Consider the following 229,885-nt stretch of genomic DNA (forward strand, 5'->3'; position numbering starts at 1 on the left):
TGATTTATTAGTATCACATATTAATGTAGTGAAGTCAGGATGTCCTGACATCATCACAATAAGTTACCCAGAGTTCATTGATTTCTCTGACCATCAGAGAAGAATAGCTTGTGGCAATTTTGGTTTAACCTAAAGCCTGGTTGAACCAATCCTCTTTGCAGAGCGGAAGGGTGGCCTTCTGGGTAAGGCACTTGACTGGAACTCAGAAAATTTGGTTTAACTCCTGGCCCTGAGCTGCAGATTTCCTGACCTTGGGCCAGTCATTTGATTTATGTGTGCCTCAGCAACCCTTTTGTAAAACAGGGATAACATTCCCTAGCTCACGGGATGTTGTGAGGATAATTTTATCCATGGTTATAAGGCACTCAGATACTATGGTAACAGGAGGCCACATCAGTACACAGAAAGATTGTGCAAGATATGTACCTAGCTTTCGCTGGTTATGCTGCAAATCTGCTGCTATTTTAGAGTGTTAGATGGAGTCAATGGGTTAATAAATGTCTCTGAATGTTCTAAAAGAGCTGCCTTCCGATCTCCTAGGTTACAGAATGAGCTGATGTCACTAATTGGTCCATCAGTGTGCAGCACAACAAGTGACGTGAATGAGTTTGCAGCATATGCAATTATAGATTATGAGATTTGCAAAGACTGCAGCAAGAATGAATAGGTGTACTTGCTGCTCCCATCTATCAAGAATCCCTGTGGCTAATAAAGCTGTTGAATGCCTAGTTGGTATAAAGAGGAGACTTGGACCAGTTGTGGAATCACTTTCGAGACTGCATAACATAAAATACTGTTTTGATCACGCCTTTGCTATGACTGAGTTATTCAGCGTAGGAAAATCCCCATGAATAAGCCAGTTTTGCTTCATACACACATACTGCTGTATTCCTCCTTTGCACTGAGGAATTTTAGCAGATGTCCTTGGATCACTTTTATGCTTTCTTGGTAATGAATAAAAATAATGAGTTGGTTAATTAAGCCTGAATGACAATGTGAATCCTATTGCAGCACATACAGGAGCTCACATTTTATTTTCCTTTCAACATCTCTGGCTGATGCACTATTCACCAAAGTAAAGAAAAAGAAGCATGTTTGTAAGCAGCCTGCTTAATAATTTAAAAGGACTATGGAGAACTGTTGATCACAATAGACAAACCAGTGCAGTGGTTTTTGCAGCTTCTATAAGAGAAGTTTCCATTTTGCTTACGAGAAAAAAAACAAATGCTTGCACTTGATGAAGTACTCCATATAAAGTGAGTTTGAACAACCACTCACATAACAAATTGCTGTTTGAATCTGACCACTTTTGTGCCCCTTTTTATTGAACCTTTGCAAACATTGGCATATATGGGATTATTTCACCCAAATGTTTGGGGAATGGCTGTTCTTCATACCCATACCTGTGTCAGAAAGCACTATAATATTGGAAATATGCACCTGTGAGATACCCTCTCTCCTCTGCAAGGGGACAGAAGGGTCATTGAGCTTTCTTATGCGGGAGGAAAAACCCTCACCTCACCCCAGAGGGAATGCATGAGCTATAGGTCCTGGAGAGTGGGGCTGGCAGTAGGGTCCATTAGGGAAGCAGGCATTTTGAACAAAGTGTTCAAATAATAGGAGAAGATCATATTTTGCCTGGACTTAGAGGACCTTTACCAAGAGGGTGTATGGCACAGAAGGTCTGCTTTGGCTTCCCAGGACTGTTGTTCTAGGGCCTCCAGAGAAACAAGGAGGTTTTGATGTTTCATTGTAACAGGGTTGCTTGCTCCATGGGCTGGATAGCCAGGAGCTAAGCCAACCCTGATCACAAGATGAGCCCCATCTGAGAGGAATCAGGTGATCTCTGTATAAAAGGAGACTGCAAGGAAGAAGAAGGCACCTGGCTGGAGAGGCAGGGGAAGGCTGCTGGGCCACAGGAGTAGGTGGGAGGACAACTAGCAATAGCAGATTTAATGAATGAGACTGAAGCTACTTTAGAAAATGTAGACTGGGATGGCAGGAAGATTGGTTATGGGTTAGGAAAAATAAAGGGTGGATCTGCCTGACTGAGAAGAAGAAGCAGCAAGTAGGAGGACAGGAATGTGCAGTGGGGAAAACTGTAATAGTGAAAATACTAGTAAAGGATATGAAAACAGGGGATCTTCATCCCCTGAGAGTAGCAGAGTGGATCAAAAAATGCACTGGTGCTGTAAGAGCTAGGAAACTACTAGCTGCTTTAGTGGAATGTAAAAACAGAAAACAAGCAAGGAAACTACATAAAGCCTAAGGTTCTAGGAAAACTGAAAGTATGCTGCTAGCTGCCCAAATTTCTGACAGAAACAAGAGGAGTAGTTAGGGTGTCCCAGCTGCAATGAATAAGGTGAACTAAAGCAAAACTTAGGTGATCAGATGACTTATGCTAAGTGGCTAACAAGCCAGAAAGGAGGTGAGCAAGACCTCAACAGTGGTCCCAATCACATGTTAAAGGAGGGTGTCTGCTGGTCAGTGTGACAATAAGGTATCAAGCTTTCTGGATTCAGCCTTATACCCATCCCCCTTTGAGATCTTACAGATGCCAACAGTTTGGACATGAAGCAAGTAGTTGTAGAGGGAAAACAAGGGGCAGTAAGTGTGGGGCAGAGTGTTCCTATGACAATTGTGTGGAAGAGGCAGAATTAAAGTGTAGTAACTGAGGAGGAAAATATAGTTAAGCATATGGGAAAGGAGGGAAGTAGAAAAACCTTCTAACATCTCTATAACATATGCAGAAGCTGTTAGAAGACATCAAAGGAGGAAGAAAGGAAGCCCAATAAGGGAAAAGAAATAACAAAGCAAAAAAATAATGGAAAGGCTGTTATTAGTGATATGGGAGATAACAGAGATGACATACTGTTTCTGGAGAAAGGTTAATAACATCTACGATTGAAGTAATAAAATGCATGTCTTTGACAGAAAAGAGAAAATTAAATTTTAATTAAAGCAGCTAAGAAGTATTTACATGTTAACAACCTATCAGTACAATGATTCCATGCTTTCTTATGCAAAGGAAGTACTGATGATTAATTGAATAGGGGTGATGATTTTTAGTTGGCATGGGAAGAAATTAAGGAAAAATACTGTTTATGAAAGATAAACTTGACATTCAATAGGGACTCCAGACTATCGAGTCCCTGGATATGGTGTACATAGGTTGAATAGAGAAATAGGAAGGGGTGTACCTTCATTAAGAAGAATCTAAATTATTTTGAAGTAGAGGTGAAAAGGTTTAATATTGAGTATAATGCTACTGAGATTCCAATGCAAAATAATTCTATGTAGCTAAGAATCTATAACATGTACAACCCACGCAGAAAACTAGTGGCCAAGGAACTGACAGATAATTGCAGGTGTCACAAGCCTCTATATTATACGTGGAGATCTAAACAGTCATAACAACAGATTGAGGGGTGCTAGGAAAAGTAATAATGGAAAATGACCAGAGCAATTTATTGATGAAAATAATCTAGCAATTCTGAATGATGGAGCACCTATCAGGTTTAATGCAGCTGATGGAAGTTTATCCTGTCTAGACCTGGGAATAGCAAGCAAATGTAACTGGGAAATCTATTAAAAAGGAGGGAATGGGAAATGACCACTCATTATATGGTGATCATAATGATTATATATATAGCCTAGCTATACCCTTCATTATTGACTTATCCTAAAGATAGAAGATGTATAGTGTGGTGGAATGTGTGTAAGATGGCAACTAAAATAAGGCATATAAGCAAGTAAAGTATGATGAATAATGGGGATGTAGTGAAATATAAAAGTAGTAAGGCAGTTGCATAAAAGACTATAAAAAGGGCAAAAAGAAAACACTGGAGGAAATACTGTGGAAGAATTAATGCAGATGCCAGTATATTGGAAGTGTATTGGTAGTTAGGAAAATGAATGACATATGAAATAAGAGCTTCATTGTAGAAGACCATGGAGAAAGATGCTCCACTGTAAAAAAATCAGAAACCCCAGAAGAAATGTCTGAGAGTTAGTAATAACTATGAGAATCAGAGTATAGAGATCCGTGAGAGGAAAAGAAAATTTGATGATGTGGAAGGAAGATGGGGAAACTATTTTATATGAAAACTTTGGTACGAGGGAATTTCAAAAAGCTATAATAAAGAGCAAAAATTCTGCTCCAGGCAAGTGTGGAATAAGCTTTGAAATGCTGAAGGCAGGCTAAGGGTGGTATTAATATTGTACAATAGCATATAGGGCAAAAGGTGTGATGCCAATGGTCTGGAAGCACTCATGGAATGGTTATTGTTCCAGTAAGAAAACCAAGCAAGCTGTGATCAAAACCTGATGCATACAGGCCAATTGCCCTTACAGAATGTTTGGATAAAACCATGGAAAAATGGTAACTGAGAGATTGATTTCATAATTAAAGAGAATTAGATTCAGGTAGCATACAGAGTGGGTTTAGGAGAAGGAGGAGGAGTGTGCTCGACCATATTGTAAAGATAGAAATTAATGGTAGCACAAAAAAGTATAAGAATTTATTATAGTAATTTTTCTGGTTATTGAAAAGCTTATGATATGGAGAGAGGGCTTACTTCATAAAGAGACTGTGTTGGGTATTAAAGGAAGGATGGATAGGTGGATATGGAATTTCTTAAGTAAAAGAATTATGCAGGTCGGAATAGGGAAAGCTTGCTCCAGCGTATGTATACACTTACAAATGGCACTCTACAGGGGATTGTCATCAGTACTACCTTATTCAACAGCACGATAAATGGCTATTCCTGCACTTTTTGGAAAATCATCACTTTATTTGCTGCCATATGGACTAAAAAGAAATCCTGAAGTAGCTGCTAAAAGAGTAAATGAAGCTGTAAAGAAGGGTGTGGAATGGGGAAACGTGGGGCTTTAAAGACTCAATTGACAAAACTAAGGGAATGATATTCACAAAAAGAAAAATTAAAAATTGTATCTAAATGGACAGCATATAAGTATAGTTAAAAGCTTCAAATGTTTAGGTGTTTGATATTTGAAAGGCTCATACTGAAAACATTAGAGAAATGTAAAGGCAGAATCAACTTACTTTAAAAGTATTTCTAGAACTCCCTGGGGTGTGGCTAAGAAAGCAGTGGTAATGCTATACAGAATGCTAATAAGACCAATTATTGATAGAAACACTAAGCTAATGTATGATGAATGCTGGGAATTGTGATCAACATGTAAGGCAAAAACTCAAAATGCCTCATGTAAGGAGGATTAAAGCATGGACAAAGGATCTTAGTGAGGAAGAAACCTAAAAGAGGTTAAAATCCGTATCTTTGGGGAAATGCATCATAATATGAAAGTTATACCTCCTGAGGTAGAGATGGAATTGTACAATGAACTTAAGAGGAAAAGGAGTGTTAAAAGTGCAGAATATAGCAAATCAATTCATTTGTGATAACTGAGAATGCTACTGTCAAATGTATACTGACAGCTCCAAAGATGTCAGAATAGGAAGAGTGGGAACATCATTCTGCATTCCTTCACCTGATAGCTGTAAGGCTATCAAATTTTGTAGCCATTTTGATGGCTGAACTAGAAGGGATAATGCTGACATTAAATTGGGTCATAGATGTGCGCTCAGCCGCCATGGTCATCCTGTCTGATTCCTTATCAGGACTACTTGCATACAGAAATGGTACTTCAGATAGCAGAAATTATATACTTAATGAAATATTACTGTTAACAGAATTGATGCAGCTGGGCGTAACCATAGTAATAATATGAATCCTGGCACATGTAGGAGTAGTAGACAATGATTTGAGAGAGAAAGTGGCAAAAAATGCTGTGAAAGAAAGCTGATTTAGAAATCCCTTTAAGTAAACTGGAGCTTAAAAATCTAATTTAAAAATGAGTTAAGAGGAGTGGCAGGAAATATGGGAAAAAGAAATGAAGTGAAAATATTCCATTAAATATGCCCAAGACTTGAAAATGGGGGGAGAGGGAGAGAGAGAGAGAGAGAGAGAGGTGACTCTATTTAGGGTTTTAACTGTGCATTGTAGTTTAAATCGTCATTTGTTTCTATTAAACAAACATAAAGATGGGTTATGTGGGATGTGCTAGGTCCAGAAAATGGTTGATCATCTCCCGTGGGAGTGTAAAGAGTGTACCACTGAAAGGGGGTATTTATGAGAAAAATGTAGAGGCCTTAAAGTATCACATCTTTCACTGCAACACCTAGTAAGGGCATCAGGACAATGGGGCCCTAGGAAAAAAAGCAATATTGCAATGATTTCAGAATACTGGAAGAGGTGAAAGACTTTAATTCTTGAATTAGCGATAGTGTCTAGTGATTGGTGTTTATAGACTCAGCAAGTGAGTCCGTTTCTCCATAAAATGCAAGAAGAAGAAGGCAGCTCCTGCAGGGCCCCGAAACAGCAGGGGAGAAACTCAGAACAGGAAAGGAAGTTGCATAGAATAGAGTGACAGAGAAAAGGTGTCCAGGTAGGGAGGTCTGGGAGAGAACCTGACTAAGCAGGGAGTGAGTGGGAGACCCGAGGGGAAGTTGAGAAGAGAGGGAGAAAGTGGCCCAGAGAACACCACAGCACAGGAAAAAGAGCAGACCTAGCTGTTCAGTACAGGGCCCTGGGCTGGAACCCAGAGTAGAGGGTGGGACTGGGTTCCTCTGCTGGCCCCAAGGAAAGTGGATTACAAGCCCACAGTTAGGGCTGTTGAGCCCAGCAAGGGGGCAGCAGGCTGAGCCGAAAACCGGGTCAGGGGGAGTCCCAGAGAGGATGGGAGAATTTTTGTTAGACATTTTTGGATTTTTAGTTTGGGGCAATGGGAATTAAAGATGATGACTGAGCCAGTGGGCTGAGTTACCAAGCAGAGAACCTGCCACAGCATCTGAGCCACTGACAGCAGGGTGCATTAGCCCATCAAGAGTGCTGTGATGCCATGCCTGGCCATGAGGGAGCGCCTAGCAGTGAGTGAACTCTCAGAGTTGTCAATAAAATTCTTTAATGCCTACCACTGTTTCATGCCTTTGTTGTGTAAACCCTAGAGTTGGCTGAATCCCAGTGATCCCACACTCTGTTTGTATGAAGCAACACTCAGTTCCAGTATAACCTTAAAAATGGAATAGTCAAAGTTAGATTGTTCCATACTATAAACCACTCATTCCACAGTTTGTGATTCTCTGTGTGCCATCGCTCCAGTGATTTCACAGTCTGGCCATCCCAAATAGCTTTATAGCTGTCACCCTCCCTCGGCGATGATTCGTAACAGTGCCATTAAAGCCCACTGTTTTCATTGCCAAATCTGAAACACTACTGAAATACAGAGTTGCAGATAATTAAACATGTCCATATTTTGTACATCATTAGCAATTTTTCATGACTTGTATGTCATTATTTAGAGTTGCTGCTCACCTTCAAAAAGTCTCTTCATACATAGTTTAGGTAACTTAATTTTAGATATGAAATTTGCCTTCAGGAATGAGGGGACCCCTCATTTGCCACTCTCTGTCATGATGACACAAGTTGGGATTTCTGAAAGCATCTGAGACTTAGAAATACCAATTCCATTAAAAGGTAATGAGACTTGTGCTCTTAAGTCACAGGTATTTTTGGAAAATCTCAGCCACAATCTAACACATGAAGATAAATACTGTATTGAAAACTAGGGCATGGTATTTCCTTAAGTCAGATTCCAATCCAATAGGCCAGATTGTTGACCCAACTAAATCTGCTTTGTAGTGCTCCAATGTCACCTTAATACTGGCGTAAATATCCAGCAGAGGATTTCTCCTGCAGTGGAGAGCAAAGATCTGTCTGAGAAACCAACAATGATCCCTGCATGGCAATTTAACACTGCCCCAATCAACATTATCATCACTGTACCCCAGAGTGTGCTGGTTGCAAATATATAGGAGAGGCTGCTGCCCCTTATAATCTAAATCAGCGGTTCCCAAACTGCCATACGCATACCACCAGAGGTACACAGGCCACCTCCCGATGGTATGCGTCCACGGACTAATTAAGACTGCAGAACGTGGGCCTGGCTCCACCAATATTGCTGTACTGCTGGGAGCCGACTGGGGAGCCTCTAGTGGTGCTTAGCTATGCAGAGGCAGAGCGTAGCAGCTCCCAGGGTGGCCTGGCCATTCTCCCCTCCTAACCGCCCCCTTCCTCGGACACATTCACAGCGGTTGGCCAGGAGTTGCTCCAGTGCTGGCCCCACCTGCAAGCAGTATGGCTGCTGTTCTCCCCTCCCGGCCCCGCCCTTTCCCCCTGCCCCTCTCCCCCATGGGTCCAGTGCCCTGTCCAGGAGCCACTCCTTCCCCAAGCAGCGCAGCGACCACCCACATCTCCCGAGGTTTCACCAGATATCCACCAACCAAGATATCCACCTACTTTGCTCTGTCAAGCAAGCACATCCCTCTCATTAAAGGCATACCAGAAATCTCAGATGGGGTACGTTTATAATGCATGTATTAATATTTTGCAAGACTACAGCTTTTTATAGACATAGCTATGCTATTGATACAATGTGTTTTAACAACACTTAGGTTTGAAGATGGTTTTCATACATCGTCTGTTTATAAAAAATTGGTAGTGGTACTACGGGTGGTGGCATTTTATGCTGGTGGTGTGCAATGTGGCAGAAGTTTGGGAACTGCTGATCTAAATAAACACATACAACCAGCAGAGTAGGGGGAGATGGGATGTAATGCCAGGTACATTTTTAGGCATGTTTACCTGTTTATTTTACTCTTCTTTGCTCCGCCTGTTCAGCCCATTACCACACAGAAGCTCCTTTGATCTCCCTTACTGCTCTTGACTGCTTGTCTGTTGTGAGTGTTGCTGCAGCTTTTCTTTGCTTTTCATCTCTGGCCAAGCCACATCGAACTCTCAGTCCTCATTGCACTGGCTTTGACATCTCGTGTTGATTTCTTTTTCATAACAAAGGAAAACTTAAAAGTGCTGCAATTGTGCTTAACATGGAGTATTGCCAAGAGGTGCATGTTTTAGTCAGAGGTTTTCAACTGGGAGTACGCAAACCCATGGAGGAGTACTTCAGAGTATTGTAGGGGGGTACGCAAGAGGGGCGCCCGCTCCAGACCCAGTGGGAGGTGGGTGGCTGCAGCCTGCCTCCTGGCTACACGCCAGACTGGTCAGGAGGCAGGCAGTCACGTACCAAGGGGGCAAGGCATGTTCCCTCCCCCCCACTAGTACAGACCACCCCCTTCCTGGGGCAGCTGGGAGGCAGTGCTGTCTTGTGGAAGCTGGGGACCCCTCCTGCCCTGTGTTGGGGAGGGGCACATGAGGCCTGGCAGAACCCCAAATGCAGGCTTGGCCCTGGGAACCGGGCACTGGAGATCCCAGGATATGCTACTGGAGCTGGGCGGGAAAACCATGAAGGGATATTCAGGTGAGACCTTGAGACCGTAGGGGTACAGTTTCTAAAAAAGGTTGAAAACCCCCCTGTTCTAGATGACCATAAGAGTCCCTTCTGGCCTTAAAATCTGTGAATCTGATCAGGAAAATTGAAAAAAGAAATAGAAGGGAAAGGACAGAGCCACCAAAGATCCAAAGACAAGGAGCAAGTGAAGGTGATTTCCCCCCTGTTGTTCTAACTATGTTAAAAATGAAGTGAAAGCTTCCAAGAATCACAGCCCTTCATTAGGCCCCCAAAAACAGAGCGAAGTGCAGCAGGAGATAGAGTAGCAGGGACTTCATTCAGACCATATAATTAAGCCCAGAGATACAAGAGATCAAAGGGGAGTTGGGTAAATTTAAAAAAAATCCCACACATGGAATGGATTCGTCTCTTGATCGGTTTTCTATGGATCACTATGAATCTCTGTCAGCCGGAGTAAAGATGAATATGGTTTGGGTGACTGTGTGCAGTGGGGCACAGGGCCTCTCACCTCTGGTATGAAGTCAGTCAATGCCAGTAAAGACTGAAAGTAGTTACAATCTGACCTCTGGTTGGTGAAAGGAGTTGGTGGCTTCAATCCAGTTTCTTTCCTGGGGCCCACCTGATCCAGTGGCCATTGAAGTAAATGCACAAGGAGGACATAGGTGCTGCCCTATTCAGCATTGCAGTGCCCTATTTCTAGGCACCCTACTGCCTAGCAGAATTCACAATGACAAGTGAGGCATCCAGGCTCCTTGTACAATGCAGGGGGAAATTTAGGTGCCCCAAAATGGGATTCACAAAAGCCAGCATGCTGAACAGGGAGCCAGCTAAACTAGCTGTACGAAATACTGAGGAGAGGGGTGTGGCCTAAACTCCCCTCTCCCCCCCACAACACATTTCGGTGCCTAAATCCAGCCCAGAGGGAGTCACCTATCTCTATTTGAGCTTCACCACGGAGAACCTCTCCTGGAGTTAGGTGCCTAAGACTCATCAGGCCTTTACTCCAGAAAAACCGAGGAGGAGGAGTCTCCCCACTCCCAGGTGAATGCTGAGCCATTGGATGCAAAGGGGACGGTGGCACCACCGCCACCTGCGTTTGGACAGGGCCCAATCCGGTATGCTGTTAAGAAGCCTCCAAGCACGCCGACAAGATCGTGCCTTACGGGTGAGTTAGAGGTGGTGAAATGCCTAGTTTGTGAATCTGCTGGGGCTTAGGTGTGAGCTACGTACTAAGCTGCTCGACACTGTTAGGATTTAGGCGGCTAAAACTGTTTAGAGTGAGATACGTTGCAAGGCAAAGTGAGAGCCGGTCTTCTTCCCCAGAGCTTACGTGCCACATCTCAAAGCCTCACATGCCAATGTTTGGGATTTCCTCAAAATGCCAATTCAGTTAGAGGCATTTCAGCAGCAGCCATAACACACGGCTGTAGAGTATCTAGGTGATAAGGACACAAGGCAAATAAACAGGGTTCGGAGGAACAGAGCATACTTAACTTTGCTATTGTAAATTATTCTGCATCCTTACTCTGCAAGTTACTAAACCATCCAGATGAGTCCACAGGGTAGACATACGTCCACAATAATTGCATGCTTATGCCTAGCCTTGTTAAGCTCTGTGCCAGTTCAAAAGTCAGTGGTGGCAGTAACGGATCCTGTAGCAAAGTGAGATGATTGTTTACTCATTTACATATCAATACGCCAAATGCCCTTCCAGTTCACAGCTCTTTCATAGCAGTGCTGATTATGTCTGAGAACAAAGTGACAGATCTGAACATGTATGTCTATGCACTGACCTCTTTTGTATGCCAATTTAAAAAAAAAATCACAGCCCTTTGAATTAGACAGCCACATCTTCACAGCTTTAGAAGTTTCAGATGCATTGAACCCTCTGAAGACCTTGCTGCCTCATCACTTTCTTCCCAGCCTCTGCATACAATGTGCCCCTTTTCTTCTTAAAGTAAGAACAGTAAAAACATAAATATGATCAACAGTAGTACAAAGTGCCCTCAGCAATATGGCTTCTGTCTCCACACAAAGCTTTTCTGTCTCTCTTGATCTCAGTACAATTACTCTGCGTGCTAAAAATCCAGGAGCGTGCTGCGTATCAAATTATATTAGCAACTAGCAGAGATACCCATGTGAGGAATGGGAATGTTAAGAATGGGAAACTATTGTGAAATCAGTATCATGGGTCAATTGCAAAACATTGCAAATCTAAAGAAATTAATTTAAAATGACATTTGGCATGACCTTTAATTCCTAATGGTTTAGGAGGCATCCCCCATCTGACTGTTCATACAATATTCAGAGCCCTCAGATTATATAGGATGGTGTTATTCAGCCTTTAAAAGCTGGAGAGGCAGCTATTGAACAGAGTTGCAGACAGCCCCAAAATAATCATTGTGCAATGTCCTGACCCTGCTTTGTAGGTCAATGGTGTGACTTTGCATAAGCACGACTCGCTGTCTTCACATATTGATGCAATGTCACAATGCAATAGCAGGACATTTCATCGTGATTATTCTGGAGCGTCTACCACTTTACTGGCCATTATATCACTTCTCTCTCCTTCCTGGCTGCTTGGAGCCACTAAAATCCCTCTCAGTCCCTCTGATCAGATTTCTAAGCACTTTTTGCACAGCCATGGCTATGTGGTGTTTTCCTGAAGTATCGCTCTGCTTAAGGCTAGGTAGAATATAAAAAGCCTGGATCAGATTGATGCTGGCTGGATGGGGGGCATTTATTATATTTTTAACATGAATACATCAATCATAATAATTCATGGGAGATATGCCATGTCAGGTACCGTTACAAAGGCTATAATGTGCTAAGTAAGATGATAATGTTTATGTTCATGTGTTACATGTGTAATGGAAGTTATGGATATGTTTGATATATCTGTATTTCAAATTGTGCTGTGTCTGGGCAACACCCCAGACAGGATGACTGCAGCACTAGCCTGCTTAATGGCCCATTAAGAAATTCACAGGTACAAGGGGCCCAGGGGAAGAAGCCAGGGATATACCTGATGAGTCACCAGAACTTACTCATGTGACTCTGAACTCCATCTTACTCCTGTAAATTTCCACAAGCAGCATGACAAAGGCCAAAGGACATAAAAGGCAGCTGTCTGACATCCATTTGGTCTTCAGTCTTCAGCCTACCTCTGGATCAACTCATCTACAACTGAACTTAAGCTGTAAAACGAAGGATTGAGACCCATCCAGGTACTGGATGTATACCAGAGGGACTGTGCAAGCCTGCAAACTCCACAATTCTATTAGAAACCTGATACGTATGGACTTTCAAATCAATTGTATGTGTCTGATTGTTTTAATCCTTTAATATTTCTCTTATAGTTTGTTTCTTTCTTTTTATAATAAACCTTTAGTTTTATTTACTAAAGGATTGGCTGGCAGTGTGGTATTTTGGGTAAGATCTAAACTTATATTGATCTGGTACTGTGGCTGACCCTTTGGGGTCAGGAAAAACCTTTTTGGTAAAGAGTATAGTTTTAAATAACTGGTCTCTTTACTGGACCTAGTGGCTGATTGGGAGCCGAAAACTGAAATGCAGTAAAGGGGGCTGTGTATATTTTTGTTTTGGCTTCTTGACAACCAGTGTGGGGAATCAGAAGCACTGTTTGTGGCTGGTTGGGAAGTCTGACTTCAGTGTCAACCACCAGTGCTGGGAGAATCTGCTCTCCTTTTACAGCCTGCCCTGACCTTGGCATTTTCAGGTGGCTCCCCTAGGCACGGACGGATCACAACCAGACCTATGGATTCCACAATAGCAGCATGTGTGGTCTTGATGAACCACGTACAAGTCTACATCCATAGGGAGAGACTCATTGTTAAAAGATATTCAACATTGTCTTAGCACACAAGATACTTTTCCAACTTTTAACTTACGAATGTACTGCCCTACTCTTAAGTCTTTGGGCAACTCTCCCACTAACCAGAAAACCATACATATGGCACTTTTCAGAAGACCCTAATTATCTCAGCTGGTGATCATGAATTATGTCATTTTAAAGTCTTTTGTTTCTGTTGTAACTTTCAGAATAATTCACCCTTCCCCACTAGATAACTCATAAATGTTAACTGCTGGTTTATTCGATCGCTTAGAATTGTTCATTGTTTGCACAGCTGAGCTATGTATCTGAAGAGAAGAAAAATAAATATTCTTTCCCTAGGAAAAGTCAGTGACGGCCTTTCAGCCCCAGTGCTCAGTTTGCATTGGTTTATATCATTTTAACACTTTCAAGAAGGGCTAGACACCCATTTTAAAAGGAAAGCTTGTTCTTTATATTTCTACTATGGGGTGCCCATGCTGTCTCTGAATGCAACATAAGGGGAATGGAGATCTCCAGAAGTGGGGGACTTATTTTGTTTTTTGACACAAAAATGGGTGATACAAAGGACACAATAAACTAAAGCAGCTGGAAAATGTTTAATCTACAGGGAGGGCATTTTAAGGAAGGAGACCCACAAACAGTTTCAGCTGCTAAAATATTACATTCTAGTCAGTGCAGGTAACACCACCTGTAGTTCAAGGTTGCCCAACGCTTTCCATTATAAATCCCTCTTTTCAATTGATTATAACATTGCCAAAGTTTTAACTGTTCACACTGAAATTTCCCATACTAGCTCACTGCCTGAGGCTGAATTATTTTTTATAGATTTATTTTTAAAATGTTTTCAGCTAAAACAGTTCAGCCAGTTTTCAGAACAAAAAAAGAGGGAAAAAATAAGTTTGTGTTAAAATAAAAAAAAATCCTTATAACCCTTTCATTCAGACGCTCTAGCACCTCCATGCTTTGGAACAGGGACTTGGAATTTTGCAGGGGGCCTGACCTGATGTTACAGAGAGAATTTTTGTCATCCCTCTGTAAATCCATCCAAATTTGGCCGATATAAGCCTGCAAAAATTGCAGTTCAAACTTGCTTAATGGAGGCTTGTTAGAGTTTGGCAACTAAATTCTCTGAAGATCCTGTGTGCCCTGAATGTGCTCCAGCCCAGGCTGCAGGGGTTGAGCAGAACCTTGCTCTCCAGCCCCAGAGCTGTTATGGTGCCAAACACAGGAACTCAGATCAGGAAGACCATCTCTCCTGTACTCTTAATGCTCCCTCTGCTGGCATCCAGGCAGTGAGGAGGAGAAGGAGAAAGCAGTCAGATTTGAAAGCGGAGGGGTGATAAATTGGGCCTGAGAAGGGGAATGATGAGGAGAAGACTATGTCCAGGACCCTGGTAGGACTGGGCAACTGGGACAGGGCCCCAAAATGGGGCTGAAGGTGGGGAAATAGGATGTGGATCCAATGGGATGCTGGGATGTGGAGCTGAAGGGGCATGGACGGGGGAGCCTGTGACTGGGACAAAGACCCGAGTAGAAGTGAGGGGAGGGACTGGGACAAGGAGGGGCAGGAAGGGCCAGGGCCTGAAGCGGTCAGGTTTGGCAGTGGAGGGACAGAGGGGTCTGTAACCACTGGATATACTCCCCTTACCTGAGATAGAATCCAGGATTCCTGAGTTTCAAGACGGATCTGCTGCCAGCCAACAGCTGTGACACTTACTGGCAAATGTGTGCCTCATCCCCCCTTTAGTGACTGATCCACACAGAGGATAACAGACCACTACTGGTGTCAATTACTCTGTTACCAGAGGTGGCCACTAATGGTAGATTTCCATAAGTGCTGAACACTCGCAACTGAAACTGAAATCAACTGGAGTTGTGCTTTGAACATAAAAAGTATTATCAAAATTCTAAGTGCTCTGAAAAATCAGACCTTAGGAATCTCAAGTTGGACACCTGAAATTAGTGGACATCTATGACAATTTTAGCCTTAATGATTCTGGATCTCAGTTCTCATCTGTAAAATGGGGATAGTTCCATCACCTAATATCACAGAGTATTGTGAAGAGAAATTAGTTAATGTTTGTGAAGCGCTTTTACTACAATAAGAGCACCATAACCATCCAGGAGGAAATTAATATTGCTTTATTCAGTGCATATTTATTGTATGGTATGCAGTAAATAGGTCTAGGCAGCGGTTCCCAAACTCTACCATGTTGTGCATGACCAACATAAAACGCCACCACCTGTAGTACCACCACCAATTTTTTATAAAGAGACTATGTATGAAAATTGTCTTTAAACCTAAGTGTTGTTAAAACACATTGTATCTATAGCATAGCTATGTATATAAAAAGCTGTAGTCTTGCAAAATATTAATAAATGCATTATAAACTTACCCCATCTGAGATGGTGGAATGAAACGATTTTTTTAATGAATTCTGCAGTCTTCGGGTATGTCTTCACTGATGGCAGCAAATTTGCCAGCGTCAGTTTGATTCTTCAGGATTGATTGAGCGGAAGTGGAGACCTGCTCAATCGATCCGGAAATCGACTTAATAAATCCACCCCCCAGAAAAAGAGTAACATTGCATTGATGGGAGATAATTTCCTGTTGGTGCAGTGTAGTGGGGACGCTGCGCTCATTAGAATTTAGGAAGTCGACGGGAGATACGTAAGCTACTCTATGTAGCTTGCGTTTCTCCCGTCGACTGCCATCGAATTTCACACTAAGTGTAGACCAGGCCTTAATTAGTTGGTGGACATGTGCCATTGGGAGGTGGCCTGCGTATGCCACCTCTGGTGGTACGCATACCACAGTTTGGGAACCGCTGGTCTAGGGTCACACATTGAAATGAGGATGATAAAAAGAAATATTGAATAATTATCCATTCACTGAATGAGGCTTGGGTCCTGTGGGAAAAAAATTACTCCCCCTACCCTTTCCACTACCCAGTTCTGTCTCTTGTCCCCTCTGCTTTCACATCAGGTAGATGCCTCCTCCACATTGCTTGTGCCCAGTAGGGGGATCACTGAGTGCACAGGAGAAAGTAAGTAGAAGCAGGCTACTGAATTTAAATAGAAATATGACAAAAGGAGAAGCTGTAACTCAGCTTAGCAAAGCAGGTGTGTGTCTGAGAGAGTGGGAGAGCTGGACCAGGCAACCTGGCCAGAGCGACTAGCCCGAGGTACCCGGATCCTGGGGCTGGACCGAGCCATCGGAGCCCTGGGATGGGGTGGAAACCCTGGAGCAACCCAGGTGGAGGATACCCCCCCGAAGTTGGGACAAGACTTGAAGGAGCTGCCGGAAGCTGAGCCCTTCCCCACGCCAAACGACCTAGAGGAGCTGCCCCTTGAGGAGGAGCTCCCCGCACTGCCGCCTGTGGATGAGGAGGGACTGATGGGCCTACCCTGGACCGAGTACCCCCATGATACCGAGGAGACAGGTACTGGGGCCAGCGGGGAGGAAGTAGCCCAGGGGCAGCCAAAGCCTGTGGCTGAACCTGAGGCCTGATCGGTGTGTTGCGGTGGGAGCCCCACCAGCACAGTGGCAACCGCTTTTGCCATTGCTAGGGCCCTGGGCTGGGAAGCAGTGGAGATGGGTAGGCCTGCATCCCCCTTCCCTCCCCTTCCCTAGCCACCCCGTGGAGAACTTCCTTCTCCCTACCGCTCCAGACAGCGAACCCAGTGCTGGCTTACTTGCCCACCCTGCCTGAAGGCCGGGGCGTTAAACTGCTTGCTCACCCTGCCTAAGGGTTAGGGCAATTGGCTCCTCGCTCGCCCTGCCTGAGGGCCAGAGCAAAGGACTGCTTGCTTGCCGAAAGCGAACAGTTTCCCCTTAGTTTGGAAGGCACTGTGGCCTCCCCTGAGGCCAGAGCCCGAGGGAGGACCCCTGCAACTGGGCCAGTGAGGACAGCCTGGTGACATGGAGCCATGCAACAGAAGAAAATGTAGATGAAATCATTTAAAATGAGATTGGGAAAGCCCTGGAAAATATGCTGCAGGGGACAGTCCTGCATTGGCAGGGGGAGGGGCTGCACAACTGGACATAATACACAAACATTTCAGCAGGAATCTCCAAATGCAGGGGCAAAATGTGCAGGTGCTTCCATTTGCCTGTGCTTTGTGCATGCAAATGCAGGTTTTTGGGTGTGCAGATTGTGGCAGTTGTGTATTTTGCAGACACCAACTAAAAATGTCCCATTTGGTTCTTTTCCAGTGCTTTTCCAGCCTCTATAGGCTGCAGTTTTTCCATAATCCTGATCAGATGCTCTCAATTACACTGATGTAGTTCAATGTTGTTATCCCAGGTTAACAGCAGTATAAAATGGGCTCAGATTCTGACCTGAACAGTAACCAACTTCTGTTCCCATCCCCATAAAATGAGTCCCCTTCCACTGCAGTCAGGCAGCAGGTGGATCGTCCTGGGATTCTAATCCGGATGATGATTGCTAACCTGGATCATCTTGATATGTTGTCCAGAGGAAGAACTGTTACCTGCTTCTAAAAACCGTAAATGCATTTTTCCAAGAGAAGCCCCTTCCTAGTCTCCTTTCCTCTTCTCAGTTCTTTCTCAGTCAGCACTACACCAAGGCCTCCTTCCCAGCCGGGCAAAGAAACTGCTCCTGGGAAAAGAAAGAATCCTCCCCTATGCTTACAGCAGCTGCCCCCTGAATGACAAGCACCGGCTGTTCTGAAAGCTACAAGAAGCCAGTGGCTTGGGCCAGTGCACAGAGGCGCCTGGCGCCTGGAAACCTAGTCCCTCCCTGTCTCTGTCTTCCTCCTTTCGGCTATAGCTTATGGAGGGGGGCAGGGAAGAGAGAGCAGAAGATGAGGGAAGGTGCATTTTTTCCAGTTCACATCCCCTTCTGGCACTTTGATTCATAAAACCAGATGATGTTTTTGTTTTGGAAAGACGTCAGCTATCTACAGCTCAGGTTCTGTTTAGGGTTGCGGCCCAAAGCCCCATAGGAACGACAGACAGACAGACAGTGGTCTGGAGGCAGATCTGGTATCCCCTGGTTACAATGCAGCCTACTGTATTCTAGTGTCAGAGACTCAGAGTCCTGTGAGAAAGCCGTGCTTCTGCAGTCACATGCAGCTAGCATGCTCTGCTTCCTCTTTGCACACACAGGGACGTGCACTCTCCTGTTTTGAAAACAGGACTTGTAACACTTTCAGCTCTATCCCATAAGAATCCCTGTAAAAACCAGGATCTCTGTGTGTGCCTTTGCCAACATAAACTGGAGTATTTTTCTGGCCCCTAAAGCAAAATTTCAACAGGATTCTTCTCATAAAAATACATTGACTAGAACAGAGGCTTTACGATTACAAGTTAGGCTCAGAGAGTGGTGAATTTTATGAGCAGCGTTAAAACAAAAAGGGCATATTAGCCACCTTTATGGGATTTCGTTTGTGAACAAATGCTTTGTTGCCCAAGAAATATAACCTAGGGGGGTTACTTTGCATAGATTAAAATAAAGATCCAATACAATTTTGTTTTGTTTCTAAAGTAAAACTCTATCAGCCTAAAAAGATTAGGTGATGTTACTATTTAAAAAAAAAACTGGATGGATATCGTCAATAGGCCTGATTCTCCGCTGCCTTTCAAAGGGAGTAGTCATGTATGGGCCTGATTCTCTGCTTGTGTAAATCAGTATAACTTCATTGACTTCAATGGAGCTATGCCGGTTTATACCAGCTGAGGATCTGCCCCTTTATATATTTGCATAGTGGTTGTAAATGCTACTGTTCTGATTTGGTGGCATACTATACCCACTTTGTGCTGTGCATGGATATGAATTACTTGACAAGGAGCAAGGCAGTGGAGAATCAGGTCCACTATGTTTATATAAATAAATAATAATTTTTTGGACAGACATCAGCTAATGAAAAGTTGCTGAAAAAAGGAGGGATCTCACCTGAGATAATTCCTCTCCTTTTTAGCTACTTTTGAACCCATATCTATCAGTTATTTCTATGTATGTATTTTTTCTCTTTTTCACCCTAATAAACTAAGTGAATTTATCAGATTCAGGCTATGTGGACTGTGTTCTCAATATGAATTTGTAGTTCTTTGAGGATAATTTCTATGACATAAGTGCAAAGCTAACCAAATACACCGTTCTTAACAAGATCTGTAATAGCAACCTTTGTCAACTCCCCGCAGACCATATCTAGCACTATAAAAATTGCATTCCTTTTGAGTATGGATAAGGTGTTAATATTCTTGGCTGAGTGGAAACCCAGCAAATACCTTTGACATCTACATTGGCTGAGTTTCTTGTTGGATCTGCCAAGCATTCTTCATATGTCAAGGTCTGGGATTTATATGCTGGGAAACACACAATATTTGAGCTTGTAGAATTAACCAGTTTGCACAAAGTGTACTAGTTACATAAAGGTAATATTTTAAAGTGAATTTAGTGTCTATGGAAAATGCTAATGATAGCACTGGAAACTGAAGACCGCTATTTATCCATAGAACTCGTACAGAACAGTACAGGGTGTGCAAGCTTCCCCATTCTAATGTGGTACTATGCTTCAACCCTGACCTGGAGGGCTCAGCTGGAAGTTGAATGGGTAATTGGATTTTCATGTCCACTTTGCTAACAAGTGTGTCAATCATTTGTGGTGGTGGATTTTTGGTTTTTCTCCCCCTTCATATTAGATGTTTGGTTAGAAATGTGATTTTCGAAAACATTAAATAGTAACACAAAGAACTTTACATCTTAAACTAGAGCACTCCCCATTTCTCTTCCTTGATCAAATCAAACCCAAAATCCCATTTATTTTAGTAACCTACCTTAGGGGTGGGGACTTTTTGTGAAATGACCACCTGACCACTCAGAACTACATGGAAGCCACTAGCTCATCTCAACATCAATGTGGCCAACCCCAAATATTAAAAAACCCTGAGTCAGGTCCCCACTCAAAAATGAAACTGACTTAAAAACCATGGGATTTTTAAAAAATAAAGTACAATTGGATGGGGCTCTCTGTAATGGATTTTTAGTTTTTGAGCTGCTCCAGATAGCACTTGGGGCACATTTTCAAGCATTGCTCTGCAACCAGGAAGGATAGAAACTTTAAAAAAAAAAAAAAAAAAAGGAAAAAAAAGCTGAGATTCTTTCTGGAGTTTTAAGAAAAATGCTGAAAATCTCAAAACTCGGGTAGTGCTGACCTAAATGGCCCTAACTCCTACTGCCTGGAAAATGACTGAGGATTCATGCTCAATGCATGGCAGCATTTTTCCTGCTGGTGTGGAGGAAGTCAACACCAACTGGGACTTGAAGTTGGGGTTTTTGTTTGTTTGTTTGGGGTTTAGAGTGTTAGAGTGGGCCTTTTTAAAAATTAGACACATGGAAACTTTAATTATAACAACAAGCTCAGGAAATTGTATTTTGTTGGAAAACTACAGCGCAAACCCTGCAGAGGTTGATAGTGTCCCATTAATTTAGTATAAATACCCTGTGGCAGGCTTCAGGAAACAGTCTGCTTGAAAGCGAGCAGTGCAGACCCAGTTGCAGATGCTGTGGCTTAGGGAGATGTGAGCCTTTTCCAGGCATGGCATTATTTTAGAAAACACTTTCTTCCAAGCAGTCTAGAGATTTAAAGTTTTCAAAACATTGCTCATATCAGAAAAAAACCACAGCATTTCATCATCTGACATTCCTGAGGGATTTCTTGTATTCCCCTGTTGTGGGGATTTCCTACAAAGTGTGAAATTAATTAAAATGCATAATTAGATCATGGAACATAACACCCCCCCCCAAAGAGTCCTTTATTTGTTTGGTGAGGAACAATTCTAGGCATTCTTTCAGACACTCCATTCTTTATGCACACATAAACACTTATTCTGGAGTGGGTACTCTGTGCACAGCTAGGTCTGAACCCATGAGAGCAGACAAGCTAATGATACTTCCCAAGGTCACAACCTGGGCTTTGAACCTGAGACCTTCCACACCAAAAGCACAGGTCTCAGCCAGATGAAGTAAAGGAGTTAGTAGCTGTTGCTTGTCTGTTGTTCTCTATGTAGACTAGCTACAAGAGGGTGACATGACATACATGTATCTAGTGTGTTATACTAGCGTCCTGTGGGTCTTAGCCCCTTTAAAGTGGGTAGAGAATAAGAGGAAGATAGAGGACCATGGCCTCATCCCTGTTCTATGTTGGCTAGCATCCAAAAGGGTAGTGCTCCTCCCCTGCCTTCTGGGGAACTCCCTGTGCCTCTGAATGTCCCCGTTATCGGCTGTGCCTTAAAAGGCATGCTAGCCCTTAATGTGCACAGGAACTAATAAGGCTAATCAACAATCATTCTATGCAGAGAACTTCCAATGAAGCCAATGGAAATTTGGCATGAAACAGGACTGAGTAGGAATAGCATATAAATAGCCTTAGAAAATTTATATTTGTGAGTGGTTGCTATGTGCCTACTTTCAAAGCGCACTGTCTCAGCTGTTTAATTGTGGCCCCCCCATCCAGCTAAGAATGTCATTGTGAACTAATCCCTCATATTTGTAAGGGAAAAATCTGATTCTTTTTTAATTTCTGGGAGAAAAAAATCATTGGAAATATGCCAAGATTCAGACAAGAGTGGGGGTTTTTAATAGATATTATAAACCTCTTAAAGTCGGGGTTTATGATGGACCAGACAGACCCTTAAATATAATGGCATTCCCAGTTGTACTAAAGTGTATTTAAGACAAAGGAGATAATTTTTCTGATGTTATTTATATTTTTAAATGAAGAACAGCTTATTCTCTGGTTGCTAGGTAGGTAGGAGAGTTGAAATTGAGGGCATCATTCTTGCCATACACTTCTCTGAATTGGGCTGAAGATCTGACTGGAGTCATTGTTGAAGTGGAATTTAAAAGCACAATGTACTATTACATCCCTACCTTGCAAAAACAGAATTGAAATATTCCTAGGCAGTTTCCAAAGAGGGAAGTCTTCATTTTTTTTAGCTGGATGTGGATCCACCCTGTACGTATCATTGTTTATTTGTAAGATTGTTTCCTTTTTTTTCTTATCGGAATCCTTCAGCTGTAAATTAAAATAAAGACCCAAGCTATGATGCAGTTAAATGGCTCTTGACTAAGTGATGTGAGGAGTTCTTCATGCAAAGTTTAGTAGCAGGTTTCATTAGATTAACAGTTGGATAATTATTGGGGAAGAAAGCAAAAGATTTCTACAGTTTTGTGGACAATTTAATCTTGGTGTAACTCAACTGAAGACAGTGGAATTAGACCAGGTATGAAGAAGGCCCAGTTTACAGTAAATAATAATTTTTATATATAGCATTGATAGAGCACCCTTCATGCTTTGGACTCTAAAGTGAACTACAAATGACGACCACCCCTCATGCTCACCTTGAGCCGAGGTTAACCTGTACTCATGGTTTGTGACTGGGAGGTAAGTAGGAGGCAGGATTGCTTCCTTTTCCCCAATCCCACAGTCGTCCTCTTTTTGGGACTCTGCACATTGGAGGTGGTGGAGAGGGCGATGGGGCAGGAGTGTACAAGCTGGGATCATTGGCCAAGCTTTGCCAAATCTCACAGTCGAGCACATGGGCCTAAGCAGAGTACGTTACTGGAGTCTACATTTTGTGCCCTCTGTGGTTTGTAACTCTCCCACACCCACCAAACTAATAAAGGGTTGAAGGGGATTCTGAGGCTAACACAGTTCTTGGGGAGCCATAATTTGCATGGTTCCTGCAGAAGCTGTGCAGTATAGGGTAGTGGAAGTGAGGGGCTGCAGCTGGCAAAAGAACTTCCACTGTGAAACCCCTGTGCAGCTGATCTTCTGGGATACGTATGGCTCTCAGGGCTCTGTACCTTTGAGGGTTGGAATCTTCAGCTTTTGTGAGTGGGATCAGACTCCTGCACCTGACAGGAGACTCTGCTGGTTACAACTCACTGCGTGCTCACTCCCCGATGTAACAGGCTGGCAGTGTTTGCCTGATACATTGCACCTTGGTAGCAGATGTTCAAAGGGTTAAATGGGTTCTGTTTTCTCACTGAAGCAGTGGCCTGATTACCCCCAGCTAGACATATGGTATATGGGAGCAATTTGTAGGGGCAGAAGGGATCCAGGGTGTGGGCAGAGCTATTCTGAGCAAGGTATTCTACAAGCGGCCAAGTCTGGGAGAAAAGATTAGAGCTAAACTTTATCTTATTGTTGATTTCTTGATTAATAAAGGCAAATGCCAGCAGAAGGGCAAGTTTGTCTTTACTAATGCACAGGAATCTGCTTACAATGCAGCACAATGGATACACAGGCAATCAATCCAAGCACAATAGTGCAAGGAGAGGAAACTTTGGCTGAAGACACTGGGGTCAACCATGGGATCTTCAAACCCTTCATGTTTGAAGAGTAACTCGCTCAGATTCAGAGATCACAGATGAAGGGAAAATTGCATGACGGAATCGTAAGCATTTGCTCAGGATACCTGACAAGACAAGCAAAGCAAGAGCAGACATGCAAATTGAAAATAATTCACGAATTGACCCTGTTAATGACCATGAGATTAAATAGTCTGTTACACACAATAAGAGTGTTCACAATACAGCAGAGCAGGAAAATTGCTGAAATGCCCTAAGAGACTGATTGAAACATATTAAGGGCTGTGTTTAAGCAATGTGAAGGGTTGTTAAGTCAGTTATTGTATTTTTAATAGTTTCTTAGTTTTGGGGGGTTTTTTTTTAGTTTAGTCAGGAAATTCAGAAAGGGATCTAAAGAAGGGAAGTAGTAACAAAGAGTAAGTCCTCAAGGAAGTATAGAGAAGTCAAATTTCCTGTACACTGCAGGTGCAATGTCTGGTTTCAGGTGACATATTTCCTGCTGAGGTAGAAACAAAGAAGCCCAGGATAGGGCAGTTGCAGGCTGCAGATACACAGAGTAGTAGGCCGTTTTGTTACCTCATTTCTGTACATAGCTCCTGTTCATGATAAAGGATTATTTTGACAGCTGTCTGCTCATCAGTAAGATGCTGCAAGAGCCATCCCCACAGAGCTCTATGCCTCCAAACTGACTTCTAAACACTTGCAGTCTCCTCTGGCCATCCATCAGCATAAGTCCTGCAGAAGTATCCTAAGTATCCTACGCAGGTTGTATTGCTGGCCACTGGTCTCCGAACCAACCTTCATGTGAGGTTAGTTGATAGCAATGAGGTGACAAACAATATTAATGTATCTCAAAAATTCCATGAGGTTATTATGGAGGACAATACCACAGCTGCAGAACTGAAAGGAGCACTGAAGTCCTGTGGCTAAAAGGGGATCTGTTGCATCACTAGAATCATGTATCAGACTATGTCAGTACGCACACAGAGCAAAGAGAGCCTTTGCTTTGGAAGCATCAGCCAAAGATTCTAAAGTGAACACCATGGAATTTGATCAGTCCTCTTGGAGAATATAAAGGGCTGAGTCAACCTGGTTAGGACATGAATCTATGGTTCCTGGGACTCTAGACTGAGTGAGCATGAATGTATTTCATATGTTTTAAAAGCAGAAGAAACCATTATAATCATCTAGTCTGGCCTCCTGCATAACACAGGCCATAAAACCTCATCCAGTAATTTCTGCATCAACTCCATAACTTCTGTCTGAGCTACAGAGTATCTTTTAGAAAGATATCCGGTCTTGATTTAAAGACTTCAGCTGATGGAGAATCTACTGCATCCCTAACTAAGTTGTTCTAATGGTTAATTACCTATTAAAATTTGCACCTTATTTCTAGTCTGAATTTATTTAGCTTCCAAACCCTGGATCTCATTAGGCCTTTTCATGATAGATTAGAGAGACTTTTATTATCAGAAATTTTTCCCCTGTAGATAATTATAGACTGTGAGCAAGTCACTGTCGTTATCTTCTCTTAGATAAACGAAATAAATTGAGCTTCTTAAGTCTCTCACTGTAAGACATATTTTCCAGACCTGAAATAATTTTTGTAAGTTTTTTCAGAACCCTTTCCAATTTTGCAACATCCTTTTTGAAATGTAGACAGCAGAACTAGACATAATATTCCAGTAATAGTCTCACTAATGTCATATACAGAAGTAATACCATCTCCTTCTACTGAAAAACATGTGAAGAGGGAAGGAACTGACCCCCAACTCTTCCCTTTAAGTTGCAAGTGCTGACAAAATTTGTGAAAATAATATGATTTGTGATATACTATGATTTTTCCTACCTAAAATAACAGGGACAAATTTATTGCTGGAGTTTAGATTAGCACAGCTCCACTGATTCCACTGCTTATGGCAGTGATTATTTAGGCCTATGGTGATAATATATTGAAAGCTAATGTCCTAGGTGGAGAACAAAATGAATATTGGTGTACAAAGAAAGTTCTTTAACATAGGAGTTGAATTAATCCCACAATTTTTGACATCTTCGAATACTAAAAGCTGCAATGTCCTCCTCTGCTCTGACCCCAAATCAATCAATAAGAACTTTTAAAAATGTTGTGAAATAAAAAAGAATTTCTGTTAGTAGGTTCTTCAAGGGAGTGAAGACCAGAATAAAGATGCAATTCAGTTGGGGCTACAGGTTGTACGACAGAGATCTTCTCATCTGGTCAGTTGGAAGCCAGGAAAGAAATATGAGCAAGGGAGAGATTATTCTTTCAGCTCTGTGTGTAAAAGAATCCAAACTTTCTGTCAATCTTCCCTTCAGTACAAATCCCGAGAGCTAGTTTAAAGCTTCCATTGAGATAGATTCCATAAATGGTCATATGGTAAAGCTGCCTGAACATGATTCACTGGTTGTGTACAGCATCATGTAGTGATTTACATGTGGGGAAAATAGTCACCTGAGACAGAAATAAGATGGAAGTGTAATTCACACAGTAGTGCAATTTATTAATTGCTAGTGTAATTGTGGTGTAAGTCCCTTTCAATGAGTCTGGGTTAGTAGAAGGAGTGCAGGTAAACCATTTAGCTCTTTGTGGCTGTTGTAGTCTATCAGTGGTGGTTTAAAGGGTGACTAATCTACCTAAATATCTACATTAAAGTAGCCCCACACGCCCACTGCTTTTCAGGCAATGTATAGTGTCTGTGGGTGGTTGCATTGGGATGCTGGTTTCACAACAGCCATTACCATCTATGATATCATATTAAAAAAGAAATCAAAATGAGCTGGCAAGACTCCCAATGACTCTACCACATGTGTAGCTCTAAGGCCATTGAGTGGGAGGGACCTATGGTGCATTGTGGTGACCATGTGACTTTTGGCTTTATAAACTCTTTTTTTTGCCTGTGTCATTATTGACTGATTAACTGACCTTTTCTTTACACAGCTGCAAAACCATTTCTGGTGCACCCTCCGGAATCGTCCCTAGGTGGCATTTGTTATGTGGGAATGTTCTGCAAATCAGGGCTTGTGCACCAATGGATGCAATAGTATTTTCACTTGTTGATGTTATCCCCATTAATACCCATCACACTTGCGCTTTTACAGTTGTCTGGTTTACATGCATGGATGCACTTTAGCCATCGTTTGCACATAAGTACCTGAACTGGATGCACCAAAGTTAGAGAAATCGTCATCACTTTAAAAATAGCTCGGATTCTGAAGCTTATTGAAGTATATTTTTGTCAGTTTATACTGTACTCCTAAGAGTAACCAATATAAGTCAGCTGCATGCTGAAAAGCATAATGTACACTATGCATCAGGTAGTGACCATTACTATTATTCATGAGCTTGTTTTTCGTTTTGGGTCACATGTATGAAATAAGGTATAGCTAGCACATTTTCAAGTGATGATAAATAAATTCAGAAATATGCAGAACAAAAGAGAATAACAAATATTGAGCTCAAATCCTGCCAAACAACATTCTCAAGGGATTTCCCTTTGTCACCACTTTAACATGAGACTTTTACTGTTCCATTTTATGCTGTATTGCTTGTATGTATGTTTCCCACTTGATTCTTCAGATGTAATAAGATTCCTGAGATTTAACTGGAAATGCATAGATCACTTTCCCTGTTATCACTATGGGCTTGATCCAAAACCCACTGGAGTCCGTGGGAATCTTTCAATAGGTTTTTAGATGAGGCACTATGAGCCATACATATTGAAATTGATTTGTGTGTGCTTGGAACATAGAAAAGCCTATTCCATTATTTTCCTGTTTAAAAAGCACGGTCTGTACCAGCTTCCTTTTTTAAATCGTTTATACAAAGTGTATCCTAAGTACTATTTCCTCTGGTGTAAACATTGTTAAAAGAATATTGAAGCAAACATGAACTATGTTTATAATGCTGGGGCAGAACCATAAAATGTTCCTAGGAATGCTTTCTTTTACTCTCTTCAGCAATCTTTGGCCAGATTCTGATCTCAGATACATCTGGAGTAACACCACTGAAGTCAATAGAGTTTTTTTCAAATTCGCATAGATGTAACTGAGTTCAGAACCTGGCCCCTAATAAGTCACTAGTCTCCATGGCGAGGACAAGATTGGTATATTGGAATTTCTACATGATCTTGTATAAGACTGTTATAAGGTGTGTTTGCATATATATACATAATTTCTTACATACAATACAATATATTTTCAGTCATTCCTTTAATTCTAACTGCATTTTACATTTCCTCACATCAGGAAACATTTTTGACTTAACCTAATGTTTTGGTTTTATTCAATAGTGGACCGAACCCCTGGATCTAGTCACCCCCTATCTATGGGAAACCTCTATGAACAGAGCCATCACTTACAGCCATATATATATTTTAAATCATTATATGAATTCTCCAAGTGAGTTTCAGACACTTGATGTACAGGTGGAATTCACAAAAGTGCCTTTTCCACCCCGCCCCGGCATATCTGATTTCCCAACTTGAAATACTGGCATCAGATTCTTTCATCACATACAGCTGCCACTTTTCTATTCTAAGCTTCCATTTGGTGGAGATACAGTAATTGAAGCACTCTAATACATTGATCTGTAAAGTGCTTTGCAATATCTTCAGTATGAAAGTCGGCAAAACCAAATTCTGGTCTCTAAACTACTAAAAAAGTTACTCTCTCTGCTGAGAGAATCATTATGCTCTCCTCTCTGTTTTCTTGCTGTTTTCCACAATGGTAACACATGGGGGCTGGGAGGGATTTTGGGACTGGAAAAAACAGCGGAGACTAAGTTGGCTGAGAATCTCCGATTGACAAGGCATCCCTTTCCCACTAATCCTATCCCCGTTTTTAATATTTCCTGGTAACCATCTCAGTCATTCCTGAGAGCAGATGCCTTTAAAAAAACCCCAGGATTGTATTGCCTGAAAAGACATGGCAGGCTTCTGTGATTTATTATGAAGCCCAAACTTTTGCGCACTGCTTTTACCACAGAGGATTCCTGATGGATTTGGAACTGATCCTTGCAGAGGCCTTGCATACAGCATGGTATTATCCAGATAAATAAGGAAACAGAGGCTGCTAGCTTTTCTAGCAGTGTTACTGGTTAGAAAAATTTCTAAAGAAAACACATAACTTATGACACACAGGTGAGATGCCAGGATTTGGCTTGCTCGATCAGTGGAGGATTTTCTATTGACCATTATTATGACACACAGGGCCCGATTCACTGCATCATTACACAAGTTTTACACTAGTAAGACACCACTGATTTCAACTGGGATAATGGAATGATGAACCAGGCCTATAACCTTCAAAACTAAGAGGAATCCTCCAGGCATTCTGAATAAAGCAGCCCTCCAGAAAATGGATTCCTAGAGAGTCAACGTGTGTGATGGATCCCCACCCCTATCAGGAATGAGTTAAAGGGGAACAATCAGCCCCACCCAGTGCATCTGTGAGGCCTACTGGGCTTGGAGGTGGGTGGGCTCTGAAGAAAGAGGATTCCTGCTTAGTTTAGGGTGACACTCCAAAGAATCAGACTGCAATTCAGAGTTCCTTAGGCCCTGGAAAAAGGTGTTACTGACTGGTGAAATAGCTTGAGAGCCTTGGCTGCACAGGCCCTGTCAGAAAGGAGAAGGACTGGTACTTTTGTTTCTTTCCTCTTTAGCTTCCTGAATGCCTAGGATTCTGCTTTTATGGGTGGTGGCAGCATATTGATGCCTTCAGCTCCAAGACAGGAGCAGTGCCTACCCTCAATGGGGTGTTAGAGAGGTATATCATTGGAGGCTTTTGTAAAGCCATACGTTCCCAAAGATAGAAATAGAGCACTGTAGCCTGTTACTATCATTTTGAAAGATAAGAGTTTGGAGCAATATCTGCAGAAATTAACCCCAAAATTAAGACTTAATTAGGCAATGCAACATCCCACTTAGCCCTACAATGATGCTATCTTATTATGAAAGAATTCCTAACAACTGGCTTGAATCCTTCAAGTTCTGATGCACTGTTAATTTCAGAATGCTACCAGCATTTAAAAGCAAACATCTCCCTGCCTTAGTAAGTCTAATAAAGCAGTAACAATCTGTCCTCAAACTATGGCAGGCAGGATTTGTGACAAATCAATTTGTGTATTCCCATGCTCACATGACTATGCAAGCCAGGGCCAGATTTAGGGCTCTGGGGTGCCAGACTGGGGAGTGAAATTTTGTATTTGCATAAATGGCTTATATATGGCATGAATAAATACAGATTTACAGATCCTAACATGCAAAATTTATCACCTTATGTGACAGGGATAAATTATGCATGCAAATTGTGCATCAAAGTTGTGAAATGGGCTACAAATGCAATAAAAAAGTAAGGTAATCAAAATTTAATGAAGAGGGGGGTGAGGTGCTGAAGACGCTCTTCACTTGGGGTACCATTTGATCCAGGGCTGGCCCTGACACAAGGGAACAGAGAAACTGACTAGGCATAAAGTGCTGCCAAATGCACCAGGGCTAAAGTGTAATTTGGACTTTACCCCCATGCAAAGGAGTAAGAACCATTTACCCCTGATCTTGAGATCCTCAGACCCCGACACACAGGAGTAAATTGGGCTGTTGCCCACTTATGCCCTTCCCTGGAGCAGGTGGGGGGAGAGGTATATCACTTGTTGTTGGTAAGGGGCTGCAGTAAATTACTACCCTCCAGAGCAAGGAGGAAGCAGAGTGCCTCTTGGGGATGGTGCAGCTGATACGCAATCCCTTGTTAAAAGCTATCCCTAAATGCACAGTCTAGCTCAAACTAAATTGAGAAAGTATAAAAAGGACATTTATTTTTTCCTAACTTTTTTCAGACAGTTCTAGTAATGTTAGGTTTGACTTGGAACAAGGGTTGGTAAACATTTTGAGGCAGAAATGTGACTCTATATTTGACAGTGTCCCTTTTCAGTACCATAAGAGAAGTACACTTTGAAGTGAGGCAATTTTGGAGAAAAAATTACCTTTAAAAAAATTAGGACAAACATCCAAAAGTGACCAAACAGTACTTATAAAATCTCTTGTCCCCCCATCAACTTATCTGAGTTATTTTAAACTTTGCAGAAAAACTCTACGATATGATGATCTGGAATATATGAATTTTCAGATCCACTGGTTTAAGGTTGCACAACTAGTATATGTGGCAGGGCTGGCAATTTCAAATGTATAATGGGATGTAGGGGTTGTCTTTGATTCCTAAGTCACTTTTGAAAATGGGACTTTGGGCTCATAAGTCACTGACACTTTTGAAAGTTTTACCTAATATCCCTGTAGTATGCATTTGCTAACATGGAAAAGTAATGTTAGGACTGTACACAACTTGTTTTTAGCTTCCTTTGAATACAGTTTAGCAACCGGGAATAAGGGGGAAAGCTATCACTGTGTGTCCAACTAATTTTTTGCAAACCACCAGCAAGTGCTCCACACATCAGTAGTCAATGGATCACAGTTTGGGAAACATTGACATAGAGGGAATGTGAACGTTTGTATCAAGGGACTGCTTGTCCTTCCATAAATGAAGCCTGAAACTAAGGGCTTGCATACATGAGGATGTCCAGGAAATTTAATCTGAATTAACTAACTGTGAATTTGAAGTGGATTAGTTAAACCACATTAAATCCCTGTGTGAACAACTTCATTCAGAATTAGTGTGGCCTTAGTTGGGTTTATCCTAAATTCACTTAAAAGTAAATCTTACCTGTGTTACGAGTAAATAACATTTTGGAGCTTTGACTCTGCAATTGGTTCCATGCATTGGCTTGAGGGTCCACACCCAGTGCTCCATTGAAGTCAGATGGGGCTCTGTATAGGCAAAGGGGTCCAGCTGTATGGATCTGAATGCAAGATCAGGGCCCAGATGATTTAAACTGATGGCATTTTAAAAACCTAATAAACTTTTATAAACTGTGCTCTTTTTGTGCCAAATCCTGACATCCTTTCTTGGTTCTTACTCATTTACAACTTCCATGAAAAAAAAGCAGAAGTGTGGTCCGATTAAAACCTGAGTAAGGTGCTCAGGTTTTTCGTTCTTTCTTTTTACTACTTGTATTTCATTTGATGAGGGTGATGTAAATCAGGTTGGTTAAAGTTTCATTTTTTAGCTCTCCTGTACCAACCCAGTGCTGTAACTGTATGTTTTTTCCAACACTGTAGTAGAAAGGTTTAAAAAAAACCTATGTTCATATTATTTGCATATCTCCACTTGTTTCTGCCCCCCTATCTGCATATATCTGTGTGTTTTGTTTTTTAACAAAGCCTAAATTTGTGGCCAACCAATGTAACTATTTTTAGGTGTGTATTCCTCCACTTTTAGCTAATAGAAGACCAACTGCTCAATTTTTTTCCTTATGAAGAGAGTTAAACATTCTTATTTTTTCCAAATGACCCCAAAGATCTAGGATTTGAGTGTGTGAAATACTTCTAGAAAAATAAAAGTAAAATTTATGGCCAAACACAAGAAGAGAGAAAAGGGAAGAGAGAGAAGTTGCTGGACAGCAAAGGAGAGCTGCACAAAAAGAATTATGCAGACTTCACATGGAGTCAGCTAAGTGCTAGTGTTTTATTAACTTACTTCACTGTTTTTTATTTGGAGCATGTGAGAGAACCTTGCCGCAGTGGCACTTCCTTGTGGCACTTTATCTTCCATAATGTGGGGTCTGCTTCAATCACAGTTGCACAAGGAAGGATGTTTGAAGGGGGGTATAGAATATTCTAGGATATCTGGCCAGAAATAGTTCTCATGAAATATGCAAAACGTTACACCCATTTTTTTCATGGAGATCTAAGACAAGGTTCCCTGGGGCCTGTATAACACCCAGGTGGGATCTGAAACTCTTCCCTTACCTTTTTATTTACAATCCTGAAAACAAGGTAATGCAAATGCTTGCCTGGGGTTTGCAGTTAGATTCCTCATATGCTTGTTCCAGCTCCAACTAAAGTTTCTTTCATCCACTCAGCAGGGCTGCAGGGACTTCTCCTGGCACAGACTCTTGCACTCTCAGTGCTCCTCCAATGATTTTCAATCTCTACGGTGCTGGAGGAAGAGAGTAGGAAGAAATCAACTGAGTGCTCAGGGTCTCCTTGCTGAAATGGGGAAGACAGCATTTTCCTGAGAACAGGCTGAAACAGAGAGAACAGGATTCCTTGAGCCTTTATCCCACAAGCACGTTTCCCAGAGTCTCTGTTCCCTTGTGGGGACTCACAGGCCATTTGCAAATGTCAGTCCAAGGCACTCTTTCTAGATAAGCTCTGTGCACAGAAACAAGCCTATCCATTTCACTGGAACAGGCCAAGGTAAAGGCTGTTATAACTATACTTTACTTCAGTAGTCTAGTCCAGTGGTTTCCAACCAGTGGACCAAAAGTGGCCTACAGGGTCTTTCAAAATGGCCTGCTGCTCCCTTCCCACTGGCTGCAGAAGGGAGCTGCTGCCTAAGAACCCAGGCAGAGTGCGTTGCCATGGGACTACAAGAGGAGTGCAGGCTCCTTACTGCAGCCAAGGGGATTGGAGATCAGTGCTCCCTTCCCCCGCTATAGCAGGGATCATGGGCAAAGTGCTCCGCCTGAGTCCCTAGGTGCTGCAGAAGGGAGCCACTGTCTAGGGACCTAGGTGGAGCACACGGGGCTACAGGCTAGTAGGCCCTTAGCTCAGTGGGGCCTTATTGTATTGAGTTTGAAAACCATTGCACAAAGAGAATGATTCTGCTGTGTTTGGTAAAATATCTGTGATATCTGTTGGTGATAAAGGTCCTGAGAAAGGGTTACCTTAGGGAAAAGAATGAGATTGGTGATCCTTCCCTAAGGGAGGGCAGGATGTCCATTTCAGTCAAACAAGCTGTTGTTAGGTCTGTGTGTGACAGTTTGTACAAAATTGATCATAGTCTTGTAAAAGTGATGAACATAAGGGTACAAAGTATTCCTTGTGAGGTATCATTTGAAAACTCATAATCTGTTGAATGTTATTGTCCTGGTAAAATATGTTGCAACACTGTAAAAGATATAAGATTCTACTGTATGACTTCACTAAGACACATTCCAAGTTTTAGAAAAGCAGGCACAGACTAGTTCTTCAGAGACAAAAGGCAAACTGACACCTCAGCCAAATGTCAGCACAATCAAATGGACTATCACCTGATTAAGTGGCCATTTTTGGCAGGAAGAAGTGTGTGAGCAAGGAATTTGCAGCTTGGCAATGGAACAACTGGGGGTTCCCATGTAAACGGATTGGCTGTTGCCTGTACCCCAGCTGTAGATGATTTTCAAAGATCTGAAAATGAAGAACAGAGGTCCCAGATCATGTCTTTCCCCTCATCTCTACTCACAGTTTGAAAGACAAAGAAAACATCATTGAACTGGAGGAGGGGTCCTTGCTGAAAGGTTCCAGACAGAATGCTGTAAGCATGTGGCGAGAGAAACCTTTTTGCTTTAAATTCACTTAGCTTGATAAATTAGGTATTAGTTTGCATTTTACCTTTTATTTCTTTGTAATCATTTTTGACTTTTATGCCTCATTACTTGTAATGACTTAAGATCTATCTTTCTGTTGTTAATAAACTTGTTTTATTGTTTTATCTAAACCAGTGTGTGTGTCTGGATTGAAGTGTTTGGGAAACTCCATTTGAGATAAAGTTTGTGCATATCATTTTCTAGTAATGAAATAACAGACTTTCTATGAGCGTGTGTTGCCCAGGAGGGTATGGGGCAGTACAAGATGCATATTTCTGGGGACAAGTCTGGGACTGGGAATGTCCTGGTGTCACTCTGCAATATAATTCAGGAGTGGCTGACCTGGAGCACTTCTTAACACAACTGGGAGTAATTTACATGCTAGAGGGTGTGTGAGCAGGCCAGGTATAGTTGCTTTCATAACAAAGCAGTGTAAAGGGTATCCCAGGTTGGAGAATTGAGGGGACACAGCTGGGCATCAGTCCAGATTGTATCCTGAGTAATGTCACAATCTGTGGTCTAGAAATGCTCTCCTGACATCAATTATCACTTTATCTCTAATCCCTCCTTTTCAGACAAGATAACAGACAATGGTAGCAAGGCAGCTCTGGCATGATCTGGGATCTTTGGGTTTATGGCCTGGAGATAATATGGAGACAGTATTAGTTTGTGTGGCTGTTGATCTCCTAGCAATAGACACAGACTAGATGTTTTTGTTTTTTACTTTTGCCAGCAGCCTTTTATACCATTGACAGCTAAGTTTTGGTGAGTAGACCCTGAAAGGAATGGATAGGGTTGCACTTGTGTTGTTAACAAAGGAAGGATGGCCTTGTAGCTAAGGCACTGCCCTGGGACTCAGCAATTTGGATTAATTTCCCTTTCTGCCACTGAGTACCTGTGTGACCTTGGATGATTTACTTAAACTATCTGGGTGAGATACTCTTTATACCATGTAAAAGTGCTAGAGTGGCATCAAGGGGCCTGAAAAGTCTTGTATCCAGCCAAAGGAGGATTTCTGTTGGTCAGGCACTCTAGCCATAAGGCTGCCTCCCAAGAACACTCTGGCAAATCCTGGTGTAGGGTGTGTGACAGGAGTAAGAACTAGACTTGCAGCCTGGCAGCCCACGAGGCTACTATAACTTAGACTGGGGCACTGCCATGGAACAAGTGTCTCTTTGATAGGAACAAGGGCCTGGTTGCTCATGACAACCCTGTGAACTTCACCTTGGAGCAACTGGGTACTACAGGTGGCAGTTTACTGGCCAATTGGGGTGAAGTACCTGATCCCTCTAAGACAGTGTTTCTCAATTGGTGTTCGGTGGAACCCTGGGGTTCCACGGGAACACTGTTAGGGTTCCGCGAGCAGCTGTTCTCCGCGCCACCGAAAAAGGGAAGATGTCCCGGATTTTCCGGCGGAGGGTATCCAGTGTAAGTGTAATTTAAGTGTAAATTAATTGAGAAATGCTGACCTTTGCTTATTTTGACATTTGAAGACTGTTAAGAGTTTGGGGGGTTCCGCAATTATTTATGGAGTTCAAAAGGGTTCCGTGGCCAAATTTAATTGAGAAACACTGCTCTAAGAAGGATATCTGAGCAGTCGGAGGGCGGGGAGGAGGGTTGTTTCCCAGGTGGAGATGCCTGTAAAGTAAGAATAGGCCTGTAATGGAAAAAAGATGGCTTCCAGGACAGCAGTAGCCAACTGAGAGACAACTCTGAAAAACTCTACTCTAGTAACCCTAGCTCAGAAAGGGGACAACAGCTGGGCTTGGAAGGCAAAGGACTTGTGACTACTTTTGACAAGACAAGATGCGTTCAGAAAGAATGGACTACAGTTTAAGAATAGCTCTGAAAGTAAGATTTTACTTGTGTTAATTTCCATTACCAATCAAGGGAGCCCCTGGGCTGAGAGATTTCTTAAAGGCAAAGATAAAAGTTTATTTGGACTAGTTTATACAGGGTGGAAGGGAAATTGAGTCATGATCCCAGGATGGGCTCTTGGAAAGGCAGGAAAATACCCTGAGGCAGCCCTGTTTATGTCTATGCTAGCTACCTATTCATGTTGCTGAAGCCCATGATGCTGCATTTCCAGTAATATTCGTAGCCATGCTAGTTTGGGTAAAGCTAGCGCAGGGATACCTACCTGAGCTGCAATCACACTGCAGGTGGCAATGTAGCCATACCCTAAATTATGCTGGGGGACTCTTCAGCCACGAGAGAAGGCCAGGATTGGGAGGGGGCAAGAGTGGCTTAAAACCACCACGGGCCTCGCTTGCCCAGGTCTGAGTTCTGTGCTACACCTATAAGAGGTGCAGCATTGAATATCACCCTCTATGCCCAAAATACTTCCCTACTTGACAGGGGTACTGGATGGATTATTAATTAATTTGCATTCGATTATCAAATGCTATGGTAATGGTGTGGGGGCTGTGTAAGAACACAGAGAGAATCATATTGTAGGGGTATTCCTGGATCCTAGACTGATTCTGCAGTCGCAAGTGGCATCAATAGCTAAGAGTGTCCTTTTTAATTTGATTCCTGCTCAAAGACTGTAACCGTTTCTCTTTTATATGGACCTTGCCTCTGCCATTCAGGCCATCTAGATGATGGCAATGTACTCTACATGGAGTGATGCTGGAACAAAACGTACTAGGTTATGTTGAATGCAGTGGCTTGTCAGCTTAATGGCCTTGCTTTAGGGAGATTGTTATACCAAAAACTGCATTGGTTCTTATTCACTTCCGGGCATAATTTAATTCAAATGTTTTGAAAACAATTTGTAAACAATACATGGGGAACTCATTCCCACAAGATGTTATAGCAGGCACAAGCTCAAAAGCTTTCAAAAAAGGGTTAAACATATATAAGAACAACTGCAATTACATTAGGCAGAATAAAATATCTGAGATATATAAACCGTTATGCTTGAAGGCATAAGCCAATCACTAACTGACGAGGTTTAGGAAGAAATTTTTCCTTTGGGCAGACTATTCCATTATTGTCTATCATGGATTTTATTCTGAAGCATCGGGTTCAGACCACTATTGGAGACAGGGTACCAGCCTAGGTGGACTACAGATCTGATTTTCTATCTTTCTGACTGTAAAATCTGGGGTGATGCATCTACATACAAAACTAGAGTCTGTGGTAGAGAAAGGAATCTTGTGGGAAGTATAAGCCACCCATTTGCAATGGTGGTGCATACTGTCTACTCAGGGGCATACTGAAAACCCAGTCAACAACTTTCCTAACAGCCTTACCAATGCTTGGTTACGCAGTACAAAGCTTGGCCAAATAAAGTCTGTGACTGATAATTTTTGACTGTGTTGTTATTCTCAGAGTACAAAGCACCATAAGGTCACAGCGCTATGAACAATTACCACAACACATGGGAGTCATTGGCCAGCAATCTTCCTCCATGTCTTTAAACAGCCTTCAGTTGTGCGCCATGCCACATCCCATCCAGTCACCACATTATCAAACCACACTTGTCGTGGACACACTCCTGCCACTAGCAGCTGGCCCCAGTTCCTGCAAAAGTTGCTTCAGCAATCTTCTTTTGTTCAGCTGGCTCACATCTCCTGCAAACTCAAGTTTTCTTTCTTTCTTTGATATTGGCTATCACTCCAGTAATGCTGTAAATACAAGTAATTACCTCTTTGTTAATTATGTGTTTGCTAGAGCGAACGCTCAGCAATTGCCTGTAGCAGAAAGCCTTTTAATGTCCTTTTTCCTTAGTGTCCATGTCTTGCTTGCATATAGCAAAATGCTGAAGACAAGAGACTGCATCAGTTTCGTTTTACACTTCATAGTAATACCTTTGTTTCTCCAAATTTGGCTGACTGTTGCTAGAGCAGCACTCACGAGTCCAATTCTATGTCAGATCTCAAAGTGATGTTTAATGTCACTTGTAGTCATGCTACCCAGGTATCTGAAGTGCTCAGTGTATTCCAGTGCCTCTTCAGATTTGGGTAGGAATACCTTTGCCATTTCAACAGACTTAGATGTCACCATTGTATTTGTCTTTTTTATGTGATATCTTTAGACCTAATTTCTCTGCTTTCACTGATACTCTTTTCTAGCAATTTTTGTAACTCTTCTTGCATCAGTCCAATCAGGTCAATATCATCAAAAGCAGAGATGAGTAATTATTCATCCACGAACAGGAACACTCTCCTGTAGGATACCGTCAGTGGCTGCTCTCAAGATTTGTGTGAGGTAATAACTGAAGAGTCAGTGATAGCATCCATCTCTGTATGACGCCTATCCTCAGATCAAACCAATTATTCTGCTCACAGCACACCCCACAAACAGTGAAGATGTCATGCTTCTGTAGAGATTATTACATTTTCACCAGCTCTGACCAGCCACAAGAATGCCAGATGCTGTCAGATGCCTTAGCAAAATCCATGAAGATGTGGATCAGTTTCCCATCATTCTCCAGCACACTCTCGCATAGCATATACAGATTGAATATCTGCTCTGCCCATAGTAGGAGAGAGACAGAATCTTTAAATATGCTGGATGCTATTGCCCTCTCTAAATTTTTTTTTTTTTGCTGACTACTTACTTGGAAGCTATTAAGAGTTGGTTATTAAAATTTTAATCTCTTATCCTTTAAACAATGTTATTCATAATAGCAAGCACTATTACCTCTCTCTGTTCAGTTTGGGATGTTTTATCACACAAATAATACTAACAGCTTCCTGGCTAAAATCTATGTTTTATGAATTACTGAACAAAATCAAAATAATTCAGTTCATACTGATGACTGGCAAAGGGATATTAATAATCTAAGCCTGATAGCATATATAAATACATTCATAAAGTGAAAAATCACAGGCTTTCTTGCTCCCAGATTTTATCATAACCCATACATTGTATATAAAATGGGTTGTTAACCTAATGGAATGTGGCCCTTATCCTCAAAGGTATTTAGGCTTCTAACATTCATTTAAATCACTGAGAATTAGGAACCTAAATACTTTTGAGGTTCTGGGTTTGTGTGGCGGAGGAACCGTGGTCAGGCTGATAATATGATACATATAGGCTGGAACTGCCCAAAAGTTAAAAGATTTTGGCTTGTTGTAGAAAGGCAATGCAAATGAACTATAAACTAACCTTGAGAAATCTCCCATATTAACACAGCTACTGGGCAAAATACTTTATTATACCTTTATTTTCATTTATTCTTTGAATTATTATTCCTGATGACTACAGTAAAAGCAATGCTTCTAAGTCTGAACCAAAATTTGGGAGGCTTTAACTATGTAAAACAAATCAATATCCTAAAATGTGATGTATACAACAAGTACTTGAACATGTGATTAGCCATCATTATTGAAGACCAGATTCTTCGGATCTTAATGGTGGAAGAACTCCCATTAAGCTGGGAAGTTTTGCTTTGTCAGACATTGTAGAATTTAGTCCTTATATTGAACGAAATATGGATTGGAAAGCTATCTCTTCTGTAGAACTTTTCACATTGAGTCAGAGTCTGTCAACCTTACCTATGTTGACTAGCATCTCACTCTGCAGATACTCCAGCTGATTTCAGTGGGACTAGGTGGTGAATGAGGCATGCAGAAAGGTAGCAGAAGTGGGCTCTTACATTGTCCTGTTTATTTTGCTTTATTTCCTTTCACTATATATGTAAATGTCTAAAATGCTCTTTGTTTGTTCCATGTGACCTATTCTTTGTCATAATGGTCAGACAAGTTGTGAGCTAAGACTACCGGGTTTTTTTTATTTTTTGTTTTTGCAAAATAGGATCATTTTACTATTACCTCATCTTCCTCTTTGCCTATTTTATCCACCTGTTTTGTCTTGTTGCACACCTAGTTTGTCAAATCTCTGGAACAGGGATAGTCTTCTCACTATGTGTTTGTACAGTTCATATCATAATAAGGATCTCACCCTGACTGTGGCCCTGATGTGCTACGGTGCTGTAAACAAAAATATTTAGTTCTTATACAGTACGCTAGTTGTTTAAATTATTCCCATGTGACCAGAGTTCTTTCTCCACGTTGTCTTGGGTATAGGGTCCAACATTCCCCAGCTCTCCTGGGATGGCCACGTACTTTTTCCCCATTCCATTTCCACTCCTAAGAGAGCCCTCCAGCTAACCCCCAGATAGTCCACCCTTCTGGGGCTGGAAATGAACAGAAAAGAAAGTAACACAACTGAATTTGTCCCAAAAGTGGGTAAAGGCTCTCTTCCTTCAGGGGATGGCTCATCGGACTGCAGCCCTAAGCTAAGTTTACAAGTAAATAGAGAAGAATAGTCTCCCCCACAAAGAGAGTCAGCCTTGGGTCTTCCTTCCTTCAGGAAGGGTCTATTGGGCAGCAGCCATCCCAGGAGCTCCTGCCTTCAGCTGGCCCTCCAGCTGCTGAGGATTGAAGGTCAACTCTCCTCCCACATCTGCCTGAGCCTAGTGGCCTTTTAAGCTCCTGCCTCTGTTTTTGACATCTCTCACAGATGTGATGGGAGTGGGGCCATCTGAGCCCCCAGTGCCTGGCTAATCCTGTGCTGCCCAGTGCGGGGTTTGTAAATGAGGCTTTCAAGTAGGGTGACCAGATGTCCTGATTATATAGGGGCAGTCTTGATATTTGGTGCTTTTTCTTATATAGGTGCCTATTTGCCCCCAACCTCCTGTCCCGATTTTTCACACTTGCTATCTAGTCGCGCAACTTTCAAGGAAACAGATGGCCAACTTGTTCCATGCCAGGGGGTCTTGTGGTTTAAGATAAATGTAATTTCTGTTTGGATAAGACAATTAAACTCCTTCCAGTTGTGGCAGACATGGCTACATCTGAACACATCTCCCCAGGTATAAGCTGTTGCATAGAGCTGCTGCACCCAGTGGCTCCCTCTGCCAACCACTTGGTCAATAGAAAAACCAGTTGCCACTGGCTGATCCTTTTGAGGCCAGTACGGAAATTCAGCCCCAGTGCCACCATCCCAGCGCCACAAACCTGGCTCCGCTGCGTACCACCCAGCAGTGAGGATCACACAGAACTGCAGCCCTCCTCTCCCCTGCCTGGATCGCGCCTCAGCGCTACGCCCTGACCACCCACCCACCTCCTTGCGCAATTAAATGATCTCGACGTTCAGTGTGGCCTCAGCCATTGCTCGGGAGGCCAGGGCGCACCCTTGCGCCTCGCAGCCGCCCCCGCCCTGCCCCCATGCTAGGCAGGCTGTGTAACACGTGCTCCCTCCTGTCCCATCACTCGGCGCGGCGCTGACGGAGCAGGAGGGAGGCAGCGACAGGACACTCCTGTGTGTGGCTGGGTGTGTGTGTGGGTGGGTGTCACTCAGCCGGCAGCAGCGGGGCTCGCACTGACGTGCGGCCGGGCCCAGTGCAGGGCGCTGGATTCGCTGGCGAGGGGCGGCGAGCTAGGGAGGAGGGAGCGCGCGTGCTCCCGTCGGTCCCCTTTCCCCGCCAGCGCGCGCGCGCGCCCTCCCCGCCCGGGCGCGGCGGCGGCGGGGCGGTGGGTGTGCGCGCGCTCTCCCCGCCCCCTGGCTGCTGGTCCTGGCTCAGCGCAGCAGCTGTCGCTAGGCAGGCGGAGGCGCGCGGCGGTGCTGGGGGGGGGACGAGCGCGAGCGAGCTGCGGATTCCTCCAGTCCAGTCCCTCTCTTTCGCTCCAGCCGCTGCCTCCTCCGGCCACGGCTGCTGCATCTCCCCCGACCCCCGCCGCTCACGGCTGCGGAGGGGCGCCCTGAGCGTACCGGCACGGGAGCGGCGCCCCAGCCAGGCGAGGTATGGGGCTCTCGGGGCATGCGGACCACAGAGCACAGCCATGAGCGACCCCTCCACCCGCCCCAGAGAGGCAGAGGCTTGCCTCCTCCCCACGGGCTGCAGAGAGGCATGGCCAAGGCAGGAGGCCGGGGGAATGTCACCTCACCTCCCCCTGGGGGACAGAGCTGGGAAGGGGGAAGTGTGTCTATCTGACGGGGGTGCGGGGGGTTGCAGAGAAAGGGGGCGACGGCCTCTGATGCACCCGGCGGAGTCTCCCTCTGCAGAGAGAGGCGAGGGAAAGGCTTTCCCCCATGCTGTGGTTGTGCCGGGCCGTGAGCTTGCCAGCCCGGCTGGAGATGGTCGGGGTGGGTACGGGCTGCGTGCACCCAGACTCCATCATTATGTTGCAGTAGGATTATTGTGCCGCCTCCTCGGTCACTAACGCTGTCCCTTTGGTGCTTAGGCAAGGGGATGAATGGTCCGGCAGCAAAACCGGGCAACGGGGGGGAAGCTAATGACAGCAGGCGCCTTAAAAAAAAAACCCGCCCCAACTGGGAGCTGACATAGGTGGCTGCCTGTAACGGTGCATGGGATGGATGCAAACAGGCGTGGTCAGGACTGAGCGTGCTGCGGCTGCCTCCCGCCGCCCTTCTGTCTTTCGGGACTGGGCGTTCATCAGCTCTGGAGGAGACTGGTCAGTTTCCCCTCCACCCAGTACTGCAACAGGTTTGTGGACATAGGGTGTGTTTTAGGATTGGATATGGATCCGCCAGGGTTCCCTCTGTTGGGATAACTGGTATTTTAGTGCAGCGGTAATAGCGCCTTTCCTGTTTTAAAAAACCAAAAACTAATCAGGTTTGGATTTATCTGTGTTGAAATGATAGGGAGGCTTTGCAGTATGTATATCTTGAAAGCAGGCGTGTGTAAATCATGCCCGTGTTATTTATTGTTGTGATTTTCCTTTTCCTTTATGCCTGAGGAGAAATGATGCAGCACAATGCAGTGATCTGACAATCTTTATTCTAGTCTTTCCGGCTACATTTTGCATGATTCCCTTGTGCACTGTCAAAACCCCACCCAACAGGAAATCGGGATTGTTTTTTTTTCCCGGAGACAAACGCAATCACAGCCCTATCATTCTGCCTTCTTGCCTTTTATGTTGGTTGTTTGCGACTCTGATCAGTGTGTCGTGTAGAGGCAGATGGCAATTGTGCGTTTAGGGTGGGTTTTTTTTTTTTTTTTGCTTGCTCTTGGTCTCTGTAATGAAGGGGGAGTTATGCGATTGCAGTTCTGCAGCTCTAATGCGGTCTGATGGAGTCCAGCCTGCGGCTGGGGAACATTAATCTGATACTACAAAAGTAGCAGCATTAGGGAGGGGTTAGAGGAAGAATGTTATTGTAAATGAGAGGAAAACGATGCACATTTGTATTGTAGCAGATAGGCACCTACTGTTCATGCACCATTTAAAGGCAGACTGTATGTAAATCAGATGGATATGATCAAAGTGGTTGTTGGTATTAAGTGCCCTTTCACAGTATGCAGGAGAGCACGTCAGACCACTTGGTATTTCTTTACCTTATACCTGAAAGGTATTTGTGGTGTTATCACCACTAAACCTTTCAATTCTCATACTGTTTGTCGCAAAACGCTAACATTTAGTGATGTAAAAATATTTTCTTCTCTTTGAAATTAATTGCTCTTTAATCTCTGTTTAAATGAAATCTACAGTCATTGGTCTGGTTTTTTTGCAGTTTCATTAGTCTCATTTCAGATTGTTACACACTGCTGCTGTTTATATTTACAGAGGAAACATTTGTTTTATTTCGAGCGTTTAAATTCCTGACTTTTAAATGATTAGCCATATAAAGCTCTAATGTATTAATTATGAGGTTTGGCTTAATTTTTTTAATAGTCTAAAAGCTTTATGGACCTGAAATGCCTGTATTACTAAAGTGAACACATAACTGAAAAGGCATAATACATGGATTTGAATTCTTTGTGTTTTCCAGGTAGACAGTGTATTTAGATGCCTACAGGCCTGTTTTAACATAAAAAACCAAAAAGCAGCCTTCTGCCAAATATTGCAAGACCACAGTATCTCTGAAAAATGCATATTTCATAGCAGTGAAAAGTGGCTTTTTAAATTATTATTTTAAAGTCATCTTGCCTTTAAACATAGATCCTTTGATTTTGAAGTAAATGAAACATTAAGCTATTACAAGACTTAACTTGCATAAAAATATGGAGTGAACAATTGAATGTAGCATAAATTCCATTTCAGTCTTCTAATTGTGAGGAAATTTGCATCCACAAAGAGTGAGGGGGAGAGAAGAGATATTTCTTTCTAGATCATGTCTACACAAGATTCTGTGCTTTTTTGTCCATAGACATAAATTTTGAATTATCAATATCAAAAGTAAAATTCCTATAAATGGAAAATAAACTACCAGGGTTTGAGATTAAAGCATTAAGTACAAAGGTTTGTTGATAGAATTGTGGATATTATGAAGCCTGTTTATTGAGCTAGGTGACTGATTTTTTATTATTTCTGGCCTTTGAGTGAAATCTTGTATTGCATAAAGACATCCTGGAAACATTATTCCCAATAGTCCTGAAGATTATCGAGGCAGTTGGTGTTCATTGGTTTATTAAAGAAATATCAGCAGTGTGGAAGCGTCATAGGAGACTTAGCCATTTTGTCTTGTCAGCCAGTGTGCAAAACCCCCAGTCAGAAAAAGCACTTGAATGTACCATGAAGTCTCTAGAGTGAAAGATACAAGTTTATGATCGTACTGGTGATAAAGAGAAGTAGGTGACCAAAGAATTAGTTGTTTTACTAAATTTACTTCTACTGTTCAACAGTCCAGTTGTCAAGATGGTTGACTTTTCTGGAGAAAACTTGCAAAAATGGTTGTTGTTGTGACTCCAGTGTGACACAGGCAATTCTTGGTGGCAGTGTTGCTGGCTGGTTAACGTGTCGCAACTGATACTGGAAAGACACTAAATAAAATGAATAAACCATAGTATTTTTGCAATATTAAACTATCCAGTTTTATTATTTTCATACTGTATTGTAAATCTGGTAGTAGAATAGTGGCATTTTTGTATCTTGCTGTAGAACAAGTTAAATGAAGTAAATTGTATATGGTAAAAAGTAAAGCTTTTGTTGGAAAGTGTTGCAGAACACTGTTTCAGCTATAACGTGGGGATGAATCCAGCAACTCTGGTGTGTATCTGCTTCCAAAGATGGAACAGAGTGATGGTGAGACATTCATGCTCACTCTTGTCATGTTGTACACAAATGAAAATACTACTGCATGATCTGATTTAAGGCCTACCTGCCTTTACAATGTCCCCTTTAAGTTGGACATGTCCTGTCAAAAGAAATTAAATGAAAGTCCTTTTTCCAGCACATAAAGCCTTCATGAACTAAGTCTCTCCTTTGTCAAAGGGCCCCACAATGCTCATTAACATTACATAAGCCTGAGGAAGTATTTAATAATGGGTCACTGTGACATGGGACACTCACCTCGTGTGAGGCTGGGTATGATGCTGCAATCTTTTTTTCTCATGGCGCTGCCGGGCCCCCCCCCCAGGTTTTTAGCCTCATTAGGCAGATCTTCAGTGGTGCAGCCCTCCAGCCAAGTCACACAGTTGATATGGGTGAACACCAGGGTAGGGAAAGTCCAACAAAACCATTTGCCTTCACCAGGGTCTTTAGTCCTATCTCTGGACCCTTTACATCCCACCCTTCACTCAGGCTTCTAAGTGAGCCGTGTCCCTTTTTGGGGCCTTAGGCCACTTTCCCAGTGTTTGATGTAGGTACCTGAGCCCTCTCATTACTCCAAGTACCAGCCCAGGGACCCTATAAACAGCAGCCCTGTACCACTGCCTCCAGTTTGCTGCTGCTCTTCTCTAGGCCTTTTTCCACATAGCCCCTTTTTCTTCACCCATTATCTTAGGATTACAGTTCTCAGGTCCAGTAAATGCAGTCCACTGGACTCCTTTGGCCAGGGCAGAGCACCCATCATTGACTCTCTGGTCCCAGCCAGGAACTGACCTGTTCAGCCCCTGCAGCTCCTTTTATGTGAGCCTGCTGGGCTTTGATTGGCTGTATCTGTGCAGCCTTTCTAGCCAGGCCTGGAGGACACACCTTCACAGCTTCTTTCCTGAGGCGTGATGGGGTAGGGGCCTTCAGCAGGGGGCGTCAAAGGCCAAGGAATCCCCTGTCACTGTCAGTTACATGAATATACATATGTGCAATTTGACCACTTATGCAATAGCATTGTAATTCATTTGTGAGGTCCCACCCATGTCATACAACTCAAATGAGTCCATTTATTTATTCAGATTTGTGGGTACTATACGCAAGTTAAAAGCCTGTACAGTAGTTTACCAATGGCCCAGATATCTTCCAAATCCAAGTTGTAGGCAGTTTGTCTGGCCTCCAACCCTTCACTCCATAATTCTAGGAAAGCTTTTGCAAAAAGATATATTTTGGGCTCTGTTGGACCAAATATGAGGAGCCAGTTCTGGAGCTGATGTCTTGCCCCAGACAGTGCTCTACACCTATCCTACTCCCATTTAAATCAGGGGGAGCAGCTGTACATGAGGGCATCCCAGATAACCACAACTGCTGCAATCTTTCCTGTGAAGAAAGGCAACCTTTTAGGGCATGATGTGCACCATGCAGTCAATGGAAGTTTTCCCAAAGGTACCCATGACACAAATGATCAGGGATTTTTTTTAAGTAAAAACCAACCCATAGACCTCTTCCTGTTCCCAAATAACAGCATGGGAGTTTTGCCTCTGACGTTCATAGGAGCAGGACCCAGATATGTAGTTCTATTTAGGCCCCACTTGACGACTTGATTTCAACAGTTAAACCAGGACTGACTTTGGCCCATTGGTATTGAAATTTATTTGGCGATCTAATGCCATCTTGTTTTTGTTGTGGGTTTACACCTTCACTTTAAAAATCCTTTTGTAGTTAATTGTAATCCGGGTATAACAATCAATGGTTGCCTCTTGAGGAGAGTGCTAGAGGGTGGAGTATATGTACTATCTAATGTTACACAGGTAGAATCAACTTTCTGGAGATATACTGTACCAAAGACTGCCTTATACTGTGTTAATTTTGTTTCACATATGGTTTTCATTTGTCAGATTTTATTATAACTCTTAAAATGATCTGTTGTGAATTTGTTTTTCTAATGAACATGAGTACCATGTAGCAGCAGTCGCATCTGGACCTAACAAAGGTTTACTTTTCTTTAATAAAAAGTAGGGTTACAGAGATTTCACACATGCAACATTTTTATTATGCTTAGCTGTATCCCATATGATTTATATTACATCATTCTTGTTGCTGTTAAACCAATCCTATGTATTTAAGCAGGCAATCTTTTTTTTTTGTTTGTTTGTTTAACTTTGGCTATTTTTAATTTATAGTTAATTGCTAGAACCAATTGATCCTGTCAAATCCCTATAGAAAATGCATAGTTTTGCTGCAGAAAATCCCACGTACAAATAAGAAATGGTTCAACTTATAGCAAAATTTTTCAGGTTTCTTTAACACAGCTAGAGAGGTGGTTTTTATGTGTGTTTGTCTGAAAGAGCATAATTTGCTATATGGCTTTTAATATATGCTATAGGAAAAAGATCTACAGTCATATTTAATCTTTGCAGTCAGGGTTGGTGTCTATTTTATTGTGCCTAATGGCAGATTAAGGCTGAAGACTGTGTCCTTTTAGTGCCATTGGCTGTTTCTCTCTGACCATTTTCACTTATTAGTGATTTTGTTGTTGTTGTACTAACGTAGTTTCAGGTGTTTCTGCTTTTATATATCTTTGTTTTTCTTCCATAATTTTCTTATATTCTTCACAAATGTAGATTTTCCTCCTATATTTTTTCATTGTACACAGGACTCCTTTTGACTTGTAACAACCCTCACTAGAGGAGTGCCTGATGCTAGTTTATAGTCCTTTTTTTCATTAACTCCTTTGGAAATGTGCCAAGAATTGGAACTTTTATTAAAAAAAATATTAGTTTGACTTGTTCAGCAACATTAGCACATCAAGAAAACAGCATGAACTGAATAAAAGGGCCATGCTGTATGAAAAATTTGGGCCAACAAATGCTAAATTCACAACTGTCAGTTACCACGAATAAATTAGTGGATCATACCCAATTATGCCATAGAACCAGAAGAGGTGTGCCATTAATCCATTGTTTAGAGACACTAGCTGCACTGCAGTCAAATCTTTTCACAGGTAAATTTTCCAAATTAAGTGGATTTTCCATTTACTAGCACTCTAATAGTTTTTACTACATTCATCTTTTTTGTCTGAAAAAAAACTGCCAGGGTGCAAGGTTTATCTTGTCAGATCCTGGAACTATATCTGTTTACACCAGCTAACAATCTAGCCTGCCATCCACAGAGCATAATCTTCAACAGAACAAATGGTGATATTAAGCACTGGCATGGTGGGATTTGTCTCCCTGTTCTGCACCACTTAGCCCAAATCTGTGGGCAAGAATGTTCTCATTTCTCATCTTTGTTTATATTGTGTTTTTTTTCAGTTGTAAAAGAATGAAATCTAAAACAGGAAATACTAACTCCACTCCATTGAGTGGGTTTCTTCTTCACCCTCAGGAGGGAGAGAGATCAGTAAAGAAAAGTTAGAAAAATAAAAACAAATAGGGGCCTGATTCAGCAGTGACACATGCCAGTTTTAACATGGTGTAACTCCATTAACTTCAATGGCGCTAATAGTGATTGATGCTGATATAAGAGGGTAAGAATGAGTCCCAGCCAGAGATCTACTAGGTAGTTAAACTAGTATAGTTCAGATATATGCAGTATATTCATATTTTAAAGGAGCATATGCAATTCTGGAACAACAGTTTTTGACCATGATGAAGGGATGCTCAAAGGTAGAGACACTTATTGGAATTAAAAAAAAAAAAAAGTCTCCATCTGTCTTTTCATATTCCAGACAAACTAAATAACAGACAGGTTAATATATTTGCTTAATGTTGGTACATAAAGTCCATAGATAACCGGACTATTCTGCGTGGCATGTATGTGCATCATATGTTAGGTAAATCTGTAGAAAGCAGTTGAAGTACAAGTGATGTGCAGATTCTGCACAGGAATAGGTCACAATTTAAGGCCTGTTCTTGTGAAGTATTGAACATCGTCAATTCCCGTTGACTTCAGTCCCAACTTCCCATTGACAAAATGGGGCTGAGACAACATCCCATTGTTTTCACAGGGGATTGAGAGTACCTCAGCACTTCAAGGATGTGCTCACCACCTGGCAAGATTGATACCCCAAACAATATTACTGTCCCTTGTCACTGTTAGAGGAATTTACTTATACAGTGCACTCTGAAGTACATTTCAGGATCTTCTACAGAAAATGAACGAGTGTCATATATGATAAATTTAGACCCATCTTTATTTCCTGTTACAAAAAGATGCTGACATTCGCTACTGAGTTAATGTTACTATCATATTAACTATTTTGTATTCCTTTGAGGATCTGATAATCAGGATGAAAGCTTAATTGGCTTAATTACCCCTGGGGTGAGCCAGTTAGGTGGGTTCTATTGTAGTATTTTATTAACTACTCTACTTTGACACTTGTTCCTTACTGCCATGTTTGGTAAAGTGGAACTTTGTTGGTTGTAAGATCATGATAGACCTAAATATGCCAGCTTCTTTCAGCACTGAACAAAAAGCCTAGGTTGACTAAATAAGTCTAAAAGCTTAATTAGAATGGGGCTAATTTATGATTATTTTGCAGCCATGAATGTAGAGTAGAAAATACAGTTTATATGAAATTTGATTGAATTTTTATTTTTTCCAGCTCTGAAATGTCAATTTGTTAGTGTAGAGCCACATGTTGCAAACATTCCATTTAATTAAGGCAAGTAGTTCCTTTCTTTTTACGTTAGAAGCCAAAGAGAGCTGTGCAGGCTCAACACCTCTGAATATAAAGACCCTTATTTAGATGCTTTAATACAGATTTAGATGCCTGACTTCAGGCATCCATGTTTGAAAATGTTGCATGTAGCCTGAAGTAATTATGAGACTTGTTTCAAACTTTTCTTTCAGTAAACAAATATCTAATAAAAATATTTTAAAATCTATAGCCAGTGTCTGCAGATGGAGTGCTGTGCAGCAATGTGTAGTTGTGGAGCAGGTATTCTGATTAAGTATGAATTTATGGAATACAGCATGAGGTTAACCATTCTAGTTTGTTCTTGAAGAAAGCAGTTTTTGCCTTTGATTAGTAAATTATTGTTTACAGTGGTTTTTGAAGGGCACATTGGGCCTGATGGGCTCTAATGGAAGTCAGTGGGTACTTTGACATTGAATTTAACAAGATCATTAGCAGGCACAGAGTCCTTCATCAAAAGCCAGTATAGACCAGTAGACAGCGTACTGGAGTGGAAGCCGGGAGATCTGAGTTCGGTTTGGAGCTGTCCCACTGACTCACTGTGTGACTCTGCATAAGTCACCTAAGCCAAAGTTTTCACAAGTAACTTTTGATTTTGGTGGTCCCATTTTTGGGAGGGGCCTGATTTTTCCAAAAATGCTGATAACCCACCCTCTGAAAATGAGGCTGGGCTCTCAGAATCACTATTCACTCTTCAAAATCCTGACCTGAGCATACTGTGCTTCAGTTTCTCTTGAGGATAATGAACCTTCCCTTGTTTGTAAATTGCTTAGAGATCCATGTACTCTAAGTATTAAGTTGTATTGTTGTTTTCACAAGGATGATGATACTGATGCTTATTTGTATTTGTATTTTATTGTATGCTGAATTAATTTAACTAATATTGGGTTTATTTTATAATTTAAAATACTTTAATTTTCTGGGTATAATAAAGTTGACTGTAAGACTCCCATTGAAAACAAACAGTTTTGACAATTTCACAATATCCTCTTTTTGGAGTAAAATATTCTTATTGTCATTGTAAGTACATTTGCAAAAATATATTCCCAGGAAGTATAAATCAGTAACTGACTTCAATGGAGTTATGCTGATTTACACAAGTTGAAGACCTGGCCCAGAGCCTGTAACTTAATGTTAAAACATTTGTTGGAACGTATTTTAATTACTGTCTTTGTAACATGGACTCTTGGAGGAGCTTGTTCCAAATGTTTTTCTCATTTGCAGGCTAAGATTGTGCAAAGTGACCTCATGCTGGTAAAGGGTGGGTCAGTTTATAATGTGGAAAAATCTTAGTCAATGTGTCTTGGAGATAAGTGGGACTGAATCCCAACTAGAGCTGTGCATTAAATACTGGAATGTATGGGAAACTTGCCAGCAGATGGGAAGCAGGACTATGTGACAAGTACTAATGCAGTCACACTATACCTTAAAATAGTATCCTTGATAACAAAAGATCAGAAAATTTGTCACTTTACCTCATTTTAGCACAAATTTCTTTCTTAAAATGGATTAGAGAGCGAGTATATATTTTTTCTGATTTAAGCTCTGTTTGCTTCTTATAACTTACAGGCCATCAAAAACCTTTAACCCAGGCCAGAGTGGCATTGTAAGAAAGAAGGAAAATAACTATAACTTTAACACGGGAATACAGGTCCTTGATTAGGCAAGACTATCCATTAACTACACCGATACCTAAGTAAGGGGTGAATAAGGCTCTACACCTTGGCTAGGAACTAGTATAATTTTCTAAAATTTGTCTTCATCTGTAGGCAAGTATTGAGGCAGAGTTAAGTCAGTTACACCAGCACAGAATTATCTGGCCTGAGTGTTGAAGGCAGGATTTGGATTTAAGATTCTGGATGTGAGCAAGCAATATTTGGATATTAAAAAGGAATATTGGTTTATCAACAAATATTGAAGTCAGCTTTGTTGAAGGGTAAAAGTAAGTTTATACAACTTTCAGCTCTGTGTCAAATTTGTCAACATAACAATTTGATTCTGCATTTTATTCCTCGGCATAGATGCTTTAACCTTAAAACCTGTGATACCTAAAGTAATTTGTTATGAAAAGAGGATGAATTTGCTTCTAAATGGGTACTAGGAAAAGGGGCTGTTCTTTTGGAACAATTTGTGCTATTGAACCACTGTGTGATCCTGGTCAGCACTGGTTAGAATCCGCTGTAGAACAGCATGGAATGAAATAACCAATCTCTTAACACACATTTGTGTTGCTGTGCGGACCAGAACAAGAAACACTGTAATAGGAAGAGGAAATACAATGGAACAGTGAGCATACAGAATGAAATATCCATATGTAAATCATGACCCTTGAATTTGTTCAGGTCTCAGGACAAAAAACCTGAGTTGAATTTTTTAAATGACATGGCTTACTTCATTTGGGGAAAATATATAGCACTTTTGATCTTGTTTCAAATCTGGAATCAAGGTGACAGCAGTAATTTAGTTTTGGCTGAAAAGGAGGGGCCTGGTCCTCCACTCTATTCACCCACATTGAAATCAGTGGCCCCAGGACAAAGGTCCTTTAGAGCTGCGCTCAGGGCAGCACTCAAGTGTTGGGGGAGAGGCAAAAATGGCTTTATACCATCCTTGTTCTCCAACCAGTCATGGTGCTTTTTTAGGGTGGGGGTTTCATTCAGCATGCGGCATTACTATCAGAACCCTCGGGCCTGCTTTAAGTAATGCTAGCTGGTAACAACCTTCTGGAGCCATTGCAGCAACCAGGCATAGGTTGGAGCACAGTGGCACTATGACCATGTCTTCTCACCTCCAATGCTGGTGCTTGGAGGGGGTGTAGTGTACCAGGTACACCCGTTCTGCACCACCTAGGGATTCCCTAACCCCAGTTGGCCAGCTAAGCTAGCTTTAAGTATTTGTAGCATTGGAGTGTTGCTAAGCATCATTATTGCTGGCCAGGATCTAGCCCCATGGAATTACACTTGCATAAAACTGGTGTAGTGGAATGGAGAAGAAGCAAATTCAAAAATTTCAGTCCGAATTTCACTGAGCTTTCCATTTTCCCAGTCTTGTGATCTTTCAAATTATCTGCATAGCTTATGCATTTCCACAAATTAGATTGTTTAAAAAGCTTTTTAAGTCGTGACTAATAAAACATTTTGCAGTGAGTTAAAGGAGCCAGTAAATGATGGTAGTGGATTATTTTCAGAGAGATACTCCAAAGGTATGTTTAGACAAACAAGGATAACATGAGTTCCGAGTAAATGAAACCTACATTAAAGAGGATTAAACCTCTTTATTTTATTTGACCTAGGCAGGTATTTAAATAACACTCATGCAATAATGAATATCTGTTAGAGTATTAATGAAAGTCTCAACTGGATTCTTAAATTTAATCAGTCACAGAAGAAAAGAAAGATGATAAACCTAGTGAACATCAGTAGCCTAGTTGCAGTGTAGTTATTTTTCTTTTCCTATTGTGCTTAAAAAATGAATTAGCTAGGCCTTCAGATGGTATTAATCTACATAGCTCCATTGGAATCAGTGAAGCAATGCTGCTTTCACCAGCTAAGGGTCTTGCCTGAGATTTTATATTCTCTTGGTATAAAAAGTGCAGATGACTTTATTTGGGATGCAACTTGATCAGTTAAATTTTTAACAATGTAAATAATCCGAATCAGGAAAGTAAAAATTTGTTAACAAACGTGTTTATACATCACTCTTGTAGATGATGATACCCTCTGTATGGGCAGGTTTGGGTGACACAGATCTCTTATATTATCTGTGTTTTGAGTCTAAAACAAGTAATCCTAATCGTGTAGTAAATCCTGTGTTGGATTATTCTACCGAAGCATGTGTAACAAACATCAGCACTCTGATATACCTTAGACAAGAAATAGATTCTCAAGACACTTGCTTAGGTATTAATATGTGATAGTGACAGGCCAATGTAAAACTTAGGAGTTTAAATTGCTTTGACCACCATTTTCTTTTAAACAAGAGATGAGACATGGAAATCTAAGGAGCTGCTCACTAAAATGGAACTGACAGGTGACCACCACATGGACATACCAACAGTAGGTGGAGCAGTGAGTTGGTGCATGATACGCCAGCCATTTTAGAGATGTTTCTACAGCTGTTGTCAACTAGCTGAAAATAATGCGAATCACTTGGAGTTGTTGTAGCTGGGCTTGCTGAGAGAGTTCAAAGAGTCACAAAGTTCCTCAGATTCCTGGCATGGTACTGTGAACCTATATGTCACCTGAAGGGCAATTTGCAAAGTCACATGTTCATGTTGTTTAAGAGCATCTTTAACAGTAGTTGATATAGCACAGCTGTTTTCATTTTTAACTTTGGGTTGTCATAAACAGTGGCAGAAGGCCAAGGAGCCATTGAAGGGATTTAGGAATGAAATTCGTTTTAGCCAAACTGGATTATAATGACATCTACTCTTTTATAGTTAAATTTTTTTGTGCATATTTCTTTTGTAAAACATCAGTCCTTTGTTGAGGTTGGTAATTTGCATATTAAAATACTCTGTGCGGTAATTTGGAATATTAGATAATAGAAATATGAAACAAATCCTTTTGATTGTTTACAGTAAATAGAAAAATGCATCTAAAAAAAGTTTTTAAAATGTAAATCACATGTTTTGGGTTTAAAAAATGATTAGCACATGATTGGTATATAAAAGACTAATGTGTCAAATGATGAAGATATTAATTTTAGAAAATGGCTGTTATGCAGGCAGCATGACTACTTTATTAGAAGGATGCTTACAAATTGTATTCCAAACATGTTATTACAGAATTAGAGTGATATGGGCAATTCACCTGTGGTCTAACTCCACTGAAACCATGTTTATATTTATGATTGTTGTGACTCATCAGTTCTGTACTTTTACAGAAATAATTTCTTCTTATCCCAATAACAAAACAATTTTGAGAATCGGGGGGAAAAAAAAATCAGACTCAAGCCCTGAGCTGGCAAATTATTCTGGATGGCCATGAGATACGATTTGCAGGATTGTAGCCTTAAATGTGAAACTCTCTTCTACTGCTTTATGCCTCCGGATTGCAGTGCTTATAAAGCAGCCCACAGTATCAAGTGCTGTTACAAGTCAGTTGTAACATCAAATTAATAGCTCTCATGGCAAGGTATGTGTTTATACTAAATTCCTGTGCTCCTCGATTGAGTTCACACGTATGAAGCTGATGTCCAAGGGTCTGAAATATTCTACTTTGAAGTCATGACATTTTTATGTATACAAAAGCTATATTATGTCATTTTAATGACTTCTTCTGAGCCCGGTATGATTGGACTTATAGGGCCTGATCCTGCATCACTGAAGTCAATGGGAGTTTGGCTAGATTTCAGTTTCAGCAGGAGCAGGCTCATAGTACCCAAGGTATCTGGCATTCTGGGCAGATAAATAGTTCCAGGAAAAATGTTAAACTCTCTAAAACATTCCTGAAACATTTTTCTTTTCTTTTTTTTCTTTTTTACCAACATATATGACACATACAGTTAGTAGGGGATGTATTAAGGTTTTATTTGAATGTATTTGAGGTGTCATGCTAAGTGTAAATAATGCAGGCTTCCCAAATTCATACTGAGTACACTTTTATGTAACATCACCCCCTCATGTAGCTCTCTATATATGAATGAAAGGAAGGGAAAGAAGATAGTTTTCTCTTGTATTCACTCTTTAGGCCATTTACAAATGTTGGTTTAGTTTAATTTTTTTACAACTTAAATCTTACCATTAAAATCCCCCCCACTCTCTTTTGAAGTGGCTGTGGATAGGGAAATTGTTACAATTATTCGGACCAGATAAAATTCTTTTTTGTGTATATTTTAATATTTCCTTTTGTCCCATTCAGTTTCCATAAAAGGAAAATGTCTAAGTTATATGGCAAAACTAACAAGCAGTGAAACTGATGTATTGTTTGACAAGCAGCAGATAAAAAGTACTTTGTTACAAATATTATTTTTTCCCTTCCTCACAAAGTATTTGATTTAAATAAAGGGTCAGCTCACCAGGAATTTTATGGTTGGTGGTCTCAGACACATGTAGCATATTTAAATGTGGAAGCCTTTACTTAGATAACTGTATACACTGTTTATGCCTAGTAAGACTTCGGAATAGTTCTCTCCCTCTTTTAATGGTGTAATAACGACTTGTAGATTTAATTGGTACTTGAAGTACTTGTACTTGAAAAATATACTAAAAAGCAGAATTTTCAAGTGGGCTTTAAATAAAAAAACAAACAAAAACCCAATTTCTTCTTTCTTTGATGGATTTTACTCTGGGCTAATCAAATTTGTGGGTTGCTGAATTATTGTGATATCTTGTACAAATTACTTGTAATGCATTTAGTAGTTTTCTCTCTAAATTGATCTTAATGTATGGGAGGATACCACAGCACTTTGTACATAGTAGAATTACAAGTAGCTTCCCATTTTATTTTTTTTATTGTCCTTGGGAGTGATGAATTCTTGTTCTCTTTTGCAAAGCTGTCCTTCCTGTTTTTGACTTTCATTAGCTGGTGCCTGGAAAATACTGGTATTTCTTTTCAGCTGCACTGGAATTCTGTCAGCGTTCAACCTGAAGGGCAGAGTATACCTTTGGGAAATGCTGATTGGAAGATTAGCACATGCTGAAACTGGAATGTCCACAGCTTTAACACTGTTCAGATCTGATGTCTCCCAAAATAAAAGCCAGGAAAAAGCAGTAGCATCTCATTAAGGCACTGGATAAAATACCTTTTTTTTTTTCCAAGTCAACTGTAACGGGGTGCACTTGCCTTCTCGCAAGCGCCCCCTGGTCGTGTGCGTGCGTGCCTGCCTGCCTGTAGTTTTTCTTTGATTTTCCTCTGCTCATGGTGCCCTCTGCTGGCGGCTGCGCTTGTCAGGTGGGTCTTTGGTCACTCAGCTCTGGGATGGAGCAGCATGCTCAGGGCTTCCTCCCTGGAGACTCTGTTTGTCCCTTAATCCTCTGATCCCAGCTCTCTAGCTGGGTTAGTCTTGGTTCACCCCACTTCCCTGGGCCTTGTTTAAATTTCCTTCTCTCAGGGCGTAGCCACTTCCCCAGTAGCTATTGGGGGGTGGGGGGGGGGAACCAAACCGAGTGGCCCTCTCAGTAGCAGCCATGTGCCACGTCCCTTTAATTAACTGTGTTCTCCATGACTCTTATATTTGTCAAGTCCCAGGAGCCAGCCAGAAACACCTTCCTTGCTCCCCAGTCCCTGCTAGCAGCTTCTCTGCCAAGCCTTTCAGCTCCTTTTGTACAAGCCTGCTGGGCCCTGACTGGCTGCTGCTTGCAGCCTCTTTCTGATTGGCTACCTCCCTCACAACTGCTCTAGGCAGCTTGGAGGACTCTCTCTACTGCCCTTTTCTGGGGCAGAGTGTGGCAGGACCTGAGGGCCTACTCCACCCAGTCACATCACCATTTTCATGTGTGCATAAAAAATAGGCAACTAGAATTAGAACTATCTGATGATATCTGGTCCTTATATAGTACAGCAACTAACAGCTGATGTTCTCAAAATTATTTAGAAAACTCCTTATCACTCACCTCTCAGATAAGTAAATAGCATTATCCCCATTTTATAAATAGGGAAAGGGAATCACAAATAGGTGAAATGACTTGCCCAGGTCACACAATGTGTATCTGGTAGAGCTGAGGATACAATCCAGAATGTCTGACTCCTTCTCCTGAGCTCTAATCCCTAGACAATACTTTCTGTTAAGTATAACTATATATTGCTTGTATTTTTAGTAGTGAAAAATTATGATTTAATGATGATTTTCAAAGATTTGATCTTAGAAGTCAAATCCAGGTATTCATGAATGGTTTGCAATCTAGTCTGTCAACATTTATATTTTTTATTATTTAAAAATCTGTTACTGCTCTTAAGTGCTGATATTGTATTAGTGGAATAACTGAGGAAACAGTGATTGCAATGCGGTCTGCATGAATCAGGGATTTGGGGTTACTGATGTGTGGGTGGATGCAGCATTTTCAGAAAAATAACATGTTCATGGAAATTATTTAGTGTTCATATTTTGGAGATTAGCACTGAGCTGCTTTGAGTCTTGATTGTTGTCAGGAGTCCCTGGCCCCTTTGATAACAAAGTGTTATCCTGAGCCCTTAGCAAGCAAGAGATTCCACTTCATAGCTTGAACAAGAATTTCTGTTCATGGTAGTCTGGTGGACATGCAACCTTTCCTTTTGAGAGACTGTAGGAAATATAATAGGTTTGTATGCATGGTATAATTGGCTTAATTAGTATTAGCATTGTGCTTGACAGTATATTGTTTAAAGCTGTAGCTTCCTATTAGAAAAAAAGCAAACTTTGATGGCTTATTCCTGAGTTTCTGGTTTCAGAACGGAGGCTACAGGCCATCTGTAAGATGCTAACAAAAAAGGGGAGGTGGGCTTGTAACTTGAGAACCCTCATTTCCTCTCCTCCCCCCAAAAAAAAATATGCAGGGGAGAGGCATGAGTGGAATTTTTGTGCCTCCTAGTAGTTAGCATTAGCTGTTTTTCTGTCTTCACTTTAAAAAAAAAAATTATAAATGAATGCTTAGTGTTCATAAGCAAGAAACCAATAGGCCTGGCTAGAGACAGGCATGTTGCAAATTTCCATCATCCAGTTCTGCTATTGCACTCAACCTAAACCTATAATACCTCTGCTACTCTAGTTCTTGGATCTCTGGAGCAGAGAGGCTGCCAGTAGCAACTAACTAATGCTTTTGCTTTGTTATGGCCTCTGAGACTAAGTCTTCCAAACTCCATTTCTACGTGTAATCCAAAATGGGATGTAAAGTGTAGTCATTAAAGATGAAAGGATGGAACATCTAATCCACTATACCACATTGTCTTCTCCTGGCTGTCTTTCACTTTATTGTATACTGCAGATGGCAGTCGCCCGTAGATTTATTTGCATTGGAAATCTAGTATATTGATTTGTAAGTGCTTTGGTCTCTCTTCATGTGTCAGTTCCTTAGTGAAGGGGTCTGCTTTTTTCTATCTCCTCCATTTGTATCTTGATGCCTTTTAAGTCTTGAATGTGAAATGAAATACTGTGTCATCAGAAGTGCCAAATGGCAGTGGGAAGGTTGTGCAGTGTCACAGCAGCTAGTATAAAGGATTCCTTGTCACCTCTCATCGCCTGTACATTGTGACCCGAGTCACAGCTTGTTACTTGAGTCCCTTCAGTTGCGAGTCAGGTGACTTGTGGAGTCTGAGTGGGCAGGATTGAAAGATGGTTGTGGTTTTGGGTAAGAGAGGGTGAGTAAAGGGACCTATGGAAATAGGGGAACTGATACAGACAATTTTGGGCGGGCACCTTCTGAAACATTGTTCAGATGATATTTGTCATGTGCACGTGCTTTGTTGATGTGGCTCTTCTGGGAAAGTCACCTCCTGCAATGATTGAAAGTGCCATGTAGAGTCTCCACTTACTGCACTGACAGTGAAGGAGATGCTATACGCTGTTGAGCTGCATTGACCCAACACATACACTGATGAGTAGCACACAAAACATACCTTACATTTACATAGTGCTTTTTATCTGAGGATCTCAAAGAACTTTACAATGGTCAGCACTATCCCTGTTTTTACAGATGGAAACTGAGAACCCAGAGTAAGTGACTCACACATCATCAAACAGCAGGTCAGTGGCAGAACTAGAAGTTGAACTGAGGTTTGCTGGCTCCTGTTTTCCATCTGTAATGGTTAGACAGCACTGCTGCTATCTGATGTGCCGAGAAGAGAAAGATGGGGGAGAACGAGAGAGGAGGTGAATGCAGAGGAAAGAGAGGCTGGAGGATAGGGGGAACAGAGAGAGAGAAAAATAAATACACCAAAAAATCCATCCTTCCCCAAAACAGGGTTGCATAAAGGCAGGGTCCCGATATGTGTTGTGGTGTTTTGTGCAGATTAGGGTGACCAGATGTCCTGATTTTATAGGGACATTCCTGATATTTGGGGCTTTTTCTTATACAGGCTCCCATTACTGCCCACCCCGTCCCGATTTTTCTCACTTGCTATCTGGTCACCCTAAAATGTAGCTCCGGCAGAGCAAGGAGAATCAGAGCAGCAGGCAGTGGAGCACACCACTAATTGTTGTTGAGAGGGTCACCTGTTGGGGTGGCTGTGAACTGGTGGGGCAGTTTCTCAGGAAAATCAAGAACTTGTAAAATTTGAATATAAATGAGGAGTCCTGATATCCTCAGGCTGTGTGCTGTGGGATTGAGCAATCAGACAAAATGTGCATTAATTTTTAAAAAAATGTTCTTATGGATTAGCTAAAGGAAAGTTAGTAATAAAAATGCAATTTCTGAAAAAGTTTCCCTAGACTTGCTGTGGATAAAAATGTTCTGGACATGAGAATTTTATCTGAGATGAAATAGAGAAAAGAAAGACAGGCAAACAAAAATGACAAATTTGTATTTCATGAAAGAAAAAATAATTTGCTTTCCCCATGGTTCAAAGGAGGCAAGCACACCTTACTGTCATCAGTGAGAAGGGGGAGGAAACTGCCCAATGCACACCTTTTATCAGTGCAGTGATAACAGCGTGCTGCACCAGAAAATAACAGGAAAGCAGGATCCTGATCTAGGGAAAAACAAACGGGTGGTATCGTTCTGTGTGTTAGTACAGAACCTAGACAGTGGACCCCTGACCCCGATTAGGGTTCTGGATGCTACCATAACATAAATAATAATAAGTTCTATTGTACTTTCCATATCCGTTTCTCTAAGTAATGCCAATGTCATTTGTTTTCCAGGCCAGGTTGCCACTTGATGTAAACAGGTGCAACAGCTGTGGATCTGCCCCTCCATGTTTAAATGCTTTTGGCCAAATGCATCCCAAGGATAGTTCCGTGTGCTTCCACGGACTTACACCAGGGATAGATTTGGACCATTGGGTATCGTGCCTTTCATGTTACCAATAACAATGTGGAATTCAGTTCTGTAGTAGCCTGCCTTTGGAAGGGAGCACTCAAAACAATAGCTCGTTGATTTTTAAATAAAGTTGTTTGTGTAGATGGAATAAAAATCAGTATTTCATCGCCAATACATCATGCTAAACAAAGGACCAATCTGCAAACAGTTAGTAGCACTACACATATCTTTATTCCCTCCCACATTTAGTCCTGTTGACTATATTTAGTTATTGTTTGACCTATCAAATGCAAAATTAGTAACTTTAAAAATAGTTCTTAATTTTTATTTTAATTAATGACGTGCCTCATTGTATTTCATTTATACATTGAAAACGATAATGTTCCTGACACTGCAGTATTTACCCAGGCAAAATTCCCATTGGGTTATGGCTACAGGATTGGACCCTCAAAGAGATTTTTGTAATTATTTTTATATTTCTTCTATGGTTGATATTTTATTTACCATGAAAAAGAAGATGGCTGCACAGGCCTGGCTTTGAATAGTATTGTGGCTTATTCAGTTTCATGAATATTTGATTAAACTGTCAAGTATCATCAGTGATATGTCTTCAGATAACACATCCCATGTGTATAACAGCTGTACCACTATCTCCATTGGACATCTACAGCATTTTCTTTTGTCTAACTAATTTGAAAATTGGTTGTGTTTTTGAGGGATGGGGAGGGAATTAGTATAGGGTTGCCACCTCGGAGGTACAAAAAACCAGGATATCCAGGATGATCCTGAGCCCATAAAACTGGATAGCGAGTAGTGTATATAGAATACCCTGACAGATTTCCCAGGACAGCTACCTCAAAAAAGGGATGATCCTGGGAAAAATGAGTACTTCTAGGAAGGTTGTGTAGAGGAAAATATTAACAGGAATATATTAAAAGAAAAAACTTTAATAGTTGTATTCAGTTTTGCTTTCATATCTGAATGTTACTTTGAATGGTTGTAAATGGTTCTGTAAAAATACAGTGGTCATCATTAAAATGTCAGCATTTACTCATGTAACCATAGTGGTATCTGAATATTGCAGTTTTCCAATTCTAAGAACAGGAAAAAGTGCATTATCTCAGATCCCACAGGATGGAACTTGATCTTAAATGCTTGCTTTTCATTGGCAATCACTGTAATTCTGTTAGAAATGTTAATAAAATCTTTTTTCTGAGAATCAGTCTCAATTTCTCCTCTCCTCAATAATAATTCAACAACAGAAAAATGGTGGAAATAAATAATCAACAAGTATTACCTAAGTATTATCTCTAATACCTAAACAGTAGTTTCATTCTCCCCACAAATTTAAGCTGTAGCCTGCAAAGACTTACGCACTTGCTTAACTTTAAACATTGAACTCATGAGGACTGTTCACATGCTGAAAGTTAAGCACATGAGTAAGTCCTTGTAGGATCGGAGCTTTATTTCGGATGGACTGAATTCTAGCTTCTGATTGATTTTTCCTGTGTTACTTTAAAAAAACAAAACAAAAACACCTAATTTTTCTTTGATGGAAGCAATGTCTGTGATTACCTTGCCCTGCTTGTGAAGAGCATGTTGCTAGGGCATTAAGTGGTTTTAAAATAGCTTATTAATTGTCTAAAAGTACAAGTGACTGCAGAAATATCAGTTACCTCAGTGTAGTCCGAACACTGAGTTGCATTGGTGCATACTTGAAAGAGAAACTCAGACAGGTGTTGTGAGGGATGAAAAAAGATCTCCTTTTTCACATATCTGACATTTTCAACCAACATAAAACCAAAACCAGCTTCATGACGGTGAACGAAAAATGGAAAATACGATAAATTAAATATAACAGATTTTTTTTTTTTTGAAAGAAACTGGGAGGTAATTTAAGCTCCAGATTTGTGCCTTCTTCCAGGGCCAATTCATGAGTTCCCTACTCAATGCTTCCTCAGACAGTTCTCTCTTTGAAGTGAGAGTTTTGCTTGAGGAAGAACTGAGAGTCAGATTGTCCTTTAGATGAGAAAACCTGCACAAGGGCCAGGAAACCCCGTGTTTTAGCTCATGAAGTTTCTGGCCCATAACTGAGTCATCAGACTAGATTTGGCACACAAAGGGCCTGATAAGTTTCTGGCCTGGCCTGAATATTAGGAAGTAGGAAAGTGGAAGCAGCCTTCTCCTGCCCCTTGCTCACCTCATGGAAGGGGAGGGACAGTTACAGCCCCAGGACTTAGGAGCCACAGAAACTTTTTCCCTGCGAATGCCTGGGGGTGAGGGTATACAAGTAGCTCTGTGAGGGATGGGGAGGAGATAGCCCATGACCATCCCCCCAGTGACTGGTGGAGCTGGCCAGATACACCAGGGGAGCAGGCTGCACTTTCCTAAGGTCCTCTCCTTTCCACTAGGGTGCTGAGGTACAACTCCTCCCTGAGTTCTACCCCTTCCGCCCTGGGGCAGTGCAGCTCTTCACTGCCCCCTATCCAGGGCTGTGGCTTAATAATACCAGTCTGGCCCAGAGTGAGCAGGGGCATGAGCAGCCTCGCTGTGGTCCAGGGGGAAAATCTACCACTCTTGAACCGTCCATGGAAGCTAGATATTCATTTGCAGACTCAATGTCAGTCAGTTACTCCTTGGGCCCCCTCTCCCTCATGAGCTGTTGTGTAATGGCCTCCCTGCTGGCAGCTCTTCAAGAAGCTCTCTACACTTGCTGGAGTAGGAGGTACTCTGCAGAGAGGGAATGGGGAGGAATAGACGGTTGGTAGGTTTAGCATTATCTTCTGAGAGAAATCTGTGTGAGTGTTAGGAGAACAGCCATTTCCTGGCCCCTTGATCTTCCCAGAGGAGCCTTGACCCTGAGGGCTTGGAGCACAGAAGGCTTCTGCAGAATCAGTGGGGAAGGGAAGCCCATGCTACGGAGACAATGTTCCCGCTTTCCCACCCTAAAACTATCCCTGCTTCCGAGGTAGTTTCTGACCTAGGTTAGTGAAAGGAAGTATACAGAGAGCAAATTTTACCTCCCAAGCTTGATACTCAGAAGTGCTGAGCATCCACAAATCCAGTTCAGGTAGCTGCAGGTGACTGGCACCACTGAAATCCAGGGCTCTAGCATCTGGCCATTGCCAAAAATCTACTGAGTGTTCAAATGCTGGTGCCTTCTAATCTATTTCCAATGTTGGTGAGACAAATAGAAAATTCAAAAATTGTGTCTTTGTTATACCTGGATAGATTAAAAAAAATATTTTTAATTTGTAGTGTTTCAGCCACCACTCCATTACTGAAAAAATCATCATCATCATCATTTGTAACCAATTAAATGAAGTGGTTGCTGGTTTTGTTGTGTGTTCTGCTCTTGTGCAACCAGCACATTAGCTCTGCAGTTTAGTTAAGACAGTATTCCCAGACACTATTCCATATACTCCTGCTGACTTTATGCATAAAGGGTAAAGCTACATAATGCTGAATAATCCTGGCTTCTGTTAGTAGAAGGGAAGAAAAGCAGTTAGATATTTCCCAACAATAAAAAGGATAGAAATAAGCTGAGTACACATTTTTTATATTCGAGATTTGTACTAAGAAAAGGGAAAAACCAAAACATTCAAATATTGCTTTATAAAAGATCTGTGTCAGGAGATGGAGTGTGACTGTACTTTTGTATCTACTGGCAAAGTGAAGGTGAAAAAACATAATTCATTATTATTATTTATCATTTAAAGAAAATATAGAGGTAAAGAAAAAAGTTAATGGTTATGTTTGTTGAATTTCTATTGTTTCTTCTCTCCAAGGACCTAGTGAGAATCTGATTCTGATCTAACTCACACTGGCTTTTTACCCCAGTGTAACTCTATTGTCTGCAGTGGAGGTACTTCTGAGTAACATCTGTTTAAACAAGATTGGACCCTTGCTCTAAAGTAGTTTAAATGGAAGGTAATGTTATTGTGCGCTTTTTGGAATAAGATAGTCTTTTTAATAAAGACTGATTGTCTTATGAAATGTCAAACCCTGTTATCTGGTTTGATTTGTTTGGGAGGTAAAGCTATAGCTGGCAACCATCAATTCATAAAGAATTCTTGTGAATGTCTGAGCTGTTCTGTAATTTCCTCCCACTCCTGGATTCCCTTTCCTTTCTTGTAACCCACAACTTTACACTTGTTTGTTCTGGTTTCAGTCAGTTCAGAGTAAGGCATCACTGTGTTGCATCTAGCATTAGTACAGCTTTCCTTAATATCTCAAATTCATCCCAGATGTTGAAATCAATGGAGTTACACCAAAGTTTAATTTGTCCCATTGTGTTTGTAGTAAGTTACAGAAACACTCATTCTAAGATGTAATAAGCTTCAGGGTCATAGGCCTGATTTAAATCAAAGGCCATATTCAGTGTTTTTGTTACTTTCATGTGTATCTGTTCCCAGAATTGTCTCAGGATTGGATATTCCCCAAAAATATGATAGTGATTGTCTAGTTCTGTCCACACCCATATACACTGCAATAACTTCTTTTAATCTTGTGCTTTACAGGGTTATGAAATAATCTGATAGCAGCTACTAATGAAGTGAACAAGAAAGGCACAAAGAACTTTTGTGCTACATGCCTTCTATCATGTGTTTTGGGACATTCAGCAGCTTCCAAGAATGTGGAGGCTTTATTTTAATTTAGTATTTCTGTTAATCTTTAAACGATTACTTTGTCCTTCCTGGATAAAGTCAGATGGTAGCTGCAAATTTACATTAGAAGAATCTAGCACCAGGATTAATATTTTTAACCTCTTTTGTGTTTGGGGTGAGGTACATAGAAATTTATTCTGGTGGGTGCCTAATGGCACTTAGCAGAGTTAAGTTTGCAAAGTAGTTTCCACTTTGATATACAGAAAAGATGTTCATGTGGTATGGTATAAAGATTAAATTGTCATTCATTTGGGGGTAACAGCACAATTCATTTGGGACTTTGCAACTCATGAGGAATTCAGCCATGCCAAACTCATGGTAACAAAACAACCTTTATATTATACCATACAATTCACCTAATCTATTCATATCAAATATGGTTTATTTGATTCTGTTCTTTCTCAGTCTATTTTGGATGGATTTCATTAAAATTTTTGGTCACTCGTAATTCTGCTCTTGATATTTATAACTTGCATAACAAGTACATCCTTGCTGTTAGCTTTGTCATATGTATTTGGTAGAGATGAATATGGTAGTCAACATGGTATCTTTTGTCATGGTTAACCAGGCTGTTTTCACAGACAAAGCGCCTTTTTAACAGTTATTGTGTTTAATACAATATGAAACATCTCAATGGAGGGACAGTACTGCAGGCAATTTCAGAGTAACAAGCACCAAAGTGAAAAGTTTAGTCTTATCTATAGCCTTGAGCTTATTTTCTGTTTATCTATCATTAACCTGGAAAGACTCAGTTCTCTTTGCCTGGAACATCATCAGTTTTGGGGATCCTTAGAAATGAGTATTTAAAGGAATTTACTGTCTGATTTGTATTTTATCTTTATCACTTTGTCTAAATAGTAAACATACCCTTCTAACTGCTGGAGGAATGTAAGTGTATTGCAGTAGGACAAAAATAAACTACTTGCAGATTTTGTAGGTAACCTTTTCTACTGGCATCTTTCCAAAACTAAAATGATGCAGTGAAACACATTTTCAGAGGTACAAAGGAAACAAATATGACTGTAGCCCTACTTGCAGCTCTTGCTTCAATGGAGTCCAAAATCCTGTGGCATTAACTCTTTATTTTTGGCATCATTTCTAGTTAGATGGATCACTGATTCAGAGTAATCTGGATTGCTTGGTAAACTGGGTGCAAGCAACAATATGCATTTTAATACAGCCAAATGTAAATGTATGCATTTAGGAACAAAGAATATAGCCATACTTACACAATAGGAGACTTTATCCTGGAAAACTGACTCTGAAAAAAAAATGGGGTTCTTGGTAGACAATCAGCTGAACAAGAACTCCCAGTATGATGCTGTGACCAAAAGAATTAGTGCGATCCTGGGATGCATAAACAAGGGAATCTCAAGTAGGAGTACAGAAGTTATTTTATCTCTGTATTTGATACTCGGGTGACTGCTGCTGGAATATTGTGTCCAGTTCCGGTGCCCGCAATTCAAGAAGGATGTTGATAAAGGGGAGAGTGTTCAGAGAACAGCCACGAGAATGAGTAAAGGATTAGAAAATGTGCCTGATAGTGATAGACTCAAAGAGCTCAATATATTTAGCTTCACAAAGAGAAGGTTAAGGAGGGACTTAATATTCAGTCTATAAGTATCTACAGAGGGGATAAATATTTAATAATGGGCTCTTCAATCTAGCAGAGAAAAATATAACATGATCCAGTGGCTGGAAGTTGAAGCTAGACAAATTCAGACTGGAAATAAGGTGTAACTTTTTGACAGTGAGGGTAATTAACCATTGAAACGATTTACCAAGGGCCGTGATAATTCCTGACAATCCCATCCCTGACAATTTTTAAATCAAGAGTGGATGTTTATCTAAAAGATATGCTGTAGGAATTGTTTTGGGGAAGTTTTATGGCCTGTGCTGTATAGGAAGTCAGACTGGTTCCTTCTGGACTTGGAATCTATTCATTTAGTTTGCATATTTGTTTTACCATAGCACAGTGTCTGTGTTACATCTGTCTCCATTTCATATTCATAGATTTGACTGTCTCATTATGTAGGTCCCCATTGAGATCACTGATCTGAGAAATCCTGCTCCCTCCTAACACCCTCCTTATTAGCTGCCTGAAAGGGGGTGGGATGGGGATAGGATCATGCCTCTTCTCCCTCCACCACATAGCACAGCTGAGCAGGCGAGATGGGAGCACGTTGCACTTTCCCCAAGAGTGGTGTAGCTGCTGTGCCTGTGTGTACTGTCTGGCAGGCCGAAGGAGGAATTTTGGGGTGAGTCAATCAGAATTGCTCCTGGGGTCTCTATCTGCAGCACGGTATCTTGCACCCTCTCTCGTGTACTGAGCACACCATGGCACCAGAGGTATGTATCTGTGTGCAAACATAGATCCCCTGCCGCGATGTCTGCTCTTTTTATTTATTTTTTCAAATGTCCTGGTGTAGTCTCATAAGTAACAAGTGGGCAAGAATGCTAGCATCTATCCCATGATGGTCTATAAAATTCAACACCCTCATGGATTGTCTCACTTTTCCCCTAACCTTAAAAGAGGTCTCCCTACTTTTGTAGCTGTATGCTTTAGGCTGTGCGGTTCCAGTTCCTGAGAGCAAAGAGGTTTTGCGAAATCTGATGTACATTATCATACTCAAGAGACGGAATACTAGCTCATTCTGGACTTAAAATGGCTGAATCATATTGTGGCTAGGTGCCACTTCAAGATGGAGTCGGCCAAACAGGTCATTCTGGCAATCAGTCTGGACAGTTTTGCTAGCATTACTGAACTTACAGGGCCTTTATATATTCCACTTGCCTGATGTTACCACCAGTAGCAAATATTTAACACAAGACCCTCTTACCTTCAAAACTGCACACTCCATGCCACTCTGGCTTGCCAACATACCAACAGTATTTGCACAAATAAAGATTGTAATAGCAGCTGCCTTAGGAAAAGGAGGGGCCAAGCAATGATCTTGTGTTTCTTTCCTTTTAACCTCTTTTTATCCTCACAGTGCATGAATATTTAATGGAGAGCTATAATTATGAAAAAGCTAACATAAAATAATCCTAGGGTTTATACTAAAGCTTCTTATGAGCACTTCATGCATTTCAAAGTATTCAGTTAATTTATTCACTTTAGAAGAAGATGCCCAGATCCAGATGTTTCCTCAACACTCATCCACACAACCAACCGGGTGAACACTGGCTCACCTTTTACCTGGCGGAGCGTGACCGCGGAGAGTTTTTTGACTCATACAGACACCCCCCCGAACAGCGTGTTGTTTCCTAGAAGCATTATGGAATTTTTAAACAAAAATGCCACGTATATCACGTTTCACACTGGATAATTACAAGATACCTGTTCCGTCACCTGTGGCTATCACTGCGTGGTTTTTTACACCACTGTAGCCAGGGTTTACCTTTTGACCAGATTTTAAAATTGTATTCTAACGACTTAGTGCAAAACGACTGGATGGTGGTGAATTTTGTAAGAAATATAAAAAGTAAATTCTTGGGCGTGCCCGGGCTTGCTCAAAACATGTTTCAACAAGCCCAGATGTGTGTATCTTGTAATGACTTTCATAGCTGTGTTTCTCAATAAAGCGCCCCTGGCGAGGGGTTTTAAAAAAAAACCCAATGTCTGTGTTGTTGTTTGTTTTTTTTTTTTTTTTAAAGCACACCTAGATATTAAATTGGGGGGAAAAAAAGTACATTTTTTATTTAAAGCAAAAACATTACCACTTTAGAGCGTGAAAAACATTACACACTGAACCATTCAGATCTTTTAGCCAGTTTTTGTTTGTTAGGAGGCAAAAAAGGTTTATGATCAACCCTGACCGTGGTCTTCAGGCGCTCCAAAAGACCCCTTTTGGCCACGTTGCCCATGATGGAAGATGGCACGTTTAGTTCCACCATGACGCTCATCAACGCGTCCCATCCTTTTGGTTCGTGTCCTCTAGGAACGGAGCACGTTTGGGTGACGGCCCTGACCAAGTCGAGCATGTTAGAGCTGTTGACCACCGAGCCTTTGTACACAAAAGCCTCTTTATCGTCCTACGAAGATATATTTTTATCCTGTCCCAGCTTATTTAGCAATACTGTTGCATTTTTCTTATAGCGCTTACCGATGCTATCCAATACTTCCTGAGCAACAGGGTCAAAGGTTTTTGGTGGTTCTAAGGGCGTGTTCTGTTCCTGTTTTGGTAGAAAGAGACTTATTTTCCCTTGAGCCACATCACTCTGTTTCACGTACGTTAGGTACCTCTGAAGCATGGCGGCGTATAGTTTAGCCTTTTCATGTTCATCTAAGTCAGGCCTCTGAAGAACAGACTTCATTTCAGCATCCAGCAAGTGAGTTGCGGTCTTTCTGATATTTTCCTCTGGAGGAGCCCTTAATTGCTCCAACTGGCGGCTGGGCACCAGGTACATTTTTTCCACGTGCTCCATTATTGATTAGTCAAAAGTCCAGTTAGCAGAGGGATAGCAAAATGTAACAGGGTCCGATAAACCCTCCGGACTGCTTCACCAGATGCTTTTTTCTTTTAAACAAGACCCTCTTATTACAGAGAGTTTTTATAAACATGTCTCTTTTTCAGCACGTACACTTGATTCTGTGTCAAAGGTATGTTTCCTTTTAATGTATTCAACACTATTTCAGAGATGGCTGTCACTAAATCGTCAGAAGCCGAACACAGTATAGCCTTCCTTTGCTGCGGGGACGATTTGCTAAGTAATTTTAAAAGAACCAGGTTTCTTTTCTTGCGGGTAGACATGTTTTCAGCCGGCCAGCCGGACTGTTAAAAAGGACCGACCAACAAGTCACCTCTTTTTATACCCGGCTGTTGTTCTTTTTAAAGTGTAAACCGCTGGCCAGTCTGGAGGGAAAAGACCGGTTCTTAGTCTGTAAGCCTCTGGTATGGAAGCGTTTAAATCTAGCACCAGGTAGCTGTAAGGTTTTTTGGTAGCATCCTCAAAAGCTTCTAGAAAGAATTGTCTTGCCGGGGTACATTTGCCGGGTGACCAAGGCAATTTGTAATTTATCCCTGGGATTTTTGAACAGAACCATATACTTGGTGTTTAGGTTAATCATGCGACTCTTTTTTTCCTTGACAAAACATGTTCTGAACTATACACATAATGCTCAGGTACCTGTGATGCACATACTTGGTAAAGGCTTTCTCAATTTCATCGCTTTCACAAGTAGAGTTCATCGGATCATCTACGATAACCATATTTACTTCATTGGTGGGAAACAAACGGTCATCGTCAAAAGCAACGGGCAGCCCCTCTACAAAATTGATAAAGAGATATTTACGGAGCAGTTCTTTATACAGAGGCTGCCAACAACTGTAACACCACATGATGTTCTTAGGCGTGACAGACAACATTCGCTTGGTGTTATCCAACACGTTTTTTATAAAGTAACTTTTCCCACAGTTGCTAGGCCCTGCGAGAATTACAGAAAATGGGTGTTTCCACTGCATGTCTATTTTTTCAAAAGCCATAGGGCAGCGTTTTAAACCCTTCTCTGAGGACACTCTTGTTGTAAACGACTTTCTGCGTTTTCTTAAGGGTCTTTGTCTCTATTTGCCACTGGTTTTTGTTCCTCACGATAGAGAGTTGCTGCACCTCTATTTTTTTGGAGGTGCTTTCCCCCGGGGTCGGCACTATAATGCAGGACCAGATCTTTCAAACTGTCAAAGTTGATTTTTTTCACAGTTTGCTATGTTCAGGGTAAACCCTTTGACTTTCATAAAGGCATTTCCTCCTGAAAGCTTGTATCCATACGTTTTCGGACCAGCTGACACAAACTCGGTGATGTGCTGATCTGGCGGGATTTCGCTTGTGAGGTCCCCTAAATAATCTCCCAGAGGGGGATTCCAGTCACCCTCCCTTTGCACAAATATCACCGAGTCCGTGTCGTGGTACAGGCACCGCTCTTGCAACCTGTGTAGCAGGTTGTACAGTTCCAAACAGGCATAAGCGGTGGTGAAACAGGCAATGAAGACGTTGGTATTGCCGGAGACCGAATAGCGGTCTTTCGAGTGCTTCCAATACAGACACGCTGTTTTAACATCGATAAACCTGCAGGACGAAACCTCATAATTGGGGGAAAACAGGTATCCAAAGAGTTCATCAGGGTCTCTCACGATGCTGAGCTTGGGCGGGTTTGTTCTTTGCTGAATTTACCCCACAGAGAATTTTAAAACATTTTAGTGATTTGACACTTAGTGGGGTTCACGGTGATTTTGTGCGGGCGTAAACGCACGCCTTCTTTCTGATAAAAATCATTAACATACTTATTTTGCTTTTCTTCATCTGCACACCAGCTGGGATACCCTGAAGCCTCTTGTTTCTGACGCAGGGGTAATTTTATGTACTCTGAAAAGAGTTTGTCAGGGGGCAGGGCCTAAGGATTGGGGGTGGAGACTCTGGGACAGAAGTCAGGTGACCGGATGGGGTGGGACTTCTGGTGACAGGTGGGTGGAGATAACATTTGATTGATGGTAGGCCCCTTGTACTACTAATGGAGTGTGTGGTTTGCTGGAAGTTTTAAATGAGCTATCTTTTCAAAATGGTTTAAAGTTCCAAATCAATAATACAATATATGAGGTGATGTACAATTTACAAATGGATACATTTGCAATCCAACCATTTCCAAATCAGCCTTGGGTTTGCCTGACAAGATCTGAGTTTGGGGTTCCGTTTTTCCTGCAGCAATATATAGACTTGCAATATATGGAGTCAGTAACACCTAAGGCTCCATTTGTTGTCTGTATCTATCTACCACTTCATCAACATCATGCATGAACATGGTTAGATGTTCATGAAGCCATCAACAGTTGCAAAAGAAGTGCAGAACCTTGGTCTTATATTTTCACAGTTAAAATACCTTTATTCAGTTTTTCATGCTGTTTCCAGTGTTGTTCTGTTGCTAGTGCCTTCTGCTGTTGCCTGGGAACACAGTTACTGGTCTTGCTCCCTGGGTCAGCAGGGAATTACTTTAAAGTCAGCACACTGCTTCAGATGGGCAGAGGTACCACACAGGAAAGTGTTAGCTATGAGTCTAGTTGGACATCAAAGAGCCTTGATAACACTGCAGTTAGCAAAGTCAGATCAACTTAGTAGTTCTTGGAAGTCTAAGATAGCCTTTTGCTTTTATTGTACGGACTCATGAACTGTGACACAGCATTTTTTGTTTGTTGTTGATTTTGTTTTTTGAACGTATGCCAATAACATTTTCAGTGTGTGAGTGGAGCTGATCGAATAACAGAAATAATGGGAATATTTATTCACAAATACTTAATCAGTTTAAAAAAATCTCAAATTTTGCATTAAATATTATTTGAACCAATTGATTGTGCCAGCTTTATATGAGACTCTAGGGGTAGCAGAGACTTGAGCACTGGTTCTACAGCTTTTAAAGCTGTAAAATGATGGCCATCTTTGATGTCCTCACAAAGGAAATATTTTCTGTTTTGTCTGTTCTTTATCCCTTAGTCGCACTGACATTTTTAAAAGCTTTAAACATTTAGTTTTTGCAAGAAAAATAAATTAATATTCAGGAGTTGCCCAGAGAAATGAAGCTTTTAGAGCATAAAAAGGCCACGAATAAAGCATTCTTCTTTTGAGGCACGTCCCCATCCAAGATGACCATCTGCAGTGATGTGTAGAAAGAGGGAAGATCTGGAGAGCTGCCAGATGTTTCAAAGGACGGTGCAGTTATGATCTGATTTGACAATTTCAAAGTTGTTTTAGTATTGCCAATTCTTGCAATTTTATTGCGTTATGATTTTTGGTCTTTTTTTTTAAAAAACCACAGCTTTTGTTTTAAAAAAATACCCAATACATTTTTAGTTCTCATGGCTGGGAAGTAAATCTTGTAAGTTTGTACTCCAGTATACCCTAAAAACTCAAAAACCAGAAGGCAAATAGAAAGCACCCAAAATTTTTAAAATCTCATAATTTTAAAGTCAATCTTTTGGTATTTTGGGTCCTGACTCATGAGTTTTCAACACACGGAATTGGCAATACTATTAATTACAGAGTGAGTTTGAAAGGTGCACTTGCTTGATAGCAGAATCTATGTTCAGATGTATCTTATATGGCAAAGTGAAGTATTGTATGGATCATCATCATCCCAGCCAGATAGATTTTTCTCAGATATGGATACCTGCTTGTGCCCTAGTAAAATCCTACATGGTTACTAGAGCACGGTGATCTGTAGTCTGAAAACATTTGAGCTACATTAGCCGTGCAGGGTAAAACTTTTATATGATCAATGTTCTAGTAAAGTGACTAGTCGGCTGCTGATGTTATCGGGATCCTTCTCAGAGTTAGCACTGAATACAACCTATGATATTCTTTTTTTCCTGTTCAGGTTAATCTGGTTTCTGGTTATCCTTTTTTGTTGCCTACCATCAGGCAGGACATAAGCAATTGACTGCAAGTGTTTTGGCATTCCTTCCTTATTCCTCAATCTTGCATCTGCATCTCAAGCCAGAGATACACTTTGTTTATTTTGGCTGAGCAAATAAAGCTCGGACACCTGCAAGAAAACAGAAAAGCTCTAAGAATGGGTGGCTTTGGGTAAGAAATGATTCTGCTGTTCAGCTCTTAGCTATCTAGGCATATTCTCATCATATTTTCCCTTGTATTTATTATACATATGGTCTAGAGCTACGAGGTTCTATCCTGACTAGGGTGGCATGGGGACTAGTCTCTCTAATAAAGATGTCCAGTAGCAAATGGAGGGTGTCCCTTTCTGTTGCTTTCCATCCTGATATGATTCCTTTCCAGAGACCTAAACAAACAGAAGGACACCCAGTTCTTCTAAAATCCGGAGAGGGACTTGAGGTTAGCCTCAGAAAGATCTGGAATCAAAAGTTTTACATCAAGTTACCAAAGTATCAGCAAGCCTGTTACTAACCCATGAATGCCATGCTAGTACTCTTATCACTCTGCATCTTTTTAATCTTGTAAAGGGATGATTTGTCTTCCTCACAGAATTGATGGGAGAAGTTTAAATAACCTGTCCTGGGCATTTTATTGTGATTTCCTTCTAATTAGGAAATAGACGTTTCTCAGAATTATCTTTTCAGTCAATACCTTGAACAAATTCCTTGTACCCATCATGATACAAAAGGAAGAAAGTTTTACCAATGTACTTGGCCTTTGAACACATAATTATCTGAAGTGGGGTGTCCCTAATGCTATTTTTTGCCTTTGTAGGTTAACTTTTCCTAGGATAAAGGATTCCTGATGTAGACCAATGAAAATAGTTAATTCAGCAGTGTCAGCATAAACTGAATATACCTCCACTTCTTTTGTTGTGGTCACTCTCAAAGATATCCTTAGTATAGAATGTATGTAAAATAAAAGCCATAAATTGAGTATGGTGTTCTCATGGTACATTTATATTTTGACTGGATGAATGAGAGACATCCAGCTCCAGACACTACTCAGGCCTTGTTTACACTAGACAGTTTTGTTGACGGTAGTTTTTTCGGTGATATGACGGTAGTTTTTTCAGTGATAAAAAAGCACTATAATTATAGCACTTGCGCCCATCCACACAGCACTCATTTTGTCACAAAAATGCGTCCACACTTAGTGCTGTAATATTGACAATGAGAGCAATGCATTGTGGACAGGCATCCCACCATGCAACTCAGCAGCTTCTGCCACTAGGAATTCTAGGATGGGGAGAGGGTGCTGGCTCAATATCCCATGGTTCATTGTGTTTCCATGGCATCATTCATTGCATTGCTGGCAGTGACTCATGCCATTTTTTCAACGGCTGCCTGCCATTTACTGTGCACCTGCCATCTCTGTCTGAAAAGATGGATCCCATGCTACTCTCTACTGTGGCTTTCAGCATTCTGAACACATCGCGGCTGGTTGTGCAGTACATCATGAGCTCTGAATTGGAACAGGAATCTGAGGAGCCTGCCCTGCTGCGTGACATGCAGACAAACAGCACATTACTGTTGTTGTTCACGGAGCATCTGCACATGGTGAACCACTGCTTCTGGGTGCGTGAAACAAGCACTGAGTGGTGGGATCACATCGTTCTGCAGGTCTGGGATGATGAGCAGTGGCTACAGAACTTTCAAATGCGCAAAGCCACCTTCATGGAACTCTGTGCAGAGCTGGCGCAAGGACACCAGAATGAGAGTGCCCTCTTGGTGGACAGGCGCGTGGCAATTGCTGTGTGGAAGCTGGCAACTCCAGACTGCGACCGGTCAGTTGCTAATCAGTTTGGAGTCAGCAAGTCCATAGTTGGAGCTGTGTTATCACAAGTGTGCAGGGCCATTAATCACATTCTGCTGGGAAGGACTGTGACTCTGGGAAATGTGTATGAAATAGTGGATGGATTCGCAACAATGGGATTCCCTAACTCTGGTGGGGCAATAGATGGTACACATTCCAATTTTGGCACCAGACCATCTTGCGACGGAGTACATCAATAGAAAAGAGTACTTCTCTATGTTACTGCTGGCGCTTATGGATCACCATGGGCATTTCACTGACATCAACGTGAGTTGGTCAGGAAAGGTGCATGATGCTCATGTCTTCAGGAACACTGGCTAGTACCAGAAGCTACAAGCAGGGACTTTTTTTCAGATGAAAAGATTCCAGTAGGAGATGTTGAGATGCCCATGGTGATCCTGAGAGACCCAACCTACCCACTAATGCCATGGCTCATGAAGCCTTACACAGGCAACCTGGACAGCAGCATGGAGCGCTTCAGTAACAGGCTGAGCAGGTGCCGAATGACTGTTGAATGTGCATTTGGCAGGTTAAAGGCATGCTAGAGATGCCTTTATGGCAGGATGGACTTAAATGAGGACAATATTCCTGTGGTTATAGCTTCCTGCTGTGTGCTCCCATAATTTATATGATGCTATGGGTGAGAAGTTTGCCCCTAGATAGACTGTAGAGGCAAATCGCCTTGCATCTGAATATGAGCAGCCAGATGTCATAGGTATTAGAAGGGCACAACTGGGGTCCATACACATAAGGGAGGCATTGAGGGCCCATTTTGACAATGAGAACCCATCAGGTGTTTTTTTGAAACTGTGCAGTGACATTCTATGACCGCTATATAGCTGTACATGCGTCGGTGGTTGATGCACATATCATGTTCAACACATAAATAAAGAGTGCTTCTTGTTTTGAGACCTTTTTATTATTAAACAATTCATCACACAACACAAACAAATCCTACAGGGGGGAAAATAGTGGGGGGCAGTGCCAGCTCTGACAGCTGCGTGTAAGTCCAGCTGTCGTTCTCATAGCTGTCTGAGGGGGTGGAATGAAGGGGGTAGCGAGATGGTCCGTGACTTTGGTAGGAATGTGTAAGAGGAGTGCAGGGGAAGAAGTTTTGCTGCGGCTGAAGGGGTGGGGGCCGAGCTCGCATGAACTGTGTCTGCAATGGCACTATTGTCTTTAGAAGCTCTGTTTGCTGCTCCATGGCCTTGATCATTCGCTCTTGGCCAGCTAAAATTTTCTCTTTGTTTTCCTTCTGTTCCTGTCTGTCCATTTTCTGAGATTCTGACATTGATTGTCTCCATGCCCTTTTCTCTCTTTTGGATGCCTCAGAGGACAGGAGGAGTTCCTGGAACATCTCCTCCTTGCTTCTCCGGGGTCGCTTCCTTATCAGTCGTAGGTGGTCTGCTGGCATAGGGGCCTTGGCTGCGAAGGTCACATCTGTGTAAGAACAAGAAACAATGAACAAAACCATTATTGTGAGTGCCCTAATAGTACACATGAATCACTGTGAAACACACCTCATTCTCATTGTCCCCCTGTGCAGAGTACAGCTCCTTGATCTGCCTGAGAATGGTGAATTGTGGGGGGGGGGGGGGCAAGATCATACAAGTAGGTCTGGGTTCTGGGTGGGTACTTGCTTGGGGCATAAGTGCAAGTACATAAGGAAAACAAATTTCAAATTGTGCCACCGTTCTCCACGAGCAGGGACCATAGAAGCAGATATCTCACTCCTTAGAGTCAGCTAGGATGCATTTCCTCCATGTGAGCAGCTTCAAACCGGGTTCCTATGCTGCATGACTGTGCGCTGCTTTGGTCCCCGCTCAAGGGATTGCCAGTTGGTGTGGGAAAGTGACCTACAGTGGGGGTAGAAACACAACTGCTCTGCCCAGGAATCTGAGGCAGGGATTGGGGAGTACCTCTAAAAAAGTTTCCTAGAGGTCACACCAGAGGATATCTGCGAAATCTCAGCGTGATTAATGTGCTTTTCAGCCATACCTCCAAGATGCGCAAGGGAACGGGAAAGCACATCCAAACACAGCTACTGCACATTTCTATTCCTTCAAGCATCTGTATGTTTTAGCCAAGCTAAGGACCTCCATGCCTCCAATACGCAAGCAACAGCAACTTCCAAACACTTACCAGAGCTCCCCTCTCCCACATCCTGAGCGCCTGAGCTGAAGGGCTGGGGCTGGCTGTAGCCTTCTGGGGTCTAGAGCAGCTCCTGACTCTCAACCTCAGCAACCGAACTGTTCTCCAGCTCTGGGTCATCCTCCAGCTCCACTTCCTTGTTGATGACCTCTTCGCTGGGGTTCAGTCCAGTGTCCTGTGGTTCTGGAGCCAGGGAGGGGTCTACGGGCATCTTGGGGGTGGATGTAGGGTTGTCGCTGAGGATGAATTCCAGCTCTTTGTAGAAGCAGCAGCTCATTGACTCCACACCAGGGTGACGGTTTGCCTCCTTGGCCTTGTGGTAGCTCTGCTGCAGCTCTTTGATTTTAGCTCGGCACTGCAGCATGTCCTGCCCATAGCCCTTCTCCGCCATGGCACGAGAAATCTGGCTGTAGGTATCAAAGTTCCTTTGGCTAGAGTGGAGTTGGGACTGCATGGCAGACTTCTCCCCCAAATGCTGATCAGATCCAGCAGCGCCGGTGTACTCCAAGAGGGAGAGCGTTTGCTGCGTGGAGCTGCCATGGACAGATGAGATGCAAGCTCTCCACGCTGAGTGGAACAAAAATTTGAAATTTACGACAACCACAAAGTGGGGAGGGGTGCATGGCTGCAGAGCAGCGGAGTGCAAACAGATGTCCAGAGTGGTCAGGATTGTCTTTGTGGGACATTTCGGGAGGCCGATTACCGTGACAAAAACATACAGCAGTGTCTACCCTGATGATTGTCGCTAAAAGTTTGTCGCAAAATGCTCTACACCTCTTGTTAAGGTGGTTTTATTTTGTGGACAAACCAGGGCAGTTTTGTCGACAAAAGGGTCATTGGAGTGTGTACACCGGGATTGTTTTGTCGACAAAAGATGACTTTTGTCGGCAAAACTCTCTAGTGTAGACTAGGCCTCAGAGAAACTTGACTTGTGTTCTACAGTAGCAAGTAGCATTTATAAATGTTATAATTCCAGCTACTAGGCCACCTGGAAACTCAGTTTTGGAAGACAGTGTTATCTGGACCCAGGGACAGATTCCTGGCTCTGCTCCACTAAACATCTCTTTTGGGAGGATGACAGGTGTGTGTGCTTCACTTTTTTTTTAAATTGGCTGGAAGTTGGAAGGGAAGAGTTGAGATTAAGATTTGGACTTTTCATAAATTTGCCTCCCCACAACAAAACTGATCAGGAATATTGGCTTCTATGCACAGCTTTATTTGGGGATAGTGGGCCAAATTCAGAGCTAGTGTAATTAAATTAGACTCCATTAAGGTCAATGGAATTGCACCTGCATATACCAGATCTGAACTTTTGGCTCAGTGCATCTTAACAAGCATTTGGGGATAAGTAGCACGTATGGTCCTTAGTTTCTGAGTCTGAGGTTAAAGTCACAAATGATTAAAGTTGTACGCTTGAAAGGAATGAAAAATCGAATTGAACTGACTGAGGAGGACAGGCCATCAGCCTATGGGTTGGAAAAGTAGAGGAGACATACCAGGAACTATTCAAGGAATAGAGCCAGCAAGTGAGCATGATACATGCAGAAACTGGAGAGGGCATGCGGTCATTTTTCAGAAGCCAAGAACATTTGCATGGGCTCTTCATAATGTAAAATGGAACTTTTCTCTGGTCCTTTCCATTTTTCACCTTCTTTAAATCTTTAGTGTTATCCTGTTTCCACAGTGCTCCTCTCAAACCTTTAGAATAGTATTAGAAAGCATTTAAGTAGGGTAACTTCCAGGACTGTCTTTTTGATCTGTGTTTGTACAGCATCTAGCACAATGGGGTCCTGATACAAGACTAGGGCTCCAAGGTGCTATGATAATACAAATAAATAATAATAATGAATAATTTTGTGAATCTAAAGGACAGGGGCATCCTTGACTGACTAAATCTGTAGCACAGCTTCGGGCAGAGATATTCTAGGTCTCCACTAACTCTTTGCTGGACCTCCAAATTTAACAGAGCTGCCTTTTTAGATGGGAATTGGATGTATCACTCCAACAGGCCCCTTTAAAGGCTGGGATTTTCAGAGAATTTGAGCTGTGTAAGTACTTCATAGGAAAGGGTGAAATAATTTTTCAGGAAGAGTGTATCGGCATGCTGTGGACTGTGGGAAAGATTAAAGGAAATGTCTAGTTCTGTGGCAGAGTTGCAAACTGTTCCTTGGGTGATGGGGGAGGGGTTAGATTGACTACTGCGTGACTGCTGGTACTAGAGCAAATAATTCCATGTTCACACAAGTAGGTTTGCAGAGACGTTATCCGGCATTGTATATTACTGTGTTTTATTTTCTTCTGTAAATGCCTGCTGAGGTGTGTGTGGTGTTTTCACGGGGGGGGGGGGGGGGGGGGGGGGAGAGAAGGAGGGAGTCATTCTATTCTATTACCATTACTTTGCCATTGTATATTTGTGTAAAGAATTGAGGATATAATTTGAAATGTACCAGTTCCTTGCCACTATTTATGCAAAGTGCCAGCAGACTCTGGATACTCTGCAGATTACAAAATTGCTTTTGGAAAATAAGTTTAATAAGCAAAATAAAAGACTAGGTTTTAGAAATCTGGCAAGAACTGGATTACTAAAGTAGGCAGATTAGCCTGGATTTCATCAGGAAGGATGAAGTTCAGATATGTTTCTGTATGACTACTGGAGAAGTGAAGTTCACAAAATACACTGAACAAATACAGTTAATCTTTCAATAGAGAAATTGAAATAAACTTTGTTTTATGCAATATGTTATTCTGCATACCATGTAGGGTCACTATAAATCTGTTAAGTGCGTCTGGTGGGGAAAAAACCTCTGAATTATGCAACTAGATGAGTATAGTATGTGAGCACATAGCAGAGTGGATCTTTACTGAGCACCCCCTCATGCCAGGGTCGCTTTGCAGGCACCCTGCCCTTTTAGCCTCTCTTGCATGCCCCTTAAGAACAGAAACATTCTTGACAATCCTCAGGTTCCCAAAATGAAGTTCACACTAAGTACGTAAAGTCCAGCACCACACAACAAGTCCATACTAAGCTCTGCTGTCTTCTCTCACAGCTCTGGAGCTTCTTTTTTTTTTTTTTTTTTTTTGTCATCGCAGTTATGTTCTCACAGCCCACCCAGCTGGACTTTAGCCTTCTGGCTATGGCCTCTAGACCTGCAAATTTCTAGCCCTAAACTCCATCCATATTTCCACACAGGCCTCAGGTTCCTCTCTGTCACAGATCACTTGGTCCCAGGGTCTTCCCTGCAGTCTCTACACTTTTCTGAGCTTTCCACTTCATTGCAGCCTCTTTCTGCTCTTTATAGGGCAGTCACCCTGATCTCTCCCCTTGTTGTTCATTCCGTAATCAAGGATGGATAACCAGAAGCCTCAAGGGGCCAGCTGCCCTCTTACAGAGCACATACCAATAAAATATTTAACTAGCATAATTTTTGTATTAAATTCTCTGCCTTTGGTGATCCTGATTAGCTGTTTTATCATGAATTCTAAATGGATGTCCTTTTGAAATGTGATTGGTTTTAGCGTTTGGAAAATTAAATAAAAATGAAGTAGTGAGGCACTGATTGCTTTCAGAACTTGCCAGATACTGAAAACAACAGTCAAGTTCTTATTTAAATATGGCATTAATAATAAATGACACATCATAACCCATAAACCGGGGCTGTTATTGAGAGGAAACAAGTGGAGTTCAAATGTTATTTATTTATTTATTGAATGAGAAATTCTAGAATACTCTTCAAGCATAGCATGCATAGTTAACTTATTAAAAATTCAGAAAGCAAACAGGTGATAGAAACAATATGTGAGATACTGTCCAGTGGGTAAAGCTTCATAAATCTAAACATCTGTACCCAATTATGAAGCCTCTATGGATGTATTTTTTCCTTAGTCCACATTTCTCACTATGAACTAATAGCACATAATAATAAAATCTTGGCTGTCTGCCACCACAAATACAGTTTTGGCTAACTTCTAGAGTGTTTGTGGAAGTAGAAAAGCAATGCAGCTGTTGGGTTGGGTACTTTCCATCTGAGAATACATTTTCCAGACCAAAAAAACCTCAAATCAGAATGGATAATACTCGGATATTTTGCGTATCTTGGCTTTCTATTTCTTTTAAGTTTGTCCTGCATTAAATGTTATGACTCTATAATAGGCTTTGTAATCAAGGTATTTTGCTGAGCTCCTGGTTCACCAATTAGAGCTGAGGAAACCAGAGAAAAACTATATGTGATTTGTTTCTTTTTTCCCATAAATATTGGGAGGGTGGGGGGAACAAACTAAATGTATGCTCACATCTTCTGTCTTTTGAAGTTTATAGTTTAAGCCTTGGCATTTGTGTAAAATAGTCTAGGTTCAAAGAAAAACACTGGTGATATATTTTGTGTATTCGCTTCAAAGAGCCATAAAATTAAAAAATAATAAAAATGCAGCGTGTTGGATGAAATTAATATTTTCTTTTTTTTCTAGCCTCAAGCTGAGTTCCACTTAATCTGTGTATTAGGCAAGGAAAATTATTATATGTAAATGAAGCAGCATTCAGTTGTGGTCAGTAGCTGTTTATAGTAAAGCACCATGAAATTGCCAATGATAACTGTAGCTAGATATTTAGATAGCGCTTAACTCATTTTGTTTATTTGCCTGTTTTGTTTAGGTTAGTTAGATGCCTGGGAAGAAAGTGAGAGAAGATGATAACCAGTTAACCATAGAGATTTGAAATATAAGCTAGGTTATGATAACTAGCCATGAGATTTTGAGAGAACCTGAGTTCCTAACAGAAGCAAGGAAGAAGTCTGTCACTGTGCTTTCTGGTGTTCTTCTAATGGAAGTAGTGACCTGGAAGAGATGCTTTCATGCACAACAAACTAGCTAGGCAACTCCCATGTCAGCATGGGCTTGAAGCACTGGTTTAGCCCACGGCAGGTAAGGATTGCCTTTTTTCAACCTGTAGTCACCCTCTGACTGCTTCAGAAGGCTAAGTACTGCACTCCTCGGATGGATGGATGGATGGCTCTTGCAACTACATGAGGCTTGAGGATAGTGAAGAGGGAAGGAGTAAAATAAAAAATGGAGAATGGGACTTGGAGAACTGGTTGACTGGAGAAAAGCTAGGGAAAAATGTCCACAGCACCCTCTTTCGTGTCAGATAAAATTTTGTGGTTTAGATTACTTATGGCCCAGTAACTTTTAAAATGCATTTATTAGACTTGCATTGCGCACTTTATAGGACAACACTATGCTTTTGAGGAAGCATATTATGGTGGCCCTTTAAAGACTGGCCAATTGTCTTAAATAACTAAATACATTATAAGTGTTCAAGATACTTCCAATAGTAAGTGTAGGGGAGTACAGGGAATATTACAGATACTGAGAACATTATCTGTATATTTTTGGTAAGACAGGCACATTTTTAAGAACCAGTGCTGTATCATATAAAAAGAGATAAATACCTACATTTCAGATTAAACAGCAGAGGAGAGTAGGTGCAAAAATACCCACAAAAGACCCTGACCAGTATTAAATAATTAGGGTAAATTTTGCAGTTCTCTGGTGTTTTAAGATGTAGCTTTTCTGAACCATTCCTCCATCTCCTTTACCCTGTCTCCCAGGATTTTTGAAGCACAGGGTGTACATGTTTTTCTTTTCAGGCTCTCCCTCAAACTGTTCACTCACAATGTACTGAAAAACAATTTGAGTTAATCTAGATGACATTAAATCCCCCTAACCCATCCCAAAGATCACTGGAGAACTACAGGCATGCATCTAAAATTAAAGCAGTAATGATATATATTTCTTTTTCTTTACTGAAAATGCTTAACTATTTTATCTATACATCAGATGGAAGTTTAGGGGGGAAAAGATTTCTGTTAGTCTTGTCAGGAGCTGGCTAAAAGAATGTAAGGAATGTAGAAAGGAATCAGCAGCTGGTGTCTATTAAAAGCTTCAGTATGGCCAAACATAGCCAGTGAGTTTAGTTTTACCTGACATCTTTCTCTATGAAGGATTAGTTTAGAGAGGCCAGGAAGAGCAGGATGATATGTGCTGCTTTCTTTTTGGGAGAATGAAACAGAATTCATATTCTTTTTGAGGAAACATTGGGCCAAACCCAGCTTGCCTGTTGACTTCAGTGGTGTTTTATTATTATTGCTGGATGCTTTTCTTTCTTATCTGGGGGTTTGTTTTTCAAAAGGTTCATCTTGCTTCCACTTTTGCATGCACAAAATTGTGCATACATACAGACATCACCTCGTGCCTTGCATGTGGAACATATTTTAGAATTGAAAAATTCTAACAATTGTACATGCATTTTCTCTAGTGCAGCAGTATGGTGTTGTCCTGTAAAGTGCCCATTCACATCCATGGGCTTAGTGAGTGCAAATTGACGCTTATGCATGCAAGTGTTGCTCCAGTGAAAATGTTGCACCTGCGAAGTGCAGTGTCATGAGGTGCTCCATTCACTGCCAGTCTGGCCACCTCCTGGTCACTCTGGGGCTTTGCTATCGAGCCAACGCCCTTGTCTGTGTTTGCACACTGTTACTCTGACACTCTGGTCTGCAGCTCCTCTAGCTCCAGGACTCACAGTGTCCTCTTCATGACTTAGTCCTCTGGCTAAGTCACTCAGAGTTCCCCTTTCCGGGGTTCAGTCCATCAACAGTCCTAGGCAGTCTTCCCATTCACTGTCCCGGTGCTACACTCTCAATGGCTGGTTGGGGAACCTGGGCCCGCCTTCTACTCCAGGTTCCAGTCCAGGGACCCTCAACACAGCTGTTCTGGGTTTTACTCTCTCTGTCCTCACTGCTCCTTTCCTGAACTGCTTCCTACATGCTGGTTCCTCTTCTCTTTGTGAGTGTACCAGCTCCAAAACCCTTCTCTCTCTTCCCAGAGAGAGGCTGCTGCTGCTGCTGCAGCCTGCCTTCCTGCAGCCTTTCCCAGCCGCCCCAAACACTCCTCCCTCTTCTGAGGGAGTGACTGCCATTTCTCAGCAGCAGCCCAAGTCTATGTAGTCTTCTACCTGGCTTTATAGACACTGCCTGTTCCTGCACAGGTGGGCCTGCTTGCAATCACTTTCCTCCTCCTCCAGGTGCAGTCTAGGCAGTTAATTGGCCTATCTGGCCACTTTAACCCCAGCCAGTCCTGTGTGGGGGTGAACACCCCATCACATGCAGAGACTAGAATCTGAAATTTTACTTTTTTGTCTAAGGTATTTCTTGGGCACCCATCATCCTGGTATGCAGGTGTCAGCAGTATCCTATTGGCTTTTGGTAAAGAGAGAAATTTGTTATCCTGAACAGCTAAAGAGAAATGACTAGTGTAAAAGGCAGAGGTTAAACACTAAACTAAATGTCACAAAAGAGCAGTTCTTTCAGGTTATTGCACATGATGATGTGCACACTGAAGATGAATACATTAAAGATTATACGGCACTCAGATATGTATGTGTTTTGGGGACCATATTTGAAACAGGCATTCTTTGGCCTACTTCTCCAGGGTGCTGAGCACCTGCAGTTCTCATTTTTGTTTGATTTTTCAGTGGCGGGTCCATAATAACATGAAAATTATTTAGATTTGCTGATAAATGCAGAAATTATAAGAATAGTTTTAACCGTGTATCTGTGCAAAGGAACCTTTTTTAATCAAACTGGCTTGTCCTTTTCCTCAGCTTACTTTTCAGAGTGCTTGGATATAAAGAGAAACTCTACTTTCCATTGGTGTTGTCTAGAAAATAATTGTGTATTCAGCCTTTTTGAAGTCAACTTGATGAGTCAAAAATTACACGTCTGTCAGTAACTATTTATCTTTGATAAATTAGTAACTAAAAATTGTATACTCCTTGAAGCAGGATGTGACTCTGAGCCAGATTCAGCCAATGGCCAGTGAGGTTTCTGTTTTTGGGTTACTGCTTGTAGTCAAACATTTAGCTGGAAACCTTCAATCTGGAACTGTCGGGCTTTCTCTAAGTTCTGTCCAGGACAGCTTCCTTTACTAGGTCATAATTCTGGGCCAATTCCTTATCCAGAATGCAGTGCATTTTTTCAGCCTCTCCAGTTAGAAATGGGGCCAGCCTGATGGGCCAGGATCCCCTGGGACATCATGGGCAGCTGTTCACATTTGGCCAGATAGCTTAGGATCTAAAAATGACCTTCAAGTCTAACAAGCTCAGGACTGGAGTTTGCAGTGGGGATATCAGGTGCACTCAGCTCAACAATAGGGGCATGTCTAGTCAGATTCTTGATGAGGTGCTCTTTAAACTGCTGCTGGGCCTTCAGTTACTCCTTCGTAAATTGCTGCTGGACTTCTTGGACTGCAGCCTGGGCCTGCCATTGCTCAGTTGCCTATGCTTGCTGCTGCGCTTAGATACTTTAGTGTCTCTTCCACTTTCCCTTTTTTAAAAGGGAGTTCACCAACCAAAATCTTGCCATCTATGCCAGATGTAGCCGGCTGTGACTCTGAGCTGGCATCTCTCAACTGGCCCTTTAAATTACTTCCAGCCAGCTCTGCCTGTACTGGTTGCAAAGTCAGTCAAATACACAACACTTTGAAACAAAAACCTTCACAAATTATTCTTTTCTCCCAGATGCCTCTGCTGGGTGGGGTTTCCCACTGCTCTCCCACAGTTTGAAGGCAGAGTCAAAACAATTCAGTCTCATTCTCCCTGGCCTGGGAGATGTTAGCAGGCAATCTGTCTCTTACGCGGGAAGAGACAGATTGTGTGCTACCCTGTTATCCAGTACTTGTTCATATTGGCTGCAAGAGAGAGGAGCCCTGCCCTGCTCCTGGTTTCTTAAAGGAATAGCCTGGGATTTTCCTGACAACAAATGTTACTCTAGTTCCACTTCCTCTCTCTCTCTGTCTGTCCCCATCATTCTCTGGGTCTCCATCTCAGAACTCCTGGAACAGGGTAGTCTGGCCCCCAAGATGTCTTCTTCTGGTCTTAAATGGCCAATATACTCTTACAGTCCTCTTTTTCACAACCATAACAGAATGTCACAGACCAAGAGGCACCAGGAACACACAATTAATGATCAATTCCACATACCTATCAGAGGAGGTCTGTCTCCTAAACATGGCAGTAATCCATTTGATGAATGATTGTAACACCACAGCAGACCTACAATCAGGAGAAACATGCAGTTGGCCCTTGGAGTGTGTGGCGGGGTGGTGGCAATTTGTAGGATAGTGGCCTGGATGGGAAAGTTAATATTTTTCAATTTGGTTTAGCAACAATTGGAGGTGAGTTATGTCCTTCAGTAAAAGATCCATCCACAGTGCTACAATCCCCTTTTGAGTCTGGGAGTCAGATCCAGACAGACCCAGACACAAGGAATTAAGTCAGCATTAGTATAACTGCCATTAAGCTGGGCTTTTGCCTTCACTTCTAAAGAATCATGGCCATTTGTCAAAAATGTGTCTCAGCATTTAAAAATTAAAATGAAAACTTCTGATGTAACTAACATTATATCAGTCAAATACTAATTCTTTACAAAAAATTATTCTTTTGTATCCCACACCCTGTACTCTGAAGGTTATCTGCCTAATCGTCCATTAATCAGTGCATGGAATTGGATAGGATAGCAGTGTTTTTGATTCTATGTATCCCCTCCATTTCCAAATTGTTTCCTTGGTTTATGCTCTTGTCCCAAGGCTCACTCAGTCACACAGCTGGTTATTCATTTTATTCATAATTGAAGAAAGTTGGAAGAAAAACTTGAAACAAGTTTAGGTTGGGGAAGGGTGAGAATTCAAGAGCGGGAGTATAAATGCTAAAACTACAGCAGTTCTTGAGCGAGCAGAATCCTCAGGCTTGTTTATTTGGCAGCCTTGATATTGTAAGGAGGTACTGGTGATCAGATTTCACATTCAAAGGAATTTGACCAGACTACAGGGAATTACACTCTCTAGCCTTAATTCAGCTGAGCCCATGTTTAAAACTCCTTCTCTCCAGAGCCAGTTTTTAATTATGCTTCTACCACTGCTTTCATTGGAAAGGTCTGTTTATCCTCTTTTGGCAAAAGTTATAATAGCCAGTTCTTCAAAACAGTTCTCCCACTTTGCTAGATGTTCTTGTTAGCTACAAGAGACGGGACACAGATCTCTGAGGAACCCTCTCATTCCTGCATTTCTTTCCATGAAGCATTCTTCCATCTCATCTCCATTCACTTCCCCCTCTTGTCCTTCCCTTGGTGATTTTTCTTTAACAAGAGAATGAAATATTGCTTTAAACATATGCCTGCTAATCATATGAGTATATTCAGTAATACCATTACACTATTTGAATGGCTGGACTAATTTGTCAGCAGAGTGAAGCTCTTCATCTTTCATTTCTTCTAAGGAATAACTCTTCTTAGGTTTTATGTCTGACGCTGTAATCTATGTTGCAGTCTTTATGCCCTTAAATGTTGGCTGGAAACATCGTCCTTAGTGAGACTACATATCACCAGTTGCTGCACTCATATAAATGTGCTAGGTCCTTAGTGATATTAAAATAAAAAATGATGCAGCAGAGATCATTTTAGCCTCTCCATGGACCTCAGCTGAGCAAAGTTCACAAATGTGATCAGGATTCGATGGCTCTTCCATTCTTCTCCATCTACTCCCAAATTTATGCCTTCACCCAGGGAAGAGCTGAACTCCTGGCAGCTGTTACTGAAGTCAATGGGAGTGTGGATGTTCAGTCCTCTCAGGGTCACTCGCTTGGTAACACAAGGCCAGTTTTCAAACAGCAAATTAGAAGCCCTCTTTTTCATAAGCTGGACCATAAGAGAATAGTGCTCACAAAGAGGGATCTCTCTCTTCCAAGGTCAACTGTATTTTATTGAAACCCAGAAGACCTATGAGCTAATGCAGATTATTGAAAGACTTTTTAAGGTCGCTGAATGATAAAAATTATTATTACTATAAAATATTGCCCCATATTTTGAACTTCTTTTGGAAAAGCCTAGCCAAGGGACTGGCTCCTAAAACAAGGATTAAATGTTAGCATTTAGAGCACTGAATAGTAGACATCAGGTTTCTCAACCCTTTCCTTCATTAATCTTCATCATAAGTAGCTAGTTTACCATTTTACTGTAGCATAAATTTGCATGGGTGCATGAGTAACCTGTCTCACTCAAAGTTTATATTCTGGTAAGTGAATCAGTTATATTTAGCTCAGTCTTTTAAATTCCACATCCCAATCCCTATTTAGTTTTAGTTTTATAGAATAGCCTCAGAAAAGTGTAAATGCCTCTAGTGAAGGCTGGATAACGTAGTGTTTCCACCACGGAGATGCATCCCATCAAGATTAAAAAACATGCCATGAGTGAAAAGGCGGTACTGTGTGTGGACATACAAGGGACAGTGTAGAAGGAGTTAACTAGGCAGCTACACTGGAGGTCTCTTGTAATATTTGTGTGAGCACTGATTGGAGGTGCCTGCCTGCCTGAATCATCCCTGAATTGCTTTTTGGCCAAAACGTCCTTAGAGCAGTTTAAATACCAGTAAATTTTTCCTTTAATCTGCTCTCAATTAGCTTTAGAAGTGGATGAGAACTACATAATTCATTAATTTCTGAGCACTCATGCTCAGGATAGGAAAATCCAGGTTTAAAGATTCAGGCTATCCTATAGGGGTTCACACTGTCCTAATAAAACTGTGATAACATGTGCCGGTAACTCATTAATATATGAACTCTCGATCTATGCTATGAATGTGTCCCAAATCTTCACAGCAAATTTAGCCCATGAACTATATTTCTGCACTCATGGAATAGTTTATCCTGCAACTCTATTAGGGCCCGATCCCCTTCCGTTGACTTGTATCAGGCCCTTGGTAAAGAGGTACAAAGTCTTCAAAATGAACAGTCTTCCTTTCTTCTACTCCACACCCTCAGGGAATGTACAGGGGATTCACCAGTTTCAACCATTTATTTATGTCCTGTGCTGTTCTGTTCTGTTTAGGCTTCCAAGTGTTCCATTGATGGATCTGGCTTCTTTCTTTATTCTGCATAATGTTTCTCTTGGTCACCCTCTTTTTCTCTTTGCAGGTGGTGTTCATATTATCACTTGATGTGAAATTTGTTTTGGTAGCATCCTTAAAACATGTTCTAAGTATATCCATCATCATTTTCTGACTATGTTTGATGTTTTAGATTGATTTGCTCTACTTAGAATTTCTGATTTTGCAAGAAACTCTTTCCAATGAACTCTGAAGATCTTCTGCAGGCATTTATTTTGGAATGAGCTGATCTTCTTATCAATTTCTGTTGTAGATTTCCATGGCTGCTCCATAAAGGAGAACAGACATTATGCTGATGGTAAAAAATCATATTTTTGTGTTAGGGCCAATCATGTCACTTTTCCAAATCTTTTCAAGCTTATGAAAGTTGTTTGCTGATTTTGATATTCATTGTGTAACATCAAGCATGTTATCACCATACTTGTTCGTCTCATTCCATAGCTAGGTAAAATGGTTTACTTCTTCTAGAGTTTCTCCATCTACTCTGCTGCTTGCTTTGGGGACCTTGATAGCCATATATTTTGCCTTTCCTTTGCTGATGAGCATACCAACTTGTTCTGCTGTGTCTTCCAAAAGCTGGGTCTTTTCTTCTCTCAAGTCATGTGTTGAACAGTGTCATCAGCAAAAACATAGTCATTCAGTTGTGCTTTTATCATTCATCCATAAAATTCTTCTGTTTTCTTCTGTGGTTACGTTCCTCACAATTTAGTCAATGACCAGTGTGAACAATAGTGGGGCATAATAAACCTTTACCTTACTCCAGCTGTCACTGCAAATAATTGGCTGATGTTGTCATCATCTCTGACTGCACATTTGGCATTATCATTTAGATCCTGTAAGATTCTGATTATTTTTGCTGGTATTTTGTAGTGTGTCATGATTTTCCAAAGGCTGTCTCTGGGTATGCTATCAAAAGCCTTCTGGAAATTTATGAAGTGTATCACAAGAGGTGTTAGCCACTCCACACTTTGTTCTAGAACATATTTGAGAACGTCAACGTCTGCATATGATTTCAGTGGTCTAAAACCTGCTTATTCCTCTCTACTTGGGAGATCTGTTTGTTTCTATATGCATTCCAGGATGATGCAAATGATTTTCCTAGGCACTGAGAGTAGTGTCATTCCTCTCCAGTTATTGCAGTTGGTAAGGTCACCCTTGTGACACTGGCAGACCAGGTGCCAGCTCATGCCAAGGACCCTAAACCTTACTGACCACTGGCAAATAGTTTATAAGAATGTGTTTAGTGGTTAGACTTTATGAAATGCTTATAGGATGGTGCTTGTATTAATCTTACTTGTAACATCTGTACCCCATGTTATATTGTTTGCATTGTAATCCTCTGTAATTGTGTAAGTCACCAAACAGGAAAGGAGCATTCGTTAATGTAGAAATGCTGGCTTTCTACTGAAGGTGTATGGTCCTGCCCACCAAGAAGGCCTATTGAAACCGAATGAGCCATTCTGAAACATCAAAGAACAAAGACTTAGTTGATTGCTCCTGCCACACTCAGGAAGAGGAGACATGCAGTGGACTCATCCTAACAGCTTGAACTCTGGGTAAAGTGAATAAAAGTCCCTGACAAGAAGGAACTGTATCTCTGTGCTGATTGAATTCTGAGGGGAGAAGATTTCTAAGCATGGGCAAGGGATCCCCAGAAGTTTGGCCTGGGTTAGCCCTAGGGGACTTATAGAGCTTGCATATTACAGCAGCTTCTATTATCTTTTGGAACCTAAGACTGTAACTCGTGTGTGTGTATGTTTACTTGCTTTAACCTTGAAGTTTCCTGTTAAATGATTGTCTTATATAAGGTTGTAAGGTCGCCTTTTTGGGTAGCATCTTCAGCCCCTTGACGTTTTCTATCAATATACGCCCTTTTACCTGTTTGAGCACTCCTTTCTATCTCTGCCTATAGCGCTATATTCTTCTTGCCACTTGCTTGTCTCTTCACATGTTTAGCATTCTTGAGTTTTTGCTTTACACTTCTCTTTTCCACTGCTGTCCAAGTAGTATCACTAATCCATTCTTCCCTTTTAGATTTTGTTGTTATTAGCGCTGCCTTTGCACATTCTACATAGTACTCTCTCATTTTTTCCCACAGAGTATCAGTGTCTTGCATTTCTTCAGTTGACTCCATTAGAACATTAAACCTGTTCTTCATGTGAAGCTGAAAAGCACTTTTTATATTTGCACTTTTAAATCTGCTCTGTTGATACCTGCTCTTCTTTTAACTTTCATGCTCTTTAACTTGATCTTCAGTTTAATGACACAAAGATTATGATCAGTGCCCACATCTGCTCTCTTGTACACATGTATGCTGACCAGCCCAGAATGTTCTTGCAATGCAGAAGTGATCTATCTGGTTCTTTATAGTACCATCTGGAGAATTCCATCTCACTTTATGTATTTCTTTGAGGGAATATTGTCCCATCTATTACTAGGTTGTTCACACTGCAAATTTCTACTAATCGTTCACCATTTTGATTCATGTCCAAACCTCTGATACACTTGCCCATACCTTTATCCAACTCATCCTTGTTACTTCCAATCTTGTGCATTAAAATTACTCATCATCACTATGATATGTTTTGGAACCTTGGTTTAACACGTTCTGTAACAAATCCCCTGAAGCATCTTTTTCCTAGTTGGCTTTTCATTGACTGGTGCATAGCATTGTAGGGCTGTTAGTTTGAAGAATCTTGTCTGAAAGTGAAGACTAATAATTCTTTCATTGACTGATTCCTACTCGATCAATGCCTGCTCTGCTTCATTCGACATTAGAAATTGATACACCAGCTTCAAGTCTATCAACCACATTGCTGGAGTAGACTGTGGTATTATTCATTTCTCTGAAGGGCAGTTTGTTCAAACCTGTCCCTCTACACTCACTGATTCCAAGAATGCCAAAGTGGTATCCATCCATTTTTTTTTGATTATTTGAGCAGTTTTTGTAGTCTCATACATTGGTCTCACATTCCAAATTCCAATTTTCATTACTGATCTGACCTTGAGCAAGGGACTTTCCAGGACATGGGCTTCCTTATGAGTTTGACCACAATGCCTGTCATATTCTTCACATGAAGTTGATTTTTGTTTGAGCCTGCTGCACAGTTCTATGGCTCTTGGTGTTCATTTCTGTAGAAGTTTGTTTTACTTGATGAGTGTGACCCTAACAGCATCCTAATTCAAGAATGCAAGGGGCTCACAGGTATCAGGTAGTGCATTTCAGCTGTCCTGGCCATTTGAATGTACCCCAATTCACTAATGTCATAGCCTGTATATAAAGGTGTCAATAGAAAGCTAATAATCATTGTGATCATTAATATTATTGCGTGGTGCATGTATAGAGGACAAATTCACATTACAAACATACTGGGAATTATGTTATCAAAGTGTTTCTGCCAGGCAGGGCTAAAGATACCCCATCCTAGACAAAGGAGCATGGTTTGGTCACCTGGAATGTATTGCCAAGATACATTAAAAGGCAATGGGAATGCAAATACATAGAAAATGAACAGGACCATCAAGAACGCAAGGGGAGGAGATTGCAGAAAACAGATTAATTTGCATTTTAACAAAAACCAGTATGGGTAGAAATCATCATGAAACTTACTTCACCAGGAGACTTCATGTTGCCTTTCTCACAGCTTGAAAGAACTTTACTTTGGGGGTAACCTTCAGAAGAATCCATTTCAAAGATTCACTGAACTATAAAGAGAAGGACAGAGAACCCCAAGTTATCTTTCACCTAAGAAGACAAAGGAACTTTTTCACTTTGGACTTTGAGAGATCCTGACCAGGGAGTGGCAGCCATCTTGCTTGAAGGTAGATTGATAAGGAAACTACCTAGAGCAAAGGCTGTAGCTTGTTTTGTTAAGTCTTAGCCTGTAGAAGTGTTTTTCACTTTTATTTGTTTGTACCCATTTCTAACTCTATCCTTTATACTTGAACTCACTTAAAATCCTTTTGTTAATAAACTTGTATTACTTTTAATCTAAACCAACACTGTGCTATGTGTGATTTAAAGTGAATGCTAACTCCAGTTAATGTGGCAAGCTGCTGGGTATGGTATCTTGAAAGAAGAAAGGAACCTTAATATTTCTCTGAATAGTTCAGGAGAGGGCTGGACACAACCCATCACTGGTCTGGATTGCACTCCAGAATGCACTCCAGAATGTGACAATGGGATTACCAGCCCCATATGTAATCTTAGGTCTTTGTCAGTGGTTCTCAACCTATTTACCAACATAGGCTGCATATGCAGTTCTCTGTGTGTTAGTGGGCCGCATCCACACAATATATATAGTATCAGTATGGCTCTGAGAATGTCACATGGACCATGTGACATGAATGTCACAAGTGGCCCAGGGGCCGCAGGTTGAGAACCACTGGTCCATGGCTCCACGTTCATTATTTGGAGCAGTCCACATGTGGATGCTTCCCCATCCTACACTTGGGGGTTGGGCTTGGTAGCTTTGGATGTCCCCAAACCGACAGCGACTATTTAAAAGAACCATTATAGATAAATATTGGAAAAGATTTAGCATATTCTGCAGTTTGCTGAAAAACCATAATAAGGACTTAATATTCTTCCAGCCCATGTCAAGTGAGAGCCTTATGAAATGGCCTTAATTACACACTTCGTGTACAGTTTAAGTGCATTCATGCATATGTCAGCATTTGGTGCAAACTGTACAGCTGAGAATTGAAGACTCTGCTGGGATCCCTGTTGATGTTCGCTTTCTGTGCAGAGATGGGAGAACGTGGTTCACCAGACATGTTAAATGGCTGACTTTCAGAGCTTTCTGTATCTTGCTGCAGCTAGCAGTTAGACTGTATTTTGCTTTTAAATTATTTTTTAAAAAGCGGTTAGTATTTTGGGGCCATGATAGTGACTATGTGCTTTGGTTGTAACTATGATAACTTTCCATTCTGAACCTGATTTTGTCCTCAACCCTGATTAACTTCCTCCCCCGCCCCCCCCCCCCCCAAAAAAAAAGACGAAAAGCTACTTGAAATTTCTCCCTACCAGTTCTCTAGCTTGAGAGGATTTTTTAAAGGGTATGAAGTTACTTGGAAAAGATGTCTTGTAGATATGAGAGTTTGAAAACCTGAGAAGCTTCTGTTACTAGAAAAATCTTCACGTATTCTTTGGAATGTCATGTGCCAGATACCCATCTCAATGGAGCTATGCCACTTTACACCAGTTGAGAATCTGGCCCCATATCTCAAATGGCTTGTTCTAGAACCTCCAGGACAAAATCCTGAAGTCCTTATTCAGGCTCACTGAAGTCAATAGGACTTTTGTCTGAGTAAGGGATGACTAACCCAGGGGCAACTGGATAAAATTCTATGACCTTTATTATACTGGAGGTCAGTTTAGATGATCTAATGGTCCCTTCCGGCCTTAAAATCCACGAACCTATGAAAAACTGAGTAGGGACATCAGGATTTGCTCCAAATTTGTTTTATGAAGTTGTCCTCAATGACTATTAGAGCCTCTATGCTCTGAATTTGGAAGATTGTATGATTAGTTTTAAGTACTGTGTTTGCTATGAAACTTGGAACTTTGCCCTAGGTGCAGCACAAATTGATCATAGGTGTCTTGGAGCCACAAAAACTGAAAATTGTGGAATTAGAAGTACCTGGTGTACTGTGGTCGTTTCCTGGGGATATAGGAACAAAGTGAAGATTTTCTGAGGAGCTGTAACTCCGAATTACCTGGCTTTCAGATGTTAGTGTTTTGAGCCCTGGCATGTAGATTACACTTATAATATAGGAACATATATTGTGTAATTTTATGACTTGAACACACCCTTCCTGCATGTAATGGGAACACGGGGATTTCAGTCCTATTTTGCAAATGTGTACATTAGTTAAGTGTCTGTGGCCTTTATGCTGGTATCTGGTCTGTACCTAAATCATGGAGTTTCAGTCTACTGCTAGAAAGGTGAATGGGGGACAATGGAGTATTCATCTCATGGAGGGTAGTGGATGAAGGAAGGATCTTGTATATCCAGGGTATAATGTGGACCATAAGTGGAGGTAGGTATTTGAGATGTGGTAGTATCCAGACTGCACCATGAGGACAGCAAGGATTCTCATCTCCAATTAGAGAATGTGTTCCCAATTTACAGGTTGCTATTAATATTCTTTGGATTGGATAAGTGGGCAGGACTGTTGTTGGTCTATTCAAAGTTAAATGTTGCATTTGTCAGAGTAAGGAAGCCAAGTTAAGGATGGTGTTGGAAGCATAACTGAATCTTTTCAGACTTTTTAGGCTCAGTTTTTAAGGTCTCCAGTTTTTCAGGTGCATATGCTAGTGTGTAGTCCTCTAACTGCCAGGTTGCAACCCTAAATGTTTATTTAAAAAAAAATTATCTGTAGCAGTTTAATAATATTGTTTTAAAATTAAAGTAGATCATTTTACAGCCTCAACTGTCTTCTAAGATGTTTCTAAATCATTTAGGATAAGTCAACTAATATGTATCTTGCAGAAGTAAAAGCCAGTCTGTAAGAGTGCCAGATTGTAGAAACAAATCCAACATGTGTTTTTGTTCTTGTTGGATGAAGGGAGCTGAATATTAGTCAGTATAAACATAAAGTCTAATTATTATTCAACTATTCTTTTTAAGAATTTAAAAACTGTAAAGTGAATTTATTGCTAAAGGATCAGACTGACAGCCTCAGAGGCTCAAGTCCTCTGTTCATCAACGGAAGAGGAACAGCATGGGCAACATAAGTCCAAACTTCCTCCTGCCTCCCTAGGTGGATCTCCCATAAGGATGAGAGGATAGTTCCATCTTATGCATATTCAGCCGTTGATCTCTCTGAGGAGACTGCCAGCAAGAATACCAGTTGTGATGTTGGTTTCTGTGACATATACATCTGACATTTAGGAAATGGATGGAGGCCACCAGATGTATGATAACAGTTTTTGGTCACAGTCAACTTTGTCCACATTTATTCTAGTAACATAGAGGTGGAAATTTCTGTATCTCAGATCCTCTGAGCCATCCAATTCTACATAGTTTATTGTAAGAATGTCAGGCAAATAGTCAGAGAATACACAATTTACATGAGTAATGAGACCATTTGGGATTGCTGTTCAAAAGATAGCTAGTTGAATCATAAAATCTCTTGATAATCCTTGTGGAATAAGAGTAACCTGAAACTGACTACAGTTTAGGACAATTTACATAGGAATAATAATTCTTTAAGGTAAACATTATTTTGTCACAATAAATACAAGTATTAAGAAGTAAATCTGGGTGTGGTTATGACAGAATTATTGTAACTGTCATTTTATCTTATTAAACATAGTAGTGTAATTCACTGTGAGTAATCAATGAGTTTCTTTTAAAATTAATTCTTTCTTCTGTTGATCTGAATAAAATTGCTTATTTTCTGTTATCTGATAAATAAATGCATCAGAATCCAGTTAGTTTATGGGAATAAATACAAAGGATCAGCCCCTTGGAAATTGGCTTTGAAAGCTGTGCGAGAGAAATGCTTTTCTGGTAGTTGATTTACTTTTATAAAACAATTAATCTTTTTGAAGATAATGTCAAGAAAAGAGAAACTTTTTATACAATATGTTTTAAAGAATGCCTTGAAATAAAAGGGCTTGATCTGGTAACTATGTTGAATGCTGGAGTAGACAACACAGTGTTACATTGGATCATCAACTAAGGCATTATCTGATAAATATACAAAACTATTTGTTGCAAATTATGAGCAGGGCTCCATATTTAAGGCCTCCACTGTGTATTCTGGGTATTGTACCACGTCTATGGCATTTACTTAGTTCACCATCACATTGATTTTAGTTAGAGTCAGACATTTGTAAAGACACAATTTTGCTTTGTATCTGGGGTACAGGCAGATCTTGCTTTGATGTAAGAAATACAACATACTTGTGTGTGAATGTCACAGCATTTTTAAATGCACAATAAAGTATACATTTTAGAAATGAAATGAGTTTATAATTTAAATAAAACTTGATTGCATTCTCCAAACCCTTGTGTAAATATTTTATCTTGTAATTTTAATATGTGGCAAATGAAAATGTCTGGTTTTTGTTAATTCTTAATTGATACATTTGATCACTAGCTAAGACACTAACTAATGCATGCAATCTTAAGTTTTCATTACTGAAGATTGGGAAGGACTTCTTGTTTAAAACCCCTCCCCAAAATTCCTGTAAAAGGCTGAATTGAAAATCCTTTATGTATACTGCATATACCGTTATGATTCCGGTTTGGTCAATGTGATTGATTTCAATTTCATTTCCAGCATGGATCAGTAAGTTGCTAATGTAACTGCTAAAAGGGGTGAGACTGAATACTTGGGGTGAAATCCTGACCCCACTGAAGGCAATTGCAAAATTCCCACTGGCTTTAATGGGGCTAGGATTTCATCCTTCGTTTCTCCCACTTTGTCTTTAAAGCTTTGGTGTGCAAAGCCTCGGCATGGGCATACGGAGGGCAGAAGGAGGAAGGAAAGCCTTCCATCTCCTAAACCCTTGCATGGGCCTGGTACAGTCTGCCTCTAGGTTATTTACTTTCCAATGTACACACTACAAGTAGCATAAGTGTAAAAAGAAATTCTGGCCCATAGCAATAAACATAGATCTAAGCCTGTTAAGTCTTGTTTTCAAAATACATACTTCTATTATGTTCTGTTAGTGTGAAAGCACTTCTACCCTTAGAATTATGTGTATTCAGCTACTCACGATGTATGACAGCTAAACTTGATATTCTGTACTGCTTTCAATACATAAAGTCTGTTGCATGGTTATATTGGTATTTCTTCTTAAAGCCAGGATGTTTAAGTCAAGTAGATTACATTTTCTTGAACTAAATCTTTCCTCTGCCAAAAGTACTTTTTAGTATGTGCCATATATTATATAGTGTATTTCTTGCAAGTGTTTTACCAGGCACTTTACACATGACTGGAGAATGCTACAGTAAGCTAATGATAAACAATACAATTGCCTCCTGCTTTGTGCTGACTGTATAATTCAGTAGAGCAATTCTACACTCACAAAGATCTTGCTGAAATCATCAAGCAGTGGATAACTGAGCAAATAAAATTACTGAGCAGAACTTCAGTGAAGGTAACATGCTGTCACTGAAAGACATATTTTAAGTCTTTTCAGCATACATCTGTTACGTGTTTGGAGAATATTATAGACCATAGATCATGCTTTAAGTAATTAATAGAACAGTGATAGTTCTGTGGCACTTTAAAGACTAACAAATTTATTTGGGCATAAACTTTCGTGGTCAGAAACCCACTTCGTTGGATGTAATTAGTGGTGACCGTAAGTACTTTCACAACTCTAAAAGTATTGTCAAACATTTTTCTCCTTTATTATATTTATTTGTCTTTCAGCTATTTTGTGTCTAGTTTTTTAATAGGAACAGGCATAATTTAGGAACACGATTTAAGATTTTAGCTCAGGATTATTACAGGGATTCCTTTTCTAGAATGAGAAACCTGAAAATTTCACCTGATTCTCATATTGACCTACTCTTGCTCCCCCAAAACCCCTATTGGAGCGGTATTGGACCGCGGCTGCAGCTGGAAAAACAGGAAGTTGCAGCCAAATATACAAGGAAAAACAGGCGCAGACGTGCCAACTCTCGCAAATTCTTCACGAGTGACACAATTTCTAAGTAAAATTTAAGTCTGACTCATGATCTCGCAATAGAGCTCTCAAATGTCAGGATTTAAAAAAAATAATAAATGAAAATCCTGACATTTGAGAGTTCTATCTCCAGAACATAAGTCAGGATTCATTGTACTTACAAATCACTCCCGCTGTCAACCACTACGGTCCACCAGAGTTCCCGCTGTCAGCAAGCCCCAGTTGGTGCTCCCGCTGTCAGCCACCCTGGACTCCAGCTGTTGGGCTTGGGCGTTTGGGCCCCCACTGTCAGGTAAGCCCCTTCCCACATCACCCCACTGCCCTGGCTTAACCCTCCATCCCCCATCTTATCCCACTTCTGTGGGGTGCACATTGTTTTGGGGAGCCACTTCAATATACTTCTGCCATGTCTGTACATTGCTTCCCTGGTAGCAGCTCGGAGCAGTGCTGCCCTCATTGATCAGCTTCCACTGTCACCTCGTTCTCATTTCTCCAGGGTTTTCCTTCCTGCTTTGGGCACTGCTGCTGCTTCTGACCAGCAGCAAGGCAGAGTTAAGATTCTATCATCTTCCTCTGCATCCCCCAATCCTGAGTGAAGGTTTCCCGCAGGAAAGCAGCGGGATATGACGCAAGAGTAGGGCCACAAAAGATAATGGAGCATTCATTGACTTTGGGAGGAAATGAAGTTTTGTGCTGCTCCATCCATGATGTTCCTCATCGGTGAGCGTATCTTTAATGATCCTCATGTGGCTGTCTGGCCCCACACACAAACATTGGCACACTAGTGCAAAAATGTCCTGAACAAAGTTTGTCAGCTATAGGAACAGATGATTGCCATGGTCTGGGAGGGCAAGAGATAGGGAATGGTACCTGCAAACCCTGATCCATAATTGCATAAAGGTAAGAGCTCTTAGCAGTATTGAGAAAGTTCCTGCAGCAGGAGCCCAAATCCTCTTCCTTTCAATAAATATACACACATAGGTAGTACTATGCTAGTCACACATACACTGGGAGTAGGCAGGGGGAGATCAAAAATCAGAAAGTGGAGTTAAAAAATCATGATTTAATCTGTTATAAGAATCTCATGATTTTTTTGGATCTGACTCATGATTTTTGAACTGTTGGGGTTAGCAATAGTGCATGAGAATTCCCTGGCCCTTTTTAGGTAAATTCTGTATTTTGTTTTGGAGTGATTTTTGTGGATTTGTTTAGTCTGTGAATATCCTAAAAAATGTACAGAACTTCTCTAGAAAGAGCTGTGGAAACTTTTGGCTGCAGCTTTATCTCTACAACGTCTGTTCTCTGGGTCTCTGGCTGCAGTGCTGACCTTCCTGTCTTGATAAATATGATTAGGCTGACAGCATAGCTTCCTCCTTTCATATTTAAAAATTTTAGTGCAGGCATTTAAAAGAAATAATTACTAAGAATTTAGTCATGTCTTATATCAGAGCTAGTGAAGGAAACTCTTTAATATTGCATGGAGGTTTTCCTTTAAAATTATCTTCACTGTAGTACTGGAGTGCACTCCTGCAAAGTGCTTGTTTTTTCTTTGCATTATCTCTCCTCTACCTGCTGGTCTCCCTGTTCCCATGGTACTGAGTCTACATTCCAGACCTAAGCGCTTCCTTTAGAAATGCCTGGACAACAAACAACATTATTGGAGCAGCAGGAAAATGCAGATTGTCCAGTCAAGCAGGTTTGAAATAATGGACCAAGTTCATTCCTGATGCAACTTTACCAGGGATGAATTGGGCCCACAGAATTAAAAAGGAGAATAATGGAATAGGAGGTACACACAGTACAGCTGTTTGGTATACATCTCTAGATACAAAAATAGATAAACTCAATGGCCTGTGGGAACCCCTGGGAAATTAGTACGTAACTGGGTTCAGTTCTTAAGATTCACTAATTTTATTTTTCCGTTCTGAATTGCTTCTTTTCAGAAAGTACTTTTGAAGCTTTAGGGGAAAGAGTCATGATTCTTAGTGGACCAGAAGGAATGTTGTAAGTTACACTACACATTTCATATCAAAGATACCTGCGGTTTTCCAGTTGAGACTTGGCCTAAACTGATGCTGTGTAAAACCTCTGGGGCCTGATTCTGGTCACAATTATGCTGGTTTTACACTAGTGTAACTCCATTGACTTCAGTGGAGTTATTTCAGATTTATACCAGTGTACAGGCCTGATCGAAAGCATATTGAAGTCAGTGGGACTCTTTCTGTTAACTTAGGGCCTGATCCAAAGCCTACCTAAGTATATCCCTGTTCTTGCCAGGTACTGTGAGGCCTGATCAGGCATTTTTCATCCTTTTTTTGTGTGTGTCTATCTGTTTATTGGTTTGGGCAGAAACAGCTTTAAGTTGCTCAAGCTGAAAAAGATGTATTTTCAGAGTTTTCTACTGGAAAATGACAGCCCAAAAAAGGTAAAATGCCCTAATAAGGGAATATGATTTTTAAAAGGCCTTCCCAGAACAATTTGTTTCATATTCTTTCATCCTGTTGCAGTTTAAAAATAACAGAACTGATTCCATCTCACCATTTGTAAAGGTCACACAGCTCGCAAACACTCTCCAGTAACAGCTTCTTAAATAACCCGACGCATCTGTTTTTTTGTTTTTTTTGTTTTTTTTAAAGTGGGATTTCTTTGCAAGTAAGTACAGGTGGAAATCTCCAGGGATAGGTATGGGGAAACGAATCACACTTTTTATCCTAGGATATTTGTCTGGAAAACAAGCACATCTCATTCAGAGAACAGTAAAGTTAAATATGCGTTTCCATGAGATGGATTTTTTTTTTATGTATGTAAATATAAAATGCTGATGGAATTAACCTAGACTCGATAAAACCATCCTTTCAAATATATAGCAGTATGCTTTGTAACCTGGACTCACTGCAGGGTACAATGCTTTGCTGTGTTTGCATTGCTATTGTATTCCATTTTCATTTGTCAGTAGGTGGCACCAGATAGCTAGACAAAATCCACTGGTGTCTTCACTTGCTTGTGCTTCATCATTATATTGTTCAAGGGGTTTTTGCCATTGGCTGAAGGTTTTAAGTACTTCATTAATGACCATTATCCTGTTTGGAACCTTTTCCTGTGTGATAACGATTTAGAAATAATGACGGTCAAACTCTACTTTGTCACATTTCTCTGTAGAGCTAAATCGATCATACAAGTAAACATCCACGTCCTAATGTTGCTTTTGTTATGACATAATAAGCTTTAAACAAATGTAAGATATGTAACTGGGTCGTAGTCAGGTCTTATGTGTTAAAATATTGGGCCTGATCCTGCAGTCCTTACTAAAACCTATTGAAGTTAATTTGTAATGGCTGAGAAAGGACTGCAGGCCTCAGCCCATAATCAGTTTGCTTTGTAATTCTGTATTATTGCAATGAACTGTCTAATAATATAGAATTTGTGGAGAGGAGGGGAATCATATAGATCAATTAAATTAGATGTTTTCTTTGATTTTGTTGATATTTTCTATCCCTGTGTAGTACAGACTGTTTGTATTGGATTGCCGTCTGCCCCCAGTCTCTTTTTCATATTTTTATGAGTATACGTTTTATCAGTGTAATTGCTTTATGAAGGGAAATGGTGCACTGGCTTTTATATTTACTTTTTGTATCTTATACAATAATTTAATCGCTTACAGCAATCATTTTGGGCCTAGTTCATTAGAAATATTCAGTCCACATATGCACAGTTTATTTGTAACTGATGTATTTTTCCCTAGCAAATTACAGTACTTTATTTCTAATCAAGAGCAGATTTTACATCCACATCTCCCTAGGGTACTGGGCAGCACATCCACAGAGAGGCATAAATGAGAAGTAAGAACCTGTTTATATTCCAGCACAGTCTCACTGGGCCTTCGATTTGGTTTTGAGGGGTAAACAGTAACTGCACACTCTTTACTCCAGCCCAAGCAGGTGGGCAGGGGAGCAACTAGAGCCTGGGCTTGATCCACCAAACCCTCTGGCCATTGATACAAGGTGGTGATAAATAAGCTGTTGGTTTAGCACCAATAGAAAATTATGACAAACACCACCCCCCCCTCCAACCTCATGCCGCAGGAGGGCTGATTCCTTTCTTCCTGTGATGGCACCAGTGACCTTGTGTTAGAAGTACACTCCAGCCCTTAGTGCTTGTTGTAAAACGTTTTAAGGTCCTTGGATGGAAGACAGTATAGATACCATCCTGCTGATTGCAGGATAACAGCCTAATGTATTATTTATGGTATGTAATGACAGGTATGCTACCATTTTGTTGCTGAAATGAGTACGAGGAAATAGTGATTAGTGTTGTATTTCATTAGACAGGATTCCAGGTAAATGCCCTGTGGTAGTCATTTGTTCAGACTTCGCAGAAAAGTCTGCATACAGAAAGAAATGTTTCTTCATCCTCATATTAAATGTTTCTGCTTGCCAAAACACTCATCTTAATGCTTACATGAGTTTGTTTTTAATTTTTGGCCACAGCCTGCACCTTTCTGGAAACGTGTCCAGGTCTTGTTTTGCACATTAGGGTTTTTGTAGCTAACTTATCCAGAATTAATGTTTTACGGTCATGTTTCACAGGTGTAAAAGGCAAACAAAGTCCGTTTGAAAATAAAACTCGGGACATGTCTTATTGTGCTATTTAGCATGTTCTATTCCCTTTGTTGTGAGTCATGATGGTCTTATTTATTTTTTATACCTGGCCCAAGAGGGGGATGCTAATGATCCAGCCAGCAGACCAAATTCGGTGATGAATCCTGGTAACGTGCCACCTGAGGCACTTTGCGCATACACTAAGAAGACTGCATGTAAATGTTCTGCAGTGAATTTCAGACGGAGTGGTAGGCTGTTGAGATTTCTGAACTATATTGGAGCTGTTTCTTCAGGTTACCATATGGAAGCCAGTGACTTTGAAGCCAAAAGTCCTGCGTTTGAATCTTGCTACCACTTTCCAATGTATGTGTATAGTTTTACGCCACCACGTTATTTTTTCCTTTCTACAGAGCTTGTTAAGGAGAAGCCAATGCCAAGGATAGGCTAAGAAGGTTCAAGATGACAACAACGGTAGCGACAGACTATGACAATATTGAAATCCAACAACAATACAGTGATGTGAACAATCGCTGGGATGTCGACGACTGGGACAATGAAAATAGTTCTGCGCGCCTGTTTGAGCGATCCCGTATTAAGGCCCTCGCTGGTAAGCATTCAAGTGATGAGAACTCAGTGCCAGTAGTTGACAAAACAAGATTTCTGTTCAGTAGAAACCTGATGCGATAAGAGTAAATTATTGCTTGATGTCACAGCCGAAGTATTCCTCCTTGAATTTTCTATGTATTTTCCCCTGTTAAAAACACTATATTGACTGCCTGTAAGCACAAAAGCCCAAGATTTAAAATTCTAATATAATTGAGTAGAAGGCCTTATTTATTTCATATGTAGTGTCTTGGGAGGAAAGGAAGAGGCTCCTTAATGCATCTTAACTGTACTAAGCAACTCATTCGTTGTCCATTATAGTCAATGGGCATGTCCTAATACGTTACTGTGGTTTAAAGTTCCTTTTCCAGAGCCTGTAAGTGAAAGTTCTCAGGCAGCCTGAGTCAGTTTCCCTGAATGATTTGAATTCTTTGAAAAGGAGGGACTCCGCTGTCCACACCCACATCATTATTTGGCTAGATCACGCTGTCTGTTGAATGTTATATGTGTACTTTAAAATGTAACATTTCTAATCATTGTCTTGGAGATATATGTAGATGCTGAATGTTTTTAAACAGTTTCTCACACACAGTATTGTTGAAACACAAGGATTTTACACATTCTTCACAGAATACATGAATGGGTGTATTAACTTGTCTTGCAACTCAAAATAAATTCCTAATCTCCAGTGCATAGAAGACATACTCATATTTTTCAGAAATATGGACTTATTGCTTAAAAAACAAGACAATAGAAGACCAAATTCTTCTGTAGTTACACCAGTATGAATCAAGAGTAACTCCAGTGAAATCAGTGGAGTTACTCCAGATTTACATCGGAGTAACTGATAACCATTTTCATTCAGTTTGTTTATCCGAATGCCACACAGAAGGTTCTGTTAGCCAGTGTTCAGACAGAGTGCGCAGTAGTAACTGTCTTATTCTCCTATTAGCTTTCTTAGTGTCTTTCTGAATAAACTGTTATGAAATGTCACTCTTAGCCTCTGGGATTTACATTTTTTACAAAGTAGGTGGTCTCTGGTGTGTCGTGCCCATACACTTCTCGTCTAGAATATAACTTCTGACTGAATTTAAAAGCAATGTTTTGACTCATCTGCTATGGAAATAAGTTTAGAAATCAGAACTACTTCAGTTATGTATATCAGATGGGAATCTTCGCAGTTTTAAAAATTTTGGCCACATATTCAAATTATTTTGATTCATGGTCCTATAACATACACCATTGCCAGCAACATTAATTTCTAGATCCTAAAGGAATCTGAAGGACAGTATAACTTCCACTGTTTCGCAATCTCTTCTCTTGGCAAAGTTTAAAACATTCAAGCTGTCCTTAAATAGAGAAAAGCTATATTTTGAGGCTTTCACGTCAGTAGTAAATACTGACAAAAGTGTAAAATATCTAAAGTAATAAAGTTTCTAAAATCCATGCAGTTTCTTGTCTAATTACATTCTGATCATCATGCACATTGTATTTGGCTTTATTTATTTTATATATTTTTTTTGTTTAAAGGCATGTGATTATTGCATATTAAAGGTTGCACATTAATGAAGTATGTTTGAGTAGGAAAGATACTGTGTCATGCCCTCTTAGCTCTGAGGCACTGTTCTGCAAAGTAATTTTTGTGCATGCTGTAAATGATTGCCTGAATCTCATGGTAGCATGCCCACATTCCTAACCTCTGAACAAAATGCCTCAGTAGTGTGGGACATACTGTGAGCAGGGAAAATGGCTCAAAATGTGCTGAGGTTTCTGGTCGTTGACATTTTGATTAGAAGAACGATTACAAATACAATAATTGTTAATGTCTTAAAATATCTTATTTATAAAATTCACTTTGGCAAGGTGCAGGAACTATCTGCTTTCATTCATTAGGACCAAACTATGGGATGAATCCTGCAAGGTGCTGAGCACCCTCACCCAACCTATTGAAGCCAGTGGGAGTTGAGGGCTTGCATCACTTTGATGTTTCTAAGTACCGTGTAGTATCAGGCTTAGAGCTGGGTGACAGGAATGTAAAATAGTCCATGCAGCTAAATAAAAGACATATCTTGCAGCTCTTACTCATGTGATTAACCTGTTGACTTCAGGGGAACTGGAAGGGATGAAGGACTGGGTCCTAATCTTAAACTTTGTTACTTTCAGAAGACCTTACTTTTTACAGATCACATCAGCACAATGTGAATTTGAAGTTATGAGGTAAATGTCTGTTCTAAAACAGTGAGATACTTTTCAACTTAATTTTTTAAAAATTAGGGCCTGATTCTGATCTAAGTGATGCAGTAGTGACTCCAGTGAAATCAGTGATGCTATACCAATATTAAACCAGTGTGAGATCAGAATCAGGCCCTGTGACCTTTAAAGTTTGACATGAGGAACAAACTGCATTTTACTACTACCAAGTTAAGATACTCTGTGTTTTACTTTTATCCAGTAGATTTGATGGTATTTTTGTCACAAATATGACTAGGAGGAATTAGGCACTGGATATATCTGCCGTTGAAGTCAGTTGCCCCATTGACTTCTGAGGCAACTAGATCACACCTTATCTGAGTTATAAATAGTAAACATGAAAACAATCACTTGAAGGATATATAACACAAGGTAGGTGCTTAAATAATTTAGATAATCTAAAAGAGATACCAGTTTCAAAGCAGAGAACCTACAGCAGATTTGATATGCAGCTATATTTAAACACACTCACTTCTCCTGTAGGAGAATTGATTAGGTTTTTATAGGCATTACTCACCAGTATTATAATTTTGATAAATTTTTACCTTTTTGACTTTGCATTTTATTATTGGCATTGTGAGCGCCTTGTGGCACTGAGACTTGTCTTGCTCCTTCCACTGGTGCAGCACTGCTTGAAATACTGGCACCCCAGAATTTTATTTCAGCTCAAAGGTTGTAATTATAGTATAGTCTGAATGAACCACTGCTGCAGGCACCACTTCAAATACATTTTTTGCTTCTCTGCCTGATGGATTATCTTTCCTCCAGTCTCGCCAGGCAGACAGGCAGTTTCAAATTTTTAACAGGTGAGAGTAGTTAACCATCGGAGCAGACAAACAAGGAATGTGGTGGATTCTCCCTCACTTGGAGTCTTTAAAGCAAGACCAATCTCTTTCTGAAAGTTATGCAGTAGTTCAGCCGCAAGTTATTGGGCTAGATGCAGGAATCGCTGGATGAAATCCTATGGCTGTGTTATGCAGGAGGTCAGACTAGATTATCATAGTTGTTCCTTCTGGCTTTACAATCTGTGAACCTATAAATCTGACTACAACCATTTGAATATGGATACAGTGAGGTTGGTCATTAAATCTGTAGAATTTTCTCCTATCAATATACTGTTCTTTATAATGCGTATCTCCATGTCCTTGTTATCCCACCCTATCACAGAAGTCTGCTGTGTATCACATATCCAACATTAGTCTTACAGAACAGACCCTGATTCATTATGCAGCTCCCGTAAGTAATGGTAGTCAAGAGTGGCACTGCTACAGGCATTAGACACTGTGTACAACAGATGCTTCTGTAGTCAGTGTGAATAATCCTGCTGGTTCAAATGCCATCTGTCCACATCACACGTTCTTGTGAAGTGATAATAGAAAAAGTATGCCACTTCCAGAATATTCCATTTCTCAACTGGATGTTAATAAAGAATTAGCCCAAATTTTTCAAATTTGCTTGCCTAAAGCTAGTCGCCTAACTTCACATTTTAAATGTTAACCTTTGTCCTTCAGATTTATCTGAGTAAGTAGGAGCTCTAAGACTCAGCTATAAGACTCATAAAGATGTAATACCTTCATAGTTTATGGAATCAAAGAGGCTTCTCTCCTTAGCTTTTTTAGGGTGTAGCTCATGTGAAGCTGTGTACAAGCTTTTGCCCTTCCTTCTATATGGAAATGCATACGCTAGACCCTACGGTTTAATTTTAATAGGTGAGTGGCACACCACAAAATGGTTCTAAGGCAATCTTGGGGGGATTATGAAGACCAGCAAGAGAGGGGAATTACAGGATCAAGAGCGCTCCACTAAGGATACTCTATCCACAATCCACCAGACATTCATGTCTAGGGACTGTTAACAGCCTCATCTGACCTTAAACATCATGGTGGTGCATGGGGACAGAAGTGATCCTCTAGATAAGACAAGACCCATGCCATGCATGGGTCATCATTCATTGTCAACAACGTGAGTTGCATTCATAAGCAAATTGTAGGAAATGAAATTGTTAAAGAGTTTATCCTGGTCATGTATTTTTCATTGTTAATATGGGTAATATATGGGATTTTAGGCTTAGAGGACAGAAAAATTCATACTGGACATGTGCTAGGCAGCTACAAAGTGAGTGTCATATGTCGGTAGATACACTGTAGCCCTTGGGACAATACTTCAGCCTGAATTTGGACTACTCACATTTGTTCACAAGGCTCCCAAAAGACCTCATATACTGAGTGAGTGCATTTTGGTAGGGTTTTTTTTTTTTTTTTTTTTTTAAACTAAGAGTATTTAGTTCTTTGGATAAAACACAGATATACAGATCCTGATCAAAAATGGGAAAGACTGAAATTCTCTTATCAAGGTACTGCTTACATTATTTTTTAGGCATACACTGCTTGCTCTTGTTATCTGTCTAACATATCACTAGTACCAAAGTTTCTGTCCCTTCAGCTTACGAAGTACCCAGTAAAAATACAGTCAAAATAAAGCATTGGGTCCAAAATCAGTAACAAAGGAATAGAAAGCAATGATGTAAATTTTGCACCTTTATCAGCGTTAAAAAGGCTCATTCGTACATGTGAAAGATACTACTGAGATTAATCTTTTCCAAAATCTCTTTCATGAACCTCTGTCAGTTAAGACATCTGGGACCATAATAAAAATAAGTACATTGATTTTAAGGAGAAGCATTTAAGGGAAGTGGAGCTTGCAGTATATGGATACTTGTAAGTGATATAGAAGCATTCAAGGCCTCACAGACAAATGGAAGCCAGGTATAAAGAACATCTGAAGGAGTCACTTGATACAAAACAGAAACCCACAGTGCTGAGTTAGCAGATGCACCTCTTTCACTGTCTATTTAGGCAGCTAGAAGTCTCAGGCCTGCTCAAGTACTGAATAAAAAGTACATTTTCATGTTAATATTCAACTGTGAAGCTGTTTTAATTGCTTAAACCAACCTACATTTTTAAGGACTAGATCCTGCCATCATCACTCACATTGAATAGTATCTTCCTCTACATATGGTCCCATTATTTCAGTAGTACCTAAAATAATTGCAGTCTTGTAACTCAGTGAAAACAAGGGGACTAATCATGTGAGAGAAGATGATTTGCAGCAGTAAGGGTTCCAAAATTGGAATTTAGATGACACTATTCTTGGTTCTTCAGACCAGACTGATTATTCAAGGCTTTCTGATTTATTTCCTGTAGCAATGCATAGCCCCCCAGAGAAAATGGAAAAGAAAGGAAATGCATGTATTCTATTTCTGGTTGCTGAGGTCCCCACAAATTAGAGCCTGCTTCAAATCTTGTTCTGTTTCTTTTCCTTCCATTTTTTTTCTGACGCCTTTTCTTTCCTATCTGACAGCACTAAAACAGCGCTAAACCTAGTCTCAATTTTCAGAAATGTTCATTAATTTTTGGTGCCCAGCTTTAGACACCTGAAGTTTGATTTTTTCAGAGGTATCAATCACTCATTGCACCCATTGATTCATTTGGTGGTGTGGGTTTTCAGCACCTCTGAAAATCAGAGGTATAGGTGTCTCAAACTGGACACCTAAAATGAATCAATCCTTTGAAAATGTAGGCCCCAAAGTCTAAGAGAGAAGATTCATTTTATTGATACACACAAGCCTTTCCATCCATCCACAGCCATCTGGTAAGTGACACCCATACAGCAGAGCAGTTAATATTCTTCCTCTTGGAGAGCAAGCATATCACAGCCACTTGCTGAATTGTGTCTGATTGGAAGAGAAGGGACCACAGCAATCTCTCATCAGGTATAAATTAGCAATTTACAGGTTAGCCATTTACAATTCTTTCCTAGTAATCCTACATTTTGCTCACTAATACCACATTCTGGCAACAAAGCTCAATAAAAACTAATTTCTAAATTTTATTATGCCAGGCTTAGGAAATGATTATTTCACTTACACTTGCAGGAGAGGAGGGAGAGAGAGAGAGAGAGAAGAAAAGAGTAGCCATTGCTCAATTTAAGTTAACAGCAGCTTCATGGCCAGTTACTAAGGCCAAGTCTAGACTAGAAACTTTTGCTGGTGTAGTAGTGTAAGTTAGGGGTGTGATTTCTTACCCTCCCTCCCCCCCAACATTTCTATATTGGCAAAAGCCCTAGTGTAGACTCAGTTATACTGACATAAAAGTACTTTTGCCGGTATAGCTTATTTTGCTTGGGGAACCAATATAAGCTGTTCCAGCCAAAAGCCCCTTTTTGCCGTTTATAAACTGTGTCTACATGAGGAGGATTTGTTGGTATAGATGTACTAGTACAGATCTACCTGGAGATATTTTCTAGTGTAGACCTGGCATGACATAGGTAGGGCTCCGCTTCTGGAATGGCTTCTTAATAAGTACTGTAATCTTCGAACAAGTACCTACTGGAACCAGTATGGAGGTAAGTGAGCTTGAGGAAAAATGAATGTGATGTTCTAGTCCCAAAAATCAAGGATATAATTTTAGCATCTAATGTGGCATTGAGGGAGGGAGTGTGGCAGAAGAGATACTATTACATTTTTGTACATCACCTGCCATTCTGGTATAGAGCAATGGTGAGCACTCTGCTGTCATGATAACAATAAATAAAGTTTAACCCCATCTTTCGCTAGTAAATGATTTATTTGATTTTTAAGGCTGTTGGGAGAATTAAAAAAAAAATTAGCAAGCAAGTAGCAAAATTGTTTATTTTTTGTTTATTTTAATCCTTGCCCTTCTCCCCATGTTTTTTTAAAAGGCCTTGACGGGCAGGTGCAGAGGGAAATCATGTACATGGATCAAGATACATGAACACTATATACAGTAGTAGATATACATTACAAGTAAATGATACAAATCATACTATTTGTTGCAACAGTACCATTAAACATAGTTTGGGGCATAGGCAGTTGGTGCAGCTGGGTTGTTACAACCCAGAAGAACATGTTTTTGGTATGGCATAAACACAGGTGTTGATTGTGGCTCTGTTATCTCTCAGTAGGTGTAGGGAGTAGATGATGTAGGAATACGTGTTTTAAATATGGCTAGTAGGCAAGCAGCCCAGATACATTAAATCAGTTGCTTTTCCTCTGTGATTAAATATCAGATCCATGATCTTGTACAACTCCCTGATTATAAAACCAGTTCAAACCAAACTGCAGAAAAGGGAAATGCTATATATATATGACCAGTTTGTTTAACTGATACACCTTGGTTTGTTTAAGGATAGTAATTGCAATTATGAAATGATAGGATGAGTTGGTTAAGGAAACTTGATCCAAGTTAATAGCTATATGATACAGCATACAAATTTCCCAGGTATGACAAGTATAACTGTCAGAATAGACTTTGAGCTTAGTTACGTGTCTTGGGAGTGGTCTAGAATGTGAAGAGTCACTGGCAGCATGTGCTGGAAACTTTGAAAAACACGGTCATTTTATGCTTTTTTGGGACCAGCAATAGCTTGTAAGAAGTGGAGAAGGGAGAACTCAGCATCTTGCCAGAGAGTAAGACTGAAATGGATAGATATGTTAATTCCTGTATACTGAGCTCTGGGACTGGAGTGCAAGTACCATATTTCCCCCACCTAATCTCATAGAAAGAGCTTCAAGCGTGCATCAGTCTTCATGCACAAAGAAGAATGAACTTCACGCTTATGTGATTCAACTGAGGACAGAGTGAGCTGTAAAATTGGGTGGTTTAGCTAAATGGAAACTTCTCAAAAGTGAATGTAGAGCATCTGAGAAAATAAAGTGACAGAGTCTTTGCTCAATGTCTTTGCTCAATGGAAAGGAGGCTGGAAGCTGCTGGAAACTGGATATAAATCTGGATGATTTTATTTTTTTGCATGTGAAATTCCCATGAGGTAACAGGGAAGCCCTATGGACTTGATTCTGTTCTCTTACACAATGGTTTTAAACCCATGTTAGCTGCACTGACTTCAGTAGAGTGATTCTTTGATTTACATTGCTGTAAGTGAGAAGAGAATCATGTCATTGGACCTCTTGATTGGTGCAGTACAGTTCTGTCCTGTCTATCTTTGTTTTCATCACCTGCTCATCACCATGGTATCTGAAGAGAGTGGAGCACTGTGGAGATGTGCTTTTGGCTGCCAGGGTTGCTGAATTAAGTGGGCTGTAGCTTTTTGCATCAATTGGACTAGGGACAGGATCTTAAAAGCTGTAAAGAGAAGGCAGGATATTATTTATGAAGGGAACTAAAATACTTCTGGGAGCCCAGTTGCACAGAGAAGAAAGAAAATACGGTAAATAAGAAATCTTTCATGGAGGATAACATGCATGGTAGTGACATGCCCAACTGAACATCAGTTGTATCAGATGAAATCATGCAAAAGTAACATGTTTCTGGAGGAGAGCTATCAGTGTAGAATGGAAAAAGATCAGACTCTCAGCTGGTGTAAATTGGGATAGCTTCAATAACTGCAGTGGAACTATGCTGATTTATACCAGCTCTGGAGCTGTCCCAGAATGAGAATCCAGAAGATTTAAAAGGCTAAAATCTACAGCTTTTGTTATTAGTATCAACAATTTAGTACATTTAACGGTTAGCCCAGGCTCTTTTCTGTGCTAGTTACTGCTTATAGTTTTAATTTAGTAAAATACTTAAGCATTTGCTTCATTTTAAGCATGTACTTAAGTGTTTTGCTGAATCATGACTTTAAAAAATAAGTTTCTTGTTGATAGTTGTCCACGCACCAATAATGGCAGATATTTTAAAAAGAGACTTATGACTTTCACCAGGGATTAATTTGGCCCATAATACTAAGTACGTCTTTCAAAATCTATCCATGAGCCAATAATTGCAGAGAAATCTGTCTGCAAACATTGTGTACATAGAAGAAAATGTTCTCATGTCTGTCTTTGAGCTTCTAACTAGCCAGGCTTCTGTGTTTATGGAGCCAAAACTCAATGTGCTTTGAGTTGCTCCTTCTTTTTGTTGCTTGTGTGCCCCTGTAGTATAAATAATATCTAGCAGAGCTTATTTCAAAGTAAAATTCAGTACATGAGTTTTTAAAATGTTCCTTAATTTCTAATACAGAGATATTCTGTAGGGGAAAGATTAGTGACCAAAGTATCCTGAGAGACCACAGATTTGACTCCGCCTTCACTGTTCAGCATGAACTAAAGTACCAGGAAACTTACTTTGTATTGGTCTTTCTGATAAAGGCCCAGAGAAGAGCTACAAAAATGATTTAGAAAACACCACCCCTTATGATCAGCCACAAGAGACGATTTGGAGGCAGCTTGATCATGATGACCCTTAAACCCTAACACAAAGCAAAGATATCTGACCTTAATGCTAGATGGTAAATGATAGATAAGCTATCTGGCCCTTAATTTAGTGCATGAAAGCATAACAGAATCCAATGACTGGAAATTGAAGTTAAAAAACAAATGAGGAGTACGTTTTTAATAGTGAGGGTAATCGACCATGGGGATAGCTCACCAAAGAACGTGGGAATTCATCATCACTTGGAGTCTTGAAATCAAGACTGAATATCTTTCTAAAAGATAAGCTTAGTTCAAGCATAAATGATTTGGGCTTGATCATATTCCCTTCACAGTAAGGAAGAATAATTCTCTCCACTGGAGGAATCACTTATTCTTTAGCCCATGTTATGCAGAAGGTCAGACTAGATCAGTGGTTCTCAACCCATTTACCATTAAAAATGGTAAAGGGCTGCATGTGCAACTCTCTATGTGTTATGTGGGACACATCCACACAATATATATACTACCTGCATGGCCCTGAGGGTGTCACATGGGCTGCAACTGTGTGCTGGTTGAGCCACAAGTGGCCCATGGGCTAGGGGTTGGGAACCACTGGACTAAATGATAATGTGGTCCCTTCTGGCGTTAAAAATCTATGAACCATGGTGCTGTCAGCTCTGCATGGACTTCAGAGACCTCATGGCACTTCCAGTTTGCCTTTGTCCTTGGAAGAAATGTCCTCTTTCCCATGCTGTTGTGTGGGAAACACTGTACATCTACACTATTCAGTTTGTGTGAAGCATTTTAGAACCCTTTAGGATGGGAGGCACTATATAAATATGAAATTTCAGGTGAAGTCAAGATATTTACTGTGTTGTTACTGAGCTGGCTGAGTGCTGAATGAACCTGGTTTTTACCCTTTGCGCCACACCAAAGGCTATGAATGCTGCATGACTCATGCACCTGCCTTTGCTGTTGAACACCTTCTGCAGGGATTGAACACTGCTTGTCTCTTCCTGTCTAGATTTGCTCCTGCAGTGTCCATGCATTTTCTCTCTACCAGTTTGAAGGATAAGTGATGCAGCAGTGAATCTGGAAATGTGAAAGCGTTGCTCATTTAGCTCACTGACCATTGACGACAGCCAAGATGATTAGAGGAGCTCAGAGGATTTTCTGTGAGGGAGTAGCCTGGGGAGGTCTGAGGTGCCCTGAAAGAGACTTTGAGGAGAGGAAGTTGATGGTGAGGAGGTGGAAAGAAAAGAGATGAGAATAGGAGAAATACAGAAGATGGGGACAATCCATTTGCAACAAGGTGACAGTTCCTAGGATTCTCTGTTACAACGCAGGGCTCCTCTACTGAGCAACTCTGAATGCAGGGACTAGAACCATAAAGGTGCAGGGTAATCACAGCTGGCTCATAATAGCAGGGGATGTTGTTAGCTCCAGTCAGAAGGTAAGAAGGATTGGAGTGTTTCTTAGGGGCAGTGGGAACTAGGAGCTGGGATGGAGGAGGCCCTGTAAGGAAACCCTAGGAATAGCCAAGCCTGAGGTGAAGCATAGGTTGTGGTTTATGTTTGTTTTTGGTATTTAGTTACCAGTAAAACCTTACAAGTGGGCAAATTTGGACTATATGTAATATGTATGTGCACTGTTGCAGCACGGTGAAAACTCCACCAACTTATACATAGAGCACTTCTTGTCAGGCATGAGGCATTATTGGAGTACTAGACAATTTCCAAATCACAGATAGGGAAAGTGTGGGTGGGGGGATTTGGAGTAAGGAGCTTTTAGAAAATGAGATGGATATTTTCTTTATTTTGGCTTTAAAAGTAAGTTTTCCAGGGCAAGGATTCTGCATTTGGGATTAAAAAAAACCTCCAGAAATATTAGTTTCTTCCATACTTAATCTTTCCCTTCTCTCCAATATTTCATTTTGAATTAATTGCAGTGTCAGTGCTGGCCAGTACTGTGGCTTCCTGCTGGAATTTTGGTTCTAGTGTGTAAGAAGCCACTCGGAGTCCATTTAAAATATGTCCATTGGTAAGGCTAGACCAGTTGTCCTTCCAGAACTCTCACTGTCCATTGGCAAAATAAGAAGGAATGTGGTGTTTTCTTCCTGAGCAATGGCTGATAACAATCAGGATATATAACATATACAAAACAATAAGCACAGTATACTCTGTATATAGACATGGGATGTGTATGTATGTAAGAACGAGAGATTACAAAACTAAATACATGGGCCTAATGTGCTCGTATCTCATGTACCTAGCTTCCATTTTATACAGGAGCACCAGAAAACTGAAGTGATCTTCTATGCATTAGCAGGAGTGTTGTAAGCAAGACACAAGTAGTAATTTTTCCGCTCTACTCTGCTTTAATTAGGTCTCAGCTGGAGTATAATGTCCAGTTCTGGGTGCCACATTTCAGGAAAGATGCGGACAAATTGGAAAAAGTACAGAGAAGAGCAACAGAAATTATTAAAGGTCTAGAAAACATGACTTCTAAGGGAAGATTGAAAAAAATTGGGTTTGTTTAGTCTGGAGAAGAGAAGACTGAGGGGGGACATGATAACAGTTTTCAAGTACATAAAAGATTGTTACAAGGAGGAGGGAGGAAATTTGTTCTCATTAAGCTCTGAGGATAGAACAAGAGGCAATGGGGTTAAATTGCAGCAAGGGCAGTTTAGGTTGGACATTAGGAAAAACTTCCTAACTGTCAGAATCGTTAAAACACTGGAATAAATTGCCTAGGGAGGTTGTGGAATCTCCATCATTGGAGATTTTTAAGAGCAGGTTGGACAGACATCTATCAGGGATGGTCTAGAAGATAATACTTGGTCCTGCCTTGAGTGCAGAGGACTGGACTACAAGACCTCTTGAGGTCCCTTCCAATCCTACACTTCTATGATTCTATGCCTGACGTGACTATGCTATAGCAAAGCACAACTTTTCCTGCCTTACATGAAAAATTAAATATTTAATATTATATATTAAAATAAAACTATTGAACATTATGATCTCGGAGAGTCTAATTTAGCTGGGCTTGAACTGAGGAGCAAGAGAGGAACAGGTCATACAGCAGTTTCAAATCTTCTCCAACTTTTATAAGTTACTGAGCAGCAAATGGAAAAAATAAAACACTCTCACTTACCTGCTCACAAATCACATTGCACAAGTTGAGGAAATTTTGAAAATTACTGAGTGGGTAAAAAAGGAAAAGAAGCAAAAGAAAGAAAAAAGCCATCATTGAAACATAGACATAATTCATTCTATTGAATTCAGTAGCAAATAAGAAAGAAATGGGGAAAACAAAAAGTTTAATTTTTTTTTTCAGTTTTCAGAAATCAAATCTAAAAATTTTAATTCACTTAAAAATTTCCCCTGAAAAAAAATGGATGAAAATTTTTCATTCAAAAATATCACGGGGGAAAATTTTTTTTACAAGTGCTAATAAATAGTAAACTAAATTAAATACCTGATGTAACTGCATTGGTTTTGATGGAGTTTCACTATGTATGTATTTACCCAAGGTTGTTGATGTAAAGGAGATAAGCAAACCAGCACAACTAAACTTTTCTTTGGCCGCAAGCTGAGTATAATTGACACTTAACACTTCAGATACATTTTCTTACTTTCCTGATTTGACAGTGAAGGTGATTAAAATTCAGAAAAAAACACAACTGGATTTCACTAGGTGTATAAAACATCAGTATTTTTAACATCCGTGACTCATTTAGCTGCCCTTTCCCAGTCATCCTAGTTTCTACAATGGTAACATCAATTCTTTCACTGGTCATGGAGCTGTGCAAATTGTTCTTAGGAAAACCTGAAACCAGGTGCAAGTGACTTGATTTCATTAAAGGGACAAGGTGGGTGAGGTAATATTTCATTAGAAAATTGATAGACCAGATTTGTCAAAAGTTTTTCAAATGTTTTGTGTAGCTCTGGCCCCAACTTCATTTTGAAACCATGTGAAAGTTACAGGTTCACTTTGAGGCGTCAGTATGATTTGTATCTAAAACTCAGAGCAAAGCTGTGAGAGTGCCAGACTGGGCATACTGAAACCAAAGCAAATTCCTCCAGGAACCCTGGGAAAGCAAACACTGCTGGTTTTTAGTGAGCTCTTTCCCCCTCCTTTTTAGTGCCGATGGACGTCCAAGGTGCAAATGCTAACACTTCTGCTTGTGGGCTGGTGTTAGAGGCACACAATTGTTCACATCTTCAAAGTGGAGGCAGGAATTTGTGCCCATAAAGCTGTGCACCGGCTCAAATTGAGACCGAGGCCTCTAATATTTTACATTAGTGGATCTCAGACTTTTTTATCTTGTGGTTAGTTCTTAAAATAGATCCTCTTATGGATCTTCTCCCCTCATAACTCTCATCCCGCACCTTCCTTGCAGTAACTAAAAATATGATTGTTGCAGGAATAAGGAGACAGTAAGTAACTTGTTTTATAGTGACTGGTATGGCTGCTCTGTTAGTTTTCTCCCCTATTGTATCTATGCTGTTTTTCTTCTCCTGTATGATATGGTTTATGATTATTAATTGTACCAAATCTCATCTCTCGTATGCAGCTCTCTCTGCTCTCCTCTCTCCAGATCATTTTACAGTTTGGTTCTATGATCCCCTGTGTTTGTTCCCCCTCCAATTGTAGGCTTCGAGCCTGCATAATTCATAATTCTTACCCTTTACAACCATTAAATGCTTAACTTTACCACCATGAATAGTCCTGACTTCTCATGGTTGTAAACTTAAGCATGTGTGTAAGTGTTTGTAAGATTGTGGGCCTAAGTATCAACTGCAAATTTGCTCATGGTTGAATTTTCATTAAAGAATCGCTGGACAAAGTAAGACAAGAAGTTGAAAGGTGGTTGAGGTCTTTTGTTTTTAATTAAAAAAGGTGTATGGAAATCTTGAGAGTCCTAGCCTGGACTACAGCTAGCAAGTAATAGAACTACTTAAAGAGGGATTATCATAGGTTCTCACAAATCAAAGCTCTGTGTCTCTTTGAAACCAAGTTTTGATTTTAGGAGCTGTGTTTTTCTTAAATTTTAGAATAGCATCAGTAATACACGTGCAGCAGGATTTTTCAAATGTAGCAGTATTCAACAGGCACATTTGATGTTCTACATTTTCATGTTTCTACAATCCCTTTCTGGATAATACTTAGCTTAAGTTTTACATAAAAGGTAGAGAGCTTGATCCTGCCAAGGCAAAGACAAAAATTACATCAACTTCAACAGTGAAGGATCAGACACAAAGAGGATTAAAAAAAACCCCAAACCTTCAAAGCTCCACAGAAAGCAAACCCTGGTTAAAGGTAGCTAGCTGGGAGAATGGGCCTATAATAACTGCAAACCAAAAACTAACACTTAGATTCAACTGAAATGCTTCTCATAAATGGAAATTGCATGATCAAATGAGTCATTATATTTATTTCATTTTCTTTTGATACATCTGATTAGGAGCTAAGGAATTGTGGAAAAATGTATGAAAATGACATGCTTCTTTGTAAACTGAATTTATTGGTTACACTATATTTGCAGAAGGAGAGAGATAATTGAGGTTAGTGCATGTTTTTTATGATATTGTATGTTTGATTCTTCCTTCCCTGCTGCAATGTATTGGATACAAATTGGAGGGGAAACAGCTAACTGGAGAATTAAAGTTTTAAGGTTACATATATAGTTAAATGTAACACACACAGTTATTTTTGAGATACTGCACTCCAAGTTTCCTTATCTGTGGCAAAAGCAACTGCTTCCTTATTGTCTGAGTAACTGTTGTGTACACAGGGCTAGATTCTGCTCTCATTTGTACTGGTTTAACCTGGAATAATTTGAGTAAAGTCAGTGGAGTTATTCTGGATTTACATCGGTTTTAATGAGAGCAAAATCTGGCCCAAAGTCTTTAGCTCTTGCTGTTGCACTAAATAGGTGTGTTCAACCTTTACCCTTTTTGAGAGAGTAGCAACTGTTACGTGACTTGACATTTTAGATTAATAAATCATCCTTTTTTACCTTTCAGATTTTCTCTAGTTAGTTACCAACAAGAGAATTTACAAGGGCAAACATGAGTAAAAAGGAAAGACAGGGATGATGATTAACTAGAAGGTCTGTAATTATTGTAAGCTGTAGCTTGCATACTGCTTCCATCTACAGAGATAATTGCCTTTCACCGAGTTATAATTTCACTGCTTTGTTTCAGAGCACAGCAGTGCAAAGAATGCATTTATTTTATTATTTTAAAATAGCTAAGAATACCTTGTGTATTCTCTGGCTTTAAACACAGGGTGACAGAAAATAAAAAAATAAATGTCTTTGAAGAACAGGTAAAACTAGAACACTTTTTCCTGAACCCTTTACCCCTTAACCATTTATCACACAGGTTAACCTCGTAAGTGTCCACAGAAAAAATTTACATTTTATTTGAATCCGAATGACTGTTTTTAAGATGGATGGTTATGATTGTTTTGTGGTTTAAAGTTGTTCCCAAGCTGGCACTTAAAAGGCAGAGTTAAAGGTGGGTTTTTTTTTTTTTGATAATATAAATTATGCAGCTTTTTGAATGCTTGTTGGAGGAGAGTTATAAAGTGGAACCTTAACTTAGAATTTCCAGATTTGCTAATTTTATGTTTTTTGAGAAAATGACAGAATTTTCTTAAGGGTTTTTTGGCTGAAGAAAGTGATACATTTGTTCAACTTTAACTCGTTTTTTGAGTGGGATGTCCTTAGGTGTTTTTTAAGTTTAGGAATTGCTCTGTGACAGTTGTCTGTGAAGATCTTGCAAGTTGCTTGAAGACGCTGGAAGACCTTGAAGTCCATGCAGGGGTAGATCCTATTCTGTCCCAAATAGTCTCCTGCCTCCAGATGTTGTTTCTACCCTTTCATCATTACCATACCAGATCCTTTTGTCTCCCATAAGGCTTTAGTCATAAAGCTTGAGTCAGGGTATATGCAATTTACAAAGCATGAATCCAACTGATGCATGCATATAACGCATGCTTTGTACTGTGTATGTATATTGTTAAATGGATAATCATCTACATGTGTTGTTTGTGTGATAGCTATTATTTAAATATTTAAAGTTATATGGAAGCCACTACATGTTAAATACGATGGGAGAAGGACATAAGAAGGCCATACTGGGTCAGACCAATGGTCCATCTAACCCAGTATTCTAGTCCATCTAGTCCAGTATTCTTCCGACAGTGGCCAATGCCAGGTGCTTCAGAGGGAGTGAACAGAACAGGTAATCATCAAGTGATCCATCCCCTGTAACCTATTCCAAACTTCTGGCAAACAGCAGTCCCTGCCCATCTGGCTAATAGCCATTGATGGACCTATCCTCTATCAATGTATCTAGTTCTTTTTTGAACCCTGTTGTAGTCTTGGCCTTCACAACATCCTCTGGCAAGGAGTTCCACAGGTTGACTGTGCATTGTGTGAAGAAATACTTACTTTTGTTTGTTTTAAACCTGCTGCCTATTAATTTCATTTGGTGACCCCTAGTTTTTGTGTTATGAGAAGGAGAAAATAACATTTCCTTATTTATTTTATCCACACCAGTCATGATTTTGTAGACCTCTATCTAATCCCCCTTAGTCATCCCTTTTCCAAGATGAAGTCTTAAGTCTTCCAAGTCCCAGTCTTAATCTCTCCTCATATGGAAGCTTTTAATCATTTTTGTTGCCCTTTTCTGTACTTTTTCCAATTCTGATATATCTTTTTTGAAATGGGGTGACCAGATCTGCATACAGTATTAAAGATGTGGGTATATCATGCATTTATAAAGAGGCAATCTGATATTTTCTGTCTTATTATCTGTCCCTTTCCTAATGATTCCTAATGTTTTGTTAGCTTTTTTTGACTGCTGTGGAGTGGATGTTTTCAGAGAACTATCCACAATGACTTCAAGATCTCTTTCTTGAGTGGTAACAGCTAATTAGATCCCATCGTTTTATATGTATAGTTGGGATTATGTTTTCCAATATGCATTATTTTGCATTTATCAGCATTGAATTTTCTCTGCCATTTTGTTGGCCAGTCACCCAGTTTTGTGAGATCCCTTTGTAACGCTTCACAGTCTGCTTTGGACTTCACTATATCAAGTAGTTTTGTATCATCTGCAAATTTTGCCACCTCACTGTTTACCCCTTTTTCCAGATAATTTATTAATAAGTTATTTATGAACAGTACTGGTTCCAGTACAGACCCTTGGGGGATACCACTATTTATCTCTCTCCATTTTGAAAACTGACCATTTATTCCTACCCTTTGTTTCCTATCTTTTAACCAGTTACTGATCCAGGAGAGAATCTTCCCTCTTACCTCATGACATCTTACTTTGATTAAGAGCCTTAGGTGAGAGACCTCATCAAAGGCTTTCTGAAAATCTAAGTACACTATATCCACCGGATCCCCCGTGCCTACATGCTTGTTGATCCCCTCAAAGAATTCTAGTAGATTGATGAGGCACGATTTACCTTTACGAAAACCATGTTGACTCTTCACCCAAGAAATTGTGTTCGTCTATGTGTATGATAATTCTGTTCAGTACCAGGCAAATTAGTTGAAAGTATAGTAATGAAGTTAGGCATACTGGAATGTAATTGCTGGGATCGCTTCTGCAGCCTTTGGCATCACATTAGCATCACTTTAGCTATCCTACAGAAGCTGATTTAAATGATAGGTTACATGCCACAATTAGTAGTTCTGCAATTTCACATTTGAGTTTCCTCAGAACTCTTGGGTGAATACCATCTGGTCCTGGTGACTTATTACTGTTTAATTTATCAGTTTGTTCCAAAACTTCCTCTAATGACACCTCAATCTGGGACAGTTCCTCAGATTTGTCACCTAAAAAGAATAGCTCAAGTTTGGGAATCTCCCTCACATCCTTTGCTGTGAAGACCGATGCAAAGATTTAATTTAATTTCTCCACAATAGCCTTAGCTTCCTTGAGTGCTCCTGTAGCATCTCGATTGCCCAGGGCCCCACTGGTTGGAATTTTGTGTAGGTAAATCTGTTTCAGAGAGATGCTGAACCAAAAGAGTACTAGGGAAAGCTGTAAAAAATGGACATCATTTAAAAAACCTGACATATCTGAAACTCAGCATGTGATTTGTCCCACGCTTTCCAAAAATATTAACCAGTTATGATATGTGAAATTTCGGGTCAATGTGATTTTGGTTTTGTTAAAGTTGGGCCTGTACTCAGAAGTTACCTTTAACCTTAATTAAGATGGCTTGAGTGCCTCTCCATAATATCTCACATAATTAATACTGTTAAGGCTTCTTGGTCTGTTAAAATGAACAACTGAAGAAAAGTCTAAAAATGAAAACTATCCCCAGGGCTTGGTGCACATGGACTTGATAAATTCAGAACGTGGCCACGTAACAGCAGTAAACTCAATACTAAGTTTATCGTAGTTTTGGAGTCAATAGCAAACAAACGTATTAGGATTTATACTACTAGAGCAAAAATGGGAACTGGCAGGATTCCCATTTGTGAGAAGTCATGGTACATCTGGTATAGAGCTTCAGAAATACAGACAGAACTCATTTGCTTTGTTCTTTCCATTGCATTATCACCAAAATGTTATGTGGAGCCTTTAAAAAATGTGTACAGTGGGCCCAGCAGAGCAAAAATTGTAATTCAGTGCTGAGTTAGCAGCACCTGGTGATCAGTGCCGTCCAAAGTAGCTGATGTGATCATTATGGAAAATGGTCACATCTATCACTCAAAGATCAGTCAGGCTGTCCACATGGCAAGCTAGAGGCAACTACAGTGAGGGCAAATTCACAGAAAACAAGCTACAAGAAGACCTCCAAATACATACCAATATATTTTTCCACAACACACACAAAACCCAACAGGATAAACTGGCCAACCACAAAGCTTCTTCCCATCCTCAGCATGCCCTTCGTGGGGTGGGGTGGCGTAAAGCCTGCACTGCTCTGTGTCCGCTGTAGTTGCTCCCTATTTGTGGCAGTGCTGCAACACATTGTAGTGGATAGGCCAGAATCTGGCCCCAGGTTCCTAATGGGAAGCTGGCTCCAATCATAACTAAGGAGTGGCTACTGCCATTCTACAGTACTGTTTGGTATTTTGTGCCGGGTTTTGAGATAGTTTGGAATAGTGGTGAAGAGCATTATATAAAACCAAATTCAATTGGAATTCACATTCATATTTGGTCTGGAAAACAAATGCTTAATTTGAGCCTTTTATTTAAACATTTTCTTTATTTTATTAAGAAAAATACAAAACCCAAACAAACCCTCCCTGCCCCTCAACAAATAGAGACAATGCAGTGTGTAAAACATTTACATTAACAGAACAGTCATTATTACCAACATCAGAATAAATACAAGCCATCAGGGCTCATCACAGAAAATAATTTAGCAATTCCATTTGGTGTATTGCAGACATCTCCCTCTTTTAAAAACTAAACAGCACAGTTGAGAAAGAACCTTTCTTTCAGTGCAATTTGGGGTGTATTCCAAGGATTTAAGCTATTCATTAACTCAAATATATCCAATTCAATATTCAGCCCCATAGGGGATTTTTCAGAGTTTAAGTTTACATTTTGTTTTTAATGGTTTATTTTTTTAATGATGTTACTCAGATAATTTTTTCATTTTAAAGTATATCCCTGTTCTTTTATCAGTCATGTCTACTGTAGTGTTACAATCTAGACTTGCATAGCAACACTTAGCTAAGGGAGGGGCTGCTGTAACTGAGTTGATATGCCCACAGGTGTATGCATTACTTGCCTTGCTGTCATAGGAAAAGGTTTTCCTATCAGTATAACATAGATCAGATTTTACAGTGAGAAGGTTAATGATAGGAGGAAAATTACAAAAAAAAAAAAAAAAAAAATCAGCAAATATTCCCTCTTGACCTTTGGGAAAGCTCAGATCCATATCTGAACATCTTCACATCCTACCCCAATTTGATTCCAAATATTATTCTTGTTAATTTTGGCCCTGCTGTGGAATTTGTATGCTTGGTGCATTTCCCTTCCCTGCACTGGAGATTTGAGGGCTGCAAATGCACTATGTGGATTTCATGCTGCTTTCTGTGCATTTTGGAGACAGCTGGTTGTACAAAGATTATCGGGGAAAGGTTTTAGTAGGAACATGGATTTGCCCTACTGGGATCAGAGCCTTGTTCTCCTAAGTAGAGTATCCGGCCTCCCAAGTGACATTACCTGATGCTTTAGAAGAAGGTGCAGCCTTTCCTGTACCCTTTCTGTTCCCACTGAACGTATAGGTACACCCACATGTGTACATACAGTTACACCCAGCCATTGTGCAGTGCTGCAAATGAGGTGAAAAATCTTACCCCGACCCCTGCAAACAATTCCTTAAAGCATGAGATTTGATTGCACTTAGATTAGTTTACATAGCTATTATTTAGTTAGTTAATAATGTTGAACGGTCCCATTCAAATCTAGTGTTAGTGCCACAAGCACACATGGCGCTCTGAAGATTGAGGGTGGAACTTTCAGAAGCATCTAAGTGATTTAGGTGTGGTCAACACTTAAAATGTTTTACAGGCATAACTATATCAGCAAGGGTGTGTGTGATCTTTCTTACTGGTGTAATTGCTGTAGTAAAAGCCTGAGTATAGATGCAACTATATTGATATGAGGCACTTTAACCAGGGTAGCTCTATTTCCCTTTGGCCAACCAAAGGTATAAGTATTTTATATCAGTATAACTGCAGGTACATTAAAGGCATTTTGCTGTTTTATCTATGCTGGGATAGTTAAAAAGCAGTAAAACTTTGAAGTGTAGTCAAGCGCTTAAAGGCACTTTTGCTCCTGTCAGTGCCATTTTGGTGTGATGTGACTTAGAGGCTTTTGGAAATCCCATCCTGAGTTTCTCTTGGGAGATGCTGAATCCCCTCCTGCTTCTTGTGGTCAATGGGCATACAGCACCATTCAGGATCTGACCCTTGGTGCATTTGTTCACAGGTACCTCTGATATGACTGCTTGAATTTGCACATAGCTGGGAGTAGGAGTAGAGATGCAGCAGTCTGTGAGGTAGACTGTGATTCTCCTACAGAAATTGCCTTCACAATTACTGGATGACTAAGAACTGGTGAAACTGCAGTGACAAACAAAGGCAACATTTTGAAATACCGAGGGATTGGAGTGGGAGGGGAACGGCGCATTGACTCAGATGGAAAGGAATTTGGAAATGCAAGAAATAGAGGGAAATGCTTGTGTGAACATTATCAGCATTTATTTTAAAAACAGGCAAACAAGTGTGTACTGGGCACATGAAACTGGAATTGAGTTGTGTGAATGTATATTATTGAAAGATGAAGGCTGGGGAGAAGGCGGTTTCTGAAGAAAAACTGAAGGAGAGTGTCTAATAATAGAAGATCATTTGAGTTTTGATAATTCTCATGCTGCTGCTGCTATTATTCATTTATATTATGGCAGTGTTAAAAGGCTCCAGTCAGGGCCCAGAGAGGGACAAGGCATCTTCATTTACATTAAAAAAACCCCCAAAAACCCCACACACCCTGTATTCTCCTCTGAGTGCATACCATGGAAAATCATTAGTCTCACAATAATACCCACCATACAGATAATTGAGGAGGCAGAAACACACACTCAAGAGATATCAACATGTTTAGCATCTGCTAAACTAAAATTAATTCAAAGGAATTGTTTAAAAAGCATTTTTACAAAGGCATTTGTCCCTCGCACCGTCCATATTTTGAAAGGCTGCCTTTGCCCAGTGCTAGATACTGACTGAGTGCTTCTTGTACGTGTGCGTTACTTTTTCAAGTGCTCTCCTTTTCATGTGATAGTAATCTGAGACTTTTCCGTTACATGAGGCTCTTAACAAAAGATTGTAATTCCACCAGCTTTGTTTGGGAAGGTACCATTGTCTCTAGTGTATGCCTAGATGTTTTTAAAAAGTCCAGGAGGAGATACATGCTTTCAGCTTTTCACTGAAGGGCTTGGACTGTACGTTCCATTGAGGGCTTTGGATTGTAAAAGCTGGCTGAATCAAGGTTTCAAGATCCTTTTAGCCCTTCCCCTGCACCCCCACCCCCTTGCCCTTGGTACAGCCTTCCTTTCCTCTACAATGCTTTATGCTAATCAAATGACATCACCACTAAATACACAGTGAGTGGCTACTGATTATATTACAAACCAGCCAGCAGAAAGGTCTGAGGAGGTGTGTGCTGCTGCTGTTGCTCCTGGAAGCTTTGCAAAGGAGGGCATTGGATGGCTCCATGCTGCTTTCTTACTTGGGGTTGAATCTGAAACTTGCTTTTATTTTATGGTTTAATTGCATTAGGGTTAGGTTAGCAACTGAAACCAACTGCAAGCACTGAGAGTTCCATGGAGTAGGGGGAGAAAAAAAAAACCCTGGTGGTTTAAATTTGAATCCGCTACGGGCAATTTACCATCAACCCACACTACTGGATTTTGAACTGAAGCTGTTATTTACTTAAGGTTCAGCTAGAGCATTTTCACTGGGGCCGGGGGCCAACCTTCTGAGGAAGCAGGGATTTGCTTGGATGTGTGGTGGAGAAAGCTGTGGGGTTTTTATGCTGCAGTTCCACACTGAGTTCTAAATGGAATTACAAAAGTCAAGCAGTGTGCCAGGGCCATTGTCCCTGGGTTATGCAGCTCAGGTGCCATATAACTATAATCAGTTAGAGGGAAGATTCAAGCAGTTACAAGGTAAGCCTGTGCCTTTTTCTTAACAGTTGCTATGATATGATGCCTGTAAACATACTAGCATGAGCTGGCCTGGTTCTATAACACGCAGAGGCCAAGAGTGCTGCTGTAATAAATAGTTTTGCAGTCTTTTAAAAAATGCTGTAAATCCTCTGTTCCTCTGGGAGTGCCTTGGTCTCACGCAGTATGTGGACACGAGCAGCTTCATAGGTGATAAGAGGACTACCCCAGGCCCAGTCATTTAGAACAATAGAAAAGTGGGGGAGCAGTGAGGGAGTGGTCTTTTTGTTCGAAACCCCTCTGCAAATTACAGTTGTGAATATGATGTTTAATCATGGAATTTTAATTTAGTTGTGGTGCAGTTAGCAGTGCAGGAGCTACTTCGGATCCCTGCCATACAGCAGCTTTTTGTAAAATGTAGCCTGACATTTTCAAATCAAGAATGGTCACTTTTCTTACAGGTATATTAATTTGCTCAAATGGTGACACTTCAGAATCTGTAGTATAAGGAAACACTGACATACTGCAATGATCCCATTCTTCTCTGCCATTTATTTATTTTACTTTTAGAGGGAGAAGAGTATATTTTAATGTCTATTATTTAATTTCTGTTTTGCATGACAATGGGAAATTGACATTTGTTTCTAGAAATACTCTTGTGTCCTACAGAAAGCATTGCAGGGGCAGTGGAAATCTAGAGTATCATCAGTGTAAAAGAACAGAATGAGGCTCAGCGTCTTTTTAAAAAAATGACACTGCGAGTTCCAATGTTCTTCTGGGTCTGGCATGTCTTAGGGATGAATGAAACTCACATATTGCTGTTTGAAAATCAAAAAGAATTCATAATCAAAACCAAAATCCTCTTCAGTTTTCAAATCCATGTGACTCAGTAAATATTCCCAGAGCAGTCCAAGTGCAGTGAATTTTAACCCCACTGTACATGTTTATGTTACTCTCTTCAGTGCCACAAGTGTAGTACTGTGGTTCTTGCCAGAGAGGAAGAACTGTGTTTAGCACAAAGAATGATTTTATTTGGCTTAAACAGGAAAAAAAAGTTCATTCATAGTAGTTTGTTTATTTTGTAAACTAGCTCACAGTAATGGCTGCACATTAGATCTGAACAGATAAAATGACAACATTTTAAACATTGGTAAACTAGACATTCCTTAGGCAGAGCATGAAAAATCAAGGCTCCAAATTTACACATGAGTGAATATGTTAAAATCTTTAGCTTACACATCTGTCAGATCATACACTGAGTACTTACTTTAAAAAAGAGCAAGTTGAATTTGTGGCATAGAAAAATATACTGACTCCTGCCTCTTTCTTTTCTGGTTAAGTTAGATGTCCTAACAAACTGGTTTTATCATATTAAGTTGCACCACTTCAGGAATTTATGTCTGTTTACATCCCCTTGAAACAGGCAAGCAGACTGCTTGTGGTGTAAGCACAGAAAGTGTATTTTCCCTTCAAAAGAGTACTTCTGTGCTGGCTTCAGAAATCAAGTCACTGTAACAGTCTCTTTACTGCAATTTCCTCTGAAGAATGGACAACAGTTAAAAACCAGAGTTTTTCAGAAGGTGTAGGGAGGAGCTTCACAGCAGGACTACCCATAACAAAAGGCTGTTTATTCCCAAGGCAGAGAGGGGAGGCTTGCTTGAAAAAACAGTGCTGACAGCGATCTTGTTCAGGGTGGGACTTAACTACAGGAAATGTCTGAAATTATGCACTAAATACTCCATGAAATGCCAAACAATAACACCAAATACTGTGTGTTGCAAAAGGAGCAATTTAGTTCTGCTGACTCTGTGGTGATCTTTCCTCAGACTTGAAAGCTCTTTGTTTGGAACATGTTTAAAAGTCTTCATTTTGCAGTTGATGTAAAATGCTAAAGTGACCTTTGTCCTTTAAGCTGGCTATAAATAATATACTCAGTTCAAAATATTGTGGATTTTCTGCACTGGAAGTTGCTTAGTTTGGCAATGCTTATGCTTCCAGGACCAGCAATGATGAGCTGAAGAAGTATAATATTTGTAAATTACATTTTCATTACATTTGTTCTTTCCCATCACAGAGGGCGCATAAGCAAATAATGATGACCTTGGTTGCACCCTGCACGTCTTGCAAGCTCTGTGGAAAAGCACCATTGAAGTTTTTTGCTTTATTTTGTGTTTTATTCTTGGTTTCCCACATTTATAGCTCTGTGACTCACTGTGCTGGTGAGAGAAGTGATACTATGCTAGAGATCCTATAATAAATACAGAAGGAAATAACGTAAATTCCATTGACCTCTCTCCAACACTGAACCCGCCCCACTATTTTTCATAATCCTAAGGGGTTTTATTTTTTGCCATGGATCTGCACCTCTGCACTAAGCCTGGGCAAGGCTCTGTTCAAATCTAGTGTACGCTACGCTTCTCCTGTAGGAAACACTCAAGTAGATTAAACAGAGTATCCAGGCATAGCACAAAGCTTCAGATACATATAGAGGTGAGGATGGCTCTTTCTTTGACCTTGCTTCATAAAAAGGAGGCAAGTGTAGCTGGAACTGAATTGTCACAGGAGAAGAGAAAAGGAGCCAGGAGGCAGCCTGAACCTATCCTAAGAACCCAAATGACATATGCATACCTCTGTAATCTACCTCTTTTAAATGCAAAGAGGTGGCTCTGTGCTGAGTATTAAAAGATTCTGTTGATGAACTTGTTGATGAGGCTGAAGAGATATAAATTGCCCCCCCTCCCCCACACACATCTCATTCTCTTTTGAAATCTTATATTCGTTGAGGTAGTATCTTTAGATACAGAAAGGATAATGTTGAACTCTCACTCCAAGTAATTGCTTTCACACACCATCTCTGCATGCCATTTCTACCAATAGGCACACACTGAGAGCAAATAACCCTATCCCTTGTTTGTGAAAGGATGCTAACCAGAAGAGAAACCGTGTCAAACTGGTGCTAATGTTACAGATGGCATTACACATGAAAAGAACTACAGGTACATAACGTATGCAGTATAGTTGTAGCTGTGTCAATCCCAGGATATTAGAGACACAAGGTTGGTGAGGTAATATCTTTTATTAGATAGCTTCTGTTGGTGAGAGAGACAAGCTTTCGAGCAATACTCGAGCAAAAGAACTCTTCTTCTGACCTGAAAAAGAAGAAAAGCTCTGTCTGGTTCAAAAGCTTGTCTCTCTCACCAACAGAAGTTCGTCTAATAAAAGACACTGTCTCACCCACCGTGTTCCTCTACAGATGCATAAGGAAGGCTAGGTCATCTGCCGTAGATTTAGAGTTACTTAGGCCTGGTCTACACTGCCGGCGGTGTCGACAGGAGATACGCAAGCTACTTACTGAAACTTGCATATGTCCCGTCGACTTACTAACTTTCACTTACTGCCGCGGCTGCACTGCAGGAGACGCCCTCTGGTCGACGCAGCGTTACTCTTTTCAGGGAGGGCAGGGTGTGTGGATTTACTGCAGAGAGCATTTCTTGGATCAGTTGTGCGGGTCTCCACTTCCCGCTCAATCGATCCCGCTGCCTCGATCCGTGGAGCCCGATGCAACACCTGCAGCGTAGACATACCCTGAGTCATCACCACCACTGTTTCGGTGGGAATGTAAATGCAGGTGAAGAGGCTGATGAGGACTCTTGTGTAAGTTCATTTCACTTTAATAAACCTCATACAAATAAGCTATAATTATTAACTGAAGATCTTTACTGCACTAACACTGCTGGATCCTACTGATAAACTTAATGGCCATGAAGGAGCTGACATCAAGATGTTAATGTGGCACTGATGCATACCTTGAAATAGATTTTTTGCATCTTCATTAAGATCCTCAATGAATACCTAGTAATTTCAGTGCTGTGAGAAGGCAATCTTTGATGAGAGAGGAGGCAGCCATCATCACTACAGTGCATCCTTAAATTCATTCCCATTTAGTCAACAGAACTAAGTAGCATTTATTAAAGTTTCCAGAATTTGTAGCACTGTGCGTTTATCAATTTCTGCAGTGTAATTACTGGTGTCATTCCAGGCTGTACAGAGCAATCTGGATCACCTGGTAAACTGGGTGCAAGCAAACAATATGCATTTTAATATCACTAGATATAGAGGTATACATCTAGGAATAAAAATGTGGTGCATACTTACAGGGTGGGAAACTATCCTGGGAAGCAGTGACTCTGAAAAAGATTTGGGGGTTGCAGTGAGTAATCTGTTGAACGCGAGCTCCCAGCTCCAGCCAAAAGGGCCAATGCAGTCCTTGGATGCATAAACGGGGATCTCAAGTTGGGGTAGAGAGGTTATTGGTGTGACCACTGTTGGAATACTGTGTCTATTTCTGGTGTCCCCAATTCAAGAAGGCTGTTGATAAATTGGAGAGGGCTCAGAGAAGAGCCATGAGACTGATTAAAGAATTAGAAAATATGTTTTATAGTGTTCAACTCCAGGAGCTCAATCTCTTTAGCTTAATAAAGAGAGGTTAAGGGTGACTTGATTCCAGTGTATAAGTAAAAATATGCTCTAGGAGTCATTTTGGGGAAGTTCTATGGCCTGTGTTACACAGGAGGTCAGACTAGATCACAATGGTCCCTTCTGGCCTTGGAATCAATGAATCTATTCTCAGATGTGGGCACCCACGATTTAGGGCAAAGCAGGACATACTCACTAGCCTCTCATGAAGTGAGGTTGAGAGGAGCCTTCAAAATAGTGAAGTGGAAGGTGATAGTTTTTTCTTTGGGCTGAGTCTTTCAGTAGATTTTCTGTAGTGAGGATGATCGAGAATCATTTATGGAGAAATATATAGTGAAATTTCATCTTGGGCTAAATTTATAACTTTTTGTAAAAAATTGTTTTTAGTGAGGAAAAAGTCAAAGTGAGAAAATATACTTTAAGTAGGCAGGGAGGGATACAAGCAAATGTGGTAGGGTCAGTTTAGTCCTCTTCCGTAAACACTGTATCAGAAGAGTAAATTTGACTATATTGCACTATAACAGTGAACTATGGTCATTTGACTGTGATGTGTGCTCTGGGCAACAAACCTTAACCTGATAGCAATACCCTTCAATATAACTGCTTTAATTTGAATCTGAACACCTGCACCAAGCCAAAGTAGTCAGGTTTGGTTGGGGTGGGGACAGGGCCGACCCTAGACCAAATGGCACCCCTCCCCCATTTGTTAAACTTTTGAATACTATATTTTTTATTGGATTTGTATCCCATTTCACAACTTAAATGCACGATTTGCATGTATGATTTATTTCTGTCATATAAGATGATAAATTTGCATGCTAAGATCTGTAAATATATATTTATTCATGCCATATATAAGCTAATAAAAAATTTGCTTCCTCAGCTTATAGAAACTTTTTTTAATTTTAAGAATAAATGAAATGTACTAACATTGAGAGATTGAACTGTGCACCAACATTGGATTGAACAGTATTAAATAGTGTTACAGCAGGTGACAGCCTTAGAATGTTAACCCTAGTCCTTTAGTTCAAACGATCCAAAGACTGGCCAATGTCATTGTCAAGTGATAAAATAGCTAGTGATGTCAGTCTCTCGTCAGTCTGACTGACTGGCAATGCCCCACCCGTTATGTACTGGCGAGGCATGGCTGACATCATCCTAGGAGGTTCAATGAAAATGTTGTTCTCAAAAAGTCAGGAAGGTTCCACGAAATTCCACAAAGGTCCAGAACATTCTAGGAGGTTAGTGAAAAATGAATCCACATATGGAATACCTGAAACATTTTACTTCAAACATTCTATTTTCCCTTTTGTCACTAAACAACAGAAACAACACACCGAGCCCGGCATCCTAGGTGGTTGCCTGCCCCTAAATCCAGCCCTGGTGTGGGGTTCATGGTTGGTAGGAAAGAAGAGAGAAATATTGTTTCTATTTTTAAAAAATCGAGGGCCCTCAGATAATATTATGATGGGGCCATTATATGGGTAGATTTTTGGTTCCATCCGGACCATGGAACAGTAGCAAAGCTGCTCCACGTTCTCTAGACTTTTTCTCCTGACCCCGTTATGTGAGAGTAGAGGGCTGATGGATCAATGTACTTGTTGATACATTGGCCTCATCCCCAAATCCCCTCCATGTCCACGCTAGGAAGCGTCATGGAGCTGAGCAAACTTCTCAAAGTTTATGGAATCCTTGTGTGAGGTTTTTCAGATTCTGCCCCACCCCTAGGCAATGCAATAACACAGCATTCTGCTACAACCAGGACCCTCTGAAGATGTGGGAGAAAGGGCAGGGTTAGCCCCTAATAGGGTATGTCTGCACTGCAATAAAAGACCCATGGCTGCCCCAGGTCAGCTGATTCAGTCTTGCGGGGCTCAGACTGTGGGGCTATAAAATTGCAGTGTAGATGTTCGGCATCGGACTAGAGCCCGGCCTCTGAGACCTCACAGATCTCCAAGCACGGGCTCCAGCCCAAGCATGGACGTCTACAGCACAGTTTTGTAGACCTGCAGCCCAAGCCTGAGTCAGGTGACCCAGGCCAGCTGCAGCTGTGTCTCTGTGTCTTTTATTGCAGTGTGGATGTACCATTAGACAAACCTAATTGAGAGAAATGTCTCTTCTGCTGCATGGATTCAGTTTTAAATAATTTTACAGTAGCTCAGTAGCAATTGTCTGCATAGCTAGAGCCAGTGATTACTAATGGACCCCCTACTATATGTAGAGTAGACTAACCTAGCTACCAGTCCTTATTGTTATGCTAATTGTTACTAGAGGTGAGGCAAAAGGGTAGGAGGTGAAATTCATTTCAATAAAATATCACGCGATTTTAATGTAGGCCCAATTTGAATTGCAAATATATTCATTCTCTGTGGCAAAATTCTGCCCATATCTACATTCTCTGCAACCCACCAATGTCAATGTATGTGAGGGGATGGTTTGATCCTTAGTCTTCAGTGAACATGCTAACACAAGTTGTACAGCAAGATGGATAGAAATGGTTTGTGGATTCCCAAATGCTTAGTTAAATCTGCTCTAACGATGTGGTTTGAGTATTTATTTCTTTGAGAATCTTGATTCTCTTCCATTTAAAAAAAAAATGCTGCAAACACATTTAAACGCTAAATTTGTTCAGGTGTGGTTGTTTCAGAAGGTTCAGAAGCTGATAATTGAATATTGTTGTAAGTCTCCTATGTTTAGAAATTTATTAGAAATATTCACTTATGTACAGCTGTTGAAAGAAGAGGCTTTAAAAAACAAACCTGTTACTTAGGCTGTGTCTACACTGCAGACCTTAGAGCAGCACGGCTGTGCTGCTGAAAGGTCTCTCAGGTAGCTGCTGTATGCTGAGGAGAAAGAGCCCTCCCCCGGCATAATTAAACCACCCCCAACGAGCAGCAGTAGCTTTGTCGGTGGGAGAGCACCTCCCGCCAACATAGTTCTGTCCACGCTGGTGCTTTGGTCAGTGAAACTTATGTCAGTCAGAGGTGTGAAAAAAAGTTTTACTGACAAAAATGCTAGTATTAGACAAAGCCTTAGTTGAGTGTCTAATTTGGGGATTTAATTTGGAGGAAATGATGTGCTGTGGGTTGTAATTAGAGCATCCAAGTTCTTCATTAAAGCTGACTCCCCAGCAAAACACCTGCTGAGACTTGTGCTGGATTCTTGTCCGTTCTTAAAATTAGCTGGTGAAATTTAAACAGTCCTTGTATTCTTATGCCTCCTCTTGTCAGTTTTGCACCAAGGTGTGTGACTTAAAACTGAAGCAGAGAAGCACAATGATACAAAGTGGCTCATACCTGCCTTACAAGTTATTGGCTTTTGCTCGAAATGAAAGATTTCAGTTGCAGTTACGTTATAGAAGTTGTAGAGTAGCACAGAGACAAGGCTATGTGTATTTGCTCTCCTGACTTCTGCAGCAAGGGATCTGGATTCTGAGGCACTCCAATGCTGCAGGCTAGGACTAATGTGGCAGCTTCATATGAATTAAGAAGTGGAAGTTTTTAATGAATGCAGTATGATAGTGAACACTTATCAATGCAGTATTCCTTGTGGTATTGAATTTGATATTAAATTAAATTAACTCTTACCCCATATCTTTAATTTTCAATGTACCGCAGGGGTTTTTTGGAAAATCAGTGTAACTCTGTCAGAGAAATCATCCAGGGAAGGCTGGGGGGGGGGGGGGGGGAGATAATTTTTAACGGTTTTAGGCACCTGAGAAGATGTGGGAAGCAGTTTAAGACTGTGATATATACACATTTGTGGGGTATTTCTGCTCAAATGTTTGACCATGGACTAGTTTAAAATGAAGACATTAAATTGTCTTTAAATTCAAGTTAACACACCATTGAGGTAACTGGGAAAATTCACAACAATTAGAGCTGTCATTTCAAAGTTTTGGCAGATTGTTCTCATCAGTTTGTGTTTGATTAATATTTGGAATATTTGCTTTTAACTGTGAGGGCTAGAAACTTAATTTTAAAAAAAATGTTAGCTTAGGCTCTGGAACATTCTTCTGCGGAAAGGCCATTCTGGTTCAGATTTGGTGGTCCTGTGCTTTTGGAGTAAATGGGGCTCTGAAAAACAGAATGTGTTTCATACATAACCATAAGCAAGACTTTGAGCACCAGGGGTTTGAGCCAGTGGCATTGAATTGAATTTCCATTGATTTAAATCGGTTTGGGCCAGGCCCTCCTGTTCCATAGGTTACAGCAGAAAAAGCGTGTGCACAATGTCTTTGGCTGGTATCAGCCTGGATAGCTCTGTTGACTTCAATAGAACTATACTGATTTACTACAGCTGAAGAGGAGCTGGCCCTTTGTATATTATAGTGTGATAATTTAATTGAACTAAATTTGATGGAGAATCCAAAAGTCAGCTAGGCAATTTAAAGGGATATAGGAAGATGTTTTTTGTTCCAAACAGGTTTTTATCTCAGGGCTGTATCATGCTCCCACTCAAGACAATTGTACAATTAACACTGACTTGAGTGGAAGCAGGAATGAACTCTTAAGTAGACCACATACAGATGACGGTAGTGGTAGACAGAGGCAAACCATCATGTGATTTCTCTTCTGATTTCTTTCTTTTAAATTCATTTAATGCTTTTTCCTTTATTTTCTCCATCCCTCACTTGACTATTAAACTTGTACCCTAAACAATGAAAATCTGTCCAAATTAAGGATCTGGAGAGTGTTGGGAGAAGAAGAAATTACAGATTTGCAGCATGATTCACAGGAGACATGTTTCCTGTATTGAACTGCTCTCCTCTTATATTTTAGTGCAGAACATCATATTACATTTAATAAGATGTACCACAGCTGTTCAGAAACTGATATAACATATGAAGATGTAGTACCTTTTTCCTGCTGCTGGTCCAAGCCAAGGCAGCGCACAGGTATTCAATTGTTAGTGCCTCTGAACTGTTTTGTTCCTCTTTAAATTGAATTGAAAAGTATTGGTTATTCAATATCAGTGCATGGTATTGACATATTTTCCCCTGTGAAAATGAACAGTCCCTGTGTACTGATTAAACAGCTTTCAGAAAGTTATTTAACAAAAAAGTAGGATCACCTTCTCTAAGTGTATAGAAGCGGGTGTGAGGGAAATGATGGAAGAAAAGAATTGGAGAAGAGGGTGGTTCAGAATCTACTTTGTACTTCAAGCAAGATGGAGCTGGAATATTTTTGGGATTTAATTTAAGGGGCTGCCAGGTAACAATCCATACCAGAGCATCATTGTTCCAGCTAACTGGCTTATTGACTCTAAAGTGACAAGGTTATTAAATGGGTCTGAGGTGAAAAGCTCTGAAGTTGGTTAGTCCTTCTCAAGGTCAGGGTTAAAGGCCGTTATTAGACCAAATTAGAAACCTGTGGATTACTCTGCATTACCACTAATCCCCTATTGTTAACAAGTTCTAAATTCATTACAGCAAGAAGGAAATCATGAAATAGCATGTAAAAGCACAGAGAGCACTCTGTCTCCTGTCCACTTGAATGAGAGTGCAGGTGTTTGAGGAGTCTTAAATTTTCTCCAGTTTAACTGTACAGTTAACAATACATGTGTGAGCATGTAGTGAATGTAGTTAGTGTCTGTGCCCAGTGTTATTTCCCTCTTCTGACACCCTCCAAACTCATACTAAGTGTCATTAAAAATGACATTCTAGGACAATCTAAAAATGTTCAGGGCTGCTGAAGACGTGCACACCAGAACTCTTCTGTTTCTCTCTGCTGAGAGAATACAAGATGGATAATGATCACTCATGCTTGTGACTTTTGATGTAGAATCTAAGGTCACGATGGCAGTGAGTATTCTCGTTAACACAAAGGACCCTGTACAGTCGCTGTTGGAACTAGGGTATCCCGAGCTGAGCGCGTCCTTTGTGAAAGAAAACTACTGTAGCCAAACTAATATTAACCAGGCTCCATAGATATGCTGAATGCCCCACTGTATTTCTCGTAACAAAAAAACAAAACTAAACTAAAAGGCCCTTCAGTTTTAAGGGGGACAGTACATTTAAACTGTAACGATGGCACAGTCTAGAGGCTGCATTAATTGCTTTTAAAAGGTCTTGTGAAAGACCTGGGATAAGTGAGTTGCCTTTTAATCCTAAAATGATGTGACTGGAAATCCAGATAATTCAATGTTCACTTACATTTGTTTTATTCATAGAAAACATGAGATGGAAATCAACAAAGAACCCAGACACAGCAGCTATTGCAAGACAAACTTAAATTTCATAGACTTCATTATGTAATTGTTATTTGGCAGAATAAATTATATTTTTACTAAAGAATGGTGCAGGATTGTGTATTAGGCTCTATGTTCGTCCATCTGTCTGTCCGCCCCCTAAACGTGATCTGTTATTTGCCTGTTTTGCACATGCCCTTTAACTGCAAACACAAAAAATACAATGCTATGGTATTTCACGGAATTGTATTAATCATTCTCTAGCCAGAAAGACTCCAAACACCTTTTTCCGAAAGGTGTATCTGGGTCATACGCACCTGTAAAAATGGCAAGGCAAAGGTTTCTAATGAATTTGGTTTTTAATAGAGTGAAAATGAGAACACTTCAGGGTTCAGTTACAAAGAGGAGTAGATAGAAGTTCAGCTGGAAGGAGGATTACATACGAATGAGATGCTGTAAATATACACGCAAACAGCACGGTATGGAGGTTATTTGCTTTAAAATTGCATCCTAGTCATAAAAGAGGGAGACGCCTAGGTCTACAGAAGTTTAACAGCATGATATAAAATTCAATATATCAGTGTTATACAGAGATTGAATTTCTCTGCAGATCATCTGCCAAACAAAACAAAATCCTGGCTACAGGTTTTTTGCAGGAAAGTGCTGTGTTACATAAAAATGTTTAAGTAGACTAAAGCCTAGGATTATTGCAGGGAGATTGTTAGGAGTCAGGTGATACAATAGCTGAGAAGTTGGTTCTGTGTGTAAACTGGGGGTAGCTTCTTTGAAGCTAATGGAGTTACACAAATGTATGGAGCTGAGGATCTGGCCCACAGTTTTTCTCTGCCATTCAGGCCTGCCTGTCTGCGCTTCTCCCACTACTATCCTTCTTTGGTTACAACTTCTTTGCATTAATATCACATGTTGGGTTCTTTTCCCCTAAAATATGACAGCCTGCTCTGTCCCTTTTGTGCTGATAATGCTGCCAGCTGTTAAGTATGATTTGAGCATGATTCAATTCCAGGAAAAAAAGGGAAGTGACAACATGTCCACGGTTGTTCTTATTTTGGCTGCACATAAGAGTCCTCTTACCTGTAGAAAACTCTGCTTGTAGTTGGGAGAATAGTTGTTTTTGTCTCTAAGTCAATATCTTTCAGTAACAATGATAATTTCCAGGGAAACTAGAGTATTCTGTTAATGGTGAAGACATTATTTTTCAGGGTGTGTACATTTTTCAGCTTTTTAGATTGTTTGTCTGCTATTATAACGAAAGTGATTGCATTGTAACTGCACATGTGACTGCCCTTTGGCTGCCGTTTAACATGAGTAGCACTCATTATGGTATGGCAGTTAAATCAAACTATGAGTAAATAAGGGAGGTGTCTCAAGAATTCCAGATGTTAGTTTCATGTTGAATTTTTTACCTGTAAACTGTAATTACTTATCAGAGAAACTGATAATGTTGGTTTAGGCTGCTTTTGGTTTTAAGTATCTCGGGTTCTTTAGAACGAAGGACATTCATCTTGAGCATGAACCCCTGCATCAACTAAACACCCTGGTGAGGCTGCTTAGAGTGAGTCACCAGTGGAGTGGCTATGAAGAGGGTGCCTGTAGAGGTGGTCTCCATGCCAGTTCCACAGGCACCACTGCAGAATTGCAAAGGGGAGCAATGAGCCAGGAGAGGGGCCATCAGAAAGTTGCTTAAATGAATCCAGTGGCTTTAATACCACACATAAGCGACCTGAATGGACTACAGCTGTTATTCCAGCGGTGGACATGGGGACTGTGCTCTGCTCTGTGTGCTGAATTTCATCCCATTAACCCCCTATGTGCTTCACTTATTCTGGATTTGTGTGACAGATGTACATTGCTCTCCATGCACATTGCCTCCTCCAAAAGAGGAATTTTATTTTGCTTTTAACAGGGAAAAAGTACTCTTTGAGCAGCTGTAGCATCATCTCCAAGCGGGTCCCTTGTTGTTACGCAAGTATCTTTTTGGAATCTTGCCATTTTCGCAGGTGTGATGATAATCCAGTAGCCTCTAATACCAGATTATATTCTAGATGTATCTGGGCGTGGTTGACCACAGTTTTCACTTAGGTTATTATTATAAGAGTTCACATTGTGAGACATGGACTGTGAAATGGAAAGTGTGGCGTGTTTCTCCCTTAAATAAACTGTGACTTGTGTATTACTACTAAAATAACTTTTTCATATATTTAGTGGTGCCTGATGGGACTTTCATAACATTTCTATTATATAAATCCTTAGCTGGGGGGTTTATAACAAGGCTATAAAAAGTTGCTCCACTTTGGGAGAGTTTTTGGAAATTATTCTCAGGAGAGTCTGGGCATCCGTGTAATTAAAAATAACATGTGGAACCCAGCTACATTGTATTGAGTCAAATTCTTTGCAGTTTTATCAACTTCAGTGGGGATGCACAGGGTGTAAAACAAGCCAGAATTTGGCCCCATAGGCTCAACAGTAACATGTTGGACCTGCTTCAGTTACGTATGTTTTATATTGATGTAAGTATTTACTGCAGTTGAACAATTCCTGATTTGCATTGTGTGTGTGTGTGTGAGGGAAGAATTGGGCTTATGGGGTCTGGTTCTAAATTGTCTTGAGGCATATATAGTTATTTACACATATGCAAAGTTGTTGTTTTATCAATGGGAGCTGTGGGTACTCAATTCTTCTGAAAATCAGGCAGCTAGGATTTGGCACATGAATTTAGAAAATAGTCTTTAAAAGGCCATTTAAAAGTGTTGATTTAACATGTCCCTTGTTGCACTTCCAAGAATAGCTTTCTCTTCTGTTTTTCTTTCAAATTTTAAGGCAGAAAATAGCTGAACAATAATAAAAGCTAGATATTTTGATTTTCAAAAAGGGAGAGGAAGAAAAAAAGAGGGGGGGAAATAAATCCATGAAAACAATTTTTTTTTTAAATGGACAATTTTTCTTAAACATTCATATTAGAAAAAAGGCCATCCCCCCCCCCCCCCAAAATCGTTTAATTCAAAAAGTTTGGCCAGCTTTGGTTAGAAGTGGAATTTTGTCCTTAGCTGCTTTGTTGTGCTGACAACTGGCAGCAAATCCTTGTCTCTGGTTGACGAGTGCACAGCCCAGCTCAAGAGTGGTACACTACGGTAACCTATGCATTCCCACTCTCCAGGGACAGTGGTGCGCTGCAGTGATCCTTCGTTGCCTGAAGTCTGCTCTAAATAATAGCAGCAGCCAGTGGCCCCAGAGGGCTTGATGGTAATTACTTGGGGTATAAGGAAGTTTTGGCCATGCCCTATTTCCCCTGGCTATGCCTCCCTAGCAGGGAGGAAGCATAGTATGTTGGGGATTCTTTCCATGCTGGCTATGCTGCCTTTAAGACCAAAATCTACCTGTGGTGAAATGCCACTTTCACACTGCAGAATTTGGATGACGGTGAGTAAAATAACACTATTGAAGGTAAAGGACTGCCTTTCATCCTTATCTCCTCTGAATTTCATAATGTGCTTGACTGTAAACGTTAGTTAGCATAGTTTTAGTATGTCTCTGTGTGAATTACTTAATACCATAATGGCTTTTGTTCTCTGATTTACATAAATAAACCCTCATTTCTGGTTTAGCTGCTGTTGCCAAGTTTGAACTACACTTTCCCAGCAGCTGTGGCGGGTCACTCTGGACAAGTTTTTCAATAGTATATACACAGCATTTTTCACACGCCTGAGCTGCATATGTACTTGAAGTAGGCTTACACGAGCTCATAGGTATGTGCACATGAAAATCCCTGATTTGTGGGTGTGCATCATCTGTTGAGTGTACATAGAACACACGTATACACATTTGAAAACATATGTCTGTAAGTGCATTGTCACAGCTTGGGAAGTCTGTCAGCCTGTTAGATTTTCTAGTTTTTCAGCTACTATATTGGTTGTTTTTTCTTTTATTTTGTATGTCTGTATCTACGTGCATTAAGGACCCAGTTCAGCAAGGTACTTAAGCACATTCCTGACTTTAGTCCCATGAGTTCAATGGGACTATGCATGGTACAGTATGACCAATTTTATCAACTTCAGTGGGGATGCACAGGGTATTATTAGATATTGTGCCTAAGTACAATTTGAAGTACAATTCAGCATGCTTCTGTAATTTGAACTGGAGTTGTCATTCTCACAGATGACTGCTTTCCTTAAGTGAGTTCTTTGAGGTGGAGCTTTTCAACCTGTGATGTTTATAAACTCCATTACCAGATAGTCTTTAGCCACCCGCAGCCAAGGTCATTGGTGGTATTGATGGTAAACGAGAAAGAGAGACAAGGGTTGCAAGGCCCAACGCCCAAATCCAAGGTCTCGAAGAAGCTGGCTCTCTTTGTTAGGAAGGTGTATTTCATGGGGGCACTCCAGCTTCACATCACAACCCAACAGGTGATTCTGAGCCGATATAATTTTAATTCATGGCAGACTATGACAATTCAAGGAGCTGCTTCTGGCTGACTCAAGATCGGAATTTGGAGTGGTTGTTGAAGAGGGAAAGGCAGTGGCAAGGATTTTGTTGCAGGCTGCTCTGGAGACGGCAGACTCAGCCCTGTGAACCATGTCTTCCGTGATTGCCGTGAGAAGGAGCTCATGGCTGTAGGTGTCGGGCCTCCCTCCAGAGGTCCAACAGACTATTCAGGACTTGCCCTTTGAGGGTTCAGGGTTATTTTCGGAGCAGACAGACTCCAAACTCCACAGCCTAAAGAATTCAAGGGCAACACTGAAATTCTTAGGGCTTCATACGCCATCCACACAAAGGAAGCATTTTAAGCCATAGCCTGCTCAGCAGTTTTACCTGGCACAGCCTAGGCAGGACTACTGTAGGAAGCGAGGCAGAAATAACAAGCATAGGTCACCGCAACCCCTGTCCAACCAAGGCCAAGGCTCAGCGGGACAGTCTTCCAGCTCCAAGCAAGCATTTTGGAGGTGTGCCTGAGGCAGGCACACCAGACCAGATCCTGGATCCTTCTCCTTGCTTCCTGAACTGTTCATCCCATTTCTGTTGTGCATGGTCTCAGATAACAGATGGGGTCTACGCACGGTAGAATTGGGGTATTCTCTCCAATTCTATACCTCCCCTTCCTTCCACCCCCTTCCCCATCCCTCTTCAGGGACCCCTCTCATGAGCAGTAGAGGAGGTTCCTTAGGAACTAAGGGAAAAGGGGTTTTACTCCTGATATTTCTAATGCCAAAGGGGGTCTCAGACCTATGCTCGATCTGCAACACCTAAACAGATTCATGAAGAAGCTGAAGTTCCGCATGGTCTCCTTGGCTGCTATCATTCCCTCACTGGATCTGGGGGACTGGTATGCCGCCCTCGACTTGAAGGACTCGTATTTTCATACATCAATAGTCCCATCCCACAGAAGGTTCCTCAAGTTTATAGTAAACCACGCATATTATCAGTTCACAGTCCTCCCCTTCAGCCTGTCAGCGGCCCCTCGAGTGTTCACCAAATGTATGGTGGTTGTCACAGCATTCCTAAGGAGACGACAGGGACAAGTGTTCCCTTATCTAGACAACTGCCTTGTCAAGGACTGCTCCAGGGATCAGGGAGAGGCACGTCAACCTGATCCCATCAACTTTCAGCAGACTGAGTCTACAGGTAAACATACGCAAATTGATCTTGTCCCCAAAGAATAGAGTTTATAGGAGTGGTCCTAGACTCGGTCCAGGCAAAGGCACTTCTGCCAGAGTCTCTCTTCCAGACCATTTGCTCCATTATAGAGGACTTCAGACATTGCCTCACCACGATGGCGCAGAGCAGCCTGAAGCTCATATGGCCTGAACGTATGTGGTCCAACACGCAAGGCTGAGGCTCAGACCTCTCCAGGCTTGCCTGGCATCAGCTTACTGGCCAAACAGAGACAAACTAGACAAGGTAGTTTCGCCTCCCCCTCAAGTCATCAAGTCTCTTTTGTGGTGCTCAACCCTCAGTCAGTATGTAAGGGAGTACCTTTCTCCAGACCTCAGCTGTCACTATGTCTGGTCACGGATGGATCAGCATTGGGGTAGGACATCTAGGAACTCTCAGTATGCAAGGCCTCTGATCTCAAGCATAGCTATTACTCCACATAAATGTCAGGGAGCTGAAAGCGGTTTGCCTAGCATGCTAAACCTTCCAGTCCCAACTGCAAAGGAGATATAAATCAGTCATGATGGACAATGCAACAGCAATGTTTTATATAAACATAGACGGGTGGCGCTCGCTCTTCTTCCCTGTTTCAAGAAGCCCTCAAGCTGTGGGATTTCTGCATACACCAGAACGAGCTGGCGGACCATCTCAGCTGAGCCTTCCATGGCCACCAGTAGTCTGTTTGCCCAGACGTGGTGAACAGCATCGCCCAGAAGTGGGGAGTTCCCCAAGTAGATCTCTTTGCAACGATACTCAACCGTTTTGTTCTTTCCTGATCCACAGCCTGGGGTTGATCGAGGATGTGTTCCTCCTTCCTTGGAAGGGCCACCTGCTTTACACCTTTCCTGCTCGTTCACAAGGTCCTGCTCAGGATCAGGAGACAGAACCAGGTCCGTCATACTGATAGCCCCAGCCTGGCCCTGAGAGCGTTGGTATGACGCTACTGGAGCTGTCAGTAGTCACTTCGATCACCCTGCCTTCGGTGCCGGACCTAATCACTCAGGACTGCAGCCGCCTCCAGCATCCCAAGCTTGAGTCTCTCCACCTCATGGCATGGAAGCTTCATGGCTAAATCCCATGGAGTCGTCATGCTCAGACTGTAAGAGAGGTCCTCCTCGGCAGCAGGAAACTGTCCACCAGGCCTACATACTTAGCCAAGTGGAAAAGGTTTTCCATTTGGGCAGTGCAGAAGGGCGTCCTTTGCAAGCAGCACTACCCTTCATTCTGAACTACCTGCTGCGCTTGAAGCAAGTAGGCCTAGCAGTGTCCTCCATAAGGGTGTACCTAACGGTGATCTCCGCATTCCATCCTAGGGTGGATGGTCGATCAGCCTTTGCTAATGCAATAGGGACCTGCTTTCTCAAGGGCCTGGACAAGCTGTATCCCCAAGCTCACCGTCCAATACCAGCATGGGACTTTAACAGATGCTCTCTAGGCTAATGGGGCCTCCCTTCGAGCCCTTAGCAAGATGCTCGTTCCTGTATCTCTTATGGAACGTGGCATTCCTGGTTGCAATAATCTCAAATAGGAGGGTGTCGGAGCTCAAGGCTCTGACATCCAAACTCCCCATACACGGTGTTCCATAAGACAAGATCCATTTGCAACTGCACCTGGCCCTCCTCCCTAAGGTGGTATCCCATATGAAATTCATATGACATTCATATAAGCCAGGACATCTTCCTGTATTCTTTCCTAAGCAGCATGCCAATACCAGGGAACGAAGTCTCCATTCCCTAGATGTCATGTGGGCACTGGCTTTCTACATCCAAAGGACAAGATCATTTTGCAAATTAAACTAGCTCTTTGTCGCAGTAGCAGACAGGATGAAGTGTTTTCCGGTGTTGTTCCAGAGGATTTCATCATGGATCATGTCCTGCATCAGGACTTGCTATGACCTGGCAAAGGTACCAGCCTCGGCACTGACAGCATGCTCCTCAAGGGTGCAGGCCTCCTCAGCAGTATTCCTGGCAAGTGTCCCTACACAGGAGATCTGCAGGGCTGAGGCATGGTAATCAATCCACATGTTCACCTCACATTATGCCATCACCCAACAAGCCAGGGGCGATGCAGCATTCGGCAGAGCAGTGCTTCAATCAGCGATTCCGTGAGCTTCGACCCCTCCTCCTACGGTCAGCTTGGGAGTCACTAGGAATCAACATGAGTAAGCACTCGAAGAAGAAAAAACAGTTATTTAGCTTTCATAAATGTTGTTCTTCGAGATGTGTTGCTCATGTCCATTCCAAAATGCACCCACCTTTCCCTCTGTCAGAGCCAGCCAACAAGACAGAACCAAAGAGGCGTTGAAATGACATGTCCCTATATATGGTACCGTGGAGGCATGACCTACACTGACCCAACAGGTACCACTAGGGAAAAACTTTCCGACGACTGTGCATGCAGCACGTACACTTACTTGGAATGGACATGAGCAACAGATCTCGAAGAACAACAGTGATGAATGGTGAGTAACTGGGTTTTTTTAAATCTCTTTTTAGAAATAGCCTCATGTTCTAAATTATCCATAGATTCCTTCAACTAGTTCAAATCATTTTTGCTGTAACCTAGACAATTTTTATTGCCAATATTCATTGTCCTTTAATCAAGGGACATCTTAGGGGCCATTTTAGATCAAAACCATAGCACATGCTGATATCCAGCAATATTACCAGTTTTTTACTGCTTTTATTTGGCAATCTTACTCTACGGAACAGTATATCTCCATATACAATATACCCTGTAATCATCAGAGGAAAATTATTCTGTGACCATGGAAACAGAATTAACTGAACAAATCTTGAGCAAGGTTATGAAATCAGCCTATTAAACTGAAAATTCTATTAATCCCCAGTTGACACAGTGGTTATTTAAATATATGTTTGTTGATTTAAAATATTTCATCTAATAGTAAAAATATATAATTTAACCACAAACTATTATAAACTTAACTCCTAGATTTTATATTTCCAGAGGATTAAATGCATTCATGATGGATGGAGTGTGAGCTTCTGTCTATCATGGCAGGGTGCCCACTTCCCGGCCTTAATGGTGAACATGCGGCTGCACTGAGTCACAACACTCCTACCTACTTCCTTTCTCTACTCTAAAGTATAATCACAGTGGACAGTTGTCCATATTCCAGTGCATTTTGACATGTACCATATTGGTGCTCCAGGACGAGGAGTGCCCCAGGTTCCCTTGTGCACTAGGGTTGCCAGGTGTTCGGTTTTCGATCAGAAAGTCCGGTCGAAAAGGGAACCTGGTAGTGTCTGGTTGCCACGGGCAGGGTGAGGCACCAAGTCATCAACTGGCACCAGCAATAGGCATAGCTTGAGGGGGCATTGTCCCCCCACTCCCGATTTCTGCGAGTGCTGAACAGGACGTACTCTGCACAGCCTGTCGTGAGGGAGGGAGGTAGGCTCTGTCTTTCCCGTGCTGGGCCACCCCACTCCTCTGTTCTCCCCAGCTGATGCCGGCAGCTCGGGGATACTGCCTCCTGGGTCCTACTGCCTGTCACTATTCTTGTCTCCATCTGCTGGGTCCTATTTCTGTACAATGGTGGGTGTCTATGGCAGGGCAAGGGGGTGGGTGGGAAGAGGCAGTGAGGAAGGAAGGGGGATGGAACAGGTCAGTCGAAAGGAATGGGGCAGCGGGATTGGGCAGGGGACAGTGAGGAGAGGAAAAAAGATGGGGCAGAGATAGGAAGGGGGAGGGGACGGGGCAGAGGGAAGAGAAAGGGATAGAGGATGGGGGCATGGGACTGGGGCGGGGGACAGTGGGGAGACGAAGGGATAGGGCAGGGAGAGGCAGAGGATGGGGGATGGAGCAGGGGAAAGAGAAGGGAATAGGGTAGGGTTGCCACCCATCCAGGTTTTTCACTTCTGTGTCAGGGTGCCATTTAGGGTTGCCAGGTATCTGGTTTTCAGGTCCTGGGAACCCTAAAAGGCACCCAAAAGTTGCCGCGGGGTCAGCGGAGGCACCGGGTGATTAACCTGCATCGGCCCCTGCTCAGCTGGAGGCCACCTCCAATCTGAAGGCAAGCTCTTTGAGACAATCCGGGGGGGAGGTTTGGGGGGAAGAGGTGCGGCAGGGGTGGGGGCTAGGTGGGGTCCGGTTACCAGCATTTAGAAAGATGGCACCCCAATTGTGCACCATTATGTGCACACAGCTGAATCATAGAAATGGGCAGTTAGTTGCCTCTGAGCCCTGAGTTCATCATTAAGATAAGGACTGAGTGGGGAACCAGAACCAACAGTACTGCACCTGAGTGAGAAGTGAGGAAGAGCGAAGGAAAAGAAGTGTCATGGAGAGGAGGTCATAAATAATTCCCCCTTCCATCCGGCCACCCTCCCAAAAACCCTCCAAAATTCAAACCTCTTATCTTCCCTTCTCCAAACAACACAGAGAAATAGTTTTATCTTAAAAACACATTCACTCTCTTTGGTTTGCTAAACAGGAGGGGAAATAGAGCCACATCAGCTGCCTACCTAGGTTGTTCACAGAACTAGCACTAGTTCACAGAACTAGCCCCTACTGACAGCCTTTAACCATCTAGCGCATGGGGAAAAGATTTTTTTGAAAAACCTTTTTTGGCACTTTCCTGCATTGTGCCAGTAAAGCATATGTTTGGAGGAAGTTGCAAAGACCAGACAGGGCTGTGTGTAGTTCAGAACACTATTGTGACCTTGGTCATTTTCATTGTTCTTTTGTGGGAGTTTCATAGACAATGTCTTGGGACAAGTCCATTCTTTTTCCAGATCCCTTTTAATAAGGCGATGTCTCTTACTTGATTGCATTTTTTTTTCAAGAGATTTAAACACTGAGGACCAAATTGGTTGTGCTGAATTTGTGTATTTTAACAGCACTAAGATATTCTGTTAGAACATGCATGTCTATCTGAACTATATACTGTACAGTAGCTCCTTTATTATTCTCTTCAGGCTATTTGTCAGTTCTATTCAGGCTGCTCACTTACATGTCTTGATAGTATTTTTTTCAGGATATAATTTCTGGAGCTAGGAAGAAATGTGACTAGGTCTCATTCCTGCAAATGCTTGTGCCCGTGCTTAACTTCAATCGTGTGAGTAGTCTCATTGAAATCAACGGGACAGCTTACATACTTAAAGCTGAACACAGGTATAGACATTTGCAGGAGTGTCACCTAAGGTGTTAAATGATTTTAATTCTCCATTATAACAGTTAGATTTCAATATATGTTCTTAAATTTGTACAAAATAATATAAACTATGGGTTCCCATATTACAGAAGTATGGTTAAACATCTGATTCATATAATTTAAACTCGTCTAGTGAGGCTAATTCAAAGCATATTCCTCTCGTAAACCTGCTGTGTGATTTGTCCTCTTCTGAATAAAAATAGGCTGAGATTTTCTCTCTGTTTAATCTTTTAACCCCAGATGGTTTTTATGTTACATTTATTGGTATGTGATTGTCAAGATCGACAGTCATTCTAGTACATAGTACGCTGCCTTTCTCAACTTTCTCAAGGAATATTTTTATATTATGGCACCCACCAGCTATCAACCCTATGCAGAAATAGACAGTGAAAGTACCTGCCTTCCAAAACCTCTGTACTACTTGGCTGAGTAGTCAGCATTGTTTTATGCAACCTTTTATCGTATGGGCAACATCAAAGAGAAAATACCAGAACTTTTTTTTTATCATGATTGCATTGTGCAGCCTTGTTCTCCTTTTCTCATTTTTAGATGTTTTAGGCAAACTCTATACATGATGTACTGTTTATAATATTCGTGTTGTGTTATAGGACTTAAAATACATCTGCTGCTTCCCAGTAAATGAGGAAGGATTGTGAAATATATAGCCTTGTTTTGAAATTTTAGAACATTTAATCCATTGTGGTAAAATAGGGGCTTGATCCTGCTCAGAATGGAAGTCAGTGGCCAAACACAACATGAGCAGAATTATTTCTTAACTTTTTTATCTTTAGCGGGTGAAGTTTGAGCACATGCATGTAAAACCCTGGTTAGAACACCGTTGTTTTCAGTGGAGTTAATCCAATGTAACAAATTCATCTCTGGTCTATTTTGTATAATAAAATAATCATGAGTGTACTAGTTTCACATTGAAAACATCAGTTGGAGCCACTTTGCTGTGTTAAACTACCAGAGAGACGGAAGTAGAAATAAAGCAGATGACCATTATTTTAGACGTTCACCCAGCATTATTAAATATGGCGCACACATGAAATGATGGTCTCAGCCTTGGACTGCTCACTTTGACTTTCTTCACATTTCATTTTTATTTTGTAGCTTCCATGTGTCTTTATTGGGGATTTTGGCTTCCTAGTAAAATGCCTTTTTTTACACTTTTAAGTTCATATTTTTAGTACCAACACCTTGTCAGCAGATGGAAAACCAGTGCAGTGCTAGAAGAAAAGAAACTTCGCTGTCCAGTTTTATTTGCCTTATTTTTAAAGGGGAAAATGTTTACAGCTTTAGAAAGCAATAACGTTAGGAGAAGCTCTGGTTTTTTGTGTTCATAATAGTGACATTTTTCTAATAGTGTCTAGTAATCCTATTCCCACTTGATGACTTTTTCCTCCTTTTCGTGGGTTCCAACTATTTTAAATTAGGGTCTTTGTTAGCATAACACACTTCATTTTAGTTTGAGTTACTTTTATGATTTAGAGTAGTGACATTGTTACGGACTATGCATGAGTTTTGTTCTCTCTGTGCTTTTAATAGCAATCATATTTATCTGTATAGCACTGCAGTGAGCTTGGGGCTTAGCGAGCCTTAAAAAGACAGTATCAGCCTGGAGGAGTTTACAATCCAGAACTCCTGATTGTCCCTGGCCCTTGTATAAGTGCATGAGCAGAACAGCACAGTCTCTTCTACCACACCCCACCACATCATACATTGCACACTAGGGCCAGGAATAAATGCAATAAAACTAACAGCTTCCTCCTGTCTCCCTCAAGGGGGCGGGGAAGGAGACTGAACCCTGTCCTTGTCCTGTCTGCCACTACCAGCACCAACAGGAATCTAGCCAAGTTCACTTAGGGGATTGTGCACTTTTCCAAGTGCCAAGATCAAAGTGAGGGCTTTTGTTTCCTGAATAAGTTCCCTCTGCTGTGGGGCTGCTCTGCACAGGTTTGTACTCGTGGCTGCCTGAAGGACACAATTTATTAGTTCCAGCTTAGAATTATTGTATAGTACCTCCTGCTGCTGATACTTGGTGAGAGCCTCACCTCCAGTCTGCCCCCGTTGTGGCCTCAGAAAGGCACCCTAAAATCCCCAGTTCTAGCTTTAGGAGGATTACACAGGCAGGCACTCTGGAAGTCAGGCATAAGACTTCCACAAGGATCCCTTCACAGATACGTTGCAGGGCAGGGCCTCAACAGTGCTGCGGAGATTCTCGGCAGTACTATGGCTTAGTGAGCAGCACTGGCCCTCAGGGCTGTGTAAATTGCACAGAGGGCCCCCGAAGCAGCCCAGGACTGGGAGGTGCAAAGGTGGCTTAACTTTGTGTTATTCCCTTTCTCCACTGGGGCTGCAAGTTCTGGGCTGCGCCACTTAGAGATGCAGCACCAAATTTCACCAATTAGCTGTAGATTGACACAGTGACTATGTTCATGTTTCTTCACAATAAAATCTTCACAGATCGTAACTGTTGTCCAGATAAGCGATCGTTGTTTTCTCAGGCATCTTTCTTAATAGGAAGAGCTTCAGGAATGGTTGGAATTTGTGAAATCATCTATTATTGGCAGCTTAATTCCATAGCTTGGCATCTGTGTAAAAACATTAGACCAGAATGATATCCTGCATCCTGAAAATCCAAGAATAAAGTGACCATTGGCCTGTGAAAGAAAGTTTTGTTTTCCTCTCTGCACTGTTGACCTGAATTCTTACGATTCTAAGAATTCTGGGAAGCTGTGGATGTTGAATATCGTAAGCAAAAGCCAGAAGCCTATATTTGATTATCAAGGCAGTGTTTTTAGCAGAGTTTGATGGGGAGTGCATACTGTATATTTCTTTACTGTACAGTAAAAAAAATATTTAAGATACAGAAATAATATTCAGCTTGTAAAAAAATATTTAAACATGAAGAAGCTGTTGCATTTACAGTTAGGAAGGAAAAGATGTCCTCCCTTCACCCTGATTGAAGTATTGCACAGGTCTACAGCTGATTGTGTATAACATATGTAATACACTGCCCATTACCTGGGCACAGCAGATGAGATGACTTGAGATGACGCTTCAATCCTGTCTCTGAACATTATGTTCCCACTGTACTGCCAGTCCAAACTGTAAGGTTAAACACCCTGCAGCTACTATTAATCAGACACTTAATGCTTCTTTCATGTTTTCTTTTTCTGGTTTAATTTCCTTGTCTTTTTTTCTGTATCAGTTGCACTAATTTTAGAACCCTGCCTTCGCAGTTCATCAGATCAGTATAGCATCTATTTCCCAGTCAAGTGGTGGTTATACGTTTTAGGCATCAACTGTCAATGGGATTTTGGCTCCTAAGTGCCTAAATCCCTTTTGAAAATGAGCTTTAGGATCCTAACTCTGTTAGGTGCTGCAACATTGAGTGCAGCAGCGCTTAAATACCTTTAAGAAATTGGGCCTAAAGTATTGCTTGTGTTGGGCTGGGAACAGTGTTTGCTGAACAAGTTTTAAACCCCATTTTAAATAGGTTTGGGCTCAATCTGTTTAAAACAAGGTTTGGTCAATGTGGAAGCGGGCAAACAATCTTTAAATTGAGTTTAGAAACGATCAGCCAGTTCAGGTAGCCTTTGCGGCTACAACAGTTAATTGCCTTTATGCTAAAGGAATGGTGGTGATATCACTATTCTGCACACTGAGGAGAGGGCTATGTGTGTTTGTGTTCATTGGCTGGATTTTTGTACATGCACTTCCCACGTCGTCTCCTGAGCCAAATTCTTCATTACACTGGTGCAAGCCCTTTGAGTTCATTGAGTTCAATAGAATGGCACTGGTGTAATAGACAGCAGATCTGGTTCCTGGTTCTTTAACCAGAATCCTACAGTCTCTCTTTTTAATTTTAATGAGAATTGGGCATCCAAATTCCTTTGGCAGCTTTAAAAGCTTTACTATTTCAGAATGTTGCTTAAATTATAAAAGGAGAACGTTTTGTCAAGGAAAGTTTATTACCTAACTCCTGTTTATTTACTGAGCAACTAAACCAAGTCAGCCCTAATAAATCACAAGCACTAAAAATGAACTCCAAGTCCCCCTGCTAATTGTATTGTTGGGGGAGTGGGGGTTTCTGACCAAAGGAAATTTCCTTCCTTATGTTGCCATAAGATAAGCTGGAGTCTGCATTATCAATGCAGCTGTTGAGAGCTACTTCCGTTTTCCTGCTGTGCATGTTTTGCATGATGCGCGTTTGTCTTTACCCCAGGGAAACAAATGTTTTCACAAACTACAAGATGTTGGCAGCTCCACCCATATCCTCTGGTTTTAGTTAGATTCTTCAAAATCTAAAAATGTCTCTTTAAAGATATGAAGGATATTTATGAACAGTATCACATTTTTAATATAAACTTAAAAGGCGTGAGTGATTATAAATGGTGCTTCCTTTCTCACTATTGATATTAAATACACCTAATTAGTTATTGATATGTATCACCATTAGTATACTTTGCCTTTGTGTAATAGTACACATGAATATAGTATCTATTAGTTATTTTCCATGTTTTGTTGTATTTTCTGAGCTGTAGGTGCAATTCCTGGCTTAAAATATACACCCAAATAAAACTGATGGCCTATGTTTAATTATGTGTATGGTTTAACCTAAAAGACCTGCACAAAAATGTATTTGCAGTTTATCAGTTTGAAGGTAGTGGTGAAATCAGTTGCAAAAATCTACCATCATTGTGAAATGCCAAGCAGAAATAGTCAGTAGAGGTTTTAAGACTGCCACACCCCATTCAAATAAACTTATCAACAGCTTTAATCTTGTTCTCCAGTTAGATAGATAGATAGATATATAATAACATAAATTATGTATATTATATTCAGTATAATTGACATGGTGGTAAAAACTCCTGCACTCTTGTCTACTCTGGTGTTTGCACTCTTGCTACTATCAGTGGAGAATTACAGAGCTGAATTTTTCCAGCATAGCTGCACCCCCTGAAAGAGACAGAGTGCTTTGGGGTAGGTGAGGAAAGTGGGAGTCCAGGAAGAGCTGCAGGTCTGCATTCCTGGATATCTTTCACAGGCTATTTGTCAGCTCTCCTGAAGAGCTGGTAGTGAGGGACGAACCACCAGGCTGTGCAGGAGCCAGGCTATTTATTATCAAGCAGGGCTTTCCCAGTGCAGGTGAGAGGATGCACTCGGCCAGCCAGTTATTTGACCTCTCCAATGGCAAGTGCATTTCCCTAGTCATAGTGCTGGATCATAGTGGGCAGAAAGAAAGATGGGGGAAAACAAAAATCAACAGATTTGGGTTAAAACAAATAACTAGACTGTATAGGGAACGGGCAGACATAAAACTTAGATCATGGAAATTAGAGAGAAAGATTTCAAGACTGAAGACGTCACGGGTGCAGTGTCTCTAGAATTCTTATTGCCTCCATTTCTATCTTTAACTTAGTGTAAACAGTGGGGATAGGAGGAGTGAACCGCCAAGTGAGAGAGGAGAGGAGGTGGAGGCTGAGCAAAGAGGAGTGAAAACAAGACAAAAGAGGGTGGGGAAATAAAGAAGCAGAAAACGAAGTAAACCATACCAGTGCAAAGGAAATAACGGAGACCACAAAGGACAAGATGGAGAAAGTGGTTAGGTAAAAGGAGAGAAGGAGCAACTGTACTGGGATGTGACTGGAAGAGAAACTCAGTGTGAGAGCAGCAGCTAGCCACTGATCTGTCAGAGAGGTTGTAGGGCCTCCATGTGAAAAGGATGGGAGTCACTGCTTAAGGAAATAGAGGGGGCTTCCTGGGGATTAACTAAAATACATTGTTGTTTGACCCACACTGCTATTTTTCTTCCCCAGACAATGGGCTAGATCATCAGTAGATGTAAATTACTGTAGCTTGGTTGACAATAACACAGGTTTATGCTAGCTTAGTATCTGGCCAAATGTATCACCATATTTTTTCATATAACATCCATAGTCTGTTTTACTTTTCCCTGATTAGGCCATATGTCTGACCCCTCAATTCCCACCTGCTAAAACAACGAATTGCTTTCGCCTCCCTTTATATTTTTATCTGCACACTAAGGAGGATTGGATAATGGTTTATAATCATGTGTTTAATAAGTTCCATTACAGATAACATAGTAATTAGATTTCACAAGTTTCTTAAAGTGACAGTGCTTTGAAAATTCAAACTTATAATATCTATCTAAATATAATAGGCATCTCTTAATATTACATTGCCATCTAGAAATTACAGTAGTTAGATAAATAAACATTATGTAGTGTTCTTGGGCACATCTGAATCACAGTGAGCTTTTATGTAAGCATTATGGGGAAGGTAGAAGTGGTAATTGTTGGAATTTTTTTAATAAATAAATGTTGCCATTACTTTAACTGTTTTCGGTGACTCGTTTGTTAAAAAAATTGCTCTTGACTTAAAGCATGAATTAGCAGACATGCAACTGTGCAGATAAAGCGTTCTAAGGAATTCACTATAAATCATTCTGAACAGTATGTTTTAGGTTCGTAGAGAGTATGTTTAAATTACTATTTGAATAGACTAGTATTTCCATTAGCCATGAGGTTTTTTTCCTTTGGTTCAAGACGAAACAAACTGCTGTTATGCTGCTGGGGATGAAGAGCAGTTTGGATACAGGAGGCTGTATCTTTTAACTGTCTATATTTGTTTCTGTAATATTGCATTGCGGGAACAGAGTCTGTGCTTTCTAATGAAGTGACCCACTTCCTGTTCACACTGCTTATTAACAAAATATATCTTGGCTTTGTATTGCTGACATTGTGGTGATGTAATAATAATTGGAATGTACTATGTGGTCACAAAGCATTGAGCATTTTGTGGAGAAAAGTTACGACACAATCCAGCTCAGTGGGGTAAAGGTCTGTGGCATGCAATAAACTAGGGTTGGTTATTATCAGGGTTCAGAAAACAAGCCTCAGTTACTGCTAACTTCCTGTTGCGTTGGCATGTCATAGTAACAGTGTACTTTGGAAAGAGAGAGAACTACTGCAAACTGTACTGTGAGTTGTCAGGCTGTTGAAAACTTATTAGTATAATACAACAAAAACACTTTTGAGAGTTAGTTCCAATGCATTAGCCCCCTCACAGGGTATTGCAAGAATAAATTCAGAAATATATGGAAGGCACTGAGATATTGCAGTGATGGGGTAATATAAGTAAACAAATATCTACTGTCATTGAGCTGCTGATACCTCTCATATTCCCTTTCAGATTCTTCCTTCCTGTTTCCTTCTCTTACCACCATCTCCTTGTCTCTATTACTATTTATTTTTTTTACTTTGTATTCTTACTCCCTCGGCTTCAGTTTTCTTCTCCTCTTTTCACCTATCCCATTGCTGCCAAGGTCACACCTGTTCTACAGTCCCCGTAGTCAAGCAGATAAGATAGTAAATCTAGCTATGAATATGCCAGATTCATGCACCTGTCCATGCTAGAGAAGCACTGTCTGCAGGAAAACAGCATATTGCGCCTGCTGAGAAATTCCAAAAGGTCAAAGAGCATGGGAAACATGGGACAGATGCAGTTCTGCATGAAAATTCAACCCCCTTAAACTCCAATAACATTTCATATATCTAAAATAATGTGTCCAGAATTTTCAGACATGGGTGCCTAAAATTAGGTTTCTAAATCACAGGGGCCTGATTTCCAAAAGCGCTGAGTACCCCCAAATCCCAATGAAGTCAATAAAAGTTTCAGATGCTCAGTGCCTTTGAAATGAGGTCTCTTATTTGGGTGCCTAAATATGGATTTAGGAACCTAACTTACGACACCTAAGTTTGAAAAGTTGTGCCTATCACTCTTCCAGAATCCAGTAAAATCAATGGGGTTCTTTTCATTGTGTAAGGTCTGATAAATAAGGTCCTGATCCAGAGCCCACTGAAGTTAATTAAGGCCTTTAGTGACCAAGGGATGCAGCATTTTCTGGCTGAAAGTCATTTGATATTCAGCAGACTACTTCTTAAGTGTTTCTGAATTAACGTAGTCCGTAGTGAGCATACACATTAAATGAACTAAACTTTTGCCAATGGTTATCAGTATAAACAGTTATGCATATGCCGAAGGAATCTGTTTTTCTATGGCTTTATGTAAATCCAAGCCAACTTCACTCTTGCAGTTTTGGAACAATTCATCTTGTGCTCTTACATAAATATTTTTTTAAATCTTTGAATCCTAAAATAAATACTATAATGAAGGGGAAGAAATAAAATAAATGAGAGGCATTAGACCAAATTCTGCTCTCACACCAATGTTAATCCTGAGTAACTCCATGGATTTTAACAAAATTACTCTGGATTTACACCAGCATAAACAAGAGCAGAAATTGACCCATTATCTCAAAGATGCAAGATAACCAAGATTAACAAACCCACATGGCAGTTTGATAATTCATAGACACTCTCTAGGTTATTCTTTTACAGGTCACCTATTCCCACTTTAAGAAACGAGTATTGATGCCAAATCCTGAAGTCCATACTCCAGATTTACTTCTCAGACAATGCTGAGGCAAAATTCCCATTGAAATCAATTCTCCTGACTTGATCAGAAAATATTATAAAATAAGAAAGTTGGATTTGCTGTGAAATGTTGTCCTGATTGCTAAAATAACTCCTGGAGACACTAGCAAGCCTCTTTATTTGAATATATTGGAACACAGGTTTGAACATCATCTCATGTTTATGCATAAGTTTAGAGTAATCCTGTATCATTTCTTTGCCTAGATGAACGTGAGGCAGTTCAGAAGAAGACTTTCACAAAGTGGGTTAATTCACACTTGGCACGTGTATCATGCAGAATTACAGATTTATACACTGATCTTCGTGATGGACGGATGCTTATCAAACTGCTGGAAGTTCTTTCAGGAGAAAGACTTGTAAGTGTCTATATCTTTTTTTTTTTGGTCACCTCTTAATTAAAACCACGGGTGAAATCCTGGCTCCATTGAAGTCAGCGGCAAAATTCCCATTAATGTCAGTGGGGCCAGGACTTCACACCAGATTTTTAAGAAACCCCTTTCTGTGACTTTTTAAAAATTGTATTTAACATAAAAAAGGGCTTGATTTAGTTCTCACTGACGTTTCTACTGTCATCAGTATGAGTTAGAACCGTTAGTCTCATCTATCCTGTGAGGTGCCCACCAGGAAGGCACTGAGCCGCCTCAACTCCCATTGGGATAAATGAAGGCTCTGAAAGGTGCTCAGCTGTCTTTGATTAGGAGTATATGCAACCTGAACTTGAATCCTCTGGGTCAAATTTTTTTCCTCAGGTATGTGTGAGCAGTTCTCTTTCTCATCAACAGGAGATAAGTGTGAATGTCTGAGGGAAGATATTGACCCTGGGGACTGGGTATAATAAAACCCCAGTGATAAGAAGTGGTGCTATATGACTGTTGGAAGTGTATTTTGGGGAATGATGGGGTACTAGTTTTCCCACACAGATCATTAAATGCTGGTCCTGCTCTTAAATACCTAATTTAAAACAATCTTATCAAAGTATACAGGTCTTTAACTGTGACCCAAGGCTACATGAGGCTGCAACTGTGTGATCAAGTGTCATCAAAGGGTCTGATTTAACGGAAACCGCATGGGTTAACACCCTGCATAGTGAATTGGACATATGCCCCACAATGTTGTGTTAGTACAGTAAAACGTGATATAGGAATTGCCAAATGTTGTTCTGGTTAAGTGAACTCTGAAATGCATATAAGTGCACTGTCCCAATATTCTATATTAGAAGTTAAATACACTTAGTGTGTGTGTATTATATTTTGCTCAAAATAAATTCCTTTATGATGAATAATTTCTTTTAGTGTGATATTACTGTTTGATGTACTCTCTGCAAACAGTGCTTATACCAAATACTGTTTTCAATTACACTGGTATAACTGAGATCAGAGTTGGTCCTTATTGTAAAATTTAGACTGTTATTTCAGGTATCAAGACAGAAAAACCCTTCAATGCAGTTTCACTTCTTCATTTCAGTTTAATTAATTGCTCTGAAGTGAGTGGTATCCCATGTTACTTTATCTATGGGACATTCAGACCAGCCATACAAATTTAATCTGTGTGGGGGGTTTTTTTTCACACCAAGGTTTGAAAAATGGATGTTGTGTTCGAATAGAACATTTGCAGTTATATTGGGAGTATTGGAGCCAAGCCAGCAGTATTCTCCTAGTGAGAATTTTATATCTGTGGTTACATCACCACGAACATATCATAGTAGTGGTTTGCAACACTACTACAAATTTCTTATTTTAGCCTTATCTCAGCATTAGAATGTGAGTACAATAACCTTTGCTTAAACAGCACATTCTAGCATGCCTTCCACTACAAACATGGATATAGATAAGGTAATTCACGAAACCTTGAGACAGTTACGCACATTGAAAAGTATATTATTATGATCATCTTATGTGGCTCACTTATTAACAAATCCACATTGCTTCAGAGAAATATGGGTTGGGAAGAAATGTGGATTTGTTAGTTGAGTATATATCTAGTCAAATATTTCAGTTATGTACTGTGCACATAATCAAGAAAATCTAAATTCCTTCAAATCTTCCCTTTTCTAGTAGAATACATAGCAGAATTCACAATAGAAAATCTGCTTAAATGGCTTGACCTTTGAACTTTCAGAAATCATGAGTAATTATTGAACTGTTATCTAATTGAGGAGAAACTGAGCTAAATTCTGTTTTATGCAGCATACAATGCTTAGCTTTATTTGTCTGTTTGGGAGAAGCTGGTTAACGGTATGTGGAACCAAAATTACTATTGTTTTTTCATCCTGACTGGATTCTTTCCCACTTTGCTCAGTGGGACTATGGCATGCTGGCTTGTTGCTTCTAAAATCCTGGCATATTCAAGACTTTATGTAATAAGATTTAAACTGAGAACTGGGACTGAAAATCATGTCTATTGAAGATTAGAAGTAAATATTCTACCTGCCTTTAAAAAAGGTACCGGAGTGATCCCAGGAATTATAGATCAGGGCTTTTGACCTTTAGGTAAATAGCATGCATTGATTATTAAGAGTTGTTATAACTGAAGTTATTTTGGGTGCCTTAATTTTGCGGTTCCCAACTTGAGACACCTCAAAGGTTTTTCAGAGGATGGATTGTCAGCAGCATTTTTGGAAAATCAGGCCCTTTTTAGTGACATTTTAAATTTGGATGTCCAAAGATTGGGGCACCCAAAATCACCACACCTTTTTGAAAATTTAGGCCTCCGTGACTTGCACAAAGGCTCACAGGAAGTCTTTGGCAGGGCACTGAACTGAACTCTGCTTTCCTGCGTCCCAGGATAGTGTGCAACCATAGGACTGCTCTTCCTTTGGACTATTCTTCCATGTTGCAGGATGAGGGCAGGAATTTGTATAAGTGTAAGATTGTTAAATATTTTATTGAACCAATATACTAATTGCATTTAAAATTAAATATAACATATCTAAAGGTAGCTTCTGTCTCTAGTTATCCCAGCTGTCCTGGCTTTCTAGGTTTGCTCTCTAAATTGTAAGTTTTTTGGAGCAGAGATTGTCCCGATATCTATGATATCGGATATCGGATCTATGATATCAGATAGCACGGAGCGCACTGTCAGTGAATAACAAATAAAAAGTAATAGTAATTCTAAAAAGCTCCTAATTTAATTTTTGTTCATGATCAGGACATAGTTCTTGATAAAATGAAACAAGATAAGGAAAGGTTTGAAGAAGCTAAATACCCTCTGATGAATGACAGATAATGGACACTTTCTTCTTCTGCACCCTGGCTCCTGCTGGAACTCAGTGAAACCCTGAGCTGAATCCTGCCAGTCAAAAAGTGCAATCGGGGTCAGTTAGGCACTGTGGAATTTGTCCATTTAATTAATCTGAGTGATTCTCTGGGTCTAATTCCAGATTTATTATGTCTTCTATTTCACATGAAATCTTTGTGTTTATGGGTCAGAAAGTCTTGCCTATAATTTGCCTTCTTTGAACGTTATATTTCTTGTATTCTTATTTTTGGGATATGTGCTCGTGTAGTTTGGGAACAAACAAATCTCAGGAACTAATTAATTTGTTCTATAAAATACCATCAGTGAGTATGTTGTTTTGATTGAGGAATTTCTGTCACTATTAGCCAAACAAGATATTTTCAACTAATTTTCCCTCTAATTGTCTTGAGACATTAGAATCTAGTCCTGTTCCCATTTCGGTAAATGGTATGACTCCTATTGAGTTGAATTAGAATAGCATCAGGTTCTTAATTACCTATTCGAAATCTTCAAGGTAGCACCAGTATGCTTTTTGTGTAAACTGTAAATGTGAGGTCTGGAGATTAATTCTTGCATACACTAAGGCCTTTTTGCCTTGCTCTGACAGTGTGTTGAAACCTCGGGGTGGAAATGTAAATTATGCACACTTTGAGGTCCCATTACACAGCCAGAGTGGTGTAAAGTAGTTGTCATATAACTGAGAATCAGGTCCCTGGAAATTTGCACTCTGGGTCAGAATTAATGCTGATTTAGGCCTCCCTGCCACTTTGCCCCCAAGAGAGAACTTGTGGTCACAGAAATTTGAAGTGAAACCAGTGACTTCTGACACGTTGGTGTCCTTAAGAGTATCTTTCTAGCAAAGCATTTCATGTTTATTACAATGTTGTTCAGGCCAGTGTTCCTATGATACATAACAGAGCTGTGACTGAAACCTTCTGTCTCTTGAGTACAATCTGGAGAAAGGATTTTGCCTGAGCTATTTCAGTAGCCAGTCAATTACATTCACTGAATAAAACAAAGAAAACTGTAGATTAGCTTTTTGGCTGAATACCCTCAAAGATACTTCAGTGAGCACTAAACAAGATACTCAGTTGTTACATTTGTCTACAGAACAAAGTTTATTTAATTTTATTCTGTTTTATAACTGATTTTCAAGTGATGTTATTACATTCATGGTTTTACTCATTGACATAGGGTCTTGTTACTTTCATGCTGCTGGCTTCCTTTTTTTCTTTTAAGGAAATCAATTGGAATAAATGTATTCTGCTATTTTGATAACATCATTTTAAGGGGTCAGAAGTGTGAAATTTCCTTTTCATGGTGTCTCATTGGTTTATTTCAGGGCTAAATCTGAGCTGCCTTTAAAAGGGGTTAAATGTTGGAGGGAGATGTCCTCTGGAGCTAACCATTTCTCTTTATTGTGTTCATACATTGGTGTACTTGCTTATTTAATATATTTCCCACTGCGGCAAGTATTACTTTAAAATCAGATCTGGGATGTGCGCTAGAGAAAGGGGCATGTCAGTACAATGTAATGTAATAGACCCCCAGCAAAATCTTTAGTCTTTCAGCTAGCAAATGAAGGTAGTGGAGTGAAAAGGTTAAGGGAGGATGCGTGGCAGAATGCTTTGACTGAGAAGTGGAATGAAATTTGCTTCACTTTTTCATCAGAAGCCTGATCGAGTTCTCAGTGAAAGTGTTCACTTTCACTCATTAAATCAGCCAAATTAGCCTCAGTCATCTCTGGGTGTAGTGACCAATGGCAGTTTGTCTCGTTCCATTAGCGGACATTATTGGTTGGTTGGGGCTGCACTGGTCTTCTGACTGGCTTGAACACATGTTTCAGCCAGAGATGACCACAGTAACACTATCCTTTTTTAAGTGAGTTTTACAAGGAAAACAATTTAAAGAAAGAAGTGAATAAACCTGTATTTTCAAGGAAGAAATACTTGCCTCATATTGAAAGGGATTAATGTGGATCAAAGCCTGAGAGGAGACTCTGTCCTTAAAATGGTTTGTGACCACAGATCATGAATTGTGTTTGTGATTTTGTCATCAGCGTTAAATCCCATCCGGAGAGCAAATACATATAATACTGAGTGGTTGAGAAACACTTTTTGCGGTTTCAGTAATATCTTTTTTCCGTCTTTGTTTTGCCTTGTAGCCCAAACCAACCAAAGGAAGGATGCGCATCCATTGTTTGGAGAATGTCGATAAAGCCCTCCAGTTCCTGAAAGAACAAAGAGTACATCTAGAAAACATGGGATCCCATGATATTGTGGATGGGAATCACAGGCTGACTCTTGGCCTTATTTGGACCATTATTCTGAGATTCCAGGTAAATGAATTACTTTTGCGTTCTACAACTTTATTCTTAGTGAGCCTGAATCTCCAAGTTACTGGGGACCTCCTGAGAAGAGCGAAGTGCCATCGGGTCACCTTGACATCAAGGGGAGCAGAGGTTACTTAGTACCCAGCAGGATATGATTTGAATAGCAGCTTGCATGTTTGATGCCTGAGTGGCACTGCTGATCGATAGAGGAAGTGAATGAGAATTGTCAGCCTAGCTTTTCTGCTCTATAATTCAGATACTATTTTTAAAAGTCAAGTAAATACAAGGCTCAGAAAACAAAATAAATTCTGTTTTATTTTCATTATCAGAGTATTTAAATATCTGATATATAAACACTTAAAATCACTGCAAGTGATTTATAAAGATTTCACAGTTTAGTCTTAACCCATACTGTAAATCGGGATAGTCAATTATTTTTTGCTAAATTCTAGGTTTCTTGGTCAAGGTATAGTCAAGGTCCAGACTCCAATAATAATGATAACAAGTAAACAAAAAGATTTCAGGGTCTATTCAAAAGCATCTGGCAGTCTGGATTTGGCCCAGGGTCTGCCTATTGATTACTCCTGATGTAAACGTATTTCTCTTACGTTGCTCCTCTTGACAGCCACAGTGGTGGTGTTTAAAATCTTAATGTTTTAGCCTTTTATGGCTTTACTTAAAACTGTGTAAACAATGAGTGGAAGTATTTTTGGTTCTTTGAATATGTATGAAATAAAAGAGGGAGAAAAGTTCCCATATCAGTGGAGTGGAATGTAATTTTCAGATGTAAATTTCTCTTTAACTGTTAAGCTGGTCTGAACTAACAGCTAACCAACAATTAACTTTTATGGCAGTCACAGTGTATTCCCAATTGTTTCTTATATGTAAGGAAAAAACGATTGGTAAATTTCTCCGTGTTCTACAGTTATCCTGATACAAAGTCCTTTGCTTCAAAGAATTTTTATACTGACTTCCCATAGGATAAATGAATACAATATAATAAGATACTTTTACAGGGTTGCCCGTACTTGCATGTGCATCTGATGTCCCTCCAGCACATAACAAGTAATGCTATAGCTGGATGAGAAATAAAATTATTTCTTGTATTTTATGTGACTATTCCTGTCTGAAAGTGTTATATTCAAGCCTCAAATCCTACTTATGGAAGATATTTTGTTTGCTTTCAATCTGCTTAAATATAGGGACTCCTACACAAAGGCATGTGGCATGTGAGGTTCTTTGCAAACTGAAAACTTTCACTTGAAGTCACTGGACATTTTGGATGTGCGAGTGTTAGCAAGGCTGGCCCTGAGGGAGTAGTTGTGGAAGAAAATAAAAAATGCAAATGTAGTAGAGTGAGTGATTAGTGTCTGAACACTCTGTATGTAACTGAAGGGCTTGTTTAGAAAAAATCTGGTGGCCCTTTTCTAGGAATCTGTAATAATAAATTCAACTAGTGCACTGAGCTTCATTGTTGGTTTGTTTCCCCCCTCCCCTCCAATATGAAAGGGCCTGATCTAACTTCCATTGAAGTAAGTGGGAGTCTTTATTGACTTCAGTGGGAGCTGAATGAGGTGCTAGGCATTGTAAAACTATAGTATTGCAGTATATCTAGGAAATCTTATGTTTTTTGAAGTAAAAAATATTTTTGCTTTACTTTGTCTTTCTGAGGCTAAAATTATCAACTTACCCATATATTACCATCTTTATTTAAAAGTGAATAAAATCATAGACTTCAGCATACCTGATTGTGTTCAGCATACCTGATTGTGTTTAAGGCCAAAACTGTGGTTCCACTGAACTCGGTGACAAAGACTGCCTTCTAAGGAACCAGGATCTGTCCCTAAGGTTTCCATCTCACAAGATGCTGAGCACTGCCTATAGGTATTGATCATCTTCAACTCCCATTGAAATGAGTTGAGGGTGCTCAGCACATTTCAGGAAGCACAGAAAACCTTGCAAGATTAGGTCACAGCTCTGTATAAAACAGGGTTTGTTTTGATAATTTGAATTGAATGTTTCTGGTGAACCATAAACTATTTTGTTCATGGACTTTTAAAAAACTCTTACAGTAAATTAAAGGCAAATGAAGCTGTTCATGTTATTTTTCTTCCAAGTGAATGAACATAAATGACTTGTACACTGCTGCTCTTCTGTTTTCTTGTTCCTTGGTTTTCTGTGTTTTTGCTATGATATTAATTTATTTTATTTCTTTGGAAACATACGTGCAAACTTGGCCCAGAAATGACAATTTGATTTCATTTGAACTGATTTCTGAATCTTAGATCCAAGATATCAGTGTCGAAACTGAAGACAACAAAGAGAAGAAATCTGCTAAGGATGCTTTGCTTTTGTGGTGCCAGATGAAGACAGCTGGGTGAGTGTGGATTAAAAGATTATCTGGAATACATTTCCTACAGCATTCTGAGTTTTCAATGAAATTGTTTTAAATGTCCAAACATGTATCTTCCCTAAAGTGGATTGAACTAAGACAAGTAAGTCAGCAGAAATGGGCAAATTAATATTAAAAGCTGATATTTAAAAATCAGTGAACTCTGATTTCCTTATGTTTCTTTCATGTGTTCTTCATGCTAAATATAAAAATCTGAGAAGTCAGGAAAGGCTACTAGTCCACCAGCCCTTTTTCATTCATACTGTGAGCTTGTGATGACACTGAGGGATGTTTGCTATCAGATGTGTCCCTCAAATTTTTGAGAGAGGTCATTGAAATATACTGTCACCAGCATTTATCTGTTTCAGAAGCTTTGCCCCCAAGTCTTGTCTGTGTTTTCAGTGGAATTTTGAGTCATTCAGACTGTTCTTCTAAACAATGGTGTTCTGATCATGGATCACTGGATTATTGTTGTGAGATTGACAAGACTCTGTGGTTTGTCATCCTGGGCTGCTGGTTATTTACATTTTGTTATGGAAAATATACTAGGAATGGAGAGCTTTTTCCATGAAAGTCAGTATCAAATTCCCTTTGACTTTAGTGGGAGCAGGCCAAAGCTTAGATAGTTGAAAATGATTTAGTCCTTTTAGTTTGTGTGTTTTTTGACTGGGACATTCCGTATTTTTTCTAGAGTATCTTTGAAGTACAAAGAGTTTATCTGAATTGTGCTCTCCTTTCAAGGCAGAATCTCAGAAGATTCTAACATCTATTCTAAATAATATAATTTGGCCTCTTCTTTGCTGTAGGGTGGTAGTTGTAAGGGTTTTTGTTGTTTTTGTTTTTTGTGGCGGGCATAGCACAAAAGGACTTAATGAAACAAAGTATTCATTGTAGTCTCAAGATTGGTATAATTCTGAGGACTACCATTCTGGCGTTCTAAAATACTTCTGAACCTACAGAAATCGTGTCTTTTTTATAGAAATTCAGTGTTATGCAGTGGAATTCACCCTGCATAATGGAAAGAGTTTTAAAGGGCAAAGGACTGTGACTTGTCTTGGTTAAATCTTGTAACTGTACTCTAGACTTCGGTGGATTTGGCCCACATAATGTCTTTTGAGGGCTGCAGGGAAAATACACTCAAAGGGAAGACTGTTGGTCCTTCTCAGAAACAGAATTCTTGGTGTCTTGCTGCCTTTGAGGTAGCCACACACATAATTTAGTGCAGACTTGAATTTATTAGGCAATTAGAGTTTTGATTTCTTTCATATTCAAGCCAGGTCTACACTTACTTGGAAATTTGGCAGCAATCAATTGGGAGTTACGCAAGCTATGCAGAGTAGCTGGCGTAACTCCTGTCAACTTTGTAACTCCTCTTCTACGTGGCGTCTTCACTGCTGCGCCACTTGAGGGGGTGGTTTTAATGCATCGACTTCGGATCGATTGAGCGGGTCTTCACTGACTGCTCAATCGATCCAGATAGATCGATCTGACAGCAGTGAATTTGCTGCCATCAGTGAAGACATACCCTCAGAAAGAGGGCTTACATAAACAGAATTAGTTCCAAAATGCCTTTCACAAATTTCTTTCTTGCTGTTTACTGGCTATCCATTATTTATAGAAATTCACTGTTTCTTTCCTTCATGAAACTTGAATGGACATATAGCAAACTGATCACGGTTAAATAATTCTAGCAAAACTTAGGCCTCTCTTTCTGGGAGTTCACCTGAAAGTGGGTTTGCAAACAATCTGAACATTTTTTGGAGACTTTGAAAGTCAAATGAATCAAATGAATATTGAATCTTCTCATGCCATTAGGCATAAAGTTGACCATCACACTTACAATCTTGAGCACTTGGTTAAATGCACTTGTGGGAACGGTCATTCCTCTGAAACATTGCCTTTTGCTTCTCCAGCAGTTCCTATCACTCTCCAAAATTTAGTATTTTAAGTACCTGAAAATAATACTTTTTCAGCTATTGAATCAAGAAGTGACTTCAGACTTGAAGAGATCGGAACCACATAGGCTGCAGACTGGGCACCAAAAATTTAAATTACTTTTCTAGCTTTTTTAAAAAAAGGTTGGTTATCATCACATGTGTAGAACATAAGGTTACAAGGAAAACTGTGATGCTCTTGCCCCTTGCTCTTGACATTAATAGAAAACAGTTCATCATGACTGTGAAACTTTAGTAGCTGGTCGATAACATCCCTTCCTTATGTTATAATTGTCACTCCTACAACAAGCTTTCACTGATGTAATGTGAAAAGCCAGAGCAGGGATGCTATATTGATTATGCTCTTTCTGTTTTTTGTTGTGTCAGTTATCCCAATGTCAACATTCACAACTTTACCACTAGCTGGAGGGATGGGATGGCTTTCAATGCACTAATCCATAAACACAGGTACGTCTTTGCAATATTCTTTATAGGTTTTAAAAGATTAAACTTTTGCCGTGTCTTTGCAATATTCTTTATAGGTTTTAAAAGATTAAACTTTTGCCGTGTACTCGCAGCTTTATAGCATAGCAGTTTGCTGTTTGATTTTTAAATCTGTGGGAGTTGAAGATGGGTTACGAGAACAGTGGAGAGTCCTATGGGCAAAAGATGCAGAAAGATAATCAGACTATTATAGCTCTTCACATCACTGCCAGCTCACCCAAGAGGGAGTGGCTGGCATTGCACATCAAAATGGCTTTATTTGTATTCAGGAGAATAAATCATACATATGTGATTGTATCACTTTGTAATTGACTAGCTTTCTTGCAATGTGAAGGCGGTACCTAAATGGACATTTACTCTTTAGGTATTTCATGTGCTACCCCGACCCACACTGACTAGCACCACTGAATTCAGTGGGGCTATTTGTGGAGTAAGGTGGTATTTTGTGTTAGTAAGGGTGGCAGAATCTGTCCCTAGGTAAAATGTTCACTAGGAGCTAGACTATGCCACTTGTACTTGCATTGGTGACTACTTGCACAAGTAACGCTCACAATGTGAGTAAAGGCTGAACAATCCTAACTGTAGATTGTTTTTTCTTATTCTCTTTAGATCACGTTCATTCTTGGTAAATTATTCCCATTTTTGTCATGGGCCAGATTGTACCATGTACCTGGTACATACTGGGCAGTACCTTACTCCTTCAGTGGTCCCGCTAAAAGGGATGGGACTACTTGAGAAGTAACGTACTGGACAATACAAGTAAAGGTATCAGAATCTGGTCCAAATTCATCCCTGGGGAATTTGGCTCCATAGCTCACCACTGCTATTTTGAGTGTTCAGATTTATTTTTATTAATTAATTTTAAAATAACGTGCTTGTGTATTGGAGAAATCAAGGATTTTTCTTATTTTTTAGGCCTGATCTGATTGATTTTGACAAGCTGAAGAAATCGAATGCACACTACAATCTGCAGAATGCTTTTAACCTGGCAGAGCAACACCTTGGTCTCACTAAACTTCTGGACCCAGAGGGTAAGAATTCCTACAGTTACAGCACTGACTGGCTGTATGTGGAGGAATGTCATTCCTCTTTTACAGCCTTCTACAAGGTGCTGCTTTGTGGCAGACTTTTGTGTTGAAGGGCAATTGGATACATCTCTCTCTCCTGTCAGTACCACTCCCTGCATTTTCCTGAGGAGAAGTAGGTGGGACCCCAGAGAAATACTCAAAATGTTCCCCTTTGCAGGGGGACTGAGCAGTTCTGGCCAAGGATCCCAGCACTTCAGCTTTCATTCTCTCAGGTGGCAGTGTTTTGCTGTAATTAGACCACCACGCTGGCCCTTTATATAAAACATAAGAACATCCCAGTGAAGAGTCATCTTTATCATCTGTACGGTCAACCTTTTTCTTTAAGCTAAAATATAGATGATACATTCTTCATAGAATTGTTAGCAACGTTTTTTCAGCCAACAAGTGAGTATTAGTGTTCATGTGCGGCGTGTGGTTTTAAGCCAAGGTAACATTAGAATAGGGAACTTCATTGTCACAGGGCCGGTAAAAGTCATTTCATCACTGGGAAAGTTTCTTCTCGTTGACTTTCCAATACATTAAAATTTCTGAAAGGATAGGAGATAATTTACTCTCCATCTGCACTCATTAAAGGATTCTCCTGAACAAACATCCAATTAGGTTTGCTTACCTTTGTGAATTCTAGATATGATTGTGGGTGACAGTCTATAATTCCTTGGTCCTGGAAATTGGAATCTCCTCTCTCTAATACTGTCATGACACCGTTCTTCCAAGTGTTCGACAAATATTATGCCTCACAGTGCTTCTGTGAAGATAGGTAAACATCACTAAGCCCATTTCACAGATAGGTAAACTGAGGCACACAGAGACTGAATTACTTGTTCAGCCTCACACAGCAGAGGTTGGAATAGAACCCAAAAGTGACCCCCAGTTCTGGTATTTTAATGGCAGTTTGCATTCTCTAAGCCTTCCACAAAATATAGCACTTGTAGTGATGGAATTCTATACCTGCCACTACCAAAGAATTTGAGACTAGCTCAGAACCACAGAATGTATTTTAGTTTGGCACATAAGGCTAGACTTCAGTTAAAATCCCAGAAGCTGAAAGGCCACTGAACCCACATCTCTTGAGTCTTATGTAGTGGATTGTCAGCACAGTATGCATTGTTTCAAACATGCCCCCCCCACCACATATATACTAAAGTAACTCTTATTTTGTTTTCAGATATCAGTGTTGACCACCCTGATGAAAAGTCAATTATCACCTATGTGGTGACATATTACCACTACTTCTCTAAGATGAAAGCTTTAGCTGTCGAAGGAAAACGTATTGGAAAGGTTTGCAAGCTAAGATTTTATATGTGAAGCACAAACTAAATATTCATTTCTACTGAGCTCTTCAGCCCATTGTATATGTTAGCTTTTAATCATGGATGTGTACACTAGATATTCCTGTAAAAATATAGGAAGTGGTTAATCTTTCCTGATATTTCCATCCATATCTTAACAAAAAACATTTAGCTGATGTTTTATTTTGCTTGTTAACTTTACGTAGATGCTGCTTTCCCCTGCCCATTAACTGCTCCCAACACTCCACGGGTTCTCTGTGCAGCCCTGAGGAGTCCCTTGTTTAAAAAAAACCACTCTCTGCCACTTTGCAAAGCAGCCATGGTCCTTGCAGTTGCAACAGACTGAATGGGAATCCTTTCTCAGTCAATCAACCCCCACACCCTGCTCCTCAATTGCCTGGGATCATAGGAATTCACTGCAGAGCAGTGCAAGGTCCCCACTCCTCAATTATCCCAGCCCCTGTTGTACTCAGGAATGAGTGGTTGATTTGTAAGCTAAGTCGCCGCCCCCCGCCCCGCTCCTACAGTCTCTTTTATGTAGATGTAGGATTGAAATGCGTGTGAACAGGTCTGGCTTTGTTACTCAGATGTTCTGTGCTGCTTGTTACAGGTACTTGACAATGCTATTGAGACAGAGAAAATGATTGAAAAATATGAATCGCTGGCTTCTGACCTTCTTGAGTGGATTGAACAAACAATTATCATCCTGAACAATCGCAAATTTGCCAACTCACTGGTTGGTGTGCAACAGCAGCTTCAGGCATTCAATACGTACCGCACAGTGGAGAAACCACCCAAGTAAACACAATCACTCTGCTTTTGTTTTTTATTAATCTCATTTTAAGAAAATACCTTAAAAACCTTTGGTATCCTATTTTTACTTAGTCCTGATCTTTATCACTCAAGAGTGGCTTGTTCCCTGCCACTCACCCACACACGGTAGAACAAGAAAATACTGTGCCATTTACAGGATCTCAGATACTGGGAGATTCCTCCTTACAACTACTACTCATAACAGTGTACTAGAAGGAGCAATAATGCGTCATTATCAGACAATAATGCCACCGTTTATGCTTGTCAGCACTGTATAATACATGCACACAGCTAATAATAGGATTTCATTGTTTATCCCAGATCAAGAGCAAGTGTCTGGTTTTACAAAACAGCTTTGAATGCTAAAAGCTGATGTAACATGAAACTTAGTCTCTTTACTTCTGTAAACTGCCATGCAACTTTGACTCTATAAATATGTTTATCAATTAATGCAGATTTCATTAATAATAATAATCACTGTCCAGAAGCTTTACAATTGCTGTTGGTTTCATAGTGCCTATAAAGTGACTGTATTTCCTAGGAAGTACTCTAAAGTCCTGATAAAAAAGAAAAAGTCTTATTGACTTCATGGGCTTTGGATCTAGCTTTAAATTCCTGAGTCAGTAGATTAACTAGGTCAGTTCATGAAATAAAAAAATCTGGCCCCCCCACAAGGGATTTAAATATATAAAAACAAATCGGCTGACTTTGTGCAGTCATTGTGACATTTGAGCCAGTTGGTTCTCGTGGGCACCCCTCTTGTCCTTCCAGCTTTCACACAGAATGAAACAGAAAAAAGGACTAATCATAATTATATGACCGTGCTATGGACAATGTCAGTCCTTTAAGAAAACAAACTTTAGTTCCTTAGAAGTGATGAAATATTCATTTTAACCCTGTTTGCTTTTGGGAATTTGTGTCTAGATTTACAGAAAAAGGAAACTTAGAAGTGCTGCTTTTCACCATCCAAAGCAAAATGAGGGCTAACAATCAGAAAGTGTACATGCCACGGGAGGGCAAACTCATCTCGGACATTAACAAGGTGAAAGCATCAACTCTGGATTTACAGCTCCTCATGTGCATCTCAAATGTTTCTTTTCTTTTATTCTCACTTCCTCTTCCTTTTCTTTTAATCTCACTACCTAGCTTACTAGGTAGAAAACTGTCCCGTCGTCGTGTCCGTCCATCCTTCCTTTCTCTCCCCCCCCCAATCCCTCGATTTGACTCAGGGGATCCTAAAGGATTGAGAGGGATGGAATGATGTTTCCTGCAGGCCAGACTCAGTAACCGCTAATGTAGCCTCAAGGCTGCAGCAGCATCTGTAACATGTGCATACGCTCCTGCCAGTGGGGGAGAAATGGTCACTGGTGTTGTGTAGCTGAGGATCCACTGGCCCTGCCCAGTTTCTCGCTAGTCCCACCCCCTTGAACTTACTGGGTCTGTCTACAGAGCAGCTGGGATTGCCTCTTCTCAGAGCTGGTAGACAGATATGTACTAACTTGGTTCAAGCTATCACACTGAAAATAGTAGTGTGGTCATGGCAGCTCGGGCTAGCCCCCTGAGTACAGGCGGTCAGGTGGGATTATTCTTGGGTGGCTGTCACCCTCAGAGTTGCTGTGTAGGCATGCCCTCTGGCAGAAAAGAGAAACAACATTTAGTGATTTTTTCCCCCCCTCTCCCTAAGCCTCATTTTCCAATGAGTTCTATCAGCCATCAAAGCTCCATACAGAACAGAGTTCCACAGTGAATCAAGGGTCTTCCTTGGCCACAGAACAGGATTTGCCCCATAAGTTTCTCCGCCCTGATATCCACTATGTGGGAGGTTACGGACAGAGAAGGTCTGTGGGAAGACACTGGGAACGTTTTTGTTGGTTCCTAGTCAGAGTTTATACAACTAGCTGTTACTTGGCTACAAATGGCTGAATGGCAACAGGTCTGATAAGATATCTTGGGGATAATAAATGACTTCAAACTGTCAGCCTTCCTAATTTGCTTATTATCATACTTGGAATTCCCAGAGCAGCTGTTGGTGGTGTCTGCACTTCGCTCTGCATCCCAGAGAGCAGTAAACTGCACAAACTCCCCTGTTTATGTTAAGCTCCTGTGCCTGTAAATGCCTCAGATACTTTGGTTTCAGGCAAAGTCACATCTCTTAGCGTTTAGAGGAATCTAGGATAATGTCTGATTAATTGGGGGCATTTTTGCTCTTTATGAGAAGGATCTGTAAGGCCAATTAGCTTGATTTTAATATGTAATTTTTATGGCAATAGCTTAATGTACATGAACAGCTTTTTACCTTTTAAAAAAAGGTTTTATGCAACAAAAGAAATAAAACTTGGTGTTCTGCTCTTTATCTGAAAGTAACACCTTAAAGCTCTATGCGTAGGAATTATTTAGGAGGGAGAACAGGTGAATCCTATTTTTCCTCCCTAAAAGGGAAAGATTTTAGTTCTTTTGGGGAAAGATCTTGTAAGAATGTTTAAACATACATGCATGTGTACAAATTCAAACCAATTGTTTTGCTTAAAGAAAACAGATTTAAAAAAAAAATAAATAAAGATCCTCACAATACTCCTGTGAGGCAGGCAGGTTTTATATCCAGTTCATAGATAGGTAAATTGAGGAACTGAAAGTCTAAGTAGTTCCACCATGGCCACACATTGGCAGAGCTGTGTATAAAGCCTAGGCATCTTGATAGTCCTGTGCTCTTTCACTAAGGAGTATGGGCCAAATTCATCCCTTATGGAACTGCTTTGGACATAGTGAATTTATCTCAGGAAATAATTTTGGTCCACAGTATTGATTTCATGTAAAGCTGACGTGATTTCTCTTAGTTCTTTAAAGATGTGAAGCTAAATAATATGATGATGCATTTTTTCATCTCCTCAGGCCTGGGAAAGACTGGAAAAAGCTGAACATGAAAGAGAACTGGCACTGCGAAATGAGCTCATAAGACAAGAGAAACTGGAACAACTTGCACGCAGATTTGATCGTAAGGCAGCTATGAGAGAAACTTGGCTGAGTGAAAATCAACGTCTGGTTTCTCAGGTGGTGCTTTCCGAACTATTTGTATGATTAAAATTATCACCGTGAGTAATTATGGGATACAGTTTCTGTGCATAGTGTGTATTCCCTCTTTCATGCTAGGTGGCCTACAGTTTGTGCTGTATGTGTTAAACTCCCTCTGAACTAATTGAGCAAGTCTATACTCAGTAGAAAAACATGCAGAATGTCTATCTAATGTTCACCATTTCAATGAAATGGTAGGACCAAGTTAATGTCTGGTGATTTCAGTGGAATTACACCAGGGATGAATATGATTAATTGACATTTGAGATAGAAAAGGCCTATTAGGTCACCTTGCCCCAACACCAATCCAGGATTTTCCCTATAGTTATGTCTATTTTTTATCAGTGGATATATTTTCAGAATATTTTGAAGCTGCAGAGTTACTAGCAATTTTTGAATAATCAAAAGTAACATTACTCAGCTTGGTTTGAGCAATAGCATTTTTGATGCGTGGTCATTACTAACATGAACTCTGTGTATTTACAGGATAACTTTGGTTTCGACCTTCCCGCAGTGGAGGCTGCCACTAAAAAGCACGAGGCCATTGAAACAGACATTGCAGCATATGAAGAACGAGTCCAGGCTGTGGTTGCTGTTGCAAAGGAACTTGAGGCTGAGAATTACCATGATATCAAACGCATCACCGCAAGAAAAGACAATGTTATACGCCTATGGGAGTACCTGCTGGAGCTGCTCAGGGCACGTAGACAAAGACTGGAGATGAACCTTGGTCTGCAAAAGATATTCCAGGAAATGCTTTACATTATGGACTGGATGGATGAAATGAAGGTAAATGTCATCGAGATCAGAAGATGGCAGGAAACTGCTGCTGATTAAAGATTGTGCATGTCCTTCATCTGTTTAAATTATGTTTGTTTTATACGTAATGTCTCTATGACCAAATGTTCAAAATCAGGAGCCTCCATTCACAGACATTAATTCACTTCTTGATACACAATGCTGGGCTCTTTAAAATATAAAATAAAAACAACTACAAAAACACCCCAAGTCTCTTACCTTCTAAACCAGAGGTCCCCAAACTGTGTGGCACGCCCCCTGGAAGAACATTAGGGGGGTGCGACAGGCCCCGGCTCCGCCCCCCAACCATGGCTCCATCCAAAGCTTCCCCCCCCCCTGGCTGCCAGCTGTGGTTCTCAGCTCAGCCCCTGGTTGCCACAGCCTTGGCCCCTGGCCACCGTGGGCCCTGCTCCCAGCCCCAGCTGGGAGGGGGGGTGAAGATGGGTTAAGGGGGGCCTAACCTAAAATGTTTGGGGACCACTGTTCTAAACAAAGTAACATTTTGTTTTTGCTTGTCTGTGTTATGGGAAGAGGGATTTACATTCAATACAATAATCATTCTGGGTCAGACTCCTTTCATGGGTGCACATATGGGTGGAAGGAGGTAAGGACCTCTTCTCCTCTGCTGTGCAGCTTTCATGAGGGCCAAGAAGACTTGCAGCTGCTGTGCTCAAAAGAACACACACAAACTGCTTCCCACCTAGTCTCTTTAGGCTGGGGAGGAGGGCAGGGCCATGGCTCCATCCATTTTTCCTTACCCATTTGCCAGCAGAGCTGACTGGCTGTGCTGAAGGACTGCAGTAGCCATGTGCAATGCCTGGGGACTAAGGGAGGCAGAACACCTCCCAGTGCTCCCCAAGGCATTACAGCCCTGAACCCTCCCCATCACAGGACTATTTCAATGGAACAATTAAGCCCTTTGTGTGTAATAGAGTTTTGAAAATATTGCCCCAAATATATTGTCAGCAGTGTAAATCTGTTGTAGTTCTATGTGAATTATTGGTATTACTCCAGATTTAAACCAGTGTAACTGAGAACAGATCTTGGCCCATCATATGTAAATATTGCTCACTCTGGTTTTATAAGTGGCATAAAAGTGCTTTACTGGCTAAATAAAGAATTTTTTTAAATGAAAACCCAATCATGAAAATGCTACTTGATATCTGGGGTCTTGTAAAGATAAAGGAGACCTTTGCCATGGGGCCAGTTGCACTGTGGTGAGAATCTTTAGTTCTGTGCTCTGGGAGATGCATGAAGCAGTTGTTTTAACAGTGCCTAACTCTGATTACACACAGCATGTTTAACTTGCTCGCTTTCTTTGAGCAGGTGCTTCTGCTGTCTCAAGACTATGGCAAGCATTTGTTAGGAGTGGAGGACCTGTTACAGAAACATGCGCTAGTGGAGGCAGACATTGCTGTTCAGGCTGAAAGAGTGAGGGGGGTCAATGCATCTGCTCAGAAATTTGCCACAGATGGAGAAGGTAAGTCATGGTTTTACTTATGTATTAGGTTTGGTCCCTTAAGCTTCATTAGTTATATAATACACTTAGGGCTAAATTCACCATCAGCATAAGGGCCCAACTCCATTGATTCAAATTTGATTCACTTATGCCAGTGGTGAATTTGGCCAGTTACTGTATCAGAATTCATCATGGCACTGTATTTTGCATGGCTTTTCACACTAGTAGCTAGCAGGTGTAGCTTTGTACTTTGTCATTCATCTTGCATTACAATTTCCCATTTCACCTCTTTCTAATGGTTACAATTCAAGTTACTGGATCTGACTCTGATCTTACTCACATTAATTTAAATCAAGAGGAATTCCACTAAGTTACACTAGAGTAAAACTGGAATGAGATCAGAAACTTGCCCATTTTATGTACTGCAATTTTGCTCTTGAGTTCAGCAGTGAATTTGAATTCACTGGAAATACTCAGGATTTACATGAGTAATTTAGAATAGGGTTTGACCAGTATTTCCTTAAACACTAGTCTTTTACTGCACTTTGCTACTCTATAAGGGAGCTTGAATGGTGCATATGTAATGTTTCAGAAGAGCTTTGCAGCTAAAAATAAGTCAGGTTGCACACTAAAATATTTCTCTGTCTGAACAGGTTACAAACCATGTGATCCACAAGTTATCAGAGATCGTGTAGCTCATATGGAGTTTTGTTACCAAGAACTATGCCAGTTAGCAGCCGAACGCCAAGCTCGCTTGGAAGAATCCAGGCGTCTGTGGAAATTCTTCTGGGAAATGGCTGAAGAAGAGGGCTGGATCAGAGAAAAGGAACAGATCTTGTCATCTGATGACTATGGGAAGGACCTAACTAGCATTGTCCGTCTCTTGAGCAAGCATAAGGCATTTGAAGATGAAATGAGTGGCCGTAGTGGCAACTTTCAGCAGGCAATAAAAGAAGGTGAAGTTATGATTGCTGAGGAGCACTTTGGGTCTGAGAAAATTAGAGAGAGAATTAAGGATATGCGGGAGCAATGGGCTAACCTAGAGCAGTTATCTGCCATTAGGAAGAAACGCCTGGAGGAAGCCTCTCTTCTCCATCAGTTTCAAGCTGATGCTGATGATATTGATGCATGGATGTTGGACATCCTCAGAATTGTCTCCAGCAATGACGTTGGCCATGATGAATATTCTACTCAATCCTTGGTCAAAAAACATAAAGATGTTGCTGAAGAGATTGCAAACTATAGGCCAATCATTGACTCACTACATGAGCAAGCGAAAGCTCTGCCGCAGGAACATGCTGAATCCCCAGACGTGCAAGGCAGGTTGTCTGGAATAGAGGAAAGATACAAAGAGGTCGCTGAACTGACAAGGCTCCGTAAACAGGCTCTGCAAGATACCCTTGCTTTGTATAAGATGTTCAGTGAAGCGGATGCTTGTGAACTTTGGATTGATGAAAAGGAACAGTGGCTTAACAATATGCAGATTCCAGAGAAGCTTGAAGACCTGGAAGTGATCCAGCACAGGTGAGAATAGAATTGTGAGGAGGTCCTGCTTACCTCAGCTGCCTGTGTGCCTTACTTAAGTCTTAACTTGCCTTTGTGATCTTCTTTTCAGATTTGAAAGCTTAGAACCAGAAATGAACAATCAGGCATCCCGTGTTGCAGTGGTAAACCAGATTGCTAGACAGCTGATGCACAGTGGTCATCCAAGTGAAAAGGAGATCAAGGCTCAGCAAGACAAACTCAACACAAGGTGGGTTAATGACTGATGACATGTGGAAACTTGACATTAGAGGAGATGGTTAGCATAGTTTCTTCTGTGTTTCTATATATTTTATATATATGTTTTTGAATGTGTGGATTTTCACCTAGTGACAACTGACCTAGTTCTAGCCTGGCCCTATGGTTTAAAAAACAAACAAACTGCCTTTCTGAGGGCCTTAGTCAAAGCCCAGCATTTTTTCATTGACATCAATGGACTTTGAATTAGGCCCTTAGTACAGTAGTTATAAATCTGTGAGAATATGGAGACTTACTGTACTAAATATTCTGCTGTAAAAATAAACTGGTACAGCATATTCTACAAATCTGCTGTTTAGATTCTTAGTTTTAGTCTTCTAGTGCATTCAAGCTATGCAGAAAATCCAGAGAGTTAGAGTGTAACCTGCAGAAAATATTTGACCCTGTGAAAAGTGAAAATGTTGAGACCCAGTTCATTGCTATCTGGTGTTTTCTAGTATACACTATAGCTCACTGAGGGGGAGGGAGAGAGAAACAAACAAAAAAACCAAAAAACAAAAAGAGGTTATTTAAAAGTTCAACAGGCTTATTTCAGCAATTTTCCTTATTCAGAAATGTTGACATTAGATTTTACCATTATTGTACGTTCCCCTCAGTTTCTCTGTTTTTCTCTCCTCCCCCTTTTTAGATGGAGCCAGTTTAGAGAACTGGTAGACAGAAAGAAAGATGCTCTTATCTCTGCCCTAAGTATCCAGAATTACCATCTTGAGTGTAATGAAACCAAATCCTGGATCAGGGAAAAGACCAAAGTAATTGAATCCACACAAGATCTGGGCAATGATCTGACTGGAGTAATGGCCCTTCAGAGAAAGTTGACGGGTATGGAACGTGATTTGGTAGCTATTGAGGCTAAGCTAAGTGATCTGCAAAAAGAGGCTGAAAAATTGGAATCTGAACATCCTGATCAGGCTCAGGCCATCCTGTCGAGGCTTGCAGAAATCAGCAATGTGTGGGAAGAAATGAAAACCACTCTCAAGAACCGGGAAGAGTCCCTTGGAGAGGCAAGCAAACTACAGCAGTTTTTGCGTGACCTGGATGACTTCCAGTCCTGGCTATCCAGAACCCAGACTGCGATTGCCTCAGAAGATATGCCAAACACACTAACTGAGGCTGAAAAGCTGCTCACTCAGCATGAGAATATTAAGAACGAAATCAACAATTATGAGGAAGACTACCAGAAAATGAGGGACATGGGTGAGATGGTAACCCAAGGACAAACTGATGCACAGTACATGTTCTTACGCCAGCGCCTGCAGGCTTTGGACACTGGGTGGAATGAGCTTCACAAAATGTGGGAGAATAGGCAAAACCTCCTTTCACAGTCTCATGCCTACCAGCTATTTCTCAGAGACACTAAGCAAGCTGAAGCATTTCTTAATAACCAGGTAAATGGACAGTAATTTAGTTCCTTGCATTAATCTCAAACAAATTGACACCATTTATTGTAGTCACCTAAGTAAGGAGATCTTGTTGTGGATGAGTTGAGGATAAGTTAAGTAAAAGTTTTTCACATAAGTGATCTTTTGTGTCATGTTGATATCTATCAGTTCTTAGGAAACCCTCTGTAGTTTATGACATAGGGAAGCTCTGTCAAACAGCACTGAACACATCTAATGCTTTTTTGTCTGATGTATTTTTCTTTAAAAAAGGAATATGTTTTGGCCCACACTGAAATGCCCACCACCTTGGAAGGAGCGGAAGCTGCTATTAGAAAGCAGGAGGATTTCATGACCACAATGGATGCCAATGAGGAAAAGCTCAATGCAGTCGTAGAGACTGGCAGGAGGCTCGTTAGCGATGGGAACATTAACTCTGACAAGATCCAAGAGAAAGTGGACTCTATTGATGACAGGTAAGGTCAGCTAAGAATTTTATTGACTGTTGTGCATCAGTCTTCCCATCCTGCTCACCCACAACTTGATTTCTTTTCTAAATTTGCCTTTATCCCTTGGATTGTGGTGATTTCCTAGCATAAAACACTAGTGCCTGTTGAATTGATACTGAGATGTGGAAAACCCCAGCTACTGGGAGCAAGAATTAAGAGGAAGTATACTGGAAAGTGGGTTTGCTTCTGTTTCTCACATCAACATAAACTAGGAAGAACTCTAGTGGAATCAGCAGAGTTGCACTGTGCAAAACTGAGCTAACTGACCTGAGAATCAACCCCTGTGTGTTTTAATCCAGTTTTCTTGTAGATGGATTAAGGCAAAGGGACATATTAGAAAATCCTACTGTGGTATGTTTTCTTTGTCCTATGAAAAAATGAAGAACCAGAATGTTTCAAAAATGAGATGGGCTAATCATAATCAAATATGACCTCTATCTTCTTCTGGAGATATTTGAAATACTGAGCTAATAGTAGGATTTGGCTGTGAGAGGGTTGCTATATCATTCTATCAGAGTATTCATAGACTGTTTATATTATTCATTGAGGGAGCCTTAGAACTAGCCTTCCCTGGTTCCACAAGTCTAAAGTTCCCCTGCTATCACCTGGCTAATTTAATTAGATTAGTGTAGTCCTGTCCTTCCTCCAAAAAAGGAAGGTGGCTTCTCTGAAGTGCAAGGCAAATTGTACCTGTCCTATCCACTTGTCTTTGATCACGTTTCCCAATGTATAAAGGAGGTTCACTGACCCTTTTTGTGAAATCAAATAAGAAAACACTGGTACAATGTCTCTTTCGTCCTTATAGCTGGGACATGGCAACTATGAATTTTATACACTTCCCCTTTTCTAAATTCTGGATGTTTAATTTTGATGGGAATGACCTTAATGCCTTTGATGCACTTTTATCCTCAGATCACAATGCACAATAATAACAATTAGCTTATGTAGAACCTTTTTGCCAAATAATATTTTAGATCCTTATACCAGATATTCATCTTCCCCTAATTATATAAATCTCTTCTTTAGAGAAGCTCAGAAATAGGTTCACTCTTGGGGAGAAGAACAATTGGCTAACTGAAATACTGTAGGATAATCCATTTAGTCATTTGCCTTTCTTTTCAGTCTGGGTAAAGTGAACATCTCTAGCCTGTATGCATTCTGCCTAAGTTATGGCCCTCCAGGATTCCCTCACGTGGTTACAAGAAAGGCAGAATATTTCTGTTACCAGAGACTCCTGGAGATCTTTTGAGGACTATTCCCTTGTGCCCTACACCCTGTAATGCCTCCCATTCCAGTGATCCTTTGTCTGACCATGATGGAGTGGATATGGCTCCCTTTAGATCCCAGCATTGATGCGCCAAGTGTCAGAAAAATGGGATCACTTGAAAGTGACCCAACACTCAATTTCGTTCCAGGGCATGAGTGTGCTGACTCTGCAGTGCTCCCCACTCCTCCAATAAAGAACCTGAACTGAAATACACAGCGCAGTGGCCACTAGAACAGGCCTACCAGCATGTCCCCATTGTACAAATATCAGTGACTCTCTATGAGAGACTATCCAGCTTCTCCTAGAAGGCAATTATAATTAGGGAAGGCAATAACAGTATTTAATGGCACTGCTGCCAAGTTTACCTTTTAATGAACAGCAGTCAGCATTGATTTCACTCTGTCTGCTTAGGCCTTAACAGTTACAATTATACAGTATCTAGCAATGTAGGGCTCTTGCTTCCACACTGTTTAATTCTGGCACCTGTGTGTTAGAGGGGAAGCAGAGGATTTATGGGTGACATGGTACATTAGGTACCAGCATTACCACAGAATTTTAGAAGTTCCAGGCTTTCAACAACCCCCAAAGTCACCAACTCTCCTCAGGTGATGACAAGTTTTCATGAATACATGCTTCTCACTCATGGCTCTTCCATGTAAGAGAAGTGGAAAATAAAAACCAATATTTGGAAACACAGAACAAGGGATTTTTCTCTCCATAAAGAAGGCAGTCTCTCAAGCTTCTCAACCTACCTAGGATAGCATCTTCTGATTTGATTCTGAGTTAGATTTTGCAGTGTAAGATTTTGTTTCTTAGTCAGAAATATGATCTGATCTGTACACTGATTTTATTATACTGCTTGAAGGGCCAGCACTAAATATATTAGCATGGGGACAAAAATTCTTTCCTCCCACTTATCCCAAGTAAACAAAGCAGGTAACTCAAAACTTTCCCTCCCAATCTTCTCTGATTTGCTGTCTCCTCCCACTAAGGCAGGGAACTTGTCTTCCGGTCAGCAAGCCTTTTCTTCTGTCATCAAGCGTGGATCCAGGAACACAGTATATTCTGTTCAGCTTCTCCTTGAAGCCCATGCTATGGTAATAGGCTGCTGGAGTGTGGGGATATTCTAGACCTGACTAGAGCTTCTTACATTTTCTATGCTTCAAAGAGGTGCTCTCACAACTTAGGAGTCTTGTTGTCAAGTGACATTTGGCATCCGTGGAACTCCTCCTTTTCACCCCTACTGTTTTATGGCACCCTAGATGGCCACCTGGCCTACCCTAATTGCATGACAGGTACCTTACGTGTTCCTGCTTTGAAATCAAGACAAATCCTAGACACTTCTTTATTCCATTTTACATCAACACATTTCCTCAGTTCCAAAGCCATTTATGTGAAACACTGCAAAAACATCCAGTGTTACGCTATTAAGGAAATATGTGCAATTGCTGTTGAGTTTCTGGAGATAAGACTCAAGAACAAAGTCTAAAGTTTGAGTGTTGTGAGAATGGGATTTTAAAGGAGGCCTCTTGATTTAACAGATAATATATCTCCCAATCAAGCGCCGCCAGAGTGTACAACAAAGAACCTAAACAAACAAGTCCAAATCCATGACATTGCTCAGTGCTTGGCAAGCGTAAGAAGCTGAGTTCCTTGTAATAAACTAACTTTTGACTTTGGCTATTTTCTCTTGCGGGGAGGTAAAGGGCCTCATCTAATCTGGTTGTGTGGCTGATGATCTCCTTATTTCTGAAAATAAGTTCTAGTTTTAAAACACCGGCATGACTGACCCAGGTCACAATGGAACTGTTTTTGCCAGGTTTTATACCCATGAAAATCCTACAGGCAAAGTGGCTGAGTAACTTCTTCCAAGACTGTTATTGTCAGTTCAGGGAAGAAAGTTTCTTGGCTTTTTCAGTGGTAGAGCTGCACCTCTATGAGAAAAAAATTGAACAGCATAAGCTTTCCTGAAACAAACAGGATCATTAGAGCCAAACTAATAGATATCTCTCAGCAGGCAGTTACCTCCACATGTGCTCAACAGTCTTGCTTTAATGATGTTTCAGAGTTTTTATTCCTGCTCAGACACTGTGAAACCCACAGGTTAACAGTTATGCCATGATGACTTTATCAGTTTTTCTGAGTCATTAGGTGCCTCCATATAGAGCAAATATTAGTAACATTGTAGCATCCTTTTAGCACTCTCCTCCTGGGTGTTTTCATTCAGTTGTGTCAGTGATTAACATCTTTATCCATTCCTATTTCACATCCTTCATAGTTCCCCTACAAAAAGGAGACTAAGCCATTCAGTTATGTGTTAGTGATTAACATCTTTATCCATTCCTATTTCACATCCTTCATAGTTCCCCTACAAAAAGGAGACTAAGCTCTTGGGGTCATTTTATGGGTGTACTCTATCTAACATTATGGTCCCTGTTTTTGGTGGAGCTGCTACACAGGACTGCAATACAAGCAATATATATGAATACATTTATGAACAAATCTATTGGGCATATACACAAGCATTTTAAAGAATTGAAGGCTGAAGGAGGAATTGTTTCAAATGTGTAAATGTTGAATCCCCTTCAGAAAATGGTTTTAGCAAGTTAATAAGAGCATTTACCACCCTGAGTAGCAGTCATGTATTGACTTTTGTAAATTTAAATACCTGGTATACCACCCTCATTACCATGGTATCTGAGCAGATACCTGAAGTTCTATCCCTTCTCTCCCCTGAGTCTTGTGAATGCAGAAGGTTTTGGTTGTTCATGTTGTTACCGGCATCATTAACATAATCAGAAAACCATGGTTTACAGTTACAGGGCTAGTTGCACCTCTGTCCCCTTTCTGGTGTGTCTGAGTTCACCCCCTCAGGTCCCATGCATTTACCTATCTTGGCACAAAATGTCACAGTTTTCCCACTCTTAAGGCCCTGGGCTACAGTACTGTGTATCAACTATTCTTACCTCCAGGTGACTGAGAGTTCAGGTACCTGTGGTTCTTCTCTTCATGTGTCCGTGAGCAGTGGTATACCATGCTTAGACAAACTTCTTAAAACAAAGTATTGTTTGTTTGTCTTAGCAGCGGGAACAAAGGTTTTAGAGAAAAAAAGAATTTGAAAACAACGAATAATTTACACCGATCTATTTTACCTAAAGCCCTAGCATCCTGCGGTGATGATCTAAGCATCGGGACCTTCTCCAGACATCACCAGCAGGGGCCTGCCTCACTCTGGTTCCCCTGAACAACTCCCCTCTTCTCTTTTAAACCCTTTTGTTCTTCTTGGTTCCCAGGCTTTGGCCCTTCTAGCCAAACCAATCCTGAAGGCTCAGCAGGAGATGATTCTGGCATCGTTCCCCTAAGAATGCTCAAGTGCTTGCTAGAGGATGCTTGTTGTGGCCATTCTTTCTCCCTCCTGCCTATTTTTTCAGACAGACTATTATTGAGTTAACCCAATATATTCATACAATAAACATCTCAATAATCAAGCCAATGTGCGGTACTCATAAATTATTATGGAACAGCTCCAAATCCATGATACCATGGCAGAGGAGGATCTTGCATTTTGTCATGAAGTGAGGCAGGACTGCAGTCATGCTCTGCACTTTCAGAGGGGGGTTCCAGAGACAGGGCCATCTATTGAGAAAGGTGTGACTCCCACCCTAAATACCTAAAAAAGTGGTCAAGGCATCACTCCTGAATTCTTTGGGCTCAACTTTCTTCCTAGTTACGCCTTTGCCACACTGTTGCCTTCACTGGAATCGCACTGGTATAAATGAGAGAAGTTGGCCCTTTATCTAGATTTTTTCCCCTCCACAGCCTGTAAACCGGAGCATAAGGAGTTAATATAGCATGAGACTTTCACATATCTCTGGAATCTCACCAGATAAAGGAAGTTATTGCACCTTCCCCTTTTCAGGACCCAGGCAGCAAAGCACTGAGTGCATCCTGAAAGGTACAGAGCACCCGTAATTCTATAGGAATTGAGAGTACTCAGTATCAGGAATCACTGCAGCTGAGCCAGTTTTCAGGCAACCTAATGAGTACACCTGGTCTGTAGTAGGCTGCCTGATTGGCTACATTGCCTGATTGGTTAGAAGAGTCAGCAGACTGACTCTTAAGCCCAGCAGCTGCTTGAAACATTTGTGAATGACTGCAATAGGTCCATTTGTTCTAAGGCCTGCTCCTACTTTGTTCTAGTCTTGGCCCCGGCCCCAGCTCCAGCCCCGCTCTGCATTGCCTTGCTCCTTATAACCCAGTCCTTACCCTCAGCTTCTATTCCTGACTTTGGCTCTGGCATCTGACCTCTGATGCTGGGTCAGACCCTTGATTCAGATTCCTGACTACTGACTAGACATGACTTCTGCTTTAACCACTAGCCATGACCACCCATGTCCTCATCACTGGTACTCAGCATCTGGTCCTTGGTGTCATTGCAGAAATGAGACCCCCTTTGCAATGAGAATCCCTCCTTGAGATTTTGTTAAGTATACCCAGGTTTTTCAAACCATTCCATGTCTCCTATCCTTTGGACAGCCACTATTTACAGAATTAATGTTTTTCTCTGAATTAGTCTTTCATTCACTGTTTAATCTGAGAGTAAAACTAGATCTTCCTGATCTGCTTTTTTTCAAGTGAAAATTCAGAAGACTCTAATCCTTTCTTCATACACCAGATAATCTTAGACTATCGAGTTACCTTTGAGAATTAAACTAATAGCCTCAATTCCAAAGGTTATGCTTATGATGATGATGAGAAAAATAATTACATCATCATCTGCTTAATATTAATATATGCTTTCACCCTCAAAGTCCCTGATGTTAGTGGCTCTGTCACTCTTATTTTGTTTAACCCCAGAATCCCCTATCCTAAGATCTTCTCTGCACATTTAACTCACTTCAAGTTAATACTTTGGAAAGTCTCTTCTTAATTTTAAAATTTATTTGACTGTTGGCAACAGGTCATTTTTATTTAATAGAATCACCCTGTAAATTCATTTCCTGATTTCTTCCTTGTTTTGTTTTGACTTCTTAAAAATGCGTACCTATCCTTTCACCCTAGGAGCTTATACAATAAAACATGAACAAATCCTACACAATAAATAATGAAGTAGGAACTCTTCCTTAACTTCTGCCTGTCAGATTTAATACCATTCCCATTTACTCCACCACCTCCTTTTCAGAAGAGGAAAAAAAGAGAGGTCTCAGAAAACAAACCCAACTGAAGTGCTGTAAGACCCAGAATCAAATCTGAAATGCTTTGGGAATCAATTAAAAAAGTTATGTGGCCATTTGCAGACAGGCAGTTGCGAGTGGCAGAGAATAGGGTCTTTCTTTGAGAACCTTATTCATGGCCAGACCTGTCTACAAAATCTTTTAGACCTCCAACCCAACTCAAAGGAAGTCAACCCAGTCCTTCTGTGGGTAAATGCACTTATGAGGGGAAAGAACCCTTCTTTTCTTCTAAACCCAGCTTGCTCTTAAACCTTTTTCTTGAAGAAATGATGGTTCTGGACATACAAAGCTTCCATTTGCAAGAATATATAGGTGTAGCCACAAATATAAATTGGTTCTTAAACACAGCATTTGGGGGTTTATAGAAACCACTACAGCCTGGCTCTGTAGAAGCAGGTTTAATGGTGCTGAGTCATAGTGAAAGACACATTAAAGATCCGGAGAGTATGTGTATGCTTTGTATTAGTTAAGTAATGTGTGATTTAATCACGGCTTTTTTGGTTTTTGTCAGAATCTTACATTTTGTGTGGTTTTAAAACTAGTGAGCCAAATTCTGAACTCGGTGACACCCGACTGACTTCAGAGCTTGGCCTTGTGTTTCAAAGCTAAACTAAAGTAGGTCAAAAAATGCATAGGAAACTTAAATAAGCACATTTGGTAACAAGCCTTAATAATGCCTTCCATCTGAAAGGCAATAAAGTGAGGCTGCCAGCGCACACATCTTCATAATAGATATTCCATAGAGGCTGCAAAAAATGATAAAATCATAGTTTTCTTTAAAAGTGCCTATGTAAGTATTTCTTGGTTTTGTGTTTTAAATAGACACAGGAAGAATCGTGAGGCAGCCAGTGAGCTTCTGATGAGGTTGAAAGACAACAGGGATCTTCAGAAGTTTCTTCAGGACTGCCAGGAGGTAGGTTGTCACTTGGCTGTGATCTTTAAAGACCTCGATCCGCAGGGTTATGAGCATTGTAACTTGCATTCAGTGGGAGCTGAGGGCTCTCAGAATCTCATAGGTTCAGGCCTTAAATGCACATCCGGTATGTATCAGATACCTGAGAGTGAAGCGAATGCTGTCTGCTCTGTTATTATTTAGGGACTCCATCATGGCCTCAGTTTCCTCTCCATCATATTAAATTAGAGAGAGAAAAAAGCTGCTAAAAGCAGCACAAATTTGAAGCTATAGTTAAGTTTAGTCACAGACTCTAAAGGGGATTAGCACTGGGTTTCTGTGCTAAGAATTTTTTCACCCATGCATTGTGTGTCCTGCACGTGTAGCTTATCCACATGGCTTCTACAAGACATTAGTAAAAGGAACACAGGGTGAGAAACATGGGCTGCGTAGGAATAAATTGGATAGTTTCTAATGTGATATTTATCTGGTGGTTTGGGTTTTTGTATTGAAAAGCATTACAGCATTTCTTAAAACATTTCTGTCCACATCTCCTATTGTCAGACATGTGCCTTTTGCACTGAAGTCACTGTTTAAAGGTGGAAATAATCTTTCTCTAAACATGCAGAATTAGTTTAGTGATTATCAGGTTATTTCATGCATCACTGACAAGACACATTAAAATTAGCTGTACAAACCTGAAACCCTCAATGAGGTGGCTGGGAAACAGCTGTGCTTTACATTTTAAATTTCAGTTTATCAGCCATGTCTCTCAACCACCTAATATAGAACACAAGCCATTAAGATGGTGTTGTGCAATAGTTGAAAAGACCTGCTGATTCCATAGGAGAAATATACAAAATATCATTCATAATCTGCACAAATGATGAAAAGTTCCAGAGGGGTAGCTGTGTTAGTATGTATATGGTAAAAACTAGAGTCCTGTAGCACCTTAAAGACTAACAAACTTCTGTGGGCATAAGCTTTCGTGGGCTGCACATCTGACAAAGTGGGTTGCAGTCCACGAAAGCTTATACCCACAGAAATTTGTTAGTCTTTAAGGTGCTACAGGACTCTCGTTGTTTGCACAAATGATGTTCACTGTGGACTTGCATGAATGCAACTGCACTGCTTTCAGTGGAGTGGCATTTGCTTGTACAGCCAGGAATTTGGCTCATTAATAAGAACATAACAAATTAGCAAAAATTTTGCTGGTATTGGCAGTTCATTCCTTCCTCCTCCAGAGCACTCGTAATAACAAAGATCCATCTGGTTCTCTGGACTTTAGCCTTTGTGTGAATGTTGATGTGCTCCCCAGATTTTAAACCTACACCTGGCTGACAGGAATTTGGATTTCACATTAGTGTTAATACAAAAGCCTAAATTTAGGTCTAGTGCAGCCTGTTAGAATGTGAGTAGTGAAGGGGTACAAGGAGCCAGGCACAACTGCAAGCTTTGTGCTCTCTTGAACGCAATGACCACTCCCTCTGAGTGAACCCAGTGAAGGAATAGTACAGCATGTACACCCCTCACCCCATGCTCTCTAGTGCTCCCTGAAGGCTTTGTGTCTTCTGAAATACACTGCCTCACAGAGGTGCCCCTGAAGTGATGCTGTTGCTCCCAACAGGGGCTAAGAATGGGGTAGGAGACTTGATCTGATCTCCAGTCCTCTGCTGCAACCTTCCAATATCCCCAGTTGATCCCTTACTTACCCAGCATACTCTCTGTTACAGATGGATCCTATTCCATCACTGTCGACAGTAACCTAAGAATAGAAGAGTGAAAGTTTTTTGAATGGTCAGTTCCTTTCACAGTCCTCTCAGTCTCACGATTAGTCACCCAACTTAGCTGTGGCCCTGTGCTGAGTCCTGGCATACAGTGCTTCCTTTCTGTGCCTCAGTGGAGCACAAGAAGAAAACAGGATAATGCTCATAGGGAAAGCTTTGGCAATCTGTATATGTCTGGGAAGAGCAAGGAAAATGATCTCACTTCCTCCCTTCTGGTGCTGCCACAGTCCACATGTCTTTGCTGCCTACCTTTCTCTATATTCAGACCTGTTTTTTTCATTAGCCAGAATACAGTGTCCTTTGGCCTCCCAAGACTCAGTGGTGGAAACTGTGTTATGAGATACAGGTGCAACAAGTGGGAGAATATCTAGTTTCCAATTCCCATTGGCATTAAGGACCAAATCTTGGTTTCATTGAAGCCAGTGGCAAAACTCTCATTAATCTCAGTAGGACAAAGACTTAGCCTTAATAGAATACATACATCTTTTCTTTCCAAGGCAATATTTTTGGGAATGAACTGTTACTGAAGCATTATTGTGTCTGTCAGTACAGAAAATATTGGCTTCCAGCATCTAGCATCTATCTCTGCTTGTTTCAAGGACTAGTTTTTAATGTTGGTGCCTAAAGATTCTTGCTTGGAACTGCTTTGTAATGTCAGAAGAAGTAAACAGGGAACTGGGAGTCAGAAATCTGGGTTTTATGCCTGACTGCCACTGGCTGTATGACACTTTACTTTGATGTGCCTCAGTGTATCCCATCTGTAAAGCACTTCAGGATCCTCAGATGGGTTTAATGTTGCCATTGAGAGAAAATAAACAAATGGCAGGCAAGCACTGTAATTACTAGAGTGTAACACCTGTCTTCTTTCTGGAAAGTGAACTATACAATCACTAATTTAGAGCTATATAATAATGTAATTCTTAGTATGGGCTCTGTTAAATCTCCAGTATCTATATGTTCCCTGCCAATATGCCTGTTAGAGCTGTAACCCCTGAGTCCTATAATATCTTTGTTAAAGTGAGATTGTTTTTAGTTAGATTCAATAAAAAGATCAGATGAGGATTTTTCTGACTCTGTTTATGTTTTCTATTTTTACAGAGATTAACCATGTTCTTTAATGACCTTTTTTTAAAATGTTCATGAATTATAAATGGATTTTGTTGTCCAAGAGTTCTGACTGAGTAGTGGTGATCTGGCAAATTTTACTGATCTGCCCAGATGGTGTTTTATCTGTAGGATGGTGCATATCACAGAAGTAGTCTGGTTAGTAACAAAGCTTAGGTTTTGTTTACATATTTTCCTCTTGGGTGGTGACTCTAAAGATGCAGAATGTGCATCTTCTCATGAGCTGGTAAGTGTTTTGTGCTGTATTTCTTCATAATTAAAAAAAATATAGGTATGACTGACACTACTCAGATGTGAGTTTCAACACAGGAAAGATTTTTTTAGTGCTAGCAGTGAGCACTGTTTTTGCTATTTATCTCTACCTCTGCTATTGGGAAACAGAATTTTTTTTTTTTAAATGTACTTGTTTTTTTAGTTTTGTTATGAAAATGATTCTCGTAATTGATATATTTCAGGAAAATCAAAGCAAAAAGGAATGAACTGTATATAAAGGGGAAAGGAATTCTGGTTATGTTTGAATTACAGGAGTTAGTTTAATGAATGTTTGGAAGTGGCATTTAAAAAAAGAAAAAAATAGTCCTTGAGTATTGAAGAACCTAGTGAAAGTTAAAAGAAATAGATCTAATTAAGTATGGTATAAATGAAGTGTGTTCATATGATAAGAGCGACATAGACATAATGTGAACTTCCTACAAAATTTTTGTAAGGCTCTGCTTTGATATAGGTGTTGGGATAGAATTTCTGATTCAATGCAGATTCACTAATGTGGATCTGTGCACTTGTGCAAAGTCACATTGAAGTCAGTGGCATTTAAAAAAAGAAAAAAATAGTCCTTGAGTATTGAAGAACCTAGTGAAAGTTAAAAGAAATAGATCTAATTAAGTATGGTATAAATGAAGTGTGTTCATATGATAAGAGCGACATAGACATAATGTGAACTTCCTACAAAATTTTTGTAAGGCTCTGCTTTGATATAGGTGTTGGGATAGAATTTCTGATTCAATGCAGATTCACTAATGTGGATCTGTGCACTTGTGCAAAGTCACATTGAAGTCAGTGGAACTCCACGCAGGTGAGGGGTCCACACTGGAGTATCCTAATACAGAGTCAGGGTTCTAAGTAGGACATTACTTAGAAAATCTTTAAGACTATGTTGGTAGCACGTGGATAAGACTTCTGCCTAGGGAGAAACAGAGGAAACATACCGTAGATGTTACCAATAATTAGAACACTTTGGGAACGTTGTAGTTGACTTCTGTGGATATAAGATTGGGCCCTTTATCATTGTGCTGAGGGATGGCCTCTGTAGTAGTACCAGTAACACATTTGATAAAAATAGTCACTTGATACCCTTTGTTAAAATGTTAGAGGTGTTGAGTCTTCACAACGGGTTTGGAGAGAGGATGTAAACTGGAAGAGAAGATGACGAGGCCCTCCCCTGGAGGACATTTTGAAGGAGCCAAAATTCATCTTCTGTTCCACCCTCTCAGCCGTTTGCCTTTTGATGGACAGACCTATCTATGTGTGTGCAAGACAGGGTAGCAGCCATGCAAGTTTTCCTGCACTGCCCTGAAAATGTACGTGTGTGTGGTGTGAATAACCATAATATATAGATGCCAAACAGATTATTAAGATAAGAACAAAAATGGACTTCTGCACTGACCCAGAAGGATCCCCTCCTGAGGGGCTAGGTGAGCTCAGTATTCATACCCACTGAACTCTTGGCATCCTTACTGACACTGCCAAAGGGCAAGCCAGCCAAAAGCCAAATTTAAGCCAGACTGTATGAGTTATACAGTATTTGGGTGTTTGGTAATAGCGTAGCCAAAGGAGGCCTTGATCAATGTTGTACTTTCTAGAATTGTGTACCTGCCACAGTTTTCGCAAGTACAGTTTAAAAGAGACAAAGAGCTGTTATGATCTACTGCAAGTATTAAATACATAGGGCCAGAGCCAAAGCTCGTTGGAATCAGTGGCTGAGTCTCTCTAGGTACTTCAGTAGGCTTTGAATTAGGCCATACTGTATAATACAAATGTTGGTTATTTGTATATTGTAGATGTTGTTTTTGTTTAACAGAGATGGACCCACACCAAAATCCTGGATTCAAACAGCTCCCAGATCTGATCCAAACTTCTTGTCTCTATGTTTGGAATAGGCCAGCCTAAATCCTTGATTCTGGATATCATCAAACTTTCTACCCACCTCTGATTCCCTATTACAGACAGTTTAAAAAAATCTCAGACAGTCATATTCTTTTCCACATTTTTTCAGCTGTCGCTCTGGATCAATGAGAAGATGCTTACTGCGCAGGATATGTCTTATGATGAAGCAAGGAATCTGCACAGTAAATGGCTAAAACACCAGGCATTTATGGCAGAACTTGCATCTAACAAAGAATGGCTGGAGAAAATTGAAAAGGTAAGTAAAGAACCTTTTATAAACTTCCACTCTTTTAAAATCATGGTTGTCTTCAGAGAAATGACTGTAAAAATGGAACCTCTTTACTCAACAGATGAGACCCCTATTGTCTTTGAGTCATTTGTTCAGTTTAGTCCAAAATTTTTTTTATATTTTCTGACCAAATATAGTTATGAAAAGTAAGTCGTCCAGTTATCTATCCGTAGTTCTCTCTCAATCTGTTTCATCCTCTGTGTAATCTAATCCAATCTGTTTTATTTTTATCAATCTAATCTATTTCATATTGTCTATCAGCCGTTTGCCAGTTCAGTCCAATTGCCAAGTCCTTCTTACTTGTGATGATGTAAGGAGAAGACACACATTGATTTTCAGGTCCCAGGGTTGGAAAGTACAAAAATAATCATTTTGATTTATAAACTGTACATATTTCCTATGCAGATCATTGAAAGAAAATAACTATAGAACCTAATGGTGCCATTTTGAATGTCACTGTTTTGGCGTATAATCACACTACTAATCAGAAAACAAACCTAATGTGAGAAGTTAAAGCACAGCCTGTTTTGTGAACAATTAAGATCTCCATTGAGTTAGATCAAGTGATTTTAATGGCTTTAATGTGCTGTACTATTTTTTCTGCTTTCTTATTTGAAAGAAGGAACACTGGAACATTAAGAAATTCTCATCTTTAGCTCTGACAATGGGTTTCTGTTCACTGTAAGTTAGCATAATTGCTCATTTCCTTCCCAGTTTAGCACTCTTTGTATCCCATTAGTGGCTTTTCTGTATTTTGCAAACAGTAATCGCTTTCATTGGTGTAACTGAAGCACTGCTCTCAGCAGCAGCAGTACCTTTCCAGCGATGCTAGTGTGTTCCCATTCTCTGTCCCTGAAAAGTCAGATTGTAACAAAGGATAAAATACCTGCACCAAAGTTGTATGTTGAATCACAGTTGCAGAACATTGTATTTTTATCAGGATGTGTTTGTATTAAATGTGCAGTGTTGTGTACAGAGGTCACAATTACAAAGCTGCTTCTGTGTTGAGAGAAGTCAAATCACTCTGTTGGTGTTTTCCTTAAATAGGGCACCTGCTTCCCTATATTTTGTTGCTGTTCCCATTGGAAGGAGAACTAGCATACAAAAGAAGCTAGGGCTGCAGCACCTTAAAGCTGGTGATATTGGGGGGGAAGCCAGTGGAGGCAAGGTATAGTTAGAATCTCCTTGCTCCTAAAAGCTGCCTGGCAACACCCATCCTCTACCGCAGCATCTTGATAGCACAGTCATACTGCACTGTACTCCCTCTGCCATCATTACCCTTGATCTCCCCATCCACCCTATGAAATATTCTGCAATATCATGAAGATCTTGCACAAGTTATGGCAGTTTTGTTCTGCGATAATTTGCTCCAGCTTGTCCCACATGTTCGTGGATGAGTATGTTCCACCCCTACCAAAACTATAAATCTGGATCCCCACAGAACCCTAAATGAGAAGGGACTTTCACAGGGTCTAAATGAAGCAGTGGAGCATGGTATGCACTTTCCATCCTTCCAGGTCCTCCCAGACCTTGGGTACAGCAGCCTTGTTTCTTGTGGAAGTGGAGGGATCTTGAAGCCTTTGAGATGTAATTTTGATGGAAAAGTGTGGCTGAAGCTGCTAAAGAATAAGGAATCCTGAATTCTACTGAAGAGACTAATTTAACATACAGACTTTTAGTGCTCTTGTCTGACATGTCACTATGTTTGCTATGTGTTTTGCAGGAGGGGATGCAGCTCATTGCAGAGAAACCAGAGACTGAGACCGTAGTGAAAGAAAAGTTGACATGCCTGCATCAAATGTGGGAGGAGCTCGAATCTACTACCCAAACCAAGGCTCAGCGACTCTTTGATGCGAATAAGGCTGAGCTTTTCACCCAGAGTTGTGCTGATTTGGATAAATGGCTGAACAGCTTGGAGAGTCAGATACAGTCTGATGACTATGGAAAAGATCTGACCAGTGTTAACATCCTGTTGAAAAAACAACAGGTAAACAAACTGAACAGTGAGTTTAAAATAGACTAGACGGAAGGGCAGTTGTAAGCCTACCAAGAACAGACAAAGAACCTTTCAGTTGAGAATAAGATGTAATTTGCTCTTTCTTTCTTTCTGTTTGTCCCTTCTTCTTTTAAGAGAAAGCAGCAGCCATTAGATACCCCATCTCCACATCTCTCAGTGCAATCTGTCCTCTTCTCCTCCCTCTGCCTGCCCCTCCCCCCCACATTGATAATGTCTTCCCCCAGGGGAATTCTCCAGTAACTGACTGCCTTCCCCACCCCACCTGTGAGTGACTCCCTGAATCCCAGTAATTGCAGCAGTGGATGAAATTACAGCACCTGTTGTTAACTCTGTTTCAAAACTGTTCAGTGTAAGTTGTGAGCAGCTCGTACAAAAATAAGAACTGGGGACCAAATTCACCACTTCTGGAAGCAGACACAACTCCCTTGAATTCAGTGATGCTGAGTCTAGTAATTCAGCAATGAATCTGGTCTTAATCTGCTTCCATGCACCTCCTTCCTTAGGTCAAAACAGGAGAAAGGCACTAGCGCTGCCTACCAGGAAATGGGTCCAATTTACTACTGATGCTGTCACTGTAAAACGTGTACACATGTCACAGTTGTTGTTCATGTGGTGAATTCCTAGTTACTGTGATTCATCCTTTGTTCTTGCCCAACATTATGAAGCTAATGGCGTTTTTTAATATTACAAATTGCATATATATATATATGAGTATCCAGTTTTTTCAAGCTCTCTTGGTACTTTCCCCCCATTTAGATGCTTGAGAACCAAATGGATGTTCGTAAGAAGGAGGTAGAGGAGCTGCAAAGCCAGGCCCAGGCTTTGAGTCAGGAGGGCAAGAGTACTGATGAGGTAGATGGCAAACGCCTTATTGTACAGAAGAAATTTTTGGAGCTACTGGAACCCTTGACTGAAAGGAAGACAAATCTGCTGGCCTCCAAAGAGGTCCACCAATTCAACCGGGATGTGGAGGATGAAATTGTGAGTACAAATCACATTCCCTAAATGCTAGAAAACGCTCAGCCTCATCAAGGGGACTTGTCTGAATTTATCTCTCACTAACACATTAGACTATTGCATTTCCCAAGTCATCTCTCTCAGCCTCCGGCTCCTCACCCATTAATGTCATGGACTGCTATGTTTCATGGGGTTTTTCCTGTAATTTCTCTTTTAGCTGTGGGTTGGCGAGAGGATGCCTATTGCAACCTCTACTGATCATGGACATAACCTCCAGACTGTGCAGCTACTGATAAAGAAAAATCAGGTAAGTAGCTGTGGTTAGGGCTCTTTAGGTCCCTGTTAATTGATTGTACCCGATATCTACTAGGAAAAATGTTTGAGGAGGCTTTACTTGGAATGAGTCTGTTTGTTGTAAATGCTCAGGGCTGAATTATGGATGCTTCAGTGCATATGTGCTGCTGGCTGAGAGAACTCAGGGAGCCTTTTCCTGCAATGTACTCATTCCAGAAGCAGTCAAGGCTTGCCCACACAAACTAATGGTGTGTGTTGCTATGCCCGCTACCCTTCTCCCTTAGGTGAAAGCCCTGCCTGGCATCATCATTTTGTAAGAGTTTGTTCAGATGCTGTTTCTAATTATTATGTTGCTTTCCTATGTAGACGCTTCAGAAGGAAATCCAAGGACACCAGCCTCGTATCGATGACATTTTTGAGAGGAGCCAGAATATCATTACAGACAGTAGCCTTAATGCTGAAGCGTTTCAGCAGAGACTTGCAGACTTGCAGCAGCTGTGGAATCTCCTAATTGAGGAGACAGAGAAACGCCACAAGCGTCTGGAGGAGTCTCATAAAGCGCAGCAGTATTACTTTGATGCTGCCGAGGCTGAGGCCTGGATGAGTGAACAGGAACTCTATATGATGTCAGAAGAGAAAGCCAAGGTGAGCAGCTTCACAGTGAAACAGGTTTGGTTTTAATTGTTAGCAAAGAGTAGAAGATGATACAAATTATCAAACAATCAATTTGGAAGCACCTGGAGGATAATAAGGAATAGCCAATATGGATTTGCCAAGAATCCATCATGCCAAACCAACCTAATTTCCTTCTTTCACTGGGTTCCTGGCTTAGTAGATTGGGGAGGGGAAGCTGTAGACATGCTGTATCTTGATTTTAGTAAGGCTTTTGACATTCTCCTAAGCAAACTAGGGAAATGAGGTTGAGATGAAATTGCTATAAAATGGGTGCCCAAGTGGTTGACTGACCATACTCAAAGCATAGTTATCAATGATTCACTGTCAAATTGGAAAGATGTATCCAGTGGGATCTCACAGGGGTCAGTCCTGGGTCCAGTACTGTTCAATATTTTTATTAACAACTTGGATAATGGAGTGGAGAGTATGCTTATGAAATTTGCAGATGACTCCAAGCTGGGAGAAGTTGCTAGCACTTTGGAGGACAGGATTAGAATTTAAAATGGCCTTGACAAATTGGATAATTGGTCTGAAATCAACAAGAGGACATTGAATAAAGAAAAGTGCGAAGTACTACCCTTAGGAGGAAAAACCAAATGCACAACTACAAAATGGGGGAATGACTAGCTAAGTGGTAGTACTGCTGAAAAGGATCTTGGAGTTATAGTGGATCACTGACTGAATGAGTCAACAATGTTATGCAGTTGTGAAAAAGTCTAATATTTTGGGGGGATGTATTGACAGGAGTGTCGGATGTAAGATGTGGGAGATAATTGTCCCCCTCTACTCAGCACTGATGAGGTCTCAGCTGGGTACTGTGTCCAGTTCTAGGTGCCACACTTCAAGAAAGATGTGGACAAATTGGAGAGAGTCCAGAGAAGAGCAACAAAAGTGATGTAAGGGTTAGAAAACCTGACTTGTGAAGAAAGATTTAAAAAACTAGGCGTGTTTAGTCTTGAGAAGAGAAGACTGATACATTTTCAAATATCTTAAGGGCTGTTATAAAGGGGGCGGCAATCAGTTGTTCTCCGTGTCCATTGAAGGTAGGACAAGAAATGATGGGCTTAATCTGCAGCAAAAGATATTTAGTTTAGATATTAGGACAAATTTTCTAACTATAAGGATAGTTAAGCTCTGGAATAGGCTTCCAAGGGAGGTTCTGGAGTCCCCATCATTAGAGGTTTTTAAGAATAAAACAGACAAACACCTGTCAGGAATTGTCTAGGTCTACTCAGTCCTGTCACAGCACAAGTGGCTGGACTAGGTGACCTCTCAAGGTCCTTTTCATTATGTTTCTATGATTCTGTAATTTAATATGTCACAAATATAGTGGGAACATAAATGAACTGAATTCACACCTGAGATCCCAAGTCAGTTCACAAGAGATCTCTGCTACCCCCAAGTTACTGTTTTCCTGTAGAACATTAGTCTTGCAGTACCAGGTCATCTTAACAGTGCATCATTACCAGACAGTAACTGCACCACTGATGCGCAACACCAGAGCTTTATAAGAAACTTTGTTTTTACACATGGTGCATGGCATACCTGTATTTTCCTGTTTGCTGATATAGGGCTAGATTCACTAGTAGGTTCAATTAAGCCAAAATGTCCAGCTCTTTTGCATCACTGGAGCAGTGTCAAACAGCTAGTCCAGCTGGTGAATCTAGCCCAGTACTTCAGAATCTAGGGCATTCTGTTAAGGGCCTTCTGCTGCTCCCATTGAATCAAATCCAAAGAGGATCAGACCGCATAAGAGACAATAGTCTACTCCTTCCTCTGTGCAGTTTGGGGGGGGGCAGCAGCAGTATGCTATATAGGTTTTTTTTATTATTTTTTTAAATGTTCCAGTGCACTAAATAACCATTTCACACCCATGTAACAGATTCCAGGGGCATTTGGTCTTCAGCTAACAGTTATTTTGCTTTAATTTTTTTCTTAAGCATAACAAATAAAAGAAAACTTAATAATGAAACCGCAGTCAGTCCACCTGAACGTTTAAGGGAGAGACGCTTATAGGTGATTTTGAGTTACATAGTCAGCTGTGCTTTGTTTTTCTTAATTTTAGCTGCACGTTGCAAGTTTTGATCAAAAAATACTGCAAGCATTTTGGGGAACCTTTTCCAGGCTCCTTAGAATTTCTTATCTTTGATCCAGGCTGTAATTCCAAAGCCTGACAAGTGATATGTCTAAAGCATCACCGGTGTTCTATAAACACACAATGCTCTTCACAGTCAAGGAAATTCAACATGCTTAATGCACAGCTGATTTAATCTCGCTCTGGATCCCAGAGGGGTCATTGTATTCACCCTTTCGCTTGTTTTGTCACTGTGTGGGGACACCATTTATCATAGATTTGACCTGGATGTATATACCATAGTCAGAACAACTTTTCTTCAAGTTGCACTTGAGAGCTATCTTTGTAGATCTCTTAAACTGCTGCCAAGTCGATTGCTCTTATTTCACCCAACCTGGTGAACTCGCCATTGCTGAGTATTTCTCCAAAGGGGAAGAACATGACTGTAATTTTTTGTGCCTGTTACAGGATGAACAGAGTGCAGTATCCATGTTGAAGAAACACCAGATTTTGGAACAGGCTGTAGAAGACTATGCTGAGACAGTGCACCAGCTTTCCAAGACTAGCAGAACTTTGGTTGCAGACAATCATCCGGAAAGGCTAGTATTGCTTTAGAGTTGTTTTTTTAACTGCCGTTAGCAGTTAGATCACTTCATTGGTACACAGTAAAAGATAAAGAATAAGGCAAATTGTAAGTAACTCGGGGGGGGGGCCAAGGAAAGGCAACGTAAAGGCAACCTAAAGGGGGTTATGCAGCTCACAGGAAATAAAACCAAGAGATCTGGTAAATGGAAATGATATTAATTTCCTTTGGAATATTGAGTCTTAGACTGAAAGAAACCTGTTAGTGTTATTGACCATCAATTTAGCGTTAACTTTTGATGCTGAAGGAAATTCTGACTGCCAGAACTATGGGAGAAATACCCAAGCTCCTTTTTCTCAATCCTAGGACAAGTGCATTGTGTGGTCTTAACCTCAGCAAATTGGGATCTTTGTTCATATTTACATTTTCCACAGCCAATGGATGTAGTCTACATTTGCATAGTGGGTCAGATCCTTGGCTGGTGTAATTGGCTTTGCTCCATTGCCTTTAATGGTGCTATACCAGCTGAGGATCTGGCCTGAATGTTCACAGGTCAAGTTTTAGTCGCTTCAGAGACTTGTGTTCTGTATGCTAAATATTCTAACAGTGATTTTTCTTCTTAGATTTTTTTATCCCATAATGTATGTATGTTTATGGATGTATGTTTGTTTTTTTAAAAATCAGTGGTGGCTCAATGTTCTTCTTGGGATTTTTTTCAGTGAGCGCATTAGTATGCGCCAGTCCAAGGTGGATAAGCTGTATGCAGGCCTGAAGGATCTAGCTGAAGAGAGGAGAGGCAAACTAGATGAAAGACACAGGCTATTCCAGCTCAACCGTGAGGTGGATGACTTGGAGCAGTGGATTGCTGAAAGGGAGGTAGTGGCAGGATCCCATGAGCTGGGACAGGATTATGAACATGTTACAGTAAGTTTTTTGGTTATGGCTGCAGACAAATCTGATTTTTCTGGGAGTTGTACACACTAGCTGGGTAATACAAATCAGTGGCAGGGTTTGCTTATTTTATAGACAAGTTTGCAAATGCACTATAGTTTTGAGGCTGTTGGGTCATTTGCATGTTCTTTGCCTCTTCACTATCACATAAGCAATACAGTGTAGAATTCCTGCCGTGGTCATAAACTACTTCAGGTTCCTGCTTGTGAATTACATTGCATGTAAGACACACCAGTATAACATTCTTGATGATCTTACGTAATTTATCTAAAACAGTCATGTGCTCCCCATCACATTTGCGTTGTATTTGTAATTCCAAATGATAGACTTAAGTAAAAAAAAATTAAAAAGTAACCTGGGGCACCACTGACTTAGAGCTGTTTGTTCACATTTTAGATGTTACAAGAGCGATTCCGTGAATTTGCCCGAGACACTGGAAACATTGGACAGGAGCGTGTTGATACTGTTAACCACATGGCAGATGAGCTCATCAATTCTGGACACACTGATGCAGCCACAATTGCAGAATGGAAGGATGGTCTCAATGAGGCATGGGCTGATCTCTTGGAGCTCATTGACACAAGAACACAGATTCTAGCAGCCTCTTATGAACTGCACAAATTTTACCATGATGCCAAGGAGATCTTTGGACGTATTCAAGATAAACATAAGAAACTGCCTGAGGAACTCGGTAGAGATCAAAACACAGTGGAAACACTACAGAGGATGCACACAACATTTGAGCATGATATCCAAGCTTTAGGCACCCAGGTGTGTATTAAGCAAACAATTTTTCAGTGTGTGTTTGGATTTAGAAATCTGGGATGACACCAGACATCTGCTAGTGACTGAGAGACAAGATTTTGGACTGCTTTTCAAAATGCATGGCTTCCACAAATAAGCATGACTTATTTTACTACTTGTATTTGTAATTTGCTTCACTAATTATCATTGTGGAGCTCTTGGTGTCTAACATAGAAATCACTCTAGAAGTCCTCAGCCTTCTATATATACAGATAATTGTTTACAGAAAATTTGTCACCTGCTGCCCTTGATTAGAAAATAAATCATAAAGTCAAAGGGCTTGTATATTGCTTATGATGACAGGTAATGAATGTAAGATTTTCAACCCCAGCTAAAGTCTTCAGCCATACATTTCCCATTAGTACTGGTGCTACATACCAATATAAAAACATGGATGGAAGGGAGGATGGTTGGATAGGTAGGTAGATCAATCTGACTCTCCAGAGGACCTGTTTGATAGGCATAATTGTAGTGCCAACATTACATTGGTTTATGCAGCTGGAAGATGAATTAAGGAAAAAAAAGTTAACTTGAATTAAATAGAACACCTATTTAAGCAATTTCAATAAAAGGTATTGGGCCGGTATTGAACCTATTCATTTTTATTTTATTTTATTTTTTATATCCGTGCTAATATAAAAACACAGATTTTAGCTATTTCTGTGCTCTTAACACAATCTTGGGAAGATTAGTATTAATTATGCTAAAAAGTTACCACTGAAATTTTCTGTACCCTAGTACCCATATTTGCACCCTTTGTGAACATTGCACAAAATAAGATATCCAATGGAAAGACAGGTATTCCAAATGGTATGTTGGGGGAGGGAGGATCAAACATTAAGGGAAACTCCTTAATCCTCTCCAGATTTTCTTATGCTTGGTGTTCTTGTTTCAGTGACTAACAGACTAATAAAGACCATAGATCTTTACGCTAAGTGCAGTTAGTCTACCAAATAGCTGTTTTTGTTATGCATTTGGACATTATAACTTCACCAGTATTGCTTCTTGTAACAGCTTCTGGAAATTGTACATGAGGAGATTTAAAATGGTAAAATTCCCACTGACTTCTATGGGAGCAGAGTTAAGCCAAGGCCAAGAGCTTTTGAACATTTCACCCTTAAAATTCAGAAACCTGTTCATATGATGGACATAATGAGCTCATTCTGATTTGATTTAACTCCATATTCTGTACTTACGCATACACAATATAAAGATTAATAGAGTTCAAAATGCAGTAACCTGTTGGAGCGTTAAATTCGTTAACATTTAAAAAAATCTAAAATGTCCAAATTACAAATAAAAAAACGATTTTCTTAAGGCAGTATATTAAACAGTCAAAAAGAGAATAGCCATTAATATATCATACTAGGAATTATAATCTCCAGTAAGGCATACAGCTATATTTCAATGAATCTTTCAGAGGGGAGAAAAGCAATTCATTGAACTGGGTTGCTATGAATTTATTGAGTTTTTCTGCATTGTTTGGAGAGCCTGGGCCAAATCACCATAGCCCTGCAACTTGTGTAGCCATTTACACTAGGGCAAAGGGAGTGCAAAGTGGGTGTAACACACTACCATTCTGTTCTAATAGTGTTTTGTACCTAGAATCTAAGTCACTTATACAGGATAGGAGACTATATGCTGGAAAGGACTGTCTCTGAAATGATTTGGGTGTCATGCTGGATAACTAACTGAATATGACATCCCAGTGCAATGGTGTGGCTAAAAGAGTTAACATAATCCTTGGAAGCATAAGCAGGGGAAAATCAGCCAGGAGTAGAGAGAGACATTATTTTACCTCTGTATACCACATTAGGGAGACAGTTACTGGAATACTGTGCGTAGTTCTTCCCAAAGGACATTGAAAAACTAGAAAGGATTTAGAACAGAGCTGCAAGAATGGCTTGAGATCTGGAAAACATGCCTTGTCATAGAGACTTGAGAAGGTCAGTCTGTTTAGTTTAGCCAAGAGAATGTTAAAAAGTGACAATCTACAAGGTCTTACATGGGGAAGAGATTTCTGATAGTGGCAGGCTCTTTAATCCAGCATACAAAGATGTGATAAGATCCAGTAGCTGAAAGGTGAAAATAGGCACATTCAGACTGGAAGAAAAGTTCAAATTTTTAAAAAGTGGGTCACTAACCACTGGAACAACTTACCTAGGGACGTGCTGAGTTCTCCATCACTTGAAGTCTTTTAATTAAGACTGGCTATCTTTCTAAAAGATATGTTCTATTTCAACCAGAAACTGCGGGCTTGATGCAAGTATTACTGGTTGAAATTCTGTGACCTCTGTTATGCAGGAGATCAGACTAGATGATCATTATGGTCCCTTCTGGCCTTAAAACCTATGAATCATTTTGCACTGCTGTAAATGATCACCCAAGATGCAGGCTACAGTGAATTGATGTGTGTTTCTTCTGAGGCTTGTTAACCAAAAGTCTCTTCTTCTCTAGGTATGATAAGTTTTAAAATGAAAGGCTGACAGGACACCAGGAGTGTGGTTTTCACAATGCGAAGTTCCAATTCTGAAAACTTACAAAATACTTTAAGGAGCAACTCACAACATAAATTAGCCTCTGAAATTTCCTTGCACTGTGGATTGTTTTGACTAAGACGCACACAGGAGCTGTGATGTTTTTGTTGGTTTGGTTTGGTTTTTAAACACATTAGGTGAGACAACTGCAGGAGGATGCTGCACGCCTTCAGGCTGCCTATGCTGGAGACAAGGCTGACGACATCCAGAAGCGGGAGAACGAGGTCCTGGAAGCATGGAAAGCATTGCTGGATGCCTGCGAGGGACGCAGAGTAAGACTGGTGGATACAGGAGATAAATTCCGTTTCTTCAGCATGGTTCGTGATCTTATGCTCTGGATGGAAGATGTTATCCGGCAGATCGAAGCCCAAGAGAAGCCAAGGTAATATGAACATCTATTAAGGAATATTGCTGCATTATTATGGTAAGGCTGCTACTTTTGCTGAGGAATATAGCAGCTTGTTTAAAGGACTGAGCCAAGATAATGGGACCATGGTTATCCGGATAATTTAGATATCTCCAACCCAATGAAATAAAATGGCTGTCTAACCAACCTTTCCATATAGACAGTGGAAAAGCAGGCAGTGGGTGGCATTTTGGCCCCCCCCCAACCCACAATTAGGAATGGCAGCCATGCTGATTGGCAGATGGAAAGAGGTGCAGAGCTGACTGGAGAGAACTAGTAAAAAGGAAAGGTTGCAATACTCTGGGAGAGTGACCTTACCACACATTAAGTGGGCTGGGCTGTCGTCTGGCTCATAGGAAAAGGTGAGTGGCCCTGTTAAGGGCTAGATAGGCAGAGAATGACTTGCTGCAGCAGCTTCAGAGCAGGTCAGCATGGGGACTCAGATCCACCCTCCCCAGCCCCAGGTGACCAGAAGGTGGGAGGGCAGGGACTACTCATGTCCACACCAGTGCACAAAAAACCCTCTTTTAGCTGGAGCTGGTGGAGCCGCCCTCACCTTCCATGGGGGTGGGAGTAGTTCAATACCAGGTCTTCTCATGATCTGCTGTGGGCATTAGACTAATTGTTCCTTTCTCCAGGGTGGGGCTGAAAAGGAATTTTTTTTCCTCACCACCAGATTGGCCAAGGCGAGCTTTGGAGAAGGGGAGGTTTTTGCCTTCCTCACAGCAGGCTGTGGGATTAGTTGTGGTGGATGTGAAATGGCAGTGAGGCTCTGATGTCACATGTAAGCATGGGGTGGATGTCCAGCACAGGTATTCCATAGGGAAGGGATACAGTGATCAGATTAAAAAGGATTAGTAAAGTATTTTAAGGAGATATTCTTTAAAGGAGTGAAAACGGAGATTCAGGACTCCTATGACTGGTACAGCAGGGAGCCTAGCTGCTTCCTTCCCCAAATCCTAATTCGAGAGGGCAGGTGGCGAGGTGACAGCAGCGAGTTGGCTGTGGAACAGGATGGGTAAAGAGGTTGACACCAGGCCCTCCCACCCAGTATAATAATAAATGATTATGGAATTACCTGTACTGAATGCTTTTATCGGCCAGGCACTCCCTGACATTTAGGAATAAAGTTGTAGCCTATTTAAACCACATCCAGTATCTCCTATCCTTCTGGCATAGCCAGACAATTACAAATCTTTCTCATACAGCCTCTAGAGTATAGCATAGGATTAAAGAGTTAACATCGCATCCCTTTGCTCACTTCATGCCTGTGTTTCAGACCAAAATTGTTCCATTCCTAATGCAACAGTGCGTTTTTGTTTGGAAAAAAAGGTTGAATAGCTTTAAAAAAACTCTAGCCATATCAATTCATCATCAATCCCTTATACCACTTCTCTTTCATAAAGAGCTTTACAACCTGCTGATTTCAGGAAGACAAATCTCATGTGGTTGTTCCATTGAATATCGGCTGAGTGGAAATTCTTGGCACTTTCTTGTTGGATTTAAGGGAGGCCACATTTAGATTCCTTGTGCCTATAAGGCACAGCCATAGTGCAGGCTCCAAGAGCCAATGTTGTCTTGGTGCTCCGGGGCAATGTGGCCATTGTGCCACATTTAGAGAAGAAACGGTGTCTAGTTCAAGTGCGGGGAGGGGCTGGACCTGCCTCTCCCCTCCGATTTTGGAGAGGCAAGCCCTAATAGCAACTAGGGTGACCAGATGTCCTGATTTTATAGGGACAGTCTTGATATTCAGAGCTTTGGCTTATATAGGAACCTATTACCCCCTACCCCCATCCTGATTTTTCACACTTGCTATCTGGGCACCCTAGTAGCAACAATACACAGTATTTACTCTTAGTATTGACCATGGCAAAAATGTGCCTGGTATCCTGTCCCCAGTCGTGCCCATCATGCAGAGGTGGGGTACAACCTTGCTTTCTGTGTATAATGACAAACTGGGAATTGATAAATTCTAGGTTGTGCATTTCTGTTCTAGCTTATTTGTTTAAAAGAACAACTATGTGGTGCCATAAACTTTGGAGTATATGTTTCTAAACCACAATTTGTCATTTTAGGGATGTTTCATCTGTTGAGTTACTAATGAACAATCACCAGGGTATCAAAGCAGAAATTGATGCCCGTAATGACAGCTTTACTACGTGCATTGAGCTTGGCAAATCTCTTCTGGCGAGGAAACACTATGCATCAGAGGAGGTACTGTGCTTGCTGACTATACAAGAGCTGCAGTGCAGCTGAACTATGGATTTTGTTTCAGCTAGAGAAGGCTTGCATTGTGTTATCTGCTGATTAATGAGGTATTCATTTTGTAATGACCGCATTACTTTCAGGTCCATTGCACTTGCTTTGGTGAGATTACTGTATTATTTCTAATCTAGGGCCAGTTCAGTGGTAGCACTTCGCATATCCATGTGGGGAATCAGTATTAGAGTCCCCAGTTTGGCACCTGAACATACAAAACCTTTTGGCCCAGCTAACATGCAGAAGTGACACTCTCAGTTCTGATGTGGAGGACAGATGTGAACTGTTCGGATGATAAAACCTATGAGCAAGGGGGGGCAGCCTTGAGTCTTGTCAAAACCGAGGGGAACAGTATGTCACAGAGCCTATTTAAGAAAGGAGTAGGAGTGGTTTTGTGCCTCGCTGGAGAAAAACAATATCTAGCTTGTGGTGATAGAATATTAAGGGAAAATGTGTCCTGTTTTGAAGTCTTAAGGCAGAAGTCTCTGACTCCCTAGTGCTTAAACCCTGGATTTTATTCCTAATTTATCTTGGTCAGTTTGGGACAAAGTTAGGGTGGCTCTAAGCCTAAGGAAAGATGCACAACCCTCATTTCTTCGTTGCCCCGTTTAGGGAAGAAACCTTATTTTATAGCAAAGTTACTGTCCATCCAGGGAACTGATGATTTCTGTGTGCACATTACAGATAAACACAGTGGACTCTCCTCAAGGGAGACATTTAGTGGGCAACTGGAGTGTCTTTTCTAACCAGTGTTCTTGCTGAGAGCAATGTGGGGTTCATTGAGGTGTGTCAGTGGATTTGACTTTCATCAACATAAACTGTGTAGGGTGCGGGACTGTCCCTCCTTGTCGGTCCTTGAGGGAGGCCACGCCCCCGCGCTGTTGCACCTATGCAGGCAGGCTCAAAGTAGGAAATTGCTCTGTCTGGTGCCCAGGCCCTCAGGCAGGGCTGGTCAGGGCAGGGGTGAGCAGCAAATACAGTTTAGGGTTCACAAGCAGGGGTGAGCAGCAAACACATTTTAGGGGCCAGGTAAAGGGCAGAGCACCAAGCGATCTAGGACACAGTTCTTCAGTGGGAGACCTGAGGTTCAGGGTCATTAGTCTCCCTGGGGCAAGTGGCTAACGGCAGCCCCAGCAGTTCGTTAGCGCCCCAAGCAGCAGGCAGCTCCGGTAGCTCCTCGGCGACCCAGGCGTCTTGGACTTAAGCTCCGGCAGTGGGGGAGAGACGTCTTTCTCCTTTGACAGTTTCTCCCCAGTTGAGCTAAAGGGCCTACCCTTTATACGTCCCCTTCCTACTCCGCCCTCTGCTTCTGGCAGGGCAGGCGTGGATGCCTTGGGCTTTGCCCACCAGGGGCCAGATGCAGGTGTCTCCTTATGCCTCTCAGAGGGAGGCCACCCCCTCTTGCTACAGACTGTTACTAGCATTTAGTAGCCCTTATGGGTTTAGTCATATGGATTATCTGCTAGTGGAAGATGTACACTATGGTTGCATCAGTCAAATTTGATTGGCACAAATAAGTCATGTTCAATTTACATTTCTCACTAATTAATCCACATGTTGTAGTTTTAAAATGTTATATGAAGTCATGCAAATGATATATTTTAATTACAATATTGTACTTATAATCAGGATTCAGAACATTAGTGTGTCCTCATCAAGGTTATTCCTGAGAGAAAGCAACTGCACCCACTTCCACTAAGTTTAATTTCAAGTTCCCCACTGACAGTCTTGCCCAGTGTATCCTGTTTGTGAAAGTCAGTGTCTTTTGTTTGTGGTAACAGCTAATACAGTGTGATTGGCGGTGGTGAGTTATTTGATCCTTATGTAACATTGGTCCATTCTTTTATCTCAGATCAAGGAAAAGTTATTGCAGTTGACAGAGAAGAGAAAAGAAATGATTGACAAGTGGGAAGACAGATGGGAATGGCTGAGACTGAGTAAGAATGCATTTTAATTGCTTATTAGCAGGGTGAGATGTAATTTTTTCTGCATAGATATCTTTGACTACTGGAAGAACACACAAGTACTTATTTTTTAACTTATGCTGGTTGGAGTTGAGTTTACACTGGAATCATAACTCTATAAGATTTGCTACTGCTAGTGGTACAACAACTGAGTAATGGCTGCATTGAGGGCCCAATCCTGCAGCATCAAAGTTCAAATGGACATTTTGCCATTGATTTCAGGGAGGGCAGAATTGGACTTCTAACTAGCTAGAAGCACAATATCTTATGGATGTAATTATTTTTATTTTCTTTTTTACAGTTTATTTTTATTGGGTTTCTACAATGGCTGCACTAACAAAAAGGCATTTGAAAGGGCGTTCCAGGCATGTTACACACGTTCAATAGTACCTGTGTTATTTGCTATAACAGAGTCAACATCTTTGGAAGTGTAGTGGTTCAGAAACTGTATTTTTAAACCTGTAAATCCACTAGGTTTCTTATACCAAAGACAAATAGTCGATAACCATCATATCATGATATCACAATACACAGTGGAGACAGAGGTCACGTTTTACAAAATCTTAAACATGTCCATTTACAGTATAAGGCCCAGCCAGCAATCTGTTATCTTATTATTAATGTACGGTTAATGCATGGATTCTTGCACTGAAGACACATATTTTGCATAGTTCTACCACTACAGAGGTTCCTGAAACACCAGCTGCATCCCTGACAATGCTACTGGAGTAGAGCCCAATTCAGCTCCCACTGAACTCAGCAGAAGTCTCTTCATGTACTTCTACAGGAGCTGGGTCAAGCCCATAGCTAGGAATTTGTGTGCCTTTTGCATCTCAATATAAGCATTGCTCAAACTACCTCAGCAAAGCTAGAACATCAAAATTATTGTCTAGTATAAGTCTATTCAATTCAATTTACTTAGTTCAGAGAGAAATTCAGCCAAAAACACTTAAATCACTCCCTTCCTCCCCCACCCCCAGCACATGTTAAAAACAAGATCTAAAGGTACCTGACTACATTTGTGCCACTTTTGATGTCACTAAGCACTGACTGCCTTACATTTTTGTTCAGTTCTGGAAGTACATCAGTTCTCAAGGGATGCTAGTGTGGCTGAGGCCTGGTTGCTGGGACAGGAGCCGTACCTATCTAGTCGTGAAATAGGTCAAAGTGTGGATGAAGTGGAAAAGTTAATTAAGCGACATGAAGCATTTGAAAAATCTGCAGCTACTTGGGATGAGAGATTTTCAGCGCTGGAAAGACTGACTACCGTAAGTACTCTTTAAGTCCCCAAAGGGCAGCTTTCTTGGCCATTTTCCCATGCTTTGTTGTTTTGTTCACTGTTATAATCATCTTCTAGAAATGCTTCTTGAAAATGGCTGAGCTGCGAGTCGTTACCATGCTCAAATATTTTCACTTCCCGGCTATAATTGCTGGAAGTACATTCACAGCAAGAGGGAAATGATCCCATAGTTGGGACCCTCCTTCCAGGTGATGTTATGGTATTCTCACGCATTGAGGATACCTCTTCAGGGGAGGGAACTCCTGTTATTAGGAAGAGACATAATAGTAATGCGGGATTCAATCATTAGAAACATAAATAGCTGGGTTTGCAATGACCGGGAGGACTGCATGGTGACTTGCCTACCGGGTGCAAAGGTTGCAAATCTCTCGAGATATCTAGATAGATGTATGTGTAGTGCTGGGGAGGAGCCGATGGTCATGGTTCACGTAGGTACCAGTGACATAGGGAAGGATAGGAGAGAGGTCCTGGAGGCCAAATTTACGCTGCTAGTTAAGAGATTGAAGTCCAGAACCTCCATGGTAGCATTCTCTGAAATGCTTCCAGTTCCATGCACAGGGCCATTTAGACAGGCAGAACTGCAGGGTGTCAATGCATGGATGAGATGATGGTGTAGGGGGAGTGGTTTAGATTTATTAGGAACTGGGGAACCTTTTGGTAAAGGGGGAGCCTATACAGGAAGGATGGGACTTCACCCAAACTAAAATGAAATCAGAATGGAACCAGATTGCTGGCATGTAAAATTAAAAAGTTTGTAAAGCAGTTTTTAAACTAATGGCTGGGGGGAAGCCATCAGGTGCGGAGGAACACATGCTTTGGACAGAGACATCTCTTAGGGGAGGTTCTATTAATGGAGATACTCTGTATCCTAGTGAGGAGGAGAGGATGGAAGATGATAAAATATGGGTAGGATCTGATGAGAAACAGTCAAATGAAAAAGAGTCCCATTCAATTACATCACATAATGGCAAACAGCTAAAAAGTGACAATTTTTTTAAGTGCTTATATACAAATGCTAGAAGTCTAAATACTAAGATAGGTGAACTTTGAGTGCCTCATATTAAATGAGGATAGTGATATAATAGGCATCACAGAAACTTGGTGGAATGAGGATAATCAATGGGACACAATAATACCAGGGCACAAAATATATCAGAAGGCCAGAATAGGTAATGCTGGTGGGGGAGCAGCACTATATGTGAAAGAAAGCGTAGAGTCAAATGAAGTAAAAATCTTAAATGAACCAAACGGTACTGAATCTCTATGGATAGTAATTCCAGGCTTGAATAATAAGAATATAGCAGTAGGGATATACTACCAACCACCTGACCAGGATGGTGATAGTGACTGTGAAATTCTCAGGGAGATTAGAGAGGCTGTAAAAATAAAAAAACTCAATAATAATGGGGGATTTCAACTGTCCCCATATTGATGGGGTATATGTCACCTCAGGAGGGGATGCAGAGAAAAAGTTTCTTGACACTTTAAATGACAGCTTCTTGGAGAGTTAGTTCTGAAACCCACAAAAGGAGAGGCAATTCTTGAAGTGGAGCACAGGATCTGATTGAAGACATGAATGTAGCTGAACTGCTTGGTAATAGTGACCATAACATAATAAAATTTAACATCCCTGAGCGCTGCTGGGGGGGGAGGGGGCACGAAAGCAGCCCAACACCCTAGCATTTAATTTCAGAAAGGGGAACTACACAAAAGTGAGGAACTTAGTTAAACAGAAATTAAAAGGTACAGTGCCAAAAGTGAAACCCCTGCAAGCTGCATGGAAACTTTTTAAAGACACCATAATAGTGCCTCAATTTAAATGTATACTCCAAATTAAAAAAATATAGTAAAAGGACCAAAAAAGTGCCACTAAACAACAAAGTAAAAGAAGCAGTTAGAGACAAAAAGACATCCTTTAAAAAGTGGACATTAAATCCTATTGAGGAAAATAGAAAGGAGTATAAACTCTGGCAAATGAAGTGTAAAAATATAATTAGGAAGGCCAAAAAAGAAACTGAAGAACAGGTAACCAAAGATTAAAAAAATTTTTGCTGTTACTTTTTAAGTACATCAGAAGCCTGCTAAACAAACAGTGGGGCCTCTGGATGATCGAGATGCTAAAGGAGCACTCAAGGAAGATAAGGCCATTGTGGAGAAACTAAATGAATTCTTTGCATCGGTCTTCACAGCTGAGGATGTGAGAGAGATTCCCAAAGCTGAGCCATTCTTTTTAGGTGGCAAATCTGAGGAAACTCCCAGATTGAAGTGTCATTAGAGGAGGTTTTGGAACAAATTGATAAATTAAACAGTAATAAATCACCTGGACCAGATGGTATTCACCTAAGAGTTCTGAAGGAACTCAAATGTGAAATTCCAGAACTACTAACTGTGGTATGTAACCTATCATTTAAATCAGCTTCTGTACCTGATGACTGGAAGATAGCTAATGTGACACCAATTTTTTAAAAAGTCTCCAGAGACGATCCCAGCAATCACAGGCCAGTAAGCCTAACTTCAGTAACAGGCAGATTGGTTGAAACTATAGTAAAGAACAGAATTATCAGACATTTAGATGAGCAAGATTTGTTGAGGGAAGAGTCAACATGGTTTTCATAAAGAGAAATCATGCCTCACCAATCTGCTAGAATTCTTGGAGGGGGTCAACAAGCATGTGGACAAGGGTGATTTGTGGATATAGTTACTTAGATTTTCAGAAAGCCTTTGACAGGGTCCCTCACCAAAGGCTCTTAAGCAAAGTAAGTTGTCATGGGATAAGAGGGAAGGTCCTCTCCTGGATCAGTAACTGGTTAAAAGATAGGAAACAAAGGGTAGAAAGAAATTATCAATTTTCAAAATGGGAGAGAGATAAATAGTGGTGTCTCCCAGGGGTCTGTACTGGGACTACTACAGTTCAATATACTCATAAATAATCTGGAAAAAGGGGTAAACAGTGAGGTACTCAAGACAGTTAAGTCCACAGCAGACTTTGAAGAGTTACAAAGGGATCTCACAAAACTGGGTGACCGGGCAACAAAATGGCAGATGAAATTCAATGTTGATAAATACAAAGTAATGCACATTGGAAAACATAATCCCAACTATACATATAAAACGATGGGGTCTAAATTAGCTGTTACCACTTAAGAAAGAGATCTTGGAGTCATTGTAGATAGTTCTCCAAAAACATCCAGCGGCAATCAAAAAAGCTAACAGAATGTTGGGAAAGGGATAGATAATAAAACAGGAAATATCATATTGGCTCTTTATAAATCCATGGTATGCCCATATCTTGAATACTGCGTGTGGATCTGGGTGCCCTATCTCAAAAAAGATATATTGGAATTGGAAAAGGTACAGAAAAGGGCAACTAAGATGATTAGGTGTATGGAAAAGTTTCCATACAAGGAGAGATTAATAAGACTGGGACTTTTCAACTTAGTAAAGAGGTGACTAAGGGGGAATATGATAGAGATCTATAAAATCATAACTGGTGTGCAGAAAGTAAATAAGGAAGTGTTATTTATTCCTTCTCCTAACACAAGAACTAGCAAATGAAATTAATAGGCAGAAGGTATAAAACGAACAAAAAGAAGTATTTCTTCACACAACGCACACTCAACCTATGGAACTCTTTGCCAGAGGATGTTGTGAAGGCCAAGACTACAATGAGGTTAAAAAAAGAGAGAGATGAATTCATGGAGGATAGGTCCATCAGTGGCTTTTAGCTAGGATGGGCAGATATGCAAAACCATGCTCTGAAGTATTCCTAGCTTTTGTTTCCCAGAAGCTGGGAATGGGTGACGGGATGGATCACGTGATGATTATGTGTTCTGTTCATTCCCTCTGAAGCACCTGGCATTGGCCACTGTTGAAAGACAGGATACTGGGCTAGATGAACCATTGGTCTGACCAGTACGGCCTTTCTTATGTTCTTATGTAATATTTACACTTTCCATTCAGTTTATTAAATCAAATTGACCCTGTCACTCAGGCACTAAAAATGTCTTTCCCATTCATGCTAATATCCTCCCCAGCTCACTCCATCCTGCCTGCCTCCAGAGAGAGCCTGAATGGATGGCCTTTGCAACAAATTGGAGCTGTGTCAGACCAGGAGGCAAGGAAAGAAAGCAAGTTCCAGAATTGAGGGTCCCCTCTAGCTCACTGATGTATAAATTGCATTACTTGCCAGGGCTTTAATAGTTTGGGATGTTTTCTGTATATTTAATATAATATATTTTTGGAAGGTAGGAACACAAACAGTAAATTACTGTGAAAATGCTCCATTAGTTGCTAGTGTAGGAGATAGTAATTAGGGTCCTGATACTACTTGTCCTTCCTTATACGGACTGCAGTGTGACAGCACACTTGATTAATGCTTTGCAGGACGGGACCCAAAAGTTTTGTTGCAATAAACTTTAATTTTAATGATGAATCAATAAAAGCCCTGAGTTATAGTCATCTTCTAGAAACGCTTCTTGAAAATGTCTGAACTGTGAGTCATTACCAGGCTCAAATATTTTCTCTCCCCAGCTGGAATTACTGGAAGTACGTCGACAGCAAGAGGAAGAAGAAAGAAAGAGGCAGCCTCCTTCTCCAGAGCCAAGCCCAAAGGTTTCAGAAGATGCAGATTCACAACAATGGTAAGCTCAGACCAAAGAAGGCAAACTGCAAATGAAATTACTCCCCGCTTTGACCATACAAATAATAGTAAACTTTCCTTCAGACCAAACTTTCAGGTGTACTGATGTGAGGACCCCAGGGTTAGAGAGAGAGAGAGAGTTTGCATGTGTGCGCGCACACGCGCCTTAAGTGGAATGTTGTGTTTCAGATTATAAATGATAGTGGCAGGATGGTAGATGCTAGTACCTTGCACACAGAGGTGCCCTGCTTCTTTGCTGAGTCATTTACCTGAACTCTGCATGAAAGATTTAGGATATTTACTAATGAGTCATAGTGGAAGGTGCATTTTGTTAACTGTTACCAGGAGACAAGAGGGGCAGGATTGTCACTCTGAGGCAGAGGGAACTACCCATTGGGAGCAAAGAACCCTAGGAACAACCAAGTTTGGGCAGAACTTGTGTTCCATTGTAGTTTGAGTTGCCAGTAAAGCCAAATGCAGAGATGGGATAAGTGTGCTCTAGTACAGTGTGTCTATATTTTGCAGTGAGCAGGGTGGGAACTGCATCTGTCTGCAATGATTAAATGGAAACAATTGTCCTCAATCACCTGCTCAAATAATCTTTGATTCAAAACTAAAGAATGAGGGGGAATTCTGAGTTTAGGGAGGAAGGCCCACAAATAACAGCCCAGTTTCATTTATGTTGTCACTGGAAATCTCTGTGAGTCTGCACGGAGCTTGGCTGACCTGCTTAGGCTAACACAGTGAGGGCTAAACCCATTAAAGTCAATAGACAGACTGGTTCATTCTCAGCGTAAAGACATATGGATAAAGCTTTCTAGGCCTGGACAATATTTGAGAAAGTTGCTTAGTGTGCACCAACTACAGTTACAATCTAATTCACACACAAACAATGATTGCTATTATTTTCTATGTGATGTGGACAGAATCCTAGTCAGGCTATTATTTTTGTAATGTAAAAGACACAGGGCCTGATTTGCCCTCACTTACACCGTTACATGTCTGGAGTGAGTAATCCACTGAGCTCAATGCACTTACACTTTTAAAACTGGTGTAAATTGGAGGAGATTCAGGCATTTGTATAACAATTGCTTCTATTTCTACAGGGCACAAAATTCAGTAGGAAAGCCTGTTTTTTGTAAGGAAGGTTTTGTGACTTTCTAGAATTTCATACAATTTTATTTTCTGTCTCCCAACAGGGATGGTACAAAAGGAGAACAGGTTTCCCAAAATGGTTTGCCATCAGACCAGGAATCTCCACGGGTTAGTTACCGCTCCCAAACCTACCAAAACTACAAAAACTTTAATAGCAGAAGGACAGCCAATGACCGTCCATGGTCTGGACTGTGATATACAAAACCAATTGCAGCGAAAACCATCTTTATTCAGTATTTTATTGGTTTAATCTTTTGGCTTCAAATTCCCCTGCTGCTTTTTTCTTCTCCCATCCAGTTGACTTTTATTTAATTAGTAGACCTCTTGGATATATATTTGCTTCACTCTAATCCTTGTTTATTTGAATCTCTTCACTGACACTCAGTTGAGTTAAGTGACACTTTTATTTCCTGTTACTTATTGTGAGTTTTTCATGTCATTAATAGCATTAAGATTTTACAGCTAAACCATCCTTTAGATGAGTAATTGAGATTTAATGAGATTACATCATAATGAAGATGAAAACTAGAATCTGACAGGTATGACGCATCCAGTTATACTAACATGTTTCCACGCGGCAACATTATTAAATGAACTGCATTAGCAAGTGAGTTATTTACAAGGCTGGAGATAATACATGCAAGTGAGCTTGGCAATACAGGCTGAGTGGGAGGGAAGAGTTATAACTACCAAAAATAAAAGCCTTAAAGGTTAGTTGTGTAACATTCCATGCAGAATGAACTCTTTAACTGAAGATAAAAATAAACAGAGAACCTAGAACGCTAAAACATTAGCAACTGGATTTATCTTTGGTATTTAATCTTTATAAAGAGTTTTAACCATTTAGGGCCAGATTCTTCCCTCAGTTCTGCTCAGTTTACATCATAGAAACTCCATTGACTAAAATGGAGGCACCCTGGACATACAGTGTTGTAACTGAGAGCAGATTACCAACTCTGAAAAAGGAGCTGCAGTGCTTTCTTTAAAAAAAAAAATACACATAACTATATAAGAACCCACATATTTAACTGAATATAGGCTAAGTCATCCTTGCTTCATTCATGTGGGTAATCCTTATCAACCAGAGATGTCCAAATGAGGTCAATGGGAGGATGCATATGAATAAGGCAAGCAGGAGTTAGCCTCATATGTGCAGACTTAAAAATCACCAGTAAATACATTTATTTATAACAACAGAATATTAGATAATTGGTTTGTCTGTTACCATTCCTGCCAAGGCCTGAAATCAGGGGCTGTTTCCCCTGCAACGCTTGAATTTCTCTAACCCTCAGAGTGCTGTAAAGAATGCTGCTGCTCCTTGTTAAGTCTTTGGACCTGATCCTGTATGGTGCTGACAGTCACCTTAAATAACCTAAATGAGGGCACCTTCTAAGTTTGAGCCCTTGGGCATTAAAGTTATCATTTTTGCAGTGGAAATGCAAATCCTGAACTCAGATTTTGGCAGGAAATGCGTTTCAGCAGTTTACCTTTCAAATACCTATCCCTGTTGCTTTTGGTTCTGCACATATATTCTGTAAACATTCTGGGGTGTCAGAGAGTTTTCTGTGTTGTTCCTTTCTCCAATAAAGCATTTCCGTTCACCTCTAATATTAGAATGATGAAATGAATATATCGTTTTAAATGCCAGAGCTTTGCAAAGTGATGCCACAAGTAAATGTGACAAGGAATTTGAGAGCGGGCCAGCAGTAGCATCACAAAATTTCCATATACAATCAACTTTCTTAGCTGCTACCATAACCTTATTCAACTTTTATTTTCTTTTGGTTTTGTTCTTTATTATGGAATCTTTTTATAACACATCTTCATTTTAATCTTCACCATCTGCATGTTGATCTCTTAATGAGAGTCTATAATTTAATGAACCCCATCTTGCAAATACATCAAACATACACCAGTTTTGCTATTTGTGACAGAGAGTTGACATAAGCTACTGTTGAGTATTAAAATTTAGATTTCAAAAGAGTATCTTAGCAAAGGTGACTGATGGATTGTTCTCCAACAATTGTACTTTTACCGTAACTTGTCTTTCCACTTCATGATGCTTATTTTTTTTTTTTTTTTTTTTTTTTTTTTTTTTTTTTTTGTCAGGGTAACAACATATAGCTTCTTAATCCTTTTTTAATTTCTGTATACAAATATACACAAATGTTCTGGTGGATTCCATGCACCAGTGTTGGGTCTCTGTGCCTTTAAAAGTATTACAGTAATCATGAAGCATTGCTGCTTCTTCAGACTTAGCAGACTAGGAAGCCTTCACATAAGTCATTTAGGTAGATATAATTTTTAGTTTTTATTATTAGGATTAAATATACAAATTTTGCTTTTACTGTCAATAAAAATGAGTAAAAATCATAATGCCAGACACTAAGGGAATATAATATTTTACATGTTAATCATGGCCTCCATTTTTGGCCTAAAATCTCAAAATTGTATCATTACCAGAACAGTTTATAGGCTGTAATATATTTGTATTTGAAGAAGACATGTATGTCTCTTTATTCTTTGAGTTGTGGTGCAGAGACTCAAGGCGATAAACTGAATGTAATATTGCTTCATGCACTTTGAAAATCAGAGGGGTGTTTCTAATCATGTCACCTGCTGTTGTGTTGCATGTCACAGTCATGATTTAAATACCTCATGAATAGTAGCTAGCCACTAAAGTACCTGCAGCTAACCTCCCATAAACTGTCACAATGAAGAAAATTGTATTCATGTGTGTTACCGGTTTCGTTGTTGTAACGGTACAGTTTGCTTTTAACGTTTGTCCTCTCTTGTGTTGCTTCTGCATGCTCAAAGCATGTTTCCATTAAAGTTTATTTAGCTCCTATTTTTTTTCTTATTTTCATAAGAAATATTTTTGGTCCATGTGCAGATTTATTTTGCTTATCTTTTGTTCATTATGGATAACATAAAAAAATTATGCTGCAAAAATTTCCACTGAAGAGCACCCAAAGAGCTTTTCATAATCCTAACGTAACTGTAGTGTTTTAATTTTCATATGCATTTTGTTTTTTATTTCAATCCACTAATTAAAATCAATAGCTAAATTGTAAGTGAAAGTAGAAGTTCAAGGACTGGTTATGTAATTAAAATTGGCAATTGCCATTTAAAACAACAGGTTTGCAAATCACAGCAGTGAGTTACTTTGTCTCCAGTGAAAGCATTCTAACTAGATCTGCAGTGGCTGTACTGAAAAACATCCCTGTTTTACCTAAATGAGTAGATATAGGTACCTCCGTATCTGTGATATTCTCATATCCTTCCTATATTTACTGTGGGAAATATGTTGAATCCTGCAAATATTGAGGTTAATTAATAAATAGTTTTATATAGTTATATAAGGCTATTGGCAAGTATTTAAGTTACTATCATCCACTGTAATGTACAGTTTATACACATTCCCAGTAATTAATTCTTACTGTTTATTTAAACTTCATACAGTCTCACTGTATAGATCTGTCAATTTAGAAACAAGAAATTGTTTCAAGAACAGTAATTCAGCTGTTACTAGCCAAATAGCCTTTTGCTTAAGGCTTTTTTTTTTTTTTTTTTTTTTAACATGACAAAGCATGATATTAGCCTGATTTGTGATAACATCCATTTCTTGGTAACCATTCTGGCAGTGTTAGGATAATCATCCACCAGTTTTTTTTCCTGTAGCATGTTTTATTTTATTATGATATTTGGTTAAAAGTAGCAGTTGTTACTGGCTTCGATTTCACACAGTTTGCAGAATAAACTCTGCCACTGCTTTTACTAAAGCTACATCAACACTGCAAGCTAGAAGTGTGATTCCCAGCTTGTGTACACGTTCTTGTGCCAGTTCAATGTAGAAATAGTAGTGCAGCCATGGTAGCACTGTCAGCAGCCACGTGGCTTAGCTCTGCTGAGTACAAACCGGCCTGAAATGGCTGAGTACATCCTCAGTACTGCTTAGCAGCACTGCCCCTGCCCATGCATTGAGGTAGCATGCGTATTGTGCACGCGAGCTGGGAATCACACCTGTAGCCCACAGTGTAGACGTAGCTGAAAGTTGAAAAATACTGATGGGAAATAGATAGAACCATAGTGCAAGGTGGACATTTTCAAGTGGCACTTGTTTTCCCATAAACTGGATTGTAGGGTTGACCTTATTGATTGAATATGCCTGAAATTTAATGCGAGTTGTGAGTCGTTCCCTGTTTCAGTGATGTCATGTCTATACTCTGAAAATTTAGTTTGCATAAAGGCAGTTAACCAATCCTTCCCAAATTCATAACAAGTGTATACTTCAATTTTTCTAGGGCTCAGTATATGAAGTACAATGGTGTAAGATACAATAATTCATAGTTGACAGGCATGAAAAGTTCTAGCAAAGGGAGGCCTAATTTATAGTTCGTTGCCTAATAATCCTGCTGCTTTCGGTTTGTTCAGACCCTGTGCAACAGTGGGAATGTCTTTAATTATTGTGCCATTTTCAAATTCTTGCTTGCATAAAAATGGTACAGAATGTTTGTAATCTACTAGAGCATTAGCAACAATGAGCTTTAGTAACTTGCTAATAATAATACCAGGCACTCATTGTGTAATCTGTGGGCTGCTACCAAGGGTTCTACATGTCAAAGTAATGGTACAGGAAAAAATAAAACTGGAACCAAGCTGCATTGCAAAAGCACTTAGCCATTAGGATTCCAATTTAAAAGATTTTTGGATGAATGGCTCCTGAAGACGTCGACAGCTTGACCAGTCAGAGCTGCTGGAAACCTGGCTGCTCTCTAGGCTATCTCGAACACAGTGCAGCAGGCAACGCGATCAACAAAGCAAGTGATGGGCAAGGCCTTGGTTCTGTCTTTGTTTGGGGGTAAATAGCTGTGTGATGTTGAGTGATTGTGGTGGTTTCCAGTTCCTTTAACATAAATCCAATCCACCTAATAATGAAGTCTGTAATCGACTTTGATAAATTGACGCTTGACCTCTCACATTTTCCTTGCCTTTAAGATCCAAATCCTAACTGGGATGATGGACATGAAATGCATGGTGTAATCTTCCTAATTTCTGCATGTTTTGATTATATTGTGTTATCTGGGGCATGGGGAGAAAGAGCATTTACAGAAACCAGTCAATTGTGCAACATACCCTAAAGCTGTGTTTTTGTGAATGCTCCTGGACAGTTCTGATAGTATTTTCTATTTACTTTAATACATGTTTATAATTTATATTAAACTTACAATAGTAAAATTATAAATATATGTAAGGTGGCTGATGTCTATAACTTCAATTATTCCTCTAATGTATACAGAAGTGTGATTGTTACTGTTGCAAGTCTTTGAGTACTTAGCAATGGGATGAAATGCTCTCATTTTAGGAGTGACAATATATAAAAGAATATGGACTGACTAGCAGAACAAAGTGCAGTAAAACTCACACTGATGTTTAGCTCAGTCTTATTTTTCCTTTTTTTTTGCTTTTCACCTGTAAAATGGGTACTAATCCATTCATACCTTCTAATTTCCTTGGCCTTCTATGTCTCCATGGGGTGTGAAAGTGATTTTACTGGACTATCTCACTCTATAGACAAAGTGTATACTCAGCCACATTGTGCAGGATAGCAAATTAACTCTAAGATGCTGTTGCTTTGTGTGGCCTCCAGCTGAAGGTGTTTTTCCACTGTTCCTAGATGGCAGAAACTGTGGAAACAAATGAAATGGTCAATGGAGCTGCAGAACAGAGGACAAGTTCAAAAGAATCTAGTCCTGTTCCTTCCCCAACTGCAGACCGCAAAGCCAAGACTACCATTCAGGCTCAGACCGCGGCTACCCTACCAGCCAAAACACAAGAGATTCCTTCAGCTCAGATGGAGGGCTTCTTGCATCGTAAGCATGAATGGGAGACACACAATAAGAAAGCCTCAAACAGGTAAAGTAGCCAGTGTTTAATGCAAATAAGTTTCCTGTCCAAATATACTGAAAAAAACTACTAAACATCATTATTTGTACTATATAACCACTAGAGGCCCCCGTCAACATTAAGGCCCTATTGTGCTAGGTGATGCACAGACACATGGTAATAGATAGTTCCTACCCTGAAGAGTTTACGGTCTAAATAAACAAGGAAGACAAAGGATGGAGAAAGGAGTTTTATTGTGTTTCCTTATTACAGATGGGGAATTGAGGTACTGGGAAATTCAGTGACTTGCCCAAGGTGATGCAAGAAGTTGTTTTAATTGTTTGTACATAAACTCCTTCCATCCACACTGCAATCTGCTGAAAGTGTGGGTTAAAGTTAGTTTTGTATGTCCTAGCTGATTTAATTTCTAAGGGACTTATTCTGCAGTTCCCATACCGGGAACACTCCCATTGAAAGTTTTGTCTTTGTGGGGAAGCAGAATCTAGTCATAAATGACCATGGAGGGGAAGCACTGGGAAAACCAATACTATAAGTTGTTTGGAAAGGAAAGTCTTGTCTGAATCCTGGTCTAGCTCACCAATCCCTATTTCTACGCAAGAAGTGAAATGTTGGGTAGCAGCCAAGAGGCAAAGATTCAAATTACAGTACAGTAGCTGTCTTTTTCCTCTCAACTGGAATCCCACTTCATATGGAAAAAACTATTTTTGTGCTGTGGCTACTGTTGAGGAAAAACGTTTTTCCACAGAATTGAGATTCCACAGTAACGTGTCAAACTGTAAAACTATGTGGATAGTTAGGTCATAGGTATTAATATTCAGGGAGACCTGCTTCTAGTATTCCTTTCTTTTTACAACCACGTTACAGAAGAAGGTAATAATTACGGCTACAGAGTGTATATAAGAATCTAGAATTTTATATTCAATTCCTCCACTATCTTATAACACAGTGAAAAATCCCTCTATGAGAACAAGTATTCATTAAAAGGTCAATCAGTTTCTCTTTCAAGCTTGTAAACTGCCTATTCTTCCAAACAATATTCCCACTCTTAAGGTATGCTAATGTGGTATAAGGGAGAGTTCTAGAAATCGCTGTTCCATTTGGCACAAGATCAGTACTTTTGTCCTGAAACAGCACTTGCATAAGAGAATTCACAGCCTGCAGTTATGAGGGCAATACGTGCTTTGCTACCTCCCCAGACTGAGCTGATGCTCGTTTTATAAATGTGTAAAGATAATTGTGTTTGTTTCAGTCAGATTCATGGTTCATTAAAAAGAATTAGACTTATGTCTGCTTTGATTACTTTCCCTCTCTTGAAGATCGTGGCATAATGTGTACTGTGTTATAAACAACCAAGAGATGGGCTTCTACAAAGATTCCAAGGCTGCTGCTTCTGGCATTCCCTACCACAGTGAGATCCCCGTCAGTTTGAAAGAAGCAGTCTGTGAAATAGCAGTTGATTACAAAAAGAAGAAACATGTGTTCAAGCTAAGGTAAGATTGTTGGAGCACCACTCTGGGAAAGGAAAGGTTTTGCAAAGCATTTTCTTTCCCTGACAAACAGTTCCCAATTCTACAAGGCGCTGACTGCCCTCATCTTCCGGTAAAGACAAAGGAATTTGAGGACACTCAGCCACCACTCCACTGTCTGGAAACTGGCCCTTTAACATGTAGCACCAGATTTATTTATTTTTTTAGTTTCTTAATTGCCAAAGAAGCTAAGTTCAGCGTCACTGATTAATTATTTTGAGTGAGATTCTGACACTCTTACTCATATGAGCATTGACTAAAGTTCTACTCAGGTGAGTCAGTGCTATCCAATGTAGAATAACTGGACACTTTTTTTAATTTGTTAAACAGAACTATATGAGGGCTGATCTACACTACACAGTTAATTATGTCAGTGTCTACACTACAGCCTTCCTCCCGCTGATGTAAGTGCCTTACTACACCAACATAACAACTCCACCTCCTAGAGAGGTGTAAAGCTTATGTCGGTTAGTTAGGGCAACACAGTGTCCCTCTAGCCTTCTAGATACTGTGTTACTTACATGGGGTGTTGGTTGGGCAGCTACAGTCCAGCTGCCTCCCACTTCCTTGGAGAACTGGGCAGCTGGCCCTGTTCCTGGCTGGGAGCTGAAGCGAGAATGGACCCCACTTCCAACTGGGAGCTAGGGCAAGAAGCTCTGGTGTCATCTGTCGTCTTCCTCCCTCCCTCCTCCCCCCCTCACCACCACCACCACCACCACACACACACCTGTTCCCTGCTGGGAGCAGGGCAGCCTTGTCAATTTCATGACTCTTGAGCTGTGAAATTGACAAGACTGCCTGGCAAGGGGAGAGGAGGATGGGAGAGGAGTAGCCCTGGGTGGCTTCCCCCCTCCCCTCCCCGATCCCCACAGGCAAGAAGCCCCAGGTGGCTTCCTCCGGTTCCTGGCAGGGAACGGGGAGGGCTTAGCCTGCTGGGAGCCTCTGGGGCAGCCAGGCTCTCAGCTCCCCACACTGCCCTCTTAGGTCGGTGGAAGCGCTCCTGGTGAGATTGTGCACCACCAACCCAAGGAGAGTAGTGTAGGCATTCACCATTGCAGTGATTACTGCGGTGGCTGTAAGTTGACCTAATATAGGTTGACTTACCTTTCTAGTGTAGACATACCCGGACATTGCAAGTTATTTTCTTACATGGGCCCAACTTTAAGTAGGTGTCCACTTTATAGCATCTAATAAAGGTATTAACCAATGACCAGGTTGCTGCCCTGCAGATCTTTGTAGTGGAAGCACAAGCTCTTTCCACCCATGAACTCACCATAGATATTGTGGCGATTCCATAATGATGTCTGGAGCAGGAATACCTGATAGGCACTTCAGATGAAAGGAGATAAACGAGCCTGATCTTCTGTTGATTCAGTGTGCTTGATACAAATCTTTAGAGCTCTTTGAACATCTAAAGTGTGTGACAACTTTTCTGTTGGGCGCTGTGGGTTTGGACAGAATGAAGGAAGGACGATTTTCTGTGAGGCATAGAAAGTTTAATTCACTTTAGGCAAGAATGATTTGGGGTTCTTAGTACCGCCTTGTCATCAAAGAACACACACTGGGGTTCCTGCATAGATAGGGCTACCAGTTCAGAAACTCGTCTAGCAGACATTATGGCAACCAGAAAATTATGGATAGATAAAATGAAGATATTGATGTCAGTGGCTCAAAAAAGAGTGCATGGTTAGGGCTTTTAATACTACTGGTAGGTCCTACTTAGGAACGGTTAGTCTGATCACAGGTTTAGGCTGTCTGACGGCTCTGACAAATCTGGATACATGATGTTTCTCTCAAGGAACCAGAGGATCTTGTGAATAGGATACTATTTATAGCTGACATCTGGTGTACTGTGGTGCTGGGCAAAGACTCTTGTCTATGCCTTCCTGAAGAAAATCCAGGATAACTGGGATAGAAGGCTTCTTGGGATTTTTGTTGTGTTCTTGCCACCATGAGCTAAACCTAGTTCAGATGGAGGACTAGCCTTTAGTGTTGAAGCTCACCTGGATGATTGTAGAGATCCAGTCTCTTTGGAGGATAATCATAGCACAGTTAATGCTTCCCTCTCAGTAACTAGGCTGTCAGCTGTAGACATTCTGGGTCTAGATGGAGGAATGGGCCTTGGTAAAGGATGTCTGGTCCCACTGGTAACTGGGTGGTTCCAATTTCAGTTCTATCCGATTGAGAACACTCGTCTTCTTAACCAGTGCAGGGCTAGGACTATCACCTTTGCTTCTTCTCACCTTATCTTCTGGATCACCTGTCTTAGAAGTGGAAAGGGCATAAATGCATATATCAGGCTTTGTGAAAGAGCACCATCCCCATTTGGGGTCTCTTTCCCTGGTGAATCCTCTTTTTGGTTTTGTGACTAGTAAATAGATCAACTGCCGGAAGGCCACACTTGTGCAAAATCAGAGTGAAGTCATCGTGATTTGGCACCATTCTGAGTTGTTGACTGTTCATCTGCCGGGCCATCTGTCTTTTGTTTCAGCTCTCCTTTTACTTATATTGCTCTTACTGAATGGAGAATTCTCTCTGCCCATTCCACTGTCTACATTGCTTTTGCATGTAGGGTTATACTCCTTATTCCCCCTTGACTGTTAATACACACCTCAATGATCATGTTGGCTGCCTGGACCAGAACACATTCACCCTCTAGATCAGAGATCCCCAAACTGTGGGGTGTGCCCCTAAGGTGGGCACAGAGTAACCATCGGGGGCACGGCAAGGCCTGCGCCGGCCCCCAAGGGCGGAGAGGAAGTGCCACCCAGCCACACACTGCCCCCATCCCTGCCCCCCGGCTGCAGCCCCAGCCATTTCTCCCGGTTGCGGCCCTGTTCCCCACTCCTGGCCACGTCCCAGGCCTGGGCCCTGCTCCTAGCCGTAGCCTGTGCCTGAGTCCCAAGCCTTGCTCCGGGCCAGCCCCCAACCACAGCTTTGGCCCAACTCCAGGCCCCGACTTCTGATTCAGGCTCCTAGGGGGGTGTGGGCCAGGTGGGGGGGGGCAGAACCCCAAAAGTTTGGGGACCATGGTTCTAGGTAGTTCTGGAACCTCCGTAGCGCTAGTTTGACAGCTCTGAGCTACAACAGGTTGATGCTGTGGTTCCTTTTCCTGAGGTTCCTAGTGCCTTGCACTGTTTTGTGCCCCAGATGCACTCCCCATTGCACTAGGCTGGCATCAGTTTTGAGTACCTGTAAATGGGAAGACACTGGCAGATGTTCTGTGGGATTGTTCGGTACCTGGTTTGAAACCAGTACCTGAGCTTACATGCGTTCCGGTGAATGGTTCCATTTGTTCAGGAGAGAGGCCTGGAGGCACTTGATATGGGACCTCACCCATAGGTTTTTCCTCTCCATGAAACCAGAATGAGACCTGGCTAGCATAGGCTGTGCTATACCTTTGAAATGCCTCCAGAAGCTGCAGACAGGAAGAGATTAGTCCAGACATACCAGAATTGTGGGAGACGCTGAGCTGCAGAAAATGATGATACACAGTTTATGCACTTGAGTCATCATCGCCAGCAAACTGTCATAGCCCTTTAGAGATCTGCTGCAGAATTTTGCAGGTTACTGTGGAAGCTGGGAAAATTCTTGCTTTTATCTTAGATTAGATCTTTTTAAGTAGGGAGTGAGCATCCAGATTGTCTTTTCTAATAAACAATGAATTTTTAAAAGCTTGTAACGTGTATCCGAGCATGTACTCCTCAAAGAGCTAATTCCAAAATTCCAGTTATAAGATATACAGTGGGATTTCCAAGATCTCAGTGCATCCTAGAACACATCTATCATATATGTATGTAGGCTGTTGCATGATGAGGGGGGGCCAGCTGGTGAAACTCCACTGAAGCCAACATCATGTTACAGCAGCCAGTCTACACCAGCTGAGAGACAGAGAATATACGACAAGGCTTAATTGTCTGAGACAGCCACATTATTTATTTATTCTTTCACATTATGAAACTGCAAACAGGCAAAGGCATCCGTGAGTTATGCAGGTCATCACAAATGTGTTCCAGTAGAACCTTTATATCACAGCACAGCTTCACATACTCTGCACGTGCCACATGTTTAACAGGAAAATACCTTAGAAATTATTTTGAGCTTTATAAAATTCTGTTGGGACTGTTTCTTGTATCCCTTCAGTTCCCATTAAACCAACTGTAGAGACATTTCGGCACAGATAAGTAAAAACATTCCATGTTTAAACCTCTAAACTATACCTATGTACCAGTATATAAAATAACACAACTTGAAAGTTCAATATTTCAGGACCTCCCAGGCTAGATGTAAATGCTATCCCATTGGAAACTAGGAATCTCCCATTTATAACCCCATTAGGTCATGAGGTATTGAACCTTAAACCTGTCACTAGCCCAGGATTGAATATTGCCCATCCTGCCTTTCAGAGCAAGTTGTTTTTAAATGACAGCTTCTCAGAATTGAAAACGGTAAAGGTTCCAAGGAACATGGATTAGAGGGCAGGGTGCAGACCAGGTGGTTACAGATGCTTTGAAAATGCATCTTATCACAAGGCTGTGTTATTTACCACTCTGCCATGTAGTCTCATTTACCTCAATGGGCTTACTTGCTTGAGAAATGAAGCAGGATTTGGATGCTTGTATATATTATTAAGCTAAAATATGTGGTGATTGTTTTTAATTGCAGATTAACTGATGGCAATGAGTACCTCTTCCAAGCCAAAGATGATGTAAGTTTCTGTTTGTTTGTTTGTTTGTTTGTTTGAATGGTATTGCTGTCATATGCTGGTATACTGACATATGCTAAGAAAAGAAAACTGGTTTAGATTTTAAGGGCTACATTTTCAGCCCCAGTCGTCAGTTGTGCCTGCATGTCCATGTGCTTGCAGGTCCACAAGCAGTGTTGGAATTTGCTCCTTCAAAACCCATTGAGACAGAGGGGCTTTTTCAAGGTGCAAGTTCTAATACTTGTATCCATTCAGGGGTTCGATTTTCTTTTTCTTTTTCTTAAAGCACACATGGACATTTTTGCATCTGCAAAGTGCAGGTGCATGGCACATGAGTGGCAGCTGAGAAGAGGCTTCGTTGAAAAATTGGGGCTAAATTATGACTTTGGGTCATGTTCTCTTTAATTTTCTAGTTGATTAAAACAGTATGAGCAGATATGCTGATTCTACATTTTAACTTTGATGTTTGTTGAAGGAGGAAATGAACACATGGATTCAGGCCATCACATCAGCTATCTCCTCTGACAAAATTGAGGTGTCTCCAAGCACACAAAGCACTCCAGCTTCTAGTCGTGCCCAGACCCTGCCAGCCAGTGTTACAATAACCAGCGAATCCAGTCCTGGCAAGCGTGAGAAAGACAAAGAGAAAGACAAAGAAAAAAGATTCAGCCTTTTTGGCAAAAAGAAGTGAATTCCATCTCCACACACTGCACTTCTGACCTTTCCAGTGGAATCCCGGCATGCAAGCTCAGAACCAATACATTACTCTCTGTGCCTAATGTTCCTCAATATGATTTAATTTTTATTATTTATAGAGCATTAAAAAAAATCTGTTACAAATGTATGAGGTGCATTGGGCAACTTCTGTGAGAGGGAGGACCAGGTTTTGTTTTTGGTTTTGTTTTTTTAATGGAGTTAATGTAGATTAGATCTTAATATTTAAACTGTTCCTCAATTTTGTGAGGCTGTCTTGGAAAAGAACCCACATCTAGTGCTATTGGTATGCAAGGCAGCGGTGCTTACAAATTTACTGTGCACATCAAAGACAAATGTACAAATTTTCAAATATTCACTTCCATTTAAGGTTGTTATGCTGAGTCTTGACTAATAGAGCCTTCCGTTACAATTCTAACCTTTATTAAAATAATAGTGTATTATCTTTGCTGTTCCAGAGTGCAAAATATACATTAATTTACAGACAAACCATTTGTATCCTGGCATCAGTTATTAATACAACGTGAAACTTTTCTGCATCATGTACGACAGTTAAGAATGTTGGTGTACAAGAAGGACTTAGCATACTGATACAGTTTTAAATAATCTGAAATTTCAAAATTTTTTTTGCTGAAATACATTATATTGTATGTTTCAAATAATTCTAGTACAAAGTATAATAAGACTAGATGTATAATAAACCCTTTAAAATCCTTGATAGGTGTAAAAGTGGAACTGAAGCATTTACTGGAAAAAAAAAAAAAAGTAATGTTACTCAAATGGTTACTTGCTTGTCAGCTACTGCACTGTGTGTTATAATTTTGCTACATTATCTTGCTATTTGATACATAGTGTGCATTTCTCTGTCACTGTAACTATTGTAATGACAAAAAATTCATCTTACTGCACAATCAAAAATTACATTTAATAGGAATGAACTTTCAATGACTGGGCCTGTAGTCAGAGCAGTACTGGAACTGGCTTTCAGTTATATGGAATTGTACCTCTAGACTTTTACCCCTATCTGTTAAATATATGCTATGTCATTAAATGCTTTTAAAACTAAACATCTTGGTAGTTTTTATTTCGTTTCTGATCCTGTCAAATAGTAATTCTGAGATACGATAAAGAATAAATGTAATTCATAATGACATTTTTTCTTTGTAGTGAAGCTAATGGGTTTTTAATATATATATTTTTTATTTCTGTTGTGTGTGAAATTCCATATAGAATAATTCTCATGGAAGTACTTTTAAAAAAAAAAAAAAAAAAAAAAAAAAAAGGGGGGGGGGGGT

General features: G+C 40.7%; 1 protein-coding gene across 3 annotated transcripts; it reads left to right on the forward strand.

Annotated features, from left to right (window-relative positions):
* Positions 1-41,662: 41,662 nt before the first annotated feature.
* Positions 41,663-229,657, forward strand: SPTBN1 (spectrin beta, non-erythrocytic 1). 3 transcript variants are annotated; one of them, XM_067565154.1, is made up of 36 exons: positions 41,663-41,813; positions 104,368-104,564; positions 157,971-158,122; positions 163,168-163,341; positions 165,621-165,712; positions 168,049-168,129; positions 169,081-169,196; positions 170,419-170,531; positions 171,153-171,340; positions 172,280-172,397; positions 174,245-174,403; positions 174,911-175,213; positions 176,549-176,702; positions 177,335-178,205; positions 178,297-178,434; positions 179,110-179,866; positions 180,131-180,333; positions 187,690-187,780; positions 192,944-193,090; positions 194,847-195,110; positions 195,897-196,121; positions 196,315-196,404; positions 196,758-197,036; positions 199,609-199,739; positions 200,443-200,647; positions 201,071-201,445; positions 204,153-204,397; positions 206,497-206,635; positions 208,533-208,617; positions 209,716-209,912; positions 214,475-214,584; positions 215,783-215,846; positions 221,416-221,654; positions 222,962-223,135; positions 227,837-227,879; positions 228,352-229,657. In XM_067565154.1, exons 2-36 carry the CDS (start codon positions 104,417-104,419, stop codon positions 228,565-228,567), a joined length of 7,086 nt encoding a protein of 2,361 aa, XP_067421255.1. In that variant the 5' UTR covers positions 41,663-41,813; positions 104,368-104,416; the 3' UTR covers positions 228,568-229,657. The 3 variants fall into 3 exon arrangements, with proteins under 3 accessions (XP_067421255.1, XP_067421256.1, XP_067421257.1); XM_067565155.1 differs by lacking the exon at positions 41,663-41,813 and adding an exon at positions 42,463-42,518; XM_067565156.1 differs by lacking the exons at positions 41,663-41,813; positions 104,368-104,564 and adding an exon at positions 127,218-127,739.
* Positions 229,658-229,885: the final 228 nt, after the last annotated feature.

The sequence above is a fragment of the Emydura macquarii genome, unplaced genomic scaffold, assembly GCF_026122565.2.
Source record: "Emydura macquarii macquarii isolate MOO-44397 ecotype Brisbane River unplaced genomic scaffold, CSIRO-AGI_Emac_v2 contig_2676, whole genome shotgun sequence".
NCBI classification, from domain to species: domain Eukaryota; kingdom Metazoa; phylum Chordata; order Testudines; family Chelidae; genus Emydura; species Emydura macquarii.

Bases quoted from the DNA above. Each gene is read 5' to 3' on its own strand.
- SPTBN1 (XM_067565154.1), top strand. From the start codon at position 104,417: ATGACAACAACGGTAGCGACAGACTATGACAATATTGAAATCCAACAA. The intron at 168,130-169,080 runs GTACGTCTTTGC...CTTATTTTTTAG, and splicing joins GCACTAATCCATAAACACAG to GCCTGATCTGATTGATTTTG. The intron at 187,781-192,943 runs GTAGGTTGTCAC...ACATTTTTTCAG, and splicing joins TTCTTCAGGACTGCCAGGAG to CTGTCGCTCTGGATCAATGA.